At 44.0% G+C, this 278,364-nt stretch overlaps 4 protein-coding genes and 1 long non-coding RNA gene across 15 annotated transcripts; 3 read left to right on the top strand and 2 right to left on the bottom strand.

The window, feature by feature from the left end:
• Positions 1-26,314: 26,314 nt before the first annotated feature.
• LOC115655621 (probable protein BRICK1) lies at positions 26,315-28,371 on the bottom strand. The gene is made up of 3 exons (XM_030571291.1): positions 28,210-28,371; positions 27,811-27,893; positions 26,315-27,022 (listed from the first exon to the last, which is right to left on the bottom strand). The coding sequence occupies exons 1-3, from the start codon at positions 28,325-28,327 to the stop codon at positions 26,996-26,998; spliced, it is 228 nt and encodes a 75-aa protein (XP_030427151.1). The 5' UTR covers positions 28,328-28,371; the 3' UTR covers positions 26,315-26,995.
• Positions 28,372-28,795: 424 nt separating this feature from the next.
• On the top strand, positions 28,796-113,350 carry RHOA (ras homolog family member A). Of its 6 annotated transcripts, none has more exons than XM_030571286.1 (6): positions 28,798-28,894; positions 84,241-84,428; positions 92,258-92,415; positions 102,977-103,097; positions 110,282-110,412; positions 112,046-113,350. In XM_030571286.1, the coding sequence occupies exons 3-6, from the start codon at positions 92,260-92,262 to the stop codon at positions 112,217-112,219; spliced, it is 582 nt and encodes a 193-aa protein (XP_030427146.1). In that variant the 5' UTR covers positions 28,798-28,894; positions 84,241-84,428; positions 92,258-92,259; the 3' UTR covers positions 112,220-113,350. The 6 variants fall into 6 exon arrangements, with proteins under 6 accessions (XP_030427145.1, XP_030427146.1, XP_030427149.1 ...); XM_030571289.1 differs by having other exon boundaries at positions 28,803-28,894; positions 84,323-84,428; XM_030571287.1 differs by having other exon boundaries at positions 28,807-28,917.
• A 10,371-nt stretch (positions 113,351-123,721) lies between these two features.
• LOC115655622 lies at positions 123,722-131,377 on the bottom strand. Its single transcript, XR_004001434.1, has 2 exons — positions 131,179-131,377; positions 123,722-123,879 (listed from the first exon to the last, which is right to left on the bottom strand). It is a non-coding gene; the product is annotated as an uncharacterized LOC115655622 (long non-coding RNA).
• Positions 131,378-131,447: 70 nt separating this feature from the next.
• Positions 131,448-133,900, top strand: GPX1 (glutathione peroxidase 1). The gene is made up of 2 exons (XM_030571290.1): positions 131,448-131,681; positions 133,212-133,900. Exons 1-2 carry the CDS (start codon positions 131,463-131,465, stop codon positions 133,560-133,562), a joined length of 570 nt encoding a protein of 189 aa, XP_030427150.1. The 5' UTR covers positions 131,448-131,462; the 3' UTR covers positions 133,563-133,900.
• A 19,475-nt stretch (positions 133,901-153,375) lies between these two features.
• USP4 (ubiquitin specific peptidase 4) lies at positions 153,376-277,449 on the top strand. Of its 6 annotated transcripts, XM_030571277.1 has the most exons (22): positions 153,386-153,553; positions 156,856-156,983; positions 161,434-161,564; positions 176,171-176,297; positions 177,620-177,765; positions 178,052-178,113; positions 204,140-204,283; positions 204,873-204,990; positions 207,055-207,228; positions 210,956-211,114; positions 215,462-215,686; positions 233,501-233,584; positions 234,476-234,570; positions 251,978-252,169; positions 253,469-253,557; positions 255,012-255,224; positions 255,304-255,374; positions 270,110-270,225; positions 271,168-271,317; positions 272,889-272,992; positions 274,365-274,453; positions 275,346-277,449. In XM_030571277.1, the coding sequence occupies exons 1-22, from the start codon at positions 153,408-153,410 to the stop codon at positions 275,463-275,465; spliced, it is 2,883 nt and encodes a 960-aa protein (XP_030427137.1). In that variant the 5' UTR covers positions 153,386-153,407; the 3' UTR covers positions 275,466-277,449. The 6 variants fall into 6 exon arrangements, with proteins under 6 accessions (XP_030427142.1, XP_030427143.1, XP_030427141.1 ...); XM_030571278.1 differs by lacking the exons at positions 274,365-274,453; positions 275,346-277,449 and adding an exon at positions 274,264-274,356 and having other exon boundaries at positions 153,381-153,553; XM_030571280.1 differs by lacking the exon at positions 204,140-204,283 and having other exon boundaries at positions 153,388-153,553.
• Positions 277,450-278,364: the final 915 nt, after the last annotated feature.

Here is a 278,364-nt window from a genome sequence, read left to right as displayed (position 1 = left end):
TCTGACAATGCTTGCAGATTCGTTTCAGCAATGTTGGCCAACCTATCATTTCAAATTATGATTTGTAAGCAAGGTCTGAATGAGCTCTTCCCTGACAGCTGGTGATGAGCCAGGGGAGGGAGGGAAGGCTTTAGGACTAAACTGTATTTACATTAACTCACCTACTGTACCTAGGTATCCAGCAGACAGAGCTTGTGTTGTCCAAGTGATCAGTTTTGGCTGCTGTTCGGTTAAAAATCACTTTAGTATTGAATGTGGGGGTCATGGAATGTTACCCTTATTGTATGAGTAAAGGTCAGCAGAACTATACTTAGCCTGTCCTGATTGAGAGGGTCACCCTCAATGCTTAATTTTTGCCAGGGCTGAGCCCCGGCACCTCTAGGCTTGTCAGTTCATAGCCCTGGCACCTCTGGGCTTGCTGCATCAGTAATGAAAGTAAAAAACTTGCTTGAGCCCTGGCACCTCTTTCATTACAAATTAACCACTGGTCACCCTTAACTGAACGGCACTCACTAAGCAAGGTGTGATGTTGCACCCCATAAGGCTTTATGGAAATTTAATATAAATGTATATATGGCATAACTGGAATATGTTTTATGCTACCTAATGCCATGTAACATATCTCTGTGAAGGTTGTCAAGTATCAGAGGGGTAGCCGTGTTAGTCTGGATCTGTAAAAGCAGCAAAGAGTCCTGTGGCACCTTATAGATTAGCAGACGTTTTGGAGCATGAGCTTTCGTGGTGAATACATGTATCCGACAAAGTGGGTATTCACCCACGAAAGCTCATGCTCCAAAACGTCTGTTAGTCTATAAGGTGCCACAGGACTCTTTCCTGCTCTGTGAAGGTTATGATCTTCTGAATTTATTCCTCCTATTTGTATTCATGTATCATTTTTATGTTCGAAGTTATGAATATTGGCTGTGTACTTCCTTAATTTCTAAGTAGCCTTAGGGTATGGCTACACTTGCAGTTGTGCGGCTCTGTGAGTTAAATCCTTCTTTGTACAGCTGAGTAGGGAAAGCACTGCAGTCTGTCCACAGTGACAGCTGACAGCGCACTGTCATGGCCAATTTGCAGCTGCATTGGAAGCGGTGCATTATGGGCAGCTATCCCAGCATTAAGTGGCTGCAACGTGCTTTTCAAATGGGGGGGATGGAGTGTGACATGGAGCATGGGGGGAGAGAGAGTGGGTTTTTGGAGTGATGAGATTGTGTCAGCACGCTGTCTTGTACATTTAAACCCTCCTCCCTCCCCAACCCCCTCTCACTCACTGAAAGCTGTTTCTTTTTTTCTCATAGACCAGATACGCAGCCGCTTGCAGAAACGGACCCCAACTCCTCCACCCCGCACCACCTCTCTCTTCAAGCAAACAGCTGAATATTTTCAAACGGACCCCTCCCCCCACCTGTCTCTCACTCATTCAAAGCAACCAGTATCTGTGTTTGTTTTTTTGATAAGCAGCCCCCAAAATGGAGCTTTGAAAGGGCACTTGCTCCTCCGGAGTTCACAACAAAACAAGAGAGGACGCTTCAGTTAAAAGGATTATGGGGAGTTTCCAGAGGTCAATCAGTGTGTAATAACGTTACTCCCCATTTACAATGGAGCAGCAGCATCTCGGCCAATACGCAACAGCTGTTATTCCTCTCAGGGAAGTGGAGTACCAGCAGTGCTGTAGCCACGGAGACCCCTGGGAGATCCCTCCATTTTGTCTTCAGCTGGTTCAAGAGATAGCCTCTCCACCCCAAGGATACCTGAGAGAAACTGGAACAAAGGACAGTAACTACAGAGGGGTGAGTGATTGCTAGACCCAGACTAGAAGGAGATTAGTCTGTAAAAGGAAGCTTACTGGAAAACCTCTGAGGGTGAGGTTTTATCTGTATTCAGTTGTATTACTGTATTAGGCTTAGGGCATGGCTACACTTGCAGATGTAGAGCGCTTTGAGCTAACCAGCCTTCGGAGAGTGTAGTAGGGAAAGCACTACAGTCTGTCCACACCGACAGCTTCAAGCACAGTGGCGTGGCCACATTTGCGGCACTTGCAGCGGCATTGCGAGAGGTGCATTATGGGCAGCTATCCCAGCACGCAAGTGACTGCAATGTGCTTTTCAAATGGGGCTGGTGGGGTGGAGTGTGACAGGGAGTATGATGTGTGTATGTGGGGGGAGAGAGACTGGGTTTTGGGGGGGCTGAGAGCATGTCAGCATGCTGTCTTGTAAGTTCAGACAGCAGCAGACCCCCTCTCTCCCCCTGCCTCTCTCTCTCACACACAGCATTCCACATGAATGGTTGATTTTTCTCGGAGCAGATAAGCAGCCGGCTGTCAGAAACGGAGCTTTCAAAGGGCACTTCCGCATTCCTGCAGCAATTCAAAACAATGACAAGAGTAGCCACTTGACTTAAGGAGATTATGGGACCTTTCCGGAGGCCAATCAGAGCGCAGTAATGCAACATCTTGTTCACACTGGTGCCGCATCACTCCAGCGGGGGCTCAGCAAACGTTATTCCTCTCACCGAGGTGGAGTACCAGGAGCTCTCTAGCCGTGGAGTCAGAGCGTTCTACATGCCTTGCCAGTGTGCTCGGGGAGTGAGCTAGTGCGCATGGGGCTCCTTTACTGCACACTAACTCGCAAGTGTAGCCAAGTGCTTAGACTTGCGTGTTTTGTTTTATTTTACTTGGTAATTAATTTTGTTCTGTCTGTTACTACTTGGAACTACTTAAATTCTACTTCCTGTATTTAATAAAATCACTTTTTACTTATTAATTAACCCAGAGTATGTATTAATACCAGGAGGAGGGGGCAAATAGCTGTGCATATCTCTCTATCAGTGTTATAGAAGGCGAACAATTTATGAGTTTACTCTGTATAAGCTTTATACAGGGTAAAACAGATTTATTTGGGGTTGGACCCCATTGGGAGTTGGGCATCTGAGTGTTAAAGACAGGAACACTTCTTAAGCTGCTTTCAGTTAGGCTCACAGCTGTTAGAGGATGTGGTTCAGACCTGGGTCTGGGTTTGCAGCAGGCTAGCGGGTCTGGCTCAAACCAGGCAGGGCACTGAAGTCCCAAGCTGCCAGGGCAGGAAAGCAGGGGCAGAAGTAGTCTTGTCATATCAGTTGGCAGCCCCAAGGAGGTTTCTGTGATCCGACCCGTCACACTAGGGGTTTGGATAGTAGATCCCAGTGAAGAGAGAGCAGGGGTGTGGGGGGGGCAGGGGTTTTGCTTGGTGGTGTGCGCTGTGCCTTAGGGCACATCTACACTGCCAAAGTTACAGCGCTGCTCAGAAAGCGCTGAAGAAAAACTGCTGTTGTGTGTTTACACTGACAGCTGCCTGCACAATAGTGTGTTCACACTTGTAGCACTATTCAGAGCAATGCACTCTGGGCAGCTATCCCACAGAGCACCTCTTTCTCTTTTGCCGCTAAGACGTGTGGGAAGGCAGAAGGCATCCTGGGTCCTGTCCCAATGCCCTGTGATGCATTGCTTCGCATCCTAGCAATCCCTGTGCTTCCGTCTGCATTTTGCGCCATCTTTCAAAGGTTTGTGTACTGCGCACCCTGCTCTGCCTCTTTCTTGCTGCAGGAATGGATCCTGAGCTGTTGACCAGAATGCTGCTTGCACTGACCAACATGTCACGAGTGGCAGTGAAGTATTCCTTAAACTACAAAGGCAAGAGGAGTGTGACATTGATCTCACTATATGTAGTAGCTATCACACGAGAATGCTTGTGGCATTCATGGAGGTGCTGACCACAATGGAGCGCTGCCTTTGAGCTCGAGAAACAAGCACTGAATGGTGGGATCACATCATGATCCACATCTGGGATGGTGAGCAGTGGCTGCAGAACTTTCACGAGGAAAGCGGAAGCCACATTCATGGGACTGTGTGATGAGCTCGCCCCAGCCTTGTGGAACAAGGACACAAGAATGAAAGCTGCCCTGTTGCTGGAGAAACACATGGCGATTGCACTGTGGAAGCTGGCTACTCCAGACTGCTGCTGATTGGTCACTACCCAATTTGGAATGGGAAAGTCAACCATTGGAGTCGTGTTGATAGAAGTGTGCAGGGTCCTTAATCGCATCCTGCTCCAAAAGACCATGACTCTGGGCAATGTGTATGAGATTGTGGATGACTTTGCACAAATGGGCTTCCCTAACTGTGGAGGGGCGGTAGATAGTATGCACATTCCAATTCTGACACCAGACCACCTAGCCACTGAGTACATTAATCCCAAGGGATATTTCTCAATGGTTCTCCAGGTGCTTGTGGATCACCGTGGGCGTTTCACAGACATTAACGCAGGCTGGCCTGGAAAGGTGCATGACGCACGCATCTTTCGGAACATTGGCCTGTTCAAGAAGCTGCAAGAAGGGACTTTCTTCCTGGACCAGAAGATCACCGTAGGAGAAGTCAAAATGCCTATTGTGATCCTGGGAGACCCCTCCTACCCCTAATGCTGTGGCTCATGAAGCCATATACAGGGCAACTTGACAGCAGCAAGGAGTGGTTCAACAACAGGCTGAGCAAGTGCAGAATGACTGTGGAGTGTGCATTTGGCTGTTTAAAATCCCGCTGGACATGGCTGATGACAATATTCTTATGCTTATAGCTGTGTGCTGTACGCTCCATAATATTTGTGAAGGGAAGGGTGAAAGCTTCACTCAGGGCTGGACCACAGAGGCTCGGCGCCTGGAGGCTGAGTTTGAAGAGCCAGAGACCAAGGCTATTAGAAGGGCACAGCATTTGGCCATAAGGATCATGGATGCTTTAAAGCAGCAATTAGAAACTGAAAGCCTCTAATATTTGTTGCTATGCTCAGGATTGCCGTGCTTGTGCTAGGAGGTGATTGGTGCACATTATGCAAGAAGAGGCATTAACGTAATTGTATGTTGCTTTGCAGTGCTCTTTTTGCTTTCACTTAATAGAATAAAGATTGCTTTCAAACAAACACAATTATTTTATTGAAAGACAACAACCAGAGGAGAGAGTGAAACTAAAAAATTCATCAGCAGGGTGGGGGATAGGGGAATGGAAAGCCTCAAGAGGAGGAGAGGTCCCGGGACAGCTACAGATTTGTATATGTCCAGGGGTCATACCCAGTCTTCTCCTTTGGAGTATGATGCAGTGGATTTAAAAGTTTATTAGAGAATATTTAAATAAAGATGATACAAAGAGTTTGAAACATCAGTTATTGGTCATTGGGGGCAACATACAGAGTATAGGGGGACGCTGGTATTTGGAAATTGGTTACCACATAACATATACAGTCTGTAAGGTCCCCAATGCGGGGTGTACGGAGGGTGGGATCAAGAAGCAGTAAGGAAGCAGTGAAGGTACATCGCTCACTACACTTCAGCAGGGCCAAACTGCAAACGGATGGGTGTTGAGTGCAGTGTGTATTGGGAGTCCACATTGCTGGACTGTGAGAAGGGAGGAGTGGATTGCTGCAGGTAGAGAGTGGAGCAGGATGTTGACAAGAGTGTGTTGGTGATGTATGTGTGGGGAGGGGGCGCATGGAAAGAGTTTTGCAACAGCGGCTGCAGGGGAGGGCAGGTGCAAAGCTGCTCAGTTTGAAGAGCTAGTATTGCCTGGAGCGTGTCTGCTTGGCACTCCATAACTGTTAAGAGCCGTTCCATGGCTTCTTTCTAGTGTGCCGTGTTCTCCTTTTGTTCCCTCTTCCTGCTGTCCCGCCACTCCTTCAATTCCTTTTTCTCAGCAGCAGAGTGCATCATAACCTCATGCATAAAGTCCTCCTTAGTTAGGGTAACCAGATGCCAGATTTTATAGGGACAGTCCCAATTTTTGGGTCTTTTTCTTGTACAGGCTCCTATTACCCCCACCCCGTCCCGATTTTTCACATTTGCTGTCTGGTCACCCAATCCTTAGTTTTTCTTGGACACTTCCTAATTCTTCGCAACCGTTCTGCCACCGATAACAAAGAGGGAGACCAGGCTCCCAAGGTCATCTCTGTGAAGTTTAAATGCAACATTTTACAGAAGCTGTATTGTTTGCAACACAGACAACACTGTTCCAGTGTTTTAAAACACAGCCAGTATTCACACACCTGTCACTAACTGGCTGACCCCAGGCAAGCACACATAAGCCATAAGACCCCCAAAATGGTGAGTAGCCACAGGGGCAGGGTAAATCACTGTTCCTGGACCCTGCTGTACACTGGGCACATGGTTCTTCGGCACTTGGGGAGAGCCAGCACTGTAGGGGGGGCTTGATAATCATTCCTATTCCCACACTTTTCACAGGAGGTGATCATTATGGAAGATATCTCCCTGCTGAGGGTGAGAAGGGAATCAACGGAGTGTCTTCTCCAAGTCTGCAACTTCCGCCCTGGCCCCATGCGGCTAGCCTGTGGACGGCAATGATACCCCCCATCCCCTCTGCACCCGAGATGACACAGTGGCATGGGAAAGTTACTGTTAATGGGGCAAGAAACAAAGCAGCTCTGCTGAGGAACCTGTGGGAGCAGATTGCCCAGTGTCTCCACAAGAGTTTCCTGGTGATCTCTGAGGGAGATTCCCATGAAGTGAGGGAGTGTATCAACAGCCTGTTCCACTGCTCAAACTAGGCATGAGGTGGGAGACAAGTCTGCTTTCTGCAACCCTCCTGCCCCCAACAACTCATTTCAGCAATTCCCAAAATCAGATCCACTTACCAAGGGCCTCCTCTCCTGTTTGCGCTTTGCCAAGGTCCAACTGCTGTGACTGGCTAGGCTCCTCCAGGGAAGAAAAGAGCTCCTGTCTGCATGCATCTGGCCTCCGAGTCATCCTCTGCCTCTGGTTCCCCCTCCCCTTCTTCATCCAAGATTGCCTCCTCCTAGCTCGATCCACTCTTGACTGGCACATGAGCCAACAAAGTATCCACAGGGGCCGTCACAGTGAAGGTGTGGTCACCACTGAGTATCGTGTCCTGCTCTTTGTAGAACTGGCAGCTCATGGACGCAGCACTGGAGTGGAAATTAGTAGGCATTCCACAGCTCCTTCGGTTTGACCCTGAACTGCAATGTGTCCCAGTCATGGCCCTTTTTTATCATGCACCTAGAAATCTGTCCACAGGTATCATAATTCCAATGGCTGGAACGCAGCTGTGACTGCACTGCCTCCTCTCCCCAAATGCTGATGAGGTCCAGCAGCTTGGCATTGCTCCAAGTGGGGGATCGCCTGGTGCATGGAGCAGGCATGGCCGCCTGGAAAGATGTCCTGAGACCACTGCACACATCACTGAGCAAACAGGAAGGGGACTTTCAAATTTGCAAAGGAATGTGTTGTGGGGCTAGGGTGACCAAATGTCCTGATTTTATAGAGACACTCTCGATTTTTGGGTCTTTTTCTTATATAGGATCCTATTACCTCCCACCCCTTGTCCTGATTTTTCACATTTGCTGTCTAGTCACCCTAGGTGGGGCTGATGGTTGGTCACCTGAGGGCAGGGCAGTAGAGTTCAAATGGATGTCCAGAGAGGTGAGAACAGGCATTGTGGGACAGGTCCCGGAGGCCAATCACAACGCTGTAATCACCAGTGTCTACATCGGCACAGCAGCACTGTCTATGCCTCTCGTCGAGGTGGTTTTTTTAGAGTGCTGCATCTGTGCAGTTTCTGCGCATTAAGTGGCTTGGCAGTGTGTACACCTCAGGAGTTACAGCGCTTAAAGCTGCTTTACTATGCATAAACTCGCCAGTGTAGATGGGACCTAAGAGTCACAGGCACTATTTAACTTGCCCCTCTCTCCTATTTAAAGATAGAGCTTAGGCTCCATAAAGAGTCTTTTGTTTTGTTAAGTGACCACTAGAGCTGAAATCACCAAAAATCAGGTCTGAGTGCTAAGATCTGCTGCAGGAAAGCATTTCTGTGGAAAAAACAGCCCAGCCTGCACATGCTGTAAGGTTCCCACACTGAGAGCTGAAATCACTGAGAGCTGAGTGGAACCTCAAGAGACCGACTTGCAGGGGACCAGGTTCTGGAACAAACTCCCACTAGGAGTTGTGAGGTCAAACAACTTACTTAGTTTTAGGAGCGAGCTGGACAAATTGTATGAAAGGGTTGCTTGTGATCATAGGTGCTGACTTCCTCTCTTCTCTGGGGGGTGCTTGACCTGCCCCAGGCCCACTCCCGCTGTACCCCTTTCCCCAAACCCTACCCCTGCTCTGCCTGTTCCCACCCTCGCTCCACCTCTTCCTGCCCCCACCCCTGAGCGTGCCCCATCTCCACTGCTCCCCCTCCCTCCTGGTGCTTCCTTCATGCCACAGAAAATGCAGAAGGCAATGGGAGGAGGGGGAGGAGTTGATCAGTGGGGCCAACAGCAGATGGGAGGAGCAAGGACAAGAGCTAATTTTTTTCCATGGGTGCTCCAACCCTGGAGCACCTGTGGAGTCAACCCCTATGCTTGTGATAGTAGGGAGTGGGGCTCAGCAGCACTGGAGGGTCCCTTTGGGTTATTGTCTTATGCGCCTACAGCTCATGCTTCAGGGTTTAAGCAATCTTCTGGGGTTTTAAGGGGAATGAGGGTTGGTCTCCTTCCTCTCCATCAGGGATGGCCGTGGATGGAGATGGGGCATTGGGCAAGGTGGGCCAGAACTCTGAGGTGGCACTGGGCATTCTCTCTCAGGTGCTTGGCCAGTTGATTCTTGCTCATGTGCTCAGGATCTAAAATGATCACCATATGTGGGGTCAGGAAGGAATTTTCCCCCAGGTCAGACTGGGAGGGACCTTGGGGATTTTTTTACCTTTCTTTGCAATGTGGGGTATGGGTCACTTGCCAGGATTATCTGAGTCTCTCTCACTTCATCATTTCCTTGCCATTGCAGGAGCCTTCAGCACCCAGTCCTTCCTGTTCTCTGCCTGTGGCACATAATAGTCTTGTCTCCTGTGTGCTGTAATAGCTGGGTCAAATTTTGATTGTTGGGTGTAGTGGGCTGGTGCTGGGGGGTGCTAGTGGCCTGTGCTATACAGCAGGTGGTAGGAAGTCAGATTAGAGCAGCGGTTCTCAACTACGGGTACGCAGAGGTCTTCTGGGGATATATCAACTCATCTAAATACATGCCTAGTTTTACAACAGGCTTCATAAAAAACACTAGCGAAGTCAGTACAAACTAAAATTTCATACGACTTGTTTATACTGCTCTATATACTAGACACTAGACTATAAGTATAATATTTATAGTCCAGTTGATTTATGATTGTATGGTAAAAATGAGAACATAAGCAGTTTTTCAGTAATAGTGTGCTCTAATACTTTTGTATTTTTATGTCTGATTTTGTAAGCAAGTAGTTTTTAAGTGACGTGAAACTTGGGGATATGCAAGACAAATCAGACAACTGAAAGGGATACAGTAGTCTGGAAAAGCTGAGAGCCACTGAACTAGATGATTTGATCCCTTCTGGCTTTGAACTCTGACTTTGTTGTCACAGTTGAGAGCAACTGGACCTTTATTTCCCGACTGTGGTCCAGGAAGGGCGCCCGCTCCCGGGCTTTCAAACTCCCCAGCAGTTGCCTTTCTGGGTGGAGACCTATGTCTCTCTCCCTTCTGACTGGGGTTATTTCTAGGCTGCCAGCTCTCTGCCTTCAGTGTTATTCCCAGCAGAGGCTTACTTTCTCCTCAGAGAGGGATAAGAGTGACTGTCTGTAAATTACGACACTGTACCACACTGAGATATTTTCCATTCTATGCAGCCAAAGAAGTGGGCTGTTGCCAATGAAAGCTTATGCTCAAATAAATTTGTTAGTCGTCTCTAAGGTGCCACAAGTACTCCTGTTCTTTTTGCAGATACAGACTAACATGGCTGCTACTCTGATACACTGTACTACTTATGCAAGCTCTCTTATTCTTAAGGTGAAAGTATTACAGGAAAAAAAATTAAAAACAATAAAAGAGCCTACATGCCTGCTCATACGGTTACCACAGGTCACCCCAGTCCTAACATGGGCTCTGGCAACAGCAGTCTTTTAACAACCATGGGGGTCTCCTGTGTGGTCACATGCTCATCACAGATCAGTTCAGAACAAGCACCAATCTTATGCGGCTTCAGCAGGCCCAGTATGTCCAACACTTCCGTAAGGATGGGAGGGCCTCCATGGACCAGGAGTCCTATGTTTGCTTCATCAGAAAGAAGGCCCTGAGCCAGTTTAAAACCAGGCTCTTTATCCAAAAATCCTCTTTGTCTATTGGTCCACGGAGAATCTGGTTTGTACTAGTATACATGCACATCTCCAGCGAGTGGCTTTGAAGTACATTAACCTCCCCCTGCAACTAAAGAAAATACATACAATGCCACAGTAACACGTACTTAATTTCATTTTTAATACAATATACCTGTGATGCAGTAGGTACTGTCTGTGTGGGGAGTGGGAGATCAGGGGAGGACTTTAGGGGATGGACGATGCCAGAGCCTGTAACCTGAGCTAGGTAAGGGAGGGGAAAGGTCAACACCTTTGCCCGGGAAGGGGACAAAGGAAGGGAGTGGCAGGAGGGAAGCAGTTTGAGTTTGGGCTTGGGCCTGTGTGGGCGGAATTCAGGGTATCCTAGCTAGGATCCAAGCACCCTGAAAGCCCAGAAGGACTCGATGGAGGGGTCCTGACCGTGCCTGCAAGCTCTGCTGTAGCCTGTGTTCCTGTTGTCCAATAAACCTTCTGTTTTACTGGCTGGCTAAGAGTCACTGTGGGTCCCAGGAAGAGGGGTGCAGGGCCGGACTCCCCCACACTCCGTGACAACTGGTGGCAGCGGCTGGACATACTGCACCCCGTGGACGGCGCTTCCTGCAGTAAGTGACTGGGGAGCAGTAAAACGAAGGGGTGATTAACCCCTGGGAGTGTGTGCCCAGTGAGAAGGACTTTGCGGTAACAGGGTCCCCCGGGGGATTGCAGCGAGCGGTCCCAGGGGCGGAGGAGTCTACAGCTCGACCCTGGCAGAGAGGTGGTGACCTCAAGAAGGGCTGGTGCACTAGGGGTCCCCCTGAAAACCGTGGGGAGCAGCGAGCACCCCGGCCTGTGAGCGCCCAGCAGGAAGATGTATGCCAAGCGGCGCAAGTGTGACCTGGTGGAGCTGTGCAAGCAGAGGGGGCTGCACCAAGGGAGGCTCAGGAAGGACCAGCTGATTGCCCAGCTGGAGCAGGGAGACCGCATGAATGAACGGAGCCCTGTCTCTGAGGGAAGCAGCCGGGCAGATGCAGCGCAGGCACCAGTGTCTGTCCCCGCTGGGAGTGGTCAGCCGGCGGACGAGGGCTTCCCGAGATCCCCCCTTCCTAGGCGTAGGGGAAGGGCGGGGAGGAGCCCAGTGTATACCGAGGGCACCGTGACACCCCCGGCCAGCAGGGGATCTGCCCAGCGAAGCTCACCCCCCAGCAGGGGATCCTCCCGGCAACGCTCGGCATCCGTGGAGCGGACGCGGCTGGAATATGAAAGGGAGCTGAAACGGGAGGAATTTGAGTTAAAGAGGAAAGAGCTGGAGGAGAAGGCAAAACAGCGTGAACATGAGCGGGAGGAGAAGGAGAAACAGCGTAAACATGAGGAGAACCAGCGTAAACATGAGCTGGAGCTGGCCCGGTTGGCGAGCAGTGGGGCCCTGGCTGCGGTGAGTGAGGGGGGACCCAAGCCTACAAAGAGCTTTGATAAGCACTTGCTGCCCCAGCGCAAGGAGGGGGAGGACATAGATACCTTCCTGACGGCCTTTGAGAATGCCTGCGAGCTGCACCGGGTTGACCCTGCAGACAGGATTGCAGTTCTCACCCCCTTACTGGACTCCACAGCCGTGGAGGTGTACAGCCGACTGAAAGGGGCGGAGGCAGGGGACTACGAACTGTTCAAACAGGCCCTGCTCCGCGAGTTTGGGCTGACTCCTGAGATGTACCGGAAAAAGTTCCGGAGCCAGCGTAAAACCCGTGAGGTCACATACCTACAACTGGTCAACCGGGCGCAGGGGTATGCCCGCAAGTGGACAGCTGGGGCCCAAACTAAAGAGGACCTGCTTGACGTATTCATACTGGAGCACCTGTATGAGCAGTGCCCGTCCGACTTGAGGCTGTGGTTGATGGACCAGAAGCCGGAGAACCCACAGCACGCAGGCCAGCTGGCCGACCAATTTGTGGACAGTCGGGCAGGAGATGGCAGGGAGGAGTCTCGAAGGAGCAAGCCTGCCTCAACGCAGAGAGAGAGTCATCATGGGATCTCCCAGCGGGGTCCTATGGAGAACCCCCCCAACAGGGGAACAGCCAGCGGCAGGTCCCGCCGACCCACTCAAGGGGACCCACGAGACATGGGCTGCTATCGCTGTGGCCAACGAGGTCACATACGGGCCCAGTGCCCCAAGCTCAGGGACAGACCAAGCAGACCCAACCCGCAGAGGGTGGACTGGGTAAAAACCCAATCGGAGGAGGGGCTACATTCCCAGGAAAGGGGGGATGGCAACGTACCACCTGTGGATGCTCCAGGCTCCGGGTTTTTGGTTTACCGGGTGGGCGCGGGGCTGCCCCTCCGGAAGGAGTGCATTGTTTCCCTGGAGGCAGATGGGAGGAAGGTCACTGGGCACTGGGACACGGGCGCAGAAGTGACGCTGGCCCGACCCGAGGTAGTGGCCTCAGATCGGATGGTGCCTGACACCTACCTGACCCTGATGGGCGTGGGCAGGACCCCATTCAAGGTGCCCGTGGCAAGGGTACACCTGAAATGGGGGGGCCAAGGAGGGCCCCAAGGATGTGGGGGGTACACCGATATTTGCCCACTGACGTGTTAATGGGAGGGGACCTCGAGGACTGGCCTAGTAACACCCAGAGTGCCCTGGTCGTGACTCGTAGTCAGAGTCGGCAAAGGGCACTGCACCCCAACAACGGGGAAGGTACTCGACCCGAGGTGCAGGACCCTAACCCAGGGAGCGGGGAACGCCCAGGGGCACGGTGCAGAGAGGCTGCGGCCTCAGACCCAGCCAGCAAGAGAGAGCCGGTCCCTATTCCTGTCCCAGCTGCTGAGTTCCAGGCCGAGTTGCAGAAAGATCCCTCCTTGCGGAAGCACCGGGACCGGGCTGACCTTAGTGCGGTACAGACCATGAGGAGAGGTTGCAAGGAGAGGTTCCTGTGGGAGAAGGGGTTCCTGTACCGAGAATGGGCTCCCCCAGGGGAAGTAGAGTCATGGGGGATCAGGAGGCAGCTGGTGGTTCCCCAGAAGTTTCGTCACAAGCTGCTATACCTGGCCCATGACATCCCTCTCGCGGGGCACCAGGGAATCCAACGCACCAGGCAGAGGCTGCTACAGAACTTTTACTGGCCTGGGGTCTTTACCCATGTCCGACAGTACTGTTAATCCTGTGACCCCTGCCAGAGGGTGGGGAAGGCCCGGGACAAGGGGAAAGCGGCTTTGAGGCCTTTACCCATCATAGAAGAACCTTTCCAGAAGGTGGCCATGGACATAGTGGGACCCCTCAGCAAGATGACCCGGTCAGGGAAGAAATACATCCTGGTGGTGGTGGATTTTGCCACTCGCTACCCCGAGGCGGTGGCCTTGTCCTCTGTCGAAGCAGACACAGTGGCAGATGCGCTGCTGACAATTTTCAGCCGGGTGGGGTTCCCCAAGGAGGTCTTAACAGACCAGGGGTCCAACTTCATGTCGGCCCTGCTCCGGTCTTTATGGCAGAAATGTGGGGTCCAGCACAACTGGGCCTCAGCGTATCACCCCCAGTCCAACGGGCTGGTAGAAAGGTTCAACGGGACGCTGAAGATGATGCTAAAAACATTTATGAACCAGCACCCGCAGGACTGGGACAAGTACTTACCTCACCTGCTGTTCGCGTACAGGGAGGTGCCCCAGGAATCTACCGGGTTTTCACCTTTCAAACTGTTGTATGGAAGGCGGGTAAGGGGGCCCCTAGACCTGATGAGGGACGAATGGGAGGGGAAGGCCTCTCCCGAGGGAGAGTCAGTGGTGGAGTATGTCCTGACCTTCCGGGAAAGACTGGCCGAGCTCATGGGCCTGGCCAGGGAGAATCTGGCCCGAGCCCAGAGGAGGCAGAAGATCTGGTATGACCGCACGGCACGGGCCCGTGCCTTCGCCACCGGAGATCAGGTGATGGTTCTCATCCCCGTGAGGAGAAACAAACTCCAGGCCGCCTGGGAAGGGCCCTTCAAGGTTATCAAGCAACTGAATGAGGTAAACTATGTGGTGGAGCTGTCAAACCGGGCACATCACCGTCGGGTGTACCATGTGAACATGATGAAACCATACTATGACAGGGGGAACGTGGTGTTGGCCGTGTGTGGACATTGGGAGGGGCAGGGAGATGACCCCTTAGTAGATCTATTCCCTGGGACCAAAGCGGGTTCCCCCCTGGAGGCGATTCCCCTCTCTGATCAGCTGACCCCCGGCCAGCACGCTGAGATCAGGGGGGTGCTGCATCTATACCGACAGCTGTTTTCCAACCAGCCTGGACGCACTAATTTGGCTGTCCACCGGGTGGAGACCGGGTCACATCCCCCTATAAGATGCTCCCCTTTTCGGGTCACTGGTAAAACTGCCCAGGATCTTGAAAGAGAGGTCAGGGACATGCTGGCTTTGGGGGTGATCCAGCCGTCTTCCAGCCCTTGGGCCTCGCCAGTGGTGCTGGTCCCCAAGAAGGATGGGTCAATCCGGTTCTGTGTGGACTATCGAAAGCTCAATGCCATCACCGTATCTGATGCCTACCCTATGCCCAGGCCTGACGAGCTCCTAGACAAGCTGGGAGGTGCTCGGTACCTCACCACCATGGATCTTACCAAAGGCTACTGGCAAGTGCCGCTGGACGCAGATGCCAGGCTGAAATCGGCCTTTATCACCCCTCTGGGGCTCTATGAGTTTCTGACCCTGCCCTTCGGCCTCAAGGGAGCGCCGGCCACCTTCCAGCGCCTGGTGGATCAGCTACTGAGGGGGATGGAGAGTTTTGCCGTGGCGTATATTGACGACATCTGCGTCTTCAGCCAGACCTGGGAGGACCACATGTCCCAGGTTAAACAAGTCCTGGACCGACTCCGAAAGGCTGGGTTAACAGTAAAGGCTGAAAAGTGCAAGGTGGGGATGGCTGAAGTATCTTACCTGGGCCATCGGGTGGGGAGCGGCTGCCTGAAGCCGGAACCAGCCAAGATGGAGGTGATCAGAGACTGGCCTGCTCCCCAAACCAAAAAGCAGGTCCAGGCCTTTATTGGGATGGCGGGGTACTATTGAAGGTTCGTGCCCCACTTTAGTGCCATAGCCGGCCCCATCACTGAACTGTGCAAAAAGGGGAAGCCAGACAAGGTGATCTGGACTGAGCAGTGCCAGGAGGCTTTCCGGGCGCTGAAGGAGGCTCTGGTTAGTGGCCCAGTGCTGGCAAACCCAGATTTTGACAAACCCTTTATGGTGTTCACCGATGCCTCAGACACGGGACTGGGGGCGGTGTTAATGCAAGAGGATGAAAAGGGGGAGAGACACCCCATCGTGTACCTGAGTAAGAAGTTGCTACCCCGGGAACAAAGCTACGCGGCCATCGAGAAGGAATGCCTGGCCATGGTGTGGGCCCTTAAGAAGCTAGAGCCATATCTCTTTGGGCGACACTTCACCGTGTACACCGACCACTCTCCCCTGACCTGGCTGCACCAGATGAAAGGAGCCAACACCAAGCTCCTGAGGTGGAGCCTGCTCCTGCAGGACTATGACATGGACGTGGTCCATGTGAAGGGAAGTGCCAACCTGACGGCGGATGCGTTGTCCCGGAGAGGGGACTCTGAACTTCCCCAGGTCACTGGGCAGAGTGACCCCGCTCAGTTCAGTCTCGAAGGGGGGAGAGATGTGATGCAGTAGGTACTGTCTGTGTGGGGAGTGGGAGATCAGGGGAGGACTTTAGGGGATGGACGATGCCAGAGCCTGTAACCTGAGCTAGGTAAGGGAGGGGAAAGGTCAACACCTTTGCCCGGGAAGGGGACAAAGGAAGGGAGTGGCAGGAGGGAAGCAGTTTGAGTTTGGGCTTGGGCCTGTGTGGGCGGAATTCAGGGTATCCTAGCTAGGATCCAAGCACCCTGAAAGCCCAGAAGGACTCGATGGAGGGGTCCTGACTGTGCCTGCAAGCTCTGCTGTAGCCTGTGTTCCTGTTGTCCAATAAACCTTCTGTTTTACTGGCCACTGTGGGTCCCAGGAAGAGGGGTGCAGGGCCGGACTCCCTCACACTCCGTGACAATACCCCAAAGGCATTAACCCTAACTCAATAAGTTTTAACTTAATTTGATAGAGTTTATTTTAATTCAATAAGGTTTGTTCAAGATCAGGTCAGTCTATCAAGCTGATTTTTTAAAAAGGCTCCAGAGGCAATCCTGGCAATTACAGCCCCTTAAGTCTAACTTCTGTACCATGCAAATTGGCTGAAACTATAGTAAAGAACAGAAGTGTCAGACACATAGATGAACACGATTTGTGGGGAAGAGTCAACATGGCTTTTGGAAAGGGAAATCATGCCTCACCAATCTATTAGAATTTTTTGGGGAGGTCAACAAACGTGGACAAAGGTGATCCAGAAGATACAGTATACTTGGACTTTCAGAAAGCCTTTCACAAGGTCCCATATCAAAGGCTCATAAGTAAGGAGTCAAGGGATAAGAGGGAAGGTTCTCTCATGGATCAGTAACTGGTTAAAAGACAGGGAACAAAGGGTAGGAATAGACTGTCAGTTTTCAGAATGGAGAAAGGTAAATAGTGGTGTCTCTTAGGGATCTGTAATGGGACCAGTACCGTTCAACATATTCATAAATTATCTGAAAAAAGGGTAAACGGTGAGATAGCAAAGTTTGCAGATGACGCTAAATTACTCAAGATAGTTAATTCCAAAGCTGACTGTGAAGAGTTACAAAGGGCTCTCACACAATTGGGCAATAAAATAGCAGATTAAATTCAATATTGATCAATGCAAAGTAATATACATCAGAAAACATAATCTCAACTATAGATATGATATGATGGGGTCTAAACTAGCTGTTGCCACTCAAGAAAGAGATCTTGGAGTCACTATGGATAGTTCTCTGAAAATATCCGCTCAATGTGCAGGGGCAGTTAAGAAAGTTAACAATGTTAGGAACCACTAGGAAATGGATAGATAAGAAGACAGTAAATATCATGATGCCACTATATACTCCCCCACCTTGAATACTGCATGAAGTTCTGGTCACTCCATCTAAAAAAAAAAATTAGAGTTGGGGAAAATGCAGAAAAGGACAGCAAAAATTATTAGGGGTGTGGAACAGCTTTCATATAAGGAGACAATAATAAGCCTTGTAGTGTTCAGCTTGAAAAAGAGGCAACTAAGAATGAACAGGAGTACTTGTGGCACCTTAGAGACTAACAAGTTTATTTGAGCATAAGCTTTCGTGGGCTACAGACCAACGTCATCGGATGCATGTTGTCATGGTATAATTCCCCACTCTGAACCTTAGCGTCCAAAAGATGAGGTACCAGCATGAATTCCTCTAAGCTCAATTACCAGCTTAGGACTTGTAGCGCTGCTACCAACCAGGAATTCCAGTGCCTGGTACACTCTGGTCCCCCCAAAACCTTGCCCAGGGACCCCCAAGACCCAGTCCCTCTGGATCTTAACACAAGGAAAGTAAACCCTTTCCCTCACCATTGGCTCTCCCAGACTTCCCCTTCCAGGGTAACCCAGGAAGATTACTGTGATTCAAACTCCTTGAATCTTAAAACAGAGAAGAAAATTCACCTTCCCCCTCTCCTTCTCTCTCCCCCTCCCAGACTTTCCCTGAGAGAGAAAGTAATCCTAATAAAGAGAGAAATTAACATCTCTCTCCCCCTTCCCTCCTTTCTCCCCACCAATTCCCTGGTAAATCAAGACCCAGTCCCCTGAGGTCTCACCAGAATAAAAAAACAATCAGGTTCTTAAACAAGAAAAGCTTTTAATTAAAGAAAGAAAAAAGAGTAAAAATTATCTTTGTAAATTTAAAATGGAACAGGTAGGTACAGGGTCTTTCAGCTGTAGACACTGGGAATACCCTCCTGGCCTAAGTATACAAGTACAAATTAAAATCCTTTCAGCAAAATACAAATTTGAACTCCTTCCAGCCAAATACACATTTGCACTCCTTCCAGCCAAATACACATTTGCAAATAAATAAAACAAACATAAGCCTAACTCGCCTTATCTACCTAGCACTCACTACTCTGAACTTATAAGAGCCTGTATCGGAGAGATTGGAGAGAAACCTGGTTGCACGTCTGGTCCCTCTGAGCCCCCGGAGTGAACAACAACCAAAAACTAATAGCACACACAAAAACTTCCCTCCCTCAAGATTTGAAAGTATCCTGTCCCATGATTGGTCCTCTGGTCAGGTGACAGCCAGGCTCACTGAACTTGTTAACCCTTTACAGGCAAAAGAGACATGAAGTACTCCTGTTCTATTAACCCTTAACTATCTGTTTATGACATATGTAGTGGAAAATATAGTAGGAAGATATATATATATACACACACACAGAGAACATGAAACAATGGGTGTTACCATACACACTATAAGGAGAGTGATCAGTTAAGATAAGCTATTATCAGCAGGAGAGAAAAAGAACTGTTTGTAGTGGTAATGAAAATGGCCCATTTCCAGCAATTGAGAAGGGGATGTAAGGAATTGGGGGTGGGGCGGAATTAGCATGGGAAATAGTTTTATTTTGTGTAATGGCCCATACACAATACAAAACCAGTTGGAGAACAGTTCAATCTCCCTGGCCACTCGATACAGACCTAACAGTCACATTATTACAACAAAAAAAACTTCAAAAACAGACTTCAACGAGAGACTGCTGAATTGGAATTAATTTGCAAATTGGACACTATCAAACTAGGCTTGAATAAAGACTGGGTGCTTCAGAATCAATGAACTGTAAATGGCTCTGTTTACTTGTAAACCTTCCTGCGTAGGTATGGGCCAGCCCAGGAAGAATGGAGGCTGGGGTCTCACAGGACATGTGACCATGTCACATGATACTGGAATCCATCTTAAATCTGGTACTTTTCCATTTAGAAGGAGGGGTGGGGCCCAGGAAACAAAAGATTCCCGCCTTGTGCCAAAGCTAGAAAAGAGGGTGGAGCAGAACAAAGGAGGCTGCCAATCATGAGAAAGACTGGCTTACCATCTGAGATGTCTGCTGGAACTAACAAGGACTGTACCGGGGAAAGGATTGGGCTCAGATTAGGAAGGAGTCTAGTCTGTGAAAGATGCTTATTGAAACATCTCTGAGGGTGAGATATTACTTGTAATCAGTTTCTTAATGTATTAGGCTTAGATTTGCATGTTTTTGCTTTATTTTGCTTGGTGACTTACTTTGTTCTGTCTGTTATTACTTGAAACCACTTAAATCCTACTTTTTATACTTAATAAACTCACCTTTTGTTTATTAATGAACTCAAGAGTGATTAATACCTGGGAGGAGACAAGCACAGCTGTTTCTCCATCCGTGTTATAGAGGGCAGACATTTATGAATTTACCTGTATACGCTTTATACAGAATAAACATATTATTTGGGGTTTGGATCCCATTGGAACTGCATGTCTGGATGTTGGAGGAGGTAACCTGCTGAGCTGTTTTGGTTAAAGTTTGCAGCTTTGAGGGCGTATTGAAGTCTGCGTTGCAGCAGGCTAGCGCGTGTCTGACTCAACAAGGCAGGGTTCTGGAGTCCCAAGCTCGCAGGGAAAAAGGGCTCAGAGGTAATTTCAGCATATCAGGTGACAGTCCCAAGGGGGTGTCTCTGTGACCGAACCCATCACAGATGGCCTCTGCAGTGTGTATAGGAGAGTTCAGTAACACTTTTCTCTGAGCAAAGCTTGCACTCCACTATGTTTTCCAGAGAAGCTTGCAGCTGCACCAAATGCACAAGCAGCCATCTCTTTGGGGTTCAATTTACAAGCATTTAACTCTTCTAAGATGTGGGTTGTCTGAGACACAGCCGATGTGTCTTCCAAGGTCACCCAGAGGATTCAGGGGGCTTGGGGCAAAGCAATTCTGGGGGCCCCTTCCATAAAAAAAATTGCAATACTATACAATACTATATTCCTGTGGGGCCCAGCACAAATTGCCTCACTTGGTCCCCCGCCATGGGCGGCACTGGGAAAAATTAAAAAAAAAACCTTCTGCATCTTAGCACAAACCCAGTTTTGAGAAAACTTCTTTACAAGGTATCACTTGTTCTCAGCATCAGCTAGTGCTATAAAAGGCACAAAGGCCCATTAAAAGGGTTGGACAAATATTTTCCATCAAAACTTTTTCTGGATGGAAACTAGGGGTTTTTAAAAAGCAGAAAAAAATCATGGACAATGACTGCTTTCCTTCAAAATTTGTTGTTTTTTTTAATTGAAAAGCTAAATTAGTCTGCCAAAACTTGAATATGGTTTGGGGTTTCAGAAATGTGTGGCCAAATATTTGCTGCTTGCTGTGTTTGATTGTTTAAAGAAACAATAAAAAAATCTGCTTAAAAAACAATCCAAAACTTTTGAACCACCTCAGCTTGTGACCAAATGCCTGAGGCCATCCAGTCAGAGATTTTTCCAGGTTTCTGATACTCTGCTGGCTTCCTTGACTCATATCTGTCTCCATAACTTTGGGTTCATTTAGGTTAGAACATAAGAACAGCCATACTGGGTCAAACCAAAGGTCCATCCAGCCCAGTATCCTGTCTACCGACAATGGCCAATGCCAAGTGCCCCAGAGGGAGTGAACCTAACTCCTGCCATCCATCTCCACCCTCTGACAAACAGAGGCTAGGGACACCATTCCTTACCCATCCTGGCTAATAGCCATTAACGGACTTAACCTCCATGCATTTATCTGTTTCCTAGAGACTGGCCCCATGGGGTCCCTCACAAACTGGAAACGGTTACTGTGGGTTTGTCTTTAGTATAGCTTACGTACATACTCCAGGAACTGAGCATGAGCTTGTTCCAGAATCTGGGATGAGCCTATGTTGTGAAAACTGAAATGCTCAAAATAGCGCATGCATGTGAATGGACACAGGGTGCTAAAATTAAATTAACCCAGGAGTTCTCAAACTGGGGGTCAGGGTGTCATGAGGTTATTAATGGGGGTCGCAAGCTGTCAGCCTCCACCTCAAACCCCACTTTGCCTCCAGCATTTATAATAGTGTTAAATATATAAAAAAGTGTTTTAATTTATAAGGGGGGGGGTGTCGCACTCAGAGGGGTCACCAGTATAAAAGTTTGAGAACCACCGAATTAACCCCTCTGGAGTCTGAGGGAATGTAGGGGAAGGGGGGTCTCCCTTGGTAGGGTTGGGAAGGATATTGCTCTTCTCATGTGATCCCTCCCCCAATGGCTAATTTTAAATGAAGCTACCCTCCCCTGACATTAATCTCCCTATGGCACTGAAATTAAATATAGACTATAATTTGGCATTTGAGAAGTGAAAGGGATGGTAGCCCTAATGGAAAAGCTAACAGCTTGGCTCTTCTGCAAGCCTCAAACTGCTGAATGAGCTTTAGGGTAGGGAAGGCTGTGCCTCCCAAATAGCCTGGCCCTGCCCCCATCTAACCCCCACGCACTTCCCACCCTCCCTCAGAATCCCTGACCTATGCTGCTCCTTGTCTCCTCACCGTTCCCCAGAGACCCCCCAACACACCACCCGAGACCCCACCCCTGCTCCCTGTCCCGACTGCCCTGATCCCTATCCACCCCCTGCTGAGTCCTGACAGACCCCCCAGAACGCCCATAATCCAACCCCCCCGTTCCCTGTTTGCCCCCCCAACTCTGCCCCCTCCCTGTCTCCAGGACTTCCTGCCCTGCAGCCAACCCCCCAGCCCTGGCCCCTTACCCTGGCTCCCCGCTCACCCCGAGCCTCAGCGCATCCAGGAGCATCTGTCGACAGCTCCAGCGGTGGCTCAGGCGGTGCCTGAGCTCTGCCCCGCTTAGAGCCACGTGGTAAGGGGGCAGGGCTGCGAGCTCCAGGCTGAGAGGAGGGAGCTGAGCTCAGCCTGGAGCTCACAGCCCAGGGACGCTGCTGTATGCACTGAGGATCCGGGAAGAGATGGGGTCGGTGGGACCGGGGAGGGAGCCTCAGCTATTCTTGTGGGGGCACCTGCGGAGCCCGGGGCCAATTGCCCTATTTGCTCCCACCCTCTGGGCAGCCCTGGTGTCTTCTATAACCTGAACATCTAGAAATTCATCTACTGCCCCTACCACTGACATTAAGAAAACGTATGCAGTGACTTAATACTTGACATTCATTTGCATCGGTTCATTCATCAGCCATGTATGCATATTTTCTGAATGCAGTGAGACTTCACTTTTTCAACAGCTGAGTCTTTCACTGTTAACTGCGTGACTCTAACCAGTCAGTTGAGTTTCTTGCAGAAAGATAGTGAGCATTTCCTGGTCTTGGTCAGAACCAGTGTCCAACTTCAGGATTACCAAATGACAATACCCTTAACATTGGTCTCCAGTTTCTGGTGTGTAGCATCTCTTGCTTAAAGAGAAAGTATGATGTGAAAGCCATGTTTGTTTGAATAAACTGTATTGGGTCTCCAGCATTTTTAACGGCCTCGGTAAGTACTACTAAAATTGGCTTTGACAATGATTGGCTTATAAGACTTTTTGTATATCAATGTAGTCCAGAGGATTGGTGTTTTGCAGCCTTTTCACATAGTTTGTCAGCATTGGCTTTGCTGATTGGTCTGGCAAGCCAAGCTCCTCCACTTTTACTATAGAAATCCATGGTACGCTCACCTTTTGAATACTGCATGCAATTCTGGTAGCCCCCTTCTCAAAAAAGATATACTGGAGTTGGAAAAGATAAAGAGAAGGGCAACTAAAATGATTAGGGGTATGGAACAGCTTCCATATAAGGAGAGATTAAAAAGACTAATTTTTCAGCTTGGAAAAGAGAGGACTAAGAGGGGAGATGATAGAGGTCTATAAAATCTTGACTGCTGTGGAGAAAGGGAATAAGCTCCTTCACATAACACAAGAACTAGGGGTCACTCAATGAAATTAATAGGCAGCAGGTTTAAAACAAACAAAAGGAAGTACTTCACACAACACGGTCAACCCATGAAACTTCTTGTCAGGGGTTGCTGTGAAGGCCAAAATTATAACAGGGTTCAAAAACGAACTAGATAAGTTCATGGAGGATATGTCCATCAATGGCTATTAGCCAGGATGGGCAGGGATGCAACACCATGCTTTGAGAGCCTTTGCTTGCCACAAGCTGTGAGTGGATGACAGGGGATGGATCACTCGGTAATTGCCCTCGTCTGTTAATTTCCTTTGAAGCACCTGGCATTGGCCTCTGTGAGAAGACAGGATACTGGGCTAGATGGACCATTGTTCCAACCCAATATAGCCATTCTTATGTAAAAATTGATTATAATATGACAAAAATATTACAAAAACTGCTCAAGATAACCTCTTGAGATACTAACAATGTGAGATAATGACTGTGCATTTCAAAAATCTTGGCCTACTAAGAAATGTATATTTATGTAAGTTTATCATCACAAAATCTAGTATTCTGGAGCAAAGTCACTAAAACGCAGTCCCACAAACATGTCTTTACAGTGCCCCTCCTTTCTTCCTCTATCACACCTCACTCATAGTTGTTGTCCTTGGTCAGTGAAGACCCAGTGTTCAGAGCTGCTTTCAAATGAGTTCACCTCCCACCCTGGGAGGGTGCGGGGACGAAGGCACCTTGCTCATTCCTCCAGCTGCTTGCCACTCTCCAGCCACTCACTCTGTCCGCTGTTTGTTGTGCCACCATTCACTCAACCACCAATGGCCCTGCTCTGTCCTTCTGCTGCCACTGTCCTAAGTTTCCTGTAAGCTGCGTGGCCGTGCAGCAACCTATTTAGCACTATGCAAGCACTTAGGGAACCCACCCTGGGACCTGCCATTGCCAGGGGAGGGGCATCCCTCCCTCAGACCCAACTCAACCTGCCCAGGCATGGCAAAAAATGGAGGGAAAACTGTGTTCCCTATAAGCTGTGCACTTGAGCAGCTGCACAGGAAAGATTTAAGTGCTGCCCAGACAATTAAGAGAGCATGCACAGCTGGCAGCATGTGTTCACGTGCCCCACCACGCAGGCTGTGCAGCGGTGGGAGGAGGGTGCTGATGTCAGCGTGTCCCCCTCTCCCCAGCCCCTGTAGCCCATCTACAGAGTAGGGGAGAGACAGGGGACAGAACCTGCAAGGAATGGTAGGGGTTGAGTGCCTTTCTTAAAGACACAGTTCACTGTTTCAGAGATTTCCCCAGCAGCCAGCTCACAGTCTCTGTCACATACTCTTTCTCCCCCTCTCTCTATCTATGTACCCTAATCTCTGCAGAACAGGGGAGGGAAGACAATAAGGCTCACGACAGAGCAGGAGAGCTTTAAGTGAGTGCCTTAAAGAGACAGTGCAAGGCGTCTCAGAAACTTTCCCAGCAGCCAGCACAGATACTGTCTGCGTCTCACACACAGTCTCTGTGACAGAGTCGCACACCCTGTCACACACACTCTGTCACCACACAGCCTGTTTCCGTACATGCATCTGACGAAGTGGGTATTCACCCACGAAAGCTCATGCTCCAAAACGTCTGTTAGTCTATAAGGTGCCATAGGATTCTTTGCTGCTTTTACAGATCCAGACTAACACGGCTACCCCTTTGATACTTGACAGCCTGTCTCTGTGTCACACTCACCTCCCAACACATACTTGTATTACTTTTGTTGGTACTTCCTGCAATGCACATATATTCTCTGTAACTTTATTCTTTCAAAGTGTGTTATTTTAGTGTTTTGACTGATCTATGCATGTCATAATTTTTATTTCTCTCACATTTAAATTAATTCTTTGAGTAGTGAGTTTTAAAATGCCTAACCTGTCTTGGCTGAAGTAATTATTCCCATTTAACATTCAAAAATATATATATTTTATCTAAGTTTTTTGTTTCTACTGGTAGCGCACAACCGCACATACCTTGCGGCACATAACATTTATTCCACACATGGATAGAAAAAATCAGAGCAAACATTTACCCTGACCATTAGAAAGCTTTTTCTCATTTCCAGCTTGAATTTGTTCATGACTAGTTTATATCCATTTGTTCTTGTGCTAACAGTCCTTTAAGCTTAACTAGCTCTTCACCCTTCCTGGTGGTTACCCACAATGTGTTTAGAGAGAGCAATGAAATCCTCTCCTAGCCACCATTTTGCTAAGCTAAACAAGCCAAGCTCTTCCAGTCTCTTCTCATAAGACAGGCCCCTCCATTTTCCTGATCATCCTACTATCTCTTCTCTGCACTTGTTTTGAGTTTATCATTCTTGAACATGGGTGACCAGAACTGTACATGGTATCCCAAATGAGGTCTTACTAGTACCTTATACAATAGCATTAATACTTCCATCTTCACTGGAAATCCTTGCCTGATACATTCTAGGACTGCATTTGCCTTTCTTGCAGCCATGGCTCATAGTCATCCTGTGGTTAACCAACACATCCAGATTTCTCTCCTCTTCTGTCATTTCCAAGTGACGAGTCTCCAGCTTGTAGCAGAAATTCTTACTGTAGGACTTTGAACACCTTTGGAGTAATAAACATGGGATGAAATTCCATAATACAGTGTTCACATACAGATCTTCCTGTATAAATATTCCAATCTTCCTCAGTATTCATGATGTCTCCCAACTTTCTATCATCAGCAAATTTCATTAGCACATTCTTACTAACTGGGGAAAAAGACAGACCTGACACTGTAAGAGAGTGGTCCTGCTGGGTTATGGGAAGTGGGCAGGCACAAGCCCACCCATGGCTAAAGGCCGCTCCTCCAGCCTAAAGGGAAGATTTAATGAACCTGGGAGATAGATGAGTACAGGAGACTACAAAAGAAAAAACAGGGATAGGTTCCCTAATTTTGACCATCACACCTGATGGGGACACAGAGCAGAGAACCCCAGACAAGGCCCACTGCTCCTGAAACATGTCAAGGGAGCCAGTGATCTGGCCCAGAGGAACTCTGCCTGGATAAGTGAATGGAGAGAGGAATAGAAGTAGGCCCCACAACTGCAGAGAACCCTTCAGCAAATAATTCTTTTTTCTCTTTCTCTTTCTCTAAATCACAGAAAACTAGGATCCCTGATCACTATTAATCATTTTTGGGGAGTAGGAGTGAAACCCACTGGAGCGGAAATTGCTGGCGAAGGGAATAGCAAGAGGCAACTGCACCTCTTACAGTAACAGGCCGATGTGACTCCTCTTGGACATCTGCACTCCACGGCCACGCTCCTGCCCCTTTATCTCAGGAACCCCGACAATGACCTCTAGCTATAGACCAGCTCAGAACCCATCAGCAGAGGCAGTTTATTGTTGAAACACAAATGAAAGACACCCCCCATGTAACACTACAGAATACAAAAAGACGCAGAAAGCTCTGAAATTCACCCTGCCCAGAGAGTTTATCTTGGCACATTACCTATTCCCGTCTCCCCTCGCCAATCACACACTGCACATCTACTGCTCTGCTCACGGACTGGAAGGATGGATATATTTGACATTTTTGCTACGAGATATGAGTTGCAGTGTTTGCTAAAGGAACTGAAACCACTAGATGAGTGGCCCGCCAACAGCATGGACACTCACTTCCTTAGCCAGTCAGCTCCCAAGAGAAGTTTTCTTTCCCCAAAGCAACCTTTGGCCAGAGAGACTCTGCAGCTGCAAAATGTAGGTGTTCTACGTACACAGCTGGGAATGAGAGAGATTAAGGGGTGCAGGAGTACTTGACATCTGCATGAATCTGTCTATACAAAAATCACAGAATTCAACATGCTCATTTGCATTTTATCAATTTCCTCTGGAGTCACCCTGGAGCCATGCACTGAAGGCAGGGATACTGCATCGCAGAAACAAGCTAAAGTCCTGTCACCAATAAGAAGTAATGAAGAAATCAGATGCCTGACAGTCAACTCTAGCACAGCTGCACAATCTTCTCCAGGTCAGCTCCCCACCAGCCTTCTGCAGTTAGGTCAGAGTTTCGCCCTTTGTTACCTGCCAAAGGAGAGCACAGCCTGCAGTCACTAAGGGCTAGCCAGTGTGCCCACTCAGGGAAAGTTAATGAGCTCCTGTACACTGGGAACTGGGTAAAAGTCATCCCTCGCAGCAAGGCTAGGCCCAGGCCAGAGTCACTGATTCACCAAGATAATAAAAAATAATAAATGGAGATATACCAATCTCCTATAACTGGAAGGAACCTTTAAAGGTCATCAAGTCCAGCCCCCTGCCTTCATTAGCAGGACCAATTTTTGCCCCAGATCTCTAAGTGGCCCCCTCAAGGATTGAACTCTCAACCCTGGGTTTAGCAGGCCAATGCTCAAACCACTGAGCTATCCCTCCCCTCAGATCTCAGTTCTCTCTCCAGCCCTGCTGGCAAAAACCAATGCCGCAAGGTAAGTACTACTGGGATGACCACCAGCGTGCAGAGGGCAGGAGCTTCAGGACTATTGTTCAGGAGAAAAGCCTACAACACCATCCCTCGGTAACAAGTAGTGCAAAGGGGCTGTGTGTGGGAGTCCCACACATCCCCCCGCACTGCGAAAAGAGAAGATTTGCTGGTGCTGGGCACAGCGTTACCGCCTAGCTGGGTGGTTTGGGGGGCACGGCAGAGTAATACCCACTGGAAATAGGGTAAAAGCCGCAGAGGGGCTTGAACAGCAAGGTCCCAGCTGTCCCTGAGCTGCTAAGCATGGGCTGAGCCCGCACCCAGCTACTCGCAAGGCAACCCCTCCTCCCACTCCAGGCCTATCCCCTAGTGTTACCTCCCCTGCTCTACCCCTCACCCTGGCCTCGATGTACTCGATCCGTCGCTCCAGCGCGGTCAGCTTCTCGTTGAGGGTGGCGAGCCGGGAGCGGCAGGACATGTCTGCGGGAGAAGGGTCGGATCAGGGGCTGCACCGGCCTCAGGCTCCGCAGTACCCGGCCACTAGGACAGGTGCGCCCCCCGCTCCGCCTACCGGGGAGCCCCGACCCCAGAACCCGCCCGAAGAGAGCGCGGCGGCCGGCGGGGCCCGGGTGGGGTGGAGCCAGGCCTGGGAGGATAGAGTCGAACTGGGGTGGGGGCGAAGGTCGAGCCGGCCCAGACCTCACTAGGAGGGATGGGGGCTGGAGTCGAGGGGTGAAGGCGGAGCCGGCCGGGGGAACCGGCGGGAGGAGCCCGACCGAGCCGAGCGCGCACGCACCGAAGGAGTTGAGGAAATCCGCGATCTTCTTGATGGAGCTGGTGATCACTTCGATGTACTCGCGGTTGGCCCAGTCCTGGTGGATCTCGCGCTGCACCGGGTCCTCTTGCAGCGACATGGCCGCCGCCACCCCACACCCAGCCCCGCCCCCTGCGGCGCCGCCTAGCCCCCTGCCGCATTGCGCATGTGCGGGACACGGATCGCCAAGGGACCTGGGGGGCGCGGAAAGCGGCTTCCCGTACAGGATGGAGCCCCGCCCCCTGCAGCCCTAGCCCCGCCCAAGTTGCCGATCCAAAGTGCCAGGCAACACGTGTCAGATCGTGCGGCGCTCCCGCTTTCCCACTGTCAGGCGACCCCCACGGGCTCGCAGCGGAAGTTCCTGCCCCGCGCGCGGCCCCATGTCTCTAGTACCCATCCCTGCGCGCTTCCCCTATCAGCCTCGAGCCTTCTCGGCCTTAGTGCGCAGGCGCAAGAATGGTAGTGGGTACCGGCGGCGTAAATAGCTCCCGGGCTTTTATAGCGCCGCTTCCCGGCAGCCCTTTCGCCAACTGCGCTGATTGGATCGGCTGGCGGCGGCGCGCACGCGCTGTGCTGTCCTGTGAGCGCGCACGTCCTGCCCCGCCTGTTGCTGTTTGCTGCTGCTGCTGCTCTGGGGGCCCGTAGAGCAGGAAGCGGCCTTAGCGAGGTGAGACCGAGTCCGGCCTGCAGGTACTGGGTGTGAACTGGGCCTGCCTTCCCCTCGCGCTCCCAACGCGGGCTGCGGGGCTGGCGCCTTTCGGCCGCATCCTGGGTCGTCCCTCCCCCTTTCTGCGGTGCGGGAGTGCGGGGCCCTGGGGACAGGATCCCCGGGATGCCCCACCCTGGTGGGAAGCCGGGGCCGAGTAGGTGTTTCTCCTTTCTCTGAAGGGGACGTGTGAGACCTGTGGGCGGGGTATGGGGAGTTACAGGGACAGAAATCGTTGTCTTCCTACGAGCCCAGTGGGTGATACCTCAGGGGTGGGCATAGGTCTGTCTCTGCTCTTCGCCCACGAGCTCTGGGATGTGCCTGTGTCATGGGTACGAGCTGGATCTGTTGAATCGTGAATAGGAGGGGGAGGTGTCCATGTGCTAATTCTCTACTAAAATTCGTGTCCCCTTATGGGAAAGTTTGAGGGCTCACTAGTCTGATTCTTCTCTGTTCAAGGCTAAACAGCTATGGCTTCAGTTTTTGCTTTAGGTCCAGTTTAATAGTAATTGTATGTTAATTTCTCTGGATTTCTGTTTTTGTTGGAGAAAGGGTGACATCTCTGAAGGGTCTTGATAGTGAGAATATTTTTCAAACATGGATCTTGTGTACATACAGAAGTTGTACTGGTCTAACTTTGTGTGGGGATCAGCCTTTAGTAAACTACTTTGAGCATGTCCTTTACGTAGAGAGAACAGGCATGAAAGCCATAATAGGATTCTTTATGAGCACAAGGACTTGTATGCGGTGGTGGTGGTGGTTCTGTATCGTTGAGTAAATGTTTTTCGTGTGGTGGGGTATATATTTGCTATAATTACACAGAGAGTTTACTGTGAAAATTGCCATTTCAGTTGGTGTAGGAAGTTGGTTTCTTGTGTTAGTACTGTTCGCTACACAGATAATTTTATTTCATAGTGTGTATATAGCTGGCATATTTTAGGTTTTTGTAGCAGGTTCTAGTTAAGCTCACAAAGACATTTAAGTGTGTATGGTTGTCACTGAATTCAGTTTTAAATACAATTGAATTTTAAAGTTGCAGGGAAGCACTGTCAGCTGCTAATGGCATAACAACCTTATATTAAATATAGCTGAAAATTGATTGTTGCTCAATATGTCCTTTGATTATTAATAATTTCTTCCAGTGCAAGATGAAAGTAAGTGAGAGACTTGAGTACAGTGGCTAGAGCAATGAATTTTGTCATGGAAAATATTTGAAAGTACTATTGCTCAGTCAGAGTAAATTTTTGATTATAAATGATCAGATTTATCAACATTTGAGATCTAGAATGACTTAATTTTTTTCACTTTATTCCCAGCTCTTGTTTTTCTTCTAGGACATCTCTTCCCTGACAACCCCACAATAAGTAGGTAGATATGTGAGGAGCAATGGGGGTCTCTTTAGATGCATTAAGCCTCACCTTCTCATATTGCAAGTCATGAAGGCTTCAGGAAAAAGCTAGGTTACTCACAAAAATCTAGCTATGGGATGAAAGGCTTATTTCTAATATAGAGCAGAAAAAAACATATCTGATGTTTAGATAATCTAAATGACATAGGTTTTTAAAAGATGTGTAGTCTTACTTTTTGACTTTCAAAAATACCCAAACTTGAAGATAATACTTAAGATGTGTAACAACTTAATACCCAAGTTTTTTATTACTCAAATTGCCAGGCTGTACTTTGGAAGTACAGTGTTTAGTGGTTGAGACCAGTGTCAAGTCTGAACCTCCCTGGAAGGAACGTGCTTGGAAATTTTTGCTGTTTTTCTGCAGGTGAGCTGATCTGTTGTAGCAAACTCCACCCCCTTTCTGACAGTCACCAGCGCACTAGCATTTTAGATTCAAACTCTTAATTCTGGAGCATAATGTCAGTTCTAACTTGGGCTGAGATATAAAAAATTACAACGGTCAACGTTTACTTTCAGGAAGTTTTAATGGGAATGCTTAATAGGATGTTCAACTAAACTAAGTAAGTCTTGCATTATTCCCCATAGCTTATCAAACCTAAGCTCTTGCAGATTGCCATATGGAGTGAGTGCCAAAGGCAGGGACCCTGCGCTGAAGAAACAGACCATTAAAAACACCCCAACTGATCTTATTGACCACCAGGGTGTAGGACTAGTAACTGCACTTTGGATAACCTGGTCTCTGATCATTCCAGGGCTTAAAGGGTGCTTTGGCATCAACTGAAACAAAAAATGGCAAAAATGAACTCTCTTCCCCTTCCCTTCTCAATTGCTCTGGTCTCCCTGTCTGTCTCTCAACCTTTTTATCTTCAGCTCCCCTTTTATCTGTTTCCTCAAACCATTTACATGCCTCCAAATCCTGCCAATTTTTCCTTGACATAATTTCTAGAATCTGCCCAAGCCCTTACTTTCTCATTTTGACTAGTGCAATGTCTTACTCTCTACCTGGCTGCAAGGAGAGTTGAAACAATTGCAGCAAGCTAGACATTCCTTGAGAAATAGTTCTTGCTGCTTTCTGCATGAAGTCCATATCTTGCTTTTGAATGCAAAGATTTGCACTGAGACAAGTTCAGGATCTGTCAAACCGGTGTACTAACTTGATCACTATACAAGTCAGAAATCTGCACCCTCTGACAGGCAGACTTGGAGCAGCTAGAGACATTCCATACGCACTGTCCATGCCAAATCCTGAGTATAAACTGTTTTGAGAGACAAAGTTGGTGATATATCTTTTATGGGACCAACTCACCAACAGAAGTTGGTCCAATAAAAGATATTTATTCACCCACCATGTGTCTTGAATATCATGGGACCAACATAGTTACAACACTTCATATGTAAAGTGGTTTGCGAGATTGACGTTTTGCAGAAAATCAAAGATCTGGCTTTTCTTCACTCACTCATTATATTCAAAAGTGACATTGCTTGCTCTTTGGCCATGTTGCCAGGATGGAACACCTCAGCTCTCAAACTCTCCATTGACTTTGCCTACTGCGCTGACCACAGTAAGTCCTTCAAGTCTTTCAAGTTTTCCTTTACCTTCCATGTTAAATTTAAGCATCGTGTTCTCTGCAAAGCTTTATAACAACCTGGATGCTCTTATTTTCCCCATCCACTTGGTCTGAGACATGCTTCTCTGTCCCTTTAGGGCTTGTTTAAAGTTTTTGGTTTTTTTACCTATAGTTAATTATCAGAATATTTGAGGTAGTTAACATATTTTGTAAAGGTTAGTCTTGACCTCCTCTAAAACTTTGTTCCAAGATTCAAACATCTGTAGCTTGCTCTAGTCAGTCTAGCAGTATGTCTACGCTATGATCAGGATGCAGGATTGCAACACGTTAGCATCTCCAAGCTAGCCAACTTTCTGAAAATAGCAGTGTAGCTGTGGAGGCACACGCTTTTAAGAATGTGTGCCCCCCCCCACCATCTTTAGGTTAAGTTATTTAGGTTTATAAGTAATTGCTTTTAAATTAAAATAAAAGCCTAGTGCCACTTACTTTTATAAAAGAAGCCTTAATGTCCACTTTCGCTAGTCTGTGAGCCACTTCATCTGCAGCTCCTTATTCCTAAACACTTCTCCTTTCTTAAATCAGCCTGCCATGTCTTCTCTCTCCTCTTCCAAGTCCCTCCTTAAAATACACTTTTTCAAAAGGTCTTTTGACCTTCAACTCATTAAAGTAGTTGTAACAAAGTAGGTGACTGAAAATCTTTACCAAAAGGGTAAAAACATAAATCTCAGAGCCAGTGGCACATCTGGAACTTTTCTTCTCAGTCATGCTGTTTTCCATTCCCTTTTCTATTCAATTGTGCTGTTCCCAACCCCCCTTTCTGCATTTATACACTTCTTTTGTTTAGTAAGATCTGGTTTACACACAATTTTTATGCCAATGTAATTTTCAGTTGGAGGTATTGTTAATAGTTATACTGGTAAAACCCCTCGAGTGGATGCAGTTTTATTAATATAAAAGTGCCTGATACCAGTACAGCTCCTTACCTTTCCCATATGGAAATAACTGTCAGTATAAAACACTTCTTTAGTGATATTATTTCATCCACTCTGGGTGGGGTGGGGCATGGAGGGCTTGTGCAGCTTTCATTATACCAGTATAGTATGCAGACAATAGTGCAAGCTCTTGTTTTCATGCCTTTCTCTAAAGCTCCAACCATACTGCTGCCGTACCAAAAACAGCCAAGATCACTGCTAGCACTTTGTATTGAATCTGGAAATGAAGCTGTTGCAGATACTTGAGCAGTTCAATCCACTGCTGCGATAGGTGCCCTGACAAACCTAAAATAAATAGCTGCAGCATTCTTCAATAACTGAAGCTTCTAGAGTAGCCTTAAATAGAGTGCATTGCAGTTCTTTAACCTGGAGGTGACAATGGTCTAGATAAAGGTTGTGAAGTTTGCATTAGAAAGGAATAGCTGTCTTGGTTGCTGTAGCTGATGCACAATCCCACATACTGTCACTACTACTTGAGGATCCAATAAGGCACACAGCTATAATCAATTTTAGTGGAAGCTGGTCATGCTCCTTCAATAATGGTGCTGATACCACTTCTTCCTGTTCAACAAGTGTCACATCAGTCTTATCTGGGTTGAGTTGTAGCCTTGTTTACTTAAATCTAAATATTTTTCCCAATCAGAGGCAGAGTAATTACATCACAGAGTCTGGGTGCAGTGAAGAGTGATTCATAGATTATTAGGGTTGGAAGGGACCTCTGGAGATCATCTAGTCCAACCCCCTGCTCAAAGCAGGACCAATCCCCAAATGGCCCCCTCAAGGATTGAACTCACAACACTGGGTTTAGCAGGCCTGTTCTCAAACCACTAAGCTATCCCTCCCTCTCCGGGTTAAGGTGGCATTGATAGCAAGCCTATCTAATGTTTCCATCATGGAAACCTAGAGAACTGCTATCTGGAGTTCTGTATGCACATTTATGCAGCACTGTTTTCTGAATTTGGCATCTCGCCTGAGATGATCAGTTACCATAACAAGGAGCGCTTCATAGATATGAAGACAGATAAATAGGATAATCCGTTGGAATAATGTACTAGGAGTCACAGTGGAGTGTCTATCACTGACCATTTTAAAATCAAGATTGGATTTTTTTAAAAAAGAGATGTCCTAGGATTTTTTGGGGGGCGAAGTCATATGGCTTAAGATGGGTGAGGTAATATTTTATTGGTCCAATTTTCATTGATGAGAGAGAGAAGCTTTCAAAGCACTTCTTCAGCACTGTGTAGCTTGGAAGCTTGTCTCTCTCTCCAGCAAAAGTTGGTCCAATAAAAGATATTACCTCACCCATCTTGATTTCTAATATCTTGAAGCCAACGTGTCTACAACACCACTGCATACAACAATGGAAGATATAAAGTTGTCTTGCCTGTACTTTAGGTAAAAATGTTGGACAATGATGCAAGTCTCATCTTATGCTGGGGTTACGTTCCGCTATCAGTGTGTAAAGCGAAAATCGCGTATAGTCAAAATTATATTGAGTGTAATGGCGGGCGGAATCGCCTGCATTACGGGTACAGTATTTAAATTGTTGTTTTCCTCTCTTTTTTGTTTTTGCTGACCGCACAAAACTGAATTCACACATGTTAAATGCGTGTAAGATGAGACTCACCTGTAGAGTCAGTTTTGCCTAAACCAGACAGCTAATCTACTAGTTCTTGTAGTGTCCTCTGCACTATGGGTTGCTCCAGCCAGTGTAGCTTGGGCAGTGGAACATAAACCAGCAATGCCCACTGGAGCACTCCATATCCTCCCCTCAGTGTTGGAGCACACACTGAGGGCAGGATATAAGAGAGGGCTTGGTGCTGTGGCTGCCTCAGTTCCCCCACCACACCCCCCTACCCCTGCCGCAGCATTGATTCCAGAAAGTGGGGGCGGTGGGTAGGGAGTATGAATATGCAGAGTCCATTTCGAAGAACTCTGTTTACGAGTAAGTAACTATCATTTTTTCCTCAAAACCTCTCTCTCTCTTATGAGGAAGAAACAAGGCTCCATACCTTAAATTTTAAGTGTGCTTTGAGTTTTTATTGATTTGTGTAAATGACTTCCTGAAAGCCTTAGTCTTAATCCCAAAAGATTACATAAAATGTAAGGGGAATACCATTTCCAAGGAAAGTTTATTGAAATGGACTATGTTATTGGTTTGGTTTGGGGAGGTTGTCGGTGCCTGAATTTTTTTTGAATTTACGGTTAAGGTGGCATTGATAGCAAGCCTGTCTAATGTTTTCATCATAGAAACCTAGAGAACTGCTATCTGGAGTTCTGTATGCACATTTATGCAGCACTGTTTTCTCAATTTGGCATCTCAATCTGATGCTTGCTTTAGGCAAACGGTTCTCTAGTCCTTGTTTAGAATTAGAAATCCTCAGCCTACTTCCCGGGGGATTATACTGCTAGCTGTACTCCTATAAAAAGAATATTCAGAGGCTCCCTGGAAGGAAGGGTAATTACCATGGTAACTAGGTTGAAAATGTTACCTTTGCGTATTCATAATATCCATGCACCTTCCCCTCTTCCACAGACTTCTATCATTATGGGACTCTGCAGTTTAGCAGAAGAATTGAGTTGGGTGGAGGACTTCATGACTACTTGTAATCTTGCCTCTAAACTTTTAGTGCTATGAGGGGACACGCATGTAGTCCAAACAAGCACTGCTTTTCCAGAAGCTCAGTGCTGCTGCAGTGGAAAGTGTCATTCTACAAATGTGAGTACAAAAATGCAGTTGTCTCCAAGAACCATAGTGACTGTTAAATAGCTTCTTCTCCTATGGGTCTGTCTGCTCTCTTCTGTCCCAGCAAGAGAAGAAAGTACCAGCAAATAGGAGGAGGTCAAAGGAATTGAGGTGATGCATCTAAAAGGTTTATCCTCAAGTCCTTGTCTGTAATGCAGGAGTACAGAAGTGTCAGGGATGAGAGTAACAAAGTGGGTGAGGTGACCTGAAGAAGAGCTTTGTGTAGTTTGAAAGCTTGTCTCTCTCACCAGCAGAAGTTGGTCCAATAAACAATATTCTTTCTTCATCTGCCTTGTGTCTCTAGTATCCTGGGACTGACAGAGCTACAACTGTACTGCATACAGGGATCAAAGTAGAAAGAAAGAAGGCAGACTTTTTTTCTCCTTACTTGAATGCAAATATAATAAAAGCACTTCACACTCATTAGTGAATGTGCACAACTTGCCTGTAACTACATCAATATTAACCTAATTTTGTTTAATATGATCTTAGTTTCCATGGTATTACATGAAGTGCTCTCAAAAGTAGCCAGGAAGGACACACATTATATAACACTGGTCAATACCAGTTTGTTGAATAGTATTATTGTTAATTTGATACACACAGTCCATGTTTGACACTGTGCAAGGCATGGAAAGGCACAGAACCAGGGGTTCACAGTTTTTTTTAAATTGCTTCTGCTAGTGTTTGCAGTGCTTGCCAAGCTACCCAACAGCAGCCTCATCAGTACAATGAAGGGCTCTAAGGCCACCTTGAAATCTAGTCAGTTGACACTCTTCTACAATATGCATCATTGACTGATGGAGGCCACAGGGACAGAATGGGTCGTCCTGCAGACCCCATCTTTACAGATTGGCTGTGCATACTCCTTGGCCAGTTTGGAGCTTGTTCAGCAGAGCCCAAAGCTGACATGGTAGGTCAAATCCAGGAAGTTGAATGCTTGGATCAGCAATAAGGAAATCATTCCAAATGTCTTTATTCAACCATTCCACCGTGCATAGGTTGGTTGCTGCTGACAGATTCAGATCTGGCAGTTGAAACTACAGTGGACACCTCAAAGTAAGTTGTGCTTTGGGGTGACTGAAATGTCCACATACAGTGGGAGACCTGGATAGGCAAGTAGCTTTTCCACCAGTCTGGCTGTAGACCTCTCTGCCATGATTGGGGGGGGGAGGGGGAGCGGGGAAGGCTGTGTTGTTGCGAACTGGTTAGCCATGGAAAAGAAGGAGATTCAGGGTACCTGTGTTGATATACATGGTTGAGTTCAATTTGACATCAGCCAATTTAGTGTGGGGCAAATGATACCACACAGGGGCACTGTATTGCACTGAGGAATAGCAGAGTGCCAAAGCCTGTGTGCAAAGTCTGTACACCTGCATCCCATGTCAAATCAGCTAATTAGTTGATTAGTTTGTGCTGGCCTGATTTTTTAGATGGTCATGGAAGTCAAAGAGCAGTCCAGTTTGACAAGGTAGAGTGGTTTTGCCTCGTGTTTCAGTTGTTTTCTATGAGGAAGATATTTAACTCATGTTTAGTGCTTGCATGTAGAGTGGAAGACACTCGCTCAAAACTGTCTTAGTCACAGTTGGTTGGTGCCTCCAACTGCTATAGTAGTCTGCCATCTTGTTCTCCATTCAGTGAAAGAGCATGACTGGCATGTCATCAGCATAGATGAATTTGCGTGACAGTCAGTGGCAGGACATTTGTGCATAGACTGAACACAGGATGAATGCAGACACAGAACCTTGGGATAAGCAGTTGGATTGCTTCTCCATACATTTTTCTGTCTCCCATATGTACCCAAAATGCCTTTCACGACAGTAGAAATTCCGCAATATCCACCAAGTATGCTGGGAGAGCTTTTTGACAGTTTTACCAGAAGACCAGATGCCATATTTATCATAGGCTGCTGTCCGGTTCAAGGAAAACAGCTGCTGTCTTCAAGTTCCATTGAAACCTGTTTTCTTAAATTGGGAGAGAGAGATGATGAGTGATGGTATAAACCAGGCTTTTGTAATGTCTTGGACTTAGTACCGTGCAGCATTCTGATTTTTAAACAATAGTGCTGTACAATATCAATAAAGCACACATTTAAACAGATTAACAACTGGTTGGCTGATTCCTCTCAGTCAGTGGGCAATTATCGTTAAAGGAGTTAGTGGGAATCTGCAAGGATCAGTTCTTGTAGGGCTGCACTATTCAATATACTTTTATCAATTATAAGTAAATATAAAGTCACTGCTGAAAACTTATGGATGACAAAGACTGGAGTGGTAAATGACTGCTCTGTAATGACTGCCCAAAGAATACAGGCTATTATTACAAGAATGGAGCATTGGCTCCAAAACTTTATTGATTCATGTATCACCTTCTTAAAAAGTTGTTGTGAAGTGAGTGGATGGAACATCAACCTTATGTACCACCAGTGGTACACATACCAGTTTGGGAATTCCTGGAATGGAAACAGGGTCCTAATGGACAAACATCTCCATGTGGGCTCTCAATGCAGGCTCTCAATGCAATGCTGTGGCAAAAAGGGCTAATATGATCCTTGGATGCACAAACAAAAGTAGTGAGTGGGAATAGGGAGGTGATTTTACTTCTGTATGAGGCATTGGTGTGATTGATACTGGAATACTGCATTCTGTTGTGTCAACATTTGTAAAAGGGATGTTTGAAAAACTGGAGAGGGTGCAGAGAAGAACAAAAAAAAACTATCTGAGGATGGAAAAGGTGATTGACAGTGAGAGGCTTAAATCCGTTTAGCTTATTGGAAAGAGGATCAAGAGATGATTTGATTACTGTATAAGTACTTTCACAGACAGAAAATATCGAGAGCGAATGGGTTCTTTTAGAAAATAGAAAGGGCATGAAAAGAACCAATGGCTGGAAATTGAAGGCAGAAAAATAAAATTAGAAATAAGACTAACATTTACTACTGAATGTGATTTAGCCAATGGAACAGGCTACCAAAGGAAGTGGTGGATTTGCTGTATTGTGAAGTCTTCAAATCAAAGCTGGAGGAAGCCTTTCTGAAAGAGATGCTTTAGTCAATCACAAGCTACTGAGCTCAATACAAGGGTAACTGGTTGGTTGCAATTCAGTGGTCCTGTCTGACACCAGGTATAATACTGATGATCTAAAGGTCCTTTCTTGCTGAAAAATCTATGAATGCTGACACTTACCCAGAGAAGGAATTCAGGTCAGTTTAGACTGTAGAGCGTAGGTGTGAAATGCTGTCTGTGAGAAGCAGTACTAAGGAGGTGGTCCTTTATATTCTGCATTATATGAAGCTTCCAAATGCTGGTCAGGTATAACCACAAGTGGGATGCATGGCAGTAATGCAGTCTGAAGGAGCTGCCTTATGAGTTCCATATCCAGAAGAAGAGGTCTCCATCTCATAACCAGGTGAAGAGGAAAAAGCATTTTGACTGCTGCTGCTTGATCTAAAAGCAGCAGGGACCTTACGTTGTGCGCTTCACTGACAGAAGGTGTAAAAACCCTCTGTATGGGAACAGATATCAACTCTTGTTATCTCCTCTGAATGCTCTCCCCAGCTCACCAGTGCTATCTGTATTGAGTCTCAGCCAGCTAGCCATCATCCAAACTGTAGCCTTAAACACTGGGATAGCTGAGACTGCACCATCCACATCTGATTTGAAAAGAAAAAAGTGTAAATGACACATTGATGTCTGCAGCCTGTACTACCTTATTAGCATGCCTGACAGCCTCCTATTCTCCTTGTCCTTACAATACAAGCTCAAGGAGGTATTCAATTAAATGTGTAACTAAACTTTGAAACTCACTGCCACAAGTGATTTTTTAAAGCCAAAAATTTAGCATGATTCAAAGAAGGATTGGACATATATACACGATAACAAAAATGTCCAGAGTTGTTGCAAACAAATTTTGGAAGAGAGAGAAACCCTCATTCTTCAGGGCTTAAACAAACTTCTACCTATATGAATTGGTTAGGAGAAACTTTTGGGACGGGGCAGAATATCTCATAAATACATTCAGTGGAGTTTATTCACTATCCTCTGAAGCATCAGGTACTGGTCACTGTCAGAGATGGGATACTGTATGAGATGGACCATGGGTCTGATCCAGTCTGGCGATTCCTATGTTACATATACGTTGAATGGGAAGGGTTAAAAAACAGAACTTTGTGGTGTCCTCTACAAGAAAAAAGAGGAGCAAATGCTCAGCACAACATCCTGGGTTCTTTCTTGCTGCCTAGTAGCAGTGAGAGCAGGAATTTAGAGTGACATGACTAAGATGCTAACAAATAGGCAAACTCACTAAAATCTGCTTTGATACTTGAGCAAAGCAAGTGATATATCCATCTTTATAAAAAAACCCTATTGTTGATCTAGTTGTCAAGATATTTCAAAATAGAATAATACACCTACATAGAAACAAACCAGCAAAACATCTATAAAGGACAATAGTGCCTCTTTAGTCTACTACAGAACTTTGAATTTGTCCAAAAAGAGAATGGATAAAGGATAACTGGTTGTTCTAAGGGCTTGCAAGTTAGTGCACAATAAAGGAGTCCCATGCTCTCTAGCTCACTTCCCATCCACACTGGCAAGGCACGTAGAGCGCTCTGACTCTGCTGCTAGAGCGCTCCTGGTACTCCACCTCGGCGAGAGGAATAACATTTGCTGCGCCTTGGCTACAACGCACGGGTGTCAGTGTGAACAAGGTGTTACATTACTGCGCTGTGATCGGCCTCTGGAAATGTCCCATAATCCCCTTAAGTCAAGTGACCACTCTTGTCATTGTCTTGAACTTCTGTAGGAATGTGGAAATGCTCTTTCAAAGCTCTGTGTCTGATAGCCGGCATGCAAGCCATTACTGAGGAATGCTGTACATGAGAGAGGCAGGGTGTGTGTGTGTGTGTGGGGGTCTGCTGCTGTCTGAACTTACAAGACAGCATGTTGACATGCTTTCAACCCCCCCAACCCACCCTCTCTCCCCTCACATACACACAACACACTCCCTGTCACACTCCAACCTCCCCTCCCCCATTTGAAAAGCATGTTGCAGCCACTTGCGTGCTGGGATAGCTACCACAATGCACTGCACTCTGTGGCCCTTGCAAGAGATGCTAATGTGGCCATTCCAGTGCGCTGTCAGTGTGGACAGACTGCAGCACTTTCCTTACTGCACTCTACGAAGGCTGGTCTAACTCAAAGCAGTTTACATCTGCAAGTGTAGCCATGCCCTAACTTACTTTGACTTTCACAGTGCCTTTGACAGAGTTCCTCACAAGAGGCTAGTAGCTCATAAGTAAGTTCTGTCATGGATTAGAAACTGGCCAAGAGACAGAAAACAAAGAACCAGAATAGTCAATTTTCAACATGGCCAAAGGCTAATGAAGGTTCTGTACTAGGGTTGATGTTGACCTTATGCTTTTTCCAGAGACAAAGTGGGTGAGGCAAAATTTTATTGGAAGAAGAGTTCTGTGAAACTTGAAAGCCGCCCCGCCCTCTCTCTCTCTTTTTCCCCCCACCCCCTTCAGAAGTGGGTCCCATAAAAGATATTACTTCACCCACCTTCTCTCTCTCTCTCTCTCTCTCTCTCTCATATCCTGGGAGCAACACAGCAGCAACACCACTGCATACGCCTTTTCCAGATCATTTAATGTATTAAAGTGGCAATGTTTGCAGATGGCAAAGACTAGAGAGAACTTTAGGTAGAAAGAACTGAACAGGTATCTGGGACACAGAATGAAAAATGAAGTTAACTGTGGACAAATGCAGTTATACCTGATGGAAGGAATACTTTGATCTACTCAAACACCCCACTGGCTTCTAAATTAACTGTCATTTAAGCCATGAGTTATTGTAGTCAACTAATGAAAACATTTGAACAATTTGCAGCAGTGGTCAGGAAAAATACATCCCAACACTTTTCTATCTAATTCTATATACTATAAATATTTTAATGCCAATATATAAATTGGTGGTACACCATCAAATGGAATATATTTTTTTTTCAGTGGTCATCACCTGTTTCAGACTACAGAAGATATTGAGGAGCTCAGAGATAGGCAACAAAATTATTAGAGGCATGAAAAGACAAAATCCTTATGAAGAGACTGGAAATGTGTATTGCTAAGCAGAAGCAAATGGCTGTGATAGATATTCATTATTTTGTATAGTATAGAGAAGATAAATTGTGTTCCACATATTCCCCTTCCCATAATACCACAATAAAGGGATACTAAATTTTCATATGAAAGGCAGCAGATTTAATCAATTTTACATCAGTGATTAACCTGTGGAACAGATTGCCAGTTGGTGTATGTCAACACAGCAATTTGAGCCTGGGCTCAAGACTAACTCCCCCTTGCATCCACACACCCATTGTGTTAACCTAGGGTCCGAGACTGTGTTAAGCTGGAACATAGGGTCCAGGCCTATAGCTTTCCTGTGTGCACGCAGCCTTGGCTTGACTCTGGTCCTGAAAATCCTCCGGATGTATTCTAGAGTTCCTAGGGGCAGAAGAGTAGCACTCCAGGCAGCCAGCGCAGCAGCCAGAGGTGCCATTATTGGCTGACCGAGGGTGCTCCCTGTTTCTGCTCCTCATGTGATGATGGCAGCTCCTGTTCCAGCTCCTCTTTGCTGTTGCGTGGAGCCTGGCTGGAGCAGGGAGCAAAGCTGACAGGCAGGAGGTGGCTCCCTGCTGCTGGGATGTTGGGGGTTATTCCTCCCTCAGCAGCACTGAGCCGGGAGCTCTGCTGCTACCCCTTCCTGCAGGACAGTGCTTGGTCGCCATCCTCCTCTCTGGTCCTTACTCCTGGGCTGCCCTTCCCCTCCCTGGGGCTGCATGTGCAGGGACACCCAGGATGTGTGCACTGTCAGGACAGTGAGTGGGAGCCAGCCTCAAAACTTCCCTGCAGCCCCCCATGGATCTTTTGTGCCTGCCTCCTGGGGAGTGGCGGGGCAGATATAAGGGATCCCGAGGTGTGCTGGAGCACCCTGTACCCTATGCCCTGGGGATGCACTTCATTGCTCTGCAACCAGCAGCAGCCAGGCTGGAGGTATGTGCGTGCGCGTTTTTCATCTGAAACCTGCATTTTATGTCAAACTTCTAAACAGATAAAAATAAATAAAACCAAACACATGCTTCCATTCAGTGTCCCATTTTAAAAATTAAGAATCACTGTAAAAGTTTTTAATTTTCATGCTTTGACAGCCCTGGAGCCTGATGCCTATTTCCCTCAGAACAGGTGCACAAGGACATTTTCGTGCCAGTGTGACTCCCCCTAGAGGGGGAGAACCCAATTCTCAGATTAGATGGTAGTTCAGTATAAAGCCTTCTCAAACTGCAGTCACTCTATTGGGACAGCTATCAAAGGAGCTCATTATGCAGTTTGTGTCTTCCTTATGGGCAACCTGAGTCCCATCAGTAGCACCATCACAGTTAGGGAAAAGGGTGGGCAGTAGAGTTTTCCTTCAGCGCAACACATTCATAGGGCTAGAGTATTGACCCTGGGCGGTGTGGTAGGTACTCTGGGATAAGGTTACTTTGACTTGGATCTGTGCACCACAGTGTGGATTCTAGAGCCCTAGGATCAAGCACAGTTCAGAAAATCCTTAACCTAGAGTTAAAATGCTGTGTAGATGCTCAAACCCAGGGTTTTCTGATGCAGGTCAGCTGATTTGAGTCCCTCAACGCTAGGCTTACACTGTGTAGACCTATCCTTGATGTCACTGGGATCAAGGGCTTAGTGGGATTCAGAGATTGGGTGGGTGGGTGTGTGTGTGTGTGTGTATAGATGTAGGCAATGAGAATATCCACAGTTAAATTAGCTTGGATTAAAAATAAACTGAAAGAGATATAAACTTGTAGTTTGTAAGCCAACTTCCATTACATAGGAAATTTTCCCAGCAGGCCGTTTATTCCATTATTGTCCGTTATGTTGCACCTTCCTCTGAAGCATCTGGTGCAGGTAACTGAGAGAGACAGGACGCTATACTGAATGTACCTTATCTCTAATCTGGTTTGGCAATTCCTGTGTTTCCGGCCTCCTTTGCTAGTATTATGCTTCCAATATAACTGTTATGGAAGTTACAATGCAGTTATATTGGAAAGCTGCTCCTCAGTTATTACTTCCTTCATTTTTTTTCCCCCACTCTTGGTATCATTTCCCTAATATTGAGTAAAATTCTGTAGTCAGGTATTGAAAATCAGGCAAGAAGTCTTTAAGTTCTGAAAAACGAAGTGTCTTGTTGCTGCTGTAATATGTTACCCTTTTAGAAATGGTTGTTAGTCCAGTATTAATTGTGGTGTTGCAGCAGGTCTTTGGGTTGTTGGTATCGGAAAGCATTTATTTTTCCTAAGGGCTTGGCTGCACTTGCAAGTTACAGCGCATTAAAGGAGCCCCAGGCACACTAGCTCACTACCTGTCCACACTGGCAAGGCTCGTAATGCGCTCTGACTCCATCCTAGTACCACCTCAGAGAGCGGAATAATGTTTGATGCACCCCTGTTGGAGTTCCCCAGCGTCAGTGTGAAAGAGGTGTTGCATTACTGTGCTGTGATCAGCCTCTGGAAATGTCCCATAATCCTCTTGTCAGCTGGCCACTTTTGTCATTGTTTTGGATATGCCCTTTGAAAACTCCATTTGACAGCCAGCATGCTTATCTGCCCAAAGTCAAAGCAACCATTACTGTGGAATGTTGTGGTATGAGAGAGAGAGGCAGGGGGAGGGGGAGGTCTGCTGCTGTCTGAACTTACAGGACAACATGCTGACATGCCCTCCCAAAACCCACTCTCTGTCCCCCCCATACACTCCCTATCACATCCACCCCATCCCACCCCCACCCCATTTGAAAAGCACGTTGCAGCCGCTTGCATGCTGAGATAGCTACCATAATACACTGCTCTCTGTGGCCATTGCAAGAGATGCTAATGTGGCCACACCAGTGCGCTGTCAGTGTGGACAGACTACAGCCCTCTAGGAAGGCTGGTTTAACTCAAAGTGCTCTACATCTGCAAGTGTAGCTATGCCCTAAAAATCTGCTGGGCAGTGCATTTAATTTCTCTTTCTGCAAATGAGCCCCCAATCGGACCCTGCAAAGGGTCTATTGAAACATTCACTGTAGGATCACAAACCAGTTTACTGTATAACTTGGCTGCATGTCTCTTTCTAACATTGAGATTAACAAAAGAGAGGGTTTTTAGGAGAGGGTTTCCTGCTTGTACACATTAGTTAGCTTCTAACCATTGGTTTTCTTTTTAAAATTTTAAAAAAGCAAACTTCTGAAACTACTTTTTAAAAAAAAACATTGATCTTTGTTCAATTTTGAAAACATCGGTGAACCCTTATTAATATTTCATTGAACTTTCAGCATAGACACTTTCAGCAGTAGAAGTGGAGAAGGCGGGATATGCATTGATTTATGAGGTCTCTGGTAATGGCTGACATTCAAAGCAGAGTGTCTGGAGGTGGCTGCTGCAAAATGGATGTTAGTGAAAGGAAAGCAGAGTGAGCTGACCCACACTCATTACTGTAATAGTTGGCAAGCCAAGCAAATTCTTTACATCCAAAAGTAGCATGCCACTCTGGGTGCTAGCTGAATTGTATGTTGTAACTCAGGATTTGCCTAGATAGAAAAAATGATTTGTGTGTGGATCAGGTAAGTTGAAATGTGTTAGCTAACCCAACCCAACCTAACCTTGATTGTTTCCCCCAGTCTAGACAAACTGAGTGGAAAGTCTCAACCATCTCACTGACTGTCAGCAACATCTAGAAGATTTTTTTACCCTGTTGCTTTAAAGAAGAATGTACTTTTAAAAAAGCCTCAGAATCAGTAATGAAAAGATGAGTTATTCAATAAGCATTATACGTTATCAAAAGTGCATATGTTAAAATATATGGGCTTTTAAATATCTTATCCAAACAATGAGAAATTAGCAAGTCTGGTATGTTAGTGTTATGACTGAATATCTGTTTGAAATGAGAGCAGGGTTTCCAGCAACTGTCTGTGGAAAACCTATATCAGAAGGCTGTATACATTGTATAGAAGTAGGAAACAGTTTCAATAACATTTGGTGATTAAGTTTGAAATAATTGCTTTTTGTTGGCAGATGTGTCTCCTGGGACTAGACTTGATTCCTAACTTCTAAATCCAGTTTCTAAAAACTATATTTGGAGAAGCAATCTTGTTGTTTTAGATGTATCCAAGTTACACATTTGAGGGAGGCAAGGAAAGAGGAAATAGGAAGAACTTATTTTTATAAAAATTGTCTCAATATTCACTGTATGATATGACCATTAAACAGCAGGAGATTTAATCATAACTTTCTGATTTTTGTAGTTTGTGTTTTTTGGTTTTTGTTTTTTTTTTTTATTCTGATGTGTAGCTTCAGAGGAGCAGCTCAACCCAGGAAGTGATGAGATGAGTCAGTTATCCAGTGGTCCACGCTAGTTCAGAAAAGAAGCTATTCTCAAGGGCCCTGCGTCCCCTGAGGCATAGAGGAGCTGGTCGCATTCTTGCTCAGGCTGGATTGATTTTAAGTCATTTTATCTCAGTCCAGTTCTAATAATATAAATCAGTGAGTGGAAAATTTGGATTTAAAGAAAGCTTAATTGTTTTGTTTGCGCTTCTTCATTATCTTCCTAAAGAAAATATCAGTTTGAGAATGAGCCACCACGTTGATTTGACTTATCACAAAATGTAGCCTTTATGCTAGATCTGGTATGCCTTTACGCTAACCAGAAGAATACACTGTAACTATACACATTTTATTTATATAATTAGTGTTATAGAGTAAGAATGTGAACATTTTTAATATGATACATTTTTCAGTAGGTTAGAAAATGACTGTTGTACAGTTTCTTGTTTAACAGATTGAACATAAAGCATTATGCTAAAAGAATACAACTTAAAAATTAGGAAATGAAAGATTCCGTGGGCAGCTGAAAACCAACTTGCATGTCAATTTGCATGTCCAGCCTGTGCACTTACTGAGGCCAAGATCCTGTGGAAAAAAACAGAATGTGATCCTGCAATTGAAGACTCTATTGTATTTGGTCAAAATTGTGCAGGCAGCCGTAACTCTTTCATTTTCCAACTTTTGAGAGTTTGACTTTGCAGCTGAGAGTTAGTTATTTTAGCATAGTTTGTCTATGTAACTTCTGGTTTTTTAAAAAGGTAAACTGTTGTGCAACTGTAACAACCACCTTCTTCCACATCCTGAATCACCCTCAGGGTTTGAACCCCAAACTGTCAGCTCCACAGAACAGGCTGCCACTTCTTGAGCTACAGGATTTAATTATATTAGCTGGCAGCAGGGAAAGGGTATTTTGCCAGAAGAGGGGATGGGAGTCGGGCCTCACCTGGCTGACCCTCTTCTTCCTCCAAAATGGGAGGAGCTCCTGCCCCAGAGCAAGATTGGCCACTGAGTCCAAGGAGTATTTAGGAGGTGCCAGACCTACAGCATATCTATCTTACTGCATGGGAGTTTTCCAGGCTCCTACCCTATGTGGTGCTCCCAAAGGGATTGAGGGTAAACGTGCTGCTAAAGCAATGTGCTGGATCAGAAGGCTAACAGGATGAAGGGCTTCCCCCTGCTACAACTCCTGTCAGCTTCCATGTTTTTCCCAATGTAGTACAATGTGTGTTGCTGCTGCCGGTCTGGTGACCGGCCTCAGAATGTTCATTTTGGAAGGTTGTCAGATTTTTTTCTGAGGAACGGAAGTGAAAGAAGGCAAATGGCATTTTTTAGCACTTGATGTGTCAGCCAAATCTAGAATTTCATGAGGCAAAGAAAAGACACTTCTATAGTCTGAAGGTGTTCCCTCTGTCTAATATCAAAAGCCTGCTGCAAACAGTAATGGTGTGAGAGCTTTTTAAAGGAAAATGTAGCAAGAATCCTTTTGTAATGGAAAGTATTAAGCAACCTAAATAGAGTGGCTAATACCAGCTCCCCCTCTCCCCCCGCAATAAAAGATTTACTTATCATTTGTGACAACCTGAATTTGAGTGAAAGTTGAATTCAGTCTAGCACCAACATTTTAAAAAATGTTACCTTAAATGTGTGGATACATTTAAGAAAGTTTATCAAAACATGTTTCACATCTACAGCTAACAGATTTACTAAACAAAGGAAGCTTTATATGTAATCATTGAATTCATAGATTCTATTGTGACGATAGTCTGACCTCCCATATAGCACAGACTACAGAATTTCTGAAAATTATAACTAAAGCATATCTTTTATAATATCCTATCTTGATTTAAAAATTCAGTGGTGCAAAATCCACCACAACACTTGGTAAATTGTTCCAATGGTTAATTATTCTCACTGTTAAAAACATAGGCCTTATTTCCGGTCTGAATTTGTCTAGCTTCAGCTTCTAGCCATTGGATTTTGTTAATTCCTTTCTCTGCCAGATTGAAGAGCCTATTGTTAAATATTGTGAGCACCAGAATTGTACACAGTAGAGTGGTTTCACCAGTGTCAAGTATAAAGGTAAAACAACCTCTCTACTCATACTGTTTTTGCATCTTACAATTGCATTAGCTCTTTTGGCCGTAGTGTCACACTGGGAGCTCATGTTCATGGATAATCCACCATGACCCCCAAAACTCTTTCAAAGTCACTGCTTCCCAGGATAGTGTCCCCAACCCTGTAAATACAGCCTGAGTTCTTTGTTCCCAGATGTACACTTTTATGTTTGGTTGTATTAAAACACACATTGTTTGCTTGTGCCTAGTCTGCCAAGCGAGCTAGATAGTTCTGAATCAGTGACCTGTCCTCTGTTGTTTACCACTACCCAATTTTTGTGTCATCTGCGAACTTGATCAGTGGTGTTTTTGTGTTTTGTTCCGGGTCATTGATAAAAATGTTAAATATCATAGGGCCAAAAACTGATCTCTGTGGGACTTTACTGTAAACAGACCTGCATGATGGCAATTCCCCATTTACAGTTACATTTTGTGATCTCAGCCAGTTTTTAATCAATTTAACAAGCATCATGTTTACTTTATATCATTCTATTTTTAATCAAAATGTCATGCAGTACCAAGTCAAACGTCATACAGAAGTCTTTAAGTATATTATATCAACACTATTACCTTTGTCAACCAAATTTATAATCTCATTAAAAGCAAGTTAGTTTGACATAAACCTGTGTTGATTTGCATTATTTATATTACTCTCCTATAGTTCTTTATTAATTGAGTTTCACATCAGCTGCTCCATTATCTTGCTTGGGGTTGATGTCAGGCTAAGAGGCCTACAATTACCCAGATCATCCTGTTTATCTTTGTTAATTGGGACAACATTAGCTTTCTTCCAGTCTTCTTGAATGTTTCTGGTGCTTCAGGACTTCTTGAAAAACAACACTAACAGTCCAGCAATCTCCTCGTGCAGCTCTTTTAGAACTCTTGGATGCAAGTTATCCAGACAAGTTTGTTTTTAAAATGTCTAACTTTAGTGTCTCTGGAGGATGTTAAACAGCAACTACTAATGTAGTCATCACCACGTGAGACTATAATATCTGTGTTTTCCCCAAATACAAAACAGAAATATTTATTGAACACTTCTGCATTATTATTTATAAATTTACCATTTCCATCTAATAATGGATAAGTACCATTATCAGGATTCTGGTGGTTCATAATATATTTTAAAACCTTTTGTCCTTAACTCTGCTGGGCATAGAGTTCTCCTTGTGTCCTTTGCTTCCCTTATCAATTTTCTACAATTCCTAGCTTCTGGGTTATATGCATTTGTGGTGTGTGGGTGTTTTTTTACTGCTGCCTTTACTTCCCCTCTAAAGCAGGTTGTTTTTTAGCCAGCACAGACTTCTTAATTGTTGGATTGTGGCCTTTTGAGCATGTACTATGTTTTTCAACAGTTCTAAATTTTCATTCACGTTTTTCTGATTAAATTCATTTTCCCAGCTGATTTGGCTCGTAGTTTTTTAGCTTTGTGAAACTGTCCCTATTAAAGCACCAAGTATATACATTACTGATCTGGACTTCATTCTGTTGGCACATTATAAATGTAGTCAAATTGTGAACATTTTCCTAGGTGACCATTAACTTCTGGGATCAGTCCCTCTTCATCTGTTAGACTCATAGACTCTAGGACTGGAAGGGACCTCGAGAGGTCATCGAGTCCAGTCCCCTGGCCTCATGGCAGGACCAAATACTGTCTAGACCATCCCTAATAGACATTTATCTAACCTACTCTTAAATATCTCCAGAGATGGAGATTCCACAACTTCCCTAGGCAATTTATTCCAGTGTTTAACTACCCTGACAGTTAGGAACTTTTTCCTAATGTCCAACCTAAATCTCCCTTGCTGCAGTTTCAGTCCATTGCTTCTTGTTCTATCATTGGAGGCTAAGGTGAACAAGTTTTCTCCCTCCTCCCTGATGACAACCTTTTAGATACCTGAAAACTGCTATCATGTCCCCTCTCAGTCTTCTCTTTTCCAAACTAAACAAACCCAATTCCTTCAGCCTTCCTTCATAGGTCATGTTCTCAAGACCTTTAATCACTCTTGTTGCTCTTCTCTGGACCCTCTCCAATTTCTCCACATCTTTCTTGAAATGCGGTGCCCAGAACTGGACACAATACTCCAGTTGAGGCCTAACCAGCGCAGAGTAAAGCGGAAGAATGACTTCTCGTGTCTTGTTTTCAACACACCTGTTAATGCATCCCAGAATCACGTTTGCTTTTTTTGCAACAGTATCACACTGTTGACTCATATTAAGCTTGTGGTCCACTATGACCCCATGATCTTTCTGCCATACTCCTTCCTAGACAGTCTCTTCCCATTCTGTATGTATGAAACTGATTGTTCCTTCCTAAGTGGAGCACTTTGCATTTATCTTTATTGAACTTTATCCTGTTTACTCAGACCATTTCTCCAATTTGTCCAGATCATTTTGAATTTTGACCCTGTCCTCCAAAGCAGTTGCAATCCCTCCCAGTTTGGTATCGTCCGCAAACTTAATAAGCGTACTTTCTATGCCAACATCTAAATCGTTGATGAAGATATTGAACAGAGCCGGTCCCAAAACAGACCCCTGCGGAACCCCACTTGTTATACCTTTCCAGCAGGATTGGGAGCCATTAATAACTACTCTCTGAGTACGGTTTATCCAGCCAGTTATGCACCCACCTTATAGTAGCCCCATCTAAATTGTACTTTCCTAGTTTATCTATAAGAATATCATGCGAGACTGTATCAAATGCCTTACTGAAGTCTAGGTATATCACATCCACCACTTCTCCCTTATCCACAAGGCTCGTTATCCTATCAAAGAATGTTATCAGATTAGTTTGACACGATTTGTTCTTTACAAATCCATGCTGGCTGTTCCCTATCACCTTACCACCTTCCAAGTGTTTGCAGATCATTTCTTTAATTATCTGCTCCATTATCTTCCCTGGCACAGAAGTTAAACTAGGAAGTTAGGAAGTTGTCAACTATAATGTATAATGTTTTTTACAACTGACAGCACAAGACTTCCATCATATGTCACTCAAATTGAAGCCCCCTGCGATCATGTGGATTTTTTCTGTGCATTATAAATACGTGTGTAGATCTCCATGTCTTTCAAGTTCTGCAACTAAGAACTTGTTATCTCCCACCTCATTTTTATTTATAAAGTAGAAGATTAAGACAAACTGTCCTGCTTTTTCAAGACCCTGTCAGGTTCTAAACTTTGAATAAGTTAGTCCAACTGAAGAAAATATTTTTCATCTCAACAGACGGTATTTCTGTTTAAAAGCCATTCATCACTTTAACAAACTCTGGCTAGCTGGTGACTTTCACCATTTTAGCAGTTTGACTTTCTTTATGGCTTTGGCAGCAAATATGTACTGTTTGATGGTGCACCTCAAGCCCTGACATTGATTATGATTGATAGACTATTAGGGGCTCATATCACAGCAGAATATTCTTTGTCAGTTAGGCTATCCTGGTACTTTGTGTTACAAGAAAATGAGGTAGAGTGAGTATTCGAACTATCCACTCCTTCACTGCCTGGAATTTTTCTGTAGTTTTGTTGAAGTTGTTTCCAGATTTCAACAGTATCTGCAATAGAGAAGGTTCTTTAGCATTTGGTCACTGTGGAAACAGGTTTCAGTAAATGCTGCATATTTTCTACATCTTTATTTCAGTGGTGACTGCTTTGGCTATAATAGTTCCAACTATTTTTGTCATGACTTTCTTTACAAATTGTAGCAGGATTGATCCGTTCTTAATAAATAGTTCAACACTATCAACACTGTTGACTGCAGACAATGAACTAGACTTTGTAAAATAAAGGACTGTTTTGCCAACTGTCATGATACTGTTGCAAGTCTCACAATAACTGGTATTTTCTTTAGAGCTCAAGTGTATAGAGTCATGTGAGTATGTGACACACTGTTTTCAGTCAAAAAAAAAGACTGAAAAAAACCCCAAACATTTATACCTTCCTGGCTGCAGCAAAACACATGGAAATCTGACCCCTAAAAGGTTCCCAACCCAGAAGGCAAATAAGCCAAAAGTGTATATTTTTAGATCTTGTGATCTTTTCGTGCTTCACTCATGAGGTGGGTTTTTTTTCTTTCTTTTTTAATTCAAGCAGTGGAGGGGATAATTGTTTGTTTTTATTACCATTGCTCTTTTACTGCCCTTTAGTCCTCTGACCCCAGCTTTTCAGCTGGTCCATTTCAGTTCAGCCCCCTTCCAGGGGGTAACAGATCCATATACGGTCCTTCCCTAGGCCTGTCCAAATTCCCTTCTCTCAGGGCACAGCCACTTCTCCAATGACTGTTGGGAGGGTGGGAGACAGAGGACCCGGGCCACCCACTACTCCAGGGACTCTCTGAGTAGCCACATGCCATATCCCTTTAACTAACTTCTTTTCCTTAGGTTATGGGGAGGTGGCCCATCTTAATTGAGTCCTGGCAGCCAGCCAGAATCTATTCCCTTGCTTCCTCAGTCCCTGCCAGCAACAACTGCTTTAACCTTTGCAGCCAGCCAGGAGCACCTCTTGCTCCCCTAGTCTCTGCTATCAGACTGAACTCACTCTGGCTGTGCAGCTCCTTTTATATGAGCCTGCTGGGCCCTCATTGGCTGCTCCCTGCAGCCTCTCTGATTGGCTGCTTCCCCTTTGACTGTAGTGCTTAGAGGACCTCCCTAATGCTCCTTCCTGATATGGGTGTTGCAGCACCCTAAGGCCTCCAGCTGGGGCCTTTGGGCCTCATTACAGGAGAGATTTAAGGAAGATAATGCTGTAGCTTTGTGGATGTGTATATGAGAGGCAGTGAAGATTGCTTGTTTGCAGATTCAACAGGTGGGGGGCGATGGAGGCTAGCATCCTAGGGAAAACTGTAGATCAGTAAGGAATGAGAGATGGTAGATAAGGTGGGGGGCGGGCTTGGAAAGTGAAGATAAGCAGCTGATGTTTGATGTAATAGGAAGGGGGAAAATCAGTGGAGGGATTCATAGGGAAGGGGTGACATGGTCAAAGCAATAGGCTAGGAAAGTGATCTTTGTAGAAGCATTGTGAATGGATATGAACAGGGCAACATTGCATTTGTCAAGGCCAGATAAAAGAATGTGTGACAGGTTACAAGTGTTCAGAGTAGCAGCTGTGTTAGTCTGTATCCGCAAAAAGAACAGGAGTACTTGTGGCAACAAAAGTTACTAGGACACTCCCTAGCGTGGACCGTAAGGGGTCAAAGCAGCAGCCAATTAACCCTGACCTACTAGAGAGAGCAAGCCCAATATAATGGGCTACTTGGAAGGCAGCAGGGGAAACAACTGGGTGTGAACTGTCGCTGTGCCCCCAAGTCTATATATGGAAACTGCTGCTTGTTGCTGTTTGTATTTGTTAGTACTGGTTTTGTGTTCTGCTTGGATTCTTCATAAGTTTTCATAAACATGTCCCAGGGAAGAAGGGATGACAACTAACTAAAATCTGCCTGACTGCTTTATTTTATGAGCTGGAAAATCAGGGTAATGTTGCAGTTCTTGAGACATGCTATAAAAGTTTAGATGAGAATGTTTGTTTGTTGGATGGATGGATAGGAAAGACTTTATCTTAAAGATGTTACGTGGAAAGAATCTGCAAGTTTTAGATGTAGCTTGAATATGAGGACTTAAAGGTCCAAATCAAAGATGACTCCCCGATTATGGACCTGAGTTACAGACAGGAGGTGGTGTCCACAGTGATTGAGAAAGGAGCAGGGGGAGAGCTTGGGATGCGGGCGAGGGGGAGCTCTGTCATAGCCATGTTAAGCATGAGCTGGCAGACATCTGCACAGAGATGGCAGGGAGGCTGAGGTTTTAGTTTGGACAGAAGGAATACATGGGTAGATCTATGAGTCTTGAGCATAAAGCTAATTGAATTTGTTTGCAAATGGGATTACCCCAAGATTGTGGCAGTGAGGAAAAGTAATAAGTAGTTATTGCTGGAAGCAGGACTGGGAGAAACAGCAGAGCAAAACCGACAGCTGCAATGTCTCGTGGTCCTGTTGAAGTGAAAGAGAGCTGCTGCTCACAGTAAATGACATGGAAAAGAGAAAATAAACTGTATTCGAATTGACATCTGCCTGAAAAAGTTGAAGGAGGAAATCTTAGTATCCACAAACTTTAGTTAAGGGGTCATTTAAATTTGAGCTCTGTGGAAGAGGTGACACAAAGCCTATAGACTTCTTGAAATTTCATCACTGTTGTCAAAATGAATTTTCTATGAAAAAGGCTAGAGCACATTCAGAACTTATACTCCAAAGCCACAAGCTCAAGTTTGTCCAAAACCATCTCTCTTCTCTTTAAAAAAGAGATTAGAGCTGGGTGAAATTTTAACAACACTTAAAAGATGAGGAATTGACTATAGGTGAGGGTTTCCATTTGACTTCTAATTAAACTTTCAGTATCATTCACATAGACTCTAAAGAAGGGAAGAACTGATAATAAATCATGACCAATGGTGAAACCCAAGAAAGAGGCTAGGAAAAGAGACCCTCTATAGAAAAGTTAGTGACAGATGTCGTATTGTGAAACAGGAGAGCTCGGATACCTGAAGATTAACCAAAAGGGATTTACTGGGCATCATCCAAATGAGATGTTGAATAATAACTATATTAATGATAAGAAAATACACAGTTCAGTTTTGATTGGTGTAAATGTGTATGTGTAGTAGCTGTGCTTAATATTTAAAATATAGAGTAAATTCATGTTTAGGGGGTAGAGCTGTGGAGTGAGTGGTCTTGAGAAATTAAAGAATGGATCCAGAAGAGGAATCTCCATGGATTCTGTGTAAATCTTCGTCGCGTAACTCAAAATGTGCTATAATAGACTGTTCCTAAAAGTGAGAGTTGAGGTTCCATGAGTGGAGAAGGTATGCCTCCGGGCCAGCAGAAGGTAAGTATTCCCAAATATTTAGGAAGGAAGAATACAGGGGATTCAGCAAACAGGTCAGTTATTTGGAGTCTGATATTATTGTGATTTTTTTTTTACTTCGGGGTTTAAGATGATACAGAAAGTAGAATGTGGGTGAGTGGAAGCGAAATGGCTGAGGATGGGAAATTTTTTATATATAAATAAAATATGGAAGTTTCCAAGAAAAAATTATGCTAAATCCGGGCATACAGAATTGTGGGAACAATATGCTCAGCAATGTACATTTGCCAAACAAAGGGCAGCATATAGATGCCTTCTTCAGAGACATAGTTTCCTGCAAAACAAACCAAAAAAACCAAAACCAAAAACAGCAAACATACTTCATATTTGGAGGTGTTTTTTTTGTAGTAATAGTAAGTTTGACAGACTTATCTGGATTTGTAAATGTTAGTAAAGACATTTTTCTTTCAGTGTAAGAAAATTCTCAAGCCGTACATTTTGGGTAGTGTAAATGTTTCTCTAAACTAAGTGATAAACTCATTTTGTAATGGTTAATAATTTCTTCCTGGGACTTGCAAGGAAATGAGTTGTACATTTGTTAAAACTTCCTAAATAAACCTTTAATTTGAGAATCCTGTTTATAGTTGTGTACAGTATACTGGTAATGAGACAGGGCACATGTAATTAGGGCTCAGTAGCATGAGAGAACCTCTAATTTTAGGGCTGGTCTACACTGAACATTTAAATTGGTGTATCAACACCTTGCAGGACTTGTCTATGCTTGAAATGCTGCAGTGGGGCTAGTGTGCCACTGGATCGCTTTAATGAAGACACTACCTACACTGATGGGGGACGGGTTTTCCCACTAGTGTAGGTACTCTATCTCGACCTACCACTGCCTACACTGGAGATTAGGTTGGTTTAACTGCATTGCTCGGCGGTATGAGTTTTTCACACCCCAAACAATGTAGGTATACTGACCGAATTTCCTAGTGTAGACCAGATTCTGCCATCACTGTAGTTAATTCACCTCCCTGGGAGTCAGTAGCTAGGTCAGTGGAAGAATTCTTCTGTTGACCTAGTACTGTCTATCCCAGGTGTTGCGTCAGCATTGCTATGTTTCTCGGGTGTGGATTTTTTGCACCCCTCAGAGGTATAGCTGTCTGGATGTAAGTTTTTTTTCAGTGTAGATCAGCCCTAAGACTAGAGCAGGGGTAGGCAACCTATAGCACATGTGCCGAAGGCGGCATGCGAACTGATTTTCAGTGGCACTCTCACTGTCTGTGTCCTGGCCACTAGTCTGGGGAGCTTTGCATTTTAATTTAATTTTAAATAAAGCTTCTTAAATAATTTAAAACCTTATTTACTTAACGTACAACAATAGTTTAGTTATATATTATAGACTTATAGAAAGATACCTTCTAAAAAGGTTAAAATGTATTACTGGCACGCGAAACCTTAAATTAGAGTGAATAAATGAAGACTCGGCACACTGCTTCTGAAAGGTTGCCGACCCCTGGACTAGGGGTTCTCTTACTGCTGGAAAAAAAGTGCTGCAGAGGAGGTTCCTAATATGTTCAAGAGGGAAGGATTCTACCAAGGTGCTTTTTAATCCTGTCTTCGCCCCCCCCCCCAAAAAAAATGTATGGCTCCCCCAGCCCAGACACACCCTTTACCCCTCAGAGGCCGCTGCGTGGATCCCCAGCCCAGACACTTATACTCCCTACCCCTCAGAGCCTAGCCAAATCTCCCTCCAAGCCCAGACACCCTCTATTCCCAGAAGCCAGCTGTGAGGACCCCTGGCCCAGACACTCTCACCCACTACCCTTTTAGAACCCAGGGATCTAGAGGGAGAAACAGCCTGATACTGGGCCTTGGCTTGCACAGAGTTTTCTGTGCGCTGCCACCTTCTTCCTTCAGAGCATGCTGGGAACTTGAGCTGCTGGGATCCCTCCAGTTCCCTCCTGCCAGCCTTGTTTTCTATGTGTGAGCTGGGCTGTGCTGGGTCCAGCTGCCCCTAGTGGTGGCCAACATTTCTGCAGCCCATTTCTGTGAGAGGAAAAGGAAATTCTACTCTCTCAACATTAATTTCTGCAAAATTGTGCAGTGGTGCAGAATTCTCCCAGAGTATACGATGTTGTCAGTCTTGTACTAACTGCCACTGGTGTACATCTGGAACCTTGTGCGTGTGTGGTGAATCTCCTTCCATTTTCTAAAATAATAATATAGGGCTTTCCTGTTGAAGGTTTTACCTGTGTAGGTGGTGGGAGGGGCACCCGCAAGGGAAAACACAGGAAGTGGGGAAGGACTATAAACAGCACTTCAGCTGTTACAAGGTTTTTACAAAGAGTCCTCCCTAAATCCCCGTGGAAGTAGGTATTCTCCATTTTGCTAATAGGGAAACTGATGAATGCAAGTAAAATGACCTCATCCAGTGCCACAGATCAGGTCAGTGGTAGAGCTTGGATTATAAATTGGGACTCCTGATTTCCATTCCCATCCTTGTACTGCTAGAACTCTCTCATTTTTGGTAAAGGCACAAGGTGCTGCTAAAGGCAGTTGATTTAACACCTAGAAGTATGTGCCTTTTGACAGTGTGTTGAGGTGACTGAAGGAACAACACAAGCAGGTTCTGGAAGGCTCTTTCCTACTTCCTCGCAACATTCAGGCGCTAGGAAAGTTGTCATAGCGTGGGCTATTAGGAGAGGAAATAACCAAGGCCCATGTCCTTTGTGTCAGAGATTTGTGACTGTGGTAATTACATCAGACTGAAATTATCCAGGCTTTCTTGTCTCCAAAGGAGTATATTTCAAAGCTTGAGCAGTAATCAGATGTCCTGAGTATAAAGAGTGGAAAGAAACGTACTCCTTCCATTAAAAAAACTGTATAGATTTCGGTGACCTTTAAGCAGCTGTTATGCCAGTGGCTAGAGGTGGAAAGTTAATTTGGCTTGGAGGTAGCTTTCATGGAGAAGTGCCTTTGAGTTCTGCAACAAAAAAATGGTCTGGATGTGGCAATGGAGCCTTTGAAAACAATCTAATTTTGCACATGTGTAATACAAATTAGCAGGGTGGATTTGATTTAAATCACTGGTCATAATTTCTACATAAAGGTGCAATCTTGGTGGTGGTTATAACTTTAATACATATTCTTCACAACTCAAGATTTAGTGTTCATTTTTAGAAGGTACCCACTATATACATTAAGTGATTTTATTTTGAAAATGTTTCAGATTAGTTTTACAGCTATATCAGAAAATGAATTATTATTTCATTTAGAAAAAGTAATTGAAGCAGATAGTTCACCGCCCAATGACTTCATAAATATCTCCAATTCAACAGGTTAATTATTAATATTTGGAGGATTTTCTTGCCGTTCTGTATTAGGAGTACAAGACAGACATTAAAATTGTTTTATTTAACTAAAACAACAATGTTATGTATTCTGGATTTTTTCTTCAACAGCAGACATAATATTTTAACAAAACAAGCATTTGAATTTAAACATTCAAGTTTTTTAAAATCCTGTTTGTTTTTGTTTTTGTTTTAAACTAAAATAGTTAAATGAAATAGTCAATTTAATTTTCGGTTTTTTTTAAATGTAAGCCAGGTCTACATGAGAAACTTAAAATATTGGCTTCTGCAGCTAACTCAGTCATCTTCATCTTCATTTTCCTGTTTGTTCATAATATGAAAAAGAAAACAAGCTTTCCTGCTTTTTCAGGTCCCAAACAGTTTCTCAATTTGGAATGAATTAGTCCAAAGGAAGAAAATATTCTTTCTACACCAGCAGAAAATGCTATTGCTGTTAAGTGAGATTATCACTTCAACAGTCTCTGAATCCAAGTGCTTAAGTGACTTCTACCAGTTCACTGGTGTGACTTTCTTTAAAACATCATCAGCAAACATATATCTTGAATGGTTCACCCTTAGCTCTGAAGTTTATTATAGCTGGCATTATGGAGGGATGATTACTGAATGTCTTCTTCAGCAGTTAGGGTTTGACCCTAGTACTGAGTATTGAGAATATTTACAAGAAAATGAGCAGGCGATAGTGCTTGTCCCATATGTTTTATTACTACTTGTAATTTAATTCTGTCATTGCCTATTTTTCTTTTTAAGATCTCACTCAGTTCCGTCCAAATTTCAACAGCATCAGGAATAAAACAGCTATTTCCCTGCATTTTGTTCAAGGCTCCAGAAATAGGCTTCCGGATCTTCAGCATGTGTTCAACATTTCTGTTGAGAACTTTGGCTGTGACAGTGCCATCTATTTTTTCACGATTTTGTTCACAAACTGTCATCAGATTAGGCCAGTTCTTGATATAGAGGTCAAAACAGTTCACTACTGAGTTCCATCACGTCTTGTGGGAAAGTTAGCTTGGTTCCTCCCACTTTTTTCAGAGCAGCTGCTGCAAAGTTGTTATTTTGGAAGGAATTTGCAATTTCAACAATATTAGCCTTTATTTCTGGAACACTGAAGTCTTTGGCTCAAAGTGCATCAAACGAGCATTGCAACCATATGTTATTAGCTTGGGATTTTCTTCACTCTCTTCCAAATAATTTGTTCTCATCTTGGACAAATTTGCAGCATTGTCTGTGACCAAGCTGCGTACTAGACATTTGAATTTTTTTCCCACTTTGTTATTGCTTTTACTGCTACTTCCTGTAACTATTCTGCTATGTGCATTTCCTGATATATCAATTGTTTCTGTAGGGAAGACATTCCGTTCTTCTGTTGTCACACAAGCATATACAACAGGATCATTGTGGACATTGCTCCACCCATCAAGACTCAGGTTAACAATTTTACCCTCTAGACCTTTTGCACACTGCTCAATTTCTCATTCATAACTTTATTTAGCAATTTGCCTGTGACATCTGCTCTGTTGGGTGGACTGTATCCTGGTCTTAATGACTTAACCATGTTATTGAAGTGTGGGTTCTCAATCATACGGAAAGGAGAGTTTGTGGCATAAACAAACCAGGCAATTTTTTAATCAATTATGTTTTTTTGGTAATCTGCTGGTTCTTATCAAAAACTTATCTGTGGTTGTTTCTGGATGATGGAGATTTTTTTATTCTCTTTTTGCTACAGGTAATACTGTGGCTCTGTGACATACATGATGTAACTGAAACACTATCATTGTCAGATAACTCAGAAACTATAGAAAATGATGGTGATCTTGAAGGTGAATAGTCTTCAGAGTCCTCTATGTTGAGTAGGGATTCTCCAAACAAAATAAGTCACTGCAGTTATTTAATTATTACCATACTACTCATTTAGTATTACTCATTGTATTCACTGACACTCAGTACTATCGAGTTGAAATTGTAAAAGGAAGACTGCCTATTTCAGCTATTTATTTTTATCACAACTGCTTCTAAAATGATATTACCATAGAGTAACAACTATATATTTTTTGCTCAAACATGAGAATTCAAGAATAGTCCAGAAGGAAGACAGGCAGTCCTTTAGAAAGAAGTATGAAATAAAGAAGTTTACCAACCTGAAGATCCTGCATGTTCAGCATGTTCCTTTCATCATCTTCAGCGCAGCTTCCTCCTGAGAAGGAACACTTCTGCATGCTGATATTTCATTTGGGCAAGCAGGCCTTGTATTTCTTGGTTGCACTGCTTGCATTTTGCACGCATGCCTGTCTTACCCACAGGTAGAGAAACTTCATTAAAATATTCCCGAACTGGGTCTCTGTTACAGCCTGATGCCATTATAGGTTTTCCCTTCTAGTGAGAGAATGGTATCTATGATAGATCTCGACTCAATGAAGGCTACACTCAAACCCCAAGACTTCTGGAATATGCTGCTCAAACAGTTTCACTTTTTGTTTCTACATCTTGTCCCTCCCTTCTCACATTTATCTCTAGATTTCTTCTTGTCCAGATCTATTCTGCCCCCAACAATCAAAAAGTTCAATGAATCGAAGAAACTTTGCACTTTTAGAGAGAGACAAAGGATTGACTGTGTACACAAATTTGCAGAGGGATAATAAGGTTGAGGTCTGTTTCTCACCTTTATATATTATTTACTTATTTAAAAACATTTTTGCTGTTAACAGCATATTATCTCTGGAGACACAAATCCGCAGTTTGAGAACAACAAAACTAAGCATCTCTGATGGTAGCTTCTAGACTGAGCACTGAGTCCAATTGGGTAGATAAAAAGTTTAACCTAAATAATCGATACAGAAGCCCCTGAAAGCCCATGAGGTTGGGTCTCTAATCCAAGAACTATTGGAACTCATTTGCAAAACTTTTCTTAAACATTGCATGAGTATATTGTCTCATACTATAGAATTTATAATCCCTATTCCATGATGAGTTATCTTTGAGCTATATTGTATCTTAACTAAAACTACCTTTAGATGGATTTTTTTGAGGAAAAAACCTAATTTAAATAAAAATCTGTTTAATATCATTGATTTTTATCCACCCTACAAAGTAGACTAATTGTACATAAAATAGAGGTTTTTTAGACAGATGTAGGATAAGTTGTGCTGTTGTAGTGAAAAACTTAACAAATGATGTGCTGTGAATGAAGCAGAGTTATGCAGGAGCCCTTGCTTGGCTCTACCCACATGTTTTTTGGGAAACATCTTCCAGAAGATGGGCATGATGGATCATTATAGTGGGGTCTAGCAAATGTTTCCATACTATGGATATTTTTTCTTTTCTTTCAGAACAAACCTCTAGGAAATTCCATTATTAAAAATATGTAACAAGGACACTGAAGTTGCACACTGAATCAGCCTTTACTGACTTCGGAGTATTTCAGGTTACCTGTGCAGCCTTAAACTCTGTTAATTTGCATATGTTATAATCTGCTGGTACATAATTAATATTTCTCTGTTCAATACTGTTTTCTACAACTTCAGTCGTATGTAGCATCTTGAAAAGTACTCCAGTTTTTCTGTTTACACTAACTTCTTTTGCACACTTGTGAGAATCTTTGATTTTGACTTTTTATAAATAAACTTTTATCATTTGAGTCAGGAAATAAAGGTCAGATGAATGACTTGCCCATCATAGGCATCTCTGATAAACAGTTTTATTTGCCTCCACAGAGCTCCATATTATTATTTTTTCTTTTTCAGCTGGCTGTTTTTTAAAGAAATTTTCTTTTCCTTAATCATCTCTCGAACTCCATACAGCTCCTGTCTAGAGAGTTCTTGAGGTGATTTAAACCACAATTGAACCTTTTCAGGCTACTCATTTATACAATAACAGTGAATACTTTGCACATTCCGTAGTAGCTTCCACCTGAGTATCTTGACGTTCTTTTACAGAGAAATATTAGTTTCTCAGTTCCCTGTGCTCTAGGTAACGTATCTCCATTTATTTATTTATTTATTTAATTTATTTATTTATTTGGAGGAACATAAGTCTTAAAGCATTAGTAGTTGACTTTAATCTTGTGGCTTTATGGTAGGTTCTGTCATTTCCCTTTCTGATCCATTCTTCTTAGTGCTAGTCATTCCTTCCTGCAAAAGCACAACTCTTGTTACCAGAATTGGAGCCTTCCCAAGGTAGGCTGCACTGAAAGCAGGCTCCTGACTCTCTCCTATCTGTCAATCATGGTAGTGAGGTCAGCTATTGTTCTCTTCGTTTGTCATGTCTCTTTCCAGTTCAGCCTTGATGTAAGCAGATGACAGTGGTACCTATTTTTGTCTGGGCGGAGAGGTTGTCTAAGCAGACAGAAAGCGAAATAACTAAATCTGTTTTAATTCATATCTTTAGTTACTTTAAGTCTGTGTGAATACTTACTCCAGAATACTAAGGATGTAAATTTAAAACAAATATACCTTATATACTCAATCATAAGCCAGTTTGTTTATAAGCCGATCCCCCCAAGATGAATACATAAAAATGGAAATTTTTTATAACTCGTTCATAAGCCGACACTATAATTCAGGGGTCAGCAGACTTTGGCTCCCAGGCCATCAGGATAAGCCGTTGGTGGGCCGAGATGGTTTGTTTACTTGGAACGTCTGCCCATATGGAGTTTACATATGTAAACCTAAGTAAACAAAGGGCCTCGTGCGCCAGCTGCTTACCCAGATGGGCTGGGACAGCAGCTGGTGGGGAAATTTTTTGGGGGGGGAAGAGCTGGGAGTCAGGGGAGTAACCCCTGTGACCACCCCCCAAACGACCCCACCCTTAGCCCAGGACCTCCACGCTCTTGCCATCCTATCCCTTCCTGCCTTATCTGGTAGGGCCAGGGGAGGATGTCTCTGTCCTGGCTGGAGCTGCGCCGGCGGGCCAGGCGGCTCGGCCGCAGCCTGCTCTGGTGGGCCCGGCCAGGCGGCGACAGCCTGCCAGCCCCAGAGCTGCAGCTGCTTTGGAGGCTATGAGGAGAGCAGCATGGCCAGAAGCGGAGAGACTCTGGCCCCACCTCTTCCCTTCTGGCTCTGCTGGCTGTGCTGCCTCTCCTTGCTGCCTCTGTTGGCGGGAGGGGCTATGTCCCACCTCTCCCTCTCCATATCCGTTCATAAGCTGACTCCCTTCTCTGGTGCTTCCCTTTTTAACTAAAAATATTCGGCTTATGAACGAGTATATATGGTAGATATTTTTGCTTCAGTTTTTGTGTGTAGGTAAGCTCTGAATTTGGCCGAGAGCTCATTATAGAGAAAACAGTTTAAAGAACTATTCTTTAACCTTTGGCTTTTAGTGAACTGTGTAAGTCCTGAAGGACAGCCAGTATTTGAGACATCACTTTAAGCTTTACTGTTTCCAAAATGCTTTTCCTTTAAAGTTGGAAGTCCTATGGTTTTACATCAAGATTAACTACTGTACAGCAACAAGAATCTACATTCTCACTCTTCATCCAGACTTCACTTGGAGAGTTTCCACAGGCAATGACATTCCTTCTTATAACCAAGCACACTTTCCAAGAAAAAAACATTTGCATTCTGTTGTACAGACAAAACTACACAGAGACAAGGGCAAGACAAAGATGCCACATTTATTATGATAATGATCTGATTTATGGCCAATAACTAATGTCTTAATCCTTATACACACACATTATGCCTAATACCTGCGCTCGCGCGCACACACACACAGACACATCCATCAGATGTTCTGCAGCTGCTGCATAGTTACCAGCCCTGGACATAGCTTGAGTTCGCGGCTTGATTTTGCAGCTTGGGTTCTTAGCTTGTGGTGGCTAACTGGCCAGGAAAGCCGGGCACAAGGACGAGCTGGGTCTCTGCTGGGCATGCACCGATGTCCTTCCATGTTGGCAGCAGAATGTTACCCTCCAAAGTCTTCCATCTCACCCATTCTTTTGTAGGCTTTAGTTTGAATTCCGAGTCTATAGGCCTTGCTGTGTCAGGCTGCCTCTGGGTTTGGTGATTGATCACCAGTCAATTACAGGCATGACTTTCAGCCTGGGACCTGGCTTTGATCTTCCTTCTATTGTACCTTTTCTTTTTAGGGTGGACTCTTCTTACTTTGTTAGGGCTCTTGTCTGCATCTTCAGCCGGTGGGGTTTGAACTTTATTTCATCAGGACAGGCTGGGGCTGGAGGTTGATTCCATAATCCATACATACCTCAGTCACTCGTCTAAACTAAACTAATAAGATTACAGCAGGGTTTGCAAAAATGAAGGTTGGAGGAAACTTTTACAAAATGGAGTGAGCGTTTTTAAAAAGGGGGTTGAATTACAATATGGCAGAGTCAACAGAAGTTTCAATATAGACAAGTGTTGTGGATGGCAAACAGTGAACAGAAGTTACAATGTAGGCAAGTGTAGTGAATGGTGAACAGAAGTTACATTAATAAAGTGAACAATTAAAAACAATTTCATTTATCAGTTCTACAATTTCCTTTGAGAGAAACTTGGCATAGTTTTAATCACAAGTCTGACTGAATACATTCTTTTTATTGAATCACTGCTGACAGAGTATTTTGCTGTAATTCTAGATTAGAGAGCATATTTTGATGGGAAGGAGTGTAACTTCTAAAGCTGTTCTAAAAATGGAAAATCACTTTCCTGAAATTTTAAATTTTTGTTTCACAGGGTTGAAAATTAAAGCAGTCATTCTTTTTCTTTACATTTTTCATGAAACATCAATGTTTTGTACTTCCTTTTTTGCCAGTGAGTGCAGTGTCCAGGGTTTTTTTCATGGTTTTTCTCATAACTTCTCCATCTTTAGAAAAGTTAGTGGCACAAGGAAAATTGAAGCACTATAACTTTGTCACTCTAAAGTTGGGTGTTTTAAAAAGTTAGAGTAGAAAAGGTGAGGTGGGGGGGAACAATGTTTATCCTTGTCAAGGGTGATTTCCTGCTCTGGTACTTTGAGTGCAGAAGGTGGGGGCCCACAGGGACTCTAAAAATTAATATTTCCACTCCAGGTTCGTAGTAAACTCCCAAAGTTACAGCTTTTTCTGACCTTGGATTGGTAAATGCTGCCACTACCCACATGAAAAATCCCTCTGAAAACCCAGGAAGATTCACTTGGGGAATTCCTTCCTGTGGGGTACGCTCAAGCCCTTTAACCCCCGCTCCAGGGAAGAACTGAGAAAGAAAAACAAAGAAAATCAACTGTTGCTACCAGCTAATTAAATAACGTGCAGAGACCTCTTAGGACACACACATTCAACTCTGTTCTTAAAAAAAGGTAAAGTTTATTAAAAAAAACAAAAAAAAGAAAATACATTTTGGGAACTTAGGCTATTGCTAGATTTAAAGAGAGCAACTACAATGATTAAGCATCAAAAATAGTCTCTTGAGGTCCAGCTTAAAGGTTATAAGCAAAACAAAAGCATCTGGAGTTAGCACAGAGGAGTCCACAAGCCATAAAGAAATAAAAGGAGATAAACCTGATCGCGTCTTCCTAGACATTTCCTGATCTACTTGCATATCTGGGGTTTCAAATGAGTAGTTTCTAGGTATGATACAGATGATTTTTCATACTTGGCCCCAAGCTTCTTTCTTCATGGTTCCAGCCCTCTCCCCGAGAACAGACAAACAGAAGGAGAGTTTTTTGTTTCAATTTAAAAAGTTCTACCCTTCTCATTGGCTCTTTTGGCCAGGTGTCCACTCACTTCCTTTTACCTGTGCATAGCAGTGACTTTTAATCCTTTACAGGTAAAGCAAGTAGAGAACAGCTACTGAGAGGGATTTTATAGCTAACTGCCTGGCTGGGTCCATAAAAGGGAGCTCTTCCTCCCTCCCTCATTCCTCCATTTCACTTACCACAATCCTACTGCAGTCAATAGTAAAAATTTGGAGGCGGGGGAGAACGACATCTGAATTTTTGAAAAACAGAAGTAATGATTTTGGCTGACTTATAAATTTTCCATTGAAAAATTACATCAAGATTTGGCTATGGAAAATTTCATTCTTTCATAAAATTTAATTTTTCAGCTAGAAAAATTTCTGGGTGAAAAACTTCAACCAGATTTAGTAGCTTCCTTTTTCTATCCAGATTCTACAATTTTTAATTTTTATAAAAGTTCCTTATAGTTAACAGTGCTGTTAACATGGTTCTAAACCCATGCACAAGATTTTATCGGCCAAATGCACCAATTCTGTTGGTACTGAAAAACATTACATTCCATAAGGCACTAAAGCTCTCTTTCCACTTTTTAAAGAAGTCCAATTGATAGGTGTCATGACAGTTAGCACTGCACTAGATTTCCAATATATGTGGATATTTATAACTTCTTTGAGAACTGGTCCCTATGTATATTTCACTGTGGGTGCGTACACACATACTTCATGCGTCTGAGACTAGAGAACTCTTGCAAGCAGTGTCCGTTGGTCCACACCTGCGACCCTGTTTTCCTCATGCTCTGCACAGTGGGTATAAGGGCCAGGGTGGACCAACTGCTTTTTCAGTTCCTTCTCTACTGCCACATGGCCTTCGTCAGGACCTCCACTATCTAGAGCTTCTTCTTTCTCTCCAGCCATAAGAACAGCCGTACTGGGACAGACCAAAGGTCCATCTAGCCCAGTATCCTGTCTACCGACAGTGGCCAATGCCAGGTGCCCCAGAAGGAGTGAAGCTAACAGGTAATGATCAAGTGATCTCTTTCCTGCCATCCATCTCCACCTCTGACCATCAGTCAGTCTAGGGACACCATTCCTTACCCATCATGGCTAATAGCCAGTAATGGACTTAACCTCCATGAATTTATCCAGTTCTCTTTTTAAATCCTTATAGTCCCAGCCTTCACAACCTCCTCAGGTAAGGAGTTCCACAGGTTGGCTGTGTGCTGTGAGAAAAACTTCCTTTTATTCGTTTTAAACCTGCTGCCTATTAACCTCATTTGGTGACCCCTAGTTCTTGTATTATGGGAATAAGTAAATAACTTTTCCTTATCTACTTTCTCCACATCACTCATAATTTTATATACCTCTATCATATCCCCCCTTAGTCTCCTCTTTTCCAAGCTGAAAAATCCTAGCCTCTTTAATCTCTCCTCATATAGGACCCTCTCCAAACCCCTAATCATTTTAATTGCCCTTCTCTGAACCTTTTCTAGTGCTAGTATATCTTTTTCGAGATGAGGTGACCACATCTGTACGCAGTATTCAAGATGTGGGCGTACCATGGATTTATATAAGGGCAATAATATATTCTCCATCTTATTCTCTATCCCCTTTTTAATGATCCCTAACATCCTGTTTGCTTTTTTGACTGCCACTGCACACTGCGTGGACATCTTCAGACAGCTATCCACAATGACTCCAAAATCTTTTTTTCTGATGAGTTGTAGCTAAATTAGCCCCCATCATATTGTATGTATAGTTGGGGTTATTTTTTCCAATATGCATTACTTTACATTTATTCACATTAAATTTCATTTGCCATTTTGTTTCCCAATCACTTAGTTTTGTGAGATCTTTTTGAAGTTCTTCACAGTCTGCTTTGGTCTTAACTATCCTGAGCAGTTTAGTATCATCTGCAAACTTTGCCACCTCACTTTTTACCCCTTTCTCCAGATCATTTATGAATAAGTTGAATAGGATTCGTCTTGTCTTCAAACCTGTAAATGTTTCACTTTTAGTTTCAGCTTTAGTTTTATTAGTATGGATAGTGGTTAGTTAGATTCCCCAGTCTGGGAGCCCCTCTGGGTTCCAGTATAGGAATTAGATTATGCCCGGGACACCGGACATAAAAAGTGTCTCCTGTCCCCACTCCTTCTCAGTCACTGATGACAACCGACACTGCCTGTACTGCCTTGGAAACGAGCACACCTCTGCCAGGTGCACCATCTGTCACTCCTTCCCTAGTCGGACTCAACGGGTGCAGAAATTCTGTTTTAAAAAGCACTTCATGGAAAAGATTGAGGGCCCAGTCAGACTCAGGCCACCCTCCAACTTTCCTCTAGTACACTGGACAAAGTATCGAGAAATATGCCATCTATCGCAAGGCCTGACTTGGGAGCTAGGGACAGCATGCCTACAGATCCTCTGTCAAGATTTCATCGGTAGGACAGGGATTGATGTCATAAGCACAAGAGAAGATCCTTCTCTAAGTCAACTCTGAAGAGGACAGATCCCTCCTGAACTCTGATCGTGTTGGATAAGTCTTTGCACCCATCTCCCAAAGACTAAAGATGCTCTAACTTCCAGGACTGTGATAAAAAGGCTCATGGGACAAGACTCTGCTGGTACCAGACTCCTCGCCAGCAATAACTTCATTAGTAGTACCATCTGGGTCAAGAGGCTGAGAATTGCCAATTCAAATGGAGAGTTCTCATTGGGACATATCTCTCTTGGGAACAGTGTTGGTATACCATTCCTTGGGGACCTCCATAACCCACCATCAATCCTTCCTCCTGGGACCCATGGGACCCACATGCATGATCAGGAAGGGTCCGTGCAGTCTGGTAAGGACCTCTCCTCTCCAAGAGAGTAAGCAGAGTTTCCTCCTGGCTCTATAGTAGAGGAAGACTATGAGCCCGGTCTGCCAGTACAGGTAGGAGTATCTTCCTCATTTCTTGATGAAGTGATTGCTCCAGCTTTGCTGTCCCTTCTCTCCCCACCCCGCCCCATGACAAAAAGTAGTTCCAAGAGCTGTTGTGCAGGATAGCAAGGAGCTCAGTCTCCTTACAGGAGGTCCAGGACACTCAACACAGGCTCCTAGACATCCTGCAGGGTCCAACCAGGTAGCACTCCCAGTGAATGATGCCATACCAGAACCAGCAAGAGGTGTGTGTCTTATACCAGCAACATGCGTCCCTACTCCAGGAGAGCTGAGCAGTGTAGCTTTTTCCTAGCTAAGGGATCAGAATTTCCATCTACCCATCCTACACTGAACTCCCTAGTTATTCAGGCTGCCCCAGTAAGATCTAGGCAGCAACACCCAAGAGCCCCTACCCTCCACTAAGCATCTAGACCTAATAGGAGTTAAGTTTTACATTTGCTAGCTTCCAGGTTAGAATATTGAACGGTTGAGCACTCTTGGATAAGTAGAAATTTTGAATTCTGAAAATTGTAGAGTTTAAAGATAAATTACTTCAGCAGGGCCTTATTGATGAAGGAAAGCAAGTGGCTAGAACTTCACTGTAATCTGTGGTAGATGCAGCCAACACTTGCAAAGAGGTTGATGGCATGTGTTGGGAATCACGGCTACAATCTTCAATTTTTCAGGGCAGTCCTCAACACTGAAGAATTTTGTCCTTCGATGAGACCAAACTTTTCAACAAAAAGACTGATGGGTCTTTGCATTCACTAAGGTCTCCAGGGTAGCCCTCCGCTCCCTGGATGTATATGTACTCACCATCCCTAAAGAGAAAATACCACAAACATCCCTACCAACGAAGGCCCGTGCTTCAGCCATTTTACTGTCAGCAGTCTTGTGAACCGCCACATAAAAGACAGAGTACAAAAGGAGAGTGCTCCACCTGCCCCTTCCACATCAATTGAACCTCACCCACCAGCCAAAACACACTTTTGCAGCTCTCAAACATTGTCAACCACTATTGATGCCATATTGAAACCCACTCCTCACATTTCCTGTGACTGTCCAGTACTCTGCCATAACTGGAGTACAGTAACAATGGACAAGTAGATGGTGGATATCCTCCATTCCAGCTCTACTATCGAGTTTCACTTCCTACCCCTCCAAAAACCCCTTGCTCGTATCCAGGGCCAATCTCAGGAGGAGATCCTACAGGAGGTAGAATCTCTCCTCACATGGGGAATGATAGAGTGAGTATCTCTACAACACCAGGAACTAGAGTTTTATTGGCAAATACTTTCTAGTTCACAAAAAGAAGGGGGGATGGAGACCCATTCTTAACCTGTGCTAATTCAGCATTTTTATTTGCACACTAAAATTCTGTATAGTTAACCTGGCATTGATATAGTACCATCCCTAGGAAAGGACACATAGTTCACAGCTCTCAGTCTGAAAGATGGTTGATGATGGGTCCTGACCACTGAATACATGGTACTTGCATTCAAAGTTGCATCCAGGGTCTTCACTAAAGTGTTTCTAATAGTATCAGCACAATTCAGACAAAACAGCTTCACAGTCTTCCTGTAGTTATATTTGGCTTCTCACTGGCATGACTTTCCTAGAAACTGCTTCATCTTCTATCATTCCTAGAAGTCTGGGAGAATTTGGAACAGTCTATCCTGATCCCAATGTAGATTATAGAATTTATAGGAGCAACCTTGGATTCAGTCAGGTCAAGGGCTTATCTCCCAGTAGACCGATTCATATCATGAGCAACCTGATAGACCAGGTTACATGCAACCCTCAAACATCAGTTTGGATTTGTCTTTCTCTCTTGGTGCTCATAAAATCATGTACATACTTTGTGCCATTACCTGCAGGCTTGGCTCTGAACAGAGTATGTGCCGAGCAAGTATAGCATGAACAACATAGTGACAGTTCCCAGTGTGGAAAGATCCTGGCCAAGTGTGTTGGTGTCTTTCTGACAAGATAATTACAGATGTTTCCTTGCTAGGTTGGGGAGCTCACATGGACAGACACAGCACGGGCCTCTTAGATGCCATAGGAGACCAGAATGCACGTAACTCTTTGGAACGCCTTCCAGTCTGAAAGGCTTGCAGAGCTTCTCTGTCATTCATCCAGTTTCACCATGTACTCATGTCAGACAACACAAGTCTTCTACAGAAACAAGCTTGAGCTGTGAGATTCATCCCCCTGTATAAAGAAATGGTCACCTTATGGACCTGGTTTATCAAAGGCTGTATCACTTATCAAGCTATACCTTCCAGGATCCCAGAATTCATGATCAGACAGCCTCAGCAGTCATTTTGCTTTTGACCATGAGTGGGAATTAAATGATTCAGGGGTGTAGAGCACTTTCACTCAGTGGGGAATCCCCACTTTGAAGCAAATAAAAAATGCAGTGTATCTGCTCCAGGAGAGCTCAAGGAAAGCATTCTAGGCAGAGTGGATAAAAATAGATTATTTTATTTAAATCAGTTTTTTTATATTATTTACATTATAATTTCTTTTTAACCTTAAATGTGTTTAAAATCTGCATTTTAATGCAAAATATGTTAAGGCCTAAACATATTGTGATCTTTTAAAACATTTAAATGAAAAATAAATATGCTAAATCCATGAGCCTATGTCAAAAACTTTGAGTTAAAGCTACTTTTTCAATATAAAGAGAGAATCAGGAGAAAACATCTAACTTTTTGAGGTCAAGCTTTATAAATGTGGCACAATAGGTCACATACTGTATTACAGGCCTGATCCTGAGGGGGACCCAGTCGCTGTGCTATTAGTGTTAGGAGACTGGCAAACTCATCACAGGCATTGGGACCAAGCCTCTGACATCAGGAGACACCATCATATATCTCATCACAATCAATGCGCTGAGCTCTACCAGCCTTTGGTTCTAGATGGTTCTGGGCACTTCAGGTAAATGATTGTGCTCTGTCTCCTTGAGTGTGTACGCAAACAGAAATCCATTAATTTCATAACTGCCTCCCTCTGTCTCTGAACAAATGAAATACTGCAGTGCTAAAGGCACGTGCATTACATGAGAATTAGTCTTGGATTATTAGTTCATTGATTTTGTTTTTTGGGGAGAGAGGAGTTATCTAACAAGGGAGAAAAAGCAGAGTATGCAACCAGAAAGAAGCTACACTGGTGTCAAAGCAAGAACACTGGAAGAAGGGACAACATTCTTCAAAGTGCAGCCTTTAGTATTGATTTTAATACCTTGGAAGTGGAGGAAAAAACCTGCCATGGCTACAAGTTGTTTAAATTTCTGAACCTCCAAGTAAAAAGCGGATACGTACCAAATCTAAACAGTGCAGCAACATAGAAATACAAGGCCTGGTTGCCCAAATGATACAATATTGCGAAAAATGGTCCTTGGAAGGCATTGACTGACTTTGTTCAGTCATATCCCCACCACCATCTTCAATCTGGATCTAATGGTTACTAAACATTTCTGCACGATTCTTATGGACTGCCTACCATGTCTTACTATGCTAGTAAGTGTATTTTGGATTGATTATTTATGCATTTCAAAATGTTTATGTTCAAAATATAATTGGTATGTTTTGGTGGTATTTATAAATTACACTTTTATTGTTACTGCTGGACTTCTGAAATGATTTTTCTTTGCTTAGTATAATCAGACATCCTAGGTGTAGATTTCCTGTTTAAAAGTGAAGTTTGATTAGGCATTGACTCCCCCCCCCCCCAAGCTCTTTTGTATGTTAGAGATAAGGGTTTAAATAGATTTTAGATAATCTTTACTATTAATTATTTTCCTGTAGAACTGGGTTTAGAGTAAATTACACAAATAGCTGCAGCAGGAGGAATCTGTCATTTTATTTTAAGAAATGGACTAATAGTGAGAGTGACTTACTTTGTCATTTGATTTCAGGGTCTAGATCAGACATGAGGTTTATCAGTGTTCAGTATCTGCAGAGTTTTCAACTTCAGAATCATATGCTGGTAATGCCAGCAGTGCTGCAACTAAACATATGAATCATGGATGAGTTCATAATCAGGACTAGCAATTTCCAGTTGCTCAGTTAATTTATGTAACAAATTCTCCCTTTCATCTTGTTCAGAAAAAACATTGCATTGGGATGATTCAATCATTACAACCAGGCTATGTTCCATCTGGTGCAGCTGAATTTGTAGGAGGGTTGATGGATACAGTATATAAGAGGAAAATTGAACAGTGTGCAAAAATTACTGATGGGGAAACAGGGTGCGTTTGATTAAATCAAATTGATTTAAATCACTTGTCAGGAAGATTCAATTGAATCATGCATTTCTACATAAAAGTTCATTCTTGTTGGTTCTTATAACCTTAATACATATTCTTCACAACTCAGATGTAGGTGTCATTTTTAGAAGGTACCCACTATACATTTTTAAGTGATTTTATTTTGAACTTTTCAGATTCATTTTCTGATATAGCTGTAAAACTAATGATTGTTTCATTTACCAAAGGTAACTGAAACAGATAATTCACCTCCCAATGACTTCATAAATATCTCCAGTTCAACAGGTTAATCATTAATATTTGGAAGATTTTCTTGCCATGCTGTATTAGGAGGAGAACATCACAATACAGACATTTCAGTTGTTGGGGTTTTTTTTAAATAAAACAACGTTCTGTATTCTGGATTTTTTCTTCAGCATAAATATAATATTTTGACAAAACAAGCATATTAATTTTTGAATGTAAACATTCAAGATTTTTAAAATCAGGAGTGCTTTTTTTGTTAAAATTGTTTTTAACTAAAATAGTTTTTAGGTTTTTTTTTAATGTTTCATTAAACGAACTGTCAGCCAGGTCAACATGAGAAACTTAAAATGTTGGCTTCTGCTATTAACTTCACCTTCATTTTCCTGTTTGTTCATAATCTGGAAAAGAAAAACAAGCTTTCCTGCTATTTCAGGTCCCAAACAATTTCTCAGTTTGGAATGAATTAGTCCAAAAGAAGAAGATATTCTTTCTACGCTGGCAGAAGCAGCTACTGCTGTTAAAAGTGAGATTATCACCCTAGTACCGAGGATTGAGAATATTTACAAGAAAATGAGCTGGCCATAGTGCTTGTTCCATTTGCTTGTAATTTAACTCTGTCATTGCCTATTTTTCTTTTTAAGATCTCACTCAGTTCCTTCCAAATTTCAACAGCATCAGGAATAAAACAGCTATTTCCCTGCATTTTGTTTAAGGCTACAGGTATAGGCTTCAGGGTACTCAGCGTGTATTCAATATTTCTGTTGAGAACTTTGGCTGTGACAGTGCCATCTATTTTTTCACAATTTTGTTCCCAAACTGTCATCAGATTAAGCCATTCTTGATATAGAGGTCAAAACAGTCCACTACGGAGTTCCATCACAGAGCTGTAAACAGGGGAATTTCAGTGGGAGTTCAGTTGGAGGAGCAGTTTGTATGTGTGGAGGCTGGTAGGGGCAGTGTGCTGGGAGAGGAGCTGAGCCCTGATTCGGGGGCGATGCTTCACTGTTTAGGGGTCCTATAAAGGCAGCCAGTCAGGCAGCAGCACAGCAGCCAGCAAACAGAGCTGTAAACAGGGGAGTTAGAGTGGGAGTTTACAGGGGGAAGTTGCTGGGGAGACTTAGAGACCTAAGCAGAGGAACTGATAGGCTGGTGAAGGGAATGGGTGGCAGTCTGCCAGTGTTCTGGTGCCTGTTGGGGTTTGTTTTGGTTGTGTTTCTTGGACTAACAGGTTTTGGGTTAGAAGGCTATGACTGATACAGAGGCAGCAGTGAAAGACAGAATGAGGATGACTGGATGTGGAAGCTGTGTCATGTACATGACCCTGGAGGGGGTACCTGAAAAGAGTTTCATCTGCATGAAGTGTCACCTGATAGAGCTGATGGAAGAAAAAATCCGAGGACTGGAGATGCAGGTGGAAACTCTGGTTGAATTTAGAAGGGGGTTCGAGCAGGCGATGGAGCAAAGACATGAGGAGGCTGAAAGGATAAGCTCAGACTTGCAAATGGAAGCAGGACCAAAGAATTCTGAGGGGAGACTGCTCGGTTAGGAAAGTGGATGGTGGAAGCTTGTGACTAAGAGAACCATGCAGGAGAAAAGACGGGCAAGTGAAGGAGAAATAGAGCTCAGGAACAGGTTTGCAGAGTTGGAAAATGAAGAAGGGACACAGCAGGTGATCGCTGAAGGTGAGAGGGCAAGGAAGAAGAGAAAAGCAGCTAGTCCTACAGGAAGAGGGGAAGAGTCAATGGAGACAACACCAAATATGAGCCCCAGGAGGATACAGGATGGGTTGCGGAGGATTGCAAGGGTGAATAGGAATTGAGAGGACTTGCAGCCAGTGGAAGCAGGGAATAGACCAGAGAATCACACTGTCACCAGGAAAAAGCAGGTCTACGGGATTGGGGACTCCTTACTGAGAAGAATAGACAGGCCTGTAACTAGAGCTGATCTGGAGAACAGAAGGGTGTGCTGTCTGCTGGGTGCTAAGATACGGGATGTGGACCTGAGGCTGAAAAGGATCCTAATGAGAGTGGGAAAGAATCCTTTGATTGTCCTTCATATGAAAACGAATGATACAGCTAGATTCTCACTGGAACATATCAAGGGAAACTATGCCAGACTGGGGAAGATGCTTAAGGAAATTTGAGGCTCAGGTGATCTTCAGTGGGATTCTGCCTGTTCCTAGAGAAGGGCAACAAATATGTGACAAGATTATGGCTATCGACAGATGGCTCAGGCAGAGGTGCTATAAGGAGGGCTTTGGGATGTACGGCCACTGGGAAGCATTCATGGACAGAATACTGTTCTCTCGGGATGGACTTCACCTGAGTTAGGAGGGAAACAGACTTCTAGGATGGAAGCTCGCCCAACTGATTGAGAGCTTTAAACTAGGAATTTGGAGGAGATGGTTGGGAGATGTCCAGGTAATCTCCACGCCAGAATTTAACATTGAGAGGGAAGAAAACAAAGTAAGAGGGGATATAGCCGTGGGCAGAAGAATGGATATAAGGAGGAAGAGTAGTGTAGATACCAGTCTAATAGGTGATACTGGTGGTAGAATGTCTGTGCCTAATCGGGTAAAGAATGTCAGTGAAGCCAAATGGCAAATATTAAGATGTTTGTGCACTAATGCGAGGAGCCAAGGTAACAAAATGGAGGAACTAGAGCTACTGGTGCAAGAAGTGAAACCGGATATTATAGGGATAACCAAAACATGGTGGAATAGTAGTCATGACTGGAGTACAGGTATTGAAGGGTATGTGCTGTTTAGGAAAGACAGAAATAAAGGCAAAGGTGGTGGAATAGCCTTGTATATCAATGATGTGGTAAACTGTAAAGAAATAAGAAGGGATGGAATGGATAACACAGAATCTGTCTAGGCAAAAATCACTTTGGGAAAGAAAGCTAGTAGAGCCTCCCCTGAGATAGTGCTTGGGGTGTGCTACAGACCGTCGGGATCCGATTTGGATATGGATAGAGACCTCTTTAGTGTTTACTTCGATAAAAACATTTAAAGGGAATTGTGTGATCATGGGAGACTTTAACTTCCCAGATATAGACTGGAGGACAAGTGGTGGTAGTAATAGTAATAATAGGGCTCAGATTTTTCTGGATGTGATAGCTGATGGATTCATTCACCAAGTACTTAAAGAACCAACAAGAGGGGATGCCATTTTAGATTTGGTTTTGGTGAGTTGTGAGGACCTCATAGAAGAAATCATTGTAGGGGACAACCTTGGTTTGAGTGATCATGATCTAATTCAGTTCAAACTAGATGGAAGGATAAACAAAAATAGATCTGGGACTAGGGTTTTTGATTTCAAAAGGACTAACTTTAAAGAATTAAGGAGATTAGTTAGGGAAGTGGATTGGACTGAAGAACTTGTGGATCTAAAGGCGGAGGAGGCCTGGAATTACTTCAAGTCAGAGTTGCAGAAACTATCAGAAGCCTGCATCCCAAGAAAGGGGAAAAAAAATCATAGCCAGGAATTGTAGACCAAGCTGGATGAGGAAGCATCTCAGGTGATTAAGAAAAAGCAGAACGCTTACAAGGAGTGGAAGATGAGTGAGATTAGCAAGGAAAGCTACCTTATTGAGGTCAGAACATGTAAGGATGAAGTGAGAGAGGCTAAAAGTCATGTAGAGTTGGACCTTGCAAAGGGATTTAAAACCAATAGTAAAAGGTTCTATAGCCATATAAATAAGAAGAAAACAAAGAAGTGGGACCGCTAAACACTGAGGATGGAATGGAGGCGAAGGATAATCTAGGCATGGCCCGGTATCTAAATAAATACTTAACCTCAGTCTTTAATAAGGCTAATGAGGAGCTTAGGGATAATGGAAGGATGACAAATGGGAATGGGGATATGGAGATAGATATTACCACTTCCGAGGTAGAAGCCAAACTCCAACAGCTTAATGGGACAAAATTGGAGGGCCCAGATAATCTTCATCCAAGAATATTAAAGGAACTAGCACATGAAATTGCAAGCCCATTAAAAATCAGTAAACTCAGGGGTTGTACCGTGCGACTGGAGAATTGCTAACATAGTTCCTATTTTTAAGAAAAGGGGGAAAAAAAGTGATCCGAGTAACTATAGGCTTGTTGGTTTGACATCTGTAGTATGTAAGTGACTCTGCCAGCAGGTAGGGGATCTTGGGACAACTACTGCACTGGTGGGGTGCAAAATAAACTTTATTAAGAAAATGCAAAAACAGGGAAAATTCAATAGTGAGGGGTATGGGGTTTGTTAAGGTAGACAATTGGGGAGGGGTTTATTTTAGTAAATAGTATAGGTGGTTTCAATAGTGGGGTACAATTCAGTGGGGTACAATACAGTTGGTAACCAATTAACACTGAAGTATAAATGTAACAGGTAGCTAACTTTCTTTGTAAAGGGTGTGTCACAGCAGCATATAACCAACTAACAGTTATGGGTAAAATGTGTTAAATAACCTACAACTCTAGGTAAAAATGTGTCACAGTGGTGTAAATGTAAAATGTGAGGAGTGTCAGAGAACAAGGGTAACCAATTGGGTTTTATGCTAGACTTCAGTAATACAATTGAGGTTTGGCAGCAGTAGGAGCAGGGTGAACATGTGGGGGAAGGGATTAAAAGAGAGAGAGAGAGAGAGAGGCAGTGGTAGAGGAATGAGGTTGGGGGATGGGGGAAGAGGAGCATGTGGTGGAGCAGAGACCAAAGGCAGAGGCGCTGCGGAGGGAGATTGAAACTCGGAGACACAGAGCAGACAGGCTGCAAGTTTAAACAGCAGAGAGACTGCAAGGAGTGACTGGGGAGCTGGTTGGGGGAGGGGGTTAGGGCAGCGGGAAGACAAACTTAACCACAATTATACAGAACACAGCAAAATCTTCTTTATGATCTAACTTAATCAAGACTACACAAATTAGCAAGTAACAGAACACAGTGCAACAATTCTTTTTTAAACCTAACTTACAGAGAACAATACAAACTATTCTTTAAACCTAATTTAACCACAGCTATGCAAAATGAAATTACAACTTATCTAGACTAAGAACCTGATTCTAATAGGTGCACCTTACACTATGCAGCTACACTCTTTGATCACTACACTCTTTAATTGGGAGGGGGAGCAGTTCCAGAGGGCGGAGTGGTGTGTGCCCAGGGTATAGCTCCCAGGGGGTGGGGTGGCTGCAGCAGTGGGGTGGCCCAGGATGCAGTCCAGGAAGGCACAGTTTAGCAGCGGCACAGGCTTATTTTTAGCAGCAAAGGCGCTGCAGAGCAAGAAACAGATTAGATACAGACCAAGGAGTTAGCTTGGGTCTGTCTGCTGGGGAAACAAGGCCAGCAGCTAGGACAGGGGGAGTGTGCAAGAGGGAGTTCTTACCAATCCCCAGGACAGCAGCAAGCACAGAGGCAGGAACAGCAGTAGCATCGAAGGATGGAGAGAGGACTCGATTCGCCTACAATAATCAGGAGATCTCCAGGCACAAATTCGTTGTTCGTGGGAGGGGAGTTTAAAAACAGGGATACGCTCAAGAACAAACAAGAGCGGGGAGAGGGCCCCCCAAAGACCCCTACCTGATCAGACCAGGTGGCAAAGCAAGGACCTTCTCCTAGGTCTGATCAGAAAATGTCCGGCTTTAAAGGCAAACTCAGGCAGTTTCCCACCAGTAGTTATGATTGGCTCCTCTTGATACAGGGGAGGAGAGAAGGCAGGGAAAGGCTGCAGGTAAGCATAGGCATGCCTGGGCATGTTCTGAGCCACAGGTATGACTCATATGCTTAATTAGTTGGCCACTTCAGGTCTTGCATTTCTGGGCAGTGCCCCCCACACTGAGCCCGGGTCTGAACAAAGGAGCCGAACAAAGGCGCCAAACAAAGAAGCAAGAAGCCCCCTCCCTAGGCAGAGCAATGGCTCCAATTAGTCTGTACAAGCTTTTCCTATGAATAGGGCTGTGACTTTAGTTAGCACAATGGCCAGGAGGGACAGCTACACAGGACAAACAGAAAGGAGATGGGGGAAAAAGGAATGCAGCAGGGGGACAGCTGTAACAGACAGTAAGGTCTTTGAAAAAATTTTGAAGGAGAAAGTGGTTAAGAACATTGAGAACAATGGTAATTGGGACAAAATACAACACAGTTTTACAAAAGGTAGATCGTGCCAAACCAACCTGATCTTCTTCTTTGAGAAGGTAACAGATTTTTTAGACAAAGGAAATGCAGTGGATCTAATTTTACCTCGATTTCAGTAAGGCATTTGACACAGTTCCACATGGGGAATTATTAGTTAAATTGGAAAAGATGGGGATCAGTATGAAAATTGAAAGGTGGATAAGGAACTGGTTAAAGGGGAGACTACAACGGGTCGTACTGAAAGGTGAACTGTCAGGCTGGAAGGAGGTTACTAGTGGAGTTCCTCAGAGATCAGTTTTGGAACCAATCTTATTTAATCTCTTTATTACTGATCTTGGCACAAAAAGCGGGAATGTGCTAATAAAGTTTGTGGATGACACAAAGCTGGGAGGTATTGCTAACACAGAGTAAGGACCGGGATATCATACAGGAAGATCTCAATGACCTTGTAAACTGGAGTAATAGTAATAGGATGAAATTTAATAGTGAAAAGTGCAAGGTCATGCATTTAGGGATTAATAACAAGAATTCTAGATATACATTGGGGACACATCAGTTGGAAGTACAGAGGAGGAGAAGGACCTCGGAGTATTGGCTGATCAGAGGATGACTATGAGCCGTCAATGTGATATGGCCGTTAAAAAAGCCAATGCAGTTTTAGGATGCATCAGACAAGGTATTTCCAGCAAAGATGAGGTGTTAGTACCATTGTACAAGGCGTTGGGGAGACCTCATGTGGAATACTGTGTGCAGTTCTGGTGTCCCATGTTTAGGAAGGATGAATTCAAATTGGAACACGTTCAGAGACGGGCTACTGGGATGATCGGAGAAATGGAAAACCTGTCTTATGAAAAGAGACTCAAAGAGCTTGTCCTGTTTAGCCTAACCAAAAGAAGGTTGAGGAGGGGATATGATTGTTCTTTATAAATATATCAGAGGGATTAATATCAAGGAGGGAGAGGAGTTATTTAAGCTTAATACCAATGTGGACACAAGAACAAATGGGTATAAACTGGACACTAGGAAGTTTAGACTTGAAATTAGACAAAGGTTTCTAACCATTAGAGGAGTGAAATTCTGGAACAGCCTTCCAAGGGGAGTAGTGGGGGCAAAAGACATAACTGGCTTTAAGACTAAGCTTGATAAGTTTATGGAGGGGATGGTATGATGGGATAGCCTTGTTTTGGCAATTCATTTGGCAATTGATATTTGATTATCAGCAGGTAAGTATGCCCAGTGGTCTGTGATGGGATGTTAGGTGGACTGGGATCTGAGTTAGTATAGAGAATTCTTTCCTGGGTGCTGGCTGGTGAGTCTTGCTCACATGCTCAGGGTTTAACTGATCGCCATGTTTGGAGTCGGGAAGGAATTTTCCTCCAGGGCAGATTTGCAGAGGCCCTGGAGGTTTTTCGCCTTCCTCTGCAGCATGGGACACTGGTCACTTGCTGGAGGATTCCCTGCAGCTTGAGGTCTTCAAACTATAATTTGAGGACTTCAGTAACTCAGGCGTAGGTTAGGGGTTTGTTACAGAAGTGGATGGGTGAGATTCTGTGGCCTGCATTGTGCAGGAGGTGAGACTACATGATCGTAATGGTCCCTTCTGACCTTAAAGTCTATGAGTCTTGTGGGAGAGTTAGTTTGGTTCCTGCCACTTTTTTCAGAGCAGCTGCTGCAAAGTGGTGGTGGTTAAAGTATTTTGCCATTTTAACAACATTAGCCTTTATTTCTGGAATACTGAAGTCTTTGGCTCAGAGGTGCATCAGATGAGCACTGCAACCATATGTTATTAGCTTGGGACTTCCTTCTAAATCTTTTCTCAACTTGGATATATTTGCATCATTGTCTGTGACTAAGCTACATACTAGACATTTGAATTTTTTTTTTTCAGTTTGTTATAGCTTTTACTGCTACTTGTAAGTATTCTGCTGCTTTTGCATTTCTGATGTATCAATTGTTTATGTAAGGAAGACATTCCCTTCTTCTGTTGTCACACAAGCACATACCACAGGATAATTGTGAACATTATGCCACACACACATCAAGACTCAGGTTAACAATTTTACCCTCTAGACCTTTTGCACACTGCCCAATTTCTTTCATACATTTTATCCAGCAGTTTGCTGGCAACATCTGCTGTTTTGGGTGGATTGTATCCTGGTCTTAATGACTGAACCATGTTAATGAAGTGTGGATTCTCAATCATACAGAAAGGAGAGTTTGTTGCATAAACAAACCAGGCAATTTTTAATCAATTACGTCTTTTTTTTGTAATCTGCTGGTTCTTATCGCAAACTTATCTGTGGCTGTTTCTGGATGGCGATTTTTTTTTTTTCTTTTTTGCTACAGATGATATGCTGTGGCTCTGTGACATACATGATGTGACTGAAACACTATCGTTGGCAGGTAACTCTGAAACTATAGAAAATGATGGTGATCTTGAAGGTGGATAGTCTTTCAGAATCCTGTATGTTGAGGATGGATTCTCCTGAACAAAATAAGTCAATGCAGTTATTTATCATCATCATACTGCTTATTTAGTATTACTCATTGTATTCACTGACACTCAGTACTACTTTCAAGGTGAAATTGTAAAGGGAAGATCTGCCTATTTCAGCTATTTATTTTTTTATTACAACTGCATCTAAAATGATAGTACCATAGAGTAACAACTATATATTTTTTGCTCAAACATGAGAATTCAAGAATAGTCCAGAAGGAAGACAGGCAGTCCTTAAGAAAGAAGTATGAAATAAAAAAGTTTACCAACCTGAAGATTCTGCATGTTCAGACATGTTCCTTTCATCATCATCAGTGCAGCTTCCTCCTGAGAAAGAACACTTCTCATGATATTGTTTCATTTGGGCAAGCAGGCCTTGCATTTCTTGTTGCGCTGTTTGCATTTTGCACGCATGCCTGTCTTACTCACAGGAAAGGAACTTCATTAAAATATTCCCAAATTGGGTCTCTTTCACGGCCTGCTGCCATTATAGGTTTTCCCATCTTGCAAGAGAATGGTATGGTAGATCTCAAATCAGTGAAGGCTACACTCAATCCTCAAAACTTCTGGAACATGCTGCTCAAACAGTTTTACTTTTGTTTCTACTGCCTGTCCCTCTCCTCTCACATTTATCTCCAGACTTCTTCTCCTTGTCCAGATCTATTCCGCCCCCAACCATCTTCTATTCATTGACCTTTAGAAATGTTGCACTTTTAGAGAGAGGTAAGGGGTTGACTCTGTGTGCACAAATTTGCAGAGGGACAATAAGACTAAGGTCTGTTATTTCTCACCTCTATTTATTGATTTAGAAACATTTTTGCTTTTAAGAAGCACATTATCTCTGGAGAGACAAATCCAGTTTGAGAACTGCAAAACTAAGCATCTCTGATAGTGCTCAGTCTAGAAGATACCAGGTCTCATTGGCTAGATAGAAAGATTAATCTATACCGAAGCCCCTGAAACTCCATAAGATTGGGTCCCTAATCCATGAATTATTGGAACTCATTTACAAAACTTTTTCTTAAACATTACATGAATATATTGTCTCATACTATAGATTTAGAATTTATAATCCCTATTGCATGATGAGATATCTTTGAGCTATAATGTATCTTAATTAAAACTAGATACGTTTTTTCCTCAAAGCATTTTATCAAAAAAATCAGTTTAAAAAAAAAAATAATTTATCTTGTCTACCCTGCCAGGAAATTCATTAATGTGCATACAGTGATCCAGTACTATGCACTGGTAACAACAGAAGATGGAGTTGTCTGTCTTTCAGAAACAATTGAAATATCAGAAGATGCCCATGCAGCAGAATATTTAAAAGAAGTAGCAGTAAAAGCTGTAACAAACTGAACAAAAATTCAATTATCAAGTGCATAGCTTTTGTCTCGAATCCTGCAACTTGCAATATATGGGTGCAGTGCTCGTTTGAGGCATCTTTTAAACAAGGGCCTAAGTACAACTTTCGGAATAAAGGAAAATGGTGAAATTGCAAAATACTTCCATAACAACCACTTTGTTTCAGCCTCACTGAAGAGAGCAGGTGCATCCAAATGAATTCTCCTCCAAATTGTAGGATGGAATTCAGTGGTTGACTATTTTGAGCTATTTGTTAAGAACTGGCCTTTCCTGATGACAATTTGTGAAGCAAATTATGACAAAACAGATGAAACTGTCACAGCCAAAATAGTCAACATCAGACTAAAGGGAATTGGAGAAGGTACACTGAATATACTGAAACATATTTCCATGGTCTTGGACAAACGGCAGAAAGATTGCTTCTATATTGATGTCCAACAGCAATAAAGAATACTCAATGACAAAATTAAATTACAGGCAATAAATAAGTGGATGGATCAAGCACTTAACTGCATTTTCTTGCCAATATTCTCAACCTAAAGTACCAGGGTAGATGTCTAAGTGCTGAAGAAGATGATGCTTTGACATGAACATCTAATAATCATCCATACTATGCCAACCATATTAAATTTCAGGGCTGGGGATGAACCATTCAAGCATTACATGTGTGCTGCTGACGTTTTAAAGAAATTGACACTACTGAACAGTTGGAAGTCACTAGCTAAAGCCCCTGGAGCTAGAGTTATTGAAGTGATAAACCAGCTTTTGACTGTAGTTGTCTCTTCTGCAGGTATAGAGAAAATTCTCCATTTGGACTAACTTGGAAAATCAATTTAGGATTGAAAAAGCAAGAAAACTTTTCTCTCTTCCAGTCTGTGAATAAAAACGAGGAGGGAGAGGATGAAATCTTACCAATTTTATAAGTCTGAAGGACTACCCAAGTAATTTAGGAGACTGGCTCATTTTCAAGAGACTTAGGTGAGTAAGAGCTTATGCTCCAGTCACTTTCATTTAGGCATATTTGAAAACTTTCCCTGGCTGGTCTGAAATAATCAGTTTAATTCACTGACTATAGTTAATCCTTCTGTTTAATAAATCACTTATTAAATTGCCATCAAATGAGCACAGACAGCCAAGGCTGAGCCTCAGCCATGAAGGATCTCCAGAGAATGTGGAGGGCAAAAGAAAATGAAATTGTATACAAAAGTACAGATTTATCAAACCTGTATACTTCCAGTCCTCTTATATAGACCAGAAACATAGATATTGCTTTAACAAGACATCAGGAGGCTGGAGGCATTTCATATGCCTTGCCAGCAGTGAGTACTGGGCATAAAGTGGTTTGATTTTAATCGGGATGAATTACTGAAAACGGACCTTGAGAGGATTAAGTCCTCATCGATCACCACCGGTTGGCACTTTTTAGTAATATAACCCGCATCAGAGAGAGAGTCCCACACACATCGAACCCTGAAGATCAGGGTTGAGGTCAGGAAGGGACATTGCCTGGTCATGGACTGGTGGCAGCCACACGGCCATCCGTGATTAACTTGGCTGTACCAGATCAGTAATAACCCTGTGGAGCTTTTAGTTGCCTGGAATAAAGCCATACAAGGTGGCCATGGACATTCGGCAGAACGGACTCTTGCTATCTGAGTGTGGTGGTGGTTAAATCATGTAGCTGTAAATGTGAAATATTGTTTTGATAAGAGAAGTTTATGTATCCAAAACATTTAAGGTTGTTTTGTTTTAATAAAAATTTTTTGTCGTGTGTGTGTGTGTGTGTGTGTGTTTGCATTAGAATGGCAACCTGAATTTAGCTTGACACGAATCACGAGCAAATAGTTAACTAGCAAATAAGATATCATTCACCATTTTCTAATGTACTAAAAATATACAGTTAATAGGAATCTGAAAATATTAAGCTATATAACTGTTTAAATAAATGTGTATAGTTATAGTGTAGCTTTGTAGGCAGAAAAAAATGTATCGAAGTGTAAAGGTTCTGTTGAGTTGTGAAGCAACATGTTTTAATAGTTATATCGACCAATGAGTGTGAACCTTCAAAACAGAACTAGATAAATTCTGGAAGATAGGTCTATCAATGTTTATTAGCCAGGATGGGCAGGAATGGTGTCCCTAGCCTCTGCTTGCCAGAAGCTGGGAATGAGGGACAGGGGATGGATCACTTCATTACCTGTTCTGTTCATTCCCCTTGGGACACCTAGCACTAGCCACTGTCAGAACATAGGATACTGGGCTAGATGGACCTTTGGTCTGACTCAGTAGGGCCATTCTTATATTCTTACCTTTCTTTAGAAAAGTACAAGTACAAAATGGAGAAGTTGACTACAATAGATTGTTTAAATCAAGGTTTTCCACTTGACAGTTTCAATCAATCCACCCTGACTACAAGGGCATGCTTTTGTGCTACTTTGCACAGATCAGTTCAGCTATGCCGTCCCTCCTATCCCCCTATTACCTCGGGTTCTATGGAAGATGCAGTTGGATAGGGCATGAGTCATCTTCATCTCCCCCCAAATGGCTCAGACAGTTCTGGTTGACAGTTTTCCTACAGATGTCATCCCCGTCACCTATAAGCAATAGGTTCTTCCCTGTTCTCTTGACCCAGCAGAATGGCATAGTCTGGCATCCCAACCTGAATGTGCTTCATCTCATGGCTTGGTTCCTATTCTGAAGCCATGCAAACCATTCTTAATATCACAGAAGTCTCCAAGAGATGTTACTTAGCCAGGTAGAAAGGTTTCTCTGTCTGGGCCCAGCCAAATCCTATATCTTAGATGGTGGATATTTCTGTTATTGTAGACTGTCTTCTTACTCTAAAGACAATGGGCCTTTCCCTTAGCTGGCTACAGGTTCACTTGGTGCCCATCAGTGTATGTTACTTGCCATCAGACAGTTACTCCATCTTTAACACCAGAAGTTTGTGAAGAGACAGGAGAGCAAGCCTGCCCTGGCCCGTTGATGGGGCTAGAAATCAAGTCAACCGTGGTGAGGGGGGCAGGAGCTGGAAAGCCAGGCCACCCCATACAGAGGTGGCTCCTGTCCTGGGGGCTGGGCCTAGCTCTCTGCTCTTGGCATTGTGACCTTGGGGTCTCAATGTCTCAGGGTTCTTTGTTCAGAGGATGACTAAACAAGCATCAGAGGGGGATGAGACTCATGCTTTGCCAGTGGGTTTCACATATATTTGCTGACAGCAGAGGAAGGGTGAGGCTCATGAATCTCTATTCTAGGTTCTGGAAGGAAGTGTGCTGTAATGGTCACAGATCCTTCATTCCCCACCCCCCCCTTTCCTCCAGCCTTTTCCAGTTTTCCTCTCAACTCTTCCCCTATGCTTCTAGTTCGTCTCCCGTCCCTGGGCTCGTCATTCAGTCTTTCCCCCCACCTGTCACTCCCCCTGCCCCACCATGCTTGTCCTCTCTATATCTGAGTGAGATCACTTCCTGCTCCATGCTGCTTGGGAGCCTGTAGAGAGAGCTTTGAGAGCACAGAAAAAGCAGTCTCCTTGCTCTCAGTTTTGGCATCCAGCAGAGTGCAGGAGCTGGGAAGAGCAATTGCAGGGAAAGTCCTGCTGGGCCCCTGCATGCCTGAGATGGAGCATGCTCCATGAAATCTTGGGAGAATTTAGCTGCCCAACTCTAACAAAAGTCTCCAAGTAGGTGGGACCTCAGATTTTTCAAAGGTTTATAATGTAGCCAAAAGGTACACTGGCACTCCCCCACAAGCAAAATACCAAGTCCTTGTTCCAAAGCTTCTCAACAAAATGTTGTCAGAATTTTTTTGGTGATTTTTTTTTCACCAATGATTTTAGAAAGAGCTGAAATCTTTTGCTGAAATTTTCCCCAAAAATCAATCTGAGGCAGACAGCTGGTGTGGAAGAACTTCATCCTAAAAGATTAAAATATGGCAAAGTTACAAGCAACTAAAACCATGGTCTTATAATGGGAAATGTTGGGCAACCTTAAGTCTGAGTAGTACTGTCTGTTCCACCTACAGGTAAATGTCACAGTTTTGGGGTAACTGCATCTCTGATCTTTAGACATGACAAATCCTGCATCTTAGCAAGGGATTAGACTAGATGACGTTTGCAGTCGCTTCTAACCCTATGTCTCTCTGACCCACTCCATGGTTTGCTCAAGAGAGACCCCCTTTGGTTTCAAGCCTCTGGCTGTCACCTGTCACTCACCAGGGACACAGATTTTTTTCACCCAGGCCAAGGATTTAAGCTGCAGTCCTCCTGGAATTCCCAGCAGTTCTGGCCTAGCTCAACACATGCAGTTTCACTCTTTCTCCAGGAACAGTTGTTTACTAATGAACTGGGCATCTTCACAAAGCAGAGTACAGTAGAACATCAGAGTTGTGTACTGACTAGTCAACCACACACCCCATTTGGAATTTGAATTATGGAATCAGGCAGCAGCAGAGATTTAAAAAAAAAAAAGGCAGGAAGTATAGTATATGTTAAATGCAAACTACTAGAAAAATAAATAAATAAAAGGGAATCAGCATTTTTTTCTGCTTTGTAGTTTCAAAGCTGTCTTAAGTCAGTTAACTTTTGAAAGAACAACCATAATTGTTTGTTCAGAGTTACAAATATTTCAGAGTTACGAGCAGCCTCCCTTCCTGAGGTGTTTGTAGCTCGGGGGTACATTTGTTTTAGATTATCTCTGATGTTTTTTGTCCTATTCTAAAACAATCCAAGGTCTAAACACATACTGAGCTTACCTTGAGCCCTTCAGACCCTTTGAACAGGGTTTGTCTCCTCCTTGGTTTACAGGTTCATTTTGGAGTTTTTAATCAAATCGGAGGTGCTGCAGTCAGCTCATGCTGACACTTTATACGGTTGTGGAGCCTTTGTTTCCCAGGCTTCTTAAAGCAGGTAAAACAAGTCAATACCCCTTTGGTGGAGGAGGAACAGGGAGGCCAAGCTTCAGATGGTGGGTGTCTGTATAGCGGGTATTGGTATTTTCTGTGAATCACCCCATTGTGATTCCAGATTCTGCAGGAAACCCAGCCAGTGAGCCAGGAACACACACGTGCAGATATCATTTATTGATTGAAAGGTCTATGGATATTCTGTGGGCCCATGATGACTGGTATGTCTCAGTACAATAATCTTTCAAGGTTTCAGGCTTCCAAGGTCTGGCTCACAAAAATGCATATAACCTCTATAATGTGGATGCAGTAGTCTCAAAGATATGCCTTTGTTCATCATATCTATCACAAAATGGTCAGAGGATGTGTCCACTGCCAAGGATCCTTATATGGGTGCTGTACTAATGCCATCACTGCTAGAGAAACTGACATTGGCAGTGTGGAAGCAACAGGAGCTGGACCAATGCTAGTAAGGGCTGAAAAAATATTTTTTACAGATGAGTGGCTTCCAATTTTAATATACAAACAGGTTCCTCCTAATGCCTGTGCGTTGTCTGCACAAAGAGCAAAGACCAGGGGTACTCATATCCCATCACCTGGCTGTAGGTGGGTGAGAGATCCCTGTTCTCTGGGGTACCATTAAGTGCAGCACCACCTTTCTGTCATTTGTTAGCAAACAACACAGTTTTATCCTATTGCCTGGCTGGGGAGGCTCTCTGTCCCCATTTTGCATGTGGGTTGACTGCCATTAGGAATTGAAATCCATTAGTGCTATCCATGCCATAGTGGAAGTCCATTCCCACAATTGACTCTCCAGGATCAGCTTTAATGCCTCAGCTATATTACAGGTATAGCTAACAAATCCAATCCAAAGGTGTCGCCAGAGGGTTCAGAAATTGTCCGCAGTCTTTGCAGAATCTTGAAACTTGCATGTTAACGACAGACCTAAAACATGGCTCATCTGGAAACTGAATTAGGGGAATGGCGGGGAAAAGGAAATGCACACTTTTGTGAAACATACATTTAGAATGGGAAATGTCAGTTTTTTAGCTTTTTTTTACAAGCATGTTTTGAGTAGACATTGTCTCGGGAATGGCTCTGTGCACCACAAGAAATACCCTCTGGCTGAGCAGAGATATTGTTATGCTAACTTTCAGCTAACAGGAGCCACTTTGTTGTATCCTACTGTGACTTTAGGGAGTAAACTGTGTCTTAAAGCTTGTGTGATAACTTCTAAAAACCTTGGTCTGAGTTAAGGAAATGTCATCGTTGAATCCCTTCCATGGAAACTAATCATCTGATTCATGCTGTGCAGGGTGAGCCTGGTGTGGGTTTCCTCTCCAGTAGCTGAAGCTGCCAAGCTAGCTTATTTTAAAAGAACCCTGCGTAATTGCAGAGGGGAGACGGAGAGTGATTCATTATAAAATGGGAAAAAAATAGTAAGTGCCAGTTATGCTCCATTGCTGAAGAGAATCTTTTCTAAGAAATGCATATGTTCCACATAAAGCCCCAGAAAAGAAGTCTTTTTTTAATTCTACATGTGTAGAATATTTTTCACAGAATGTTCTATCCCAGTTGCTGTTAAACCCCTCAAAGTGCAAGCCCATCATTCTGGATGTTGTGCTTCAGGATTTGTTGGCCTTAGTTAATAAAGTATCCAGCACATTTAAGGTAGTTTTATTTATGTACATTTATTAAAACATGTTTTGCAGTTAAAACTAAGGAAATATTAAATGTAGTTGTTAATGTAATGTGAATTGTACTCATTGTTTCTGGTCATCTGTCTTTCAAGTTTTTCAAATTCATAGATTACGTCCTCTCCTGCCTCATGTTTATGCATAGATTAGAAAAAGAAAATAAGCTTTCCTGCTTTTTCAACTCCCAATTGGTATCTCACAAGTGAACATGCTAGTAGTCATTGAACTGAACTAGTTGAATAAACTGGAATAAAGGAATATCTTCTCTGCACCTGTAGAAGAGGCCACTGTTCGTCATACTTCAAAAAGCTCTGTTTCCAAGCAGTTAGCCAGTGAGAACTTCTGATTCAGTGGTTTGAATTTCTTTAAATCTTTGGCAGTAAACATACACCTGGCCAGGCGCCTTCACACCTTAACGAATCTTGTGATCATTGGGTGGTTCACTCAAGGTCTCCTGTGCCAAAAAGAAGTTATTACCTTTTTATTTAAAACTTTTAGTTAAAGTGGATAAAAAATTTGCTTTATTGTGGTTTTCTGTCATGTTAGATCGCAATTCCTACACAGGACAGCTTGCTTACTTACCAGATCAATATTCAGGGGCACCAGTGTTAGATGTTTGGCTGCGTGTATGTGTTCTTCCTGTAGCTGTTCCAGCTCTGTGCAAACAGCCGTCACAGCAGACCTCAGGTGAGCTGTCCAATGATCACAAGATCCGTTAAAGTGCAGAGGCGCCCAGCCAGGTTTATTGTCAGCGAAGCACGTAATAGCACCTGGCAGACTATGAGGCTAGTAAGACATGTATGCCCATGATAATGGATGCAGCTCAGTGAATGGTTGGACTTTTTATTCCCCTTTGGGTGGACAAAGATATTCTCTCTGAGATGCATCTTTATACCCTAATACAAACAAGTTAGTACTGCCTCTGACATAGTTACTGTCCCCTGACGTGGCTCTTTATCACCCATTACCTTATACATGTTGGTTAGGTCAAAACATTTCTATTACGTATGTTCATTCTGACCTTATCTTTTAAAAGGGGTCAGTGTGTTCCTGTTATCTTTAGGGAATGTGTTTGTACCATTCTTGGTATGGGGTGTTCTGGTACCACCCTTTGGGAATGTATGTGTGTGTGTTTAGCATTTCTTAGGAATGTGTGTGTTTGCAATATCAGCCTTGTTCTTGCCAGATTCTGTAATCAGGGCCTTCCTCATAGCAGCCCTCTAATACAAGGGCTTAAATATCTCAGGTTCTCTTGCTACTACAGGAGTGCGTGTCCTTGGAACTGGCTGTAGGGGAAGATGATGGCTTTCAAGAGCCCATGTAGCATATTCATGGAGTGTACTGCGTTAGGAACCTGTCCAACGCACTGAGATAATTCCATCAGTTCTCTTCCTGCATCTCTCTGAAGTACTCAGTCTATGTGGGTGGCACTGGATGTCAGGAAGGAGTGGAAAGCCTCTGGTACCTTTATAGTTAAAATACATATTCTGTTGGCTCAGGATGGCAAGTTTACAGCTTTGGCCATCAGTTTAACAGAATATTTGTGTAGACATTGATTGGCATTACCGAAGAGGAACTTTCTCTGAGAAAGCAAACGATTCAGAAAGGAGCCAGAGGATACTACTTGCACTCTTTTGCTTCCCCGGTCTTGATAGGTTCCTGTCTTGAGTCTACATGACACACAAAGAACTACTAAGCACTACGGCATCAGACTATTGGTCTCACCTCCCCTTTTACTCTGTGATTTACTATGGGAAACAGACAATCACATGTATTCTTGGGTACCAGATGTCCCAGGAGAATTATCTTGTTCCTCTGGATTCAGTAGGCTTCCAAACATTTTCCTTAGTTTTCCAGCGACTTTCTACATTAGAAATGTATCCACTTGTGTTCTAACAATGATCTGACCTAGATACCTGATTCCCCACTTCACATCTGGTTCTGTTTCTCCCTCCTCCAAGTCCATATGGTCCTATGCTGCAGGATGGGGCAAGTGTCCTTAGGGTTGTGAGGTTTTCAGAGGATGGTGAATTGGTCAAAACTGATGACATACACACCAGTCTTAAGGAACGAGTGTACCAGTTTTCAAAGTTCTTGCTGATTGGGGACATAGAGATAATCAGTTATTCAGTTTCTAGCATTTTGTATTATATAATAGATGATTATTTCTGTTATATTTGTCAAGTCCTTTTTTTTTTTTTTTTTTCCCCCTAGCTATGGCAGCCATTCGGAAAAAGCTGGTTATAGTGGGTGATGGTGCCTGTGGAAAGACCTGTCTGCTGATTGTATTTAGCAAAGACCAGTTCCCTGAAGTTTATGTTCCCACAGTGTTTGAAAATTATGTAGCAGATATTGAAGTGGATGGAAAGCAGGTAGGTACACATTTCTGCAACAGTTAAACAGCACTTATTTTATTCAGAATGGTGAGGAGACCTATGTATGTGAAACCTCTAGAGAGATGTACGTTCTTATGGGACGTAAAACACATTTGAAACCTGTTTGGGGAGAAAGATCATCTGTGAGTGGTGATGTGTCTATAGCTGGCTTTTAAGCGTCAACAAAATCCCACCAGCCTTCTTTGAGTTGAGAAGCTTATACAAAATGCAATTGTCTAGGGTATGATCTTGTTGCAGTAATTTATTTTTCTGGCAGTGGTGAGTAGAATAATGCCAGGATGTCGTCTTGTGAAGAGAAGAGACTGGGTGGCAGCATTTCTGGATTAGGTTATCTGGTTCACTGTTTTAGCAGTTCCACTGGTCATAATTTTGCAAACATTATGGTTCCTCTTTGTGGGCCTTTATATATTTCCACTTGTGGTGGTGACAAGTATGCAGTGGTGACAAGTATGCAGCACCTTGTTCAAAACAATGTCTGCGGGTTAGTATACAAGTGCCTTCTGGCAGCACTGACATCAGCTGCCCTAGTCTCTGTCAAACAGAATGCACCCTCTAGCTGCCTCTGCTCCTTCTTCATAACCACCAGTAGTGAGAGTGGCCCTTCTCTGGTGTCCAGGTTGACTGAGACAACTTTGGTAAATAGCTAATAAGGAGAGTTAGTCTAATTAAAAAGCTCAAAATAATTTTAAGTATGCCTCCTGAGCTTTTACCTCTGAGCCATAAGGCTCTCCCAAGGAAGGGCAAATGTGCCTGGCCCTGATTCCAAAATGGGGTTTCAAAAGGCGTGCCTTTTGACAGACCACAATCTGATATGCATGTACATTGCCATCTGTGCATAGGCGACACATCTCAGTGTGTGTGATAAGTGGCACTTTCACTTCTGGAACCCACAGGGGTAGATCTCAGGCTGGAGACCCACCTGGTTGCCTAAAGCCTTCAACCAAATGCAACATAGGACCCTGTTTTGGCACTTAGACCTGACAGAACCAGATTCAGTGCCGAGGTCCTTGCCTGTGGCACCCAAGAACACTATTTCCCCAGCTCCAGAACCACCCACCATTAAAGGGCATGACACAGGATCCCTCCAGCCTCGGTGGCTGCAGCCATAGCCATCAAGCCTAAGCTGGTACCAACACAGGAGGCTTCCTCCTGCACATCAGGCATTCAGTAATCTCAGCTGGTTATGCTGCTCGTGGCACCAACTATACAGAACCCCTCCTCCTGCTCAGACAGACTTCTGCTCCAGGCTCAGGTATAGACCATCTGTGCAGTGGAAAAGGAGTGCCACCAATGTAAAAGGAAAGAGAAAGCATATCATCGAGGAGGATGGGCATAGAAAGAACAAATGGTACCTTCTGTCCTGGTCTCCAGTGAGAGTGTGTGTGCAAAAGAACAACCTCTAGCATCAGCCAGAACAGCAAGGCCATTTCCAGCACCAGGTACATTCGTGCCTATACCCTGAGGACTATTGCTGCTGAAGACTCCTTGAATGGTATCAATACTTGCCCGTCGGAGCTCTGGGCCACCAGTTAGAATCCTAGCTTCTCCAATGCATTATTCCCCATCCAGCCCAAAATCTTCAGCTAGCCCCATGACTGGGTTTATTCCACTCTGGGGTTGGCATAGAGCACCTTTTGAATCAGAGTTTTTTGGCAACCTCAGCACTGGGACTCGACCATTCACTTCCCCTCAGGCATAGGGGTCCTGAAAAGACTTTATACGAGGCTTGCTTCAGTTAATAATGTGGCCCCCATGCAGGATTCAGTGAAGACTTAGTTAAATGAAGCAATATTTCCACTTTCCAGGCCACTACAGTATACAACTCCAGCAATGATGGCTATCACCAGCACTTATGCTATCACTGGTAATGCGATCAACACCAGGTCTTCGGCATCTATCCCACTACCACTCCCTAATACTCAAGATCATAAGATGGACCAGTTGATTGGGGTGGCGATGATTCACAGGAACCAGATAAGTCCTTTATTGGGAATACTGCAGATGCCACTTCCCTAGACAATCAGATTGGAACAGTCATGTCCCCACTGACAAGTACAAACAGTTCCTGAAACTTTTAGGGATGATGGCTTGTATGCTTCAGTTATCAACAGGGATCACAATGCCAGAAACATTCCTTATTTGACATTTTACAAGGTGATAACTGCCAAACTTACCAATTGTGGTCTGTTGAACATAGTCAAGGATATGGCTCTCATCTGTCTCCTGTTCCACCTGTTGTAAAGAAAGTAGATAGCATGTACCCTATCCCCTCCAAAGGTCACCAGTTTCTGCAGCAGCACTTGCTTACCAACTCCCTGGTAGTGTCTGCTGCTCAGGAAAGATGTTGAGGAGCTAGAGCTTCTCATTCAGCCCACATGAGTACCAAAGGATCCTTTTGGATGAAGGTCCTGTTGGGAATCTCTGGGCTTCAAGTGGTGAATTACCAACCCATAATGGCGGGGTAGGGGTACGTCATATGGGATACAATGAACCCCATTTTGGACTTTCTCCCCAAAGAACAAAAAGCAGCAGCCAGAATCCTGGTTAAGTGAGGGCTGAATGTTGGCTTTGCATTCTTTGAGGGCAGCATATTATGCTACAGATACAAGTGCCAGGAAAATGGAGATCTCTGGGGCAGGGGAGAGAGAGAGTCCTAGCTTAGATATTCAGGGCTATTGCCATAGCCTAAGTAAAATCAAGGATCTTCCCTTAAAGAGAAACTGCCTATTGAGTGACACATAGATTAGATCCTAAGAAAGATCAAGACAACTAGAGCCATAGCTCATTCACTAGGTGTCTTCCAGTGTAATAGTTTCTTCCAAAGGAGGTTCTCATGCCATGATTTCTGTGACCAGAGATAGATCCCAGCTTATCCTCAAGATGTGTAGCACCAAAGACGATACCAGCCACCTGCCAAACCAAATACTGAGAAATTCTAGTAACACAGTACCGGGATTTCTCCTCAGACCCCTTTGCACCATGTAGCATCTGCCTCAAAACCGTGGATTTGAGGGTACTTTCAAGAGAGAAATACCACTCTAACAGCACTTCTTCAGATATCTGTACCCTATCTCCTCTCTTTGGAACTTGCCGCCTCCTCCTCCTGTAGTGATTGCTACTCCCTTACTTTTGGTCATTGGGTATTGGATACCAGTCTGCCATCTTGGCAGTCTGTCCAGTTCTGCACTTAGTCCCCTCACCATCATCTCCTTCCTTCCTCTTTTGGGACCAGTCTCATGAGGGAGTCGTCTTATATGAACTGGTATCCCTCCTTGCAATGGGAGAATAAAATCCCACTGGAATATCGAGGGAATGAATACAATCCATATTGCCTGATGTCCAAGAAGGCAGGTAATTTTAGATCCATCCTAGTACAAAGGAACCTGAACAAGTACACACATACCTTCAAGTTCAGGATACCCATCTTGGGAAAGAGCATATCTCATCCCTATCCCATGGAGACTGGTACATAACCCTTGATTTAAAGGAGACAGGGTACGTGATTCTAGATATCTTCATGTTTCATCAGGAAGAGGCACATCAAATACCTGAGGTGTTCTACATGGGAATCGGCTATCCAGTTCAAAATTTTCTCTTTCGGCCTGTCCATAAGTCCCTGGTTATTTATGTCTAGCAGTGGTGACCGCTCATCTCAGATGAAGGGGTGTTTATGTATACCAGCACCTGGACGATTAACTAGTAAACACAAAACCACAGCAAGAACTGGCATTTTGAATACACTTGCAACCTGTTCTCTGGTATCTCAAATAATCCATGAGAAATTCACAGTCCAACCAATTGATCTGAATTGGGGAATTCCTGGATTCAATCCATGCCAGAGCTTTCCTCTGAGGACAGGTTCCTCAAGATCTAGCAAGCCCTGATCACACTCAGTGCCCAACCAAACCAGCTGACACAGTTCATTTGAGCCTTATGAGCCCTGTGGCCTCTTTAGCATACGTGATGGCTCAAGCTCACTTTCATGTGAGACCCCTGCACTACTGGGTCACAGAACACCACAGTCTAACCATGCAGTTTACAGAGGAAACTTCAGAGGGGTAGCCGTGTTAGTCTGTATCAGTAAAAACAATGAGGAGTCCGTGTGGCACCTTAGAGATTAACAAATTTATTTGGGCATAAGCTTTTGTGGGATATAACCCACTTCATATGATTGCATCTGATGAAGTGGGTTATATCTCACGAAAGCTTATGCCCAAATAAATTTGTTAGTCTCTAAGGTGCCACAAGGACTCCTTGCTGTTTTTAGAGGAAACTTGTGATCTCTCCTGAAGTCCTACAACAGCTTTCCTGGTTGGGGCCAGGAAAAATATCTTGTAGGGTATACAGTCCATCCCTTCTGCTCTCATATCCACATTCGCCACTGACCCCTCTACTTCCTCCCCGATGGAAGTCAAGAATCCAAGTGCCGTCGCCATTGTTTTCAGGCCAATGTGATGGGTCCTTAGGGAAATTGATATTGGTTAATAATGAGCAACATCACAGCCAGGTTCTCCGTCATTAAGTAGAGCAAAGAAACTAGATGTGGTATACAAAGCATCAGATCCATCTGGTAGGCATATATCTGTTGGAAGAAAATGTGCAAGCAGCCTTGTTGAGCAGCAAGATGAAGAATCTGTATGAATGGTCTCTAAATACATCAGTGGTCAGAAAATTTTCTCAGATGGGGCCACACAAAAACTATACCATTTCACATCAAGGCAAAATACCAAGCGCCAACTCTGCTGCACCAGAGCAGAAAGAGGCAATACCTCTTTCTGATACATTTCTTCTGAAGTGGGACCTGTCTCTCCCCTGCGCCTGTGATCCCAAGGTCATTAGAATCAGTGACTGTCTGCTTTGATTTTTTCCTAACCTGTGACCATGCCAACTCTGGTACACAAATTCCTGGACCTCTCTAGGTAACCACCCTAACCTGCTTGTCTCTGTCTCCAGACTGCTTGTCTCAGTGTAGAATACTGTACCCGAATCCCGAGATGCTACATCTCACAGCATGGACGACAGCCTGGTTAATTAGCGTGGACCACACCTGTTCTTAGATTGCAGTCCATCATGCTCATGTTTAGGAAGAGCTCCTCTTTCAAACAAAAATTAAAAGATTTTGCATCTGGACCAATGGCAAGGTTATGCCTCCATTCCAAAATGGGTTTTTGCACATCTGGGCTACTTACTGCATCTTGCAACCCAAGGTCTGGTCTGTTGGGTGCATTTCTTAAGGTTCACCTGGCAGCCGTTTCCGCTATTAGCAGTATGTCAGAGGCAGACCAATTTTCCCTCCACTCCAGTCTCCAGATTTCTAAAGGCTTGACTAATGCTTTTTCCCCCAGCCAAGCAGTGTCCTTCCTCTTGGGATTTAAATCTTGTACTAATTCCTCCTCTTTCCTCCCCTCCCCATTTTTGAGCTTCCTAGATTAGCTTCTTTAGAAAATCTTATTTCTAAATACAGCTTTCCTTATTGTCTCCACCTCTGCAAGGAGGGTAAGTACTCCAGGCACAAGGGCTACACCACCTTACACCATGGCTCAAAGATGGTTATGAGGCTCCATCATGCCTAAGGTGATGACCACTTACCGGTAGATCAACGCTGTTGCGATCAATGCAGTGGCATCGATTTAGTAGGTCTGGTGAAGACCCACTCATCGATGGCTTAGCTAATTAGCCCATCGATTCTAGTACTCCAGCTCCCCGAGAAGAGTAAGGGAAGTAGGTAGGGTTGCCAACTTTCTAACCGCACAAAACCAAATACCCTTGCCCTGCCCCCCACTCACTACATTACCCCTCTCTCGGTGGCTCACTGTCCCCCATCCTCTCTCATGTTCACTGGGCTGGGGTTAGGGAGTGGGAGGGGGTGAGGGTGAGGGCTCTAAATGGGGCATGCTGGCTCTGGGATGGGATGCGGAATTGAGGTGGGGGGACTCCAGCTGGGGGTGCAGGCTCTAGGCTGAGCCTGGGGATGAGGGGTTTGGGCTGACGCAGGGGTTCTGGGTTTGGGGGGCTCAGTGTAGGGGCTCGGGGTTGGGGTGCAGGCTTACCTCAGGCAGCTCCTGGTCAGCGATGCATCAGGGCTAAGGCAGGCTCGCTGCTTGTCCTGGCACCACGCTGCACCCCAGAAGTGGCCAGCAGGTCCGTCGCCTAGGTTGGGGGTGGGGCAGCAGGCTCTGAGTGCTGCCTGCAGGCGCCCCCCGCCAGCTCCCATTGGCTACAGTTCCTGGCCAATGAGAGTGTGGAGCCGGTGCTCGGGCAGAGGCAGCACACAGAGCCCCATGGCCCCCCTGCCTGGGAGCTGGACCTGCTGGCTGCTTCTAGGGCGCAGCGCAGTGCCAGGACAGTTAGGGACTCGCCTGCCTTAAACCTGCAACACTGCTGACTGGACTTTTAACGGCCCAGTCGGCAGGATTGACCAGAACTGCCAGAACCCCTTTTTGACCAGGTGTTGTGGTCTAAAACCGGATGCCTGGCAACCCTAAAAGTAGATGGAAGGCGTCTCCCATTGACACAGCACTGTGTAGCTACCTTGGTAAGTCGACCTAAGCTGCGTCAGCCTCAGTTACATTATTCATGTAACTGAAGTGTAGTTTAACTTAGGTCAAGTTACCACGGTAGATAAGGCCTAAGCTGGTATCTGACTTGCACCTCAGTCAATACATTTCCCTTGCTGTCTTCTTCCTAAAACCCCATTCCCATCTCAGGGAAACACACTGGCACACTGTGTTAAAATAACTCCCTGGGTTTACCTAGACCAGGGGTCTCAAACTCAAATGACCAGGAGGGCCACATGAGGACTAGTACATTGGCCTAAGGGCTGCATTACTGACACCTCCCCCGTGCCACCCTTGGCCCCGCCCCTACTCCACCCCTTCCCTGAGGCCCCTCCTCTTCCCTGCCCCCATTCGAACACCTTCCCCAAAATCCCCACCCCAACTCTGCCCCCCCTGCCCCCAAGGGGTGCAGGAACGGTGTGGGGTGTGACGGGGCTTAGGACAGGGAGTTGCAGTGTGGGGTGCAGGAGGAGTGAGGGGTGTGGCAAGGGGTCAGGATGGGATCGGGGTGCAGGAGGGGTGAGGGGTGTGGCAAGGGGCTCTGGGCAGTGGGTTGGGGTGAAGGGTGCAGCAGGGAGTTAGGGCAAGGGATCGGGATGCAGGAGGGATGCAGCAGGGGGCTCTGGGCAGTGGGTTGGGGTGCAGGAGGAGTGTGGGGTGCGACAAGGAGCTCAGGGCAGGGGGTTTGACTGCAGGAGAGGTTCAGGGGGCGGGCTCTGGCCCGGCATGCACCGAGGGCAGGGCAGGCTCCCCGCCCTGCCCCCGCGCCGCTCCGGGAAGCGGTTGGAACGTGGGGGAGGAGAGGTGTGTATGTTTCTGTTGCTTCAGGCACCGCCCCCAGCATCTCCCATTGGCCGGGAATGGGGAACTGCAGCCAATGGGAGCTGCTGGGAGCGGTGCCTGAAGCAATGTCAACACACACCCCTGTGCCTCTCCTCCCCCAGGTTCTATCCGCTTCCTTGAGCGGCACAGGGGCAGGGCAGGTTGGCAGGGAGCCTGCCCTGCCCCTGGGGTACGCCAGATTGGAGCCGCTCTATGTAAACGCTGGGGGAGGGCAGGGGGGCCATGAGGAGCTTGTGGGCTGCAGAAAATAACCTGGCAGGTCGCATGCGGCTTGTGGGCCGTGTGTTTGAGACCCCTGACCTAGACTGAACAAAATCTATTAAGACAAACTCTGTTTATAGTTCATGGAGAGAGACTCCCCATGGCATTTCTCTCTACATAGTTTGTCCCAGTGGATTAAGAGATGCATAGAATTGTTAAATCATAACTAAAGTACCAGTACCTATAATTTTAAAAAATTGTACTGGAGCCACTCCTACAGCAGTGGCTTCTTTCAGGCACATTCTTGTTGGAAAAAGAGAGAGCAGCAACATGGAGTTCAGTGCATACCTTAACCAGGCATTTTTCTTTTGAAATTGAACTCTGATGCGAACTTGGGTAGGACAATGCTGCAGTCCAAGTTTATTAGCGCTCTCCTTGCCTGCCTTCTTCCTAAGAGAACGTGATGCTCAGTACCTCGGGGGAACATCCAGCGCTCCTATGTTCATCCCTGTAAAATGATTGTGTGGTATCCAGTGCAAAGTTTGTCATGTCCGGTGTCTTCGGAAGGCTCATGCTGCACTGAGCATTGTTGTTACAGTAATGTTACATGAAATTATAACCTGTAACATTATTGTATATAGTTATGAGGCTGAAAATATATCCTCATGGCTTAAAATAAGCCCAGACAAAAACTGTCCAAGAGCAGAGAGGCAGTTCACATCTCATCAGGGCAGGTATGGGACAAATCCAGCCCAACTTCACAGGAACTAAGGACGCTGGCCTAGGCAGTAACAAAAGGATCTGTTGAACTCTTGAGTGAGTCACACGCACGCACCCTCCTTTGGCCAGTTTGGGACTGCGATGAGGTACTGCTCACCTGACTCTGAGGGGGGCGGGCAAAGCCAAGAGGGAATAAAGGAAATGATAAAAGGGAGAGACATTTGCCATGCTCTTCCTCTCCCACCTACATCTACTGACACCCCACCAAGTGACTAAAGCGCTGATCAAAGAGGCGTGCCTGGCTGAAGAGCAACCAGCTAGCCTATGGTAAGAATCATCTATGTTTGTAAGGGCATTGAAAGTGTTAAGATCAGCTCAGAATGCATTTTGCTTTTATTTCATTTGACCAAATCTGACCTATGCTTTGATTTATAATCACTTAAAATTTATCTTTGCAGTTGTTTTGGAGGGAGGGATAGCTTAGTGGTTTAAGCATTGGCTTGCTAAACCCGCAGTTGTGAATTCAATCCTTGAGGGGGCCATTTAGGGATCTGGAGCAAAGATCTGTCTGGGGATTGGTCCTGCTTTGAGCAGCAGGTTGGACTAGATGACCTCCTGAGGTCCCTTCCAACCCTGATATTCTATGATTGGTTAATTTAATTAATGTTTGTTTGTTCTGCCTGAAGCAGTGCATTTAGTTTGAAGCATGTCAGAAACTCCCTTTGGGATAACACGCCTGGTACATATCAATTTCTTTGAACTCATATAAGCTTGCAGTATCCAGAGGGCATAAAACTGGACACTGCAAGATGGAGGTTCCTGTGTCTGGGATTGGAGATATTGGCTAGTGTCATTTGGTTGCACAATCCAAGGAGCAGCTTACATGCCAGAGGCTGTGCGTGAACAGCCCAGAAGTGGGGGTTTTCACAGCAGAGCAGGGTAAGGCTGCCTCCCAGAGTCAAGGATTGGAGTGACCTAGCAGATCACCCGTCCAGATAATACCAGAGGGGAACGTCACAGGGAACACTACTTACTAGTGTCCCACAAGTGGGAATGCACAGATGCCGTCAAAGGAGAGAAGGAGCTGAGGTGGCTAAAGGGTATGCACTGTTGTGTAGACTAGAGCGGCTCCTTCAACACCACACAAAGGCACTCGTGCACTCCCCAGCAGACACTGCTTTAGAAGAGGGTTCCATGTGTTCACCACCAGGAGCCTGCTCCCACAAATGTGAATGCGCAAAGGAGACACAAAGAACAAGTTACTGGTAAGTAACTTCTCATTCTGAGCCCAATTCTGCCCTCTGTTACATTAGTGCAACCTTCCTGGAAATCTATGCAGATGCACCCTGTAATTGAGAGTAGCATTTGAGCTGTTGTCTTTATAAGTTAAACAATTGACAGTTGCTTGGCATTCAAGCATATTGATGTTTGGAGTCCAGTTGCTGCCTGTCACACTTAACCAGACCTGCTTGGAAAGTTTCTGAACTCTTTTTTGCATAGGGTCCATCCATTTAGTATTTGCAGTTTTACAAATTTATTATTGTAGGTACTTATATAGCTTGTAGTTTTTCTAGTTTTTTTTCCAAAAAATTCTGTGCTGTAGTTCTCCTTGCTCTGCCCCAAACTGAGATGTTAAAAGATGACTTCATTTATTCAGCCCTTAGCAATAATGGGTGTTGCACACGAAAGATCAGCAAATTGCGGGTTTAAGTTTCCACTATGGTGGTGGAACTTCAGTAAAACTACACAGAAATGAGTGGCCCTTTGACATTTTTGTCTTTTAGTTGGAGTGTGGGGTGAATTTTTTTTAATCTGTCCAAGTTCCTGAAAAGCAAGTGCATGTATAGTCCTGTTTTACTGAAAATGTGACCTCTTCGATTGTTTAGAGTAGTTTCCCAGCCTCAGAGAACTATTTTTAGGCTATTTTATCCCTTCAGTTCATCCATCTTGCTTTTCTTTCTGGTAGCTACCACTCTTCAGAGGTGTAGAGATAACCACTGATATAATGGAAAATCTTGTCACTATGTTAAATTGATTTTTGGATGCAGGGAATAGACAACTCCTCATTTTCCATTTGTGAAAGTGGAGTGCACTGTGTTCCCCTCCTGTTGAGTCATGTTCACTGAAATCCACTCTCTACTTTGCTTGGATTACTCACACTTTAATCAGATTTCCCCTTGATCATTTTGGCTAACTGCCTTCATTCTTTTCTGTAGGTTGAATTGGCCCTGTGGGATACTGCAGGACAAGAAGATTATGATCGACTTAGGCCTCTGTCATATCCAGACACTGATGTTATACTTATGTGTTTTTCAATTGATAGTCCTGATAGTTTAGGTAAGTAAAACTGAATCCAAACCAGGTTTCCTGTATCCCTAGTAGACTGTACTGTGCAGCCTTTAATTCGTTTATCTATGGTTTAATATTGAGTGGAAATTCTGATTTCTACTAACCACTTTTTTATATACATTGCAATGTTGGCTTCAATATTTTGTGTAATGGATCTTTGTTCTTTCAGTAGTGTTCCTGTGGGTGCTCCACTTCAGGTGCATGTGCACCCCATTTGCCTTTGATTGGAGAGTTTTACTAGCAGTGCCCATTCAACCAGTGCATGCGCCCTACACCTCCTTGTGCCTCCTGCTGAGGATATATTGGGTCATGCAAGCAAACTGCCCTCAGTGCCTTCTCAATTGCCTCCAACTGAGACGGAGCATCTAGCACCCTTCACCTAAATCCTTGGTTGTGTTTCAGCTGTAAAGGAACGTGGCAGGCAGCCCCATGCTAAATTGACCACACACAATAAGGATCAAAACACCTTGACCTTTTGGGCCATATGGTTTATTTGTCTGTGACTCTACACTTCAGGATCACAAATTATCAAACCCTTATGGCAAAGTACAGTCATACCATCAAAAGTCACCTTGTCTGTTGAATCACCTTCCAACAGAACATCGTGAATAGTTCCAGGCCATCATAGCTCCTGGTCAACTATCAGCTAACAGGGGTCGGCAGCCTTTCAGAAGTGGTATGCCGAGTCTGCATTTATTCACTCTAATTTAAGGTTTTGTGTGCCAGTAATACATTTTAACGTTTTTAGAAGGTCTCTTTCTTTAAGTCTATAATATCTAACTAAACTATTGTTGTGTGTAAAGTAAATAAGGTTTTTAAAATGTTTAAGACGCTTCATTTAAAATTAAATTAAAATGCAGAGCCACCCGGACCAGTGGCCAGGACCTGGGCAGTGTGAGTGCCACTGAAAATCAGCTCGTATGCCATATGTTGCCTACCCCTGGGCTAGGGCATTGCTATAAGCCTCCATAGATGCAGCTGATATGGCAGCTCTGTCCATTTCCACTGCTGTCATGATGCATTAGGCATCTTGGCTTCAGCTCTCTGAATTCCCTAGGAAACTCTAGAATAGAGGTTCTCAAACTGTGGTCCGTGGACCACCTGCAGTCTGCAAGCTCCATTCAGGTGGTCCGTGGATAGTTCTCTTTAAAGTGCGTGCCTGGACGGCCACACACAAGACAACGAAGGGCCACCCACCTAATTAGTGGAGCCATGCAGAGGGTGGGGGGAATTTGGGATATGCAGGGCTGCACATCCAGAGAAAGAGGCGACTTTCCACAGCTCCAGGGCTGCGGTTGCCAGGAAGAGACTGCTCTCCTTCCCAGCCCCAGCTCAGGGGCTGCCACAGCAGGGGGGAGAGGACACATCCATCGGATTAGAAAGGTAAGACTACTGATATTAAATATGAGTTGTGTGCTTTTATTTGTAGAACTGATTTTTTTTATTTTTTTTTTTGGTTTGGGTTTTTTGTTTTTTATATAGTTCTTTAATCCAAAACAATACTTAGCCAACGGTACAAAGAACGTTTGGAAAGATCAGTAAGTGGTTCGCCAAGACCCTCAGTAATTTTCAAGTCTGTGAAAAAACAAGTTTGAGAACCACTGCTCTAGAATACTGATAATGAGCTCCCCTTTGATAGGCAGAAACTTGACTGAGACAACTGATTAATCATTGCACACCTATATAGAGTACCTGACAGCGGGGCTGGGGCTGAAACTGCAGGGGTATCAGAGAGGGTGTGGGGCACTTTCTCCCCCACCCTCTACCCTGAGTTTCTTGCCACAAATTTCAGCCCCTGCTGACAGCCGGAACCCCAGCCCGAGCAACTTAGCTGCTTGCCCTCTTTGGCATGGGGCCACAGACAATTGCCCTGCTTCCCACTCCCTGACCCTGGCTCTGTGCATTACTTCTGTCTACTCAGACATCTGTGTGGTTTCCTAGTAAGAACCCGGCATGTGTTGTGGTTGAAGCCAGTTTGAAAAGTTGATGTAGAAATAAATTTAGCAATGAACCGTTTTCTGAAGAAAAGTGTAGGAAAGACGGGTGATGAAGGGTAGTCAATTGCCACTTCTAGCTAAAGAAGAGTTCACAACAAGGATCCAAACTGCAATTTAAAAAATAAAAAAGAGAGAAACTGCAAATACCATCCGAAATATTTGGAATTTGGATTTACATGGACTGGCTTTGAGGAAGACCCATGGGCACAGTGTGTTGTGTGTGGTGAAGTTCTGGCAAAGGAGAGCTTAAAACCATGTAAAATGTTATGGCACTTGCAGACACAGCACAGTTGTCTTCAGACAAAACTGATCAATTTTTCTCCAGCAAAAGCTGGGAGAGCTACAGGGCTAGAAAAGAGCACTTGAGAATGGCAACTACAGCAAATGAGAGAGCCTTTGAGACATCTTTCATGTGTCATAGTAGATAGCTAAAACTGGGACACCACACACTATCAGAGAAACGTTTTTTCGGCCATATGCCAAGAAAGTGTTTTCAATTATGGTGGGGCAAGGTGCAGCAACTCAACTTAGTGTCAGGAGAATTGAATCATTGCCATAAGTGAATACGCCTTGCAGACAACATGACTGAGCAAGTGATTTCCAAAATCAAACCAAGTCCTTTTTTGCCATTCAGCTTGACAAAACGATGGATGTCTGGTGCTGTTCAGATACTGACATACAAAAAATTTGAGAGTGATGGGAAAAACTCCAAGAGGAATTTCTGTTCTACCAGCCATTACCACGGCATGCTACAGGGGAACAGCTCTTTGCACTTTTGGATGCTATTGTCTCTGATTATGGCTTGGAATAACAGTGCTGTGTAGGAATTTGCAGGGATGGTGCTTGTGCCAAGACTGGAAAAAAACAGTGAGTGAGTCACTCGGGTGAAGGCTGTTGCACTGCAGCAGTTTGGACTCACTGTATTATACACAGGCAAGTCCTAATTGCAAAAAAAATGCCACTCATTCTAAAACCAAGTTCTTGATTAAACTGTTCGCCAGGGCCGCCCAGAGGATTCAGGGGGCCTGGGGTCTTTGGCGGTGTGGGGCCCCTGCTTTGGTGGTAATTCGGCGGCGAGTCCCGGAGCGGAAGAAGCTCCGGGGGCCTGGGCCCTGCGAGAGTTTTTTTTCAGGGCACCTGGAGTGAGTTAAGCACCCTGCTTCAGGGGCCCCAAAAACTCTCGTGGGGGCCTCTGCGGGGCCTGGGGCAAATTGCCGCACTTGCCCCCACCTCTGGCCAGCCCTGCTGTTCGCACAGTCAACTTCATCAAGAGTAGCTCAACAAGTGTATCTCTGTTTGGAGTTTTGTTTGAGGTGAGAGCTGAGCACCGTCAGTTACTTTTACCACACAGAAATTTGGTGACTCTCTTGGGGAAAGGTTCTCAATCATTTGTTTGAGCTCAGAGAGGAAGTGAGAATTTTTCATTCAAACATTCCCCGCTGGTGGAGAAGTTTGCAGATACCAAGTGGCTTGCTTTGCTAGCTTACCTGGCAGACATTTTTGAATGCCAGTACCTCACTTCAAGTACAAGGTACTTCCGCCTTTTCTCTCACTGACCAAATTGAAAGTTGATTCAAGAAATTTTCCTTGTGGTATGCTCATGTGGACTGTGGTAGTTTTTTGAAGGGTGCCTTTTACTGGATAACTTTTTGGATGAAAATGCCTTGCCAAAATATGATTTGCAATCCATTATCAGCCACCTGGAAAGCCTTAAACTGCAGCTTCAGGAGTACTTCCCTGTAAAGGATCAGAAAACAGGCACGGATTAGAAATCCCTTTAATGCAGAAGTGACTGCAAGTGCTGTTGTCACTTTTTGTAGTGAAAGAAACATTAATGGATCTTTCCTGTGATGAGGCATTGATGCTGAGATTATCTGAACAACCCTTTGCCAATTTCTGGATTGCTGTGTGTGAAGAATATCCAGAGCTGTCGTCTGCAGCTTTGAAAGCACTCATGCCATTTTTCATCCGCCTACCTGTGTGAAGCTCGGTTTTCAGCACTGACTTTACTGAAAAACAAATACAGGGCTTCCATCTTTACCTCACCCACACAGAGCTCTGCTTCAAGCCTTTGTGTTCATCAATACAAGCTCACCTCTCTCATTAGGTGCATATTTATTTTTTACTGCTGGATATAAAGATTGTCTTGCGAGTAGATTGTGAATTAAAATATTTAGTGGCTATTTTTTTGTAGATGCGGCCTTGTAATGCATTTTGATTTCAAATATACTAACTATTCTAGAGTCATACAAGGCACTGAGATTCTGTAGTAATCTTTGTTGTCAGAAGGGGGTTGTGGTGCAATGAAATTTGAGAACCGCTGAGATAGACTGAGTCTGGGCTGAGAGGTTCCATCACTGTCAGCTCCAAAGAGCTGCTCAAGGATGGACCGTGAGGCCTGAGGTGGGGTTTCCTCAGTGACCAGACTCCTATCCTAACACTTCCTGGGCAGACTGCAAACTGGAATTTAGTCCAGTGGCTAAGCCACTGACTGGGACTTTGGAGACCTGGTTCTCTTCCAGACTTTCTGCCACTGATCTGCTGTGTGACCTTGGAAGTTCCTTTACCGCTCTATGCCTCTGTTTCCCTCTGTCATTTCTAATTAGATTGTCAGCTCTTTGGGGTGGGGGCTGCTACTGTAGGTCTATACAGTGCCCAGGATAATAGGGCCCCAATCTCAAGGCATCTAGGTGCTCCTGTAATACAAATAACAATAGGCCATCATCTATTGAAACCATATCTTATCCCTGGAGTCCTTTTGATCTGCCAACTTCCAGGCTTAGAACAAGAAGCTAGTTGCAGCAGAAAGGGGACTTTCTGAGATCGTTCCAGAGTGGGTAGTTATCCCAAGTTGTTAGAACCAAGGAGCCCTTGGTGCCAGGGACTGAGATGGCCAGGAGGTTCCTCTTCAGCAACGGTGAGCTCTGTTTTAGTGCCAGAGATTGAAAGGGTGCCATCCTTTGCCTGTATGAAACTCTCTCCCCAGCTCAAATGGGATCAGCATTTGAGGGCCTCAGTTCAGTTCCTCCCATCTTGGAAGTGGCAGCCAGTCTGTATCTAGTCCATGAACAGTGTTTTCGAATGTTGTGTACTTGAGAACTTGGGCAGTAATGGTGGCCAATGAGAAGAAGCACTAGGCTGGAACTCTTGGATTCACACAAGAATAGACTCCATTCTCTAGGGTTTATTGGTGTGGAAAGTTTAATCCTTGGCCATGTTGTTGTAGATGAGGACTGCCAGCTATCGGTGTGTTGACAATGACTTCCACACCAGGCCAAACAGTTGTATTGTTGTATCAGTTCCCTGAGAGACAGTATAAAGGAATGTCCACTTCTGTCTGGGTCCCAGAGGTGGTCCACAGAAGTGTTCTCACTAAGCTGCATATCTGTACAGTCGCACAAGAGTCAATCAAGTGCCGCACATGTCAGGTGCCCCTCCCTTCCCCCCCCATGCCGCGCTGCTCCTGCCCTTTGCCTTGGAGCCCCTGGCCAGCTACTCCTGGCAGCCTCCTGCTTGCTGTGCAGAGTGGGGGGCTGCTGATGTCAGGATATCCCCCCCCAGTACCCCATCTCTGCAGAGCCCCGGGGGTGGGGGGAACACGACAGGGCTCAGAAGTGGGACGGAGCAGGTGGTGGTGCTGCTGTGTCTGAAAAAGCAGCATTCAGACTGGTAAGTGCTGATCTACTAAAAGGGGCAGCATGTGCGTGTCTCTGTGTGTGTGTGTGTCTGTCTCTCACTCTCTCTCGCCCAACACATACTGGTATTATTATTGTTACTTCTTGGTACTTCCTGCAATGCACACATATTCTCTGTAATTTTATTCTTTCAAAGTGCTGCTGTTTGAGTTTTTTGACTGGTCTGTGCATGTCATAATTTTTATTTCTCTCTTACTCTTAAATTTAATTTTTTCAAGTAGTGAGTTCTACAATGTCTAACCTGTCCTGGCTGGAGTAATTATCCCAATGGTAACTTTTAAAAATATATATATATTATATTCCACTGGTGGCACACATCTGCGCATTGCCTTGATATTGGTGCACAAAGCAAAATTCATTCTGCACATGGATGGAAAAAAATTAGAGGAAACATTGAGGCACTCTTCCTTCTCCCTGTGGAGCTTCCCATTAGTTGCACTGAGCTAAAACAGCAAGCTTGATGTGACAATCTTGAAAGATACTACTTTCATCTGTACGTCTCATTGAATATACCGGGTTTGTGTAGGGTAAGAGCTTTGCTCATAACACTGTAGCCCACTATTTGGCCTTTCTTTGTGCCAGGGGTGTCCCCCAAATGCGTAGCTGTTAAGCTGTGTTTGAATTTTGTTGAGGTAGATGTGATGCCATCTCTACTTCCCATGCTTTAATGCACAGGTTTCCTAGCCTTCACTCATGGTGCAGTTGAACAAGTTTATAAAAGAATTGCTCTACCTGCTATTGGGGTTATTTATGGAGAATAGCATTTCCTTGATAGTTGTGGCAAAGGAAATGAAATTCTCCTTTAGCATGTAGGGGTTGTGCTCTGGAGACCATGGTGGGACAGGTTTGTTTGAGCTACACTTGAGGTCTGGTGTAGGAATTTCCTCTGCTATGGTGTTGGAGTCTTGTTCTTGTTCTTGTAAAGCTCGTGCAGCCAACAGTTCAAACGTTTCAGACCATTCGCTCCGGGTGGCTGAACACCTGCTAAGTCATATAGCAATCATGAAATATCGTCTGTTTCATTTGGACAGTCTCAGCGCTGAGACAGATGGATCCCCAGTCTTACCTTCATGTGCACCAAAAGTCTAAAACTTGTGGGTAGGCTTGGTCTCAGAGAGATGATTATTTAAGGTCTCGTGTACATGCAGAGCATGGGGCCTGACTTTCTGGATATGAATGGGGCTTGGAGAAATGGACATGGTAGAGACCAGAAAATTGGAAATCAGAGACCACTTCGAACAGGAATTTGGGAGGGTGACAGACAGGCCCTGGCTTTAGAATGTTTGTGTATTTGGTGATAGTTGCAACGAGAGAGAAAATGTGATGTTTAGTGGTTTATATCTCACCAGAAGCTGCGTGAAATTTCATGGGATAAAACAGCAATGATCTTAAAAAGAAAACTGCCCCAAACACTTTTTCTTAGCCTTGTATGTGGATTACGAGACACTTCTGCTTTTTTTTTTTCTCCCCCTTCCTCCAGAAAACATCCCAGAGAAGTGGACCCCAGAGGTGAAACATTTCTGCCCCAATGTGCCTATCATCCTGGTAGGAAACAAGAAGGACTTAAGAAATGATGAGCACACACGACGGGAGCTGGCCAAAATGAAGCAGGCAAGTTTCTTTCTGCCCTTCTTACAATAGAACGTGACAGTTTTTGTAATATGGCTAATGAGCACATTAACTAAATGTGCACACTAATTGACAGCTTTCCCTGGACACCATCCCCTCAGCACCACATCCTGGAACAAAGCTACTTGTCTCCTCATCTTTCTCTAGTGCAGTTTGGCTCTGCTAGGTAGAATAAGAAGTGTTAGATTCCTTTATCGCATCCGTCTCCTCCACCCCTCGTCTGTGTGCTCCTGTTTCTTGCTAAACTGATGTAGAGCAGGTCACCCTGTGTGTGTTTTGACTCAGCCCTGCAATGTGGTGATCTGTGGGAAATAGCTAAGTGGGGCTTATATTGAAATTGGAAAATGTTCAGAGCAATACAGATCATAGAGAACTGGCTGAAAATGACAGTTATGCAGGACAGAAAATTGAAAGTCTCTTTTAGATAAAAAATAAACACAATCTGTTACTTAAGTGTTATGGTTGCATAGTTTAAATCAGAACTAAGTTGTTAAATACAGACGTTAAAGAGCCAAATGATGCTCAGTTGCAGTTAGAGATTTTCTTTAGTAGTCTCTTACGAAGGATCTTGTCAGAGGCACCAAATGATGCTTTCCTAACCTTCTTGGGGCTTCCTAGCAGTAAAGGTCACTCTCAGAGAAATTAAGAATTTCTCTCTCGTCAGTTAGACTATCGGTAGATGAATGCCCCAAATTGAAGGAGTGGTTCTAGAAGAGTTGGGAGGTCAGTAATAAGGTAAAATCAACACACCAAGCACATACACAACAAAATAGATGCTTAGATTACTATGTAGGATACCATTTATCTGGTACTCATAGTACACTGTCCCACAAAGAAACCATTGCATTGGACAGTGGTTTTAAATAATAACTTGAACAGCCTTGCTTTGGTTTGTTCATGAGTAAAGACAAAATGTGGTTCATTTTGAAACAATCCCCAACAGCAGCATACCAGATCTAGTAGAAAGTATTAATCCTTCATCATGAGAATACCCTTCCCAAATAGGCAAACTTGACTGTCCTGGCATAATGTTTCTTTTAAACGAAAAGTGACACGTCAATTTTTGTAGCTGTTAATATTGCTGGGGGGTTTGGTACTGCTACGGTAATGACTTGTAAAATTGCATTTACTTCCCAAGTATCATTAAGTCACTGGTTCCATGACTTTTAAATTGCCAATGGCAACAGTTCGTTTAAACATATATTCCCCTGAAGCATTTGCAACACAAATGTTGAAACTTTTATACTATGACATGAGAATTGGACTCTGAATAAATGGACTATAAATAATTGACACTGACTGATCCAAACTGGGCTATCGTTTTCATTGTCCAAAATATAAATAAATGAAGTGATGAGGTAGATGAGATTTTAAAAATTCTCCAGTAATGTGAAGTGTTATGTTACAACCTATGGGAAAGAAAATGTACTTAACATTATTCTTAATTAAACTGGGTCTTAATCCAGAAAATAAATGTGCATTTTAGATTCCAGCTGGGATGTAAACAGAGTATGTAGTTTGCACTTCTGGCAAACCTGGAAGAGGACGAAAGGAATGACCTGTTCAGGTGCATTGTTGGACCCTACTAATTTGTTTTTACTATTGTATTGCACAGGAGCCAGTCAAACCTGAAGAAGGCAGAGACATGGCAAACCGCATTGGTGCATTCGGGTACATGGAGTGCTCTGCAAAGACCAAAGACGGTGTGAGGGAGGTTTTTGAAATGGCCACTAGAGCTGCTTTGCAAGCCCGGCGTGGCAAAAAAAAATCTGGCTGCCTTCTCTTGTAAAGCATGGCCAAGGGAAGATGGCCCAGGCAGCACCCTGCACTTGATTAATTTTGAAGTGCTGTTTATTAATCTTAGTGTATGATTACTGGCCTTTTTCATTTATCTATAATAATTTACTTAAGAGATTTAAAAATCAAATCATCTTGCTACCAATATTTAGAAGCCAGCTATGATTTTTATAACAGTCTGCATCGAATTAGTCTGTGCACACAAGTAACGTCAACATTCCTTTAACAAACGTCTGCACGTGCAGTATGTGCCAGGCGCTAATTGAAGACAATTCTCTAACTTCTTGCTTCTTTCTAGAAAGAGGAAAAAGCTGGTAACGCTGAGAATTGAGCTGTAACTACTTTATAACTAGTGTACCATTCAAATTGGGTACAAGAGCTACATGGCTGTATGTGGAGTCCAAAATAACACCAGTGCTTTCACATTTTAGGGAGATTTGATTTTTCATGGCTGCATAGGGTGTAAAACGATAGTTGGAAACTGTGACCACCCTGAAATAACAGATCCCATCAAGCTATGAAAAGTGACAGTTCTGTAGTTTCATGTTAGTTACCTTTTAGTTACCATTTAATTAGTGCCACTTAAATGTATGGTACCAAAAATAAATCTATATGCCCCAACCGCAATGTAGTATTTTTTGTATAATTGGATTTCCTACTACTGTTACTTGTCATCCCTGCATAAGGGTTTTCTGGGGTTTTTTTGTTTTTGTTTTTTTTTAAAGTTTATTTGAAAATAAAATTGAGTGGAAAGCAACTGATTCCTCCCCCACCTCCCTGTTTATTTGTAAGTGTCTGACCCATTTGTATGGTATAAATTCTAATCTCTGCACCCAGGAAGAGGTTTTTTCTGTGATCTTCCGGCACCTGCCTTAGGAGCCAGGGAAAGGCAGCCTGTTCACACTCAAGGCAACTGAACATTTCAGAAGCTTTAAGTTAACATGCTGGACTCAGCTCAAGGCTATAAAAATGCAAGTTCTTTATGTATTGCTTGGTTACCACCTGGTGGCCAAACTCCCATCTGTGAACTTCTTGCTGATCTGCAGCCAACTAAACTCTTCTTTTCTGTATTATTTCTTTTTTCCAACAACTAATAGAATAAAGGCAGTTTTCTAAGCTCTTGGTATCCTGGTATTTGTGTTCCTCTTTGCAGGGTATTTGTTATGCAGCTGCCCTGAGGCCCTGCATTTAACAGGCTCAGACAAAAGTCTCACTTTGATAGAACTTCATTAGAAAGTCACCTGGCACATCCAGGCATTTGAATACCTTTGGCAGCAATGGATTCCACTCTGGAGGCTGCAGCAAATTCTGATAGTGGCAGAGCCCAACCATTGAATTCCAGCATCTTCTCCCTGCTCTCTAGTGCCCAAAAATGAACCTCTGTGTGTTGAGGAATCTCTTGTGAAAGACCCTTCAGACTAGACCATCAGCTCCCAGACGTTTAGCTGCTGCAACAGTTGAAGTTCACTTACTTCATTGCGCAGGTGAGGAGATTGTAGCGAGAGGTGATGTGTCAGCAGGAGGAGGAGTGTTGGGTGCACACTCTGCAGCAGCAGCATGCCTAAGTGTTGTCGAATGTGTCCTTTGCTACCCACAGAATGTACATCTTACACCCAGGCAGTTTCCTTTGATGTTCCCCCCTGCCTCTAGAACATCTGAGCCAGGCTCCCCTGGTAATGGTATGTGAGAGCTGTGTGCCCTGTGCCACAAAGGAGTGTGGGAGACCTGCAGATACAGAACTTGTGCCATACTGGTTGTATTCGTATATGGACATGAGAGAGGTGGTATGTTAACACTGGGTTACAGAGTTCAGTTTTAACAAGCGCTTTAAACCTTTAAAGTGTAAAAATCTCATTGAAAGAGCAAAACCCAAAGCAGAATGCAAACTTTGAGCAATTCTAACAGCACTCATGGTGGTTTGATGAAAAATATATTGATAATGAGAATAATAAGAATTAAAAAACAACCAATTTTTTTTGTGTGGGGATTCTCGTTTTTCATTGTACCCCTCTTGCAACAAACCTAAAACACGTCTGGGCCTGGCCTGTGGCCATATTGTTGCTGCTTCTGTGAGGGTGTCTAGATATCAGTTATACGGTGGGAGTATTTGTATAACTGTTCTCCCTGATGGAAAACAGGCACCAAGTTAAACCTTCTGAACTCTAATTTGAGACAGACCAACTCTTACCTCCTTCATCATCTATCCCTGTAGCCTAAGGAAAAGTTTCCTAAGCCAAGAAAGAGGAGAGCAGGAGTTCAAATCTCATAATTTAGTGCTGTTTAAATTTCCGTGTAATTTAGTAAAGCAATGACACCCCCCTGCCATGTAGAAGAAAGGGAAGAGCTGCAGAACACTGTTTTTTTCCCCCTTCTCAAATTAGCGGAGAACTTATGTAAGGTCACTGTAGCAAAGAACCCTAGCATCTAATCAGAAAAAAAAAAACAAAAAACATTAGTGGGTCAAAGCTAAAGATCTAAAGTGTAAGGATTCAAGCTGCTATTGATCTATGTGGGGAAAGGGATGGTTGTGTGATCCACACAGTGAGAAGAAACAGATTCACATGACTTGCCAATTATCTTTTCTGCTGATTCACACCACGTTTTTCATGTTTCAGTCATTTGTTAGTTTGCTTGTGCAACCCACTGTTCACTGTGTGCACACTGGTCCCCTTGTGCTGGTCCACACAGGAGGAGAGTTTGACCAGTTTTAGGTTGAGTACAAGCTACAAAGACTCCCGCTTTTAGTGCTGGAGCTTATCGGTTAAATCCCTGGTGTTGGCCAAGCTGGCACTCATATATTGATGTGTTCATAGGTTCAGAAGGGGTGACATAGCTGAGAGCCATTTTAGCAGCGCAAGTATGAGAGGGGTAGCCGTGTTAGTCTGGATCTGTAAAAGCAGCAAAGAATCCTGTGGCACCTTATAGACTAACAGACGTTTTGGAGCATGAGCTTTCGTGGGTGAATACCCACTTCCTCAGATGCATGTAGTGGAAATTTCCAGGGGCAGGTATATATATGCTAGGAAGCAAGCTAGAGATATCGAGATCAATTCAGTCAGGGAGGATGAGGCCCTGTTCTAGCAGTTGAGGTGTGAAAACCAAGAGAGGAGAAACTGGTTCTGTAGTTGGCAAGCCATTCACAGTCTTTGTTCAATCCTGAGCTGATGGTGTCAAATTTGCAGATGAACTGAAGCTCAGCAGTTTCTCTTTGAAGTCTGGTCCTGAAGTTTTTTTGCTGCAGGATGGCCACCTTAAGGTCTGCTATCGTGTGGCCAGGGAGGTTGAAGTGCTCTCCTACAGGTTTTTGTATATTACCATTCCTAATGTCTGATTTGTGTCCATTTATCCTTTTCCGTAGAGACTGTCCAGTTTGGCCGATGTACATAGCAGAGGGGCATTGCTGGTATATGATGGCGTATATTACATTGGTGGATGTGCAGGTGAATGAACCAGTGATGGTGTGGCTGATCTGGTTAGGTCCTGTGATGGTGTTGGTGGATGTGCAGGTGAATGAACCAGTGATGGTGTGGCTGATCTGGTTAGGTCCTGTGATGGTGTTGCTGGTGTAGATATGTGGGCAGAGTTGGCATCGAGGTTTGTTGCATGGATTGGTTCCTGAGCTAGAGTTATTATGGTGCGGTGTGCAGTTACTGGTGAGAATATGTTTCAGGTTGGCAGGTTGTCTGTGGCAAGGACCGTGGGCAAGGACCTACGCTACATTGATGACATCTTCTCATCTGGACCCATGGGAAGGAGACTCTGGAAAAATTCCACCACGATTTCAACAGCTTCCACCCCACCATCCACCTCAGCCTGGATCAATCTACACGGGAGGTCCACTTTCTTGACACCACGGGGCAAATAAGTGATGGTCACATTAACACCACCCTATATCGAAAACCTACCGACTGCTATGCCTACCTTCATGCCTCCAGCTTCCATCCCGGACACATCACACGATCCATTGTCTACAGCCAAGCACTGAGGTACAACCGTATCTGCTCTAACTCCTCAGACAGAGACCAACACCTACAAAATCTCCACCAAGCATTCTCAAAACTACAATACCTGCACAAGGAAATAAGGAAACAGATCAACAGAGCCAGATGTGTACCCAGAAGCCTCCTACTGCAAGACAAACCCAAGAAAGAAACCAACAGGACTCCACTGGCCATCAAATACAGCCCCCAGCTAAAACCCCTCCAACGCATCATCAAGGATCTACAACCCATCCTGGACAATGATCGCACACTTTCACAGGCCTTGGGTGGCAGGCCAGTCCTTGCCCACAGACAACCTGCCAACCTGAAACATATTCTCACCAGTAACTGCACACCGCACCATAATAACTCTAGCTCAGGGACCAATCCATGCAACAAACTTCGATGCCAACTCTGCCCACATATCTACACCAGCAACACCATCACAGGACCTAACCAGATCAGCCACACCATCACTGGTTCATTCACCTGCATATCCACCAACACCATCACAGGACCTAACCAGATCAGCCACACCATCACTGGTTCATTCACCTGCACATCCACCAATGTAATATATGCCATCATATACCAGCAATGCCCCTCTGCTATGTACATCGGCCAAACTGGACAGTCTCTACGGAAAAGGATAAATGGACACAAATCAGACATTAGGAATGGTAATATACAAAAACCTGTAGGAGAGCACTTCAACCTCCCTGGCCACACGATAGCAGACCTTAAGGTGGCCATCCTGCAGCAAAAAAACTTCAGGACCAGACTTCAAAGAGAAACTGCTGAGCTTCAGTTCATCTGCAAATTTGACACCATCAGCTCAGGATTGAACAAAACTGTGAATGGCTTGCCAACTACAGAACCAGTTTCTCCTCTCTTGGTTTTCACACCTCAACTGCTAGAACAGGGCCTCATCCTCCCTGATTGAACTGACCTCGTTATCTCTAGCTTGCTTGCTAGCATATATATACCTGCCCCTGGAAATTTCCACTACATGCATCTGAGGAAGTGGGTATTCACCCACGAAAGCTCATGCTCCAAAACGTCTGTTAGTCTATAAGGTGCCACAGGATTCTTTGCTGCTTTAGCAGCGCAGTTTCTCCCTCTGATTCCCAGGTGGGTGCAGCTCCCTTTCTCCCTGACTGAGGGGAGCTATGCTCTGAGATATGCCAAAGCCCTATGAAAAACTACGTCAGTCAGGTACGGATTTATAGGACACACTTCCCTAACCCTATACTGGAAGGGGAAAAACTTGTGGATTCTTCTTGACCTTCATATAGCCTACAATGCTGTCAATAACGCACTCCAACATTTCCTAAGTCTTTCATGACGTCTCCGACCAATACATATCCCAGCTTCATCAAACCTTTCACAGTGACCTCAGCAGCATTAAGACAAAATAAATTCCTAAATGCAGGGAATGTGAGACAGTCGGATGTGCTGATCCTAAGTGACACAAAGCAGATGAGGTCACCATTAAGATTTTCATATGAGCATGCAAGTTTGATGGCATTGGGCGGCTATGTATTATTTCGTATTTCCCTGTTGAAAGGTTTTGGTGGAAAAAAGAGACAGATGCTGAAATCAAAAGGCAAAAAAATTAAATGTGATAAAAGGTTACAGAGACAGGACTGAGCCTCATTACAACTAGATAGTATTAATACCAAGAGCTTAGTTGGGGTAAAAAAAAAAAAAAAAAACTCTTGGTTTATACACTGTAGCTATTTCTGTTCTGCATTTGTAACAAAGCATCAGGATGTATCCATCCCAGAGGATGATGTGGATGGAATAGGAAAATTTACTATCTGTAACAAAGAACGATGTGAGGCAGCATTGACTAAACTCAAACCTTTTAAAATCAACAAGCCCAGATAATGTGCATCCAAGAGTCTTGAAATAGCTGAGAAGTGCTCTAAACCACTGGTGTTAAAAATTAATCTTGGGAAAGAAGGGAAATGCCAGTGTGGTTCCAATATTTTAAAAAAGTAAAAGGGATGCCCCTAGGACCTACAGCCTAGTTAGCCTGACATCAATCCTGGGTAAAATAATGGAAGAGTTCATTTGGGTCTTTTATTTTTAACATCTAGTTCTTTGTTGATAATGCCGGTTAGCTTGGTTTCATGGAAGATAAGGCTTGTCAAAGAAATCTTGTCTTTTTGACAGAATTACAAGCCTAATTGATAAAGGCAACTGTGATGATACAGTATACTTGGATTTCTCCAAGGCATTTGACTTGGTACCACATAAAAGTTTTTTAAATCGAAGTGTTATATGGCATTAACAAGGATCACAGACAGCTCTCAGAATGTAGTTAGTAATGGCAGGTATCAATGTGTGGTGCTGTTTCTAGCAGGATGCTGTAGGAATTAGTTCAATGCTATTTAATTTTTATTAAAGATCTAGAAGCTGATTGTGACTGAATGCACCCATGTATTCACATCCTACACACCACTGTATTGCTCTTTATACAAAATATGCCTTGTGAGGTGTCATTTGAAAACTAGTAACTCACTGATCAATAATGTGATAAAATGTGTATAACATTATAAAGCTATGAACATATGCTGAAATTATGACTGAAATGTGTTTATGAGACAAGTCTGGGAAAGACGTAAACCTGTTTCTCGAGGACAGGAGGGGGAATCACCAGTCAAGTGGCTGTTCTTGGTCAATGGCAGGGAGCAGGAACAGCTCGATTTGTATTTTAGCAAACACCAACTTGGAATCTCCTTTGTCATTAGACTCCATGTCTCTGTCATCACAATAAAAAGGAACTTAACTAGGTGGTGACCCTCAGGAAAACGCATTTCAAAGGGTAGCTGAACTATAAAATGAGGGGCAAGATGCCCTAGGTGTTTTCTTTCTCTCCTTATTGTGCTCTCTCACCTAAGGAAAAAAGGAACCAGCCTTTGGATTTTGGGAGAAGTTCTGACATGAGAATTTGGTCTGCCCACTCGCTGGAACGTGTGGTGAGGATTTTAACCTTGAACCAAGTCTAGTTTATTAAGTTTTACCTGCTAGAATGTGTTTTAGCTTTATTTAATTTGTAACCATTTCTGACTTGAATACCTTATATTTGTACTTACTTAACAGCTTTGTAGTTTAAATAAACTTAAACTTAAGCCAGTGCTACGTTTAAACTGAACTGTGGGGGTAACTCCAGTTAAAGTAGCAAACTGTTGTATATTGACCCCTTACAAGGGCAATGGCCCTGAATATCTGAATTGGACAGGAGAGGAGTGGGCCATGCAGAACACACATTTTGGAGATAATTCAGGACTGGGAGGGTGTTGGGGTCACCACCATGCAAATATTAATGGGACATCAGCTGGAGAGGATCAGTGGTCTGAAGTTGTAGAGAGAATCTTCTGTCTAGATGACTAGTGTTGGGTCTTGCTCACAAGCTCAGGGTCACGCTGACTGCCAGATTTGGAGTTGGGAAGGAATTTTTCCCCAGGTAAACTGTGGCACAATTCAGGCTCCTAAGGTCAGAAATGTTTTATTCTAAAAGACTCTGTACTGAGCCCAGAGAAACTGGTCACATGTAATGGTCTGTGATGTACAGAAGACCAGACTAGATGAGCTAATGGTCCTTTCTGGTTTTCAATTCTATGAAACTATAATGGATGGGAGTTTTTCTGTAACTGGACCAGAAGTGCCATTGAAAATCACTAAGGGGCTTTGGAAAGCCCCACTCTGAAAATAGCCCGAGTTAATACAAACCCTCCTGCTTCAAGACATCAACCTGCCCCTCCAACAGAATTCATAATCATAAGACTGTGAGCAGGACACCCACCCCAGCGCATGTGTGGTAGAGTCTTCGCCTCATGTTCTTGAGTTCTACAACCAAAAGTTCCTTTTCTGTGCCTCTTTGTGCTCCCTCACCACACCTCATTCAGTGTGGCTCTCCTTGGTCAGAGAGGACCCAGGCTTCAGAGGTGCATCTGTGTGAGATCATCTCTTACCAGGGGAAGAAGGCACTTGGTTGCTCTACTATCTGAGCACTTTCTCTGGCTGACTGCTCTACCAGCTGCAATTCCTCTCCACTAGCTGTCACACCAGCCACTTGTTACTCTGTTGGCCACCCCATCAGCTGCCATTCTTTGACACTGGCCACCCTGCCAGCTGCTTCCATCAGCTGCCCATCAGTCACCTTTTGCTGCCACCTGCCTCTCTGCTGTGACCTCTTCAGGTCAGTCTCTTATTCATTTTGAGCTCTTAGGAGGCTGAAACATTGTCCCACCACAAGTGATTTTAGATGCTAGTAATGCAATTATTATTTAACATAAAAGACTCCTCATGGAACCTATTTAGCTCTGTTTTTAAACACTGGGGAGGAACAAGTTAAAACAGACCAGGGACCCTTAGGGAGAGTCCACACCACCTGGCTGGGACAACTGCCCTCACCCCTCTCTACTTTCACAGGGGTCTGACATTTGAGCTCCTGGCTTAATAAGGTTGTTTCAGCTGAGGGTGACCTCATCATTTAGGACAGGTTAAGCACAGTTCTGTTGCTCCCCTTTACTCATACAATAAAGACAACAAAATTGATCACAGCATTTCACTACCCCTGCATTCAGTGTTAAAGTGATTTGTAACCCAACACCAGCCAAAGTTGATCAGTTGGAGCTACACATCTCCTGTCTACTGGATATCCAAGCAGAGTAGATGTGTTTATGTAAACACAGTTTGCTCCTGAAGTCTTCCCCCTCCAGGGGTTGCCAGGTGTACGTTTTTTTAACAGAATGCATGGTCGAAAAGGGATCCCAGTGGCTTCAGTCAGCACCGCTGACTGGCAGCGCAGTGGGGCTAAGGCAGACTCCCTGCTGTGGCTCTGCACAGATCCCAGAAGCAGCAGCATGTCCCCTCCCTGGCACCTATGCATAGGAGTAGCTAAGAGGCTCTGCGCACTGCCCCTGCCCCTGCCCCAAGTGCCAGCTCCGCAGGTCCCATTGGCCAACTGGTTGCACCTCTGCATAGGAGCCAAAGGTGGAACTGTCTGAGGTAAGCACCACCCCTCTCCCCTTCCCATGCCCCAACCTCCTACGCCTGCCCCAGCCCATATCCCCCTCCTGCTCTCCAACCCCTTGGGTCCCAGCCCAGAGCATGCTCCTCCACCCCAAACCCCTCATCCCCAGAGCCTGCACCCCCAGCTGGAGCCCTCACTTCCCCTCCTCTAGCCCTGATTCCCCCTCCTGCCATCTGAACCCCTTGGTTCCAGCCCAGAGCACCCTCTTACATCCCAAACTCCTTGTACCCTGCCACACCCTAGAGTCTACAGCCCCTGCTGGAGCACTTACATCCCCCTGTACCCTAATTCACTGCCTTTGCCCAGAGCCCCCTCCTGCACCCTGAAACCCTCATTTCTGGCCCCGCTCCCGAGCTCACACCCCCAGCTGGAGTCCTCACCTCCTCCTGCCCCCCCACACCCTGAACCGGGTGAAAATGAGCGGGAGAGTGAGAGTGGGGAGAGCAAGAGATGGGGTGTGTGGAATGAGCGGGGGTGGGCCATGGCAGGGGACAGGGCAAGGGTGTTTGGTTTTGTGTGAGTAGAAAATTGGCAACCCTCCCCCCTCCCCAACTCGCTGTCAGGGAGAGTTCATTCATACCCTGCTTACATGCACACAGGCACAGGAGTCCCACTGAACCTCTAGCACTTGAAAGATCATTTGTCTGAGTCCTTTCACTGAGGGCTACATTCACAAAGGGCCTATCTCTTTAGGCCTCCATCAACATTTGGGCACTGTGACAGTCACAACCCCCTGCACAGCTGCACCGTAACCCTGGAGGTAGTGACATCCTCATGGTGCTTGGTTTCCACTGGTCAGCAGGCATGAAACCACCTAAGCTCTGGCACTGCCCACAGCCAACAAGCTGCTTAGAGCCCTGCCTCACGACTTCGCCCCAGCCAGATTCTCTAGCTAGGTGATCCCCTGCCTTTCTTGCCAGTGGGGCCTGGTCTGGTAGGTGTGCTCTGAGCTTGTCAAGCCCATACAGCTTGTGGGGTCCCAGAATCCCCCAGGGTCTAGGGCTTGCATCTTGCTCGGTCACCCACATCTTGGGAGCATGGCCTGATCCCTGGGCATTCTGGGGTGGAGCTTTCTCAGTCTCTCCCACTTCAAATAAATATTTCAATATTGCTGAAGCAGAGACTCGCATCTCTCTCCTCACAGCCTGAGTGAGTACCCTGCCATAGGGCTAACATTTCAGCATCTTGCCCATGCGCACACTCTCCTTTGCTCTGCCCCAAGGAATACTGAACTATTTAGACAAAACTTTAACGGGCGAGACTGAGAGATCCCACCCCAGAATGCCCTACAACCTGGTGGGTGGGGCATTCCCAGAAGTTGGAAGACCCAGGTTCAAGTCCCTGTTCCAGATCAGGCAGTGTAGGGCGTTGAAAACAACTCACATCCCAGGTGCATGCCCTGAGATGTGGAAGGGGGTCAGGTCTCTCTCTCTCTCTGGTGTTTCATGAGAAGGGGCTGAGCCTGCTTAAGTGCAATTCACTCCTGACTTTTTTCGATGGCTTCCTGTTCAACATGCAAGTTTCTGAAGATCCCTTTCTTGGGTGCTTGTGTGCTCTCATGCAATGCAGGGTGCACCCATGCACCTGACTTACAGCTGAGGATTCCAGTGAGGAACAGGATGCCAAAGAGTTACAGACTGTAACATCAGTGCGCCATGCTGCCTCTAGCTCGCAGCTCTCACAGTGATGTGTGGCCATAACAAAGCCAGCAGGGAAATGAAGTGACTGTATTCCCTGCAGGATCTGAATGGTTGCAGTAAATAAGCCAGGGGGCCACATGTTCAGTCTAAATGTTCCCTGAGCCCACCCAGCCTGTGCATTGGATGAGGTACAAATCCTGCAGCAATAGGCCTGTGCAATCCTTTAGCCATCACCATTAGTCCATCACAAAGCATATGTCCCCAAGGGGGCTGTACAGACAACCTCAAACCTGGCATTTCTTAACTGTCAAGCATTGGACTTTGCAAACTGAGCTGTTTCTTGTGCCGCAGTGTGTGTTTGTACACAGAGCTCTCTCACAGCCACAAGCCCTCACTCCATTCTGCCGCTCAGCTACTTTCTGGTTCCTGTGTGCCTGACACTTGCAACGCTGATAGCTGTGGTCACACCAAGTGTCCTGGGATGCTAGGGTTCTGGAGGACTAGGGAAACCTCCCACCACCGTGGTTAGCCATTTGGCCACACTCTTGCTCTTGATTAAAGATTAACTTTCCTGTCTATGCAAATTTGGTGCAGCCCTGATGAGCCTGGCAAGTTGCCAAAGCAGCTGTGGGTTGGGGTCACTTTGGGCAAGTAGGGACAAGCAGGTGCTCTCTTGCTTTCCCAAGAGAGAGCACTACACTTACTGCCTGCAAGCACTGACATGCTGGGGAAGAAAGCAGGTCAGCCTGAGTGTACTGAGCCTGCACCTGCACAGCATGGGGAGAGGTCTGTTTACACAAATGTGTAGCCAAAATCCAGAGACTCAGTCGCCAGGGGATAATTGCCACCCAGATCTCCTGTGGCAAAGTTTAAAGGAACAAAAGTAACTCCAGTTAGTTGCATTTCATCTTCGTTGCTTCATTTAGGCCTGCATCATGCAGAGTTCCAGCATTCACCAGCCTGTTTATTGTCCATCTTCTCCCTGCCCCTGGGGAAACAGTGTAGATTCAGAGCCCATCCACACCACTACAGTTTTGTAACCAAGCAGGATCCAGCCACACAGCAACTTCTGACCGGGCCTATGGCTGGTCAGGGGAATGGCTGGTTGCATCCATGTCACCATAGCACCAAGTTAATAACTGTTGAATCTTAATTAGGTGCCACCCCACTTGCTGCCTAGTGTCACACAGTCCCTAGCCCGGCGTTTCTCAGAGGGGGCCACCATGACTGCATGCTGCGACCAGTGGCTTTTTCTGCCACCATAGCCTCCTTTTCGGTGATTGGGAGGAGGGGAAAAGGGGGCCCCTTCCCTGGGGCCACCAGCAGGGGTTGGGACCTGCTCCCCTCTGTAGCCAGAAACGCCAGAGGAGCAAGCAGCCAGTGTGAATTCCCCACCTTCCTGGGGGTGATGTGGCTCGGGCTTCTAGATTCAGCCCAGGGGTGCCAGTTCTGGCCAGGGGGTTGGGGGCTCCAGCTGCACAGAAGCAGGCTCCAGACCCAGGCTCACCACACCCCCCATCATCCCTGGCTCCTGCTGTCTCCTCCATTCCTGGGCCCTGACTGCACAGTGGCAAGCTCAGGCTCTGCTGATGGGCAGGGGGGTGAGCCTGGGGCCACTCGCCCCCATTGTGTCCACCCACACCAGGTTTCAGCCACACAGCAGCAGGCTCCGGTCCCTGACCACAAGGCTTTGGGCACCAGCCCAAGTTGTCCCCCAGCCATTGTTGCTGACCCCTGCTGCCTATCACGGCCCCCTCACCTATCACCTCTGGCCCCCACTGCCTCCCTACCTACCTCTCCATCCAGGGCTTAATTTGTTCCCCAGTTTGCTGGGGCTGAGTAAATCTGCTGTGAAGAGTGATATTTGTATGTTTGTTAATATCACTTTTCACTGCTTCCCAGCTAACTAGCGTGTCTGCTGCTGTGAAAAATATTAACAAACATACAAATATCACTTTTCACAGCAGCAAACTGACTAGCTAGCAAGTCTGAAAAAAAGCAACCAGAAAAGCAAAAGAAACAACAAAAACAAAAGACAAGAACATGCAGAGTACCTTATTTGTGTTTCTATTCTGTTTAGGTCCAGTAAGGAATAGAGAGAATTGTACATTATTTTTTTCCCAAGCTTGCAAAAAAACCCTACATAATAAATGACAATGATTTGGATGTGTATATGTGTAAGGAGGGAAATAGACTTCTAGGATGGAGACTGGCACAACTGATTAAGAGAGCTTTAAACTAGGAATTTGGGGGAGATGGTTGGGAGATGTCCAGGTAATCTCCACGCTGGAATTTAACATTGAGAGGGAAGAAAACAAAGTAAGAGAGGATACAACCGTGGGCAGAAGAATGGACATAAGGAGGAAGGGTAGTGTAGATACCAGTCTAATTGGTGATACTGGTGGTAGAATATCTGTGCCTAATTGGATAAAGAATGTCAGTGAAGCCAAACAGCAAAAATTAAAATGTCTGTACCCTAATGCGAAGAGCCTAGGTAACAAAATGGAGGAACTAGAGCTACTGGTGCAGGAAGTGAAACCGGATATTATAGGGATAACAGAAACATGGTGGAATAGTAGTAATGACTGGAGTATGGGTATTGAAAGCTATGTGCTGTTTAGGAAAGACAGGAATAAAGGCAAAGGTGGTGGAGTAGCCTAGTATACCAATGATGTGGTAGACTGTAAAGAAATGAGAAGGGATGGAATGGGTAAGAGAGAGTCTGTCTGGGCAAAAATCACTTTGGGAAAGAAAGCTACTAGAGCCTCCCCTGAGATAGTGCTTGGGGTGTGCTGCAGACCGCCGGGATCCGATTTGGATATGGATAGAGACATCTTTAATGTTTTTAATGAAGTAAACACTAATGGGAATTGTGTGATCATGGGAGACTTTAACTTCCCAGATATAGACTGGAGGACAAGTGGTAGTACTAATAATAGGGCTCAGATTTTTCTGGATGTGATAGCTGATGGATTCCTTCACCAAGTACTTGAAGAACCAACAAGAGGGGATGCCATTTTAGATTTGGTTTTGGTGAGTAGTGAGGACCTCATAGAAGAAATCGTTGTAGGGGACAACCTTGGTTCAAGCGATCATGATCTAATTCAGTTCAAACTAGATGGAAGGATAAACAAAAATAGATCTGGGACTAGGGTTTTTGATTTCAAAAGGGCTAACTGTAAAGAATTAAGGAAATTAGTTAGGGAACTAGATTGGACTGAAGAACTTGTGGATCTAAAGGCAGAGGAGGCCTGGAATTACTTCAAGTCAGAGTTGCAGAAACTATCAGAAGCCTGCATCCCAAAAAAGGAGAAAAAAATTCATAGGCAAGAGTTGCAGACCAAGCTGGATGAGCGAGCATCTTAGAGAGGTGATTAAGAAAAAGCAGAAAGCCTACAAGGAGCGGAAGATGGGAGGGATTAGCAAGGAAAGCTATCTTATTGAGGTCAGAACATGTAGGGATAAAGTGAGAAAGGCCAAAAGCCAAGTAGAGTTGGACCTTGCAAAGGGAATTAAAACCAACAGTAAAAGGTTCTATAGCCATATAAATAAGAAGAAAACAAAGAAAGAAGAAGTGGGACAGCTAAACACTGAGGATGGAATGGAGGTTAAGGATAATCTAGGCATGGCCCAATATCTAAACAAATACTTTGCCTCAGTCTTTAATACGACTAATGAGGCGCTTAGGGATAATGGTAGGATGACAAACAGGAATGAGGATATGTAGGTAGATATTATCACATCTGAGGTAGAAGCCAAACTCGAACAGCTTAATGGAACAAAATCGGAGGGCCCAGATAATCTTCATCCAAGAATATTAAAGGAACTGGCACATGAAATTGCAAGCCCATTAGGAAGAATTTTTAATGAATCAGTAAACTCAGGGGTTGTACCGTATGATTGGAGAATTGCTAACATAGTTCCTATTTTTAAGAAAAGGGAAAAAAAGCGATCCTGGTAACTATAGGCCTGTTAGTTTGACATCTGTAGTATGTAAAGTCTTGGAAAAAAATTTGAAGGAGAAAGTGGTTAAGGACATTGAGGTCAATGGTAATTGGGACAAAATACAACATGGTTTTACAAAAAGTAGATCGTGCCAAACCAATCTGATCTCCTTCTTAGAGAAGGTAACAGATTTTTTAGACAAAGGAAACGCAGTGGATCTAATTTACCTTGATTTCAGTAAGGCATTTGATACGGTTCCACATGGGGAATTATTAGTTAAATTGGAAAAGATGGAGATCAATATGAAAATTGAAAAGTGGATAAAGAACTGGTTAAAGGGGAGACTACAACGGGTCGTACTGAAAGGTGAACTGTCAGGCTGGAAGGAGGTTACTAGTGGAGTTCGTCAGGGATCAGTTTTGGGACCAATCTTATTTAATCTCTTTATTACTGACCTTGGCACAAAAAGTGGGAATGTGCTAATAAAGTTTGCAGATGACACAAAGCTGAGAGGTATTGCTAACACAGCAAAGGACCGGGATATCATACAGGAAGATCTGAATGACCTTGTAAATTGGAGTAATAGTAATAGGATGAAATTTAATAGTGAAAAGTGCAAGGTCATGCATTTAGGGATTAACAACAAGAATTTTATAAATTTATAAATTGGGGACACATCAGTTGGAAGTAACAGAGGAGGAGAAGGACCTCGGAGTATTGGTTGATCATAGGATGACTATGAGCTGCCAATGTGATATGGCCGTTAAAAAAGCTAATGCAGTTTTAGGATGCATCAAGCGCGGTATTTCCAGCAAAGATAAGGAGGTGTTAGTACCATTATACAAAGCACTGGTGAGGCCTCATCTGGAATACTGTGTGCAGTTCTGGTCTCCTATGTTTAAGGATGAATTCAAACTGGAACAGGTACAGAGAAGGGCTACTAGGATGATCTGAGGAATGGAAAACCTGTCTTATGAAAGGAGACTCAAAGAGCTTGGCCTGTTTAGCCTGGCCAAAAGAAGGGGGATATGATTGTTCTTTATAAATATATCAGAGGGATTAATATGAAGGAGGGAGAGGAATTATTTAAGCTTAGTACCAATGTGGACACAAGAACAAATGGATATAAACTGGACACTAGGAAGTTTAGACTTGAAATTAGACAAAGGTTTCTAACCATTAGAGGAGTGAAGTTCTGGAACAGCCTTCCAAGGGGAGTAATGGGGGCAAAATACATATCTGGCTTTAAGACTAAGCTTGATAAGTTTATGGAGGGGATGGTATGATGGGATAGCCTAATTCTGGCAATTCATTTGGCAATTGATATTTGATTATCAGCAGGTAAGTATGCCCAGTGGTCTGTGATGGGATGTTAGATGGAGTGGGATCTGAATTACTACAGAGAATTCTTTCCTGGGTGCTGGCTGGTGAGTCTTGCCCATGTGCTCAGGGTTTAACTGATCGCCGTATTTGGGGTCGGGAAGGAATTTTCCTCCAGGGCAGATTGGCAGAGGCCCTGGAGGTTTTTCGCCTTCCTCTGCAGCATGGGGCACGGGTCACTTGCTGGAGGATTCTCTGCAGCTTGAGGTCTTCAAACTACAATTTGAGGACTTCAATAACTCAGACATAGGCTAAGGGTTTGCTACAGGAGTGGATGGGTGAGATTGTGTGGCCTGCGTTGTGCAGGAGGTCAGACTAGATGATCATAATGGTCCCTTCTGACCTTAAAGTCTATGAGTCTATGTCAGGCCTGCACAACATATGGCCTGCAGGCCGACTGTGCAGCCCAAGGCGGGGAACCAAAGGGCTCTGGGCTGCCCACAGCTGCGGGAAGCCCAGTGCCCTTTAAATCCCAGCCGCAGCCAGGATTCAAAAGGCTCTGAGCTGCCCGCAGTAGTGGGGAGCCCAGAGCTCTTTAAATCTCAGCCGCGGATGGGATTCATAGGGCTCTGGGCTGCCCGCAGCCTCTGGGAGCCCTGAGCCCTTTAAATCTCAGCCGCCATCAGGAATCAAAGGGCACTGGGCTGCCCGCAGTGGCAGGGAGCCCAGAGCCCTTTTAATCCCAGCCGCAGCCGGGATTCAAAGGGCTTTGGGCTGCCCGAGAGATTTCCGGCCGTAGCTGAGATTTAAAGGGCTCAGGGCTCCCCCCGCCCCGGGCAGCCCAGAGCCCTTTGAATCCCAGCCGCAGCTCCAGCAGATGGGCTAGGGCTGGGATTTAAAGGGCTCAAGCTCCCCTCAGCGGCAGGAGCTCTGGGCCCTTTAAATCCCTGCCCCAGCCCTGCAAAGCTCCGGGTTCCCGCAGCCGCTGGAGCCCCGGGCCCTTTAATTTGCCCCTGACAGCTCCCAACCACCTCTTCAGCTGGGAGTCCCTAGCTGATTTAAAATCAAGTATCACCTCCCCATCCTCAACCTTCCTTTTTGGCCCACAGCTGTTTTGGTGCGGCGGCGCTGGGGAAGGAGGGTTTGTTTCTGCAGGGCCAAGTGCTGCTGGAGCAGGGTGTTTCTGCCGGGCCAGGAGGTCCTGGGGGTTTTGGCCCTCAGCTGTTTTCTTTGGAGTAATGCGGCCCTCGCTGTTTTACGAGTTGTGCAGGCCTAGTCTATGGGCATATTTATTTATTTTTCCTAAAGTTAATTAACTATTTTAGGAAAAATTGTCAGAGCAGCCACTAGTGGCTGCACTCTGAGGCTACCAAAAAAATTCTTGTTAGAATCCCTAGTTCCTGGCACGTAGCTAGGACTCCCAGCCATGTCACTATAAGTAGTAGAGCTAGTCCTCTTTGCTTTCATAACTCTCTGCAGTTAGCCATCCAGTCGAGCCCTTTCCCATGTAATAAAGGTGCCTGGTCTCTGGAGCCTCCACACTCCGTGGATAAGGTGTCCTGGTTTCCATGGCCATGTCACCCAGCAGGCAGGTTTCAAATGCCTATAACATGGTTTGCTGGTCAGAGTGCTCACACCACTTTTTGGCTGACTGAAAGTTGTGAACTGAAGCTCACCTCCATTTCCTGTCTCTCTATTATGGGGATTGTGATACCCTGGCACCCCAATATTCACCACTGTCATGTAATTAGGATATGATTTGTAAAAAGCATGTACTGTGAGGTATCATTCTAACAGTCTTGATCTGCTAGACCAGGGCAGGCAAACTTTTTGGCCTGAGGGCCACATCGGGTTTCGTAAATTGTATGGAGGGCCCATTAGGGGAGCGGATCATGGCCCAGCCCCCTCTTCCTATCTGGCTCCCCCTGGGGACTCCTGCCCCTTCCACCCCCCCTTGCCTAACAGCCCCCCCAGGACCCCTGCCCCATCCACACACCCTGTTGTCTTAAATTTACAGCAACCGTTATTATTGGCTTTGGAAAGTATCTACTGAGATGAGATGGACCTAAGTAGTGAGGCTGGTGGACTACTTTTGCTACTAATTTCAGAGAAGACAATCACCATACTCTCTTGTAAGTCTACTGTTGAAACTGCATGGGTCATTGAACAATGCCATCTAGGCATCTGCTATAACAGTAGTAGATCTCTGTCCAGTAATGTAAACTACCCTTGGATCAATCAGAGAAATATAAATTAAAAACATACTGGAAGAAGCAACGACTTCAGTTCAGAAGTTGAATAATTAGGGCACTTATACTGACTCCTTAAATGAAGAGGACAAGAAGCGTTTGTTAAGCCATCTGAAAAAGTAAAGCGCAAAGACTTGATTCTTACATCTCTACAACAGCAGCTTCTGGATTCTATGAAGCTCTACCTAGCCTTTACAGATGCCTGTCTTATAAAACACCATCAGTTCAGTGGAGTGAGGCACTACCTGCAATGGGACTGCCATGTAATCAGGACAGAATAGAGAGTTTGAACACAGAGTGAAATATCATATGATGAACAAATGAAGATTTTACTTCAACGTCTTCTTTATCATCACTAGTGGTTCGACCCAAACTTTGTGCTGTGTTTCCTGGGATGAAAGAAGTAGGAATTCATCTTTTTCTGCTCCCAGTCACAACAGCTACAGTTGCGCTTTTTCCTCATTGAATAGAATTTTGAATAGAAGTCCCCTTCTGCAGGATCATGAGCATATCATGAAGGAATGGAGGTACCAGACACATGAGATGCCACCAAAAATGAATGTACTGCATTCGGGACAATAACAGAGTTGTGCAAAAGTACAACAGGAAACCAAGAAGGTGGTAACTATAGTGCTTCATAGTAGGCTTGTGTAGCCAACTTTACTCTGTGTGATGATTTAAAAACATAAGTTAAATCTAATAAAATGGTCGTGAAATATTTTTCAGTGTTTACCATGGTGCCATACAGCACACCTTCGCCCTAATGGTCTCACCTCTTATCGGTCCTCACTACCTCCGCCCCGAATTTTAATTCCTGAAGAAAACACGGGCACAGCGAGGCCAGCCGCGGTCCAGCTGTAGCTCTACCCTCGGGGCGCTGAGACGCCTGTCCGGTCCTACCCGGCCCCGCGCCCCTTCCCCGGGACTCTCCCACCGAGCACTGTGCGTGCCCCTCTCTGGGGGCCGGCCCTGCCCAGGCCCCGCCCCGCTTGGGGACCGGGGCCGCCCAGCGGCTCTTGCCGGGGCGCGGCCTCCGAATCACACCCTGCGCGATCCTATGGCGGCCGGGCGGCTGGCGGGGCTGCAGGCGCGGCCGCTGGGCGCGGCGGAACCGCTGGCGCTGGGCTCGCTCCTGGGCCGCGTACTGCTGGTGAGCAACGTGGCGTCACTCTGAGGCACCACGGCCCGGGACTTCGCCCAGCTCAGCGAGCTGCAGAGGCGCTACGGGCCCGGGCTGACCGTGCTGGCCTTCCCCTGCAACCAGTTCGGCCACCAGGTACCGCCGGGGACAGGGCGGGAGGCAGCTGCTCGCACAGCCCAGCTCGGGAGGCCCTGCACCCGCTTCCTGTGCTGTAGCGATCCTGGCCGGCTGCTGCTGCCGCCGCCGGGCCCGGCTACAGCCACTGATCCCTCTCCCTCAGCAGCCTCGCAGGGCAGCTGCGCAGCTATCGTGGGGCGCGGGCTGTGGGGCGGCTTTCAGGAGAAGAGGTTTAAATGCTTGAGACCTCCCTCCACAGGCCCTGCTGCCCCCCTCCCCCCCGCCGGCGTGGTGTCCTGCAGGGCATGTGCCCCCGAAAGGGATAAATCTCCATAACTTTTCAGAGCTGGTCCCTGCAGCTAGTCTCCAGTACATGGCTTCCTCCTATCCATTGGCCAGACTACATCCTAGCTGGCCTAGTGACTGCTATGCCGCGCAGTGTCAGTGGTGCACAGCTCCAGACCTGCCAGGGCTGTGCCTACCTAGTCAGTGTGATTGGAGCAGATGTAGGCATGCCTGTGCTCGCCTTAATCTAGCTAACAGGTAACAATAGTAGTGTAACATCCTGATGTGGGCTAGAAACAAGCCTGCTGGGTATCCTGTTCTCTGCCCATGTCTCTGTGCTGCTAGTGTTTCCTGTGCTTGACCTGCCGTCCCATCTTCATGCACTGTCACAGCAAGCCGCGGCTGAAAGTTAAGTGGATTGGCTAGGATGCTACCTGGCATGAAGTTATCGCAGAATGTTCTTCTTGCTTTCCAGCAATGCTGGTAACTGAGCAAAACGGCCTGGGGCAGAGGGTGGGGTGGGGTAATAGAGGATCTGAATTAAACTTGCTAGTGTAACTAAGGTTTATGGCTACAGCAGACTCTCCTTAATTGGCACTAGTTACCAGGCACTTTTGCAAAATAAACAACGTTGTGAATTAGCAAATAAAATATCAAGGGCATTGCTGCATAGAATGTTATCTAGGCAGAAAGTGTGCTTGTGAAAATAAACGTGCCAGATGGAAGAGGCTGACTTGCATATCTGTTCACCCATATTGCTGAGGGTGCTAGGCAATGTTCCCTTTCATTTTTTCCATCCATGTGTGGAATAAATTTTGCTATGTGCACTGAGATATATGCAGCAGAGGAAACAAAAAAACCTAGATATATATTATATTTTTTAAGAAGTTGCCATAGGGATAATTACTCCAGCCAGGGCAGGTTAGGCATTTTAGAACTCAGTACTCAAAGAATTAAATTTAAGTGTAAGAAAAATAAAAATTATGAAATGCATAGACCAGTCAAAACCCTAAAATAACACTTTGAAAGAATAAAATTACAGAGGATATATGTGCATTGAAGGAAGTACCAAGAAGTAACAACAACAGTAATACAAGTATGTGTTGGGAGGTGAATGTGAAAGAGACAGACTGTGTGTGTGTCTGTCTGTCTGTCTGTCTCTTGTTTGCTTCCCGCAATGGAGATGGAAGCTCTGTCTTGAATACATTCCAGTTGTTGGTGTTTATCCTTGCAATAGATCACACTTCCTTTTTCTCTTAATAGGAGAATGCTACCAATGAGGAGATCCTACTTTCCTTAAAGCATGTCCGCCCTGGCAATGGTTATGAGCCCAACTTCACCGTATTTGAGAAGTGTGATGTGAATGGGGCAAATGCTCACCCACTCTTCACTTTCCTGAAAGAGGCACTCCCTTTCCCACATGATGATCCAGTGTCACTGATGACCAACCCACAGTACATCATCTGGTCTCCAGTGTGCAGGAATGACATCTCCTGGAACTTTGAAAAATTCCTCATTGGGCGTGATGGCGTGCCCTTCAAGCGCTACAGCAGGCACTTTGAAACTATAAAGATCCAAGATGATATTGAAAAGCTCCTTCAGCATGTCCCATAGAATTTTCTCAACCAAGCCAAAGTCCTGCTGAAACTTTTCTCTCTCCTCAGCTCTGCTTTATCTCTGCTTCCTGTTGAGTCATTTTGCTAGTCCTTTTGTCCCTAGCCTGGACTCCCTGCTCTTTCTGTGACCTCTTTGCTCTGCAAGTAAAATGCTATTGTCCATGGAAGTTTTACTCATGAAGGTGCTTCTTCCAAATTCTTCAGGAGAAGCACTTGATGTATTCTGTAAAAATTGCATGTGAATTTTTAGCAAATTACCCGCAGGGGAAGCAGCCCTGAGTCTGGGTAGCTTCTTGTGAGCCTTTTTATTACTAATACAATTCCTGAAGACCAGAAGTCTGTTTTTTTCTGTGTAAGGTTACTGCCTGGTTAGCCATGGGGTGTTGGGTATTTGTGTCTCATGGCTTCTTTAGTTTTGAAGGGCCAGGCAGAAGGGGCTGCCACATTGCACCGTCATTTTCAAGATTTTAATGGTCCCTTCCGGCCTTTGATCGTCTTGTCTGACCTGCTTTATATCACTCGCCATTATATTCCACGCAGTTACCCCTGTATAGCGCCCAATAACTTGGGTTAGACTTGGAGGGGTGGGGAGGGGTTTCAGTCCCCAGGAAACTAAACTGTTGTATTCCACAGACAGAGAACAGGAGAGGCTGAGGTGCTACCAATGCCAATGGCAGAGAAAAGATATAGGGAGACATGCCCAACCTAGTAATACACACCCCATGCGTCAGAGGAAGGCAGTTGCTCCACCACCCCTCCCCACCCGTCCAAGTCTCAGCCAATTGGACCTGGTAGAAAATTCCTTCCTGACCCTAATCAGATGATCAGTTTGCCCTTGAACTTGTGAGCATCCTTTGTAAAATGATCTGCTGGCTCACTGGTGTACTGGACCCTGATTCAGAAGCTCTGCAAGCACAGTGCCTGATATCAAGTTGTTTGTGTTACAGTTCAGGGCAACTGCACCTGTATTTCCCTCCGTGGGCCAGCAAGGGCACCTGCTCCAGGCTCCTCCGGAAGGTTCCTCCTTGGGCAGTCTCTCTCTGCCTCCTGACCCAGGTCTTTCCAGACCGCACAGCTCCCTGCCTGGGCTGTGACCTCTCCAGCAACGCCTGGCTGCCTAAATCAGCCTGCTGTACTTTTCTCCTCCGAGACAGTAACCAGTGTAAGTACCACAGTTAGACTACCCCACAGCTCTTTCTACACAAGGACATTTATTCCTAAGGTAACAAGCATTACAGAGAAAACATACTATTAAAAAACCCCCAAAAACTAAATGCCTACTAATCATCTTATCTCTGGCCAGTGAAAAGTCCCTCATAAGTAAGTCAGTTACTCCTTTATACAGCCAGTCTCTGAACTGTTCTGTAACAGGTGAGCAGCAGACAAGAGGTCCCATCCTCTCCCATACCCTAAGTATGAAGCTTCAAAGGCTGAGCCCCTAAGGATTCCACTTCACACGTATTTTCCACAAAGATCAGTTGTGTCTGCTATGTTGTTCAGCATCGTCTTCTGAAGCTCACAGTACTTGCCAGAGATTGTGTTAATTCTCTCTTCCTCCCAAAGAATTTCCAGTTAATCCCACAATAACAAAAACACTTTCATTTTTAATACAATGAACTCCTAAAATACTGAAAATTTCAATTCAACATGGTTTGTGCAGGATGTTGCAAGAAATTGCAATGTCCTGCCTCTTGTCTATGCCCTAGACAGGAGGCAGAGAACATGGGGGGGGGGGCGCACTCTGGTTCTTAAATAGGGTCATATACAGCATCAAATAGTTCAACATTATTATGTTTCATGCACAAGGGACTTGTTAGACCACAACTTGTGGGAGAAATGGCATGGAGGAAATAACAGATAAGTACCTTATCTGGTCTCTCTGACTTGGGGCTTGTGCACATGGGAATGTTATGCTAGTAGAAGATAAGGTGAGAATTTAAACTGATACATAGGTGTAACTCCAGTATGGGTACTCATGCTGGTATAAGAATGAATTTTTTCGGGTTAGTTTATGTCACTTTGGAAGGGTTTTACTCTTTTATACCAGAATAAGTGTGTGTGGAGGGTATGTGAGAGTTAATCTGTTTAACTCTATTGGTAAAATTTTGGTGGGTAGACAAACACAGATATGTCAAGCCACATATGAGCTGCACACTACTGTCCTGCAATGGGCTGGGGAGAAGGGACAGTAACTTACTGAACAAGTTACCCCAGCAGCACTGCGTTTAGACAGTTAAAGGGAATAGCTAAGTTATTATGTTCATGGCTTTTTTTTTTTTTTTTTTTTTTTTTTTTTGGGGGTGGGGGGTTGGCTGTCACAAAATATTTTTCCCAAAGGAAACAAACTAATGCAGAATTGGGTAATCAAGGCACAACTGACTGGGCCCATTTCTCATGGAAAATAGCATCCTGTTCCCTATGAGGAGGAACACCTAATCCTTGCACAAAGCTGCCCACAATGAGCCTGTTGCAAAGCCCTTGGGGGTGGGGGTGGGATAGCCTCTCCATTGCATTCTGCCTGAGGTGTGCCAAACGCACCAGTTCCTATTGGCTTGGGGAAGGGAGGAGGTGGTGTACTTAAAAAAATAACACTACTTCAGCTGCTACATTTCTAAATGGTTCTGCTTTCTTCAGGGAGCTTCTCTGCGTCTCCTGTACAAATAAAAACTGGTTCTTTTCTCCTGCATGTGGCCCAACCCTTCTATGGTGCTGTGTAATAAGGTGGCAGCAGAAGTGAGTGCCAATGTTCTGCTTTCATGTAGGTCTGAGTAATGGTACTTGGAGCTGAGTGTTGCAGAGTGTTTACCACATTATTACTCAAGCTTCACTCCACCCAGTGAAAAACAGGATGTCTGTTTAATTTCTGTATGTGCAAGGGCTTCAGTGTATGGTTAAACAGTTGCCTAATTTTGGTAGGGTCTTCCTCTTTCACTTAAGTCTCCACCTCTTCCTATAACTGATAAGAGCTGTTGGAAGATGTTAACTGTATTTTTGGGCTGCAGGCAGCATAGAACATTTTAAAGTATAGCTTGAATAATGTGTGTGTGTGAGAGAGAGAGAAATATTCATGTGCTGACTTCTGCAGAAGTTTAGTGCTAATAACAGTGAGACTGAAGGCAATATAACAAGGATGTCAGTACAGATTTCCTAGTCTATTTTAAAGCCTTTCAATCAAGGGCATTTTTAAAGAGCAGGATCATGGGAATCTGGACTGCCTGATACTAAACTCTGGATCAAGAAATACCAACTACCAGCACCTGGGGTGCAGTACAAGTTTCAGTTGTGCTCTTTTAGGAACATAATTGCTACAGTGGATCCAGACCAGTGTCCATCTACTGCAGGATCCTCTTACATCAGCCAGATACTTCAGAGAAAAATCCAAGAATCCCTGTAGTGGATGTTTATAGAATAACAGAGCCATAAGGGAAATGTCTGAAACCCAAGCTGTCATCAACTTCACAGGAAAAAGCATTTTCATTTGCAGAATTAAACAGGGAGTGTATCTAATGTGATGGCACAAACCTGTCTCCAGATAGATGGCACCAGACACGCTGGAACAAATAGCTTTCCGTAATGAGCACAATGGATGAGCAAAATCCTGCTAACTTTCACAGCTGCCAAAAAGGGTTATTGGGTTAAATATTGGGGAACCCATGGTGATTAATATGGCATCTGGATCTGTGACTTTTCTGTGCCATATAATGGAAGAGAGATTTTACTGCAGGGTCTGTCTTGGTAGCGGAACTGAGAGTAAGAGCTAGGAGGCCCTTTCTAACAGTTGCTCAGGTATTTCCCTTAACTCAGGTCCAGTCCTTACAAAATCAAGTGTGCTGGTGCTTTTACCTCAAGAGCCCGGTCTGTCAGGGGACACAGGCTAAAGCTTGAATCAGCACAGGTAATCAGCTGCTAACACAACCTGTAGTGTGGATGCAGGCTAGCCCCACTCAAGTCCCTTTAACCCTCCCAATGCATTCCCGCAATTCCCCGTGTGCCCAGAGAGGGCATGCACATTCTTCTGCCATTCACTGGGAAATAATTCATTCACTGAGAATGAATTGTGGGATTCATCTGGCTAGAGACAATAGTGTAGGTGCCAAAGCAGTTCAGGTATTAGATCTCGTGCTAGCGCAAATCCCCAGATGCCTTAGTAGATGCATGTGTGGGTGCAGACCCAGTGTGGGCACGGGAATTCAAGTGTTATCTCATAGTGTGGCCATGCTCATTGAGCTCAGCCCATTCAAGAGAAGGAATGAGTGTAGATAACTGGGTTAATGCTCTGCAGCCAGACCCTGAGAGTCACACTTAGAAAACAGGAATCTCTGAGCTGGTTAGGAGAGAAAATGTTGGTTCAATTCTGTTCCGGCACTTTAAGAGGAAACCCTAAATTAGATAAAATAAGACTAGGGGGAGTGTACTGGCTTGCTTCTCATGGCACACCCCAGGGCTCCTTGTACCCTTCCACCACCACCCCCTTCCCAGCTCCCTGTGGGCCACCCTCCCATCCACCTCTGGTTCAGGGACTCCATACAACTCCCAATCCTCCTTCATGGCAAGGTTGTTGTGTGTTCTCCATTCCCTGCATTCTCCCCCCATGCTAGTGGCTCTGTGTCCCCTCTTGTCCCCCTTCTGATACCATTATCCCCCTGCTCAGGGCTAGCTCTGCATGCCCCAGTCCTAGGTCTCCCATACTCCCACCAAGCAGGGTCTTTTGTGCTGCTGCCCCGCATACCAGGAATTCCTATTCTCCCTTCCACCACTGGCAAGGACGCTGTTCCCTTCTGCTATTACCTTTCTTATTTATTCTCTCACCTTTGTTATCCTCTGGTCTAGGATAGCAAATTCTTATAGATGGGGTACACCTGTGTGTGTCCACCCAACACAGAACTGGAAGGGGTTAAGATGGCCAGGTGGGCCAAATAACTCCACAGGCTGCACCTGGAAGAGGAAAGCCAGGCAGCACTAATGCCTAATTATTTGATGAAGCCCAGCTGGGGGAGGAGCTTTGCCAGCTTTATAAAGCCAGGAAGTTAGTAACAGAAGTGGCTATAAAGAAGTAGCTGATAGTCTCTTCCTGTGTGGGTGGCTAGGACAGTGCAGGTCTTGGCTGCTAGCCAGAGGTTCCTTGAGCTGGTATCTGGAGTAGAGGATAGGCTTCGGTGAAAAGGTTAAGAAGACTAATGGGCAGATGGAGGAGCTAGAGGGAAAAACCTGATGAGGTGTAGAATCATAGAATATCAGGGTTGGAAGGGACCTCAGGAGGTCATCTAGTCCAACCCTGTGCTCAAAGTAGGAATAATTCCCAACTAAATCATCCCAGGCAGGGCTTTGTCAAGCCTGACCTTAAAAACCTCTAAGGAAGGAGATTCTACCACCTCCCTAGGTAACTCATTCCAGTGCTTCACCACTCTCCTAGTGAAAAAGTTTTTCCTAATATCCCATCTAAACCTCCCCCACTGCAACTTGAGACCATTGCTCCTTGTTCTGTCATCAGGTACCACCGAGAACAGTCTAGATCCATCCTCTTTGGAACCCTCTTTCAGGTAGTTGAAAGCAGCTATCAAATCCCCCCCTCATTCTTCTTTTCTGCAGACTAAACAATCCCAGTTCCCTCAGCCTCTCCTCATAAGTCATGTGCTCCAGCTCCCTAATCATTTTTGTTGCCCTCCACTGGACTCTTTCCAATTTTTCCACATCCTTTTTGTAATGTGGGGCCCAAAACTGGACACACTACTCCAGATGAGGCCTCACCAATGTTGAATAGAGAGGAATGATCACATCCCTCAATCTGCTGGCAATGCCCCTACTTATACAGCCCAAAATGCCATTAGCCTTCTTGGCAACAAGGGCACACTATTGACTCATATCCAGCTTCTCGTCCACTGTAACCCCTAGGTCCCTTTCCGAAGCACTGCTTCCTAGCCATTTGGTCCCTAGTCTGTAACAGTGAATGAGATTCTTCCATCCTAAGTGCAGGAATCTGTACTTGTCCTTGTTGAACTTCATCAGGTTTCTTTTGGCCCAGTCCTCTAATTTGTCTAGGTCCCTCTGTATCCTATCCCTACCCTCCAGCGTATCTACCACTCCTCCAGGTTTAGTGTCATGTGCAAACTTGCTGAGGGTGCAGTCCACGCCATCCTCTAGATCATTAATGAAGATATTGAACAAAACCTGCCCCAGGACTGACCCTTGGGGCACTCCGCTTGATACTGGCTGCCAACTAGACATGGAGCCGTTGATCACTACTCATTGAGCCCGATGATCTAGCCAGCTTTCTATCCACCTTACAGTTCAATCATCCAGCCCATACTTCTTTAACTTGCTGGCAACAATACTGTGGGAGACTGTATCAAAAGCTTTGCTAAAGTCAAGGAATAACACATCCACTGCTTTCCCCTCATCCACAGACCCAGTTATCTTCTCATAGAAGGCAATTAGGTTAGTCAGGCATGACTTGCCCTTGGTGAATCCATGCTGACTGTTCCTGATCACTTTCCTCTCCTCTAAGTGCTTCAGAATTGATTCCTTGAGGACCTGCTCCATGATTTTTCCAGGGACTGAGGTGAGACTGACTGGCCTGTAGTTCCCTGGTTCCTCCTTCTTCCCTTTTTAAAAGATGGGCACTATAATAGCCTTTTTCCAGTCATCTTGGGCCTCCCCCATTCACCATGAGTTTTCAAAGATAATGGCCAATGGCTCTGCAATCACATCCGCCAACTCCTTTAGCACCCTCGGATGCAGTGCATCCGGCCCCATGGATTTGTGCTTTTCCAGTTTCTCTAAATAGTCCCGAATCACTTCTTTCTCCACTAAGGGATGGTCACCTTCTCCCCATACTGTGCTGCCCAGTGCAGCAGCCTGGAAGCTGACCTTTTTTGTGAAGATAAAAGCAAAAATATCATTGAGTACATTAGCTTTTTCCACATCCTCTGTCCGTAAGGGGCCCACACTTTCCTTGACTTCTTGTTGCTAACATACCTGAAGAAACCCTTCTTGTTACTCTTAACATCTCTTGCTAGCTGCAACTCCAAGTGTGATTTGGCCTTCCTTATTTCACTCCTGCATGCCTGAACAATATTTTTATACTCCTCCCTGGTCATTTGTCCAATCTTCCACTTCTTGTAAGCTGCTTTTTTGCGTTTAAGATCCGCAAGGATTTCACTGTTAAGCCAAGCTGGTCGCCTGCCATATTTACTATTCTTCTTACACATTGGGTTGTTTTTTTCCTGCAACCTCAATAAGGATTCTTTAAAATACAGCCTGCTCTCCTGGACTCCTTCCCCCCTCATGTTGTTTTCCCAGGGGATCCCACCCACCAGCTCCCTGAGGGAGTCAAAGTCTGCTTTTCTGAAATCCAGGGTCTGTATTCTGCTAGTCTCCTTTCTTCCTTGTGTCAGGATCCTGAACTCTACCATCTCATGGTCACTGTCTCCCAGGTTCCCATCCACTTTTGCTTCCCCTACTATCTCTTCTCTGCTTGTGAGCAGCAGGTCAAGAAGAGCTCTGCCCCTAGCTGGTTCCTCCAGGCCTTGGACCAGGAAATTGTCCCCTACACTTTCCAAAAACTTATGAGCACTTATGGCATGGTGCATTCTATTTGCCTCTACTACTAGAATTTTTTCACTCTAAAGTTACCTTTTGATGGATTTGTTGGTGTTTTCATCCAACCATTGATTTGTGGGTGGTATGGGCTGGTGATACTATGTGTGGTGTGTTTGTATTTACCAAAAAAAAAAAAAAAAAAATCAGGTTAAACTGAAAGAAAAATTATGCCAGAATCTTTCCATTGGAAAAGTCTGAATGTATATTCCTTCCCCTCTTCTGCATGAAATTAGTGTGGTTTGCTATCCCATCTTTTAATATTACTATATGGAAAAATATATTGGGAGGAGAAGGGGTATTGGTAGGTAAGGAGACAGAATTTTTTTCATAGCAACATCTCATTGGATGAGCCACCTGCAGTGTTTGCAAAAAGAGGGAGGGTGGGCTGAAAAACTTGTCCGCAACAATTCACATTAAATAAACTCATGAGGATAATGAAGCCTATATTCACCATCAATTATCTAGGACCTGATAATGTGACTTATTTTTGAGATTGAAGAAATAGTAAAAACAGTCTTTTTACTTCCGTACTGAATTCAGAACCATGTTCTACTAACTGTGGTGGCTCTATGTTGATGTAATTTGAGTAAACATAAGTTTGTAGTGGCCTTAGGTATATGAATTGTTTGTGTGAGATAACAACAGAAGTATGAGATTAGGCCAAGATTCACTAAGGTGTTAAGGCTTTGTGGATCTGGGCCTACTGCACACAAAAGGCTCATGAACAAAAAGGTACAAATACTTTTTTTTATATGTCATGACTTGTGGGTATGTAACTCAGGACTTTAGAGTTATTGTGGTTAAGTAATCTTGGGATTGTAGATGTGTTTTAATAAAAATCACAATACACAGTTGCCTTTCAAAAGGATTTAATATGAGATAGTATACTGCCCTTAGTGAATATTTGCAAACCGAGTTCCACACACCAGCAGTGAAATGCAAAAGAGTGCAAACAGCTGGATTGAGAAGCCTAACAACAGTTGAGAAAGGCAATCCCCATTGGTGGGTCAAATTAAAATGAAGAAGTTTTGACACCAGACCAGGAAATCAGTCAAAATGGAAGTCACATGATCCATCGGAATAAACTTGTGCTATAACAACAAGAAGAAAAATTTTGAATTAAAAATTCCAAATTAAAAACCACAGTAAAAACATAGGCAGTGTTATACTAGAAACACAGCTGTCATTGCTAAAACTACTAGCAATCTAAAGTGACCATATTGTTTGTAAAACAAATGTGCGGATGCATGGGATGAGAGCACAGCAAAGTAGCCGAGACTGAAAATGTAAGTTGTGGAGCGTAACAAGGCAAAACATTTCTATGTTAACAGTTATATATGTAACTATTAAAATATACACTATAAATATGCATATATATAATCACAGTGGAGGTGACACCACGCTAAAGAAGTGCATTCAGACACCAGTTACAAACAATACAAAAACACTGTTCAAGAAATATCAGTTTTCTGTACCCACTGTCCATAATATGGTCTATTTAAATAATCTTTTTCTTCACATCACTCAACATTTACTTTTCACAGATTTATCAATGAGTGCTGTGTTATCTCTGCATTTCAAGAAAACTGGCATGACTACTTTGTTGCTTCTGCTAGTGGAATCTGCCTGGAGCTAAACCTCCACCATACAACCATGTAGTCAACCATAATGTGGCTATAAAGAATGTAACAATTTTAAATGAGAATGAACAGAAGTGACTTTTCACCACCTAGTGGAGCATTATAAAACTACAAACAAAATGATTTTATAGAGTTTATATATAAAATAAAACAAAAAAGGTCCCTCAATTTTTCACAGTTCCCCCCAAATGTCTAGGACAGTGGCTCTCAATCTTTCCAGACTACTGTACCCTTTTCAGGAGTCTGATTTGTCTTGCTTACCCACATGTTTCACCTCACTTAAAAACTACTTGCTTACAAAATCAGATATAAAAATACAAAAGTGTCACAGCACACTAGTACTGAAAAATTGCTTACTTTCTCCTTTTTACCATATAATTATAAAATAAATTGGAATATAAATATTGTACTTAAATTTCAGTGTATTGAGCTATATAACCACATCACTGTATGGAGTTAGTTTGTATTGACTTTGCTAGTGATTTTTATGTAGCCTGTTGTAAAACTAGGCAAATATCTAGATGAACAGATATACTCCCTGGAAGACCTCTGCATACTCCTCCAAAGGTCTAAGAGGTGGAAATCATCTGTAGATGGAAAACTGCCACCTATGGATGCATATAAGGAATTGTGCTGCCAGCACCAGGAATACTGGTGAGTATTAGAGAAGCTTGCTGGATTAATAGTTGTATTTCTGATGAGTATATCTGTTTTAGAATGTTAATGTTCTTGCTCAGTCTGCTGAACTCAAGACAGGGCAAAGTGAAGTTTATTTTGACAGTCATAGAATCATAGAAGATTAGGGTTGTAAGTGACCTCAGGAGGTCATCTAGTCCAACACCCTGCTCAAGCAGGACTAACCCCAACTAAATCATCCCAGCCAGGGCTTTGTCAAGCTGGGTCGTAAAAACCTCTAAGGATGGAGATTCCACTACCTCCCTAGGTAACCCATTCCAGTGCTTCACCACCCTCTCAGTGAAATAGTGTTTCCTAATAGTATCAGAGGGGTAGCCGTGTTAGTCTGGATCTGTAAAAGCAGCAAAGAATCCTGTGGCACCTTATAGACTAACAGACGTTTTGGAGCATGAGCTTTCGTGGGTGAATACCCACTTCTTCAGATGCAGGTGGTGGAAATTTCCAGGGGCAGGTATATATATGCTAGCAAGCAAGCTAGAGATAACGAGGTCAGTTCAATCAAGGAGGATGAGGCCCTGTTCTAGCAGTTGAGGTGTGAAAACCAAGAGAGGAGAAACTGGTTCTGTTGTTGGCAAGCCATTCACAGTCTTTGTTCAATCCTGAGCTGATGGTGTCAAATTTGCAGATGAACTGAAGCTCAGCAGTTTCTCTTTGAAGTCTGGTCCTGAAGTTTTTTTGCTGCAGGATGGCCACCTTAAGATCTGCAATAGTGTGGCCAGGGAGGTTGAAGTGCTCTCCTACAGGTTTTTGTATATTGCCATTCCTAATGTCTGATTTGTATCCATTTATCCTTTTCCGTAGAGATTGTTGCAACAAACCTCGATGCCAACTCTGCCCACATATCTACACCAGCGACACCATCACAGGACCTAACTAGATCAACCACACCATCACTGGTTCATTCACCTGCACATCCACCAATGTAATATACGCCATCATATGCCAGCAATGCCCCTCTGCTATGTACATCGGCCAAACTGGACAATCTCTATGGAAAAGGATAAATGGACACAAATCAGACATTAGGAATGGCAATATACAAAAACCTGTGGGAGAGCACTTCAACCTCCCTGGCCACACTATTGCAGATCTTAAGGTGGCCATCCCTGCAGCAAAAAAACTTCAGGACCAGACTTCAAAGAGAAACTGCTGAGCTTCAGTTCATCTGCAAATTTGACACCATCAGCTCAGGATTCAACAAAGACTGTGAATGGCTTGCCAACTACAGAACCAGTTTCTCCTCTCTTGGTTTTCACACCTCAACTGCTAGAACAGGGCCTCATCCTCCCTGATTGAACTGACCTCGTTATCTCTAGCTTGCTTGCTAGCATATATATACCTGCCCCTGGAAATTTCCACCACCTGCATCTGAAGAAGTGGGTATTCACCCACGAAAGCTCCTGCTCCAAATTGTCTGTTAGTCTATAAGGTGCCACAGGATTCTTTGCTGTTTCCTAATATCCAACCTAGACCTCCCCCACTGCAACTTGAAACCATTGCTCCTTCTTCTGTCATCTGCCACCACTGAGAACAACTGAGCTCCATCCTCTTTGAAACCCCCCTTCAGGTAGTTGAAGGCTGCTATCAAATCCTCCCTCACTCTTCTCTTCTGTGGACTAAACAAGCCCAGTTCTCTCAGCCTCTCTTCCTAAGTCATGTGCCCCAGCCCCCTAATCGTTTTTGTTGCCCTCCGCTGGACTCTCTCCAATTTGTTCACATCCTTTCTGTAGTGGGGGGCCCCAAACTGGACGCAAGACTCCAGATGTGGCCTCACTAATGCCGAATAAAGGGGAATAATCATTTCCCTCGATCTGCTGGCAATGCTCCTACTAATGCAGCCCAATATGCTGTTAGCCATCCTGGCAACAAGGGCACACTGCTGACTCATATCCAGCTTCTCATCCACTGTAATCCCCAGATCATTCTCTGCAGAACTGCTGCTTAGCCAATGAGAATGGTTTTCAAAGTTTCAGACTTGTAATTGGATTTTTCTGCTGTGCACAGGACATTCATGACAGAAAACACTCTCCAGAGTGAAGCATCAGTTCTGCCATTTTTTAAATATTTGCATGTGGTACTGAGGATTCTCTAAAATGCTTGTGTCATAAATATAGAGTGAAGGGTAGCATAAAATCCCTCCTTGGCAGCTGTACTGAATCGCCTTACCTGTAAGAGGTTAAACAGTTCAAATAACCTACTTGGCATCTGACCAGAAGGAAGAATGAGGAAAAAAGATACTTTCAAATCTGGGGGATGGGCGGGGGGAAGGATTTGTTTGTTGTTTTCCTTTGTTATTCCCTCTCTGGACAGGAATAACTTCTGAAAATATACCTGGAATAATCCATCTAAAACCACAGAATTGTAAGTAGGACAAGGAAATGCGTTAGGTTATCCTTTGTTTTGGCTTGTGAATTTTTCTATGCTACAGCGGTAGTTTTATTCCTGTTTTTGTACTGTGAAGCTGAGCCCAGAGGGAACTTCTCTGTGTTTTAATCTTTTTATTGCCCTGTAAAGTTACCTTCCATCCTGATTTTGCAGGTGTGATTCTTTTACTTTTTCTTTATAAATAAAGTTATTATTTTAAGAACCTGATTGATTTCAATGTCCTGAAGACAAAGGGTCTGGTCTGTGCTTACACTGCCAAGACAATTGGTTGATATATTATTCTCAAGCCTCCCCAGGAAGGGGGGTGAAGGGTTTTGGGAGGATATTTTTGGGGGATAGAGATTCCAAGTGACCCTTCCCTGAATTTTTGTGTAAATCACTTGGCAGCAATACCATCTAAGGATAAGGAAAGGAATTTGGGTCTTGGGGAAGTTTTAACCTAAGATGGTAGAATATAAGATTAGGGAGTCTTTCATGTCGGTCCCCACATCTGTAGCCCCAAGTTCAGAGTGTGGGTGGGGAACCTTGACAGCTTGATTACTTCATCCCATCTGCCATATACTGTGATAATTGTAGTTGTCATTCCATTCACACAGTTTTCCTGTCATACATTTATTGAATGGAGTTACTTCAGCAAACAGTACTTCTTTGTTAATTGTCACATTCAGGCATTTCTTCTGCAGTAACTTGACTGCTGTTTCAACCTTGGATCTTAAAGAAACTTTATTTAAAAGCAGACACTTCAAATCTCTCAAGTCATCTGTACGCTTTCCCTGCGCATGTATTTATTTTATGGCTGTATCAAAAAAAGATGTCAACACATTAAGACAGAAGTGATGTGTCATGACCCCCACTTCTTCTAGGACTCTAAGTAGTTTTCTCAGTAAAACAAGTACAAAGTCTTCTTCATACCTTGTATCAGAGAGGTAGCCGTGTTAGTCTGGATCTGTAAAAGCAGCAAAGAATCCTGTGGCACCTTATAGACTTCATACCTTGTAACCAGCTTCTTTTTGAGATTGTTTAAGATATCCGCCCATTTCACGGCATAGTGATCATCTCCCTCAAGCATTTTGATTGTCACAAAAACGTGTCATTTTTGCATAGATAAAAGCAAGCCAGAGTTTGGTACATGGGTGTTCAAATATTTTCTGAGGAACTACTTGGCACTTTTTCCTCTGACGAGAAAAACAACTTCAATGACTCAGAGTTGAAGGATCCTCTCTAAAGCAGATAACATCAACAGCCATCTGACACTACTGCCTCCCACGATATTCTGATATTCTTGTCCCATGTACTCACAAAAACTTTTCAGTCTATGTGAACAGCAAATATATGAAAATATCCAAAAATCTTAATTACAAGCAGGACCGTCCTACCAATTAGAGTGCCCTACGCATCCCAAGCACCTGGTCCCCCATTCTCCCCCCCTCACGGAGGGTCTGGGCTGTGCTCAAGGCCTGTGGGGCCATGGAGGCAGGAGCTGTGGAGGGCCACTTTGGGGGGCCCCACAGGCCCAGAGCGGCCCAGGGGGCGAGTGGGGGGCCTGGCACCAGCAGCAGGAAGCAGAATGACCCGACCTCAGCCCTCTCTGATCCACCCACTCCAGCCGTGTCATTTGGGGGAGGTGGTTTGGGGGAAAGGGTCCGCCCCCCCGCAGTGGGAAGCAGAGTGACACAGCGAGGAGCCTGTGGAGCGGAGTGCAGGAAACCAGTGGAGTTGAGTGGGTTGGGGCTGGGTTGTTCTGCTTCCTGCCACCGCCGCTGAGTGCAGGGGTAGGCCTGACTTCTGCTGCCATTGCCAGCCCCCCCCCCCAAATTCCCTGGGCCACATCCGTTGCTGGGGAAAGGAGGTTGGGAGAAGGGGTGGAAAATGGGGGTGGGAAGAGGTGGGGCAGGGACAGGGGGAGTTGTCCCAGGCCCCGCACCCATCGAGGAATGCAGAGGGGGGCCATCTGGGGGATGGGGCTGGCTGCTGGCGCTGCCACATACGAAGCACGCAGTTGTGTAGGGCACCATGAAATTTGGGGCAATTTGGTGCCCCAAATTTCGTGGTGCCCTATGGAGCTGCGTATTCTGCATATGCCTAAGGATGGCCCTGATTACAAGTGCGGTAGACATTGAAGGCATTCTATCCCCTGCAGTTCAGGCACAATTGTGCATGACATGAGCAGGGTATCCAAGGCCTATGCTCATCTTACTTTGGCATGCATCTTCCATGTTTGTAGAGGCTGCCAAAGTTTGTGTTTGTATTATCTACTGAGAATGGCACAACCTTATTATTTCAGCTGCAATAAGTTCTGAGGTCTCGCCTTTTAAGTTTGACAAAATCTACAAGTTCAGTGTGACCACATGCACTGCCTTCATAAGCCCTGAAATAGCAAATCAAGCCAGGAACCAGTTTCACAGGTCTGCGATTTGATGCATTAACACACGGGAGGAGGGATAGCTCAGTGGTTTGAGCCCTGGCCTGCTAAACCCAGGGTTGTAAATTCAGTCCTTGAGGGGGCCAATTGGGGACTGGTCCTGCTTTGAGCAGGGGGTTGGACTAGATGATCTACTGAGGTCCCTTCCAACCCTAATAATCTATGATTCTATGACACACATTCAACATTTTTCAGATAGTTAATTAATTAATCATTTGCCTATAGAGCAAAAACATTTGCAGCTATCACTTCATGCTTTGGTTTGCTGATTTTTTTATTTAAATTGGAAGTCCAGGCCATTGACAGGAAACTGTGAGGATGTCTAATGCTGGGAAATGGGAATGGATGGGATATGGGAATGGATAATGGTGGATGGGAACCTGGGAGGCAGTGACCATGAGATGGTCAAGTTCAGGATCTTGACACAAGGAAGAAAGGAGAGCAGCACAATACGGACCCTGGACTTCAGAAAAGCAGACTTTGACTCCCTCAGGGAACTGATGGGCAGGATGCCCTGGGAGAATAACATGAGGGGGAAAGGAGTCCAGGAGAGCAGGCTGTATTTTAAAGAATCCTTATTGAGGTTGCAGGAAAAACCATCCAATGTGTAGATGGCAGGCGACCAGCTTGGCTTAACAATGAAATCCTTGCTGATCTTACACACAAAAAGGAAGCTTACAAGAAGTGGAAGATTGGACAAATGACCAGGGAGGAGTATAAAGATATTGCTCAGGCATGCAGGAGTAGACAAATCACACTTGGAGTTGCAGCTAGCAAGGGATATTAAGAGTAACAAGAAGGGTTTCTACAGGTATGTTAGCAACAAGAAGGTGGTCAGGGAAAGTGTGGGCCCCTTACTGAATGGGGGAGGCAACCTAGTGACAGAGGATGTGGAAAAAGCTAATGTACTCAGTGCTTTTCTTGCCTCTGTCTTCACAAACAAAGTCAGCTCCCAGACTGCTGCACTGGGCAGCACAGTATGGGAAGGAGGTGACCAGCCCTCTGTGGAGAAAGAAGTGATTCAGGACTATTTAGAAAAGCTGGACGAGCACAAGTCCATGGGGCCAGATGTGCTGCATCTGAGGATGCTAAAGGAGTTGGTGGATGTGATTGTAGAGCCATTGGCCATTATCTTTGAAAACTCATGGCGAACGGGGGAGGTCCCGGATGACTGGGAAAAGGCTAATGTACTGCCAATCTTTAAAAAAAGGGAAGGAGGAGGATCCAGGTAACTACAGGCCAGTCAGCCTCACTTCAGTCCCCAGAAAAATCATGGAGCAGGTCCTCAAGGAATCAATTCTGAAGCACTTAGAGGAGAGGAAAGTGACCAGGAACAGTCAGCATGGATTCACCAAGGGAAAGACTAACCTAATTGCTTTCTATGACGAGATAACTGGGTCTGTGGATGAGGGGAAAGCAGTGGATGTGTTATTCCTTGACTTAGCAAAGCTTTTGATACAGTCTACCACAGTATTGTTGCCAGCAAGTTAAAGAAGTATGGGCTGGATGAATGGACTATAAGGTGAATAGAAAGCTGGCTAGATCATTGGGCTCAAGGGGTAGTGATCAACGGCTCTATGTCTAGTTGGCAGCCGGTATCAAGCGGAGTCCCCCAAGGGTCAGTCCTGAGGCCAGTTTTGTTAAATATCTTCATTCCTGATCTGGAGAATGGCGTGGACTGCACCCTCAGCAAGTTTGCACATGACACTAAACTGGGAGGAGTGGTAGATACGCTGGAGGGCAGGGATAAGATACAGAGGGACCTAGACAAAAGAAATCTGATGAGATTCAACAAGGACAAGTGCAGAGTCCTGCACTTAGGATGGAAGAATCCCACGCACGGCTACAGACTAGGGACCAAGTGGCTAGGCAGCAGTTCTGCAGAAAAGGACCTCGGGGTTACAGTGAACGAGAAGCTGGATATGAGTCAACAGTGTGCCCTTGTTGCCAAGCAGACTAACAGCATTTTGGGCTGTATAAGTAGAAGCATTGCCGGCAGATTGAGGGACGTGATCATTCCCCTGTATTCAGCATTGACGAGGCCTCATCTGGAGTACTGTGTCTAGTTTTGGGCCCCACGCTACAAGAAGGATGTAGAAAAAATGGAAAGAGTCCAGCGGAGGGCAACAAAAATGATTAGGGGGCTGGAGCACATGATTTATGAGGAGAGGCTGAGGGAACTGGGATTATTTAGTCGGCAGAAGAGAAGAATGAGGGGGGATTTGATAGCTGCTTTCAACTACCTGAAAGGGCATTCCAAAGAGGATGGATCTGGACTGTTCTCAGTGGTACCAAATGACAGAACAAGGAGTCTCAAGTTGCAGTGGGGAGGTTTAGGTTGGATATTATTAGGAAAAACTTTTTCACTAGGAGAGTGGTGAAGCACTGGAATGGGTTACCTAGGGAGGTGGTGGAATCTCCTTCCTTAGAGGTTTTTAAGGTCAGGCTGGACAAAGTCCTGGCTGTGATGATTTAGTTGGGGGAGTTGAGCAGGGGGTTGGACTAGATGACCTCCTGAGGTCCCTTTCAAACCTGATATTCTATGATTGCATGATATATAGATAGTTTTTTGCCGGTGTGTGTAAAATGTTTAACTTTACCAGTTCCATACATCACACCAGCTAGGGTAGAGCTGCCTTGTGTAGGCACTGGGATGCACAAACCCCAGTCCTGGGACGTGGATGCTGAGCCGGACAGCCCTATGACAGGGGTTATAACCTGCCTATTTTTGCAAACGCTGCATGTAGCTCACTGCCCTTGGGGACACTGTTACTCCCTCTGCCCCTCCCTGTGTGGGGTTTCCCCTCTGCCCCCCTCAGGTAGTGCCTCAAACCTGGCACCTACACCCCCTCCCCGATTTTACCCCTCAGTCCCTCTCCTGCCCATTCCTACTGCTTTCTGTTCCCCCCCGACACAGACTGTGCCCATCTCCCCTGCTTGCCCCTGGCCCCAGAAGGAGCCTATTGTGGAGGAACAGTTCAACAACGCCTGTGACTCAAGATAGTGTGATACCTTCACGAGCAGGCCAGTGTGCCATCCGTATTGTACGCCACTGTTAGATCAATGAAACCAGCGCCTGTTTTCAAGTTTATCTGGAAGCCATTTTCAACAAATGCGGTCAGCAAGAGTACTTGGTCACATGTGCTATAGCCTTGGTGAAAGCTGGCTTGTTTGGGGCTCAAAATTCTCTCCACATAGGGTAATATGCGCTGTAGGACCAAGCGCTTCAGTGCCTTGAAGCACACCGACAATAATGATATGGGACGATAGCTTGAGGCTTGACTTGGGTCCTTTCCAGGCTTTAAGAGAACAATGATTTTTGCAGTGCACCATATCTTCGATAGCCTACCTTCACTGATGATCCTGGTGAAGAATTTCAGAAGCAAAAGACAAGCATGGGGGCCAAGATTTTTCAGAAATTCTGGAGATATGTTGTCATAGTCTGCAGTTGTTCCACACTTGATGCTACTCTGCTGCAGTGAATGGTTCTGGGCAGGTTCTGTTCTGGTGTAGACATTTAAAAATATGCCATTTGTTCCTCATTTGTCTTTGCACGTGTTACTTCATAGGTGCTCTGGCCACTTTAAGTAGGTGTCCGGCTACCTGGTTGGGTATCACTGAGGGTTGGCAGAGTGCAGGTGGCTGCTGCGCTGTTCTAAGGCATCAGAGCAGACTCCCACACTTGCGGCTGGGGCAGGTAAAGCTCATCTTCTCGGTTGTCTCCTCTCATCCATATGATGGAGAAGATAGAGCAATGGGTTATCCCAGGGCTATTTGCTTTCTCCAGCTCTCTTCAACCTTTACATCAGTGACCTGCCAACAACAGAGTCACGCAAGTTCATTTATGCAGACAACATCTGTTGCAGTACCCAGGCCTGGATGTTTCACAAACTTGATGCCACCTTAAACCTGGACATGATAAAGTTAGCTGACTACTATAAGACTTGGAGCCTCCAGCGAAGTATCATAAAAACAGTCTCCAGTTTGTTCCATCTTCATCACGCCTATGGAACCTGAGACCTGAATATTTATCTAAATGGTCAGAAGGAGAAGCATGAAGTAGAACTGGTCTCTCTAGGTGTGACCTTAGACTGCACACTGAGTTATCATGCCCACCTGAAGAAGACAGCAGCTAAAGTTAAGATGTGCAACAATCTTAGCAAACTGGCAGGTTCATCATGGAGTGCTCGTGCTCCAACTTTGCAGATGTCAGCTCTTGCCACCTCATATTCAGTGGCAGAGTACTGTGCACCAGTTTGGAGTAGATTATCACGCACTAAAATGGTGAATATGCAGTTACATGCTGCCATGCGTATCACCTCTGGCACCCTGCATCCGACTCCAGTCCAATGGCTTCCAGTTCTGAGCAATATTGCTCCTCCACATATCAGACGAGAGTTTGTCACTGGCAAGTTACTGGAGAAAGTATGCGCCAACTCAAGCTCGCTGCTGCACAATGACCTTTTTAAACCACCAGCTGCACGTTTGCCATCACGTTGCCTGTCATGGTCTCATCCGCTATGCCAGGATGTTAGGGCAGAAACAGTCTGGCAAGAGGAATGGATATCTGTTATAATCCCCAACCAGTGCCTCGTCGCTGACCCCACAATCTGCCCACCTGGTTTTGACCTGCCCTGTCGCCAATGGTTCCTGTTGAACAGGTTCCCGACGAACCAAGGTCTCTGTGCAGGAAACCAGTATCCCTGGGGCCTTCGTGACAGCTCTTTGTGCAGCTGCACACAACACAGACAATGATGCATTTCGTCCAGGAATGCCTGCTGACTAGGTTCAGCGGTGCCTGGAAGAATGCATCATTCCCCTGAAGATGCCATCGCTTGGCTAGGCGACTGTGCACACCCCACATAAATACCACAGGGAGCGGATTTAATGCCCATTGAGGGCAGCGGTCTCAGTGGACGTTACTGCGCATGCTTAGTGTCAGCCACGCCGCACATTCTGTCAAGCAGCCAGTCCCCCGGGTTTCCGCGCGCGGGGCCCGCCTCCCGCAGGGGAGCTGTGCTGCCAGGGGCGCCTGGAGGCCGGGCGGCTAACGGCGGGAGGGAGGAAGGCAGTGCGCCTGCGCACGTTGACCGGTGCGGCCATGCCGGATATCCGCTGCAGGGCGGGGGGCATCGGGTGTACGGACATGGCGGCGGAGCTAGACTGTGGCCCGAGGCCGGATGTCGGGGCCCAGCGGGCAGAGCTGGGGCCGCTGCTAGGGATAGCTCTGAGGCCGGGCGAGTCCTGGTGAGAGCAGTGACACGCCGTGCCGGGCGGAGGGGAGCGAGTGGGGCCGGGGAACGGAGCTGGCGGGGGAGGGAACGAGGTGTGCGTGTGAGGGGGGAGCGGAGCGGAGCCGGGGCGGGACGCGACGCGACGCGGGGGGGCAGGGAGCGGAGCTTGACCGAGAGGGCCAGGCTGAGTGGGGAATGGCGGTGCTTTCAAGCCTCATGGCCTGGTGTGTGGGTCTCTGTGCCTGCCTGTAACAGTGGAGCTGGTGGCTCAATAAGGCGAGTCTCGGCTCTTGGGAGGCATCACGTGCATGTGGGCCTTTGCTCTGCCTGCTGAAGTGGCTGAGTCACCAGTGGTGGAGCCACAGGAACATGCGTCTTAGTGCAGGTTTCTAATGTGGGTCCCCTCGTTAAATGTGTAATACTTAAACCTGCTCATTCAGCTTTTCAGGACTTGTAATGCTCAGGGTTTGCCTACCTTTAAAACGCTACTGCTGCCGGGCTTTAGTGTAGATGCTACCTTTGCTTTTGGGTGGGATTCTTTGTGCAGAGGCAGCAAAGAATCCTGTGGCACCTTATAGACTAACAGACGTTTTGGAGCATGAGCATTTTCATCTGCAAATTTGACACCATCAGCTCAGGATTGAACAAAGACTGAATGGCTTGCCAATTACAGAACCAGTTTCTCCTCTCTTGGTTTTCACACCTCAACTGCTAGAACAGGGCCTCATCCTCCCTGATTGAACTGACCTCATTATCTCTAGCTTGCTTGCTAGCACAGATATATATACCTGCCCCTGGATATTTCCATTACATGCATCTGAGGAAGTGGGTATTCACCCACGAAAGCTCATGCTCCAAAACGTCTGTTAGTCTATAAGGTGCCACAGGATTCTTTGCTGCTTTTACAGATCCAGACTAACACGGCTACCCTCTGATACTTTGTGCAGAGGGCCATTGTTCACTACTTGCTCTAGCTGTGATTCTGTGGTTCTGTCAGCCCAGTTCTTAGTGGTGTAACTGGAAGTCTCTGCTGCTGCCTCTTTTGTACTGTCTTTTAATGGCAATATTATCTCCACACCAGTCTAAGACTAGCTTCCCTTAGATCAACATATCAGTGATTTCAGCTCTATTAATTACAGACAGAAACAAGGACTCTAAACTGAGTCTGATCAGCTCTGTCTTTAAACACTGGAGGGGAGGGTCAAATGTTAAATGCCTTGTTAAACAGAGTCCATGTCACCAAGTAGGAACAGCAGAGTCCTGTGGCACCTTCACTCACTCTGCCTTTTTACTTAGGTGTGGAATCATTATCCCGTGCTTAGCAAGTGGACTTGATTTTGGGATGACCCCCTGAATTAGGGCATGCTATGTATAGCTATGCTACCCTTTGCTCATACAATAATATTTCATTACTCCTGCATTTAATAGTAAAGTGAATCTTAACCCAAAACAGAAATGCCAAAGGGACCAAAGCAGGTCTGTCTGCAGGTTACCTAAGCAGAGTAGGTGTGTTTGTGCAAATATGGTCTGCTCCTTAAATCTTCTCCTCCCCCCCTCCCCCCCCCAGTTCACCACTAGATTTCAGGGATGAATTCAGACCCTGCTTACGGATAATTGCTCCAATGTGGGGAGTGATGTCATTGGTAGGTTAAGCAAAAACACAAAACAAAAAAAATTAAAATTAAATCCCCCCCATTAGAAAAACTTGAAATATAAACCTGGTATGTAAATTGTTGTGGAAACTTTGTTCTACTGAACGAGGGAAAAAGAGGAAAAATGAAATAAACTCATAGGAGATACAGTGTGCAAATGCCAATTATTTCCCTTCCAAAAGGGAATATGTAGTCTAAATGAGAAATTTCTGTTGCTATCCTTCCATATGGGATGTTCAAATATGTCTTTAATATTTTGTGTATTTGTTTTTATCTCTTTGCCAGTTTTTACAACTTCATTTAAAAAAAAAGAATTTATCTACTTTGTTTCCATAGCAATACATTTTCATCTTATTTATTTACTGTATATAGCACTGAAAGCATGGGAAGCACTTTTCGGACAAATAGTATATTTGATCTGAAAAGCTTGTCCTATGCCCCTTGCTTTTACATTTGAGGCCCATTGTTGATTTCAGTGGGAGTTTGGAGTGATCTAGAGCACTGAAGATGAAACCACAATTGCTTGCTAAGCTTGTACTACTCAAAGCCTGTGGTGGTGTCCAACAACAAAAATCAGTAGTTCCTCATTAATCTACCTTGTCCAGTTTATGTCAAGATTATACAGACATTAATGAAGAGAAGGGGGAACCGTAACTAACACTACATGAATTAAAGATGATCTATTTACAAGTTACTATATGAAATAGCACTTTTTATCAGTGATTCTCAAAGTGATTATAATGGAAGGGAGGTATTACTATCAAAGTTTTACGAACAGAGAAAATGATGCAAAAAGAGGTTGAGAGCTGAATATTCAAAAGTATCTACTTATCATGAGTGCCTTGGTTTTTGGGTGGACTCCTTACTGGGGCTGGGCATCAGAAACTCCCACTGAAGTCAGTTGGAGTTATGAGTCTTTAGCACTTCCAAAAACCTGGCAGTAGCTGACCCAAGATGACCAACAAAAAACTGAGGCCCTCCCAGGTTATTGGACATTTTGGACATATTTGCCTAAATGATTTTCCCAAGATTGCACAGTGAGTCAAGGCTGGGAACAGGGCTCTGTCGACCCAACTACTTAGCTAGTCGTCTAGTTCAGTCACTAGGTCATACTGCTGTTCATTTGTTAAAATACTCAAGTGTGTGTATTCATTTTTGTTTTTACTATGCTAGCCTCCCCTTAGCTCTCCTCTCCCAGTGCTCCTGTCTCCCAACCCGTCCTTTTCTTTCCCTGTTGGCAAGCCCTGTTGGTGGTGCATCTCTTGTGTCCTGTATCTAACCAGTCCCTGTCACTGAGAGGGCTCTGAGACAAGCTTCTCCTGCGGTTTCAGCAGCCAGTGAGAGATAAGGGTTGGGTACCAAGCAGAGTTGGACCTGGCCAGCATGCAGCACTACACAGACAGGACAAGAGGCCTGGCCAGCACTGGGTTCTGTTCTGTGTTGTTGACAGGCCTCCCATCCATGAACATGATCTGCTGCCCTACACAGCTAGGTTGCCTTAGCCTAGAGTGGCCTCTGCTCCCAGGATGTTCTTAGCTGCAAGGGTTCCTGTGCATCTGCACCAGCTATTCCTCCTCCAGCGAGAACGATGTTGTAGTATGTGCTCTGGCTGGTACAAGCTGAAAGCTGCTCCTGACATCTTGCTATTCAAACTGTGTTCCAGGTATTTGATTGACAGTCGGTGGTTCAAACAGTGGAAGAAGTATGTGGGTTTTGACAGCTGGGACATGTACAACGTGGGTGAGCCTAACCTGTTTCCTGGACCTATTGATAACTCTGGACTCTTTGCAGGTAAAACGCATGCAGTTTTTCATAGATTCATAGATTGTAGGGCTGGAAAGGACCTTGAGAGGTCATCAAGTCCAGTCCCCTTCCCTCATGGCACGACCAAATACTGTCTAGATCATCCTTGATAGCCATTTATCTAACCTACTCTTAAATATCTCTAGAGATGGAGATTCCGCAACCTCCCTAGACAGTTTATTCCAGTGTTTAACCACCCTGACAGGAACTTTTTCCTAATGTCCAACCTAAACCTCCCTTGCTGCAGTTTAAGCCCATTGTTTCTTGTTCTATCCTTAGAGGCTTAGATGAACAAGTTTTCTCCCTCCTCCTTATGACGCTCTTTTAGATACCTGAAACCTGCTATTATATCCCCTCTCAGTCTTCTCTTTTCCAAACTAAACAAACCCAATTCTTTCAGTCTTCCTTCATAGGTCATGTTCTCTAGACCTTTAATCATTCTTGTTGCTCTTCTCTGGACCCTCTCCAATTTCTCCATAGTTAAGGTGCACTTGGCAGCTATTTGTGTCTGGCAGAGAAGGAGAATCTAGGAGCTCTTAACAGTTTTTGAAAGTGTCCTTTAGCTCTGACACCAGCTGACTGAAAAAATCTGCAGATTAGCTTCTCTTTTCATTCCCTGCCCTCACAAAAACAAAACCCACTAACCTTTCTGAGGGGCACAGCGTATATTCCAGAGGGAGCATGAAATAATGGAATATCAATAATGGGTTTGACCAGACTAGGCTCTTATCATGATGTGCCGGAACAGGATTTCAGGTTGAGCACAGATGAGTGAAGTTAAGGATGAATAAATTCTGTTTTCTGAGAAGGCTGGAAACATTATAATCTTCTACCATTTCTCCACACCCTCGCCTGAAGTTACTTCCTTCCCTCCCACACACTGACATGAAATTCTGTAAATGTCTGGAGACAGTCAACTTTACTGTAAATAGAAACTGAAATACAAAACTTTCAAAAGTTGCACCTGGAAGCAAAAATGTATGTCCACTTTGAATTTTGATAGTTGGATCAGTTGAATGAACTTCTAGCCTGATACAAAATTCTAATAACTCTAGGAAACCTTCTTTTTAGACTTAATGTTTTGAAAAATGAACAAAATATGCTATAAAGTTCTCTTTGTGTTCCCTAGACCAGATCTAAGCTAGTGTGTCTGGTGTAGGGGATAAGGAGTTTTTGAATTCTTGCTGATCTTCTGTAAGGGGATACAATGCACTCTTTATGCTCTAGCTCCTGTGATGCTACTTTAAGTGCCTGACATCATAGCATGTAACATAGAATGTGCAATCTACTTTGGAGCCACTGTTAGTGCTGCTTTGTCAATTGTCTGGCATGGAGATTGTTGTGGCAGGCACCCTGTCAGGTTATTAGCAAGATATATCTGGACTCCACTGGCCCTAGGAAAGAGACTCTTGGTGTTCATCAGACCTTTATGGAACAGCAGCAGTGAGGCTGTTTTTACACTGAGGGATTGCAAGTTTGGAATTCTCTCCACTGGTGGATCCTTCTGGGTGAAGCTCAATTCTAAATTTTTATAAGAGTTAGTTTGTGATAGTTTTAAGTGCTGAGTTTGATCTGACTCACAAACCAGTTCTCCTGGATTTGTGTTTGGGACTTAATTAACTTCTTGCAGTGCCTTGGTAAGTGTTTGGGGAAATGAACATACTAAAAGTTAATTAGAAAATACAGTCAGTGGCTGAGTGGAAACCAGTGATAACACTGCTTCTGTTCTGCAATACCTGCTTCGTTGTCCATAGATTCAGCTGATGATTGTCTGTAGATATAGTGTGTAAATTTTCTGCCCTAGTGTTACATAAACTTTTTTGTCATAAAACTTGGTTAATATTTCTGCAGCACACAGATCCTGCCTTCTCTTTTCAAAACATGGAACCTCAAAATGCAAAACCTAAGTATTAGAAGGGAGGCAAAGAATGAGGAAATGCTCAGTTTAGGTCTCCCTGCAGTTTAGTGTTCCTTTGTAACATCATAGTAGTTTATTACCCTTTCCTCAGTCTTCTAGCGCAGTGTGATCTCATCCAAACCACAACAAGTATTTGACAAATCAGTGGTGCTGTACAGAGCCTGTTAAAAGTTTGTTGGAGCATGTGAATAGGAATCCTGAATTGGAGGTCTCCCCAAAAAAATAGTTCTTGTTAATGCTGGGAAAGGTACTGTAATGTTCCCAGTTCCCCTTGGTATCCCTGCAGGGAAAGATCTGATTGTGCATATGGTTTTAGAGCATGTTGAAAATTCAGCTTTAAATTCAGCAACCTTAATTATGGTCCGACTAGCAGCTACTCCATAATAAATCTGCAAATAACCATTTTCCAACTCCTCAGCTTGTCTACTTACCAGTTTCTTGGAATCATAGAAATATAGGGCTGTAAGGGACTTTCACAGGTCAGGATCCTGTCCTGAGGTATGCCCAAGAAAACCTAGACCATCCCTGTTAGCTGTTTGTCCAACCTGTGCTTAAAAGCCGCCAATGATGGGGATCCCACAAACTTCCTTGGACATCTATTTCAGAACTTATCTAGCATTAGTTAAAGTTTTTCATAATATCTAACCTAAATCTCACTTGCTATAGATTCAGCCCATTACTTCGCCTTACCTTCAGTGGACATGGAGAACAATTGGTCACCATCCTCTTTATAACAGCTCTTCACATATTTGAAGACTATCGGGTCCCTACTCTTCCCCCCACCCTGAGTAAACATGCCCCTCCCTTTTTTTTTGGTCATAGGTCAGGTTTTCTTTTGTCATTTTTGTTGCTCTCCTCTGGTCTCTCTCTAATTTAAGCTCATCTATCTTAAAGTGTGTGCTCAGAATTGGACACAGTATTCTAGCTGAGGCTCACTAGTGCCAGGTAGAGTAGGACAATTGCATCCTGTGTCTTACATATGACTCTCCTGTTAATACACCTCAGAATATTAGCCTTTTTCACAACTGAAACACATTGTTGGCTCATATTCAGTTCATGATCCGCTACTTCACCCAGTTCTTTTCAGCCACTACCTAGCCAGTTATGGCTCATTTTTTAATTGTGCATTTCATTTTTCCTTTCACAGTGCAGTACTTCACACTTTATAGAATGTCATCTTGTTGATTTCAGACCAGTTACTTAATTTGTCAAGGTTGTTTTGAATTCTAATTCTGGCCTCCAAAGTGCTTCCAACCCCTCCCAGGTTGGTGGTATCCACAAATTTTATGAGCACAATCTCCGCTCCATTATTCATGTCACTAATGAAAACGTTGAATAGTACCAGATGCAGGACTGATCGCTGCAGGACTCCACTAGATACACCCTCCTAGTCTGACAGCAAACCATTGATAAACTACTCTTTTTTTGAGTATGGTCTTTCATCCCATTATGAATCCACTTTATGGTAATTTCATCTAGACTACATTTCCCTAGTTTGCTTATGATATTGTCATGTGGGACTGTTTCAGAAGTGTTACTAAAACCAAGATATATCATGTCCTGTGCTGTAAGAGGACTTACACCTGTGTGTCTTGAGAGTCTCATAGCATGGAAAGAGGGTTGCTTTGTGGAGCTCCCAAGAATCTTATGTCCCATCCTAAATTCTTCCAAGATAGTGCTTCAGCCTTTCTTATTGTTTGGTTTTCTTGGCTTCTACTTTCTCAGCTGGCTGTACAATGCAAAGGTTCCCATCCTGTCATGGCTATTAAGCTTCACAAGAGAACTATCCTCTATTATAGCACAAATGAATAATATAGGCTAGTTCTGTGTTCAGTCTGCATTGCATTTTTTGAATTATTTTAATAACAATGAAAGTTAACTATGTCTCTTGTGGGCGATAATGCCATAGAAATATCATTTTCTTCAGAATGTGGTGCAGCACTGTCACAGACTGGCAGGGGGAGATTGTTCATCATTTAGCTCTCATGTGGCACTTAAGGCCTCTGAGGTGGCAGTTGTGGCAATTAAGATTTTCTGGGATTCTGTTGCCTCTGTTTTTGTAATGACATTTCCCAGGGCTTGCATAACTTATTTTCTTCCTTTTAATTGACACCCAAATCCTAAGAGACAGTGCCAAGCTGGGACAGTTTGATTTAATCAGAGCAATTTAATTCAGTGATTTAATCAGTGGAAAGCCTCCATTTAAATAATGGATTTTAATTAACTTTTCCATTTATACTTCAGTTATTTTCTGAGACTGTCAGAGTAAGGAGGACTCTTGGGAGAGGACCATGTCTTGTTCAACTGTAAACAGAATTTTTCCTGAGTTTCTACCTTTTATAGCTCCCAGTATGAAACTTCACAATCTTAGCCAACATCCAAAGGGCTAAGAAAATTTTGATTTGCATGTCTCAGAGATCTTACATTTTATAGAATATGTGGAACGCCATTAAAACATGAAAAACTTCTAGTTTATCCCACTTCTCAAATCTCACTTTTTTTCCCTCTCTTCCTTTTTAGATCCAGAAATACAGACGTTAAAAGAACATCTCATTGATGAGCTGGATTATGTGTTGGTTCCCACTGAAGCCTGGAATAAGCTAGTGAACTGGTATGGCTGTATAGAGGGGCAGCAACCTATTGTAAGAAAAGTAAGTGTGCATGAACCTGAGACTCTTGATTTATAATCTGCCAAACAGTTTAGCCACCTTTAAACACCCCCACAAATCTTCATTATCTGAAACACCATCTAAGTTTATCAGCTTTGTGGTGCTAGTGTGAGTTAAATCAGGCATATGAAGTTACTCTCCAGTAGTAGCTGGTTTAAAGGTCACCCAAAATATGGACTTGTGGGCTGCTCACTGGTTTGGCAGGCGATGATCTCACTATCACAGGTGGAATGATTAGTTGGAATGATGAGTATTGCAAGTTCCTCAACTAATTGCTTCTGTTAGGGGGAGTGAAGAGGTTCATCCCGGATAACATTTTTTACCTTAGTGATTGGTAGGAGAATAGCATATTTGGCTCCACCTGCGGATGAATGCATTGTTTGCCCATGTGTACAGAGCTAAAATGGGGGTTGGAAGTAGTGATGATAGTAAATTTCCTTCATAACAGAAGAGTGTGAACATTTTATTTGGGTTACCCTAAATCCCAGCCTGTTGCCTCTGAGTTGAGGATCTTCTTGGGCAGAGGGAGATATCAGACAAAGATGCTTTGCCATTAAAATAGGAGATTCAGGGACTCGTCACAAGGTTTGCTGACCCCCTATATTATTCTGTTTTTATTTAAACATGGGGAAGGGCATGGATTCCATACAGGCTTGTTTGCTGCTTTAGTAAAAGTTCTAAAAGATTGTCAACTTTTGAACCTTCCTGAATGAACATTGGACACAAGTAACTAGTACAAGAAAACATTTCAGAGCACAGTGCCTTGTGAAGCAAATAGCTCTGCTGAGCTTCACTGAAAGAAAGAAGGAAAAAGTAAAATCAACGACTCCCATAACTCAAAGCTTTTTCTAAGCAGCACTGATGTTTAAAAAAACAAAAAGAACCAACCTCCAGTACCTAAAACCTAGAGGCTACAACAAAGGCTGCACTGAAAACAAAGATTGATTTTAGAGTTAACACTGTAAACTGGAGTAATAGTAGTAGGATGAAATTTAATAGTGAAAAGTGCAAGGTCATGCATTTAGGGATTAATAACAAGAATTTTGGTTATAAATTGGGGATACATCAGTTGGAAGTAACAGAGGAGGAGAAGGACCTCGGAGATCACAGGATGACTATGAGCTGCCAATGTGATATGGCCGTTAAAAAAGCTATTGTGGTTTTAGGATGCCTCAGGCGAGGTATTTCCAGCAAAGATAAGGAGGTGTTAGTACCGTTATACAAGGCACTGGTGAGACCTCATGTGGAATACTGTGTGCAGTTCTGGTGTCCCATGTTTAAGAAGGATGAATTCAAACTGGAACAGGTACAAAGAAGGGTTACTAGGATCTGAGGAATGGAAAACCTATCTTATGAAAGGAGACTCAGAGCTTGGCTTGTTTAGCCTAACCAAAAGAAGGTTGAGGGGGGTTTTGATTGCTCTTTATAAATATATCAGAGGGATTAATATGAAGGAGGGAGAGGAATTATTTAAGCTTAGTACCAATGTGGACACAAGAACAAATGGATCTAAACTGAACACTAGGAAGTTTAGACTTGAAATTAGACAAAGGTTTCTAACCATTAGAGGAGTGAAGTTCTGGAACAGCCTTCCAAGGGGAGTAATGGGGGCAAAAGACATAACTGGCTTTAAGACGAAGCTTGGTAAGTTTTGGAGGGGATGGTATGATGGGATAACCTAATTTTGGCAATTCATTTGGCAATTGATATTTGATTATCAGCAGGTAAGTATGCCCAGTGGTCTGTGATGGGATGTTAAATGGAGTGGGATCTGAGTTACTACAGAGAATTCTTTCCTGGGTGCTGGCTGGTGAGTCTTGCCCACATGATCAGGGTTTAATTGATTGCCATATTTGGGGTCGAGGAGGAGTTTTCCTCCAGGGCAGATTTGCAGAGGCCCTGGAGGTTTTTCGCCTTCCTCTGCAGCATGGGGCATGGGTCACTTGCTGGAGGATTCTCTGCAGCTTGAGGTCTGCAAACTACAATTTGAGGACTTCAATAACTCAGACATAGGCTAAGGGTTTGCTACAGGAGTGGATGTGTGAGATTGTGTGGCCTGCGTTGTGGGTTATACTACAAGCCTCCAGATCAGGGAAGGGTTATTGGGGCACAGTTATGAAGAGCTCAGAGACAAATAAGTAAGTTGTATAATAAGATTTCAGGAACATCACTCTGTGTCATTCTGAATCCTAAATGTCAGCATGAGGTGATGGGAGTGGCTTCAGGCATCGTTGAGAGCTCTTTTTGTTCAGAATATCACTGGGTTGAATAATTTCTGGGATTAATTTCTCAGCCATTTTGGCTTTATAAATTACATCTGTGCACACCAAGGCTTGTATCTATGCCATGCCAATTGTCCTAGATTTTTGTGATTTCAGAGGTAACATAATCAGTTTCCACCCTTACTGTACAGTTGATTTGTATACAACTGTTTCATTAGTTATATGAAAGTAGACTGCACAGGTGGTGGATCACTGGGCCTAAATGCCCACCTATGCATTTGCACAGATCAACAAAGATCTCTCAGCATGCATTCTGCCCCCTCCACTTTCCGCCTGGATCAACACAACCAGCTTGCACAATCCCAAACATTGCTCTGAAGTGTAGCATATCTGAGTCAGAGTGAAGTGATGGAAAGAGCTACTACACATGTGTTTGAGAGCTCTTTTAGTTTAGAATGTCACTGGGTTCAGTTTTCACTCAGATTCATGATCAGTTATTGTCCATTTTTTAAGTTCTCATTTATTTTTGGCTCTTTCACACATGTGACTTTATGAATTACATGTGTGTGACAGCATGGGCTTTCAGCTACCAGTAAAACTAAATATCTGGCTTCAACTGTTTGCATATAAACTGGTCAGATGTCATCTGGAACTCATTTCCACAAGATACCATTGAGATTTATGAGCTTATTTGGACTCAAGGATTAGACATTTGTGGATAATACAGGATAGCATAAACTAGCCTATAAATCATGCTTCAAGGTATATATCTAGCTGATTAGCTGTTACAAAGAAATCTTCCCTTCATGCAGCTTATTCCAGAATAAGTTTTCTTGCTTTGAGGGATCCAGTATTTGCTGTGGTCATAGACGGGCATAGTGACTAGATGAACTATTGATCTGATCTGGGCATAGTGGACTAGATGATGGTATGCTCATTCTTATGATATTTGAATTCAGACTTTGGGGTTTCCTGTTAAAAGTTGAAGTGTTAGACTAGTGAAGAGGTTTTATACTTCAACATCCTCCCGTTGAATTTCACACTTAAACTGTGCTGATGTGCATATTTTCTAAGGCTGCACTTTATTCTCAGTAAAGTGATATATATTGTCTTTAGGTTCCTACCCAACAGCACAAGCGAAGTTTCCGTCTGCCAAAATCTTTACTAGAAATGAGTTTGCAGTTTACTACAAAACTGCTTCTATCTGTCTGGCATCTTTAAACTATTACATTAGAGACTAGCTTTATTTGGTGTCTGCTGTAATAAGAATCCTTGACTTGAACTAAATTTTTTTTAAAAGTTCCATCTCTGTACACGACCTCTTTTTCCTTCTGCTTAATTAAAAACATCAGAACTATAGAAGTCAGAGACTAGATCAGTAAATAGGAAAGATCTATTTCCCATACAATCGAAAGAGCAACTGAACACTTGTTGCAAGTGCCTTTTTATTCTTAAGAAAACAAAGCAAAAAGTCAAAAAAGTTTGGCCGGTTCATTATTCTCATAAGGATTTTTAATTTCTGTTCTTGCTTTATCAAGAAAATATTACAGAAAAGTCTTTTCAGGTGTCTTCACTTTTTTTTTTCCTCTTTAAAGCAAGTAACTTATGGATTTAATATCACATTTCTTGACTTCCAAGATCACTTAAAGTTTGTTAGTACTAGCCCTTTTTCTTAAATTAGAAGAAGTTCAGTTAGTTTAATGCCACACAGGCTTTTTAATCTTAGCATGTAGCAATTACAGTGTTGTGCCCTAAGCAGACAAGCTGTACCATTTTGCACTGCTATGTATAGTTATATATTAAAAAACAAAAACCCTACATATCCACTATAAAGTATCAATAAATGCCAGCGTTAATGTTGCTCATGCAGCCGTGTATGTGCACCCTACTTCCTTCAGTGCAAAATTGTTGAAAAGTAGAATTCTTCTCTGGGTACTTACCTGTTCCCAACATCAATAAGCTGAGCGACTTTTCTTCTACCGGTCAGCTCAGCATCCAGTTTTGGCTTTCTCTGCTAACCAAACCAAGATCTGTTAGCCACAGCATTTTTACTGTCCTCCCCCAGTGATCCCAGCTGCACTCAAATGCATGACACGGTTCTTCTCTACCATCTTTCAAAGGATTGCACTCTGCCTGTGGCAGAAAAATTGCTCTTGCTGCTACATAAACAATCTCTTTAAAACTTGATGGAACTTTCCAGAATCTTTCAGTATCCCCATCCCTATTGTACTGTGGTGATGCCCCTCTCACTCTGTAGCAAGAGAGGCAGTTAGCATTTAGACACCTTAACAAATTTACAGAAATCAGGATCCTAGGATAGACATCATAATATTGCTTCATATCTATTAGCTCTTTATCTACGTGTATCCAGGTGTGCAATCCTAACATAGGTGGATTCTCACTACAGTTATTTAGGCCCAGAAAATAAAAAGATCAGTGCGAAGTTTTTTGGACTAAAATAAGGAAAGAGCTCAAATGTTATTATAATGCTTCATGTTGTCTCCACGGTTATGTCTCATCCTCTGCCTTCTCTGATTTGATTTTCCTTGTCTGCAAAGATGTGGATATTTTGTCTTGAAAAGCTTGACATGTTTCTCTTCATTGTCAAAAGCTCCGACAGCAGTGGTTGTCACCAGAAGACCACTGTGACCTAACAGGCCAAAGCCATTTGTCTTTCTGGAAAACTGCTGTCACCCAAGAACGGAACCCTAAAGAGGGTATTTGAATGCTCCCCTTTGTATCTAATTTGGAACATTTAATAATAAGTAGGTGATTTACTTATCTAGTATTCCAGGTACTGTATAACAACTATAACACTTACAAACCTCCAGTGATTCTCTGTCTACACAGTAGGCTCCTTGCTCTCCGCAAAGAAGGTCTCTCCCCACCCCCCCATTTGCCATTTCACACATATCCCTGAGGGAAAACATTAGAATGCAGCCTGTGCAATATGCCTCAGGGTTAACAGGTCTGGGTTTTGACTGAGGGAGATGGAGTATGTTCCAGAGTTGATGATCTTGCACAAAAGCTCGCTGTCTCTTCCTATTAAATCTGTGGGACTGTTACCGTGAGCACCTTAGGCTTTGCCATTGTATTGGCCCAAAGCGCAGTAGGCCTATAAAGTAGCCAGGACCTAGAAATGTACTCGAGGCTAGTGCAGGTTGTGGAGCCCATGTGTGATGCACTAAACGAGTGATTGGCTACATCCTGTGCTAGCAGGAAGTTCCTAGTGCACTATAGGTGTAACCACACGTAGGGCGTATTGTGGTTATCCTATCTCGAGGTGACAAATGCCTAGATCCCTGTGGTAAAATCTTGCCTCTGAAAGAGAAGTCAAAAACTTCTGGGCAAGTACCAATTTTGGAAAGTGCTTTTGCTTCCAAGGAGCAGCTGAGGACCTAATAAAATCCCCATGTTATAAAAGCGTAGTGAAAGATGAGCACACTTCTCTCATGCAGGCTAGGTGATACCATTTTTCCAAACCCACAGGCACAACTTCTGTTTTTTCTGAACAGAGTCTCTGCCTAATAACTCTCACCCAAACGTGGCCAGATGCAGGCTATGTTAACTGCACCTTCCAGGTCTCCTGAAAGTAGGCAGGATGTAATGTGTGCACTGAATCCACCTGGGTTTGCACCTCAATAACTACCTAATGGCTTCATGTATGTAGAATCATAGATTTTAAAGCCAGAAGGTACCATTATCTGAACTCCTGGATAATGCATGCCAGAGAATTTCACCCATTGATTCCTACATCAGGCCCATAATTTCTGGTTGAGCAGATCTTAGGAGACACCCAATTGTTATGTAAAAACTTTAGGTGATAGAGAATCCATCACATCCCCCTAGTTAAGCTGTTCCAGTGATTAATTACTTTCTGTTAAAAACTGGGCCTTTTTTCCATGTTGAATTTGTCTAGCTTCAGCTTCCGGCCACTGGATTTTTTAATGCTTTGCCTCCTAGATTAAGAGCCCTCTCCTATCAGAAATCTTCTCTCTGTGTAGGTACTGATGGATCATGTTAGTAGAACACTGATAGTGTAGAAAGCACTGTGAAGGGTGCCCCTGGGGCAGATGAGCAGCTCCGCACTATTGCTTTCTGAAACATCTTGGAGAGAAGGGAACTGAGTCACTAGAGGGACTGTCTGCTCCTCATATGGGCTGCACAAGTGTTAACAATGCCTTGTACTGAGTAACAATCTTCCTTATTTATTTTACTGTGTGCAGAATGAGTGACAACCTGAGCACATAAAAGCAAGAGTGCAGTCCCTCTCACTCCTTCACCTCATTGTTTCTACTACTTCATTCACGCATTCCATCTCCACTGCCACTCCTTTACTTTTCCTCCTACCCTCTCCCTCACTTTTACTTTGTAAATAGTTATAATGGTAGAAGGGAAAGAAGGGAAGAGAGGAGCACTGAAGCCCTTTCCCTAGATTGGTAGCACTGGCTAGGGAGAAGGACAGAGCCCAGTGCAAATGCTTCCCCTCTGAATGATGGACATTTGAGCATGGTGCATGTGTCACAGATCCACAGGACCGATGCTATGGCCCCAGCTTTTGAACAGTCTCTGGGAGGAACCCTTTCTGTGTGCGATACCCCCACGGGGGTCTCACTCTTCCCTCAGGCTTATTCATGTGGCTTCACTGCCTCCTTAGACTGGATCTATGATCGTTTAGCACCCCTGCTTTACCCAGTGAGCTCCATTCAGCAGGTCCAACTGAGACAGACCTTGATAGAGCCTTGTACAATCTTAGAGAGCAGTGCACCTCACCAAGCACTTGTTGTGATACCCAGTGATTACCCAGTGTTAGCAGCAAAGAATGCTGTGGCACCTTATAGACTAACAGACGTTTTGGAGCATGAGCTATCGTGCCGTCGTGCTTCCGCCAACATGCACAGGCAGAAATTGTGGAAAAACAACATCGCTTGCCTCATAACCTAAGTCATGCAGAATGCAATGCCATCCACAGCCTCAGAAACCACCATCATCATTAAAGAGGCTGATAAAGGAGGTGCTGTTGTCATCATGAACAGGTCTGACTATGAAAAGGAGGCCGCCAGACAGCTCTCCAATACCAAATTGTACAGGCTACTTCCCTCAGATCCCACTGTGGAATACAGTAAGAAACTACACCATCTACTCAGGACACTCCCTACACTAACACCGGAACAAATCAACATACCCTCAGAGCCCCGACCAGGGTTATTCTATCTACTACCCAAGATTCACACACCCGGAAATCCTGGACGCCCCATCATCTCGGGCATTGGCACTCTCACTGAAGGACTGTCTGGATATGTGGACTCTCTACTCAGACCCTGTGCACCAGCACTCCCAGCTATCTCCGTGACACCACCGATTTCCTGAGGAAACTACAATGCATTGGTGACCTTCCAGAAAACCCCATCCTAGCCACCATGGATGTAGAGGCTCTCTACACAAACATCCCACACACAGATGGAATACAAGCTGTCAGGAACAGTATCCCAATGATGCCACAGCACAGCTGGTTCCTGAGCTCTGTGCCTTTATCCTCATACACAACTATTTCAAATTTGTTGACAATATATATCTCCAGCTCAGTGGCACCGCTATGGGCACCCGCATGGCCCCACAATATGCCAATTTTCATGGCCGACCTGGAACAACGCTTCCTCAGCTCTCGTCCACTCACGCCCCTTCTCTACCTATGCTACATTGATGACATCTTCATCATCTAGACCCATGGGAAGGAGACTCTGGAAAAATTCCACCACGATTTCAACAGCTTCCACCCCATCATCAACCTCAGCCTGGACCAATCTACACGGGAGGTCCACTTCCTAGACACTATAGTGCAAATAAGTGATGGTCACATTAACATCACCCTATACAGAAAACCTACCGACCGCTATGCCTACCTTCATGCCTCCAGCTTCCATCCCGGGCCTATCACATGACCCATTGTCTACAGCCAAGCACTGAGGTACAACTGCATCTGCTTTAACCCCTCAGACAGAGACCAACACCAACAAAATCTCCACCAAGCATTCTCAAAACTACAATACCTGCACGAGGAAATAAGGAAACAGATCAACAGAGCCAGACGTGTACCCAGAAGCCTCCTACTGCAAGACAAACCCAAGAAAGAAACCAGCAGGACTCCACTGGCCGTCGCATACAATCCCCAGCTAAAACCCCTCCAACGCATCATCAGGGATCTACAACCCATCCTGGACAATGATCCCACACTTTCACAGGCCTTGGGTGGCAGGCCAGCCCTCGCCCACAGACAACCTGCTAACCTGAAACATATTCTCACCAGTAACTACGCACCGCACCATAGGAACTCTAGCTTGGGAACCAATCCATGCAACAAACCTCGATGCCAACTCCGCCCGCATATCTACACCAGTGACGACACCACAGGACCTAACCAGATCAGCCACACCATCCCCGGTTCATTCACCTGCACGTCCACCGACGTAATATACACCATCATATGCCAGCAATGCCCCTCTGCTATGTACATTGGCCAAACTGGACAGTCTCTGCAGAAAAGGATAAATGGACACAAATCAGATATCAGGAATGGCAATATACTAAAACCTGTAGGAGAACACTTCAACCTCCCTGGCCACACTATAGCAGACCTTAAGGTGAGCATCCTGCAGCAAAAAAAACTATAGGACCAGACTTCAAAGAGAAACTGCTGAGCTTCAGTTCATCTGCAAATTTGACACCATCAGCTCAGGATTAAACAAAGACTGTGAATGGCTTGCCAAACAGAACCAGTTTCTCCTCCCTTGGTTTTCACACCTCAGCTGCTAGAACAGGGCCTCATCCTCCCTGATTGAACTAATCTCATTATCTCTAGCTTGCTTGCATATATATACCTGCCCCTGGAAATTTCCGCTACATGCATCTGACGAAGTGGGTATTCACCCAGGATAACTCATGCTCCAAAACATCTGTTAGTCTATAAGGTGCCACAGGATTCTTTGCTGCTTTTACAGATCCAGACTAACATGGCTACCCCTCTGATACTTGCCAGCCAATGTTGTAAAACAGTAGGGTTTATTTGTCAGCTGGAATACAGCACGGGAAGTCCTTAGGTTAGCATAAAGACATGAAGGCCATGGCAGAATCCATTCTGGTTAGTCCAGAGCCCAAAGCTCTGTCACTCAATTAGACTTCCTGGTGAGTAGCCCCTCTTCCCTCACTTCTTCAGCAGCCAACTTTTAACTCACTACCTCACCCCTCTCAGTCCTTTTTTTTCAAGTTGGGCAATGTTGCTTGGCATCCTGCAGAGAAGTGGGCAATCTGACACCTGGCAACGAATGGCCATAGTGTCCGGGCAAGTGGATTTGCCTTCATATTCTGAGATACTCCATTGACATGGGACCCAAGATGCAAACAGAAAGGCACCACCGACACCTATGTCTTAGCCTTCTCCGAGAACATTAGAGCCCTCTTCCACCCTCTCCCTAACAATGCAACACATAGGGGAAACTGAGGCACATAATTCATAGCATTTACAAAAAATTCCCACTTTTTTCACAGCATGCCCACAGGGCACGTGGCCACACATGCAAGGGGCTTGCTGGTAGCTTTGCTTGAACAGTGCCAAAAGCAACTGCTGGAGGAAATCATGGACACTTGATCTTTGGCTGATTTCCTCCTTGCAATGGATGATGTAACCTGCCATACCTAGCCCTAAAATCAAACTGCCTGGACGCAAGAAAATCTGAGAACTCCGCTATTACTGGAGTGGCCTTGCCATACTTGTCTTGATGACCTTTTCTTAAACAGGGATGTTTGAGATTTAAGAATAGTCAATAATTGGCACAAGTGTCAATAGTAAGAGGTGGTTTCCTGAGCAAAGGTGTAACTTTAAGAGCAGATGGCACCTGGCCTTCTTAAAGAGAGTAATTGACATGCTCCTAATAATGGAGTGAGGCCTTCAATAGGGGAGGACAATAGTACAACTCCTATGATGTAGCACAAAGTTCCCCCAGAACCTCAGTGAGCAACACTAACTTAAAGGGAAACAAAGACTGGAGGCAAGCTAAGAAACACACATACTCACAGCTCTGCTACCATGGAGACAGAAGGTTCAGTCCATGTCCAAATGAGCTCATCCTCAAACTGCATTCCTCACAGCATGAAATACTTGGTTCTGTAATCCTGTGGGTTAGTCAGGCTATTCACCACTCAGCACACTTCCACTGATTAGGACTTGGCAATTGTGAAGGAAGCGGAAGAAACTTTTCTTGCAAGTTGAACCTTCATCATTGCCAGATCCTCCTGCCTGATAGATGTAGCCTGTAGGGGTGGTTAAGAGGAAATATTATCCAGGGATTTGATTGGAGACTGAAGCCTTGTCCTTGGGCCAACATAAGTAGGACCTTTGAAGAAGAGCCTCCATCCTTTTTTGTCCGCTCCCACTTTGCACAGTGGGGTGAAAATCAGTTCTGAAAAATGTGGATGTAACTGTCTGAGCCTGCAGACAGAGTGCATCTCTGAGGGTAGGACGTTGAGATTTCCTGCTGTATAGGCTCAGTTTTCAGCACTAACTGCTGTGGTTAACCAGACATCTGGGAACAAATAATGCAGGTTATACCAACAGAATGGGTGACTGTTTTGGAAAGTAGTGACTTAGAAAAGAACTTAGAGATCGTTGTGGATAATTGACTCAGTGTGAGCTCTCAGTGCAATGCTGTGGCCAAAAGGCTAACATATGAAAAGGGGAATATCAAGTAGAAGTAGGTAAGTAATCTTGTTGCTATTCACAGCATTGGTAAAATTGCTACTAGAATACTGGGCCCAGTTCTTGTACCCGCACTTCCAGGAGGGTTTGGAAAACTGGAGGGAATTCAATGGAGGTTCATAAAAATGATCCAGTGGCTGGAACACAAGCTGTTATGATGTAGGCTTAAGGAGCTCAATTTATATATCTTATTGAAGAGAAGACTGAGAAGTGTCTTGATCACTGTGCGTAGGTATCAACACATTTGTTGGGGCAGGACTTTTTAATCTTACTGACTGAGATATAAAAAGGTGGTCAGAAGTTGAAACTGGACAAACTTTGATGGTATTTCCTAGCAGTGAGGCTGATTCAACATTGGAATAGTTCACATAGGGAGATAGTAGACTTGCCTTTGCTTGGAGACTTTAAAACGAGATTAGCTATCTTTCTGAAAGATAAACTTTAATTTGGTTTCTGGGAGAGGTTCTGTAGCTTTTGTGTGGAGGGGGTTGGCCTGGGTTGTGATGATCCTATATGGCTTAGGAGTCTGTGGGTCCCACATTCACTCCCTTTCCTTATGGGTCTTGGGGAGAACAGAATTTCCCATGTTGCCCTCAGCATGCTCATAACACTTGTAGCTCTGTATGTCATTGATTATAATCTAATCTCATGCTGCAGGGCTTCAGTCATTTGCAAGGGTCACAAAAATGTTTTTCCCCAATGCACGTTTGTAATCTCTCCTGCACCCCTGAATCATCAGTGATTGGCCACAGCTAGAGATGGGACATTGGTTAGGATGGACTAGTGCTCAGAGGTGGTCCAGAGACTCCTGTCTCAGATGCCTGGCTGGTGTGCCTTTTCTTATGCTCATGGTCAAACTAATTCCCAGATTAGAGTCTGAAAGGAATTTCCCCTCAGGTCAGATTGGGTGGGACTTTGTAGGTTTTTTGTCTTTGTCTGCAGCATGGCATGCCTGGTAGGATCAGCTGGACATGTTTCACCTAATCAGTTTGCCACTCACTGGAGTCAGTGGGCTTAACACAGGGTTATTTAGGTGAAGTTTAAAGGCTGTGTAATATGCAGGTCATCAGACTAGATAATTGGATTGTCACTTCTGGCTTTAGATGCTATGAATATATCTTTCCCTCCCTCCATCCACTGCCACCATCTCCTCCTCCTTTCTTTTTTCCCACCAGCTTTACTTCTCTGCCCTCCTTACCCCACTCCTCTGACCCACATAATATATATCACTGTCAACCATTACTTCATCATCCCTTGCTCTCTGGCTCCTGGTCCTCACCAAGACTAGGATCTCATCTGACACTGCTACTGCATCCACTCTGTCAAGTGGGGCTCAAACAACACGGTACCTTGATATGTGCAGTGACTCTTACCACAGTCCTGTGCTCCAGTCTGGTTCTTGCAGCTGTATGCAAATATGGACACTTCTCCTTGGTGCACTGCTCAGAATGAAACTGAGCAAGACTTTATAGCTGGTGACAGTACGAAACAATGATGAGTACCATGCATTAAATTTAACTGAATGCAAACTTAGTCTGTTCCATTTAGGGTTCCATGAATGGAATGCAGTTTATTATCTATCACCTGTATTACCATAGTGCCTAGAGGACCCATCTGAGATCATGACCCTCTTGTGCCAGGCACTGTACAAACACCTAGTAAGAGACCATCCCTACACTGAAGAACGTGCATTCTAAATAGACAAAGCAGACAAAGGATGGGAGGGAGAATAAAGACAGAGACATGAGGTGACTTCCCAAGGTCATGCACCAATTCTGTGGCAAAGCTGGGTCTCCTGATCTAGTTTGCCCTATATCCTGGACCACAATGTCTCTTGTTATGTATTCTTCTAAGATTTTAAACAAACTGACTTGGTAGATTGATCATTATCAGAGAAGCAAGTTCCCTGGTCATTAAACATTTGAATTTTAAACTGTTACATAATTCATCTCTGTTGTATTTTAATTTGTTTTGTGAGGCTGTATATTTACCTGGAAAAGGATAGTATTTGTAAGCACTGGAAAGACACAAAGATCCCAGTTTTATTAACATTGACCTGAAGGAGGCAGCCAGATTTATGTGATTTTAAAGAGGCCTTAAGAATTTGGAAGAAACTTCCAGGTGTTGACTGAGTAAATCAGAAGCTGGACCAATAACTCTGATTTTTCAGATAATAGAACCTCATCCTAATAGGAATTATTTTGAGGAAGTTCTATGGCATGTGTTATGCAGGAGGGCAGACTAGATGACCACAGTGGTCCATTCTGGCCTTGGAATCTATGAATCTATAAGATGGCTTCTCTTACCGCTTCTCTTACCACTTCTCTCACCCTGAGTCATCTTCTGAAGTCTGTTGGCAGGTTTGCTGGGCTGCTTCTCTCTCAATCCAGCCATTTCCAGCCCCTCCTTCCCCCTCTCTTTGAGCTTTGAGTCTGATTACCAAGCCCTGGCTCACCCCCAGCCTCTGCTTGTTGCCTTCTTGTTCTCTTGCTGTGGAGTCTCTGGAAGTCTTGTGACTATGCTGACCTTGTCTGCTACAACTGCATTCTTTCTGCTGTGTGTTTATCCAACAGATCTACTTTACCTCCCTCACTGAATCCTACATTGCCACTTCCATCACGCCTTCCCCACTTCCTGCCCATGTCTCTCAAAGAAAATATCCATAAGGCTTGACTTTAATTCCTCCCAGCCCAGTGGGTTCCAAATTTCAGTTGGGACTTCTGGGTGCTACTCTAATATGAATAGTCGCTACTAAGATTTATAGGCAGCGTACTGGTGAAGCTAACACTGGCTCCACACGCTGCTATTTTCTACCTCTATAGCTCAGCTCCTTAATCGGAAGTAACATGGCATGTGGTACATAGCTGCACAGTTAAGTCCCTGTGCACTGTGCCTTTTTATGAGTGCGGATGATAGCTGAATGGAAAGGGTTACTGCACATGTGCAGTTTCACATTTGGAAGTATTGAGCCCTTCATTTTGAAACCAATTTTTGTTAGGTTTATCAAAGCAAACAGGATTAGTTATGTTCCAGTAAGTACTTGACTTTTCAGTCACTTTTGTGCCATCATTGATTGATTTTTTGTTTGAGGAGTGGGGGTGGGAATGTAGTCATGAAATCATAAAATGGTTTGTTCCTTGTTGTAACTCAAAATAACAGGTAGGATTTTGTTGCAGTGTTCTAGGGGGTGGAACATTGCCTTTGGGCAGAGACCAGGTACAAAAGGTAAACATTTTTGGAATTCTCTGCATGAAACATAGGAGTTGCAATAGGAATTGTTTTTTATAACCTTAACTAGTTGGTGCTACTATTCAGCTGCTGTAATTAAGTTTCAGAACTTTCCCAGGGGGAAAAAAGGAGTAGTCTGTGTGTTACAGATGGGAAAATGGTGATCTAGGTCACATAACAAGTCGGGGCAGAGCTGGGATTGAATTAATGAATTCCCAGCTCCCAGTTTGAGTCAGACCACCCCTTCCCCCACTCAATTTAAAACTGTAAATCACTGTTTAGGCAGCCAGTCCAGGTTGTGGAGGGCGCTTTAAAAATGATTGTCATCTCACCTATGTGGAGTGGTCAGTATCATGCCTGCTTCAGGGGCAGCCTTTTGTTTATAGGTGGTGGAGTACGGTCTGTTTGTGAAGCACTGTAAAGTAGAAGTTTATCTCCTCGAACTGAAGCTGTGTGAAAATAGTGATCCTACCAATGTGTTGACCTGTCATTTCAGCAAAGCAGATACCATTGGTAAGTAGCTATGTGATATTTGCCGCTTTGAACTGACTGACTCTCATAAGGAATATTTAAAAACACCTCATTTAATAGCAGTAAATGGGGGTAGAGCTTTTTAGCCTGTTGGTACGTGACTACAAAGTTTGGGTTGGGTTGCCTCTGATGACCTTCTCCTGCCTCTCGGGTCAGCACAGTGATGGCGGCGTGGCCTACTCCTTGCTTTGCTTTGTATGCACTACAGTGTGTGCTGCAGATCCTCATCACTTCTTGCTCTGAGCACACACAGTGTAGAAGAGGCATCAGGAACGGGGTATGCATCCACCACCACGTACCAACTCCATGGACTGGAGGCAGCAATGGCACTGACTCAGGTTTGAGGGGGAAGGGTTACGTTTGGTTGGAAAACTGCTTGACCTTTGAGGCCAGGTAGCTTAAAAGTTAGGCCTCAGCAGACCTGGGGGGGAGGGATAGCTCAGTGGTTTGAGCATTGGCCTGCTAAACCCAGAGTTGTGAGTTCAATCTTTGAGGGGGCCATTTAGGGATCTGGAGCAAAAATCTGTCTGGGGATTGGTTCTGCTCTGAGCAGGGAGGTTGGACTAGATGACCTGAGGTCCCTTCCAACCCTGATATTCTATGATCCCATGACCTGTAAATGGGGTGGGGGTGAGGTTAAAGGGTAATCGGTGCTTATCATTGTCTTCTGTCCACTTCCTTAGCAAATGGCCATGACATTGTTTGAAACAATTCTGTGTCTAAATATTTCCAGTACTTCAGTGACAGAATGTAGAAGAGATGTGGCTCCTTGGGCTTTATGACTAAAATATTCCACCAGATACTTCCTCCAGTTTCCCCTGCTCATTCATTTTACTTGAAAATTGGCCCTATATCCTATGTCACTGCATCATCATATGCCCCCCCCCCCTTTTAAGATGCTGCATGTAAACTATAATGTGATCCATAGATGTGCTTGGCTGATAGTTGCGAGTAGTGTGACCTTGTAGTAGTATCTGAGCACGCTTCCTTTTTAAACTCCAATTTTCAGGTGCTTATCGCATTTCAGAAAAGATACTTGTTGGACAAATTTCTCAAGCTTGCTTGCAGCCCAGCCAAAAGGAACATTTCTGACAGATGAATGTGTATGAAAATAGAGTTTTAATAAGTAGACATTTTCAGCTCTAATGATGGTCACATTACTGGATTATGAGACATATCTTTTAGTGTTCGGGCATTGATAAAGTGGGGACATATGCCTTTAATGTATCTTTGGATGATCAGTTCTTTCTAGAAATATTTAAGCATTTCAGAAGTTTATTATATATATTTTGTCCCCTAAACAGCCACCATTGAGAAGGAAATGCGACAGCTGTTTAATATCCCCAGTGAGAAGGAAACTAGATTATGGAGCAGGTATATGAGTAACGCCTATGAGGAGGTCAACTATCTGGATAGCACTGTACAAGATGCAGGGCTCTATCATGGTCAGGTAAGATGCTCAGAATTCTCTAATGATCATGATATTGAAATGCCTAACACCTGGTTTTCCTTGGGTAAGTAGCTTGTCTATGAAAATGTTTTCCTGTACTATGCACAAGAAGAGAATCTATCAATAAAGAGACCCTGCAACGGAAGCATTATATACATTTAATAGAAAAAAAAAGATGTTAAACAATATTCAGAGAACATCAATTAAGAGATGTTTAAGTCATTTTATAGAACATGTAAAATAAGTTTGTTTTTGGCTTGCCCAACTGTCTGCATTCCCTCTTCAGGTGCTATTAATAGAAGTGAAGAATGAAGATGGTACATGGCCTAGGCAGTCTCTTCCAGCAAAGTAAGCATTCTCTCCATTCTTGTCTTCTCACTTTTGTTTCATTGTCTTGCCGAACTCTCTAATTCCAGTGACTGGGTGCCTCATAGAGAAGCCCTGTTAAAGGCTATTATTTTGCTAATTTCTTTAAAGAGAAGGGGTTAGCATGCCCTGATCAACTGAATGTGAGATTCAAAGCAAGAACATCAGCATTCTGTAGTTCTAGTTTGGCCCTATCACTGACTCTGTGGTCTTGGGCTGTAAAAAGGGGATAGGCAACGAAGTGTGATCTCAAATAGGTGACTTGATGCATGTCTGTATCGTGCTTAGAAGATGCTAAGTGTACCATCTGTATTATTTTTTAAGTTCTAAAACAAATTGGTGCTGCTTTAGTTGCATTTACAGTTTTAAAAGATGCAAAGATTCAGGGCATGTGCGCGCTTAAAACACTGCTTCAGCACAGCTGCACTGCTCTAGCCCTTTAATGAAGACTCTCTATGTTGATGGGAAAGAGCTCTCCTGTTGGCGTGGTTGATATGCCTCCCTGAGGCCATGGCTACACTGGCGCTTCACAGCGCTGTGACTTTCGCACGCAGGGGTGTGAAAAAAACACACCCCTGAGCGCTGCAAGATACGGCGCTGTAAAGCCTCAGTGTAAACAGTGCCGCGGCACTGGGAACGTGGCTCCCAGCGCTGCAAGCTACACCCGTAGAGGATGTGGAGTGTGTGCAGCGCTGGGAGAGCTCTCTCCCAGCGCTGGCGCTGCGACCACACTCGCACTTCAAAGAGCTTCCGCAGCAGCGCTTTGAAGTTTCAAGTGTAGCCATACCCTAAGAGGCAGCAGTAGCTCTCCTGCTGACATAGCACCATCTACACCGGGGATTAGGTCTGTATAACTATGTTGCTCAGGGGTGTTGATTTTTCTGCAGCGTGGACCAGACCTGTATGTCACTGTGTACTGCATAATGAAAATATCTGTGCAGTGGTGGTAAAAAATCAAACAAGATGTCATGGTGTATTAACAGAGATACTAATATTGAGTATTTTATTCCATTCTGTGTTCAATTCTAGTCATCTCCCATCAAAAAGGATATAATAGAAATGGAAAAGGTCCAGAGAAGAGCAGACAACATGATTGGAAGCCTGGGAAGGCTTTTGCATGAAGACAGATTACAAAGATTAGAATTTTTTAATTTAGCGAGGAGTTGAATAAGAAGGGCCTTGATCTAAGTATATAGAATAATTAATGCTATAGAATGAAATTTAAAATGTATGTGTACTATTTCTTTTCTTATAGTGCAAGAACAGAATGACTTTCAGTAAAATAGAAAGGCAGCAAACTTAATGGAGACAAAGGGAATGCTTTTCTATAAAACACACGGTTAACTGATGGAACTTGCTGCCATGAGATCTTACTGAGGCTAACATCTTAGTAAGATTAAAAAGACCAGGGCTTCAATTTTCAAAAGCTGATTTATAATGGGATCTGGATTTTTAAGTGACTTATTCCTTTGAAAAATGTTCCCTAGATAGTTATGTGGATCATGACAACATCCACATTTGTAGTTCATAAGATTAATATTGTATAAATAGTATAAATCATCATGCTTCAGATTGCATAGATAGTACAAACCGTCATGCTTTATAGCAAAAGTCAACCCCTAACTCTCTCAGAATAGGATGAAACATGATCTATGAGCCGGTTAACCCAGGATTGTTCATTCTAGAAGTTTTACATTTTCCTTTGTAGCTTGTTACTGTCCACTGGGAAACAGTACAAGATGTGGGGGACCAAGCACTGGTCTGATTTGGTAGGAAAATTCCTATGTTTGTACAAGAAGAATTAATTGATCACTGAGGACTATGATTGAAAGGATTCAAGGAGGTTCAGAGGATTCCATGGAAAATCAGACCTATGTCATTCTAACTTTCTTTGACCATTGATCCAAAAAGAGAAGGTTCAACCATTTGGCCAATTATAGGTTTGTCTTAAGTGATGGATACTTGGGCAAGTATCAAACATTCTAAAAATTTACAAGGAATGCTATATAATTCCCAAGTATCATACCTTTTCTCCTTCAGTAGCTAGACTTAGAAACAGACATATACCTAACTTCATATACCTAGGACTTTCTAAGTGAAAATGCTTACCAGGGTGCAAGTTAATACCTCCTAATTACAGTAAAAGTTGTTTCAGAATAGCAGCCGTGTTAGTCTGTATCCGCAAAAAGAACAGGAGTTCTTGTGGCACCTTAGAGACTAACAAATTTATCTGAGCATAGCTTATGCTCAGATAAATTTGTTAGTCTCTAAGGTGCCACAAGTACTCCTGTTCGTTTATTTTTTTTTTTTAGTAAAAAAACCCGGAAAGCTCTAAAAATTGGCATTTCTAATCCTTCATAGGAAGTCCAGTTTACTGTCCAGTTGACATGGGGCTGTCAGGTTCCCTACCTGGCTCCATGTGGCTCCCAGGAAGTGGCAACATGTCCCTGCTGCTCCTAGGCGAAGGGCCATGAGGGGTTTGGAGTGTGGGAGACGGCTTGGGGCTGTGGGTTGGGACATGAGAGGGGCTTTGGAGCGCTAGATTCAGGAAGTGCTCACCTCGGGCTGCTCCCTGCAAGCGGTGAGCTGTCCCTGCTGTTCTTAGGTGGAAGTGTGGCTCGATGGCTCTGCTCACTGCCTCCACCTGCAAGCGCCACCCCTGCAGCTCCCAAACTCCCTCCTAGAACATGCACTCTGTGCCCCAACCCCCAGCCCCATACCCCCTCCCGCACCCAATCTCCCTCCCTCTTAGTTAATTGGACTTTTTCACTTACTGGCACCCCTCATGCCCCAACATGCCAGATAAAAAAGCTTTTACTATAGATGGAAACCTTGGATTTTGGATTATATAATGTAGAATTTATAAAATATTAAGTGTGTTTTATTGAAGAGCTACAAATGGTGGTTGAGAACACTGCAATAGAAGCATATCTCTCTTGTTGGGATTATCTATACCTCTGTTCAATCTGAGTCAATATTTCATTTCCCTTTCACTGGGGAACGGAGTCAGGAATGTTATGCTAAACTGATGTCCACAATTCAATAAGAAAGGAAGGTGATGTTGAGTTGATAGCATTTTCTTGCAGGGGCACCTGTTTATCTTCCTAGTTTCTTAAATTCATTGTATAATCTTTTTAAAAACACATTTGGGATTTATGGTGGTCATATACCAATCTGCCAGACTGCTATCTTTATGGATATTGAATGCTTCAAGGGTGAAAGGTTTATTTTCTGAGAAACCAATGTACATTAATGTGTAAAAACTCAGGGCTGTGTTAGTCAGACTAAGGCAGGTCAGCACTGGTGGACTAGTTAAACAAGCAGGGTGCTGTTTTGCTCTGAAGGTTGCCTATTTCTCAAGGAAATCCATTCCCCTAGCAAACAGATTGAACTGCAGTGTAATCTTCTTTACCTCAGTAATCAGGGAGTCGGGAGAAGGAAGCTCAGAAATTTATTGTTCATAATCATATGTTTGCTGTAGGTAGCAGATGATTGATTAGGTTAAATCGATCATTTCAGAAGGCCCCTGATAAATCCTTAGTGTTGCTTATTGCTTGTGGGTCGTCTTTAGTGGTGTGTGTTCTGCTAGCACATGTTTCATTATATTAGATTTATGGCACAATTAGTGGTAGGATTATACTTTTTTCCTTTTTGCAAGATTGTTATTACACTTGCTTTTCTCTCATCTTTTGGTGCTTCCCCTGTTGCCCACGATTTTTCAAAAATGTCAGTGGATCAGGCTGTTATCTGGACTGGTTTATATATACATATTCATATTTCCCAGCATGCTCTTTCCTGCTTGTTCTCGAGTCATTTCACAAGGTCGGTCTTCCTTATTTTGTTCAGTATCTATCTTGTTGAATACATGCTTAAAAAGGAGTTATTTAATTTCAGCATTCTCATTTATTAATGGACCAGATTTCTTCCTAGTATTACTTTGGCCATTGATGAATTGGTAATATTAATTCATTTGTATTTATGTTGCCTATATCTATCTTCCACAGCTATAACTGCTTCTGATGTTTTTTGTTTGATTGTCCCCCTCCTCCCCCCTTTAAACTGATTTTTTTAGCAACCAAGTTAGCTGATTCTTCTTTCTTGGTGTCTTCTTTTTCAGGTAGCTTGTAGTCAGTCACCTTCTATGCTGCTGCATGAGACCTCCTCTCAAACATTCCTCTCTAGATTCCTTAATTTCTCCAGATGTGCTTTCCTGAAATCTAACCTCTGTAGAGCTGCATTCAGTGAACAACATCTCTAAATCCTCATTCCCTACTATGTTGACTTGAAGTCAAGCAACTCATGGTCATACATTCCAAGCTTCCTGGTAGTCTGTCAGTTCCCACTCATCAGGCAAGATGTATATCCAAAATGGCTTATCTTTGGTTGTAGAATACAAGTCTTCGTTTTCTTTTACATAAAGTAGTCTTTTGCATAATTAAAAGATCTCTTTTGATACTGCATCTTTGGCTGTATTTGTTGCTCAACAAATATCTGGATAGTTAAAGTCTAATGTGAGTATAGTGCTCTGTGGCTTAAAATGCATTAAGAGGTTGTCCAGGAACCCTTGCTTCAATCTTTTATTCTGGTGGTCTTTATCAAATGTCTTCAGTGTAGAGAAGTGGTGCCAATATTTTAACTATTTCCTGGGCATAGGTAATCGGGCTGTGTGATTAATCGTGCTGTTAAACAATAATAGAATACCATTTATTGAAATACTTCTGGATGTTTTTTACGTTTTTTTTCAAATATATTGATTTCAAATGTTTGCACTGTAAAAAAACAAAATAGTATTTTTCAATTCACCTATTACAAGTACAATCTCTTTATCATGAAAGTGCAACTTACAAATGTAGAATTATGTACACAAAAAACTGTCAAAAACAAAAAATGTACAACTTTAGACTCTAGAAGTTCTCTCAGTCCTTCTTCTTGTTCAGCCAATCACTCAGGCAAACAAGTTTGTTTACGTTTACAGGAGATAATGCTGCCCGTTTCTTGTTTACAGTGTCACATGAAAGTGAGAACAGGCTTGGAGTAACAAGATATTTATGTGCCAGATGTGCTAAAGATTCATATGTCCCTTCATGCTTTGACCTCCATTCCAGAGGACATATGTCCATGCTGATGCTGGGTTCTGCTCGATAACGATCCAAAGCTGGGGGACTGACGCATGTTCATTTTAGTTGTCTGAGTCAGATGCCACCAGCAGAAGGCTGATTTTCTTTTTTGGTGGTTCAGGTTCTGTAGTTTCCACATCAGAATGTTGCTCTTTTAAAACTTCTGACAGCATGCGCCACACCTCATCTCTATCAGATTTTGGAAGGCACTTTGGATTCTTAAATCTTGGGTCTAGTGCTGTAGCTATTTTTAGAAATCTCAGATTGGTACCTTCTTTGCGTTCTGTAAAATCTGGTTGAAAGTATTCTTAGAATAGAATATAAGGGTTGGAAGGGACCTCAGGAGGTCATCTAGTCCAACCGCCTGCTCAAAGCAGGACCAATTCCCAACTAAATCATCCCAGCTGGGGCTTTGTCAAGCCTGACCTTAAAAACCTCTAAGGAAGGAGATTCCACCACCTCCCTAGATAACCCGTTCCAGTGCTTCACCACCCTCCTAGTGAAAAAGTTTTTCCTAATATCTAACCTAAACCTCCCCACTGCAACTTGAGACCATTACTCCTTGTTCTATCATCTGCTACCACTGAGAACAGTCTAGATCCATCCTCTTTGGAACCCCCTTTCAGGTAGTTGAAAGCAGCTATCAAATCCCCCCTCATTCTTCTTTTCTGCAGACTAAACAATCCCAATTCCCTCAGCCTCTCCTCATAAGTCATGTGCTCCAGCCCCCTAATCATTTTTGTTGCTCTCTGCCGGACTCTTTCCAGTTTTTTCCACATCGTTCTTGTAGTGTGGGGCCCAAAACTGAACACAGTACTCCAGATAAGGCCTCCCCAGTGTTGAATAGAGGGGAATGATCACATCCCTCAATCTGCTGGCAATGCCCCTACTTATACAGCCCAATATGCCGTTAGCCTTCTTGGCAACAAGGGCACACTGTTGACTCACATCCAGCTTCTCGTCCACTGTAACCCCTAGGTCCTTTTCTGCAGAACTGCTTCCTAGCCATTCGGTCCCTAGTCTGTAACAGTGCATGGGATTCTTCCATCCTAAGTGCAGGACTCTGCACTTGTCCTTGTTGAACCTCATCAGGTTTCTTTTGGCCCAGTCCTCTAATTTATCTAGGTCCCTCTGTATCCTATCCCTACCCTCCAGCACAGTGGTCCCCAACGCGGTGCCCACGGGCACCTTGGTGCCCGCTGGGGCATTTATGTGTGCCCGCCTAGTGGCCAGCAGAGGAGAGAAGCTGCAGCCCCAGGCCTGCTGGGGACAGAGAACTCCGGGGCTGCAGGCTTCATTCTGTATTACAGTAAGAATAATAAATAAAATATATTTGGACCAGCAGTTCAACAATGTTTAACTTTTAAAAAATAAGATGAAAATTGTTGTTTATTTTGTAAAATCTCCTCCTTAATTTTTCTTACAGGTCGATAAAAAAGAGCAAATTCACATGGTAAGGTGAAAGAGTAATTGCAGAATAATTTAATACCTTTTTACATGTAAAATTACTCTTTCTATATTATGGATTCATATATTATGTATATTAAATATGATTTTCATATTTAATGTACAAATACAAAATAAGCCTTGAAAAATTGTTAGCGCCCACCACACTTTCCTGAAAATATGAATGTGCTACTGGCCACAAAAAGGTTGGGGACCACTACTCCCGCGTATCTACCACTTCTCCCAGTTCAGTGTCATTCTTAAATGGAACAACATATGCTGGGTTGTCATCAAAGACTGTCATAATGTGGAATGTATGGCAGAATGTGGGTAAAACCACAGGGCAGGAGATATACAATTCCTCCCCCAAGGAGTTCAGTCACAAACTTGCAGCGCTCAAGTAGTGTTTCTAGCTTTTGCAGTTTTTCAAAATCCTTATCTGTCGACACTGATAGTGCTTTTGAAGAGCTAATGTTGATGTGATAATGGCTTTATTGCAAAGCAGGCGCTGAATCATAGCCAACCTGGAGTTCCATCTGGTTGAAATATCTTGTACGAGAGGTTCTTGTTTCTGTCTATTTGCAGCTTGTGTTATTCCTAGCTCTGTATTGTTAGCTGGACTGTGATCGAAATGGCCCACAAGTTTTCTATGTTTTGCTAGTAGGTTTTCAAAACCACCCTCACTGAGCGCTACTGTAATGGATCGCTGCAGACTGTGAGCAATGCATGTCATGTGTTCAAAAGGCAAGTGACTGGCTGTTGCTACCATGTTATGTGCACTGTTAGTACCAATTGTTGTTACCTTTTCTTGAATATTCCATTCTTTCGCCACATCCATGAAACGCTCTGCACATGCTTCAGCATGTCTCTCTTCAGTATGAGTTATTGTTACAACAGACAACTACAGTGTCCATGCTTCATCAATAATGTATGCGGTGACACCAAGATAGCTGATTGCTCAAGGCTGTCCAATGATTACCAGTCAAAGCAACAGCCAGTGCGTTTTTCAGAAGCTCCAACTTTGTAGTCTTCTCGTTGTCATATAGGTCATTTATTCGTGATGCAATGTTTCCTCAGGGGGGCAAGGTGTGTGACTGATTGGAAGATGCAGTTTGAATAATATCTGAGAGACATCTGTCATTTACAATGTTGAGTGGTCTGCAGTCCATAGCTATCCATTTAGCAATAGCATTGGTTAAGGTGTTTGTACTTTGTTTGATCCATGGGCTTGAACTGATCCTAAAACTCTGTAATTGTACTCTATCCTGGCTGGCTGGATTCATTTGCTGACGGTAGGTTATCTGTAGCACAAGATCCGGAGGCAAAAGCATGCTTAGAACTTAGGTGGTACTGCAGACTTGAAGTGCTCCTGTGGTATTGGAACTCAGCCTTGCAATAGCTACCGATAAGTCTTTTTAGCCAAAGAACCATCTGGAAGTATTTAAAGTATAAACTTTCCATTCAAAAGACCTGAATTGTTACTGCTTTGCTCCATTACCGTTTTCTGATATTTAATCACTCCAGATCATGAAAGCACAGTAGAACTATGTCAATGTCTGGAAAATTCAATAGATTCTTCTACATAATCAATATATTTGTGTCCTGTTTGAAAGAGTCCTTGCCATGGATATTGAAAGGTTTTTACCTTAGGATTAACATTCAGTAGGAGAGTGAATTGTGCAGGAGACTTTTTTTTTGCCTGCTGCTGCTTGGTTAGCCTTCTGTGTACTATTTTGTATGTGTCCTTTAGAGGAGTGTTGGTTTATTGAAGGGCTAAGATTTTTTTAATCTCAGTACTCTGAGGATGAGAGGGGTGTGTTGTGCAGCAGGAAGGTGAATGCTGCTTCTGTAGGGGTGGGTTTCTGAGCTCACTAGGTTCACCTTCTGTCCAAAGAGAGTTTCATCTTAGAAATCTGCATTCAGTGTTGGGGGAGGACAGGGGAGGGGGGAAGTAAGCAATGACTTGTGCAGGAGGAAGGTCTGGGAGGACTAGGGGTGACAACAAGGAGCAGCAAGCAATAAGTTGTGCAGGAGGAGGGTGAGGGAGGTGTCTTGCTGCTGCTTGTGGAAGGGTGGTTTCTGGTACTGGGCTTGCCTCCTTTTACTGAGCTAGGTGGACTCCCTTCAGCTGAGGAAGCCCTTGTTTGCAAGGGAGGGTGGATTTTACCTCAGGGACTCATACTGCAGGGGAGGAGAAGCTGGTGTGGGGAAACTGAGCTTGTCAGGCCATATTCTCTATGGGGTACTGCTGGCGTGAGTAGCTGGCTAGGGGCAATGGGGCATGACGCAGGTGGGTTGGTCCTGGGACTGAGCGGCCAGCCGGGCACAAGAAGGTACAAGCTGTTTTGGCCAGGACAGTCCCCCTTTTCACCTCTGTCCTGGCTGTCCCTATTTTTTCACCATGGGCATTTGTCCCAGCAACAGGGCAAAGCAGCGAGAGGCAGCTGCTGCCTGGGGCTCAGCTGAAGACAGCACTACCTGCCAGCAGGAAAGTGGAGAAATTTTCTGCTGGCAGGCAATGCTGGCTTCAGAGCTGACCCCTAGATGGCGCAGAGCTGGGGGCGGGATAAGCCTCAGCCAGGGGAGGCACTTAGCTGGGTGTGGGGGTTCAGCCCAAGCTGCATGTGGCGTGGAACTCAGGAGTGGAGGTCAGCCCCAGGTGGCATGGAGCTCTGGGGAGTGGTGTGTGTGTCAGCCCCCGAGATCGGGGTGGTGATGTCAGCCCAGCCCCAACTGTGAGCGACATGAGGCTCAGGGATGGGGGTCAGCCCTAGCCCCAGCTGTGGACGGCGCTCTGGGTGGCATGGGGCTCAGCCCCAGCTGTGGGTGGCATGAAGGGGGGGCCATCCCCATCCCCAGCTGTGGGCAGTGGGGGTTAGCCCCAGCCCCAACTGTGGATGGCACAGGGCCGGGTGTAGGGAGAGACCCCACCGTGGGCAGTGCAGAGCTTAGGGGGGAGGCTGAGCCCCAGCTGCGGGAGACATTGAGTTCAGGGGTAGGGGTCAGCCCTGAGCTCAGTGTGTGTGTGTGTGTGTGTGTGTGTGTGTCAGCCCCAGGCAGCACAGGGTATGTGGGGAGATCCCAGCATGGGCAGTGCGGCACTCCGGGAGTAGCAGGGAGCATGGGGAAGGCAGCTGGAGCACCATGCAAGGGGCGGGCTGGCTCAGGTGAGCCCCTGACAGTCCTGTTTTTACTTACTTAAAAGCCTCTTCTCTTTCCATCTGCCTTCCAGTGGCGGCTTGTGTTACTGCTCCTGACCTGAGGTAGCTTCTCTGGAGCAGCCTATGCTGCCCTGCTGTGATTAACATGCGTTAAAAAAAATTAACATGTTAATTGTGCTGTGCCTTAATCAGCAGTTAATTGACAGCCCTAAAATCAATATATTTGAAAATGTAGAAAAACATCCAAAAATATTTAATAAATTTCAGTTGGTAGTCTGTTTAACAGTGTGATTAAAACTGTGATTAATGACGATTTAATTTTTTTGAGTTGGTCGTGTGAGTTAACTGCAGTTAACCAAGAGCCCTAATAATAAACTTCTTGGCCCAGGTCTGCATATCCTGCAGAGAGGAGGGGTTCAAATCCTGCTCATAATCTGATGGATGGAGGGACGGTGCACATAATAGAATTTATAGAACAGATTTTTTCCCCCTTTTTTCTATTTTAAAAAAGTAGGAAATTACATCTCCCTTCCCGGCCCCCCCCCCCCAAATATTTCTCATTGCAAAATTGAACACACTGAAAGTTAAGAAATGCCAGAACTAAGGATGCAGGGAAATTTTAGTTCTGTCTCCTTGTGTGTATGCGTTATGATATAATCTTTCATTACATGATCATATTTTCTTTTCTACTGGACCAGTGCTTCAGTTGGTATATAAAAGACAGATGGAGCTCAGGGAACTGAACAGTTGTATAGCGAAGGAGGCTGTTGTCTGTAGGACTGCTTTTTGATTAGCAGAAGTTGAAGGTCTGGAGAGACAAGGAACTGGAGGAAGAGAAAGATGGTCTTGTGATTAAGGCAGGTGAATATTACACAGGGGAACTCAGGCCATGTCTACATCTAAAATTTTGCAGCGCTGGTTGTTACAGCTGTATTAGTACAGCTGTATAGGGCCAGCGCTGCAGAGTGGCCACACTTACAGCAACCAGCGCTGCAAGTGGTGTTAGATGTGGCCACACTGCAGCGCTGTTGGGCGGCTTCAAAGGGGGTTCCGGGAACGCGAGAGCAAACCGGGAAAGGAGACCAGCTTCGCCGCGGTTTGCTCTCGCGTTCCCCGAACCCCCCTGCAAACCGCAGGGAAGGAGACCTGCTTGCTCGGGGTTCCGGGAACGAGAGAGCAAACCGGGAAAGGAGACCAGCTTCGCCGCGGTTTGCTCTCGCGTTCCCCGAGCCACCCTGCAAACCGCAGGGAAGGAGACCTGCTTGCTCGGGGTTCCGGGAACGAGAGAGCAAACCGGGAAAGGAGACCAGCTTCGCCGCGGTTTGCTCTCGTGTTCCCCGAACCACCCTGCAAACCGCAGGGAAGGAGACCTGCTTGCTCGGGGTTCCGGGAACGAGAGAGCAAACCGGGAAAGGAGACCAGCTTCGCCGCGGTTTGCTCTCGCGTTCCCGGAGCCACCCAGCAAACCGCAGGGAAGGAGACCTGCTTGCTCGGGGTTCCAGGAACGAGAGAGCAAACCGGGAAAGGAGACCAGCTTCGCCGCGGTTTGCTCTCGCGTTCCCGGAGCCACCCTGCAAACCGCAGGGAAGGAGACCTGCTTGCTTGGGGTTCCGGGAACGAGAGAGCAAACCGGGAAAGGAGACCAGCTTCGCCGCGGTTTGCTCTCGCGTTCCTGGAGCCACCCTGCAAACCGCAGGGAAGGAGACCTGCTTGCTCGGGGTTCCGGGAACGAGAGAGCAAACCGGGAAAGGAGACCAGCTTGATTACCAGAGGCTTCCTCCTTCCACGGAGGTCAAGAAAAGCGCTGGTAAGTGTCTACATTGGATTACCAGCGCTGGATCACCAGCGCTGGATCCTCTACACCCGAGACAAAACGGGAGTACGGCCAGCGCTGCAAACAGGGAGTTGCAGCGCTGGTGATGCCCTGCAGATGTGTACACCTTCAAAGTTGCAGCGCTGTAACTCCCTCACCAGCGCTGCAACTTTCTGATGTAGACAAGCCCTCAGTTCTGTTCCTGCCTCTGCCACAGAATTCTATATGATGCTAAGCAGATCACTTAAATCAACATTTTGGTAGGCAGCCACATTTTCTCAGTTCAAGAGGAGACACTGGGGGCCTGATTTTCCAGGAGTGTGAAGCACTCTCAACTGTAGCTGAAGTCATGGGGTGCCGTGAATGCTCAGCATTTGTGCCATTAAGTTAGTGTGTTCTGGAGGAGGAACCACAGGGCTGGGACCGTCTGACTCCCAAATTCTAACCCTGGCTCTGCCACTGATTCACTGTGTGGCTTCAGGCAAGTTGCACTTTCTATGTCAAAGGGTTTGTCTACGCTACCTGCTGGATTGGCAGGCGGCAATCGATCCAGCGGGGGTCGATTTATCGTGTCTAGTGTAGACACGATAAATCGACCGCTGAGCACTCTCCCATGGACTCCGGTATTCCACCAGAACGAGAAGCACAAGCGGAGTCGATGGGAGCGCATCAGCTGTCAACTTACTGCAGTGAAGACACAGCGGTAAGTAGCTCTAAGTATGTCGACTTCAGCTATGCTATTCATGTAGCTGAAGTCGCGTATCTTACATCGACCCTGCGCTGTAGTGTAGACAACCCCTCAGTTTCCCCATGTGTGAAATGCGATAAGGGAATCTCCTCTCCCAGGATTGTTCTGAGAATTAATGTTTAGGGGCTTGCATACCGGGGTGATAAGCACCATCAAAAAGCTCATGAGGAAGAAAATATTGCTGTATTCAGTTCCAGGGCTGGATCATACGTAGCTGCTGTCGGTGATGATACATAGCTCCTTCCTTAGCTCTTTTCATCCCTAGATCTTAAAGCATGTTTCAGGCCTCTCTTTACACATGGGGAAAGAGAGGCACAGGGAGGGGAAGTGATTTGCCCAAGGTCACTCAGCAGTTTAAAAGCAGAGCCAGGAATAGAACCCAGGTCTCCCAAGTCCCAGTCCCCATGCTACCCTCAAGTTTTGTTGTGTTTAGCAGAAGTCTCTTGGCAATAAGGGGCATCCAGTCACTTCTGAACCTAATGTGTTGGCTCCTATTTTAGATTTTCTTTTATACTCACTCCCAGCCACAACCATACGTTAAATGAAAAAGGTCAAAAGAAACACCGAATATCTACCTCCTCCGCTGAACACTGTCCCCTCATGTGCTGAATGAAGCAGGGATCCTATGGAAAAAATAGTGTGTAACCATGTGCAGTGAGCACAGGAAGGAATCCAGTGCTTCTCGGGCTGTTCTGATAGGCGGACTAAAAGCTTGTTTTAGGGAGTCCTGAGAATTAAGAGTGCACTCTCTTCAGCAGCACCTTTCTCGGCTAGGACTGGAAGCTTTTATAGAAGAGATCTACAGAGCTTCCAGCTGTTCCTGTCTATGCACTTTCCCCAGTAATTACTGGATCAACACACCTCTGCAGCTGTGTAGGGTTTGGAGAAGAGTTGTTCCTCAGTAAAACTCCACTACCTTCTTGTATGTGGATGGGATGCTAGACCATAATGTTCCAGACTTTTCAAGGTCATAGAAATAGGCGTGTACTTGTAAATGTTTCTGTAGTCTCAGTACCCCTTTCTGGAATGACCTGCCCTGACATTTTCCATATGTTCTGAAGTTGCAAATAATGTTTTCTTTGTAATTTTAGAATTATGGTTCTAGTTTGAGGTGTCAAAGGTTATAAACCTTTAGCCAGAGTTGGTATTTCTTTCCTTCTGTTAACAGTATTGAGTTGGGTGCTTTTCACTAATCAATTTTGTATTTAATTTCTTTGACTCTTCCTTTTAACATTTACTTTTATTCTTGAATGCCATGGGAATAAGGGGAAAAAGGGTGAAATGTGGTGGCCCTTTGTGTTTAAAAAAGAAAAAAAAAATTACTTAACTGCAGTATGGAGCTTAGGAATTGCCTGACTGGATCAGACCAGCGCTTGATCTAGTCCAGTGTCCTGTGTTCTGCAGTGACCAGAAAGGCTGTATGAACCCAGAAATAGGCGTTTGTGGAATAATTTCTCTCTCTCTCTCTCTCTCTCTCTTCCCCCTCCACAAAGGTCCTGATCTCTAATATTAAAGATTGTCTTAAGCCCTGGAGGGCAAGATTTTATATCCCTTCTAAATTGTTGTCCATTAATTATGGTATCTCTGGACAGTCTTGATATCCATATAAATGTCAGTGTCTTTTTGAACCTTACTTTCTTGACCTCAATGACTTCCTGTGGCAGAGAGTTCCACAGCTTAATTGCACATTCTGTGAAAGTGTTTCCTTTTATTGGTTTTACCTTCTGGCCTTTTAATTTGACCATCCCCTTATTCTTGTATGATGAGACAGGTAGGCTCTCATGAACGACCCTTCTCTCTGACATTCATTATTTTGTATACTTTTATGATGTTCTTTCTTATTTGTCTCCTTTCTAATGTACAAATCCTAGTTTTTTCATATGAGGATTTTTCCAGAGTTTTTGTTCATTCTTTTTACTCTTCTCTGAACCCCCTTCCAATCTTTAATATTTTTTTGATATGGGGTGACCAGAACTGCACACGGACAGTATTCCAGGTGAGGTTGCACCATAGATTTATGCAAAGGCATCATAATGTTTTGAGTATTCTCCACCCCATTTCTTATGTGTCCTAACATGCTGTTAGCTTTTTTGACCACAGAAGCACATTGATATTGAACAGAGGTCATCAATGAGGCATAGGCGCCAACTCCATGAGTGCTCCAGGGCTGGAGCACCCACAGAGAAAAATTAGTGGGTGCTTTGAACCCACCGGCAGCCAAGCTCCCCTCCCTCCCATCCCACCTCCTTCTCCCCCACTTCCCGCCCGAGCATGCCACATCCTCTCTCCTCCGTCTACCTCCAAGCGCTTCCCACCCGGCCGCTGCCAAACAGCTGTTTGGTGGTGTTAGCATGCTCCGGGGGGCGGGGAGAGGGGAGGCAGGAACGTGGTGTGCTCAAGGGATGAGGAGGGTCAGGGATTTGGGGAGGGAGTTGGAATATTGACAGGAAGGGGGTGGAGTTGGGGTGGGGACTTTGGGGAAGGGGTTGGAATGGGGGCAGGGAAGGGGTGGGAAGAAGCAGGGCAGGGGGGCCTCATGGAAGGGGCAGAGTGGGGGGGTCGAGCACTCACAGGAAAGAGGGGAAGTTGGACCAACTGTAAACACCTCAATGCATAGGTGCCATTTCTTGGGTTGATGCAGTTAATTCAGAACCCCATAAATGTAAGGTTAGTTTTAATTTTTCCAATGTGCCTTACTTTGCATCTATTGACTTCAAATTTAATTTACCATCATGCTGCCTATTTCTTTAGCTTGTTTAGATCTCTCTGAAGTTCCTTGCAGTCCTCTCTAGCTCTGACTAACCTAAATAACTTTGTGTCATGTGCAGATTTTGTTACCCCACTGTTCACTGCCCTTTCCAGATCATTGATAAATATATTAAATAACACGGATTCCAGTACGTTACCCTGAGGCCTGCACCATTCATCTTTTGCCATGATGAAAATTGACCTGTTGCTCCTCCTTTTTAAATTTCTGTCCTATCTCCTTTTTGATCCAAGACACTATTTTTGCCTCTTGCCCTATGATGGTTTAGATTCTTTAGTAGTCTATTGTGTGAGACCTTGTTGAAGGCCTTTTGGAACATAAATTACATCAGATGGCTCTCTTTTATATGCTGCTGCTGCTTTACCTTACGCACTCAAAGAATTCAAAGAGATTAGGTCAGCCATGATTTTTCCTTTGCAGAATCCTTGCTCAGTAGACACTGTTGAATCATGAACTTCTAGATGTGTTGTTCTTCTGTTTAATTATCAATATAACCAATTTTTCAGGTGCAGATGGAAGGCTTATGGGTCTATAATTGTACAGATCACACCTTTTAACTTTTTTAGAATGTGACTACATTTGCTGTCTTCCAATCCTCTGGAGCAGTAGCTGTTTTTAATGAGAGATGACAGGTTTTTGTTAGCAGTTTGTTTACTTCATACTTCAGTTCCTTCAGAACTCTTGGATGTACCACCTGGGTCTTGTGACTTACTGCATTTTAAATTATCATTTTGCTTTACACCTGTTTATATCTGTTTCTCTACCTCTGACAGCATCTCATCTTTGAAATCAGGAAAGAGCAGGTCTTGGGAGGAATCTTCCCAATTCTCAGTGGTTAAGACTGATGGAAAGGAATTATTTAGCTTCTTGGAAACATCCTTACTTCCTTGATGGCTGCCTTTAACTCTTGGTGATGCAATGGACTAAGTGATTGTTTCTAGGCATCCTGCTTCTGATCTTCTTAAAGTATCTCTTGGTTTTTATACCTTTAGTCATTTGCTTTTTGAACTTTATTTTGATCCTTCTATTTTCCCTCTTACATAAACAGGAACTTAACGACTGCTATAATTTATTGTCTTCATAAAGGTTATATTTCCAAATGTAGACGGATTTCTGTTTAGCTTGAATAGCCTCTTAACCTTTGCCATTTAGCTGCAATGGTTTACTCCTTGCCTTCCTACTTCCTTTTTTGCACAACAGTACTCTTGTCTTCTGGGGTCTTTTTAGTAGCATCCAAGCCACATTTTACTTTTTTATTTCAGCTTTGAGCACTTTTTGACTAACCGCTTCATTTTACTGAAATCTTCTTTTCTAAAGAACAGTGTCACTGCATCACTTTTTGGTATACCACCTACTCCTTGGATGTTGAACCTAGTTATATTGTGGTTACTGTTACTTAGTGACTCAGCTGCTGTCACTTCTTGAATTGGTTCCTCTGTGTTACTTAAGACACAGTCAGAAGAAACTTCTTCCCTTGTGTGCTGTAGAACTAGCTGCTCCAAGAAGCAATTGTTAAAAGTTTATGCTGGAGGAATTTTTGGAAGAAGTTCTATGATCTCTGTTATCTAGTCTGACCTCCTATATGATCACTAAAGGTCCCTTCTGGTTTTGGGGTCTATGGATATATGAAGTCTTGAAATTTTCTCTAAATTTGATCCTGTTGTGCTGTTTGACCAGTTTCTATGTACAGTAGATAGTTAATGCCCACAATTCTAGTTTTGTGGGATCTTGTTTCCTCATTGATCTTCCTCAGCATTGTGCATTGGGTTTCTTTATTGATCCAGAGGCCAGTAGTATAGCTTCAGTAATATATTTCTATTTTGAAAGCTTGGGATTTGTATTCATATAGATTCAGCTGTGTGATGGTCTTCAGTCAGAATTTTTATCTCACTAGATTCTATGGAATCCCTAACATCCAGTGCTCCTTCCCCACCTGTTCAGCCTTCTGTCTTTTTCTGTACAGTTTGTAAGCAAGTATTTCAGAATACCTTTGTTTTTTTTCATTCCACCATGTTTCTGTAATGTCTGTTTATCAAGGTCCTTGTCCATGGTAGGTGTTCTAGGTCTCTGATATTTGCTTTTAAACTTCTTGCATATGTATTGTGACAAAGTTCCTCCTCTACCTTGGTGGGTCCTGCGCTTATTGGCAGATTTGCTCACCTCAGTGATCTTCCCCACGGTCTGGATCAACTCCTCCTGTGTCTGATGAGGAGTTGGGAGGTTTAGGGGGAAACCGGGCCCACCCTCTACTCCGGATTCCAGCACAGGGCCCTGTGGACTGCAGCTGTCTATAGTGCCTCTTGTAACAGCTGCAAGACAGCTACAACTCCCTGGGCTACTTAACCATTGCCTCCTTCAAACACCTTCTTTATCCTCACCACAGGACCTTCCTCCTGATGTCTGATAACGCTTGTACTCCTTAGTCCTCCAGCAGCACACCCTCTCACTCTCAGCTCCTTGTGCCTCTTGGTCCCAGCTCCTCACACGCACTTCCTCTCCTCTAGCTCCTCCCTCCCTGACTGGAGTGAGCTCTTTTTTAAACCCAGGTACCCTGATTAGCCTGCCTTGATTGGCTGCAGGTGTTATAATCAGCCTGTCTGCCGTAATTGGTTCTAGCAGGTTCCTGATTACTCCTGTGCAGCCCTTGCTCTCGTCACTCAGGGAACAGAAAACTACTTAGCCAGTGACTAGTATATTTGCCCTCTACCAGACTCCTGTACCACACTGGCCTGGGTCTGTCACAGTATATAAGTATCAGAGGGTAGCCGTGTTAGTCTGGATCTGTAAAAGCAAGGTGCCACAGGATTCTTTGCTGCTCACAGTATATAGACACTTGTTCTTGACTAGATGCCTGTTTTATTTAACTCCTTGATCTGGCACCCTGTTTTTTGCAGAATTTGCCTCTATGGTCTTATCCTGTCACTGCTCTATTTCAGTTGCAGTTTGCACCCTACCCTTTATTGGATTTACAAATACCATTGTATGTTCAACATCATAATGGGCTTTTGACTTATGTGCTGCTCAGGCCCTTCCAGCGTTCAGTTTAAATGTTCCTCCAATGTGGTGTTTTATATTCCAGCAGCCTGGTCCCATTCCAATTTAGGTGGAGTCCATCTCCTCTGTATAGGTTCCACCTCACCCAGATGTTCCATGGTGTCCAATAAACTTAATCTTCTCTTCTTTGCATCATCTTCTCAACTATGTATTGAGACTCTGCAGTTCCATCTGTCTTCTGGACCTCTGTATGGAACTGGAAGCATTTCAGAGGAAGCTGCCTTGGAGACCTTGGGACAAAGTCTTCTATCTAGCAGTCTAAATCTCACTTCCAAGACTTTTCTTTTACATGTCCTTACATCAGTGATACCAACATGTACCATAAACCACAGACTCCTCTTCAGCACTCACCGGAAGTCCATCTCAGTGTCTCATAATATCTGCCACCTTTTGCACCAAGCAGACAAGTTATAGTGTCAGGTTCACAGTCCTATTTGCTAGAGCTGGACAAATAATGGGATTTTTTTGGTTTGCTGACAGTTTTGAAAATAAATTAAAATTTCATATTCAGCTGAAAATGTTTTTCAGAATTCTTTGGTGAATTGAAAAGTAAAAAAAAAATGAATAAAAACGTTTAGTTATAGCCAAATCCTAATGAGGCAAATAGAAAGGAGCACAAACACTGCCAGCTTAAGTGCAAGAGTGTAATAAGAAAAGCTAAAGAGGAGTCTGAAGAATGGCTAGCCAAAAACTCCAAAGGTGGTAATAAAATGTTTAAGTACATCAGAAGCAGGAAGCCTGCTAAACAACCAGTGGGGCCCCATGACGATCAAAATACAAAAGGAGCACTTAAAGATGATCAAGTCATTGCGGAGAAACTAAATGGATTCTTTGCTTCAGTCTTCACGGCTGAGGATGTTAGGGAAATTCCGAAACCTGAGCCGGCTTTTGTAGGTGACAAATCTGAGGAACTGTCACAGATTGAAGTGTCACTAGAGGTGGTTTTGGAATTAATTGATAAACTCAACATTAACAAGTCACCGGGACCAGATGGCATTCACCCAAGAGTTCTGAAAGAACTCAGATGTGAAGTTGCGGAACTACTAACTAAGGTTTGTAACCTGTCCTTTAAATCGGCTTCGGTACCCAGTAACTGGAAGTTAGCTAATGTAACGCCAATATTTAAAAAGGGCTGTAGAGGTGATCCCGGCAATTAAAGACCGGTAAGTCTAACGTCGGTACCGGGCAAATTAGTCGAAGCAATAGTTAAGAATAAAATTGTTAGACACAGAGAAAAACATAAACTGTTGAGCAATAGTCAGCATGGCTTCTGTAAAGGGAAATCATGTCTTACTAATCTATTAGAGTTCTTGGAAGGGGTCAAGAAACATGTCCACTGGATCCTCCTTGTCCACATAGTGTACTTAGATTTCCAGAAAGCCTTTGACAAGGTCCCTCACCAAAGGCTCTTACGTAAATTAAGCTGTCATGGGATAAAAGGGAAGGTCTTTTCGTGGATTGAGAACTGGTTAAAAGACAGGGAACAAAGGGTAGGAATTAATGGTAAATTCTCAGAATGGAGAGGGGTAACTAGTAGTGTTCCCCAGGGGTTAGTCCTAGGACCAATCCTATTCAATTTATTCATAAATGATCTGGAAAAAGGGGTAAACAGTGAGGTGGCAAAGTTTGCAGATGATACTAAACTACTCAAGATAGTTACGACCAAAGCAGATTGTGAAGAACTTCAAAAAGATCTCCCAAAACTAAGTGATTGGGCAACAAAATGGCAAATGAAATTTAATGTAGATAAATGTAAAGTAATGCACATTGGAAAAAATAACCCCAACTATACATACAATATGATGGGGGCTAATTTAGTTACAACTAATCAGGAAAAAGATCTTGGCGTCATCGTGGATAGTTCTCTGAAGATGTCCACGCAGTGCGCAGAGGTGGTCAAAAAAGCAAACAGGATGTTAGGAATCATTAAAAAGGGGATAGAGAATAAGACTGAGAATATATTATTGCCTTTATATAAATCCATAGTACGCCCACATCTCAAATACTGTGTACAGATGTGGTCTCCTCACCTCAAAAAAGATATTCTAGCACTAGAAAAGGTTCAGAAAAGGGCAACAAAAATGATTAGGGGTTTAGAGAGGGTCCCATACGAGGGAAAATTAAAGAGGCTAGGCCTCTTCAGCTTGGAAAAGAGGAGACTAAGGGGAGATATGATAGGTATATAAACTCATGGAGGTATATAAAATCATGAGTGATGTGGAGAAAGTGGATAAGGAAAGTTATTTACTTATTCCCATAATATAAGAACTAGGGGTCACCAAACGAAATTAATAGGTAGCAGGTTTAAAACAAATAAAAGGAAGTTCTTCACACAGCGCACAGTGAACTTGTGGAACTCCTTACCTGAGGAGGTTGTGAAGGCTGGGACAATAACAATGTTTAAAAGGGAATTGGATAAAATCATGGTAGCTAAGTCCATAAATGGCTATTAGCCAGGAAGGGTAAAGAATGGTGTCCCTAGCCTCTGTTCATCAGAGGATGGAGATGGATGGCAGGAGAGAGATCACTTGATCATTGCCTGTTAGCTTCACTCCCTCTGGCGCACCTGGCATTGGCCACTGTTGATAGACAGATACTGGGCTAGATGGATCTTTTGTCTGACCCAGTACGGCCGTTCTTATGTTTAGATGTAGGTTTCATTTCATTTTAAACATTTTAAGTGATTTATTTTGAAGTTTTTTCAGATCAGTTTTACAGCTATATCAGAAAATGAATGATTGGTTATTTCATTTAGCAAAGGTAATTGAAGCAGATATTTATGAAGTCATTGGGAGGTTAACTATCTCCAATTCAACAGGTTAATCATTACTATTTGGAGGATTTTCTTGCCATGCAGAGAAAATCACCAGACATTTAAATTGTTTTATTTAACTAAAGCAACAATGTTATGTATTCTGGATTTTTTTTTCTTAGACAGCAAACATAATATTTTAACAAAACAAGCATATGAATTTTTGAATTTAGTTAAACATTCACGTTTTTTAAAATCAGGTTTGTTTTTGTTAAAATTATTTTTAACTAAAATAATTAAATGAAATATTTAAGAAAAAAAACACCCACAAAAATTAAGTTGACTGTCACCAGGTCAACATGAGAAACTTAAAATATTGGCTTCTGCGGCTAACTCAGTCATCTTCACCTTCATTTTCCTGTTTGTTCATAATATGGAAAACAAAAAAAGTTTCCTGCTTTTTCAGGTGCCAAACGATTTCTCAATTTGGAATGAATTAGTCTAAAGGAGGAAAATATTCTTTCTACGCCGGCAGAAGCTACTGCTGTTAAAGTGAGATTATCACTTCAACAGTCTCTGAATCCAAGTGCTTAAGTGACTTCCACCAGTTCACTGCTGTGACTTTCTTTAAAACATCATCAGCAAACATATATCTTGAATGGTTCATCCTTAGCTCTGAAGTTTTATAGTTGGCATTATGGAGGGACGATTGCTGGATGTCCATGTCATAGCCAACTCCTCTTCTTTAACAGTTAGGGTTTGACCGTAGTACCGAGTATTGAGAATATTTACAAGAAAATGAGCTGGTGAAAGTGCTTGTCTCATTTGTTTTATTACTGCTTGTAATTTAACTCTGTCATTGCCTATTTTTCTTTTTAAGATCTTACTCAGTTCCTTCCAAATTTCAACAGCATCAGGAATAAAACAGCTATTTCCCTGCATTTTGTTCAAGGCTCCAGAAATAGGTTTCAGGGTACTCAGCATGTGTTCAACAATTCTGTTGAGAACTTTGGCTGTGACAATTTGTGAACAAAATCATGAAAAAATAGATGGCACTGTCATCAGATTAGGCCAGTTCTTGATATAAAGGTCAAAACAGTCCATTACTGAGTTCCATCGCATGTCTTTTGGGAGAGTTAGGCATTTGAATTTTTTCCCACAGTTTGTGATAGCTTTTACTGCTGCATATTGGAAGTATTCTGCTGTGTGTGCATTTTCTGATGTATCAATTGTTTTTGTAAGGAAGACATTCTATTCTTCTGTTGTCACACAAGCACATACAACAGGATCATTGTGGATATTGCTCCACCCATCAAGACTCAGGTTAACAATTTCACCCTCTAGACCTGTTGCACACTGCTTAATTTCTTTTTCATACACTTTATTCAGCAATTTCCCTGCGACATTTGCTCCGTTGGGTGGCCTGTATCCTGGTCTTAATGACTGAACCACGTTAATGAAGTGTGGGTTCTCAGTCATACAGAAAAGAGAGTTTGTTGTGTAAACAAACGGGGCTATTTTTTCATTAATTTCTATATATACTTGTTCATTAGCCTGTTCATTTGTAAGCTGACCCCCGAAGATGGTTAGGTAAAAATAGCAAAAACTGTATGACCCTTTCATAAGCCGACTCTATATTTCAGGGGTTGGAAAACTTTGGGTCCTGGCCATTAGGCTAAGCCGCTAGCAGGCCTGGACATTTTGTTTACTTGAAGCGTTCACAGGTACGGAGCCCCTCTGCTCCCATGGTCCACGGTTTGCCATTCTCATCCAATGGGAGCTGCAGGAAGTGGCCACTTCCCGCAGCTCCAATTGGCTGGGAATGGCAAACCGTGGACACTGAGAGCTGAGGAGCTCCGTGCCTGCTGCCAAATAAACGAAATATCCGACCCACCAGTGGCTTACCCTAATGGGCCAGGAGCCAGAGTTTTCTGATCCCTGCTATATTTTAAAAGCTGTCATCACAAGAAACACACAGAAGTTGTGCTAGAATTATTTTAATGTAATCTAACTTAAAACCTGTTGTTGTTATAATAACTGAACAAATATATATTCACCTTCAAAATTACAGTCAATATTTAAAGTCAGTAAATGGATATTTAAAACAAGTAACTTAGAATAATATGAGACTTTAAAAAGTCTTAAAATCCTTCAAAGTCTGAATCAGTCTCTGATTCACCAAACGGTTCATTAAACTCTGCTTCAGTCACAGCTGCACCTGCATTGACATCGTAGATGTCAGCAGTATTGTCTTCAGACTCAGATTCCTTCTCATCATCAACCTCTGTTGTCTCATCATAAAATATGGCATCATCTGACCCATCGAGTACATTGCTGATACAGCATTTCCTAAATGATTTTTCTATCCGAGGGAATGGACACCCACACGTCCTTGACCCACTGGGTGACCAGATTGATTTTGGGCTTCATAAGATTGCTGCCTTTTGTCAACTTCGCCATGCCTGAGCACATCCATTCAGACCATATTTTGCGTAGCCTGTCCTGAAAGTGTTTGTTCAGGCAGACATCAAGCGGTTGTAGAACTGAAGTTAAGCCTCCAGGTATTACAGCCAAAGTAGTTTTCCTATTTTTGGCCACATTTTTCACCTCATCCGTCTTGTGTGCCCTGAACATGTCCCAAACAAGCATAGCAGGTTTCTTGAAAAGTGCTCCTGGTCTCTTATTCCACACTTTTCCCAGCCATTCAGTAATGGCACTTACATCCATCCATCCCTTTTTGCGTGCATGTACGATGGCGCCAGCGGGAAATTTCATGTTTTTAGGCAAGGTTTTTCTTTTAAAAATAATGTAACTTCCTGCAGCTCCCATTGGCTGGGAACAGCGAACTGCAGCCACAGGGACCTGAGGGGCTCCTTGCCTGCAAATGCTCCAGGTAGACAAAACGACAATGTATTAGATGTTCAGTGATTTATAAAATCATCAAATTTTGGTGTAGACCCGTTTATAAGGCAACCCCTGGCTCTTTGATGTGTCACTTTTTACCAAAAATATTGGGCTTATGAACTAGTATATATGGTACCTCTCTTTGTAATCTACTGGTTCTTATCACAAATTGATCTATAGTTGTTTCTGGATGGTGGAGGTTTTTTTTCGTTTTTTTTTGCTACAGGTAATATACCTGTGGCTCTGTGACATACATGATGTGACTGAAACATTATCATTGGCAGATAACTCTGAAACTATAGAAAATGATGGTGATAGGCTTTCAGAATCCTGTATGTTGAAGATGAAGTCTCCTAAACCAAATAAGTCAATGCAGTTATTTAATTATTATTACCGTACTGCTCACATTGTAAAAGGAAGATCTGCCTATTTCAGCTATTTATTTTTTATCACAACTGCATCTAAAATGATAGTACCATAGAGTAGCAATTATATTTTTTGCTCAAACATGAGAATTCAAGAATAGTCCAGAAAGAAGACAGGCAGTCCTTAAGAAAGAATTATGAAGTAAAGTTTACTAACATGAAGATCCTGCATATTTAGACATGTTCCTTACATCGTCTTCAGTGCAGCTTCCTCCTGAGAAGGAACATTTCTCACAATGTTGTTTCATTTGGGCAAGCAGGCCTTGCATTTCTTTGTTGCACTTTTTGTATTTAGCACGCATGCCTGTCTTACTCACAGGTAGAGGAACTTCATTAAAATATTCCCAAACTGGGTCTCTGTTACAGCCTGCTGCCATTATAGGTTTTCCCTTCTAGTGAGAGAATGGTATGATAGAACTCAAATCAATGAAGGCTACACTCAGAAAGACCTCCAGACTTTTGGAATATGCTGCTCACTTTTGTTTCTGCTGCCTGTCCCCCTCCTCCTCACATTTATCTCCAGACTTTTTCTCCTTGTCTAGATCTATTCCAGCCCCAACAATCTTCTATTCACTGAACTTTTTGAAACGTTGCACTTTTAGAGAGGTATGTACACAGATTTGCAGAGGGACAATAGGGTTGAGGTTTGTTATTTCTCACCTTTATTTATTTATTTATCTAAAAACAATTTTGCTGTTAACAAGCATGTTATCTCTTGAGACACAAATCCACAGTTTGAGAACTGCAAAACTAAGCTTCTCTGATGGTATTGTCTAGACTGAGCACTGGGTCCCATTGTTTAGATAGAAAGATTAACCTAAATAATCTATACAGAAGCCCCTGGAACCCCATAAGATTGGGTCCCTAATCCATGAACTATCGGAACTCATTTTACCAAACTTTTCTTAAACATTACATAAATATATTCTCATACTATAGAATTAGAATTTATAATTCCTATTCCATAATGAGATATCTTTGAGCTATAATGTATCTTAATTAAAACTATCTTTGATATTTTTATTTAAATTTGATTTTTTTTTGAGTCGTTGATTTTTATCCACCCTGGTAATAAATTATTTGTCAAGGTCCATATTTTTTGGTCCAGGTCTAGACTCCGAGAAAATAATACAAAAACAAGAACAATAATGATCATCATCAAGTTAATAAAAGGATATCTTTGTCCATTCACAAGCATCTGGTGGTCCAGATTTGGCTTACCATCCGCCTACTGACTACCCCATATAAGTAGTTCTGTCTCTCTGCTCCTCCAGTTCACCCGCTCTAACCTCAAGATGATGCAGCTGGGCTCTGAGTGCTACAAACTGCTTGTGTTGGGTTCCTGCATACACCACTTAGCCACAAAGCATGTAGTTTTACATGCTGTACTTGGCCCAAGTTAGGTAGTGCCCGCCTTTCTTAGTCTGCGGTTTGTTTCTTACCTGCATAGTTAGAGTAAGTTTTAAAGAGAGGTGTTTTGTTTGGTAGTCTGTTGTTTATTTAGGGAAAAGGTTTTATTATTTTTAGAGGGTTTAATTTCTTAGTGCACCAGGCTGTTTAGAGCCTGCTACCCACTCAGTCCAAACGTCCTGGCTTATGCCATCTGGGGCCTCTTCTTGCGTATGATTGGCTTATTGTTTCTGCCTCTCACTTGTGATGCCCTAGATTGACCCCGTGTTCCAGACTAGTGTTTTGGAAATGCAGATACTAACAGGTTAAGATTGTAAATTCTCAATCAGAAATGACCTTTATTTCAGAGTGCCAGAGTCTGGGGTTTGCAAAAACTGGTGGCATTGTTTCTGCTTCTTTCCTTTCTCCCAGATCAAGCACTGCAACTAGCAGAAATTTTACTAGTACTTCAGCATCATCAGTAAATTCTTATTCCTCAATGTCTGTCTCTTCTGCCATTGCAAATGGTGATAGCAATCACTCCTATGGACTGACCAGCTCCAGCCTTGGCAGGGGGTAAGAGCAGGAATGCTTTTCTTTCCCCCTCTCCTTCCTGTGACTACCTTTTTGTGTCCTCCCTGTTACCTCTGGCTACTTATATTTTCAAGCTGTTGTTGAAAGAAACACTTGCCCCACTCTAGCCCAACTGCATGAAAAACTAGCACTTACTCCAACACCTATTCTCCCTTTCAGATGTTTTGTGTCCCATTCTTTGGCTGTGATAGGCACTTCACAAGGCAGAGACCATAAAACTTTCACCAACGTTTGCAAAGTAGTAGCTCACTTGCATATGTCTGTATAATGTGATAAAGGATTGTAGGCACCATACACTTGAGGAAAATATTGTCATAAAGTACTAGAGGTAAATGGTCAAAGAAAAGTAGCCTGAATAGATACAGAAGATACATTGTTACAGTAAACATCAGACCTGCCAGTGATCAGAGTTAAATGAGATGTCAAAACTAACAAATATGGAAGAGCAGAAATATATTAAAAAGCACCAGTAAGAAGGAATAGCATTTGATGCAAATCGTAAACATTGCTGTGATGGGTGAAATGTGGACTGGTGTGGTCTAGATAACAAATTGTTGTTTTCTTCTTCCAGAGTCTCTGGCTTCTCCTATAACTCCTACAGCTGCAGGGAGTCCCCTTTCCAGTCACAGCCCGGCATCTGTGGGCTCAGTAACTTGGGAAACACCTGCTTCATGAACTCTGCATTACAGGTAAAGGGCTGAAAAGAATCCACTTCACGCCTTATCCCCATGGATCCATTGCACACCTGTCTCGTGCTCTCATATAGCACCTCAGAGTGTGTTAGGCACTTTATAGGCCTGTTAGAAGACCATTAGCTGTCCTGAAGAGCGTCTAGCCCAGGGGTCGGCAACCTTTCAGAAGTGCTGTACCAAGTCTTCATTTATTCACTCTAATTTAAGGTTTCGTGTGCCAGTAATACATTTTAACGTTTTTAGAAGGTCTCTTTTTGTCAGTCTGTAATATAGAACTAAACTATTGTTGTATGTAGAGTAAATAAGGTTTTTTAAATGTTTAAGAAGCTTCATTTAAAATTAAATTAAAATGCAGAGCCTCCTGAACCGATGGCCACGACCTGGGCAGTGTGAGTGCTACTGAAAATCAGCTTGTGTGCCACCTTCGGCACACGTGCCATAGCTTGCCTACCCCTGGTCTAGCCTAAATAGGTTGCATACAGGTAAGAGGTCATGGGGGCAGAGATTCAAGATAAAGTATTTTTTGTTTTTAAATACTGTCAGTTTTCTTTTTTTGACAATATTTCCATCTCGTTGTTGGGTAAAATGTACATGTGATTTCCCCATGTTTAGCAATTGCATTCCTTCGCTGTACCTGGACTCTATGCCAGGCACACACAGACGGCAGAGTCGAGGAGAGCAGGAAGGTAGCTTCCTAAAAGCCTCCCTACCCTGCTCAATGCTGATTCCTAGAGTCACTGGGTTACAGAAAGTATCTCAGCACCAGGGAGGAGGAGCAGCTAGGAGGAGGGAAGACCAACTGTACCTGGGTAATCTTCAGATTCATTGAGTGGGGCAGTTCCAGGGATTGGTACACACCCCTCCCTGCCATGTTGGTTTGCGGGGACCACAGCATCACTGTGTTGCTCCCGCCTCTGGTACTTTACACAAGAGTTTCCCCCCGTTCGTGTAGGTTAGAGACGTTCTACTGTGTTACAGAAGTCGACTACTCATGCATCTTTAATCTCAGTACAAATGAGGAAAATTGCTATAGACAGAGTGGGGAGAAAGGTGTCACATGGAATAGAGTGCTCCCTTTTCATATTCTCCATTCTACTATGTCAAGTATCAGAGGGGTAGCCGTGTTAGTCTGGATCTGTAAAAGCAGCAAAGAGTTCTGTGGCACCTTATAGACTAACAGATGTATTGGAGCATGAGCTTTCGTGGGTGAATACCCACTTTGTTGGATGCATGGATTCCACTGTGGACAGTTACAATTATATGGTATCTTTTAGGCCTCATTTCAGTCTGCAGGAGTTCAGTGGGTTGGAAAACCTTTAACAGACACACTCCTGAAAACAGCTAGCTATGCTGTCTAAGCAGAGGCTAGCTTCACTACTGCTATTAGCCACACCGAGTGCTATGTGTTTAGTGCTGGGATTAGAGACAAGGTGGAGAAATTGTAGATCAGAAAGTAACTCTTCATTAAACTGTAAGTGACATGAACAGAAGCTGTGCATTAAAGGGGCATCTCTGCTTCAGCAATAGCCTTAGCAAAGTGCTGATACACCTCTACTGTGATATAACGCGACCTGATATAACACGAATTTGGATATAACATGGTAAAGCAGGGCTCCAGGGGGGCGGGGCTGTGCACTCTGGCAAATCAAAGCAAGTTTGATATAATGTGGTTTCAGCTATAACGCGGTAAGATTTTTTTGGCTCCCGAGTACAGCGTTTTATCAGGGTAGATGTGTATTTACACTTTTTACCATTGGAAGAGAAGTCGGAATATTGTGAACTCTTTTATATGGCCTTTCTTGTCTGAGTTGCATTGCTTACATTGTATCTCAATACGAGGCTTTCTGTTTTACTAAATTGTGAGAGAGCTGTAGATTCAGAACTTGCATTGTTCCTTTTAAATACTTTGTTCTGTCTACTTTCACATGAGCGTTTATAAAGGTTTTGTCATTTCACATATGTACTGATGTGAAAGTTGGACTGTTGCATTACTTCCTTCTCATAGGAGTTTGCTGTCCTAGACAATGACATGAGCTTTGTAAATTTTTTTTTTTATTTCAGTGTTTGAGTAACACCCCACCTCTGACTGAGTATTTCCTGGAAGATAGATATGAGGCTGAAATAAATCACAACAATCCTCTGGGGATGAGAGGAGAAATTGCAGAAGCATATGCAGAGCTTATTAAGCAGATGTGGTCTGGGAGACACTCTCACGTGGCACCTCGTATGTTCAAAGTAAGTAGACACATTTTTCAGGGAGGGATGGTAGTGAAAGCAGGGTTAGAATGAAAGTTGTAATGTCTTTCCGCAGGTTTTGCTGTCACGAAAGCTATAATGAAAAATTGCCCAAGTGCTGTTCCAGATCTTTAAAAATGAGGTACACTCATCTTCAGAAGGGTGCTGGAGCAAATTGATAAAGCACATAGGAACCTACTCAGCATACTATAGCCAAAGATTTTGAACTTGACAATAAAATAGCTGAACTGTGAACAAAAATACAGACATTCTCATTTAAATAAGCCATTATACAAGAGGGCTGGACGGTATCACATGTTGGACCTGTCTTTTTTTTGATGGGTTTAAGGAAGGTCCTGGGAATTGCAAACCAGTGAGCCTTTCTTCAGTGCTAGATGAACAGGTTGAATAATTTAAAAACAGAATTTTAAAACATACAAAGGAAAATAGTGTGATATGGAAATAGGAACGTAACATAAGAATGGTCATACTGGGTGAGATCAAAGGTCTGTCTAGCCCAGTATGCTGTCTTCCGACAGTGGCCAGTGCCAGGTGTTTTGGAGGGAATGAATAGAACAGGTAATCATCAAATGGTCCATCCCCTGTCGCCAATTCCCAGCTTCTAGCAAACAGAGGCTAGGGACACCATCGCTGCTCATCCTGGCTAATAACCATTGATTGACCTATCCTCCGTGAAAGAATATTGTAGGATTGGTGTTTTAAAATGTTATCAGGCAAAGTTTTTTTCATTTGGTGTACAAAGGGTAAAATAACATTAGAAGGATGTGAGAAAGGCAAGGTAGGTGAGGCAACATCTTTTATTGAACTAACTAGCTTATCTCTTTCACCAACAGACGGTCCAATAAAGATATTATAGAATCATAGAATATTAGTGTTGAAAGAGACCTCAGGAGGTCATCTAGTCCACCCCTGCTCAAAGCAGGACCAACCCCAACTAAATCATCCCAGCCAGGGCTTTGTCAAGCTGGGCCTTAAAAAACCTCTAAGGATGGAGATTCCACTACCTCCCTAGGTAACCCATTCCAGTGCTTCACCACCCTCCTAGTGAAATAGTTGTGACGTTGCACGCTATGTATTTATGGAAATAAGTTTGAGTGTGAATATAATGTAACTGCAATATGCTTTATGCAAAAGGTCTCTTGTAGGGTAACATTACAAAGCTTATAATCTACTGAGTGTGTTCAGCCTATTTGTATGAATATCATTCTTGTATCTGAAGCTTGAAATGTGAAGTATTACTCTGAAGTCCTATAGTAATTATGCGAAGTGTAGGCCATTAATGGTGGCTTGGATTTTGATGGCTTCCATTGACTAGGACAATTGGTTGTAAATAGCTCTGTTTACTTGCAAACCTCCCTGGGTACCTGCAGGCCAGTCCTGGAAGAATGAAGACTGAGGTCTCACAGGACATGTGACCATGTCACAGGATATTGCAATCCATCTTAAACCTGGTGCTTTAGGAGGAGGGATGGGGATTCCTGCCTTGTACCAAAGCTATAAAAGGGGGTGGAAGAGAACAAAGGGAAGGGGACTGCCAGTCATGAGAAATCCCCTAATTACCACCTGACCTGGAACTAAAAAGGAGTGTACCAGCGTAAAGGATTGGTCCCAGACAAGGAAGGAGTCTAGTCTGTGAAAGAAGCTTATTGGAACATCTCTGAGGGCGAGATTTTACCTGTATTCAGTTTCTTAATGTATTAGGGTTAGACTTGCATGTTTTGTTTTATTTTGCTTGGTAACTTACTTTGTTCTGTCTGTTATTACTTGGAATTACTTAAATCCTACTTTTTATAGTTAATAAAATCGCTTTTACTTATTAATTAATCCAGAGTAAGTGATTAATACCTGGGGGAGCAAACAGCTATGCATCTCTGTCTATCAGTGTTATAGAGGGCAGACAATTTATGAGTTTACCCTGTAGAAGCTTTATACAGAGTAAAACAGATTTATTTGGGATTTGGATCCCATTGGGAGCTGGGTGTCTGGATGCTGGAGATAGGAAACCTGCTGACCTGTTTTTGGTTAAAGTCTGCAGCTTTGGGGGTTTGGACCAGACCTGGGTCTCTGTTGCAGCAGGCTAGCTGGTCTGGGTCAACAAGTCAGGGTTCTGGAGTCCCAAGCTGGCAGGAAAAACAGGCTCAGAAGTAATTTTAGCGCATCAGGTGACAGTCCCAAGGGGGTCTCTGTGACCGAACCCATTACAACAGTGTTTCCTAATATCCAACCTAGACCTTCGCCACTACAACTTGAGACTATTGCTCCTTGTTCTGTCATCTGCCACCACTGAGAAAAACCGAGCTCCATCCTCTTTGGAACTCCCATTCAGGTAGTTGAAGGCTGCTATCAAATCCCCCCTCATTCTTCTGCAGACTAAACAAGGCCCATTCCCTCATCCTCTCTTTGTAAGTCATGTGCCCCAGCCCCCTGGTAATTTTCGTTGCCCTCTGCTGGACACTCTCCAATTTGTCCACATCCTTTCTGTAGTGGGGTGCCCAGAACTGGATGCAATACTCCAGATGTGACCTCACCCATGCGGAATAGAGGGGAAATAAAATATATATTACCTCACCCTCCTTGTCTGTTCCATATCCTGGGACCACCACCGCTCCACCAAAACTGCAAACATTAGAATAATGTTGCAGTTACCTCAGAAGCAAACATTATAAACCAAGTTAAGGTTGAGCATAAAAATAAATCCACAGATGTCAAAGTAGGGAAACGCATTTAAGGCACGCAAACAACCTGAACAGTGTTAAGGTAGAATAACTTCTGAAATGTATGGAATGTGTCACTTTCAACTAAGCCAATCTGTTGAAATAATGTCAGAAGTTGCTATAAAGGCTTTGCCTTAAAGTATAAGCTTGAATTTGGGGTGAGTTGCTGTTGAAGGTGGAAATGTAAGCCTTATGGAATGGTGGAGTCACTTATTGACAGTGTTGTGGGTGATGTGGAAGTGGCAAGGAATGCAGGAAACTTTTCCCTTAACTTCTAAGATCTTGTCTTGGTGTGAGACATATATCCTGAAGCGTCCTTAACTGTCCCCAAATGAACTTTGTGTATTTAGTTTTTGAAAGTGTTAAATTTTTATGTTAAGCCGTGATGTGGATTCAATAGTGGATGTTTAGTCTTTTTCATAATTATCATAAATTTGAAATAGAACATCACTTTTCAATATTACTTAGCAGTAATAACTATGAGTCAGTCACTGTCAAATCTAGGCTGTTATTGTTACCTTTGGTTATACTCTAGTCAGTTTTCAAAGTTTGTTTGAAATTAAAACAGCTAGAGACTTAGAGTAGATTCCTGGCTCCATTGAAGTCACTGGGAGTTGTGCCACTGACTTCAGTGGGGCCAGAATTTCACTCTTAATAATTTTTAGTGAAAGCTGAGACTGGATAACAGTTGAGGCCTGTCTGAGCCGCACAATCCAGCTAATCCTTCATGTCATGTGAGAGGAAGGGCGCCCGCCATCCTTTGGGAAACGCTGCTCTAACTGATGCTCTAACTTTTTAAAATAGACCAGAAAATCTGTACTGACATCCTTGTTATGTTGCCTTCAGCTTCATTGTAGCTAGCAATAAATTCTACAGCAGCTTCTTGCTGCAGAATTCTGCAGAAATCGGGATATGAATTTCTTTATTTCATTTCTACAAATACATGCATGATGCTGCTCTGAACAGATTGTCCTATTCTGTTTTAATTTTAGACCCAGGTTGGCCGTTTTGCCCCTCAGTTCTCAGGGTACCAGCAGCAAGATTCTCAGGAGCTCCTGGCATTCCTCCTGGATGGCTTGCACGAGGATCTGAACCGAGTGAAGAAGAAGCCCTACTTGGAGCTCAAGGATGCCAATGGCAGGCCTGATTCGGTACAGTGCTTAGATAAAATTACACCTATGCTCACTGGAGGCTCTGAGCTACATTTAAATAGCATGAATAGTCTGTGCTAAACTGCTGTCCAAAGCCAGGAAGATGATAGTTAAAGCTGCAAATGAGCTTAAGTTATTGTTTGCACCTTGGGATTGCAGTGGTCTTGTTATATCCCCAGCGTTGCTCTGACACTTGGGGCTCGTCCAGACTGGGGGGGGGAAATCGATCTTAGATACGCGACTTCAGCTATGTGAATAACGTAGCTGAAGTTGAATATCTAAGGTCAAATTACTCACCCGTCCAGACGGCGCGGGATGGATGTCCGCGGCTCTCCGTGTCGATTCCGGAACTCCGTTGGGGTTGACGGAGTTCCGGAATCGATATAAGCGTGCTCGGGGATCGATATATCGCGTCTAGATTAGACGCGATATATCGATCCCCGAGCAATCGATTTTAACCCGCTGATACGGCGGGGTAGTCTGGACGAGGGCTTGGAATGCTAGAAGCCTCAATAGAGGGAGATTAGTGAGCAGAATGCAGCTAATAAACTCAAACGTGAATGGAAACTGCAGTATCCCATATCACTGCAACTTATCACTTTACTTTCATTCCATATGTGGTGTTGGAGCACAGAATTTAATAAATTACATTTTTATGTTCCGTGTGCAGTGAATGTGATTATGTGGCAACACAAATGATGACATAATTTACCTTTTCTCCAAGATACCACATAAAGCTGTTTGTTGTGTATATAAGGAATTACCTAGAATCCTGTTAAGGAGAAGAGGCCTTGGACCCAGCCTACTTTTGCCTTTTATCCAAGCACTTCCATTTTTCTCTAACTTAAGGAGACTCTATGAGCATTTATGCAATATCTTTCCTTTATAGTCCTGAGCCCTGCTGTTGGCAATAACTCTGATCTCATCTCAGGTACCTAGTTATAGTGCATATGGTACTGTACCATAGGCAAAGTGTGCCAAACCAAGAAGAGCTCGCAATCCACAGGCTCAAGCAAATAGAAATCCTGAAACTTTGACAAGAATTTCCAGAAAGCCAGTTCAGATATCTCCATGATTACTGCCTGCAGATTTTCTTTAGTTCAGCCCCCTTACCCTTCACTGGGGAAAAAGCCAAGTGATGTAGATGTATCATAGGATAATGATGATTAATAAAAATACTTTTCATTCCAAGAGTATCTAAGGAAGATATTTAATAGCAGCTGCTAAAACTAGACATTTTTAAATTGGTAGGTTCAAATAACTTGCACAAAGAGTTTTAAAAGAGCTGACAGAGGAGCTCTCTGGGCCATTAATGTTGATTTTTAGTGTGTCTTGGAATACTGGGGAAGAAAGCTAGAGTGTTAATATTTAAAAAGAATAAATGGGATGAGCAAAGTAATTATAGACTCATCAATCTGATGCCAGTTCTGGACAAGATAATGTAATAGCTGATATGGGAGCTCCTTTAATAAAGAGGTAAAGGAGGGTGCTGTAATTGCCAATCATCATGTGTATAGGGAAAACAGATCTTGTCAAACTAGCTTGATATCTTTTTTTTTTCAATGAGGTTACAAGTTTGATGAAGGTAATAGTGTTAATGTAATATACTTAGGTTTCTTTAAAACATTTTACTTGGTACCACATGACATTTGATTAGCAGTACAAAATTAACATGACGCGCATGAAATGCATTAAAAACTGGCTAACTGTTAGGTCTCAAAATGTAACTAAATGGGGAATCAGCATGGAGTGAGTGTGTTTCTAGTGGACTCTTGCAGGGAGGTGTTCTTGGCTTACTGCTATTTAATAATTTTTATCAGTGCCCTAGAAGAGAATGTCAAATCATCACTGATCAAGTTTGCAGATGACACAAATATTGTTAAATGATGAAGAGGACAGGTTACTCATACAGAGCGTTCTGGATTTCTTAGTAATCTGGGTGAAAGCAAACAATCTGTATTTTAATACAGCCACATATTAAGTCGTACATCAGAAAACAAAGAATTCAGGCCATATTTAAAGGATGAGGGACTTTATCTTGGGAAGCAGTGACTGTGGGAGATGACTTAAGAATCATGGTAAATAATCAGCTGTGAACGTGAGTGCCCAGTGCAAAGCTGTGGCCAAAAAGACTAATGCAATTTTTGGATGCATAAATGGGAATATTGAGTAACAGTAGAGAGATTATATTACCTCTGTATTTGACACTCTTGCAACTACTACTGGAAATACTATGTCCAGTTCTGTTGTCCACATTTCAGGAAGGATGTTGTTAAATTGGAGAGGATTCAGAGAAAGGGGGAGGGAGAGCTCAGTGGTTTGAGCAGTGGACTGCTAAACCCAGGGTTGTGAGCTCAGTCCTTGAGGGGACCATTTAGGGATCTAAGGCAAAAATCTATCTGGGGATTGGTCCTGCTTTGAGCAGGGGGTTGGTCTAGATGACGACCTGAGGTCCCTTCTAACCCTGATATTCTGTGATTCTATGAAAGAGCCATGATAGTGATTAAAGTAGTGATTCTCAAACTTTTTTTTTTTTCCATGGACCACTTGAAAATTGCTGAGGGTCTCAGTGGACCACTTAATGATCTTTCCAAATATTGTTTGTACCATTAGCTAACTATTGTAAAGTGCTTTGGATAAAAGCACAATATTAAAAAACCCTTAATAATTGATGGTTTTTTGTTCTACAAATAAAAGCACACAACTCATATTTTAGTATTAGTAGTCTTACCTTTCTAATGCGATGGTAGTTCGTGGCAGTCCCTAAACTGGGGCTGGGAAGGAGGGGGGTCTCTCCCTCTCTCCCCTGCTGCGGTAGTCACTGAGCTGGGCTGGGAAGGAGTGGGGTCTCTCCCCAGCCACAGCAGCCATAGAGCTGAGGCTGGGAAGGAGGGCCATCTCTCCCTGGCAGCCACAGCCCTGGAGCTGAGGAAAGTTGCCTCTTTCTCTGGCTACCACAGCCCTGCATGTCCCAAATTCCCCACTACTCTCTCTTCTCACCCCACTGCCCCCTCCCATCTACCTCCTGTTCCCCCCAAGGCCACTACCTCACCTTACATGTGCGTCTCCTCCAGGGTCCAGGCAGCTAATTAGTGGAGCCACGCCTGTGTGGCTCCACTAATTAGCTGAGTGGCCCTTCATTCTCTTGTGCGTGGCCGCCCGGGCATGCACCTTAGAGGGAACTATCCATGGACCACCTGAATGGTGCTCGTGGCCTGCCACTGGTCCACAGACCACAGTTTGGGAACCTCTGGATTAAAGGATTAGAAAAATGTTTTATAGTGATGCTTGAGGAGCTTGATCTGTGTAGTTTAACAAAGAGACACTTAATGGGTTACAGTACCTACATGGGAAACGCATTTGATAATACAAGGCTTATGCGAAGTCCAATGGCTGGAAGCTGAAGTGTGACAATTTTAGATTAGAAATAAGACATATGTTTTTAATATTGAGAATAATTAACAATTGGAACAGTTTACCAAACGTTGAGGTGGGTTCTCCATTACTGGAAATTTTTAAACCAAGATTGGATATTTTCTAAAAGATTATGCTCTCATTCAAACAGGAATTAATTCAGGGAAGTCTATGGCCTTTGTTACATGTGAGGTCAGACTAGATGATCACAGTGGTCCCTTTTTGTCTGGTCTATGAATCATCATCTTCTAACTTCAGGCTCAAGGGCCACAGTGTTCTACTCTTCCAGAGACAACTCTATATAACATTTATAAGCTGAGAGCTTTTGCAAGCTGGAGACCACAACCTGTCCCTTCTGGGTCAGGACAGAAAGCAAATACCTTCCTTGGGCAAGGACTACATGAAGCCTTGCATACCCCACTATGGACAGGAAATCCATTCTATGTCATACTTTCCACATACAGCCCAGAGATGAACTTTAGCTGCATCCAGTATATGGGGCCTGATCCAAAGTCCTTGATGTCAATAGGAAGACTCCCATTGATTGCAATGGCCTTTGGATCAGTCCCATGGACTTCAAGCAACTTGCTCCCTCCACTGCCCCCTCTTTCTCCAACTCTCACCTCCAACACTGAGGAAATGTGTAGCAATACAGGCCTGACCTAAAACAGAGTGGTAGAATTAGGTGTTCGCTATTTCCTTCTGCAGCAGGGAAGACTTGCAGACCTGGTTAGTGAGAGAGAATGGTAGGTGGTTAAGAGGGGCTGAGTTCAGGGAACCTTGATAGTATTTCCAGCTTGTTTAGGTGTGTGTGTGTGTGTGTGTGTGTGTGTGTGTGTGTGAATTATGCAGAGTTCCTTTTGTCTCATGTCTCTTTATTTACAATTCTAGTGAAGTGTATGAGTCAGAATTAATTTTATTTCCTTTCTACAGGTGGTGGCGAAAGAAGCCTGGGAGAACCATAGATTAAGAAATGACTCTATCATCGTGGATATTTTTCATGGCCTTTTCAAATCCACCCTGGTCTGTCCAAAATGCTCTAAAGTTTCTGTGACTTTTGACCCTTTCTGCTATTTAACTCTTCCATTGCCCTTGAAGACAGATCGTTCCATGGATGTTTCTCTGGTTTTGGCAGACCTGCATCGTAGACCTACCCAGGTAAAAAAAGACATTTATAGGTGTGAATTATCCCCAACGATAGTCACTGCAATCCTGTTCAGGAAAATCTGATCCATTTGACTATTAAGGCTGAGATTTTCAAAGTCACCCAAAGGACTTGGATGCCAAATTCTCATTTAAAAATTATAGGAGATTGAGCACCCAAAATCGAAAGTGGTTTGGAAAATATCTCAGTCTAAGTGACTGCGATGATGGGGCAGCAGGAAGCTTATTTGCTCTGGTGGCAACAAGACTACATATGATAGTATTGGAGAGCATAAGCAATGATACATTTGATTGTCACATCCAACCCTGCCTGCCTCTGGGGCCTTTGGAAGTGCTAGGCTGAAACTTCTCTTGAGTGTATACGGCTCTGAGAGGACTTATGCAAAAATGAGGGGGTTAGTTAAACAGAAATTAAAAGGTGCAGTGACTAGAGTGAAATCCATGCAAGCTGCATGGACACTTTTCAAAGACACCATAATAGAAGCCCAACTTAAATGTATACCCCAAATTAAAAAAAACACAGTAAAAGAACTAAAAGAGAGCCACCATGGCTTAACAACCATGTAAAAGAAGCAGTGGGAGATGAAAAGGCATCTTTTAAAAAGTGGAAATCAGATCCTAGTGAGGTAAATAGAAAGGAGCATAAACACTGCCAAATTAAGTGTAAAAATATAATAAGAAAAGCCAAAAAGGAGTTTGAAAAACAGCTAGCCAAAAACTCAAAAGGTAATAACAAAATGTTTTTAAGTACATCAGAAGCAGGAAGCCTACTAAACAACCAGTGGGGCCCCTGCACGATTGAGATACAAAAGGAGCACTTAAAGATGATGAAGTCGTTGCGGAAAAACTAAATGAATTCTTTGCTTCAGCCTTCACCGCTGAGGAGGTAAGGGAGATTCCCAAACCTGAGCCGGCTTTTATAGGTGACAAATTTGAGGAATTGTCACAATTGAGGTGTCACTAGAGAAGGTTTTGGAATTAATTGATAAACTTAACAGTAACAAGTCACCAGGACCAGATTGCATTCGCCCAAGAGTTCTGAAAGAACTCAAATGTGAAATTGCAGAACTAACAACTGTGGTTTGTAACCTGTCCTTTAAATCGGCTTCTGTACCCAATGACTGGAAGATAGCTAATGTAACACCAATATTTAAAAAGGGCTGTAGAGGTGATCCCGGCAATTACAGACCGGTAAGTCTAACATCAGTACCGGGCATATTAGTTGAAACAATCGTAAAGAATAAAATTGTCAGACACATAGAAGAACATGAATTGTTGGGCAAAAGTCAACATGGTTTCTGTAAAGGGATATCGTGTCTTACTAATCTATTAGAGTTCTTGGAAGGTGTCAAGAAACATGTGGACAAGGGGGATCCAGTGGACATAGTGTACTTAGATTTCCAGAAGGCCTTTGACAAGGTCTTCACCAAAGGCTCTATGTAGATTAAGTTGTCATGAGATAAGAGAGAAGATCCTTTCATGGATTGAGAACTGATTAAAAGACAGGGGACAAAGGATAGGAATAAATGGTAAATTTTCAGAATGGAAAGGGGTAACTAGTGGTGTTCCTCAAGGGTCAGTCCTCGGACCAATCCTATTCAACTTATTCATAAATGATCTGGAGCAAGGGGTAAACAGTGAGGTGGCAAAGTTTGCAGATGATACTAAACTGCTCAAGATAGCTAAGACCAAAGCAGATTGTGAAGAACTTCAAAAAGATCTCACAAAACTAAGTGATTGGGCAACAAAATGGCAAATGAAATTTAATGTGGATAAATGTAAAGTAATGCACTGGGAAAAATAACCCCAATTATACATACAATATGATGGGGGCTAATTTAGCTACAACTAATCAGGAAAAAGATTTTGGAGTCATTGTGGATAGCTGTCTGAAGATGTCCACGCAGTGTGCAGCGGCAGTCAAAAAAGCAAACAGGATGTTAGGAATCATTAAAAAGGGGATAGAGAATAAGATGGAGAATATCTTCTTGTCCTTATATAAATCCATGGAACGCCCACATCTTGAATACTGTGTACAGATGTGGTCTCCTCATCTCAAAAAAGATACACTGGCATTAGAAATGGTTCAGAGAAGGGCAACTAAAATGATTAGGGGTTTGGAACAGATCCCATATGAAGAGAGATTAAAGAGGCTAGGACTTTTCAGCTTGGAAAAGAGGAGACTAAGGGGGGATATGATAGAGGTATATAAAATCATGACTGATGTGCAGAAAGTAAATAAGGAAAAGTTATTTACCTGTTCCCATAATACAGGAACTAGGGGTCACCAAATGAAATTAATGGGCAGCAGATTTAAAACAAATAAAAGGAAGTTGTTCTTCACACAGTCAACCTGTGGAACTCCTTGCCTGAGAAGGTTGTGAAGGCTAGGACTATAACAGGGTTTAAAAGAGAACTGGATAAATTCATGGAGGTTAAGTCCATTAATGGCTATTAGCCAGGATAGGTAAGGAATTGTGTCCCTAGTCTCTGTTTGTCAGAGGGTGGTGTTGGATGGCAGGAGAGAGATCATTTGATCATTGCCTGTTAGGTTCACTCCCTATGGGGTACCTGGCATTGGTCACTGTCGGTAGACAGGATACTGGGCTGGATGGACCTTTGATCTGACCCAGTGTGCCATTTTTATGTTCTTGTTCTTATGACCTTATGATCCCGAGGAAAAATTAGAAAATATCCTGTGTTTGCAGAAATTCAGGAACAACTTGACTCTTTTATGTATCTGCTGTATGGCTGGGTGGGTTTATCTGTGATCTGGAAATGGGAGTGGACAATCAGGTGTCAAAAATTGCAGATGGCACAAAATTACTTAGGTTGATGAAGACTGGAAAAGACCAAGAAGCTTCAGAAAGATCAAATAAAGCTAAAAGAATGGGCAACATAATGCCAGATGAAAGGCAGTGCTGACAAATACAAAACAATGTGCATTGGAGGCCATAATTTGTACTACTCGTACAGTTTGCTGTCATATAAAATGAAAAAGACTGAAGCATTATTGTAGACTCATCAGTGAAAACCCGCTCACTGTACAGTGTCCATCAAAAAAGCAAATGTAAGTTGCGATTTATACAGAAATGGAAGGAAAATAATTCTGAAGATATTAGATCATTATGAACCAGTGACATAGCGTTATCTGGAATACTGGGTTCAGTTCTGTTCACCCTATCTCAAAAAGGATATAGCAGAAACAGAAGGGATTCAGAGACAGGCAATAAAATTATCAGCCTGGAAACTTTCTCTGAGTGACAATTGAAATGACACCCTGTTTAGTTTAGAGACGAGGTTAATAGGAGGAGACCTTAGAGAGGTATATAAAATAATAAATGGCATAGATAGAATGTTTATAAGCATTCCCATAAAACAAGAACAAGGTGGACCTTCAATGAGATTGAAAGATAACACATTTAAAACTGATGAAAGCAAGTACTTTATGTGACACCTAATTAATGTGTGGAATTCATTGCCACTGGATAACATTGAGGCCAAAAGCTTAGCCGGATTTAAGAAAGGATTAGAAAATTGTATGGATAATTGGAACAATGCACAGCTAAGGTAAAAATACAAATAGAGGATTTAAATGAACAAGGCAGCCTCGGGGGTCATGTGGAACCTTACTGTATGAACATGTTAAGTAATTAACCACTGCAAGGATTCTTGCATCTTTCTCTGAAGCATCTGGTATTGTCCTCTGTCTGAATCAGGATATTGGATTAGACAATCCACTGGTGGCAGTTCCTGTCTTCAAGAACTTCTGTGCATCCCCACATGTGGGATAGCTGCCTCTGCTGACAAGCTCACAGAGCCCTCTTCAAAGCAGTGGGGTGTACATGTTCTGAGGTTTTCAAACATTCAGCACCCGAGTCATAGAAGGGAGTGCACTTCTCTGCTGTCTCAGTTCCTTCTGCTGTGTCTCTTGACTACTGGTAAGTTTAATGCCCTGTTCTGTAGTTGAGGTATGTCCCTAAGTTTAATTGAGTTCTCAAAATTCTCTCCAGTGCTGAAGCTGTGCTCAGATTGAAACCTGCAAGGGGTTGAAAAGCTGTGCCCATGTTGATGATGATTCCAGAATCAGATGCCCGAGTGAGGTTTTTGATCTGTCTGGGGGATTTCCCCCTCTTTGACCCAGTATGCTGCCTGCAAGGCATTCACACCCCAGGCTTTCCAGGACTGCCAACTGCAGCCCCAGCTGCACCTTGTCGAAGTGGCCCTAAAGTTACTAGAAGGCTGTGTTTCTGTGCACCGCCCAGACTCACCTTTATCTTCATCGCTGCCCACACCAGCTGTATGGGCAAAGTTGTTTACTCTGGCCACAGCTTCAGCACCAGCTTTCACTAGGGACTTGAGTGCTGGGTCAGTTACCTTAGAGTCTGCTCCATGTGGTACAATCAAGATTCAACACAAAACAGTGCCTTTGGCACTGACTTCTGCCACAAAGGCAGCTCCAATGATCTTCTAAGCTGGCACTAGCTTCTGCTAGGCCCCTTAAAGCACCAAAACACCTGGCTCTGCTTGTACAGCAGAACACTCCTGGCTCTGCCTCAGGCCTTCCTTCATAGGGCTCCAGCCTCAGCACTGATTACTGCCCTAATTCTGAGGAGGAGAAAAGGAAATGTTTGTCCAGCAGTGAAGTGTGTCCTAAAAAGAAACAGCAGCATTTCTGCTGGACTTTGCTGCAGCAGGAGCCCTGTTTGGGTTCTTCATGCTTTGGCACCATCTTCCTGCTTAGATATTTACCTCACTCATACATCTCATCATTGAGCCTGGAGTAATTACCTAGTCCTCCTATCTGGGACTCCCAATTCTGGACGATTGCTGATCTGGAGGTTGGAGGATCTTCTGTGCTGCCCGGTACGAGGACACAGAGCCTTCTGACTCCCTAAGGAGTCCAACTCATAGATTTACACAGAGTCCTTTACAACTTCTAACTATGGAACTATATTTGGGACTAAATACAAACTTTCAGAGTTGGCTGGACCTAGTGGAAGGGTGACCCCAGCTTGTCTTTTTCCCCAGCTGTAGGGCTTTGGGGAGTGTCCCATCAACACAGCCCCTGTTTCAGTACTAGGGCCTGATCTTATGGCACCAATACAAGTGGACCCAGCATCACAGCCTTATCCTCCTCTTCCTCTACCAGCTCCCTGGTGCCTTCTCTGTTGATGACCTGGATGTCTTGTAAGAGGTAATGCTGAAAGATTTTTTTTTTTTTTTAAACTTTCTGAAGGGGGATGTCACTGGTGCTACCTCCCCAGATCACAACACTGGATCCTCAGTTGTGTCACTTTCCAGATATCAGTGTCAGGTGTTGCTGAGAAATATCACTGCTGTCACAGCTGCCAATATCAACCAGAGCTGTAAAGCTCTGAAGCCACTGTTGACATTCTCCTATTTTGCTCTAAGAACAAGCTGACTCTATTAGCTGTGGTCTTAGAGCCAGCCATGGATTTTTGCCTTATTCCAGCATCTTTGCCTGCAGTCTCAAGAAGGTGGCTAGGATGTACGCAGTCCCTTCTCTGAGCCCTAGATACTTTGAACAGCACCCTACTCCTAATAGTCTGGTGGTGTCAGTAGCTTTGGTAAAGAGAAAGGAGATGAGAATAATTAATTCCACTTCTAAAGATAGAGAGGGCAGGAGGATGAATTCCTTAGCCCACAAAGTCTATTCCTCAGGCTCCTAGGGGATGAGAGTGCAGACTACCAGGTGGCTATGGTGAGATACCAGTATGCATTGTGAGGAGCTATAAGTCCTGTTCTGGAGCCCTTTTTGCATGATGTGCCCTGTGAACAGTCATACATGTGTCTGACTCATTTGTGAAGACTGTGACCATGGCATTACTCTCCAGTGGTACTCCTGTTTCATTTGTCGGGTCTGTCTGCAGAACCAGAGGCAAAATAAAGTATTTGCTCTTTGAAGGCAGGGATCTCATCCAGTGAGTCATTTCTTTCATCACTGAAAAGTTGAAATCTTTTAGGATCCCAGGCCCCTCCCTGAAGCTATCCAAGCCCTCTGCCTCTCAGAAGCAGAAGTCGCTTCTCCAGCCTTCTGTTATCAAAGGCAAGAACCATATGACAAGAAGCAAACAAAACACAAACAAATTTGTCTTGCTTCTGGTCAGCCTAGGGCAGGTTTGACAGTGCAGTCCAGTACAGGCTACTGGCCTCTGCACATCTTCCCCCTTGCTCCCTCTCTGCTCCTCCCTTCGGACCACCTCTGTTTGTTTCTTTTTACATCACATCTCATTGCTGGGTCGAAACAGTCTGTGATGGTTATTCATCAGGTTCTGCACAATGCCTACTCCCTTCTCTGTCCCTCTTCAGTGACCCTTGTCACAAGAGTCCTTCTAGAGAAAGTAGACTCCTCTGTGGTTCCTTACATTTCAAAAGGGAACTCCTTCCTCATGAGAGTGAAGAAAAATATTTGTTCCTGGTTTTGCATCATTCCCAAGAAGATAGACACCTTTGGACCCATCCTGGACCTTGTCAGTCTAAATAGTTCCGTCGGGATCTTGGGAGTTCACACACCCATGCACACGTACCTTCACCCCCCTTCCCTTGGAAGCAATCATTCCTTCCCTCTTGCAAGGATACTGCAACCTGGCTCCCTATTTAAAAGATGCCCATTTCCACATAACCATCAGGAAGGTGGGACAGACAATTAGCAGTACAAAGTACTTCCCTTTGGTTGATCCGTGGCCCCAAGGGTATTCACAAAATATCTGGCCAGAATAGCTGCTCATCTGAGGCCCGATCTACACCTAAAAGTTAGAATGATCTAGCTACATTGCTTATGGCTGTGAACATTTTTACTTCCTGTGCAATGTAGTTAGGTCAGCCTAACCTCCACTGATAGATGCAGCTAAGTTGACAGAATTCTTCCGTTGACTTGGCTACTGCCTCTGTGAGGGGTGGATTAACTATATTGATGGAAAAAACCCATCTATGTAGGCAGTGTGTACACTATGATACAACAGCAGTACAGTTGCATCACCATAACTGTGCCTTTGTGGTGTGGACATTCACTAAGATGTTACCCCTAATGGGTCCATGTCTTTCCATGCGTAGACAACTGGCTGATAAGAGCCAGGTTTGTAGCAGAAGATGAGACTCCATAGTCCATATCTGCCACTGGTTCCACAGTGTGGGGCTTGCAGATTACCTAGGAGAAATCAACCCATATCGCTTCCAGAGGATCACATTCATGAGAGCTGTTTTGGATACTGCTCAGGGGAAAGCTTCCTTGCCAAAGAAAAGTTTCCTCGGTATTTTTCAGATTCTTCCTGGGCTGAAGGCTGCTCCAACTGAGACTACTCAGTATTTCTTGAGGGCCGGTGTGATCACTGTAACATTGTATAGTTCCACTGTTGCATTAATTTAAGTGGAATAAATGGGATAAAGATGTTAACATAACCTAACATTAACCGGAGTTGAATGAGGTCTGGGGTTTGGAATACAGAGACCTCTGCCTGCTTAACACCATTGCAAACACATCCTTTAAAAATCCTTTTTAACTTTTTATTAAAAATACAGAAAAGAAAGAGAAACAGTTTAAGCATTTGAAATGTAAAGTAGTAAATAAGGCTTTCTTTTTAACATTCTTTGTTCCCTTCTTTTGCTGGAGAGAGCTTTTAGAAGGAAAAATCCCCTTGTTTTGACAGTAATTTAGATTAGGGGTTCTCAAATTTTTTTTGTTGATGGACCCCTTTTCAAATACAATGTTAATCACGGATCCCTAACTGAGAAACTAATTGAGAAAAGTATGTGTGTACTTCATACAAACACATACTGTTAGTAATGCTTTAAGAGAGACTATATTTACAAATACTAGGGAGATGGGTGTGCCTGCTTCTTACTGCAGTCTGTATTTGGTGTGACGTGCAGTGAGATCTTTTTTTTTTTTTTTTTTTTTTTTTTCGGTAATATTTTGCAGACTTCCTGTGCAGTCTCTAGGGGCCCCAGACCCCAGTTTGTGGAATAGTTTAAACCTTGTAGAGAGGAGGGGTTTAAGTTCATTAGGAACTGGGGAAACTTTTGGGGTGGGAGGAGCCTATACAGGAGAGATGGGCTCCACCTAAACCAAAGTGGAACCAGACTGCTGGCACTAAACATTAAAAAGGTTGTAAAGCAGTTTTTAAACTAGGAGATGGGGGAAAGCCAACTGCTGCAGAGGAGCATGTGGATCGGACACAGACTTCTCTTAGGGGAGAGTCTGATGATAGAGAGTCTCGAGGTTATAGTCAGGAGCAGAAAGGGAAGAGGATAATGTAAGGGCCAGATCAGATGATAAACAGTCACATAAAAAAGAATCTAGCACATCAGATAAGGGCAGGCAAATAAACAACAAGAAGTTTTTGAAGTGCTTGTACACAAATGCTAGAAGTCTAAATAATAAGATGGGTGAACTAGAGTGCCTTGTGATAAAGGAGGATATTGATATAATAGGCATCACAGAAACCTGGTGGACTGAGAACAATCAATGGGACACAATCATTCCAGGGTACAAAATATATCGGAAGGACAGAACAGGTCCTGTAGGAGGAGGAGTGGCACTATATGTGAAAGAAAAGTTGATTCAAATGAAGTAAAAATCTTAAGCGAATCCACATGTTCCATAGAATTGCTATGGATAGAAATGTCATGCTCTAATAAAAATATAACATTAGGGATCTATTATCGAGCACCTGACCAGGACAGTAATAGTGATGATGAAATGCTAAGAGAAATTAGAGAGGCTACCAAAATTAAGAACCCAATAATAATGTGGGTTTTCAATTATCTCCATATTGACTGGGAACATTTCACTGCAGGACGAAATGCAGAGATAAAATTTCTCGATACTTTAAATGGCTGCTTCATGGAGCAGCTGGTACGGGAACCCACAAGGGGAGAGGCAACTCTAGATTTAATCCTGAGTGGAGCGCAGGAGCTGGTCCAAGAGGTAACTGTAGCAGGACCACTTGCAAATAGTGACCATATTATAATAACATTTAACATCCCTGTGGTGGGAAGAACATCTCAACAGCCCAACACTGTGGCATTTAATTTCAGAATATACAAAAATGAGGGGGTTACTTAAACAAAAGTGAAATCCCTGCAAACTGCATGGACGTTTTTTAAAGACACCATAATAGAGGCCCAACTTCAATGTATACCCCAAATTAAGAAATACAGTAAAAGAACTAAAATAGAGCCACTGTGGCTTAACAACCATGTAAAAGAAGCAGTGAGAGATAAAAAGACTTCCTTTAAAAAGTGGAAGTCAAATCGTAGTAAGGCGAATAGAAAGGAGCATAAACACTGCCAGCTTAAGTGCAAGAGTGTAATAAGAAAAGCCAGAGGAGTTTGAAGAACGGCTAGCCAAAAACTCCGTAGATAATAACAAAATGTTTTTTAAGTACATCAGAAGCAGGAAGCCTGCTAAACAACCAGCGGGGCCCCTTGATGATCGAAATACAAAAGGAGCACTTAAAGACGATAAAGTCATTGCGGAGAAACTATATGGATTCTTTGCTTCAGTCTTCAAGGCTGAGGATGTTAGGGAGATTCCCAAACCTGAGCTGGCTTTTGTAGGTGACAAATCTGAGGAACTGTCACAGACTGAAGTGTCACTAGAGGTGGTTTTGGAATTAATTGATAAAGTCAACATTAACAAGTCACCGGGACCAGATGGCATTCACCCAAGAATTCTGGAAGAACTCAAATGTGAAGTTGCGGAACTACTAACTAAGGTTTGTAACCTGTCCTTTAAATTGGCTTCGGTACCCAATGACTGGAAGTTAGCTAATGTAATGCCAATATTTAAAAAGGGCTCTAGATGTGATCCCGGCAATTAGAGACCGGTAAGTCTAACATCGGTACCGGGCAAATTAGTCGAAACAATAGTTAAGAATAAAATTGTTAGACACAGAGAAAAACATAAACTGTTGAGCAATAGTCAACATGGTTTCTGTAAAGGGAAATCATGTCTTACTAATCTATTAGAGTTCTTTAAAGGGGTCAACAAACATGTCCACTGGATCCTCCTTGTCCACATAGTGTACTTAGATTTCCAGAAAGCCTTTGACAAGGTCCCTCACCAAAGGCTCTTACGTAAATTAAGCTGTCATGGGATAAAAGGGAAAGTCCTTTCATGGATTGAGAACTGGTTAAAAGACAGGGAACAAAGGGTAGGAATTAATGGTAAATTCTCAGAATGGAGAGGGGTAACTAGTGGTGTTCCCCAAGAGTCAGTCCTAAGACCAGTCCTATTCAATTTATTCATAAATGATCTGGAAAAAGGGGTAAACAGTGAGGTAGCAAAGTTTGCAGATGATACTAAACTACTCAACATAGTTAAGACCAAGCAAATTGTGAAGAAGTTCAAAAAGATCTCACAAAACTAAGTGATTGGGCAACAAAATGGCAAATGAAATTTAATGTGGATAAATGTAAAGTAATGCACATTCGAAAAAATAACCCCAACTATACATACAATATGATGGGGGCTGATTTAGCTACAACGAGTCTCTGAAGATGTCCACGCAGTGCTCAGAGGCAGTCAAAAAAGCAAACAGGATGTTAGGAATAATTAAAAAGGGGATAGAGAATAACACACAGAATATATTATTGCCCTTATGTAAATCCATGGTTTGCCCACATCTTGAATACTGTGTACAGATGTGGTCACCTCACCTCAAAAAAGATATTCTAGCACTAGAAAAGGTTCAGAAAAGGGCAACTAAAATGATTAGGTGTTTGGAGAGAGTCCAATATGAGGAAAGATTAAAGAGGCTAGGCCTCTTCAGCTTGGAAAAGAGGAGACTAAGGGGGGATATGATAGAGGTATATAAAATCATGAGTGATGTGGAGAAAGTGGATAAGGAAAAGTTATTTACTTATTCCCATAATACAGGAACTAGGGGTCACCAAATGAAATTAATAGGTAGCAGGTTTAAAACAAATAAAAGGAAGTTCTTCACACAGCAAACAGTGAACTTGTGGAACTCCTTACCTGAGGAGGTTGTGTAGGCTAGGACTATAACAGTTTTCAAAAGAGAACTGGATAAATTCATGGTGGTAAAGTCCATAAGTGGCTATTAGCCAGAATGGGTAAAGAATGGTGTCCCTAGCCTCTGTTTGTCAGAGGATGGAGATGGATGGCAGGAGAGAGATCACTTGATCGTTGCCTGTTAGGTTCACTCCCTCTGGGGCAATTGGCATTGGCCACTATCCGTAGACAGATACTGGGCTGGATGGACCTTTGGTCTGACCCAGTACGGCCGTTCTTATGTTCTTGATTATTTTGTCCACCAGTTAGACCTAATATCCAACATACTAATTTTGGCTCATTAACTTCCAGCTCCACATCTCCTATTTTTAACAACCATTATTTCAACACAGTTCTTGTATCATATCAACTTGGCCTTTTTGTTTTTGATTAATTCCATTATTTTATCTCCCTTTTGTACCTTTTCCCCCATCAGTATTTGTTGATAAAGGTTATTGTAACATCTTATTGTACATACTTGTTACAATTGAGCTCACATTTGGATAAGTTTGTAGGTCCAATTGTCATAGCATAGTTCCTCTCTTTTCTGAACCCCACCTAGGAATGGACATTTGTTCATAAACCCCAATTACAAACAAAAACATCATTTTAGTTTAAGGATAAAAAAGAAGGGGGGAAGAATTACATGGTTATATTTTAAGATTTGAAAATTTTATCCCAAAATCGGGGTTTACAAATCTTAATTAAATATTACAAAAATTATAGTTAAAGCTTTCAGATGTTAACAGAGCTTGAGAACTTACAACTCTCTTAATTTGTAGCTAAAACAAAACTTAACTGCTTCTGTTTATATGTTTGTAAGATGTATTAAAACAAACAAGCTCTTACCACTTGTTTGGCTGTCTGCCCAGGAAGTGTAAAAATGGAAAAAATTCCTTTCTTTTTTTGCCACTTACACAGTTAAAGCTGTATATTTACCCAAACCATCTCAGTGAGTACTTATCCCTCCCTGTATTTTTCCACAGACCCTATGCCAGGAACCCAAGTTAAACAAAATCTTGAACTTAACTTTTATCAGAAGGTTGACTTCTACAGAAGAAGCCCAAATTAATTAGCATTTGGTGTATGCCTCAAGACAGAGGACTCAGAACTCCACCCATGTAGTAAACTAAATTCTGTTTTTGTTACCACCTATTAAAGAAATCCGAATGAGACAGGTCATATTGCAACACACTCCAACTTTGTAGTTCATGTTAGAGCTTTTCTACGCAGTGTGGCAAAGGACATTACAGGCATGTGATTTGTAAAGTGCTCTAATTGCCCCATTCATAACCTTGCTGGTGCACTCTAAAAGATTCACATTAATCTAACTACTACTACTTATGCCCTATGACTGTGATGGAAGGACATGTGTTGGGCATGTGATATGGCCTTGTCTATAGCCCTGGTGAGATCTTCTGTGGTGCAAGGTTCCGGCAGGAATTGGCAGACCAACAGATGCGCCATGGTTTGTTTCACCGCAGTCACAAATATCTTGGTCATCTGGGTCACTTCTGAATGTTGACTTTTGACCTGCCAACTCTTGTTCAGAGGCGACTTAAACATCTTCAAGTCAACCTGTTCTCTGCACCTTTGGGATTTGGCAACCTGTGTGCGTTTTGATGTCCTTATTGAGTGTTTTGAGGTGTGTATACCATATTTTCAGTTGATTAACTGTTGGTGATTTTTCGAAGTAGTTCCTTTGCGGCTAGGAAGCTTTTCTGTGATTCCAGGTGGGTGGCTGCCTCTGTGTGGCCATGTAGCAGATATCTGGCATCTTTGACGTGTCGTAATTGTTCCCTTTTGCTTGTAACCGCTCTCCTGATATGTAGTGAAGCAGTTCTAGCAAGCACATAAACGTAGCTCTCATTTGTTGGTTTTAGACATTCTGTGATGTCGCAGCAGTTGTCATCCTGGACAGGGTTCAGCTTTGAATGAACCGATCTTTCCTATGCTGTCATTCATGTTTAACTGTCAAATAGCAAAATGCAGGTGCCGTGGCTTGTAGCAATGCTGGGTTGGCCCCCCATTTTAAATGTGCAAGCTTTCTGAGTTTGTTCTGCGTGCAAACTTTCCCTTTTGTCTTCTCCATGCATGCCTTGAAGGAAAGAGTGTGAGATAGTTAGTATCAGTCTAAGGCAGACAGGATTCCAGCAGCAAGTGATACCCCATTCCAGATTATGTTGATTTGTCTACTGACCTCATGATTCTGAAGATGGAAGAGACTCACGTTTTGGCTGGGTTGGCGTGCAGTTGGGTTGTTGGTGTAGTAAACAGAGAGCCCAGAGATCACCGATGTTAGTATAGCTTCATTCTGGGCAAAATCCTTGGCTTGTTGTTGGCATAGATAAAACTTCTTGTGCTGAGATTGATCAGTTGATCATTCATGTAAATATTATAGTGTATTGGTGAGAGTATGCTCCCTTATCGTAGGCCTTGTTCTGTTGCCGCCATCCATTCTGCTTCCCTCATGTTTTGATATATAAGCATTGACTCTCTAATAGGAATTGAATCGGTTGTTTGAGGTGGTGATCTTTTGTCATGTTGTATATTTTAGTGAGGTGCTTTCAGTAATTCACTACTGTATGCTGCTGATAAGCTGACAAACATGGCCCATTACCACAAACTTTTCAAAGCCGTCTTCGATGTATTGAGTGATATTCAGTACTTGACTGGTGCATGACTTGCCTAGGTAGAATCCAGTTTGATCTGAGATTAGGTGCTTTTCAATGCGTGGTAATAGGTGTTTTAGGATGAGATGCTCCTACAGTTTCTTGAGGTGACATAGTAGTGATATAAGCCTAAAGTTGTTTGACTCTTGTTGCGTCCTTCCTCAGCTTCAGGAGTGCCACAACATGTGTTCTTTGTCAGATCTTGGGTACTTTGTATGTGGCTGAGCATGTGTTAAACAACTTGAGTGACCAGTTCTTTATTAAAAAGAACAGGAGTACGTGTGGCACCTTAGAGACTAACAAATTTATTTCAGCATAAGCTTTCGTGAGCTACAGCTCACTTCATCAGATGCATGTAGTGGACAATACAGAAGGAAGATAGATATATATACACACAGGGAACATGAAACAATGGGTGTTGCCATACACACTATAAGGAGAGTGACCAGTTAAGGTGAGCTGTTGCCAGCAGGAGAGAAAAAGAACTGTTTGTAGTAGTAATGAAAGTGGCCCATTTCTAGCACTTGAAAAGGAGCTATAAAGAACTGTACTGGGGCGAGAAATAAGCATGGGGAAATAGTTTTACTTTTTGTATAATGGCCCATCCACTTCCAGTCTTTATTCAATAAATTTAATAAATGTTCTTTATTAAGTAAATTCTATAGATGTGTTATTGATGACAAGATTGTTAGACAAAAATGATACTGCCGTATTTTTTATGTAGTCTTTCAGGGGTCAAGTTCATCCCAAATATCCAGGGCAGTGGCTGTTAATCCCTTTGTGTGTCTCCTGGAGGCATAATACCTGGCAGTGAGAGTAAGGGCGCATTTTGGCTATAAGGTCTTGTTTGGCATGCAAGAGCCCTTTGACATTTGCTGATATTATCATCAGTGTCTGCCCTGATGAGGACCCTTTTGAATGATGATGATGACTGTGTCAACCTTTAGGTACAGTTGGTCATTATGCTGATGACTGTGTTGCTCTGTAGGCCTAGATATATTCTTTAGTTTTACTGTAATAGTAGGTGTTCAGGATTTGCAGATTCAGAGATGCTAACGGGGACCATTGTTGAACACTCCTGTAACTATGTTCAGTGTCACTCACTAGGTATGACATAGCATCCTGTTTCAGTGCTCAGTTTGGGAAGGCGGTGCTATGGTCTCTAATTCATTAGAACTCCTCTCTCACCTTCCATATGGGCAATACTGCTCACTGCTTCCCTAGATGGGAATGTTCAGAGACCCTCAGAGAAGAAGGGCAGCTTATCAGTAATTGTTGTTCTTTGAGCATTGCCCTGCTCATTCACAATACCTTCCTGTATTCCCTTTTACTTCAGAGTTCTCCATGTAAATGGGTCTCTGCAGTTCAGGAGAAGGAATGAAGGTGATGGGGCTGCTGTGCTCCCTTATGTAATCTCATGTGCTGAACATTTGGTACCAGAAGGGGATGTGCATGCATTTCCTGATGACACTGCTTTTGAAGAGGTTCTGAAGGTTGATGCTGGATGGGAGGGGCCTCAGGTGTGTCTGCTTGCACAGAGGAGACTCTCTTGAATGATGGTTTCTGGTAAGTGATGTCTTTCCTCTGATGTATCACTGGCAGGGTGTATGTTGACTTGTCCCTTGGAGCAGGAATCAGGAAGTGGGCAATGTACTAGGAAGAGATCCTGAGACATAAGCCCTTGTATCAGAGGCCTGGTATGAGGCAGGACCTGCTCACAGAATCTGGCAAGAACAGGGCTGATATTGCAGAAATACACATTCCTAAGAAGTGCTAAGCACAGAGTGCTCATGCAAACACATCCCGATATCAAGTGGTACCAGAACATCCCAATATTAAGGATGGTACAAAAGCAATCCACAAAGATAACAGGAACACGCTGACCCCTACTAAAAGATAAGGTCAGAATGACAGTATGTAATAAAGATGTTTTGATTGAACCAACATGTACAAGGTGATAACTAGCCATGTTGGGGGCAGTAACTATGTCAGAGGTAGTACATAATTTGTTTGTTTCAGGGTATGAAGATATATCTCAGAGGGAGTATCTTTGTCCAGCCGAGAGGGGAATGGAAAGTCCTGCCATTCACTGAGCTGCATCCTTGTCATGGGCATACATGTCTTACTATCCTCGTAGAGTCTACCAGGTTCTATTACCATGCTTTGTCGACAGTAAACCTGGCCTGGTGCCTTTGTGCCTTAAGGATCTTGTGGTCATTGGGCAGTTCGCTTGAGGTCTGCTGTGATGGCTGGGGTAGCACACAGGGAGAACACACACACACAGCTGAACATCTAATCACAGGCAGGAGACGGCTATTGCATGAGCTGAATAAAAAAATTTTTGTATAGAAAAGCTCACTTCGTGTGGTGGTATGGGAGTGGGGCATTCAGTGCTGGAAGGCCATAGTGGGCTGCAGGTGCCTGATGTCGGTAGGCTCTGGTAGTGTTGATTGGCTCCCGAGGGGTTAGTGCAAGCTTGGAGAGCCTACCATTCGTGGAATGAGGAGGATGGAGACTGGTGCAAGGCTTTAAGCAGAAGTGAGGGGAGAGCTTGACTCCTGGCATTAGTCTCAACTTGTCTCCTCTTCTCGTGTCTGTAAAATATTTATTCCTCTCTGCAAAGTATTCCCAGTGGCCATAGGAAATCTCTGATTTTAGCCAGTGCCTATGTGATATCCTTATAGGAGTTAGATAGTTCTGGAGCAGTGATTTGCAGGAAGACACATTGGTTAACTCCAATTTACATGAGGTATAGTAGAAATCTAGCCAACTTGACAGTGGCTTCCTTCTTTCCTGGCGCTTGCTTTAGATCAGGGTGGGCAAACTGTGGGCTGCATCCAGCCCACCAGCCATTTTAAGCCGGCCCTCGAGCTCCCACTGTGGAGCGGGGCTTGGCCTGCTTCGGAGCTCCAGCCGGGGAGCAGGGTTGGGTGCAGCTCTCTGAAGCCGTGGCATAGCCCCCCTCTGGTGCTCTTGCCGGGGAGCAGGGTTGAGGGCTGCTCCATGTGGCTCCCGGAAGCAATGGCATGGCCCCCTCCGGCTCCTATGCTCTCCAAATGTCCCACTCTAATGGCACCCTCCGGTGCTCCAATGGGCTCTGCAGGGGCAATACCTGTGGATGGGGCAGCGTGCAGAGCTGCCTGGCTGCACCTCCACATACGAGCTGGAGAAGGAACATGCATCTGCTTCCGGGAGCTGCTTGAGGTAAGCACCCCTTGGAGCCTGCACCTCTGACCTTTCCCCAGCCCTCTGCTCCAACCCCCTGCCCTAGCCCTGATGCCCCTCCCACCCTCCGAACCCCTCGATCTTAATCTGGAGCACTGTCCTGCACCCCAAACACCTCATCCCCAGCCCAGAGCCTGCACCCCCAGCTGGAGCCTGCACCCCTTCCCACACTCCAACCCCCTGCCCCAGCCCAGAGCACCCTGCTGTTACCCAAAACTCCTCATCCCCAGCCCCACGCTAGAGCCTGCATTCCCAGCCTGTGCCCTCACACACACCCCCATCCCCCCAGCCCAGAGCCCCCTCCCGCACCTGAACTTCTCATTTCTGGCCTCACCCCAAACCAGCGCCCTCATACCTCCCACACCTCAACCCCAATTCTGTGAGAATTCATGGACTGCTATACAATTTCTATTTCCAGATATGCCCATCCCTGCTTTAGATACATAAAGTCAAAACATTCTGGGAGAGTTTTTCTAGGACGGTACCTTTTTGTAATGAGATTTTTCAGCAGAAAGGGTATTTAACCATTGGAACAGCTTTTTGGTGCAGTGTGGTGCATTGTTCCATCACTTAAAATCAAGATGGGATGTTTTTCTAAAAGATCTAGTTCCACCCCAAGTTATTGGACTAGACAGAGGAATTGCTGGGTGAAATTCTGTGATCTGTGCTATGGCTGTCTGGGCTTCAGATCTTTAAATCTGAGCCTGAGACACTGAAGACAGCCAAGTGTGACTAGAAACCTGATTTGCCATAGAATTCTCTGCTTTTAAGATGTCAGGACTAACAAATGGCCCAACTCCCATTTGCTAACATTCTGCTTGATGCTTGGATTTATGTTCCCTCGTGTAAGTTTAACGTTCTCTCTGTTTCCAGTATCGGTTAGTTGTGCCAATGATGGGGACTATATCAGACCTGTGTGAAGCTCTTTCCAAACTCTCCAAGATCCCTGCAGAAAATGTAAGACCAAGCACACACAATAATTTTTCTAATAAATGTGTTCTTTCTTTTTAAAGCATTTTATTATTGGAAAAACTTTGAAATGGACAATGAGCAAAGAGGAGCAAAATAGTAACTAAGCATTAACTGATTGGACTGATACATAACTCCTTGCTTGCCTGAATTCTAAAAAGAAAGCCATGACACAGGCAAGCCCTGTTCACTTTGATACCTCCATTATAGTAATGACAGTAATAATGGTTTTAAAAGGCAGAGGGGGGGGGGAGTGAGGGAAGAGACAGAAAAATGACTGCCACTACCATTGCAACTCCTCTTAGTTTATCCTTTTTGTCCCTCATATTACTACTTTGGGGGTATCTATTTCTTAGAAACCTCCTTAGTAGCAACAGGAAATGGGATGTACTTTATCTTTCTTAAAAAGTGAATAATTTTATTGCCCATTAAAATGTCAGGCTTGAAACCTGTGGTTTGTGGGAAGCTGTCTGGATTCCTATGTATATAACTTGTTACCTCATGCCAGTTCAGAGGATTAGTTCAATTTCTTTGTAGTTATTAAGTGTTCGGTTATCTCTGTGTTACATGCCAGCCTGCTGGGATGTATGATGATATCTTCACGCACTATGGCCACTGTGCTTAACGTGAAGCCACTGGGAGCTGCAGGTACTCAATGCCTCTGAAAAATCAGGCCCAATTGTTGTTCTCTACCTCATTGGTCTGATTAGGTTCAATTAATAGTATGTTGGATCAACCACAAGGTGTCACTATAGAGCCTCCATCAACACTTTGATGACGTGTACATTAAAAGTGTCTGAGAGAGAAAAAATGAGGAACTGTTTCTAGAATTGTGAATTATTTTAGTTTGTCTAACCATCTCTAACTTCACTCTTTTAGATGGTGGTGACAGATGTTTATAATCACCGATTCCACAAAATTTTCCAAATGGATGAAGGGTTAAGTCACATCATGCCAAAAGACAACATCTTTGTGTGAGTAACCATCTCTTTGGAAAGTGCAGTGTTGAGAAGAATGTGCTAAGAGATGAGATTTTGGGCTTCTGTATATAAAAGCTGAAATGTTTTTTCCAACCCCCAGCCTGCCTGTAGGTTGTCCTTCATGTCGTGCCTGCTCTTTGGCCCTGTGCCTTTAGCTAGGAGTTAGCTGGGCAGTCTGAGGGCACCATTCTCATGCATGTCCCCTCAGTGTATATGCTTTATTTCCAGTAGTAATCACAGTATGCTAAGTGCTTTCCTAACATAAGTCAAGGTCAAGGTCTCTGTTCTGAGGAGCTCTTAAGTCTGAGTGATTATTTTCTAGTCACTTTGTGCTTATGTTCTATAATTTATAGGGATGCTGCCAGCTTATTTTGATCTCCTGTTACTTTTGTCTTGCTGTATAGTACCTTTGAGGTTTCAACAGAATTTGTGGCTCCCTTGTGCTGGGTGCTGTACATATACGAAGTAAGAGACAGTCTCTGCCCCAAGGAGATTAGTCTAAATAGACAAAAGGTGGTGGAAAGGAAGTAGCATTACCCCCATTTTGTAGATGAAGAATTGAGGCAGAGAGAGAAAGCAACTTACCCAAGGTCACATAGGAAGTGAGAGAGAGACTAGGGATTTGAACCTAGAGTCCTTAAGGCAGTTCCTTAACCACAAGACTATTCTTCTTCTTTGTCTGAAAAAACAGGTTTTAGTCTGAGGCTTTGTTTTAGAAAGCTGTTTTGTTGCCTTTGCTGGTGTAAAGTCAGGTGTTTTGTTTCCTGTGAAGCAGCTGATATGTCATTCAAAGATGATCACTGCATCACGTTGCAGTCTTGTGCTGTAGTGTCACTCTAGTTGTTGTGGCATTGCCATTGAGTAATAGTAGCAGAGTTTCCAAAAAACTCTCGATATGTTATTTCCTGCAGCTGTAATTGTGAACTTGGTCATCGTGGGACAAGTTACAATAATTTGGAAGAATATATGGATTCTGTGTAGTCTGTTCCCTGTGATTGACATATTGTCGGGTAGAAAGCAGTGTCTTCAGTTGTTGAGTGCCAAGTTATATAATCCCCCAAATTACTAAAATGTATAGTCTAGAAAAACAAGAAATAGTAGGCCAAATCTTAAGAATTATGTCTCTTAATAACAACTCAGGGATATCACTCCCAGTATTTTAGTCACACGCTTTTTATGCCTCTGGACAGTGGTTCTCAACCCAGAGATCCAGGGACTAAGTTTGAGGTCCGCGAAAGACTTAGACTGAAATCTGAGTGAACAGAATTCAACTCTGTATATACAGACAATAGATTTCCAAGGGGGTCTGCACCTCCATTTGAAATTTCCAAAGGGGGCTGTAAATGAAAAAAGGTTGAAAACCACTATCGTAGGGGACACCAGGATTGAAGACAAGCAAAACAATTGCAGTTTTTAACTATCACTATTTTCTTATTAAAGAAAGGAAAATATAAACAAAACACAAACAACATGCAATGGTTACTTCAGTTACAGTTGCTTCTCTATGACTCTGTGGACAGCTTTTAATAGAGATTTCACTTTAGAGAATGGATCTGCACTTGGATGGGACTCTTTTATGTAGGTAAATTACAGCCAAGGTTCATTAGTCCCAAAATCAAGACTCAGTCCTCTCTGTGTATCATAAATAACTGAAAAAGTTTATACATGGCAAAGGGTAGGTAAGTCCTGCCTGGTTTATTATGGATAAGCTAAATAGTTTATAAATGGAATTAATTGTTACATGCAGTGCTGTTGTTGCTGTGTTATTCCCAGGATATTAGACAGACAGTGTGGGTGAGGTAATAGCTTTTATTGAACCAACTTCAATAACTAGTGCTAACTACTTATGCTAACCTATCTGTTCGACCTTGTATTTAGCTGGAACATTTGAGTACCTTTCCTAGACCTGAGGAAGAGCTTTGTGTATCTCGAAAGCTTGTCTCTCTCGACAACTGAAGTTGGTTTAATAAAAGATATTACCTCACTCACCTTGTCTCTCTAATCTTAACTAAGTCCTGTGGGTGGGTAGGTGAGTGGAGAGTATTTAAATCAGTTACCTAAAAGAAGCCATTCTAAGAGTGATCTTGTAACAAGTTGTAATGAATATTAGGAATCTTAAAAGCTATCCAAATCCCACAATTTCTGTTTATCAACTTTAGCTGTTGCTTTGAGTAATGTCCCTTTGAGTGCTTCTCTGCAGGTGTACATGTGCCTCTTGAACCCTTGACTGGAGATTTTTCTGTTAGCAGTGTTTGTTTGGACTGGACATGCATCCTCGGTATCCTGGTACCATGCACCAAGACTATATAAGGATGCGTGGGTGAACTGCCTTCAGTTACTTTTCAACTGCTTTGGCCTGAGATGGAGCCTTAGTGGGTCTGCCTTGAGTGTGCCTCAAGTATTCCCTTGTGCAGTTTATCTATAGTTTTTGGTTTAAGATTAGGTGGTATATTTAGTTGTTAGTAGATAGTTTATAGTTAATTAGCTATAAGTAATGAGAGGATTTACTTGTTTTGTCTCCCTCCTGTTCTTCCGTGAGCCTTATTCTCCTGGCAGGGCATGCCTGGCTTCCAAGGTTTCAAATGTTGCCTTTCTTGTCGAGAGGTTATGTCAGTATGTGGTGGCCACTCCAAGTGTGTTGTGTTGTTGCTTGGGGGAGTCCCATGTCTCCCAGAAGTGCAACTTCTGCCAGGCCTTCAAATCTGGGGCAAGGAAGAACAGGGAAATTAAACTGAGGCTGCTGCTGAAGGCACTTTAACCCTCTTCTAAGTCAGGTCAGGAGACCTCCACTGTACACCTGACAGAGGTCAGGGCCACCCAGGGGTAGAGGGACGCAAGAGGGGAAATTTGCCTCAGGCCCTGGGCCCCGCAGAGGCCCCCATGAGAGCTTTTGGGGCCGCTGGAGCAGGGTCCTTCACTCGCTCCAGGGGTCCCAGAAAACTCTCACGGGGCCTGGGCCCCTGGAGCTTCTTCCACTCTGGGTCTTCAGTGGAAGGACCCCCCACCGAAGTGCTGGGTCTTCGGTGGTAATTAGTCGGCGAGGGGCCCCCGCTGTGGGTATTCGAGGCACTTCGGCGGCGGTTCCCAGAGCGGAAGGACCCCCCACCGCTGAATTACCGCCGAAACCGGGGCCTCCCGCCGCCCAAGACGCCAGGCCCCCTGAATCCTCTGGGTGGCCCTGGTCTCTGGACAAATCCAGCACCCCTTCTACAGTGATTGCAGGTTTCCCCTAAAAAGGGGAAGGCTATGGAAGCCTCAGGGAAAGCATCGAAGAAGAGGCACTTGGCCTGTCATCATACAAAACTGATCTTGTCCTTTGTTAGATCTATGGTCTTGGAAGCCTCGACCTCTTGGCTTGGTACCATAGAGATGAAAGACTCCTCCTCTGGTACCAGTGGGGCCAGCAAGTCCCAGACTCTAAAGAGAAACGCAGCTCAGAGATGATACCATCTGTGAGAGACAAGGAGGACAAGGATAAGCACTCCAGAGTGGACTCATTGGTTACAGCCTGCCACTGGTACCTACCTACAAGGCACCCGGCAAACCACAGCTCCAGATACCAACAGCCCCTGGGATTTTACGCTCGCAATCAGCGGTACCGTCTACTTCAGGCCACGTTGGTACGGATCCGCCACTTGGTACCGCAAGAATCATAGAATATCAGGGTTGGAAGGGACCTCAGGAGGTCATCTTGTCCAGTCCTCTACTCAAAGCAGGACCTATCCCCAACTAAATTATCCCAGCCAAGGCTTTGTCAAGCCAGGCATTAAAAACCTCTAAGGAGGGAGATTCCACCACCTTCCTAGGTAACCCATTCCAGTGTATTCTAAGGACTTGTCTGAGATAGATGAACCAGAGCCCCCACTGCTCATGCATACCAATTGTCTCTTGGTACTAAGACCTCGATCCCCAGATTACCATCTTCCTCTGGTACCATAGGACTCTCCACCCTTTTCTGCTGGTGCCTCTCCCCCGTCACTGGGAAGGTATTGAGGAGAATAAGGGAGACTTCCATTCAGTCTATCTCTGTACGGGGTTCTCCTATGTATCTGTGTAGGAACCTGTTTTTTGACATTCACAGAGAAGATCCTTGTGCATGACGACAAGAGTGGTGGGATCCCTGGACTGCACATTGCCAGCAATTTGCCAGACCACAAACAGCTAGACATTGTAAAGTCATCAACTCCGACCATTAATGAGGTGCTCCTGGACTCGGTTAAGATTATGTGGCAAACGCCCGCTACCATTGTAAAGGGACAGATAAGAAATATTATATTATGTTCCTCCTCAGAATTTTTCTTCTCCAGCCCTCCATCTCACTCCCTGGTGGTGCGTGCGGTAAAAGAGCAGCGTAAGCAACACTACTCCAGATCTATCCTGTAAGGACCAAAAGAGGCTAGACCTTTTTGGATGGAAATCTTATTCATCTATGACCCTGCAATTTCAGATCACAAACTATCAGGCGATCATTACTATTACTAAATATAATTTTACAAGCTATAATAAATTTACTGAAATTTCTTCCACAGGGAAACGTAGGGAACAATTTCAGTCCATCTTCTTACTTTTCAAGTGTCCTTGGAGGCCACAGACACCACTACCAGGTCCATATTCACAGCAGTTGTTATACACAGGATGGTGACACTGGCAGCTATAGTCCCTTCAGTAGCAGCAGGTGATTGTTTTTCAACCTTTGACCTACAAGACAACTATTTCCATATAGCAAGACACCCATCACACAGGAAAAAACATACATTTTACTATAGGCCAGGATCATTTTCAGTACTGAGTACTTCCTTTCGGTCTCTCTGTGGCTCCACAGGTGTACTCAAAGTTCCTGGTAGTAGTGGCTGCTTACCTCTGATGACAGGAGATTCTAGTCTTTCTGTACCCTGACAAATCACTGATCTTCTGCTTTCTCTTTTTCAGGAATTGAGTTTACATCTAAATGCAAGAAAATCCACAATTAGCCCCTGTACAGAAAAATACAGTTGATAGGAGCATACTTGGATTCATTGGGTAGCCCGATCCTACCTTTCCCACAAACAGGTTCATAACTTTGTCAAGTCTGGTCAGAACTACAATAAGGAACTGCTACAGCTCCTGGGACACATGGCAATTTGCACCTTCATGACCGACCAGGCAAAGCTATCCCTCTGCTGCTTTCATGTCTGGCTCAGAATGACTTATTCACAGGCCAGAGACACTTTGGACAGACAGGTTACCGTTCCCCTATAGATGAGGAACTCCCTAGACTTGTGAAAAAGAATCAACCCAGCATTTGTGGTGGCATCCCTTTCATTCACCTAGCTCCAGCAACAACCATGACAACAGATGCATCACTGTTGGGATAGGGTCACCTCAGTGCCCTCACCACTCAGGGCAGATGGCCACCTCAGGAACCAGTCTCCACGTCCTCCTGCTAGAACTCAGGGCAGTCAGGAACACTTGCTTTCATTTCTTACCCCTCATTGGGGCAAATCAATCAGGATCATGACAGACAATGTGTCATGCATGTTCTATATCAACAAACAGGGAGGAGCAAGTTTCCTCTCCCTGTGTGCCAAAACTGTGAAACTGGAACTGGTGTATAACCCATCAGATCCAATCTTTCAGCTGTCTGTCTCCCAGGCATTCAGAATGCCACAGTGGACATTCTCAGTAAGCGCATCTCCTAGGACTCCGAATGGGAGTTGGTCTTTCAGAGTTTCCAGTGTGTTTCAAAGGTGGGGATTTGTACAGGTGGATCTCTTTTTTCCGTGTCCAAGAACAATAAGTGTCCTCTATTCTGCTCAAGAGAACACTAGCCACCACCCTTGGATGAAGGGTCTGCTCTAAGAATTTCCTCCACCACAACTAATACTAAGGGTGTTGAACAAGATCAGACAAGACAAAGCTATGGTTATCCTTACAATACCAGTCTGGCTGATATATGCTTGGCACTCTTACCTACTCCACCTGTGCGTCCATTTGTCATTCAAATTTCTGACCTTTTCCCATCTCCTCTCCCAGGGTGCAGATCATGTGTTTCACCCCATCATAGGGTTCTCCACCTCAGAGCATGTTTCCTCACTGGTTAGAATCTTCCTGCTCTGCAGAAGTGCAGCAGGTGTTACTAAACAATAAAAAGGAGTCAACCCAAATTACTTACCTGCAGAAATCTGAGATGCTACCATTGGTGCCATTGTCACTGACTTGTGCTTGAATCCGAATTGCTATGTCATCCTCGATTAGCTGTTGGATCTAAAGAAATCAGCGTTGTCAGCTTGACTAAGTTTCAGTTGGCTGCAAAATCAGCGTTTTAATCTTCCAGTAGAAAAGGTATACATATTTACTCATCCTATGGCATTAAGGTTTATTAAGGGTTTTGGGACTCTCTACTCCCCAGATTAGGACCCCACTCCAACTTGGGACTCAGCGTGGTACTTAAATATCTCACAAGACCTCTATTTGAACCAGTGGCAATGTGCATAACTCATCTATGAAGATGGCGTTTTTAGTAGCTATCACATTGGCCTACAGGGTTGGAGAAATTGGGGCCTTGATGGCAGGTCCCCCTTTATACTGTTCTTCAAGCACAAGGTCTCTTTATGCCCATGCCCTAAATTCTTACCTACGGTACTGTTGGAATTTCATCTTAACCAGTCCATTCGTCTACCCATGTTTTTGTCCAAAACTGCATAAGTCTCAACAGGAGACCTGTTTTCATATCTTAGAAGGGTGTTGGCCTTCTACCTAGATGGAATCAAATAATTCTGGAAGGCATTTAGACTGTTTGTTTCCATCACAGACAGATCCAAGGGATCCACAATATCTCCCCAGAGAGTGTTGAGATGTATCTCTGGGTGTATTATTGCTTGTTACAATATAGTCTCCCACCAATAATAAATATATAACTATATAGAATACTAAAACAAAATTGTGCTCCAGACTGAAAGTATACAGGGCAGTCTGGACTGACAGGTCTCTAGTTCCTTCTGACCACCACATGGTCTCAGTCGGAATCCTCTGTGTCTGCTTTGCTCTTCCTTTGCTGTGAATGTATGAATAAATTTAAATACTTTGTAATAGTTTAGTGTTTTTATAGTTTTCAGAGTAAATTTAGTTTTCCCCACATTGCAGCACTTCTCCCTGCAAAGGGGGACTATAGCAAAAGTTCCGGGTTTCACGAACTGTATCTCCCACCCCCCTTCCTTCTCCATTAGCAACAACCACTAGGCCTGCCTTTATTGTTTTGGGGAGGCTCATATTGCCACCAAGTGCAGCATCTGCCACTCATTTCCTCTCTGAATTCATGAGCTCCATCTGGAGAAGCACCTCATGGAGCAGGCCATGAGACCTCATTCAGATTCAAACTCTGGAGACCACTCTGTAAAAGGGGTTCAGAAAGTGAGCAGCACCCCTCCGAGCATGAGCTCCAGAGTTGACGCAAAATCTCTTTAAGTCTAAGAAACCCTCTTACTAGAGTAGGGAACAAGAATATAGGCATAAGGACAGATCTGTCCAGATCTGCCTCTATGAGAAAAGATCCCTCCCCATCTCAGTCAAAATCAGGTGAGTCCTTGTGTGTGGGTCCTAAAGAATTAGGTCTACACAAACCTTCTGTCCAAGAAGGATTGGAAAGGAAGAAGGATGTGACAGTACTGGCTCCAGCTCCATTCCACATATCTAATGAGCAGTACCTAGCGGTTCCATCTGGGAGATCCCACAGTGGAGCTGTCTGAACACTAGACCCAGGATCTTCCAGTACCCTCCTCGGGCTCCCCAAACCAAAAGGAAGACTGAAGCCTTTACCTCACTGGAGGATATATTTACTCTGTCATACCCACAGTCTCTCCTGCTATCAGGCTGAACTCTTAAAGACATCGCTACAACTAGGCAAACCACCTTGAGGGGAAGAATATCTTCAACAACTACATTCGCAACCATCCTCCCATCAGTACTGTCAGCACCACCGGCATAAGAGGAGCCTATCATTTCATCAAGTGAATCTGACACTCCAGAGGAGGCTTCCCACCCGCAGGGGAAACAAGCCTGGTTGGAGACCAAAGAAGGTATTGGAACTGTCCATGTCCTTCTGAATATGGCTACCCAGGGAACTGTTGGTACCCGATGCCTTGGCCCACTGCTTCTCTGGTCAATCCTTACTGGTTGCCCTGGGGCCTTTGGGATCCTTACAGTAGGCGCCCTGGATCTGTGCAGGAATCACACTGATCCTCCTCTCCCAGCCAGTACCAACTGGCTCTGTCAGAATGCTTGGTGGATGAAGTCAAGCCAATTGCACCTGTTCCAACAGGTATGTCATCCTTCTCGTCAGATGAGGCAGTTGCTTCATCATCTCCTTTTCTACCTGATGACCACAAGCAGTATCGGGAATTGTGGCACTGAGCTGCAGATACCTCTTAAAGAGGTCCAGAATATGCAATAGGACTTATTGGATATCCTCTGACCCTTTGAGAGTGGCCCTTCCAGTTAGCCAGACCATTTTGGGCCCCACTAGGTCAGTGTGGCATACCCCTGCCTCTTGTGCCCCTACCCCAGGGAGAGCTGAGAAATGATATTTCATGCCAGCTAAAGGGCAGAGTTTTTATTCACACGTCTGGTGCCACACTCCTTAGTAGTGCAAGTGGCTAGAGAAAGGTCTAGGGTGTAGTACTCCAAGACTCTTCCAACTGACAGGGGTGCTAAACACCTTGACCTTTTGGGTAGAAAAATATTCTTGATGACTAATCTCCTGTTCAGAGTTAAGTACCAGGAGTTGTTAGCAAAATATGATTTCCTGAATTATGTCAAATTTGAAGACAGGGTGGATTTGATTTAAATCAGTTTGATTTAAATCACTAGTCTGGAAGACTCAATTTAATCATGGATTTTTACATAAAAGTGCATTTTTGTTGTTTGTTAAAACCTTAATGCATATTCTTCACAACTCAGAGATGTAGGTTTCATTTTTAGAAAGTACACACTATACATTTTTAAAGTGATTTATTTTGAAAACTTTTTTTTTCAGATTAGTTTTACATCTATATCAGAAAATGAATGAGTGGTTATTTCATTTATCAAAGATAATTAAAGCAGATATTTGTGAAGTCATTGGGAGTGAACTATCTCCAATTCAACAGGTTAATCATTAAATTTGGAGGATTTTCTTGCTATGCTGTATTAGGGGGAGAACATCACCAGATAGACATTTAAATTGTTTTATTTAACTAAAACAACGTTATGTATTCTGGATTTTTTCTTCAACAACAAACATACAGTATAATATTTTAACAAAACAAGCATATGAATTTTTGAACTTAGTTAAATAGTCATGTGTTTTAAAAAATTGTTTTTGTTAAAATTGTTTAACTATAATAGTTTCAAAAAAAATTAAATCGACTATGTCACCAGGTCAACATGAGAAATTTTAAATATTGGCTTCTGCAGCTAACTCAGTCATCTTCTCCTTCATTTTCCTGTTTATTCATAATCTGATTTCTCAATTTGGAATGAATTAGTCCAAAGAAGGAAAATATTCTCTCTACACCAGCAGCAGAAGCTACTGCTGTTAAAAGTGAGATTATCACTTCAACAGTCTCTGAATCAAGGTGCTTAAGTGACTTCCTCCAGTTCACTGCTGTGACTTTCTTCAAAACATCATCAAACATATATTTCTTGAATGGTTCACCCTTAACTTTGAAGTTTATTACAGTTGGTTTTATGGAGAGACCACTGCTGGATGTCCATGTCATAGCCAATTCCTGTTCTTCAGTAGTTAAAGTTTGACCCTGGTACCAAGTATTGAGAATATTTGCAAGAAAAGGAGCTGGAGATAGTGCTTATCCCATTTGTTTTTTTAATGCTTGTAATTTAACTCTATCGTTGCATATTTCTCTTTTTAAGATCTCACTCAGTTCCTTCCAAATTTCAACAGCGTCAGCAATAAAACCGCTATTTCCCTGCATTTTGTTCAAGGCTACAGAAATAGGCTTCAGGGTACTTTAGCATGTGTCCAACGTTTCTCTTAAGCCCAATTATGAGAACTTTGGCTGTGACAGTGCCATCTATTTTTTCATGGTTTTGTTCACAAACTGTCATAAGACTAGGCGAGTTCTTGATATAGTGCTCAAAACACTCCACTATTGAGTTTCATTGCATGTTTTGTGGGAGAGTTAGCTTGGTTCATCCCACTTTTTTTTAGAGCAGCTGCTATAAAGTGGTTGTTATGAAGTATTTTGCAGTTTCAACATTAGCCTTTATTTCGGGAACACTGAAGTCTTTGGCTAGGAGGTGCATCTAATGAGCACTGCAACTGTATATTGTTATCTTGGGACTCTCTTTACTCTCTCCTAAATTTCTTCCCAGCTTGGATACATTTGCAACATTGTCTGTGACCAACCTGCATACTAGACATTTGAATTTTTTTTTCTGTTTGTTATTGCTTTTATTGCTATTTCTGGTAAGTATTCTGCTGTGTGTGCATTTCTTGATGTAGCAGTTATTTCTGTATTATCACACAAGCACATACAACAGTGTCATTGTGGACATTGCTCCACCCATCAAGACTAAGGTTAACAATTTTACACTCTAGACCTTTTGCACACTGCTTAATTTCTCTTTCATACACTTTATCCAGCAATTTGCTTGCCACATTTGTTCTGCTGGGTGTACTGTATCCTCGTCTCAATGATTGAACCATGTTAATGAAGTTGGGGGTTCTCAATCATACGGAAAGGAGAGTTTGTTGCATAAACAAACCAAGCAGTTTTTCATCAGGAATTTGTTTAATTAGCATGAACGCTTCATTTAATAAAACAGACAATTAAATGCCTAAATACATAAGCTGTTGATCTCAGAGCATTTTGTATATGGAAAAGAATTGTAAATATCTCCTAAAATTCAGTAAAGGCAAAGGTGAGTTTGTAATAACCTAAAATTATAGTGAATTACAATGTTGTTGTTAACCTTTTTTGCACCAATATTGAGGTCTGTGCCTTAGTGTGCAGAGCTGGGAGTGGAACCAGCTGTGCAAGTTTATCTGAAAAGTTGTACTGTACTTGCTTTGTTGTTTGCTTACTCACTGGTTTGCAGCAGGTCTCCCAGGCATTATTGAGAATTAATCAGTCCAAGATTTTCTAAAATGGGTGCCCCAAATATAGGCCCCCAAATCCATATTTAAAACCCTAAATAAATCGCCCAACTTTGAAAGTGCCAGCTGCCCAGCAGTTCCCATTGACTTTATTGGTTGTGGGTTGTAATTCCCAAAGAGTCTGGAGCCCTTCAGGTTCCATTCATCTGTGGCCCCTGACATTCTGTTGGTGTGGACAGGAGGAGACGGTGGCTCTAATCTGAGCCTGAAGGAGGTATAACTTTCACACAGCTCTGTCTATAGTCTCACGCCACAGATCAAATCTGTTACTTAGATTGTGAGCCCTTCAGGAAGGGACAATCCTTTCATAGCATCTGGAAAGTGCCTGTTGCATTGTGGACACTGCCAGAAACAAAAGATATTTAATGTTACTAATTGTGCCTGTGAATATGGTTGATATCTGAGAACACCAGGAATAATCACAGGGCTGTTGTGGTGGATATGAGACCCTGGGCAACCCCATGAGAATTATCCTCCTGAACACTGAAATCAAAGACCACATGTATGCATTTGTTTTATATAATCCAAAGCTCATTGCTCAAGCGGTATGGACTTCTAGGGTCCTTAGAAAACCTGGCCTGGCAGATTTTTTCATTTCTTCTTATATCAGTACTGCTTCATGAAGTGGTTCCAAAAAGGGAACATTTCCCCTCCTAAGTTGTCAGTTCTTTGTAACATCCATCCAGCATTGTTTTGATGAGAGAATCAATAAAGGTCTTCAGATAGGAGAACAGAATCACTCTTGGTGGGCTTGAGTTTTATGATTCTGGAGTTTTGAATTCAATAAATGTTGTTAATTAGCACCCAGTATTCATTTTCCAGATGGAAGGAGGGATCTATAGGAAACATAGAACAGCCTCCTGTGACACCGTGTACCCAAGTAACCGCCTGTAATCTCCTATTCACCCCTTTTATAGGGTTAAGATATTTTGTACAAAGCATGCCTCATGAGACGACATTTGAAAAGTCATAATTTGCGGAACATCATTGTCCTATAAAATTTGTGCATTAATGTTGTATATGGAGTTATGAGATTTTGCTGTATGTTTGTTACTGAAACATATTGAGAGTCCTGGAAAATGCCCACAGACTAGCTCCTTAGAGATACCAGAGGACTGTAAACCGAGGCCTTACATCTTGTTCTCCAAACAGCACATATGCAGAAGGTATAAGCAAGAAATTTGCAATACACTTCACATCTCACGTATACCACAGACTGAATGTCTGCACCCCGCAGGAGGGTATTCCTTAAGGAGAGTAGGAGGGTATAAAATAAGAGACAATGGCTTCTTCATTACCTCTCCTTCCCCTTCTCCCCTCATGGTAGCAAGATAATTTGAAAGACAAAAGGGTAGCATCACTGAACTGGGAGGTGTGGTCCTGATTGGAAGGAGAGAGCCTGTTGAATATCCTTGGTTATGTTTAGGAATTAGATTGCAATGTTATTTTATTTCCTTTTGTAACCAATTCTGACTTTTATGCCTTTACCAGTTATAATCACTTAAAATCTATCTTTTTATAGTTAATAAACTTGTTTTAATATTTTATTTGAACCAATGTGCTTTGACTGAAGTATTTGGGGGAATCTCTGCTCAGGTTAACAAAGGCTGGTGCATATCCATTACCTTTTGATGGAGTGGTGGACTAGTTAATGGGAGTGTCTCCCTGTATAGAGTTCACGAGTGGCTGGGAGACCATTCATGTAACTTTGCTGGATGTGCCTTTATATGCTGATGGCTGTGTGAGAGAAAAGCCTGGAGGGGCTGCCTTTCACTCACAGAGCAGCATAAGAGGTGTCCTGAGCTAGAGAGTTAACGGGTCACAGTGATTTCACATTTCAGATTGTACCCTGGGGATGTCACCTCCCTTCAGTGAAAAGCAGAGCCAGGGCAGAGTGTGACAGTACAGTTATGACTTTCATTCTGTTGCTTTTGTCAGCAGGATCCCTTAAGTGTCAGATGGGGGCTTTGGAAAAGGTTTTGCTGTACACAGGGCTGCCTTATGTACAGATACATTGCCAAACAGGCACTTTGGCAGGGAGAGCATTCAGAGGAGGTAGAGGATAGAGGGCACTACACTTTTTTCCACATAACTTTAACAAAGGATGTCTTGTGTTAGTGCCGACGTTTTAATCCCATTGGTTTTGAAAGATGCTCTGGAAAGTGTTTTTAAAATGCTGGATTTGAGCCTTTTTTTCCCTTGGTCCCTTTTATTATGGCTAAAGAAAATCTGAAAAGCTTTGTTTTGTTTTGGGTCTTTTTGGGGAAGGTGATATCTAGAATATCAACTCTGGTATTTTATGGATTTCCTGGAGGACTTCTGGGACATCTCAAGAGATGTACATTGTGAATTCTCAAACCTTAATTGAACTTGGGGATGTTGAATCTTTAATGAAAGCATCTTTTCTCCCAAGACTTCATTTGGAGTTTAAATTAAATAGGCCTTAACAAAAACAAACCAGAGCTTTGGGCAGATGGATTAAAAGCCTTTTTCTTCTCAGTTGTTCAGCTTCCAGTTTCTTGGTTCTTATGATGTCATTGTTTCACTACTTCTCTAGTAACAATACAGTCTTCCAGGACAGGCAAGATCTAAATATCTTACGGTTTAAAAAAGAAGCTTCTAGCTTAAAACAAAACCAAACGCATTATTAGTTTTCTATATTCACCTTAAACCAGAAAGAAAGTAGAAGTGTATTGTTTTCCTTTGCAGGTCAATTTTGTGAGAGTGACACTGGAATTCTCTGAAAGTAGCTTCTTTTATAGGTCTCCCTACTCATACACTCTCCCGCTTATGACAATATGTTTCAACATATAATTGAGACAGTTCCATACAAACCAATGGTATAGTAACTGACAGTTGGAGCATATAAACTATAGAGGGGGAGATGTTTTTTGAAGCAAGGGTGTGGGTTTAGATAAAACAGAATTTCTCATAAGGCCCTTGGAAATGCACACAAGGGCCTTGTGGCCAAAGTGTTGCTTTATGGGTGTATTTCTACTTCCCATAGCACTGTAAATTGTTCTCTGGAGGAATGTTATTCCTGCTGAAAGAATAGTGAGATCTCTGTGGCATGTCATCAGAATGTGACTGTATGTAAAGGTGGTCTGCAAATCAATCTGACAAAATGCCATCAGCTGTTTGTGCTGAATGCCCTCATTCTCCAGGCTAAACAGAAGAGGGCATTCAGTACGTAGCCGGAACACTTATTATCTTTTTTTCATAGGTCCCATGATGTCCAGCCCCACTAGGGCTTCCGGCTCCCGCTCCGATGTAACGCCCCAGCATGTACCATGCTGGTGATGTCACATCACCCAGGGATCCTGCTGGAGCATGGAGCCGGCCTACAAGGGGGTCAGGTAAGTGACTTTTTAAAAAGTACAGTGCACAGTTTTGCAAAGTTTTGTTTTTGGTTTAGGTTTTTTTTTGTTTATTTTCAATGTCGTCTTAGGTCATGGGACCGAAAATGAAAGCTTTTCAGGTGATTAATATTCTGAATACCCCCGTTCTTGTAGCCTGGCTAATAGGGGCATTCAGTATATTTTATTGTTGAAGTTGATGCAACTTTGCCGAATTGATTTGCAGGTCACCTTTAACTTACACAGATGTGCACATTTTTGTAAAATATGTGTTTGCCATGTCATAAACCACTTTATTCTGCTTTCTCTTTCTTACCACATGCTTTGATATTTATTCCAAAATGTTCCTGGTTTCTAAAACATTGATTTGGCTGCAGAAGCTTCCTACTTAGTACCATGAGTAAGGACATAGCAGTTGTCAGTCTGGATCAGACCAGTCAGTGGATCAGACGCAGCTAGTCCAGTGTCTTTTCTCCAGCAGTATCTTATACCTGATGTTTCTAAGGAAGTTGTGAGAAACTCTCTGCAGTAGGCAGTTCTGGCAAGTTTTTCCTAACCTTCTCAATTAACAATTGACTCATGTCCTGAAATGAGGTTTTAGATCCTTTCCAAAACTAATCTGTATGTTTAATATTTACTATAACAATTTTGGATATTCTTGTTACTGTAATAAATGTCTAATCTTTTTTAATTTTGTCAAGCTCTTGGCCTCTGTAATATCCTTTGACGATGAGTTCCACAGGTTAATTGTCCATTGTGCTTAGAATCATAGACTATCAGGCTTGAAAGGGACCTCAGGAGGTCATCTAGTCCAACCCCCTGCTCAAAGTAGAACCAATCGCCAGATAGATTTTTGCCCCAAATCCCTAAAAGGCCCCCTCAAGGATTAAACTCATAACCCTGGGTTTAGCAGGCCAATGCTCAAACCATTGAGCTGTCCCTCCTCCTTCCTGTTATTAGTTTTGAATTTGTCACTTTTCAGTTTCACTCACTGTTCCCTTGCTGAGGTATCATGAGAGAGGGTGACTAAAAGCTCCCAACCTTCCTCTGTAGATCACACATTATTTTGTTTACTTTTATTGTATCCTCCTATAGGGTAACAATCCTGGTCTTTGCAATCTCTTCATAGGAGACTTTATTTGGGCACCTAGTCAGTCTCATTACCCTTCTCTGCCCCCTCTAATTCTGCAGTATCCTTTGTGAGATACAATAATGCTATTTTCCTTATTATTCTTTATTCCATTCCATAAAACCTTTGGGTTTTTTAGCCATTGCTGCACATTGAGCTGTCTACAGTGATACAGTGGGTTGATGTAGTTAATTTAGAACCTTTTAAGATATATGAACAATTCATATTATTCTCTCCAATGTATGTGTATTGCATTTGTCAAAACTGAGTATGTGCTGAAATCATCGTGTCCATTCACCTAACTATGCTGGGTACCTCTAAAGGTCCTAACGTTCCTTTGTTCTTGACTAAACTAAATAATTTTGTCATGTGCAAATTTTCCACTCTGATGCTTGCCCCTTTTTTCCAGATTAACTAATAAACATATAAAACATGGGTATGCTACCTTGTGACACCCAGTATTAACCTTTGCCAGGATGTAAACTGGCCATTTATTCTTATTCTGTTTTCCTTTTCTTAGACAGTTTTTGACCTGTAAATGATATTTTTGCCTTTTTCATCGTGACTGTTTAATTTCTTTAGTAGCTTTTGTGAGGGACTTTGCGAAAGGCCTTTTGAAAGGCTCAATGAATTGTTAGCCTGTATCCACTTGTTTATTGACTGGTAGATTAGTGAGACTTGATTTTCCTTTTTAGAAACTTTGCTGATTATACCCTGTCATAGTGTGCTCTTCCTAGTGTTGTGTTCTATTTTTAAATTATCATTTAGACCAAATTACTAGATACCAGAAGGAAGGTGTTCTGGCATTTAATTCCCCACATGATCCTTAGTGCCTCTTTAAAATATAGGCACAACACTTGGTACTGTCCAGTCCATGGAATTCTTTAGAAGAGACCATCACTGCAAAAACTCAAGAAGTGGCAAATGCTGATTCTTACAGCTCTATCACCTGCCTTTAACACCATTTGATATAAGTACTGCTGACATGTCTGTGGTTCTTAGTAGGAGCAAGTGGAGCTGTGCCTGAGTGGCTCTACTCATTTATTCCAGCAGGTAGTTTTGGGCAGTTGCTTTTAAGGCTCTTTACTGCAAAGTACTGTAAAGTTACAGCTTGTTGCCCCTCTGGTATAGAAGTGTGCAGGGATGGTTATTGAAGTGATATGGGTTGCAGTGCTTTAGTTTGAGTGTGATGCTTAGCTCTGTGTCCCCATTACTTCTGAACCTGCTTGTTCAGTGGAACAAAGGACCCGAGCTCTGTATGAGATTGAAGTCTGGAAGAGGGCTGGCTTTCTGAGGCTTAATTTGGATAAGGCTGAGGTAAATGTTGATTTTGTATGGGGATGAGGGGGCAACCAGAAGGATTTGTCAAGGAATATATGCTGCTTGTTATGTGGCTAGATGAAGGAGATGGTTTGGTTAACTTTTCAAAAGGGGCAAAACTTTTATTACACTAGAGACGTATTTTCTTAGTGGTGCTTTTTAACATAAACAATATCTATAGTCACCACAGCAGTGTTCTGCGAGAGGCAAGGGAGACAGCAGTGATGAGCTGGGCTCTGGGCGAAGGGGCAGGGATAGCAGTCAGCACAATCCTCAGTGCCTGGGAGGGGTCCATGAGAGAATCTCTCTGGTAAGGTATGGTCCATAACATGGCAAAAGTTTGAGAACCCCTCTTGTCCTTCCCAAGTGTTAATCTTTTGCAGAACCCTTGCTAGAGTTAATTAGTATTGCTTCTGCCCACTGTGCTGTAGGAGTAGAACTCACGCATTTCTTTCTTTCAAACAGATATGAAGTTCGCAAGTCAAGCGAGGATGGCGCTGAGTGCATCATTCTCTCTGTATACTTCAGAGAAAAGAGAATAAGACAGTCCAGCACTTCTTTGGGGACAGTTCTTTGTGGGCAGCCACTGCTAATCTCTGTGCCCAAACACAAGCTCACTCTGGATCACTTGTACAATGTTGTCTTGGAGCAGATTGGGTAAGTACAGGCATGGTAGTGGGGATGTTTATATAAAATTCTAGTATTAGCTCATGCGGTTATACTGTAGTGAGTCTATCTCAACCCCTCTGAGGGCAGGAGGCTGCCCAGTTTCTGGCCCAGAGCTCTACAGCTTTTCCCTGTGACCATGCTCCCTCTTATGTGCTTGATTTCTGCAGTGATTATTTCTAAATAACTGAGCTGTATGTAAACCCTTGTTCTCTGGCTGACTGGCCACCATTAGCCATTCAGAGTGAAGGGACTTGCATGATCGCTTTGATAATTAAGGCAACTCTCTACTTCAATTGACTGCTATAATCTCTCTGCTCTGATTGGCTCCTCTACTTGAATTTTCTACTTGCTTTCTTTCAACAAAGATGTTGCCACAATGTCTGTGACTGAAAGACTTACCCCCACCTTCCTTCTTCTACACCCTCCCTCAGAGGAAAGAAAGGAAGGAAAATAACTGTGTGTGTGTGTGTGTGTGTGTGTGTGTGTGTGTGTGTGTGTGTGTGTGTGTGTGTGTGTGTGTGTGTGTGTGTGTGTGTGTGTGTGTGTGTGTGTGTGTGTGTGTGTGTGTGTGTGTGTGTGTGTGTGTGTACATGCAGAGGCCCCCATTAAAATGTTCAGATATATTGGTAGTCGGCGCATGTTATAATGATATTCCCTTTACTATCATCCAGTTGCAGAGATAAAACTGTAAAGGCTTTTGGATGGGATTTTCAAAAACACTGTGTTAACTTGAGTTTGCTCCTGCTGAAGCCAGGGCTGCTGTACGTGATGGTTTGTTTTTATTTGGTTCTGTGGCCACTCAGGCTTGTTCATTGTCTTTAACTGATGTACAGCAGTGGTTCTCAACCTTTTCAGACAACTGTACTCCTTTCAGAAGTCTGATTTGTCTTGTGTACCCCAGGTTACACCTCACTTATAAAACCAGACATAAAATACAAAAGTGTCACAGCACACTAGTACTGAAACATTGCTTACGTTCTCAATATTACCGTATAATTATCAAATAACTCAATTGGAATATAAATACTGTATTTACATTTCATTGTCTAGCATATACAGCATTGTATACAAGTTATCTGTGTGAAATTTTAGTTTGACTTTGCCACTGCTTTTTATGTAGCCTGTTGTAAAACTAGCAAATATCTAGATGTACCCTCTGGAAGACCTCTGCGTACCTGCAGGGGCACACGTACCCCTAGTTGAGAACCACTGATGTAGGGGACCCAGGCATTCTGGCATTGGGCACTAACATGAATGTCCTAAGAAGAATACATTTTCTTTGTTTAGCCACTACATTAAATTCCCTCTGACAAAAGAATATTCTGGTGTATGCCTGGACAGTGGGATCTGCAATGGCTCCAGTGGTGGCTGCGAAGGTAAAGTTGAATCATTTGGATTAGAGAAGCTTTGCTAGAAGGTCATTCAGACCTACCTCTATCAGCCTTTAATTTTCTGCTTTATTGCATTATTGTTGTGGATTGTAGACTTTAATAGAATGTTTCGTTCTACACTGTGATTGAATCACATTATTGGAGAGGGCTTCTTATCGGGCCCACAAAATCTCAAACTCCTCTGGTTGTACAGTGTTGTATGTCAAATTTGTATATTTGAAGAACCAGGTGTAGTGCATTAGTCTTCTGTTACACTAGTAGTCTCCTGTCCCTGATCTCTATCAAATGTTCTAATGGCATTAGAGCAGGTGGCTGAGCAGCAGGAGGGAAAGGGAGGGGTCTTGTGAGGGCACTGTGGTGTAATCAAGTGAGAGGGTGCCCAGAGCACAGCAGTCTAAAGCTACAGGGGCTCACACCTGGGCAGAGCCCTGCAGCCTGTTGCACATTTGCACTTCTGTGGAGACGCTGCCACAAGAGGATCCTGCTGTGCTGCCATGAGAGTAACCATGGGAACAGGGGATATGGAAGAACTTAAAACAAGAGACATGCTGCCTTGCTGTAGAGAAAGGGAGCTACCTCCCTTGGACCTACTCGTCTTTCTGCTGAAAGGACAGACCCTACTGAACCCCTGCCACTCCTCTGTTGGGACATTGCTGGAGCATATTGTCAGCCATGCTAACTGGCATGACTTGTAGCCCAGTATCTACCCGGTGTTCTTCACAGGAACAAAATACCTGTTTTGTCCTTATCTTCAGGACCCTTCACAAATCAGCCCCTCTGTCCCCTTCAGTGCACTAATGATCCCACTCTTGATCACGGCTTTCTCTCCTCTCTGACCAGCATCCATTGTTCTTTCTTCCATGCAACTTCTCCCCAAAGAACAGATTGATTGGGACTGATGTTACTGAATTACGTGTCAGGCAGAGAATTAGCCCCAGCATTTTGAAGGGATTTGAAAGGGGATGGGGCTGTGGAGGTTGCAATGACCTACCTGTGAGATTTTCAATCATTGGCAACTTTAAAATTTAGATTGGATGTTTTTCTAAAGATCTGCTCTAGTTCAAACAGGAATTAATTCAGGGAAGTCCCCGAGCCTGTGTAATACAGGAAGTAAGGCTATGTGATCACAGTGGTCCCCTTTAGAGTCTCAGAATCTGAGATGTAAAACCCAGGTTGTATTACCCAGATCCCTTGACAGGAAAAAAAACACCTTTCAGGTGCAACTGATTAGCAAATGCAAATTTCTTTTTTAAAGTGTGAATCTACTGTTTTTAGTTAGTTTGTTGTAAAGCAGCTTCTGCCACATCTTCACTGGCATTTGTGTGTCATGTAAGCACTCCTAACGAGCTCACACAGCGTGGTTCTCAGTGAGGTACTTGTGTCTCTCTAAAGGCTACAGAGCATGTAATATTATGCTTGTTGTTTTTAATTTTCGCCAGTTGAAGAGATGGAACATCAGGATAGAGATGAGGAGGGCAGGGAAAAAGCCTCAGAAACAGATTCCTGCCAGTCAGAGGGCTGTGCACATGATTTGCTGGGGAAGGAATGGCAGCATCACAAGAAGCATCTGTTCACCTTTAGCCTTGTGAATTCCTATGGGACCTCTGAGATAAACTCAATTACAACACAGGGGAAACTTCTAAAACTGAACTGTAGGTATCCTCTGTAACTCTTAGCTCTCCCTTCAGTAGCATGCTGACAGCAACCCTGACTCATTTTTCTGTCCTGCAGCCTATGCCACCCTTGCTATTGACTTGGATCCAGACACTCGGAAGCTGCTGTTTGATGAACAAGAGTCACAGGTCAGTAGTTTGCTTCTTTAAAGGTTATTGATGTGATCTCTAGTTGGAGCTAAGCAAATGCTGATACAGAATGCAAGATCAGCCTCCCTCCTAGGAATCAGAGAGTTCAGTATGGAAGGAGAAAATTTATCCATTTGCCTGAAAACTTCTAATAAGGTCTACAGATCCATTCCAGTGGGCCCTCAGCCTACTTCCGCCAAAGGAGACAGAGCCAGAGCTGTCAGTCCCTGGCAGTGAGATTTGCCCCAGCCCTGAAAACCTAGCCAGTTTGAGAACTTGCTCAGCAAAGGATAGTTGTATGGTCAGTAGACTAGTTCAGAATTCACTTCCAGAACACTTGACAGCTATGTTCTGTAGAGCTTAACAGAAACTTCAGAATTTCTTATTGACTTAAATCCTGAATTGGGGTCCCAGTTAGTAACGAAGAATGATCTGCTCTGTGTCCGGTCTGGATCTATGGACCTTACTGCTGAGAGAAAGGAAACTTTCAAGTAAGCATGGGGAAATGTTTCTACTTTCTCATGCTAGGGTCTGCAGACCTGTTAAAGTGAAATTTTGATTGCAGTGTGCATGTAGGGAGGGAGAAAACTGACACACACAACAGACAGGCGTGTACATATGCAGTCACATGCAGCCCCTGCAGATTATCCACATCTCAGATCCAAGAGTATCCTGGGAGACAGTACAGGTAAACTCCAGTTCTTCAAGTGATTGCAGATATCCATTCCACTGTAGGTGTTTGTGTGCTCCAGTGTACAGTTGTAGGAGAGTTTCAGCTGTTAGTATTACCCGTTGGGGTGACCTGAGCACCCACACTATGCAGGCATAATGGGATGAACTGCCCCGACCCCCTTCAGTTCCTTCCTACCCCCTGTGACAGTTGTCGGAGCTCCCTGGTCTTCTGCAAGTCTCTACTCAGTACCTGTAAATAGTACCCGTCTATAGTCAGTAGAGAAAATAATTGTTTTTGTTACTGTGTGTGGTTCTGGCACCCAGTTTGGGTACTGGCCCCAGGACCGATGATATGCCATGCTCTTTAGGGTTTCAAGCCCTGACACTCTAGCAGCAAGGCAAGGTCTAATAGTGACCCTCACCCCAGGTGCCTTAAGTTCTTGAGGCAGACTCATGTGAGTGACAGGTGTCGCATTTGTAAGGGCATTAAGCCTCATTCTAAGAAAAGATAGGGCAGCCAGCTTAAAATATCTCCTGATGGAACTGGCACCGTGTCCTCCATGTGAGCCATCTGCCTCAGTCCAGGTACTGAGCACCTTGGTGTTGGTCAGGAGCAGCTCACCACTGGGCAACTGGTACCAAGAGACAGATCAGCATCACTAGTAACAGAGGCATCAGAAATTGGAGTTGATACTAAGTGTGTCGACAGACATAAAGAGGATGAGTTCTTCTAAAGACTCGGGAGGGCATTCAAAGAGGAAGCACTCACCAAAGCATACTTCTAAACAGGGGAGTTTGTTGACTTCAGAGCCCAGTGCAGGCCTGTTGAGACCGACTCCCAAAGCACCTTAGTTGGCATCTCTGTACGCCACAGTGCATCTTCCTGGTACTGTCTACCCCTAAGGCGTTTGAGGCTACGAGAGGGTTGTTCAGTCTCTGAGTCGCCATCACCAGCAGTTCAAAAGCCTCTCCAGGCCCCCAAGCTATTGCCTGCAGTGCCGTCCCCCTGCACCAAGCAGCTCCATCGGATTGTGCCATCAGGGTACCAGTTAGGGCTGTACCATCCAAGGAAAAGCCACAGATCATCTCCCCAGCTCCCCTTTCTTCAGATTCCGAGCCTTCTTCACTGCTACCAATGGGTACAGCCATGACCACAAGAAGAGGTCTCTTCCTCATCAGACTCTGAAGTGGGATCCTATGTATCTTAACTGGTCCCATCAGGAGGGACGTGTTGCTGCCCTGTGTGGTTTCTGCCTCGGTACCAGCAGGATGCTTATAGGAGGGACCTCAGGACTTATGCATAGTTGGGGAATGGGCCCTTACCGGTGAACCTTTTGGAACCTGTGGGGCGTCCTGCCCAATCAGTAGCATCCCTGCAGCCACCTCAGCTGGCTTCACCTACTGGTGTCAGGAGCATCGATACCACTGTGACATATCGGGGTGCAGTCCAGACCAGGGAGTGGCTGTGTTACCCCTGCCCTGTAACCTGGGGTGCTTTCCAATGCCTTGCTGTAACCTCCAATGTGGACTGCTTTCAAACAGCCACCAGTCTGCCAGTCACTCCCATATGCTTGTGTGAACTGCAGCCTGCCAGCCACACCTGGGCTCTCAACAGTCTTGATTATTACTGCATGGTGACCCCAACGCACTCCCAATCCCAAACTTCCCCCAGAAATGTATGTTCTGCAGTGTCCAGCCCTCTCCTACGCAGTCCACAAATACTGTTTGTTATTCCCTTAAGGGTATAATGTACACCAGCTTATCTGATAAGACACTTCAATTTACACAGTGCATTAGATGCAGGGCCGGCTTTAGACCAATTCCCCTGAATCGGGCCCCGGGCGTAAGAGGGCCCCGCGTCCAGCCAGAGTGAGGCAAACCCGCGGCCTCGCTACCCCAGCCGAAGTGCCAGCCTGAGTGCGACAAGCCCTGCGGCCCTGCTATCCCGGCCAGAACCCAGCAACCCCGTGGCCCCACTACCCCAGCCGGAGCCCAGCAACCCTGTGACCCCACTTCCTCAGCAGAGTGCGGCAAGTCCCGCAGCCCCGCTCCCCTGGTCAGAGTGCCAGCCAGAGTGCAGCAAGTCCCGTGGCCCCACTCCTCCATCCGGAGCGCGGTAAGCCCTGCCGCCCCCTTCCCCTGGCCAGAGAGTGGGCAGACAGCTCTAAGCACGCGTCCCCGCTCCCCCCGGCAGGAGTACTGAAAGCCCCGCGGCCCCATTCCCCCGGCCAGAGCACGGCAATCTGAAGTGCCGCCAAAGACTCGGAGCGCCGCCCATTGAGTACAAGCCCCAAGAATCAGGCCCCGCACTTGCTAAAGCCGGCCCTGATTAGATGAAACAATAAAACAAATTTATTAACTAGAAAGAGAGCAATTTTAAGTGAGTACACGTAATGAGGCATAAAAGTCAGAAATGGTTAAAAAAAATAAATAAAGATAGTAAAGATAGCACTTTCTAGTGCTTACTTGAACTCGATTAGATTCAAAGCAAAGTTCCAGCTGCATTGCTGACCAAACTCTTTAGGTCAGGCACCTTTTCCCCCAATGTCCAGTGGCTGTTTTTCTTTGTCATCTTCAGTGAAATGCCAGAGACAGATGGGGAGAGAGAGAGGTGTCTTAGGATTTGCCCCACTTTTATTTATTTTTATATATATATGTGTGTGTGTGTGTGTGTGTGTGTGTGTGTGTGTGTATATATGTGTATATGTATATATGTATATGTATGTTTTATTCCTTCTTTGAAAAGTACAGTGTTTCCAGCTGAGAATCAGGAGACTGGCAGTCTGCTGGAGGAAGGAGACGCCATGCTTTCTGTTTGCTAAGATGCAGATCATTTTCCCTGCCCCCCTTTCTGGCCAAAGAATGACCACTTTGTAGGCGCATCCACTTTATTGACACCTGGCTGCAGTATCAGCTTGCCCTTTGCCACTGGTTTAACCACTCCCTTGACTTACCTGGCAAACATACTTCAGCCATGATTTCAGCTTACGTTCATAACTTTACCTATAATGTTGCTACATTCACTTTACCATATTTTATGGTATCATGCGTTACCGAGTGTGGTATACCAAGTATGATATCACACTTTACCAAACTGGCTGTATTTTAAAGAAGACTTATTGAGGGCGCAGGAACAAACAATCCCGATGTGCAGAAAAAATAGCAAATATGGCAGGCGGCCAGCTTGTCTTAACAGTGAAATCTTGGGTGAGCTTAAACACAAAAAGGAAGCTTACAGGAAGTGGAAACTTGGACAGATGACGAGAGAGGAATATAAAAATATTGCTCCAGCATGCAGGGGTATAATCAGGAAGGCCAGAACACAACTGGAGTTGCAGCTAGCAAGGGATGTGATGAGTAGCAAGAAGGGTGCCTACAGGTATGTTAGTAACAAGAAAAAGGTCAAGAAAAGTGTGGGACCCTTAATGAATGGGGGAGGCAGCCTTGTGACAGATGATGTGGAAAAAGCTGAAGTACTCAATGCTTTTTTTGCCTTGGTCTTCACAGACAAGGTCAGCTCCCACGCTGCTGTCCTGGGCAAAACAGTATGGGGAGGAGGCAAGTAGCCCTCAGTTGTGAAAACAAGTTAAGGACTATTTAGAAAAGATGGACATGCACAAGTCCGTGGGTCTGGATCTAATGCATCCAAAGGTGCTGAGGGAACTGGCTGATGTGATTGTAGAGCCATTTGTCATTATCTTTGAAAACCCGTGGCGATTGAGGGAAGTCCCGGATGATTGGAAAAAGGCAAATATAGTGCCCTTCTTTAAAAAAGGGAAGACGGAGAACCTGGGAACTACAGACTGGTCAGCTTCACCTCAGTCCCTGGAAAAATCATGGAGCAGGTTCTCAAGGAAACAATTTGGAGGAGAGGAAGGTGATCAGGAACAGTTAACAGATTCATCAAGGGCAAGTCATGCCTGACCAACCTGATTGCCTTCTATGATGAGATAACTGGCTCTGTGGATGTGGGGAAAGCAATGGACATGATATATCTTGACATTAGCAAAGCTTTTGGTATGGTCTCCCATAGTATTCTTGCCAGCAAGTTAAAGTAGTATGGATTGGATGAATGGACTATAAAGTGGATAGAAAGCTGGCAAGATTGTCGGACTCAGTGGGTAGGGATCAACGGCTTCATGTCTAGTTAGCAGCCAGTATCAAGCGGAGTACCCCCGGGGTCAGTCCTGGGCCGATTTTGTTCAACATCTTCACTAACAATCTGGATGATGGGATGTACCCTCAGCAAGTTCTCAGATGACACTAAGCTTGGGGGAGAGGTAGATTTGCTGGAAGGTAGGGATAGGGTCCAGAGTGACCTAGACAAATTGGAGGATTGGGCTAAAAGAAATCTGATGAGGTTCAACAAGGATAAGTGCAGTGTCCTGCACTTGGGATGGAAGAATCCCATGCATCGCTACAGGCTGGGTATCGACTGGCTAAGCAGCAGTTCCCCAGAAAAGGACCTGGGGATTACAATGGATGAGAAGCTGGGTATGAGTCAGCAGTATGCCCTTGTTGTCAAGAAGGCTAACAGCATATTAGGCTGCATTAGTGGGAGCATTGCCGGCAGATCGAGGGAAGTGATTATTCCCCTTTATTTGGCACTTGTGAGGCCACATCTGGAGTATTGTCCAGTTTTGGGCCCCCAACTACAGAAAGGATGTGAACAAATTGGAGAGAGTCCAGCGGAGGACAACGAAAATGATCACGGGGTTGGGGCACATGACTTATGAGGAGAGGCTGAGGGAACTGGGCTTGTTTAATCTGCAGAAGAGAAGGGTGAGGGGGGATTTGATAGCAGCCTTCAGCTACCTAAAGGGGGATTCCAAAGAGGATGGAGCTTGGTTGTTCTCAATGGTGGCAGATGACAGAGCAAGGAGCAATGGGCTCAAGTTGCAGTGTGGGAGGTCGAGGTTGGATATTAGGAAACACTGTTTCACTGGGAGGGTGGTGAAACACTGGAATGGGTTACCTAGGGAGGTGGTGGAATCTCCATCCTTAGAGGTTTTTAAGGCCCGGCTTGACAAGGCCCTGGCTGGAATGATTTAGTTGGGTTTGGTCCTGCTTTGAGCAGGGGGTTGGATTAGATAACCTCCTGAGGTCTCTTCCAACCCTGACCTTCTATGATTCTATGATATTACCTATGAGCAAATTATGAGTTTTCAAATGATGAGCATACCTTGTATAAAGATTATTACAGGAGGGTGTGAACATGGGTGTATTCTATCACACCAATCAATAGCTTCCCTGTAGCCAACTCAGCTGGCTCCATCTACTGGGCATCAAGAACTTTGAACATTGATTGAACAGATTTTAACTATATATAGACAATAGATTTCCAAAAGAGTCCGCACCTCCATTTGAAATTTTTTAGGGGTCCACAAATGAAGATTGTTGAAAACCACTGCTCTGGCAGACCTTGGCTTCCCTGCTCTGACTGCAAAAAGAGTGAAATACTATGTACCCACCCAGAGGTTCAAGGACCGATATAAGCATCTTCCTCCAGGCTCCCTTTAGCGGTACCAGCCACTGAAAAAGAAAGATGAGGGCGCCAGGCATCAGCCTTAAAAAGGAGAGGACAAGAAGTTGACTTATTTGCATGGAAGCTTTATTCTACAGGTGGATTACAGATTTGTTTTGCAAACCAGCAAGCTTTGCTGGGGTGTTACAATTTCACCTTTTGGGACACTGTTTTGAAGCTCAGTGACAAGCTCCCAGATGAGAGGAAACTGGAGTTCTAGTCCTTAGTAAAGGAGGGTGTAGCAGGCACTCACCCCACTCCGGCCCTGAAAGGGTTAAAAGCCAGCCCTTGAGGAGGGTTAGGGCAGAGAGCCAATAAGAATAGGCTGATTGGGAAGGCAGCCACAGCTGGGGCCACACCCAATTAGGCCACAGCTGGCCCTATACAAGAGCTGTGAAGCAGGGGCTGAGTCAGTCGCTCTCTAGCTCTTGAGAAAGAAGGACCTGGCTGCCTGGGACAGAATGGTACTTGGGACAAAGCGGTGCTGGGGAAAGAGAAGAGGAACTGGGGAGCTCCAGCCTGGCAACTCCCCAGGCTTCAGGCCTTGGTGAAGGCCTAAAGCAGGTACTAGGATTGCAAAGGTGCAGCCTGGGGTTAGGAGAGGCAGCAGGTCCAAACCCGCCCCCACCCCACCCCTTGCCAATGATGAGCGGTTTACAGACTGAAGTCTGCCCAAGGGAAAGGAGACTAGATGATGACTGGCAGTAGCCACTGAGGCAAGGTGGGAATAGAGGTTTGGGGTTACCCTGGGAGGGGAGACCCAGAGCGTGAGGACTGCCAGGGGTCAGAACCCCAGGGTAGGAGGCACCAGGGTCTGGCAGGGACATGAGGGCCAGCGGCAGGTGAGACATGGGCCAGTAGGGGCACTCCATACACTGGAGACCTGATGACCAGCAGGAGGCACCACGTCAGTGAGTCTCACTTTGCTACAGAAAACAAGTTGGTCACCAGAACGGCTCTGCTCATGGGTGTTGATACAGCAGATTCTGCAGCATGGCCTCTATCACAATGATTACACTTTTCTGGCCTCCCCCCAAAGGTGCAACAGACCGTTCAGGACTTACCTTTGAAGGGCTGTCGCTCTTCACAGAAAAGACAGACAAAACTCTGCATAGTCTCAAAGCAGCCCAGAAATCCCTGGACCTTTACATCTCAGCATCGAAGTGGAATGTATTCTGCCCTCATCAGTCCCAGTGTTTTCAGTGGTTTGCTTCTCAAGCCTAAGACCTGCCAAGGAGAAGGAGCAGGGGCTACACACAATGACCATTGCTGGCCTCTGCTCTGCAACTGCTTGTTCGTCAAGGCAGGCAGCATCTTCCAAGAGCTCTTTTTGATGGGCAGGTCAAAAGCAGAATACCAGTTCTGAGTGTCTATTCTTTTTCAGTTTTTGCAAACTGCCTGTCCAATTCCTTCTTGCTTGGCCCCACATCGCAGCAGATCGGTGGGTTCTAAGCATGGTGGAAATGGGATACACGCTCCATTTTATTTCTACCCCTCTCATAAGACAGTATTACACAATCCACCTCTCTCCTTGTAGTAGCTATAGTGGAAGTCCTTCCTTTATTCAGGAGAAAGGGGTTTTACTCCCAGTACTTCCTGAGCCTGTAAGCAAAAGGGGATCTCCATGCCTGTTTTAGATTTAAGGCGGGTAAACAAATTCCTGAAAAAGTCAAAATTGCAGACGGTCATTCTAACTTACACTATTCCTCCATTGGAGCTAGGGGACTGGTATGCTGCTCTCGACTTAAAGGATGTCCAGTTTCCCATGGAAATGCTTCAGAGCCACAGAATGTTTCTGAGATACCGTGTCAGTGGCCGCCATTATCAGTTTACAGTTCTCCCCTTCAATCTCTTGGCTGCCCCATGTGTTCTTACAAAGTGCTTGAGGCAGTAGCAGCATTCCTCCAGAAGACAGTCGTGCAGGTAAGGGAATACATGGAGCCCTGTCAGATAATTGGTTGATCCAGCTCACAGATGGTGCCCAGCATTTGCATAATCCAATTCACCTTCAACACACTAGACCTCCTGATCAACTCAGACAAGTCAGTCCTGTCTCCGGTCCAGAAAGTAGAATTTATTGGAGAGGTCCTGGCTTTACCACCATAGGCAACACTTCTTACATTGTGAAGTCTCATTCTGGACATAAGGCGTATTCGTTTACCACGGGGAAAAGTTGTTTAAGGCTTCTGGGGCATGTGGCGGCATACGCTTACACAGTGCAGTACACCAAACTGTGTCTTGGACACCCTCAGGGCTGGGTAGCAGAGGTGTATCCTCCAAGAAGGCACCATATAGACATTAATCTGTGTACCAAGCAGATAGACCCAATCAGTGTCTGCAATGGAGTTCCCTTTGTCCCACCGTTACAATCTCTTACCCTAGTCATGGATGCCTCAGATCTGGGTGGGGGCTCACCCAGGACCCCTGCAGATATGTCTGTGGTCTCCTCAAGATCTGTCTACAGATAGATAAACATCAGGGGGGCTACAGGCTATTTAACTTGCATGGCGTACCTTCCTCACATCAGGGACAGGGAAGTATTGGTGCTGATGGACAATATGTTCTCCATGTTTTATGTAAACAAGTAGGGAGGAGCCTGCTCGTGTCAGAAAGCAATTCTGCTTTGGGACTTCTGCATCAGCAACTCTATACTTCTGAAAGTGGCCCACCTCCTAGGGGCTCAGAGTATGCTGGCAGATCACCTGAACAGGTTGTTTATCTATAACAAGTGGTCCCTTCGCCCAGATGTAGTAAGGTCCATTCTGCAGCTCTGGGGAACTCACCAAGTGGATCTGTTTGCAAGAGAGGACAACACAAAATGTTACCAGTTCTGCTCCAGAGCAAGATACGGCCCTGGTTAATTGATGGATGTTTTTCTTCAGCGGCAGTCAGAGGATCTGCTATACGCTTCACGCCCCCTCCTCCCATCCCTCTTCTGCTCAGAGTTCTGTGCAAGTTCAAAGACGACGAGGCCAATCTTATACTGATCACCCTGGAATGGCCCTGTCAGCGCAGATTTTCATAGCTCTTGCACCTCTGAATCAGTCTGCCACTATTCCTTACACTTCACACAGGCCTAGTTTCACTCAGTCATGGCCTCTCCTCCACCACAACTTTCAGGCCCTTCACCTCACAGCCTGGGGTCTTCATGGTTACCGGCAGAGGAGTCCAGCTCCAGAGAGGTGCAGGAAGTACTGCCGAATAGTAGAAAAACATCAGTAAGGACAACTTATCTTGCTAAGTGGAAGAGCTTTTCCACCTGGTTGAGGATGAAAGAGGTCTTGCCTATTCTTGCTTCTATTCAGCATATTCTGGACTATCTTTTGTATCTGAAACATCAGTGATTGGCAGTTTGCCAGGTGTACCCTATTCAAGCTGCTATATTGGCTTTGCAACCCTGAGAGCCATACGATTTTTAAAGGATTTAGACAGATTGTTTCCATGTGTACAGAGTTCTATTTCACCGTGGCACTTGAATTCATTCTTAACAAAGCTGATGGGTCCCCCCTTCAAACCACTAGTGATTTGTTCTCTGTTGCACTTTTCATTTTTAATAGCCATACATTGGCCAGGAGAGTAGGGGAGCTGAGGGCATTAATATCAGATCCTTCCTATACTTTTTTTATGTGGCTAATGTCTCCCTTTGTCCCCATCCAAATTTTCTTACGAAAGTGGTCTCCACTTTTCATATTAACCAAACAATTTTCTTGCTGACTTTCCCAAAGCCTCACATTAATAAGGGAAAGGAAAGACTGCACACTCTAGACATTAGAAGAGTCTTAGCATTTTATCTGGCGTGGGCTAAATTTTTCAGGTCTTCATTTCAATTGTTTGTTGCATTTGTGCACAGAATGAAGGGCAATGAGGTTTCCACACAAAGGGTTTCATCATGGATACAATTGTATTCACCTGGGTTATCAGTTGGGTAACATGAATCCACCAGAGAGAGTACTGGGTCATTCAGCTAGATCCCAAGCATCCTCTGTGGCATTTTTGGCTCACATGCCCATATTAGACATTTGTAAAGCAGAAACCTGGTCATCATGTCACTTGTTTGCCTCTCACTATGCAATCTCTCAAACTCTAGAGATGCTAAATTTGGACAAGTGGTCCTCCAATCCTTGTTGAAATAGACTCCACATCCACCTCCACATGGGACTGCTTGTGAGTCACCGACAGTGGAATGGACATGTGCAATCACTTGAAAAAGAAAAAAAACAGTTACTAAACTTACCATAGTTCTGGTACATTTTGCCACAGCATTGCACTGGCGTTCATGTTTGAATAGTTATCTGTGATGATCCTTTAATTGCCTCTGAGCCTGTTTTCCCTGTCAGCTTGGGTCTCCAGAACCCTGCCTTGTTAAGCCAGACATGCTAGCCTGCTGCAACACAAACTCAGGTCTGGTCCATGCCCCCAAAGCTTCAGACTTTAACCAAAAACTGCTCAGCAGGTCACCTATCTCCAGCACTCAGACACCTTGCTCCCAGTGGGATCCAAACCCCAAATAAATCCATTTTACTCTGTATAAAACTTATACAGGGTAAAATCATAAACTGTCCACCCTCTATAACACTGATAGAGAGAGATGCACAGCTGTTAGCTCCCCCTGGTATTAATCACTTACTCTGAGTTAATTAATAAACAAAAGTGATTTTATTAAGAATAAAAAGTAGAATTTAAGTGTTTTCAAGTAATAACAGACAATAAAGTAAGTCACCAAGCAAAACTAAAGCAAAACCACACAAGTCTGAGCCTAATACGTTAAGCAACTGATTACAGGTAAAATCTCAGCCTCAGAGATGTTCCAATAAGCTTCTTTCACAGACTAGACTCCTTCCTAGTCTGGGCCCAATCCTTTCTCCTGGTACAGTCCTTGTTAGCTCCAGCAGACATCTTAGGTGGAAACTAGGGGTGTTCTCATGACTGGCAGCCCCCTTTGTTCTGTTATACCCCTTTTTGTATCTTTGACACAAGACGGGAATCTTTTGTCTCTCTGGGTCCCCACCCCTCCTCCTAAATGGAAAAGCACCATTCCAGTGTCAGGTGATATGTTCACATGTCCTGTGAGATCCCAGCCTTCATTCTTCCAGGGCTGGCCCGCATGCACCCAGGAAGGTTTGCAAGTAAACAGATCATTTACAATCAGTTGTCCTAGTGAATGGGAGCCATCAAGCTTCCAAATCACCATTAATGGCCCACACCTTGCATAATTACAGTAGGAGCTCAGAGTTATACTTCATATTTCCAGCTTCAGATATAAGAATGATACATACAAATAGGAGGAATATATTCAGTAGATTATAAGCTTTGTAATGATATCTTACAAGAGACCTTTTGCATAAAGCACATTCCAGTTACATCATATTCACACTTATAAGCATATTTCCATAAACATATGGAGTGCAATGTCACACTCTGTGTGGGGCCTGGGTAGCCTTATATATAGTTATGGGTTATTTTAACCAGTTACCCACCCAAAGTGAGGTTTACACCTACTTTACTGTGTGAGAATTCAGCTCCCAAGGTTGATTACAGCAGCAATAGAAGTGGGACTTTGTGGTGTACAGCAGAGTTGACACAGTGCTCTGTCTCTGGTAATTACTTTTACTTCAACCAAACAACAATACGTGCTGCAGTCTGGTGAAGGAGAGAGAGACCAACACAGAACTGTCAGTATTTGCATTATTCACACCATGGCTTGTGGGAAAACTCAGTGTTAGCCCTCATTCTCATCATCATCCTTACCACCAGTGGTTGTCATCCTGGTGTCTTCCCCCTGCAAGGCATGCAGGCAGGGATACAGCTTAGATAATGGGCTAATGCCGACACCCACGAAATTCATATTTATTTATGAAGGTTTTAACTCCTTTTCCTTATTTGAATTTCCACAGTCTTCTACTTTCCAGATGTTCTGTTTTTCACAGGCTAACTTGTTAATGAGTGTAAGGGGAACTCGTATTTACCTCACCTTATCAACATGGTAACAGGCAGTTATCTTAAGGAATTCTCTATCATTTCGCCCTCCCTCCCAAACATAGACTAGGCTCAGCAGGTTTATTATTAATTTACTTATGCGAACTTATCTTTTTATTATAGTTAACTTATCCCAAGGCCTAAAATAAGCTGTAGGACTAAGTCCTAGGCCTTGGCCAAGCTACATGTCTTAAAGGCCTGAGGCCTGTAGGCCCTATGTTACAACATAAACATTCACCTCTATATCCCAAGTACACCTGATACCTTTATCCTTGGCTATAACTGTCTTTGTTCCTAAACATGTGCCCTTGCATTTGGCTGTATTAAAGCATGTATTGTTGGATTCCACCTGACTCACCAGGAGTTCTGAACACTTTATTTGTGACTTGTGCTCATGATTATTTACCACTCCACCAGTTCTTGTATCATGTGCATACTTTATCAGCAGTGATTTTATTTTAATTCTTGATAGAAATACTAAATAACACTGAGTCAAGAACTAATCTCTGCATAACCCCACTAGTATTTAATTCCCCCAGTAGTTAATTCCTTATTAACAGCACACTTTGAGATCTGTCAGACAGATTGTAATCGATTTAACACAGGCCATATTAATTTTGCATAACATTAGTTTTTTATTTTGAATGCCATACAGTGTAAGTTGAACTCCTTACAAAGTCTGAGTATATTAGATCAGCACAGTTACCTTTTTCAACCAGACTTGGAATCTTGTCAAAGAGCAATATCAAGTTTGCCAATACCTGTTGTCCAGGAGACCATGTTGATTGGTATTAATTTATATTTCTGTTCTTTAACTCTATTGACAGGACTGTCAGCCATTTCACTGTTTTGCCTAGGATCAGTGTCAGGTTAACTGACCTAAAGTTACCAACATCATTTCAGCTGCCCCTTTTTAAATACTGGCAAAACTCTGGGTTTGCTGTAACCCTCTGGAACTTCCTCAGCTTTCCAAAACTTGTTAAACATTAATAACCAAGCTCCTTTCCCAACCCCTTTAAAATTTTTCTGACAATTATCCAGACAAAATGTTTAACTTTAATAGTAGATACTGTTCAGCATTCTCCTTAGCAACTGTCATATGATATTGATATGTTGTTCATACTGGATCCAAATACAGAACAGAAATATTTATTAAACACATCTTTTTCTGCTTCATTATTGACAATATTTCCCTTTAGTAATGGACCTAAAGAGTTAGACCATTGCTAGGATTGCTTTTGTTCCTGATATATTTATAAATGCCTTAACCATACTGGCTATAGATATTTTGTTGATATACCTTTAGGTTCAGTCATTAATTGCTTGTGTTTCTTAACTTCTTATTGCTATTCAGCTCCTTTTCCTCATTTATGTAATGATTTTTGGTTTTAGTTTTATTGCTGCTTTCATGTTACTCTTAACCAAGACAAGGCAGGTGAGGCAGTATCTTTTATTGGACTAATGTTGTCTCACCTTCCTTGTCTCTCTAGTATCCTGGGATCGACAAGCCTACAATAACAGTCTTAACCAAGATGACTTATTAATCAACAGCCTTTTTATCTGATAAGGAATTGTAAATTTTTGGGGAAGCAAGTGAAATGTTCTTAAACAATCTCCAGCTTTCATTCATAATTCTCTATTTACATTTTTCCTCCCAGTCAATTCAGCAAATTAATTTTGGCTTTGAGAAATTGGCCACTTGAAAGCTGTTATATGTATGTAACTAGTTTAGTGTTTTCTGTTTGCTCAACACAAATGTAACCAGCTCTCAATCACTTATACCTGGACAGCCACTACTTTTTAGGTCAGTGATCAAATTCTTTGTCAGAATGAGATTTCCTATAGAGTCACGCTCTGGGAGCAACATTTCCTGTGTTACAAATGTTAGAAACTCCAAAGATGTTTCACGAGTGTATGGCCCCTTCTGTAATTCAATGTTGTTTTTTTCTCCAGATAATAAATGCACATCCTTTTCTCTGGTCTTATCTGATGATCTGTAATAGACTGCTGCCAGTAACCTATCTGGTTAATAGATTTTAAGATCAGAGTGGACAATTATGATTGTCCTATTGTACTTATTTGTTTCCCCCTTCCTTGCCCTTTTTTTGTCTCTTGTTGTACAATAAGATTGTTAGCTGTTCAGAGCAGGGACTATCTTTTTCTTCTCTGTTTATGAACATCTGACAAAATTTCTTTCTGCTTTAGGGCTAACTTCAGCTGTAAACACCCTCATGCAAGAAACTCTCTTTATTAATTACCTCTATAAAATGCTTTGCACAGCTGTGAGCAATAGAGATTGTGGGTATTGATGTTGGTGTTTTGGGCGGAAAGAAAGAGGCTGGCTGCCTACATCCAGGAAAGGATGGATTGTCAAACAGTCATCACTGGAGCAGGAGAGGAATGGGGAGGGTTCATTTTGAAGATAAAAAAGCAATGGCAGGGAACTGTATTGGGATGGGACACACATAACCTGTATAGGGGCATGGGAAGGTGGTTCCAGATGCCTAGGATGACCATAATCATTTTCAGGATACAAAGGGTTAACATGCATCCTTTTTGGTAGGCATTTGAAAAGGATGAAAGTATGTTACAGTCACAGAAGAAGAAAACTACTGTCGCTCTTAAAGACTGTATAGAACTCTTTACTACAATGGAAACGCTTGGTGAACATGACCCTTGGTAAGTTTACCACCCAGCTGTTTGGCAGACATATTACTTGGACTGTCTTTATATATACTATAAAATAACAAGATTGTTTGGGTAAAGGTTTCCCCACACTATTCTTTCTGAGCATCTTACTATCCTATCCCTGTCCCCACAGCCACAGCTCTGCCACTGCACCTCAGTCCTCAGCAGCAAGAGAAGGAATGTTACCTTAACAAAAACAAAACCCAATTACTCTGTTGCCTTTAAAAAGCTGCTGTAGTTATTATTCTTAGGCTCTGTGTAGTTCTGCCACCTCAGGCTTGATCTTTAGCACTCATGCTGTTGAAGTCCTAACACCCCACCCTGTATGGTTCTCTCACTGTACCTCATTTATTACCAGATGGAAGCAGGCTGACCTAGTGCTCTCTAACACAATACTACATTTGTTCTGATGCTCCAGTGAAACTGACAAAATGTCTTCCCTTCAGAAACTTGGAAATCTAGCCACTTTCACTCTGTCACTTGGGGAGGGAGGAACAGAGGGGAGGATTGGAAAGGAAGCAAATAAGGACAGAAGACAAGACAGGAAGAGGACAGTGGGGAAAAACGTCCTGAAAATACAGTGCTGCAGGAGTTTTTCTTACAGCTCATCTTGGCTCCTGCATTCTCTTAGAAGAGGAGAGAGATACTGAGCAACGGCATTTGGGTAGCAGTAGGTGGGGACATGGTGAGTGCCTGAAGGCGGGTGGGAGGATGTACTGGGGGAAGAAGAGATTGAATATGTGAGGAAAAATCAGAGTGATGTTCCAAAGCCTATTTAAAAAAAAAAAAAAGACAAAGTTGACTACAGCCTGGGATAGTGATAGGCATTTTATATGTTAATCAAAAAAAGATGGTTTGTAAAAGGGGTTTGAGACCCTTGGATAGAAGGCAGATATCAAAGGTGTTTCATGCGTCTTTATACTCCTTTCTCAGGTACTGCCCTAAGTGCAAGAAGCATCAGCAGGCCACAAAGAAGTTTGATCTATGGTCTTTGCCCAGGATTTTGGTGGTGCATTTAAAACGCTTCTCGTACAGCAGATACTGGAGGGATAAACTTGACACTGTGGTTGAATTCCCCATCAGGTAAGGTTCTTTACCAGCAAGTCATAACTGGACAGAACAAGAAACTCCACTTTTGATGTAGCAATTGTATGGGCGCCTCATTGGAGACATAGCTCAGGATAGGATTCTGCCTCCAGAGCCACAAGCCAGTAAACCTCAGTGAAGCTCTGGTAATAGTCTAGGGAAAGGGGGTGCTACCTGCAGCTGTGATACTTGGAGCTATGACTCTGCAGAGCTCCTGAGCTTAGCAAGGATGGGCCTGGCCACTATTTGGCTAGAATGCTGCTGAGAAAATCTGGTGTTGCAGAAAGTGGGATTGGTGATTCATCGTCTTTACAATTCCCTCAGAGTCAGTTTTGAACCGTGTCCCAGCAGACCCTGAACGCTTTTGTCCTTTAAAGATCCTAAGACAATTTTCATGAGAGTCAGGGTGGAGAGTGTTGGCAACAGCGTGTCCAGGCCAAGTTCTACGCCGGAGATTTCTATGCTGCTTAACCTCCCCTGCAGCTTCACTGAATATTCTTTCCTTCCCTTCACCAGCTGTGTAGATTCTCTAGGATTTCCAGTTCAGTGTTACCGCTACTTAAACAGTAGTGTGCAGCACTTGGGGAAAAAAAGGTGCTTTGTGAGGTATGAAAGTTGTTCATCTGGCAAAGCATAGCAAAGTCCTCTTTGGGTAATAGTATCTGTGTCCTGGAAGCAGGTATGGTACATACCTGGAGATCCTTTTTGGAAGTCAGGTATCAGTGTTTTTTCTGATCTCTGGAATAATGCTCCTGGAATGGGTCGCTGGCAGGCGTTGAACCTGACACCTCTGGATCTAAAAGCATGAGCCTCTTACTATAGTAGACTCTCTACGTAGCTGTAAGTACTTTGACCCATCAACCTTTTCCCCAATCGGAGATATTGCAGATTATGTATTCCTTACAACACCCGATCTTAAACTGAACTTCACACCCTCGATAATCTGTATGTTATTCACTGATAACCAGAAACTTCTATGCTTAAACTCTGTACCGTTCACTTTTTTTAAACATCATCTTAATAAAATTTTTAAATCTGCCCTTTAGAGGAGGATGGAGCCATGCTGTTAGTGTGGATTACGTGTATGTTGCATGACCATCAGTGTCGTCCCTCTGCATCCTCTACCAAGAGAAGGCCTTGCACTCATCCATACATCTCAAACACTACCATCCACTGCAGGACATAGGCCTACCCAGTGCTGCTCCAATCCCTCATATGGAAGAGCTTGACTTCTTCATGCTTGTTTTACGTTGATTGTTTTTGGCATGGCACTTAGCCATCCTCTCTCACTAACCACACAACAACACTTGTGTTTGCCAGTGACCATCATTCCTGACTGCTTGAGCAAACAAACTGGCTGATGCCATCCATATTACAGCTGCCTAAGGGGGTGACATCAGTGGCTTGTGGGTCAAATAGGTCATTAATAATTAAAAAGGGACAAACAGCATTGACTGAAGCAGGTTAGCCCTCGGCTGTTTACAATGATTCATTATTACTAGGCCTTTCTCTTATTATGTACAATAATAATTGTGTACAATAACAATGTGTTCTTACTTTTTTCTCAGGGATTTGAGCATGTCTGAGTTTGTCTGTGACCCAGCAGCTGATCCGTATGTGTATGACCTCATTGCAGTGTCCAATCACTATGGAGCTATGGGAGTAGGCCACTGTGAGTAACTACCTGTCTGTTCTTTATCTGCAGGTGGATGGGAGGGCTGTGTGCGTATGGGAAAATCGTTGTCGGGAGAGCAGTGACTCTCTCTCCGGGGGGTGGGGACTCATGATGGATGGGCACTAGTGGGGCTGCAAGTTGCTCAATCCGTCCCTATGTTTCACAGCTGTGGTTCTGCCCTGAAAGCCAAGGGAGCAAATTCATTCAGAGTTTACAGCGCCCACTCCCTTACCCCCTTGGCGGTCTATGGATTGATTGCATCCCTGTAAGGAGGTAGGCAGTAAAAGATGTGCTCCACCCCATTTAAATCTCATCAGCAACAGGGAGCAGCTAGCCATTCTATAGGTGGGCTGCTGCATCCACACTGGGATCTGGCCACTGTGGAGGGCGGGGCCTTGGCTAATGAAGAAATTAGGATGGTTGATAGGACTGGTTGGAAAGCTGTTTGGGCAGCATTAAACTTCAATGCTGAGATCACAACAAATGTAATTTTCAGCTGTAGTTTCCTGTGCGCCTTCTGTGTTTTATTGGACACGTTCTGGTAAACAGTAGAGCTGTTAACCATTAAAATAGGAATAAGAATATACTGTGCAATGAAACTAGTTGGTAACACTGCTTCTGGAACCTGAATTTCTGCTGTTCCTCACTCTGGTGCTTAGTGTGCAATGTGGTGCATTGTTTAGCTTTTTGCATTTATATTGTCCTTTCTTAAAAAAAAGAGAGAGAGAAATGATATGGAAGGACTTGTCTTGTGGTGCTTGGGAATGCCTTACTGTGTAGGGATGTGGCTGGCATTTCCAGTGGAGGCTGTACATTCCTTCCACTAGCTAATGCTCACATCTGTGTACAGCTCCTGTAAACTTAAGAAAGCTCTCTATTGCACATGGTCAATGCTCTGTGAGGCTGAGAGCAGGATGAAATTTAGCAGGATTCAAAACAAGATTGGCCTTCTGTTTGTGCAACCAGGAAAACCACAGTTAGCATTAGATTAGGATTATTTTAAAATATAAATTTGGAGTGGGTATAAACCCTCTGCTCCAGAGCAAAAGCCAACCACTGACTGAAAGATCAAAGAGAAATTTAAGTTTCTTACACCCCCCTCCTGAAGCATTTAGGATGGGCCACTGTTTAGAATAGGATTGTGGACTAGATGGACCTAGCCTCTGATCCACTATGTTCCAGTGTTACTGATATCGCTTCTGAGCAATGAAACCCAAGCTCCAACCTCTTTCTCTTTCCCCGCACACTTACTTTGTACCTTTTTATAGATGGAGTTATCAGAACTGAGTGTGATCGGGGTATTACAGTTATACTAGTGAGCCCCCTACCTTACTGCTGAATGTAGATAGCCACTCTGTTTGTGTGACAGATACTGCATATGCAAAGAACAAAGTGAATGGCAAATGGTACTACTTTGATGACAGCAGTGTATCAGTGGCTTCTGAAGATCAAATAGTGGTGAGTACTTGGACTTAGACTAATTCAAGATGGGGGAAATCCCCAGATATAAAACCCAGGAGCATGATGGGATGGACCGAAATGTTTTCTGCCTCTTAATCAAATCATCATAAATACAGGCTAGAATCTGCTGTGAGTTGAGGTCAGGTTCAAGCTGACGATGCTGTGAAGGAGCAGATGACTTTCATGGAATCATCGAATATCAGGGTTGTAAGGGACCTCAGGAGGTCATCTAGTCCAACCCCCCTGCTCAAAGCAGGACCAGTCCCCAGACAGATTTTTGCCCCAGATCCCTAAATGGCCCCCTCAGGGATTGAATTCACAACCCTGGGTTTAGCAGACTAATGCTCAGACCACTGAGCTATCTCTCCCGGCCTCCACGTTGTGCTGCTGAGGTTGCTCTATGCATTTTGGAATGGGTCGAACGTCCCTTCCTGCATGAAGAGCCATTGGCGGGGATTTTCTTTTGTTACAAGATCATCTCTGCAAAGATTCTGTAGTTAAGGTTCCTGCTAATACACCTTTGTGTGTAGGGGCTGGCTTCTCAGAGCAAAGCCTGAATGGCTTGCCTCTGAGCCTGATAGGCTACAGCCTTCCCAGGATCCCCAGGCTGCACAGACAGTGGGGAAGAGAGGGCACTAAGGTGATATGAAAGCATTTCCTGGATTGTTTCTCTTGTTTTAGATATTGAAGCTCCATTAATCTCTACATACAGCCTATATTACAGGCCATGCTTCCCTCTAGGCCTCCAGCCTCCACGTGAGGCAGAGAAGTACTGAGCTGGCCTATTGGGAGTCTGCGATAGGTTATCTCCTGCATCACCAGCTTTCCAGAATTGTGCTTCGTGGATGGTTTCTTTTCCTCAGATTGGTTTTCTTTCCTTGTTTGGCAGACAAAAGCTGCATATGTGCTATTCTATCAGCAACGGGACAGCAAGCAGCACGTAGCCCCGTCTCTGCCTGCAGAAAGTGAGCTGGCACTGGAAGAGTGTGACGGCATGGATACCAACTGAGCCCAGCCTGCTGCGCTTAGACTGTTCGGTAGAGTTCTTTGTTTGACGCCACGTCTGAAGCATCTGAGAATTGCTGTTCTGCCTTCAGTAGGATTCTCAAGCAGGAAATCTAGTGTTGAGGGTTTAGTACCCGGTGTTGTAAGATAGCACTGGGGAGCCAAGAATGAGCTGACATGGGGTATCTAGAGGCCAAAAATTACATATATCAAAGCTTCAATAAAATTGTAAATCTGGCTAGACTGTGTGGCTGGAGCTGGGGAAGGAGAGGCTTGGGCTGGGCTAGTTGTGGGGCTGGAGCTGGTGTCTGGGGCGGAGAGGGTGACTGCAGGGTGTTGCAGAGATAAGAGAGGTGTCATTTAGGCATGAACACTACTCCTGTGGTGTGTCTGACAGCTCTGTGCGTAGCTGTCAGGCCCAGTCCACATTTTCTCTGTCTAATCCCATCAACTTTAGTGTCCGGAATTCCTGCTACGGCTCCAGCAGTGCCTCTTTCACACTCCCTGGTCCACATGGCCACAGCTCCTGGTGTCTCTTCTTCTTTCTGCTTTTGCACCTTTTTTTCCTGTGCCGAGCAGCTGGGTGCATTTGCTCTGGTCCCTGTATGCTGGTGACATCTTTGACTATTCTGGGCAGCTGAGCCATGGGCCTTTCCTACATTCAGACATATCATTTTGGTCCCAAAAAAGTAGGAAGTTCATTGGAAATGAAATGCAGCACCCCTGGCCATTGGTGCATGGAGAGAGCTATACTCTGATTGCAAAATATACACACTCCTATGTGTATGATAGAGTTTCAGCTCTGGCTCCTGCTGTTAGCACTATCACAGGGTGAGGTCTCAGCCTTTGAGACCCTAAATTCAGTCAGGTCTTGTCCTATTCATTCATATTCCACAGTCCTTTGTGCCAGTTCCCATGGAAACCTGCTGATGATCCCTAGAATGACAACCCTCCAATTGAGTTTGTCCCCTTCCCCCACACCCTTGTGAAACCATGGGGGGTTCTGTGCACCAATGATCACTGCTTCCGTGTGATCTCCACAGCTGCTGTATAGACAGCCTTACATACCACTCCCCCAGATGCTAATTCTTTCCAGGAGCTGGCCCAGTCAGAAAGTGGCCTCACTCCAGTCCAGCCCTCCCCAGTGCTAACTCTTCCCTTTCCCCACTGCTGTCCACACTGGTTCCATGCCACTGCCACCCCATACAGGCACTGCCAGCTGCCCAGGCCTCCCACTATTTTATTTCCTAGAAGTGAAGGAGGTGGGGGGAGGGAGAGAAGGCACCATGTGGGAACGCAGTACAGGATTAAAGCTGCATTCGCGAGGCTTGCTGTAAAGGAGAAGGGAGCTGCTGTGTCCCCAGCCCTCAGGTTAGCATTGCTCTGCTGCTCTGCAGAGCGGCTCTTTTAAAGCACTGAGGTTTGAGTTGTGTAGCTCAGAATTGCTGATACTTCTGCTGTTTGGTTCTTGGTTTGTTTGGGTTTTTACACCTGGCTTAAGTGGATATTATGTTTCTTTTCTGTCCCCCTCACTAGGGGCTAAGTTTAAACTGTAGCACTGCACTGGGTTTTTTGTTTAGCATCTTTGATTGTGGGGTTTCCACCCTTTTAAAGTAAAAATTTGGGGAGACAGTGGGGAAAAGGTAAGAAAAGATCCTGTTAAAAATGAAGAACAATATAATGTAACAAATGTGGTTCCCTTTCTATATTGACACAAGAAACCTTCCCATTTTCCTTTGTATGGTCAGACTGAAAAGGCATCCATCCGGCTGAAGGCTGATTCTTGGATGCTGAATTGAAATCTCTTCTCATATACTGCAGTTAAAAGGGTGACAGGAATCTGACCTTCTCCTCTGCCTGTCAGCTGATTGGGTTCTGATTGGTGTGTACATTCTGTATAATGTCAAATCTGCTTTTAGACTGGCACTTTGTAAGTGACCTGGCTTTATTGTACAAAGAGGAAATAAAGAAGAGTGGTTTGCACTGAATTGGGACTTTCTAGTGTTGTCAACCTTGCTTCTCTGAATTCGGATCAGAATGAATAGGACACAGGCTAATTCACAAGGGACTGCCCCTGGGAGGAGACTGAAAGGCAGGAGGGGATTACTGATACCACAAGGAGTTCCAGCTTATCTCCTACTTACTGATCCCCCAAGCACAGGTGGCCCACATTAAGTGCACACACTGCTACCATAAGAATGACCATATGAGGTCAGACCAAAGGTCCATGTAGCCCAGTATCTTCCATCAGTGGCCAATGCCAAGTGCCCCAGAGGGAATGAACGGAACAGGTAATCATCGAGTGATCCATCCTTTGTCAGCCAGCTGCACCAGTTCAGGATCTGTGTGCTTCTGTGCACTGATCTGCACCAGATCGCCAGGAAAAATTCTCATATGCTGTCAGGTTTCATTCCTAGGTTTGGATTGTTGTCACTTCCAGAACAATAAAGGTTTAACTCTCCTATCAAAATGAGGATTTTGCCACAGCCGCCTTACAGTATCGCTAATGCTCCACTGTTGAGAGAGGGTGATTGTGATATTGTGGACTACCATGAAATAATGTCACTAACTCCCTCAGTAACCATGTTGCTACTCAAAAATCAATCATTAGCCCAAACTCATAAGTTCTTAAGCCTTCAAAGAGATCTGCATCTGAGTGCAGAGAGGGATTTGGCTGACTGGTGGTTTCTCCATCAATTTAATATCTGATGGTGGATTTTGGTTTCCATGGCAGTACAAACAATGGCTGCTTCTCACCATCTTAGCCAAATTAACTAAGTCTTGCCTGTCATACTGGACTATTCATAGCCTTTGGGGCAGTGCACCCTCTATTTTTTTAATATGCATGTGCAGAGTGAATTTTGTTATGGGCACCAGTATGGAGGTGACACATCACCTCCATA

Source organism: Gopherus evgoodei, chromosome 7 (assembly GCF_007399415.2).
Source record: "Gopherus evgoodei ecotype Sinaloan lineage chromosome 7, rGopEvg1_v1.p, whole genome shotgun sequence".
Classification (NCBI taxonomy): Eukaryota; Metazoa; Chordata; order Testudines; family Testudinidae; genus Gopherus; species Gopherus evgoodei.
This window is presented reverse-complemented; position numbering and strand designations above follow the sequence as displayed.

Coding starts and splice junctions, on each gene's coding strand:
- LOC115655621 (XM_030571291.1), bottom strand. CDS start 28,327: ATGTCGCTGCAAGAGGACCCGGTGCAGCGCGAGATCCACCAGGACTGG. Junction 27,894..28,209: donor GGATTTCCTCAACTCCTTCG/GTGCGTGCGCGC, acceptor CTTCTCCCGCAG/ACATGTCCTGCCGCTCCCGG. Junction 27,023..27,810: donor TCGAGTACATCGAGGCCAGG/GTGAGGGGTAGA, acceptor CTCCTTTGGCAG/GTAACAAAGGGCGAAACTCT.
- RHOA (XM_030571285.1), top strand. CDS start 92,260: ATGGCAGCCATTCGGAAAAAGCTGGTTATAGTGGGTGATGGTGCCTGT. Junction 92,416..102,976: donor TTGAAGTGGATGGAAAGCAG/GTAGGTACACAT, acceptor TCTTTTCTGTAG/GTTGAATTGGCCCTGTGGGA. Junction 103,098..110,281: donor TGATAGTCCTGATAGTTTAG/GTAAGTAAAACT, acceptor CCCTTCCTCCAG/AAAACATCCCAGAGAAGTGG.
- USP4 (XM_030571277.1), top strand. CDS start 153,408: ATGCCGGATATCCGCTGCAGGGCGGGGGGCATCGGGTGTACGGACATG. Junction 270,226..271,167: donor CTTGGTGAACATGACCCTTG/GTAAGTTTACCA, acceptor CTCCTTTCTCAG/GTACTGCCCTAAGTGCAAGA. Junction 274,454..275,345: donor CTTCTGAAGATCAAATAGTG/GTGAGTACTTGG, acceptor CTTGTTTGGCAG/ACAAAAGCTGCATATGTGCT.